The sequence below is a fragment of the Lepidochelys olivacea genome (assembly GCF_965140295.1).
Source record: "Lepidochelys olivacea isolate rLepOli2 genome assembly, chromosome: 2".
Classification (NCBI taxonomy): Eukaryota; Metazoa; Chordata; order Testudines; family Cheloniidae; genus Lepidochelys; species Lepidochelys olivacea.
This window is the reverse complement of record NC_140412.1, coordinates 876,792-1,120,584: the sequence shown is the minus strand read 5'-3', so window position 1 is coordinate 1,120,584 and position 243,793 is coordinate 876,792. Positions and strand designations below refer to the sequence as shown.

General features: G+C 58.0%; 2 protein-coding genes and 1 long non-coding RNA gene across 4 annotated transcripts; all 3 read left to right on the top strand.

Moving 5' to 3' along the window:
* Positions 1-3,573: 3,573 nt before the first annotated feature.
* LOC311516979 (microtubule-actin cross-linking factor 1, isoforms 6/7-like) lies at positions 3,574-126,991 on the top strand (the record flags this gene model as incomplete). Its single annotated transcript, XM_084621414.1, has 42 exons — positions 3,574-3,708; positions 11,330-11,554; positions 19,814-19,893; positions 23,408-23,537; positions 33,434-33,505; positions 33,888-34,058; positions 34,768-34,934; positions 49,583-49,742; positions 50,008-50,092; positions 59,027-59,283; positions 60,590-60,709; positions 63,292-63,399; positions 63,655-63,873; positions 67,971-68,174; positions 68,655-68,886; positions 70,459-70,685; positions 70,920-71,042; positions 71,629-71,718; positions 73,240-73,341; positions 73,921-74,067; positions 74,727-74,882; positions 77,166-77,363; positions 82,717-82,845; positions 83,630-83,800; positions 84,414-84,569; positions 85,671-85,877; positions 85,982-86,101; positions 90,556-90,725; positions 98,681-98,840; positions 99,895-100,092; positions 101,166-101,291; positions 102,175-102,318; positions 104,964-105,152; positions 106,039-106,153; positions 108,866-109,035; positions 110,706-110,868; positions 111,219-111,373; positions 117,601-117,675; positions 119,958-120,075; positions 120,433-120,617; positions 126,357-126,477; positions 126,617-126,991. 42 exons carry the CDS (start codon positions 3,574-3,576, stop codon positions 126,640-126,642), a joined length of 6,306 nt encoding a protein of 2,101 aa, XP_084477540.1. The 3' UTR covers positions 126,643-126,991.
* A 39,867-nt stretch (positions 126,992-166,858) lies between these two features.
* EPPK1 (epiplakin 1) lies at positions 166,859-204,136 on the top strand. Of its 2 annotated transcripts, XM_084620845.1 has the most exons (3): positions 166,879-166,925; positions 183,974-202,994; positions 203,980-204,136. In XM_084620845.1, the coding sequence occupies exons 2-3, from the start codon at positions 184,053-184,055 to the stop codon at positions 204,034-204,036; spliced, it is 18,999 nt and encodes a 6,332-aa protein (XP_084476971.1). In that variant the 5' UTR covers positions 166,879-166,925; positions 183,974-184,052; the 3' UTR covers positions 204,037-204,136. The 2 variants fall into 2 exon arrangements, 1 of the variants encoding a protein (XP_084476971.1); XR_014710461.1 differs by lacking the exons at positions 183,974-202,994; positions 203,980-204,136 and adding an exon at positions 171,241-171,643 and having other exon boundaries at positions 166,859-166,925.
* A 24,004-nt stretch (positions 204,137-228,140) lies between these two features.
* Positions 228,141-233,916, top strand: LOC311516612. The gene is made up of 2 exons (XR_014710462.1): positions 228,141-228,846; positions 231,088-233,916. It is a non-coding gene; the product is annotated as an uncharacterized lncRNA (long non-coding RNA).
* Positions 233,917-243,793: the final 9,877 nt, after the last annotated feature.

The following is a 243,793-nucleotide window of genomic DNA, read 5'->3' as shown; positions in this document are numbered from 1 at the left end:
TTATTACATCATAGTTATCTTTACCGCCCAAACTTGTGATCTCATCAAAAACATCTCACAAAACTGGGTGACTGGGCAACCAAATGGCAGATGAAATTCAGTGTTGATAAATGCAAAATAATGAACATTGGAAAACATCATCCCAACTACATACGTACAATGATAGGGTCTAAATTAGCTGTTACCACTCAAGAAAGAGATCTTGGAGTCACTGTGGAGAGTTCTCTGAAAACATCCATTCAATGGGCAGTGGCAGTCAAAAAAGCAAACAGAATGCTGGGAATCATAAGGAAAGGGGTAGAGAATAAGACAGAAAATATCCTATTGCCTCTATATAAATCCATGGTACACCCACAGCTTGAATACTGCGTGCGGATGGGGTCGCCCCATCTCAAAAAAGATCTATTGGAATTGGAAAAGGGCAACAAAAATGATTCGGGGTCTGGAACAGCTTCCGTATAAGGAGAGATTAATAAGACTGGGACTATTCAGCCTGGAAAAGAGACGACTAAGGGGGGATATGATAGAGGTCTATAAAATCAGGACTGCTGTGGAGAAAGTGAATAAGGAAGTATTATTTACTCCTTCTCATAACACAAGAACTAGGGGTCACCCAATGAAATGAACAGGCAGCAGGTTTAAAACAAACAAAAGGACGCATTTCTTCACACAACACACAGTCAACCTGTGGAACTCCTTGCCAGAGGATGTTGTGAAGGCCAAGACTATAGCAGGGTTCAAAAAAGAACTAGATACATTCATGGCGGATAGGTCCATCAATGGCTATTCTTCTTCGAGTGCTTGCTCATGTCGATTCCATTCTAGGTGTGCGTGAGCCCAGGTGCACGGTCATCAGAGACTTCTGCCTTGGCGCTATCCATAGGGCCAGCCGTGGTGCCCCCTGGAGTGTCGTGCCTATGCGCTGGTATATCAGGCACCGCTGGCCCTGTGCGCTCTCAGTTCCTTCTTACCGCCCGTGGTCACGGTTAGTTGGAGCACCTTCCTTGCTTGGCAAGGGCTAGTGGTTTTTCATCTTTGGACTTCGTGCCTTAAGGCCTTGTATACAGTTGATGCTTCAGTAGTTAGTGTGAAGTACCTGTTAAGTGTTTAGTTATTCGTAGAGTCCCAGCGGGGACTTTGGCCCCGGTCTCTGGGGTTCAAGCCCTGCGCAGACAGTAACAGGCCTATGCCGGTTAGTGACCCCTACGACAGCTGTCTGAAGAGCTTGGGGGAGACTCACGTAAAAGACAAGTGCCGTATCTGTCAAAATCTTTGGCCCCACACGCAGAAGGAGCGGGACATTCCACTTCGGGCCCTCCTGATGGAGTCTGAGCTCCGAGACGTGTTGACGGGATTCGCCAAGCACCTCCACACCAGTGCAAAGTGCACCCCAGGCACCAAGCTCTGCCTGGCACCGTTCCCCGTCGCCAGGGCCTAAGAAGAAGGCCAAGAAGCACGGCTCCCCAGCGCTGGGAAAGAAGGGCCAGGTGGCATCGGACAAAGGACCTGCCTTGGGCCGCCCGTCCACCCTGGAGCCCTGCAGTCGGCCTTCTCTGGTCAGAGCCATTAGCCCCGTGAAAGATCCTCCTCTGACTCTGGGGAGCGGTCTCCGACCAGCTCCCCTGCCAGCACCGACGCCCTCGCTTGGTCCCCAGCGCCGAGGGAGCACAGGCCTCCGCCAGGGGCTGCAGGCTTCGGCAAAGGCTCCCCAAGAGGGCAAGCCAGCCTATCAGACTCCTCAGGGAGCCGTGGAGCACCGCCGATCCCCTGAGACAATGACACTCTCTCCACCTCCATGCTGCCAGTCTCCGGAGCCGCCCCCGAGATCCTCCGGGGCTCGCCATCAGTCACCGGCACCGCAATCACGATCCCTGTCGTCTCGACGTGGATCACCGAGAGGGAGACGTAGTTCCCCTGATTACCAGTACCAATCACCTCCCTGCCGGTTGCCGTCTTGACGCCGATCCAGGTCGCCTACACTGTGGGAGCGTTCTCTGTCCCGCCCCCGTTCCTCCCAGCACCGACACTGGGCTCCGCACGTCCGGTCCCGGTCCCGGTCCCCTCCTACTGGGCACCATTACCTGTGGTCTCTATGCAGACTCAGACATCTGTGGCCCTGCCGTGGTCTCCGGCAGGTGGTTCCTCCAGTACTGAAGGATGGTTTAGCCCCTCGCCTAGACCTCAACAGCGTGACTGGGCGACCAAGGCCACGGCAGGGTCAGTGGTGGCTGGGTCAGTGGCCTCGTTGGAACAGGTGGGGAGTTCTGGTCATGGCTATGCATCCGTTGCTCCACTCGTCGGCCGCCGGCACCGGGCTGGGTGTGGGACGCATGCCCGGAAGCCAGGCTGAAGAGGTTGTGCTCACTCCTTAGCCACCCTCCCCCACAGAGATGGAGGACCAGGGCCCCCGCCTGCGGTACAGTCCTCGTCTTCGACCCTGGACGAGGTGGTCGCTGAACAGGAGGCCGCCCAGGAGGGAGAAGCACCCGAGTCTGACCCACACCCTAACGCTTCTGAACCAGTAGAGGCAACAGAGACTGGCCCGCTAGATCTCGGGCAGAGTAGCCCCGGGAGAGGAAATTTTGGATGGGACCAGGCTGAAGACCCAAGGTACGACATCATTAGGAAAGAGGTGACCGAAATAGATGGGAAGGGAAAACCCAGGGACCAGGACCCTACTTCATAATAAGAAGAATCTCTTATACTGGGTTGCAGCAGTACAGGGGCAGAAGGTACAGCAGATCCTAGTACCTCAAAAACACCAGAAAGCTTGTCCCGGAGTGTGGGGGAGTCCAGGCCCTGCACCCCTCTTCCTGGGATTCACCGTGACTCTCAGTCAGCCAGTAAAACAGAAGGTTTATTGGACAACAGGTTTCAGAGTAACAGCCGTGTTAGTCTGTATTCGCAAAAAGAACAGGAGGACTTGAGGCACCTTAGAGACTAACCAATTTATTTGAGCAGAAGCTTTCGTGAGCTACAGCTTATGCTCAAATAAATTGGTTAGTCTCTAAGGTGCCACAAGTCCTCCTTTTCTTATTGGACAACAGGAACACAGTCTAAAACAGAGCTTGTGGGTACACCCAGGACCCCTCAGTCAAGTCGTTCTGGGGGAGCAGGGAGCTTAGACCCCAGCCCTGGGGTTCCCTGTGTTCCTACACCCAGCCCCAAACTGAACCTAAACCCCCTCCAGCAGGCTCCCTCCTGCAGCCTCTGTTCACATTCCTGGGCAGAGGTGTCACCCCCTCCTCCCCCTCCTGGCTCAGGTGACAGGCTCTCAGGTCTCCCATCCCCAGTGAAACTCCCCTGCCACATTCCCAGGTCACCACTCCCCCCTCCCTGCTGCGTCACAATGCTGTATTAAGTCTGGCCCATAGTCATCTATTTGCGGGGCATTTAGGGGTAGAGAAGACCCTGGCATGGGTCCTGCGACTATTTTTCTGGCCCGGAGTACACGGAGAAGTGCGGAGGTACTGTGCGTCCTGCCCGGAGTGTCAGCTGCACAGTCCCCGTCCCCACTTGAGGACACCTTTAGCACCCCGTCCCATCATAGAGGTGCCCTTCGAGCGAACAGCCATGGACCTGGTGGGACCCCTGGAGAAGACAGCCCAAGGCCACCAATACATACTTGTTGTTTTGGACTATGCTACTCGCTACCCAGAAGCCGTCCCCCTGTGGAACACGGCCTTTAAAACGACAGCTAAAGAGCTGGTGGGGATCTTTGCCTGAGTGGGGCTACCAAAGGAGATATTAACAGACCAAGGTACCCCATTTATGTCAAAGCTAATGAAGGACCTTGGTACGCTGCTCCATATACATACCCTGAGAACTTCAGTCTAACATCCGCAGACCGATGGGCTGGTAGAAAGTTTTAACCAAACCCTCAAGGCAATGATAAGGAAAGTGGTAAGTCGGGACGGGAAGGATTGTGACATCCTACTACCCTACCTTATGTTTGCCATCCTGGAGGTACCTCAGGACTCAACTGGGTTTTCCCCCCTTTGAATTATTATACGGACTTCACCCCCCATGGCACACTAGATATCACAAAAGGGAAGAGGAACCCAATGAGGGGAGAAATATAACTGACCATGTATTGCAGATGCGAGAACGGATAGCCCGGGTCACCCCTATTGTACGGGAACATTTGGAAAAGGCACAGGAGGCCCAGCGAACCCATTACAATCGCTAGGCAAAAGTCCGACAGTTCCAACCAGGGGATCGGGTGATGGTGTTGGTACCCACGGCAGAAAGCAAGCTTTTGGCCCAATGGCAGGGGCCCTATGAGGTGGTTGAACCCGTGGGGGAAGTAACCTACAAGGTGCGGCAGCCAGGACACCGGAAACAAGAACAGATTTATCACATTAACCTCTTAAAGCCTCGGCACCCAAGAGGCCCCAATCCAGGGAAATAACCTGCAGGAGCAGATCAGGATATCCACTGATCTAACACCAAACCGGAAGGAGGAGTTAACTGAGATCATCAACCAGTACCAGGACGTGTTTTCAACCAAACCAGGCTGGACCACTGACGCATATCACCATATTATCACAGACCCTGGGGCAAAGGTGGCTTTAAGGCCCTGCCGGGTTCCAGCGGCAAAAAGGGAGGAGATCAAGGCAGAGGTAAAAAGGAAGTTGGAGCTGGGAGTCATCGAAGAGTCCCACAGTCAGTGGTCAAGCCCGATTGTGTTGGTGCCCAAACCCGATGGCACCACTAGGTTTTGTAATGACTTTAGCTGTCTGAATGAGATATCCAAATTTGATGCATACCCCATACCTAGTATCGATGAGTTAGTTGACCGCCTGGGCAATGGCTGATTTTTGACCACCCTTGATTTAACGAAGGGATACTGGCAGATTCCCCTTGCCAAAGATGGGAAAGAAAAGACAGCATTCTCTACCCCAGAGGGTCTGTTCCAATATACTGTTCTTCCTTTTGGACTGCATGGGGCACCTGCCACCTTCCAGCATCTTATGGACAAGCTCCTACGGCCCCATACCAGTTATGCAGCGGCATACCTGGATGATGTGATTATTCACACCCCCGTCTGGGAAACTCAATTAGGAAAGGTGGAAGCGGTTCTGGACACGCTAAGACAGGCTGGCCTCAGAACCAACCCAGCCAAGTGTGCTATAGGGCTGGCCTAGGCTAAAGACCTTGGCTACATTGTAGGAAGGGGCATGGTCAAGCCCCAACCGAACAAATTAGAGGCTATCCAAAATTGGCCCCGGCCAAATCGGAAAAAGCAAGTCCTGGCATTCCTGGGTGTGGTGGGGTACTACTGATGATTTATTCCCCATTTTGCTACCAGAGCAAGTCCCGTGACAGACCTGATAAAAGCCCGGGGTCCAGACATGGTGAAGTGGACAGATGCCGCAGAGAAAGCATTCATGGATCTACAGACAGCCCTCTGCAGTAACCCCGTGCTTATAGCCCCAGACTTCAACAAAGAATTCATTTTACAAACAGGTGCATCTGAAGTAGGATTGGGAGCTGTCCTATCGCAGAGGGTCGGAGATGAAGAACACCCAATCCTCTACCTCAGCAGGAAACTCCTCCTGAGAGCAGAAGTATGCCGGGGCTGAGAGAGAGTGCCTTGCTGTGAAATGGGCCATGGAAACACTACGTTATTACCTCCTGGGACGACGGTTTATCCTTGTGACTGACCATGCACCCCTCCAGTGGATGCAGCGAAATAAAGAGAAGAATGAAAGGGTAACCAGATGGTTCCTGTCCCTACAACCTTTTCAATTCACTATACAACACCGGGCTGGAAGCCACCATGGCAATGCAGATGGCTTGTCAAGGGTACACTGCCTGATGTCCCAAGTTGCCCAACGCCGGGGTGTTGAGTGGGGAGAGGGGGATATGTGACAGGGTCGGGCCAGATGGCTACAGGAGAGAGTGTTAGAAGGCAGATACATTAGTCCCAGATTAAGTAGATCCCTTTTCCCTGGGTAAGGTAACAGGGACAGTTCCAGAACAAGCAGGAACTTGCTGGAACCAATTAAGGCAGGCAGGCTAATTAGGACACCTGGAGCCAATCAAGAAGCTGCTAGAATCAATTAGAACAGGCTGGCTAATCAGGGCACCTGGGTTTAAAAAGGAGCTCACTTCAGTTTGTGGTGTGTGTGTGAAGAGCTGGGAGCAAGAGGCACTAGGAGCTGAGAGTGAGAATGCGGACTGTTGGAGGACTGAGGGGTACAAGCATTATCAGACACCAGAAGGAAGGTCCTGTGGTGAGGATAAAGAAGGTGTTGGGAGGAGGCCATGGGGAAGTAGCCCAGGGAGTCGTAGCTGTCACACAGCTGTTCCAGGAGGCACTCTAGACAGCTGCATTCCACAGGGCCCTGGGCTGGAACCCGGAGCAGAGGGCGGGCCCGGGTTCCCCCCAAACCTCCCAACTCCTGGTCAGACAGAGGAGGAGTTGACTTGGACTGTGGGCTCCACCAGAAGGGAAGGTCTCTGAGCTGTTCCCCGACCCACATGGTGGATCAGCAGAGACTGTGGGGATTGTTCTCCTTCCTTTTCCCCATGCTGGCCGGTGATGAGGTTATCTGAGTAGAACAGCAGATTTGAGCCACGAAAGTGGCCAAACTGAGGGCTGCCGTGAATCTCTGAGGCGAGCAAATCTGCCAATAAGCACAGGACCCACCAAGGTAGAGGAGGAACTTTGTCACACTGTATACCCACCCTCCCCCCGGCTCACTGGTGGTCCCGGCAGCCAACAAAAAGGAAAAGCAGGGTCAGTCCAGCTCAACCCCAAAAAATAAAGAGGCCAAATGACTGGACTTGTTTGGGAGGAAAATTTATTCCACTGCCAGTCTACAGTTCTGGGTGGTGTGACACAGCAGGGACTGAGTGGGGCGGATTGACCTAGGACTGTGGCAGGGGAGTTTACTGGGACTGTCTGATCGGTGATGAGATAGCAGGGGGTGACTTCACTGGCTGGGACGATACCTGAGCCCAGGAGGGGGTTGGATCCAGGTGACACCTTCTGCCCAGGAAACTGGACAAAGGCTGGAGGAGGAGCCAGGGGGAGGCTGGGTGAGACGGCTGGAGGGGTTTGTCCAGTTTGGAGTTGGCTGGGGAAGAGGAGGGAGCCCCCAAGTCTGGGGTTTAATCTCCCTGCCCCCCAGAAGGACCTGACTGAGGGGTCCTGTTTGTACCTGCAAGTTCTGGTCTGGACTGTGTTCCTGTCATCCCTAATAAATCTTCCATTTTACTGTCTGGCTGACAGTCATGGGGAATCGCAGGAAGTGGGGGTGCAGGGCCCAGACTCCCCCATACTCCAGGACAACTGGTGGCAGAGGTGGGATCTACTGCACCCCGTGGACGGGGCTTCTTGCAGTAAGTTACAGGGGGAGCAGTAAACGAAGGGGGATTGACAAGGACCAGGTGTGTTGAAGATTCAGAGAGGAGCAGTTTCGGGGGGCAGAGGAGCTATGCTTAACCCTTGGGAGTGTGTGAGACCAGCGAGAAGGACTGTTGCAATAATGGGGACCCCCCTGGGGACTGTGGTGAGCAGGCTCAGGGGCGGAGGAGTCTGTGGCTCGACCCTGGGAGAGAGGTGGTGACCTGGAGAAGGGCTAGTACACTAGGGGGTCCTCCTGGAAGCCGTGGGGAGCTGAGAGCGCACAGGCCTGCGAGTGGCCAGCAGGAAGACGTATGCGAAGCGCCTTAAGGGCGACCTGGTGGAGCTGTGCAGGCAGAGGGGGCTGCGCACTGGGAGGCTCACCAAGGAACAGCTGATTGCCCAGCTGGAGGAGGAGGATCGCTCAGAGGAGCCGATCCCTGCCCCTGAGGGGAGCAGCCCGGCAGACACAAGGCGGGCCCCGCTGCCTGTCCCGGCTGGGAGGGGTCAGACAGCTACCGAGGGCATCCTGAGACCCTTCCTACCTAGGCCTGGGGGAGGGGTTGGGGGAAGCCCAGCGAATACTGAGGGCACCAGGACTCCAGCAGCCAGCAGGGGATCCTCCCGGCGGAGCTCCCCATCCCTGGAGCGGAGGCGGCTGGAATGGGAGAAAGAGATAAATTGAGAGAGCTGGAGGATCATGAAAAGCAGAGGCAGCATGAACTGGAGCTGGCCAGGCTGAGGAGCAGTGGGGCTCCGGCTGCGGTGAGTGAGTGGGGACCCAAGACTGCAAGGAGCTTTGATAAGTGCTTCCTGGCCCAGCGGAAGGAGGGGGAGGACATAGATAGCTTCCTGACGGCCTTTGAGAATGCCTGCGAGCTGCACAGGGTTGACCCCGCAGACAGGCTCCAGTTCCTCACCCCCTTACTGGACCCCAAAGCCGTGGAGGTGTACAGCCGGATGACAGGGCCGGAGGCAGGGGACTATGAACTGTTCAAACAGGCCCTGCTCCGTGAGTTTGGGCTGACCCCCGAGATGTACCGGAGAAGGTTCCAGAGTCAGCGTAAAACGCCTGAGGTCACCTACCTACAACTGGTCAACCGGATGCAGGGGTATGCCCGCAAGTGGACAGCTGGGGCCCGAGCTAAAGAGGACCTGCTTGACCTAATCGTACTGGAGCAACTGTATGATCAGTGCCCTTCCGACCTGAGGCTGTGGTTGGTGGACAAAAAGCTCGAGAACCCCCAGCACGCAGGGCAGCTGGCCGACGAGTTTGTGAACAGTCGGTCAGGGGGTAGCCGGGAGGAGTCCCAAAAGAACAGGCCCCCCCGATGCAGAGAGAGAGTCACCAGGGGGCCTCCCAGCGGGGAAATAGGGAGAACCCCCTCCAAAGGGGAATGCCTGGCGTCAGGCCCCTCCGACCCGCTTGAGGGGACCAACGTGACCTGAGCTGCTATCACTGTGGCCAGAGAGGCCACGTACGGACCCAGTGCCCCGGGCTCAGGGACAAACTGAGCAGACCCAACCTCCCAGGGTTAACTGGGTAGGGACCCAGCTGGACGAGGGGCAGATGACCCAGGCAAGGGGGGCTGCCAGTTTACCACCTGCTCAGGAGGGAAGAGTACCCCAGGCCAGCTCCGCCAGAGGGCTGGAGGCTCTGGACTCAGGGTGCTCGGTTTACAGGGTGGGCGCGGGGCTGTCCCTCCGGAGAGAGTGCCTTGTTCCCCTGGAGGTGGATGGGAGGAAGGTCAATGGATACTGGGATACGGGCGCGGAGGTGACGCTGGCCCGGCCCAAGGTGGTGGCCCCAGATCGGGTGATGCCCAACACCTACCTGACCCTGACAGGGGTGGGCGGGACCCCATTTAAGGTGCCCATGGCAAGGGTACACCTGAAATGGGGGGCCAAGGAGGGCCCCAAGGATGTGGGGGTACACCACCATTTGCCCACTGAAGTTTTGATGGGGGGAGACCTAGAGGACTGGCCAAGCAAGCCCCAGACCACCCTGGTTGTGACCCGTAGCCAGAGCCGGCGAGGGGCACTGCACCCTGACCTCGGGGAGGGTACCACACCGGAGGCGCAGGACCCTACCCTGGTGGGGAGGGAGCGCCGAGGGGCACAGCTCAGAGAGGCTGAGGCCTCAGACCTGGCCAGTGAGAGGGAACCGGTCCTCATCCTTTCCCCAGCCGCTGAGTTCCAGGCCGAGTTGAGGAAAGATCCCTCCTTGCGCAAGCTCAGGGACCTGGCTGACCTCAGTGTGGTACGGACCATGAGGAGAGGCTGCCAGGAGAGGTTCCTGTGGGAGAAGGGGTTCCTGTACCGAGAATGGGCTCCCACAAGGGAAGTAGAGTCCTGTGGGATCAGGAGGCAGCTGGGGGTCCCCCAGAAGTATCGCCGCAGGCTCCTGTACCTGGCCCATGACATCCCCCTCGCAGGGCACCAGGGAATCCGGCGCACCCGGCAGAGGTTGCTACAGAACTTTTACTGGCCCGGGGTCTTTACCACGGTCCGGCAGTATTGCCGATCCTGTGACCCCTGTCAGAGGGTGGGGAAGGCCCGGGACAAGGGGAAAGCGGCTTTGAGACCTTTGCCCATCATAGAGGAGCCTTTCCAGAAGGTGGCCATGGACATCGTGGGGCCTCTCAGCAGGACGACCCGGTCGGGGAAGAAATACATTCTGGTGGTGGTAGATTTCGCCACCCGCTACCCCGAGGCAGTGCCCTTAGCTTCCATTGAAGCCGACACCGTGGCCGATGCGCTCCTGACCATTTTCAGCCAAGTGGGGTTCCCCAAGGAAGTCTTGACAGACCAAGGCTCCAACTTCATGTCGGCCCTGCTCCGGTGCTTGTGGGAGAAATGTGGGGTCCGGCACGACTGGGCCTCAGCTTATCACCCCCAGTCCAACGGGCTGGTGGAGAGGTTCAATGGGACACTAAAGATGATGCTGAAAACCTTTATGAACCAGCACCCGCAGGATTGGGACAAGTACTTACCTCACCTGTATGGTTCACATACAGGGAGGTGCCCCAGGAATCGACCGGATTTTTGCCTTTCGAACTGTTATATGGAAGAAAGGTGAGGGGCCCCCAGGACCTGATGAGAGACGAGTGGGAGGGGAAGGCCACTCCCGATGGAGAGTCAGTGGTGGAGTATGTCCTGATCTTCCAAGAGAGACTGGCTGAACTCATGGACCTGGCCAGGGAGAATCTGGCCAGAGCCCAGAGGAAGGAGAAGGTCTGGTATGACCGCACGGCGCGGGCCCGTGCCTACGCCACCGGGGATCAGGTGATGGTTCTCATCCCCGTGAGAAAGAACAAACTACAGGCCGCCTGGGAGGGCCCTTTCAAGGTCGTCAAGCAGCTCAATGAGGTAAACTATGTGGTGGAGCTGTCGAACCGGGCGCACCACCGCCGGGTGTACCATGTGAATATGATGAAGCCATATTATGCCAGGGGGAATGTGGTGTTGGCCGTGTGTGGACAGTGGGAGGAGCAGGGAGATGACCCTTTAGTAGATCTATTCCCTGGGACCAGAGCTGGTTCCCCCCTGGAAACAATTCCCCTCTCGGATCAGCTAACCCCTGCCCAGCAAGCTGAGGTCAGGGAGGTGCCGCATCCGTATCGACAGCTGTTTTCCAGCCAGGCTGGACGCCCTAATCTGACTGTCCACCGGGTGCAGACAGGGTCGCACCCGCCGATAAGATGCTCCCCCTTCCGAGTCACAGGGAAAACTGCTCAGGACCTGGAAAGAGAGGTCCGGGACATGCTGGCTTTGGGGGTGATCCAGCCATCTGCCAGCCCTTGGACCTCGCCGGTGGTGCTGGTCGCCAAAAAGGACGGGTCGGTCCGGTTCTATGTGGACTATCGGAAGCTCAATGCCATCACTGTATCTGATGCCTACCCCATGCCCAGGCCTGACGAGCTCCTAGACAAGCTGGGAGGAGCTCGGTACCTTACCACCATGGACCTTACAAAGGGCTACTGGCAAGTGCCGCTGGATGCAGATGCCTGGCTGAAATCGGCCTTTATCACCCCTCTGGGGCTCTATGAGTTCCTGACCCTGCCTTTCGGCCTCAAGGGAGCACCAGCCACCTTCCAGCGCCTAGTGGACCAGCTCCTGAGGGGGATGGAGAGTTTTGCCGTGGCGTATATTGATGACATCTGTGTCTTTAGCCAGACCTGGGAGGACCACGTGTCCCAGGTTAGACAAGTGCTGGACCGACTCCAGGGGGCTGGGCTGACTGTAAAAGCGGAGAAGTGCAAGGTGGGGATGGCGGAAGTATCTTACCTGGGCCATCGGGTGGGGAGCGGCCGCCTAAAGCCGGAGCCAGCCAAGGTGGAGGTGATCAGAGACTGGCCCGCTCCCCACACCAAAAAGCAGGTCCAAGCCTTTATTGGGATGGCAGGATACTACCGAAGGTTTGTGCCCCGTTTTAGCACCCTAGCCGCCTCCATCGCCGAGCTATGCAAGAAGGGGAAGCCAGGCAAGGTGGTCTGGACCGAACAGTGCCAGGAGGCTTTCTGGGCTCTGAAGGAGGCTCTGGTCAGTGGCCCAGTCATAGAATCATAGAATATCAGGGTTGGAAGGGACCCCAGAAGGTCATCTAGTCCAACCCCCTGCTCGAAGCAGGACCAATTCCCAGTTAAATCATCCCAGCCAGGGCTTTGTCAAGCCTGACCTTAAAAACCTCTAAGGAAGGAGATTCTACCACCTCCCTAGGTAACGCATTCCAGTGTTTCACCACCCTCTTAGTGAAAAAGTTTTTCCTAATATCCAATCTAAACCTCCCCCACTGCAACTTGAGACCATTACTCCTCGTTCTGTCATCTGCTACCATTGAGAACAGTCTAGAGCCATCCTCTTTGGAACCCCCTTTCAGGGAGTTGAAAGCAGCTATCAAATCCCCCCTCATTCTTCTCTTCTGCAGGCTAAACAATCCCAGCTCCCTCAGCCTCTCCTCATAACTCATGTGTTCCAGTCCCCTCATCATTTTTGTTGCCCTTCGCTGGACTCTCTCCAATTTATCCACATCCTTCTTGAAGTGTGGGGCCCAAAACTGGACACAGTATTCCAGATGAGGCCTCACCAGTGTCGAAAAGAGGGGAACGATCACATCCCTCGATCTGCTCGCTATGCCCCTACTTATACATCCCAAAATGCCATTGGCCTTCTTGGCAACAAGGGCACACTGCTGACTCATATCCAGCTTCTCGTCCACTGTAACCCCTAGGTCCTTTTCCGCAGAACTGCTGCCTAGCCATTCGGTCCCTAGTCTGTAGCTGTGCATTGGGTTCTTCCGTCCTAAGTGCAGCACCCTGCACTTATCCTTATTGAACCTCATCAGATTTCTTTTGGCCCAATCCTCCAATTTGTCTAGGTCCTTCTGTATCCTATCCCTCCCCTCCAGCGTATCTACCACTCCTCCCAGTTTAGTATCATCCGCAAATTTGCTGAGAGTGCAATCCACACCATCCTCCAGATCATTTATGAAGATATTGAACAAAACCGGCCCCAGGACCGACCCTTGGGGCACTCCACTTGATACCGGCTGCCAACTAGACATGGAGCCATTGATTACTACCCGTTGAGCCCGACAATCTAGCCAGCTTTCTACCCACCTTATAGTGCATTCATCCAGCCCATACTTCCTTAACTTGCTGACAAGAATACTGTGGGAGACCATGTCAAAAGCTTTGCTAAAGTCAAGAAACAATACATCCACTGCTTTCCCTTCATCCACAGAACCAGTAATCTCATCATAAAAGGCAACTAGATTAGTCAGGCATGACCTTCCCTTGGTGAATCCATGCTGGCTGTTCCTGATCACTTTCCTCTCATGCAAGTGCTTCAGGATTGATTCTTTGAGGACCTGCTCCATGATTTTTCCAGGGAAAGTCATGAAGCAGGAAACCCAGACTTTGACAAGCCCTTTGTGGTGTTCACCGACGCCTCAGACACGGGACGCGGGGCGGTGTTAATGCAGGAGGTTGAAAAAGGGGAGCGACACCACATCGTGTACCTGAGCTAGAAGTTGCTACCCCGGGAGCAACACTATGCGGCCATCGAGAAGGAGTGCCTGGCCATGGTGTGGGCCCTCAAGAAACTAGAGCCCTATCTCTTCGGGCGACACTTCACCGTCTACACCGACCGCTCTCCCCTGACCTGGCTGCACCAGATGAAAGGAGCCAACGCCAAGCTCCTGAGATGGAGCCTGCTCCTGCAGGATTACGACATGGACGTGGTCCACGTGAAGGGAAGTGCCAACCTGATAGCGGATGCGCTGTCCCGGAGAGGGGGCCCCGAACTTCCCCAGGTCACTGGTCAGAGTGACCCCGCTCAGTTCAGTCTCAAAGGGGGGAGAGCTGGGATGGAGCAGGGACTGAGTGGGGCGGATTGACCTAGGAATGTGGCAGGGGAGTTTACTGGGACTGTCTGATCGGTGATGGGGTAGCAGGGGGTGGCTTCACTGGCTGGGATGATACCTGAGCCTGTCACCTGAGCCGGGAGGAGAGTTGGGTCCTGGTGACACCTTCTGCCAGGGAAAGTGGACAAAGGCTGGAGGAGGAGCTCAGGGGAGGCTGGGTGAAACGGCTGGAGGGTTTTGTCCAGTTTGGAGTTGGCTGGGGAAGAGGAGGGAGCCCCCAAGTCTGGGGTTTAATCTCCCTGCCCCCCAGAAGGACCTGACTGAGGGGTCCCGTTTGTACCTGCAAGCTCTGGTCTGGACTATGTTCCTGTCGTCCCTAATAAATCTTCCATTTTACTGGCTGGCTGAGAGTCATGGGGAATTGCAGAAAGTGGGGGGGGGTGCAGGGTCCTGACTCCCCCTCACGCCGTGGCAGGTGGCAAATCACCAGGCACTCTTGGGCTGTTACAACTTTAATTTATGGAACTCCCTCTGTAAGTTCAAGGAGTCCCTTCTGCAGGGCTTGGCCCAGGAGTTGGATACACCGTGGTGGCCTGGTGCTCCTTCCAGATGGCCTGGGATGCGCCGGACTCGGCAGATGGCCTGGGATGCTCCGGACTCGGTAGCGTCCGCGGTGGGGATGAGGCGCAGCTCCTGGCTTCAAACCGCCGGACTCTCCCAGGAGATGTAGACCTCCGTCCAAGACGTCCCATTCGAAGGGAACGGTCTGTTATTTGACCAGACGGACGCGAGGCTGCATGGGCTGAAAGACACCCGAGGCACCCTTCGCTCGCTGGGCAGGCACACGCCGCAGTCGGCACACGCCGCAGTTCTGGCTGCCTCCACTGCCAAGGTCACGGCAGCCTCATGTGGGGTCTGCTGGGAGAAGGGACAGAGACACTGGGTTCAGCCAGCGCCACCCTTCTGCCTCCCGCTCACCGGTGCAGCCTGGCCCGGCGAAACAGTCTGGAGGCCAGACGCGCTCTTTTTGATGGCGCGCTCGAGAGCGACACCCCAGCCAATTCACCAGATCCGCAGTTCCTTTTCCCGTCACCCGCCTTCACCCCACCATGCAGCCTGGTCACAGGTCACCTCGGACCGCTGGGTGCTGGACATAATATCTCAGGGCTATCCCTTGCAGTTTACAGCCTCCCCTCCCCTCCCTCCCACCCCACCCCCCTTCCCCGTCCCTCTTCAGGGACCCTTCTCACAAGCAACTCCTCATTCAGGAGGTCGAGAACCTTCTTGCCTGAGACAGTGGAGGAGATCCCTCAGGACATGAAAGGGAAGGGGTTCTACTCCCGGTACTTCCTAATCCCAAAAGCAAAAGGGGGCGTCAGACCCATCCTGGACCTGCGGAGCCTCAAGAAGACTCTCAAGAAACTGAAGTTTCACTGGCCTCCACCGTCCCTTCCCTGGATCCAGGAGACTGGTACGCGGCTTGACTTATTTCTACATTTCCATATTCCCCGGTCAGAGTGTTTCCTCCGCTTCATGGTGGGCAGGCGCCATTTTCAATTCACGGCGCTGCCCCTTGGCCTGTCCTCAGCCCCCAGGGTGTCACCGAATGCATGGCGCCGGTGGCCACGTACCTGAGACGCCGAGGGGACCAGATTTTCCCATATCTCGGCGACTGGCTCACCAAGGGCAGGTCTCGGGAGCAGGTGCAGAGGAGCCTCGATTTGGTGAGTTCCACCCTCCGCAATCTGGACCCATTAATGAGCATAACAAAGGCGTGTTAACGCCAGTCCAGTGCATAGAATATTCTTCGGGGCAGCCCTTGGCTCCACGCGACCCAGGGCCTTCCTTCTGCAGGCGCGTTTTCAGGCGATGTCAGACCTGATCTCCCATTTGAAGAGCCACCCACTCACTAGGGTCCACGTCTGATGGGCCACATGGCCGCGTGCACGTACGTGGTCACCCATATGCAGCTCCATCTACCGCCTCTGCAAGCGTGGCTGGCCTCGGTCTATAGTCCCAATAGAGACTGGCTGGACCCAGTGGTCAGGGTGCCGAACCACGTCCTGTCACCCCGTATTGGTGGTTGGACCCCACGTCAGTGCTAGAGGGAGTTCCCTTCGCGGCCCCCACCTTTTTGCTGACCCTGGTCTCCGACGCTTCATATTTGGTCTGGGGAGCCCACCTGGGCATGCTGATCACCCAGGCCACTGGCTGTGGGACAACCTCGCCCTCCACACCAACATGAGGGAGCTCAGGGCGGTTCCCCTGGCTGGCCAGGCCTTCTTGCCCCTCCTGGGAGGCAAAGGGGTGCAGGTCCTGACGGACAACACCGCCACGATGTATTAGATCAATAGGCAGGGAAGTGCAAGGTCTTTGGCCCTTTGTCAGGAGGTGCTCAGACTCTGGGACTTCTGTGTGAGGCACAACATTCATCTGAACACTGCCCACCTGCCCGGCACCTACCCACCTACCCCTCAGCAGGACCGTCTCGTCTCAGAGGTGGACAGCATCATCTTCCATCGTGGGGGACTCCCCAGGTGGACCTGTTCATGTCCCAGCAGAACAGAAAGTGTCATGGGTTCTGTTTGATTTGGGGTCTGGATAAGAGGTTCCCTTTCGGACGCCTTCCTCATTCCATGGTCGGGGGCACTGATGTTTGCCTTCCCACCAGTGCCATTCATTCATGGGGTCCTCGTGAAAGTCAAGCAGGACAGAGCAATGGTTATCCTGGTAGCCCTCGCGTAGCCCGTCAGCACCAGTTCGGCACGTTGCTGAGCCTTTCAGCAGCCACCCCTCTTCCACCGCTTCTTTGGCCAGATCTGCTGTCCTAGAACCACTGCAATCCGCCACACCCGAACCTGGCAGTGCTGCACTTGACAGCTTGGCTATTGTGTGGCTAAGCGCGGACGGGGGGGAAGCTCCACCCACGTCCAACAGGTCTTGCTGGGTCGCAGGAAACCCTCCACCAGGGCAACCCACCTGGCTAAATGACAAAGGTTCGAGTGCTGGGCTTTGGAGCGGTGTCTCAGGGCTGAGCAAGCCTCACTGCAGGACAAGTTGGATTATCTGCTGCACCTCAAACTCCAAGCGTTGTCCCTCTCTTCGATCAAGGTCCACCTGGCTGCCATTTCGGCATTGTATCCTCTGTTCCAAGGCAGGTCTCTCTTTGCCTATCCTATGATGGCGCAGCTCTTGAAGGATCTGGAGCGCTTCTATCCGCACGTCTGGGACCTGGTCCCCCACCCCCGGGACCTGAATCTTGTGTTATCAAGGCTCATGGGGACTCCCTTTGAGCCTCTAGCTTCCTGCTCCCTCCTGCTTCTCTCCTGGAAGGTTTAATTCCTGGTTGCCATAATGTCGGCCTGCAGGATATCCGAGATCAGGGTGCTCACCTCTGAGCCAGCCTATATGGTCTTCTACAAGGACAAGGTTGTCCTGCATCCGGTGTTTCTGCCCAAGGTCATTTCCCAGTTTCATACTGGCCAGGACATTTACTTACCGGTCTTCTGTCTGAAGCTCCATGAGTCTGACGAGGAACTCAGACTACACACCCTGGACATCAGGAGAGCGCTGGCCTTCTACATAGATAGAACGAAGCTATTCCATAAGTCAACGCAGTTGTTCATGGCAGTGGCAGGCAGGACAAAAGGTCGCCCAGTGTCTGCACAGAGGATTTCATCCTGGATCACGGCCTGCATCCACCACTGCTATGAGCTGGCAAAGGTGCCCCCGGCGGTGATTGTGATGGGTCACTTGACTAGGATACAGGCATCATGGGCAGCCTTCCTGGTGCAGGTGCCAATCCAAGAGATCTGTCAGGCCATTGCCTGATCATCGTCCACATATTTGTGTCACATTACACACTCAGAAAGTACTCCTGTCTTCAGCACCCAGACACGCAGCTCCGAATGGGATCCAAACCCCAAATAAATCCGTTTTACTCTGTATAAAGCTTATACAGGGTAAACTCATAAATTGTCCACCCTCTCGAACACTGATAGAGAGATATGCACAGCTGTTTGCTCCCCTGGGTATTAATCCCTTACTCTGTGTTTACTAATAAACAAAACTGATTTATGAAGTATAAAACATAGGATTTAAGTGGTTTCAAGTAATAACAGACAGACCAAAGTAAGTCACCAAGCAAAATAAAGCAAAAACACACAAGTCTAAGGCTAATATATTAAGAAACTGAATACAGGTAATATCTCACCCTCAGAGATGTTCCAATAAGCTTCTTTCACAGACTAGAAACCTTCCTAGTCTGGGCCCAATCCTTTCCCCTGGTACAGCCCTTGTTAGTTCCAGTAGACGTCTCAGGCGTTAACTAGGGGTTTTCTCATGACTGGCCACAACACTTTGTTCTGTTCCACCCCCTTTTATAGCTTTGGCACAAGGTGGGAATCTTTTGTCTCTGGGTCCCCACCCCTCCCTCTAAATGGAAAAGTCCCACATTTAAGATGGATTCCAGTATCAGGTAACATGGTCACATGTCCTGTGAGACGCCAGCCTCCATTCTCCCTGGGATGGCCCACACCTACACAGGAAGGCTTGCAGGTAAACAGAGCCATTGACAGGTCATTGATTCTGAAGCACCCTTAACGGCTTCCACTTAATGTGTTTACATCAATGATACAAGTTTATGTCTTATTTTCCTGACTCCAGACCTAGAAATAACACCTGCAAACAAATGGGATGACCACACTCAGTAGATTATAGGCTTTGTAATGATAACTTACAAGAGATCTTTTGCATGAAGCATATTCTAGTTGCATCATATTCACATCATAAGCGTATTTTCATAAAGCATACGGAGTGCAACACAGGAGAGACATCTGGGTAGGACGGGGTTTGGGTGAACTGCTGGGAGGAGTAGATTTGAGAGACGGCTGGCAGGATGGGGTTTGGGTAAGCCTTGGGGAGGAGGAGATTGGAGAGATAACTGGTAGGAAGGGGTTCGGGTGAGCTGTGGGGAGTCAATTGGAGAGACGGCTGGTAGGACTGGGTTGGGGTGAGCCATAGGGACGAGTCAGTTGGAGAGACGGCTGGTAGGATGGGGTTGGGGTGAGCTGTGGGGAGTTGAGACGGCTGGTAGGACGGGGTTGGGGTGAGCCGTAGGGACGAGCCGGTTGGAGAGACGGCTGGTAGGAGGGAGTTGGGGTGAGCCGTAGGGAGGAGGAGATTGGAGAGACGGCTGGTAGGATGGGGTTGGGGTGAGCTGTGGGGAGTTGAGACGGCTGGTAGGACGGGGTTGGGGTGAGCCGTAGGGACGAGCCAGTTGGAGAGACGGCTGGTAGGAGGGAGTTGGGGTGAGCCGTAGGGAGGAGGAGATTGGAGAGACGGCTGGTAGGACGGGGTTTGGGTGAGCCGTGGGGAGGAGGAGATTTTGGGTGAGCTGCGGGGAGGAGTCGATTGGAGAGATGGCTGGTAGGATGGGGTTTGGGTGAGCCATGGGGAGGAGGAGATTGGAGAGAGGAGAGACGGCTGGTAGGACGGGGTTTGGGTGAGCCGTGGGGAGGAGGAGATTGGAGAGACGGCTGGTAGGACGGGGTTGGGGTGAGCCGTAGGGACGAGCCGGTTGGAGAGACGGCTGGTAGGACGGGGTTGGGGTGAGCCGTGGGGAGGAGGAGATTGGAGAGACGGCTGGTAGGACGGGGTTGGGGTGAGCCGTGGGGAGGAGGAGATTGGAGAGACGGCTGGTAGGACGGGGTGAGGCTTGGGGAGTGGATTCAGTGGGAGCCTGCAGAGAGCCGGGAGAAGAGCAGTGACATGTGTAGCCTCTAGTCGGTGGGAGGCGTTGGGGGGATCCTGCTGAGTGACGTTGCAGCTGCAGGAATGAGCGGGGCGGGCGTGGGATTGTGCCCCAGCTCTGGGCTGGTCCCCTCTTAGGGCAGTTCTCTGTCCTCATTGGGCTTTGCAGTGTCAGCCCAGTCTGTGCATGTCCCTGGCCTGCTCTCTCCTCCCTACCCAGCTGGCACAGCCCAGTCAGCAGTGCGTGCCGGCCTCTGGGTTTTCACCCTGTTCCAAGCCCTAAGGTGCAGACCTGGCTGGAGAAGAGCTGTAACCATGTCCCTTTCCTGGCGGTATCTTTGCAGAAGCTTTTTGCTGTGGACGACACCAGTCTCTCTGGAAAGAGCCCGGAGACCCCAACGCCAGGCACAGAGGGGCTGGAGAGGTATGGATCCCTGATGGACAGACTGGGGAGAGGCAAGCACAGGCCTCCAGCACTGCCAGGTGGCAGACGTGAGCCCTGTCTAGGTCCATGGGTTGGCACAGCAGAGGGCTGGGTTACTGTTCCTCCTTGCAGTGGTCTCTCTGCCAGGCTGCTTCAGAAAAGGCAGATTTCATGGGTGGGAGGGGGGCATTCTGCCCTGCCCAGCACTCCCTGGGTTCACTACGACCTGGGCCAAATGGCCATGCAAGACTCCTGCCCTGGGTGACAGCGACCGGGGATCTGCTGTGGGAGCCCTTCCCACGCCCGCCGCAAAGCTGTAAACGGCGACACAAGGTGCCGGCAGGGAAGAGAGTGATTGGGGGGCCCAGAGCCCTGGGACCTGCACCCAGGTATACGTTCCAGGTCAACTCAAACCTGGAGCCGCGGGAGTCAGCAATGAGGCTCCTGCGGTTGCCTTTGGATGTGGCCCCTTCTGGCTGTGGAAGGGGTTAAATGACCATCTCACCAGCAGCTGCTCTAAGGCGGTGTTCTCAACCGGGGGTCCGCAGCCCCCTGGGGGTCCGTGAGCCCTTTCAGGGGCCGTGGAGCCCCGTGGCTGAAACCTGGTTCCCCCAAGCTCCAGGGCTGCAGCCAGCAGCCCCCTAACCCCTGCCCCAGCCAGGAGTGGCGTGGGGCTAAAGCTGGCAAACCTCCGCCCCCAAGCCAGGAGCAGTGGGGGGCTGAAGCCAGGAGCCCCAGCACACCCCCTGCTGCAGCTGGTAGCCCCTCCCGCCCACACACATCCCCTAACTACCCCGTCCCTGCACCCTGAGCTACACCCCCGCCCACACACAGCCCCTAGCTACCCCCTCATTGCCCCCTGAGCTACACCCCCGCCCGCACACAGCCCCTAGCTACCCCCTCATTGCCCCCTGAGCTACACCCCCGCCCGCACACAGCCCCTAGCTGCCCCCTCCCTGCCCCCTGAACTACCCCCTCTCTGCGTCCCCGCTTTGAGTTATATTTTTTGGTTGTGCCCCCCCACAGCCCAGACTGGATGGGAGGCCCCCTGAGTGAGTCAGGGGGTGGAGGTGGCGCTCCCTCCCTGGACCCCCCTGTGCGGAGCTGGCTTGAGCCCCGCCAGCCTTTGCCTCCCCCACAAAGAGAAGTAAAACTATGCCTATGCCCAAAGGTCCTCCCAGGCCTGGAGGCCCTTGCTCCTTTCCCCCCACCCCCCGCCAGGCCCTGGCGTTTTTATAGCAAGTTGAGGGGGGGCCTCAGGGAGAAAAAGGTTGAGGACCCCCCCCACCCCGCTCCAAGGTATGGCTACGTTGCAAAAACCCAGGGCCGCCAGTCTGAGCCTGAGTCCACGGGCTGGGGCTCGCAGCAGGGCGCTCAGAGTAGCCGTGCGGCTGCTTCTGCTCGGGCCGGCACGCTGGGTCGCCGGGACCCTACGGCCGGTTAGTGCCGTCGCAGGAGCCCTGTGAGCCCGGCGCTGAGACGCGCTGGGTGGGGTTTAGGGCCGGGATGTTCCCTGCACGTCTGCCTCGCGCTGGGGTAACTGGGGAATTGCCCAGACACATGTTCCAGCTGCAAGGGACCCCTGGCAAGCCCCTGGACACACACAGCTGAGGGCACGTGGGCGCCGGAGCCAGCCCAGCCGGGGCTCTGGCAGGGCCGGGGTGCTGCAGTCTCAGAGCCCACAGACCACGGGGTGAGCCCTGTCCGCTGGGAGGCTGGCTTTCCTGTGGGCTCCCGCAGGGCTGGGTGGCTTGGGAAGGCGGGATGCTGGGGTCTGCGCTGCTGTGGGCAGGTCTGTCTGTCTGCAGTCACACATGGGGCAGAATGCAGAGCTCAGCAGAGGCCATGTGGCTGGGCCCTGGGGCGGGAGCTGGGGCCCCACGGCGGGAGGTGGGGCCACTAACAGTAGGGAGTGGGCAGCCAAGGTGAAGCGAGGGGACCTGCTGCAGCGGGTGCCCCCGAACATGTCTGGGCACTGGAGTCGCTGAGCCATGGGGCGCCTGTTTGGCAGTGGCCACGGCAGTGCCAGCCTGCCCCCGGGATGTGATCAATGGAGGGTCAGGCTGCCCCTCGCGCCAGACGAAGGCCGTGCCAGCCTGCCCCCGGGATGTGATCAATGGAGGGTCAGGCTGCCCCTCGCGCCAGACGAAGGCCGTGCCAGCCTGCCCCCGGGATGTGATCAATGGAGGGTCAGGCTGCCCCTCGCGCCAGACGAAGGCCGTGCCAGCCTGCCCCCGGGATGTGATCAATGGAGGGTCAGGCTGCCCCTCGCGCCAGACGAAGGCCGTGCCAGCCTGCCCCCGGGATGTGATCAATGGAGGGTCAGGCTGCCCCTCGCGCCAGACGAAGGCCGTGCCAGCCTGTCCCCAGGTGGGCGGCCAGGGCGAGGAGGCACCCTGGCTGGCCTGGTCCCAGCCTGTGTCTGGTTCCTGCATCTTCACCTGTGCTTAATGCACCGCCGCCCCATGACACTGCCCCCCACCACCACCAGCAGGGCACCCTGGGGACATGGCACACCCCCCCAGTGATGCTGCCTCATCTCCCCCACCAGGAAGCAGCAGCATTCAGGGAGATGGGGGCAGGCAAGAACCCCAGGTGGGGGCTCTTGGAGACCCATGAGCTGAGCCCCATGGCCCTCATGATCTGAATCAGTTGGGCCTTTTGTTACATTGGCAATATCATTCCACCCTAAACTGGGAGTTTGTGGCAGAGTGGGGCCAGTCCCTAGGGAGCCCCAGGGGGATGGAGGTGGGGGCCCTGGGAGTGGGGAGGGGCTGGCTCCGGGCATTGTATTGGGCTGCATTAGTAGGACCGTTGCCAGCAGATCTAGGGAAGGGATCATTCCCCTCTACTCGGCACTGGTAAGGCCACATCTGGAGTATTGCGTCCAGTTTTGGCCCCCCCGCCCCACTACAAGAAGGATGTGGACAAATTGGAGAGAGTCCAGTGAAGGGCAACAAAAATGATTAGGGGACTGGAACACATGACTTATGAGGAGAGGCTGAGGGAACTGGGATTGTTTAGCCTGCAGAAGAGAAGAATGAGGGGGGATTTGATAGCTGCTTTCAACTACCTGAGAGGGGGTTCCAAAGAGGATGGATGACAGAACGAGGAGTAATAGTCTCAAGTTGCCGTGGGGGAGGTTTAGGTTGGATATTAGGAAAAACTTTTTCACTAGGAAGGTGGTGAAGCACTGGAATGGGTTCCCTAGGGAGGTGGTGGAATCTCCTTCCTCAGAGGTTTTTAAGGTCAGGCTTGACAAAGCCCTGGCTGGGATGATTTAATTGGGGATGGGTCCTGCTTTGAGCAGGGGGTTGGACTAGATACCTCCTGAGGTCCCTTCCAACCCTGATATTCTGTGATTCTGTGGGGGTGGGGGCCCCAGGGGGTGGGGAGGGGCCAGTTCCTAGGGAGCCCCAGGGGGATGGGGGTGGGGGCCCCAGATTGCTCCCAGCCAGGGCACCGTGTGGCACTGCTCCCCATAGCTCTCCTTGTGCCCTGTCCTTGCGCCCAGGGACTGGAAGAGGAGCGAGTGGCAGGCTTGGAGGCTGGAAGTGCGGGAGCAGCTGCTCGCCCTGCGTCGCTGGCTGGACGCCATGGAGAAGAGGCTCCCGGCCCTGCCCGACGGAGAGCCCAGCCCAGAGGTGAGAGCCGGGGCGAGCTGGGGCTGGGCGCTGCAGCCCCCTGCCTGGAGCCCCTGGCAGTGGGCTGGGTGCCCTATGCCTGGCTGGCTGGTGTGCGGGGGCCACAGGGCTCCTACCGGATCTCCACCTGCCGGGTTCCCCTATGGCTGCCCAGCATCCAGCCGGTGCCTTGGCCTCCCTGCCCCAGGGGCTCAGCCTGCCCAGCACTGGCCCCGGGCCCCGAACCCCGGGCCCCAGCCCAGGTCCCTGCCCAGCACCACCTGCCTTCACACGCTGGGTGGGTTGGTGAGGGGCACAGCCCCATTCCAGGCCCTACGCTACCTGCCCTAGGCAGCCCTGTGCAAGGGGCCCCTCACCCTGGGGCCCTGCACCGGCCAAGGCCCCGCCACACACACCTGGACCCATGGGTCCCTGCCCAGCCCCCTGGACCCATGTGTCTCTGCCCAGCCCCCCAGACCCATGTGTCCCTCCCCAGCCCTCCAGTCTGCCCCAGACCCATGTGTCCCTGCCCAGGCCCCTCCCCCAGACCCATGTGTCCCTCCCCAGCCCTCCAGTCCGCCCCAGACCCATGTGTCCCTACCCAGGCCCCTCCCCCAGACCCATGTGTCCCTCCCCAGCCCTCCAGTCTGCCCCAGACCCATGTGTCCCTGCCCAGGCCCCTCCCCCAGATCCATGTGTCCCTGCCCAGCTGCCCTTCTGGATCCGTGTGTCCCTGTTCACCTCCCCCCACCCCGGACACGTGTGACCTTGCCAAGGTCCACCCCCCCCAGACCTGCGTGTCCCTGCTCAGCCCCCTCCCCACCCAGACCCGTGTGTCCCTGCCCAGCCCATGGCCCCGGGTGACCCTGCCCAGCTCCCCCGCCCAGAATCACGTGTCCCTGACCAGCCTCCCCTCCACTCCCCCCTGCCTGTGGGTCCCTGCTCAGGCTGTGCCCCAGTGTGCTCACAGCCCCCCAGGTGCCTGTGTCCGGCCCAGCCGCGCAGCGTGGTGGGCAGGGAGTTAACGTGTCCCGCACGGCGCTGGCCCCTCGCCCCCGTCCTCTGGGCAGGCTGCAGGTCCGCTGTGTGCAGGGAGCGCAGCGGGGAGTGCCCAGCTGCCCAGAGCTGCCCCCCAGCCCCTCCCCGCCAGGCAGCGGGGTGAATGGAATCCCTCCCCAGCGCCTTTTGTTCCGGGCCTGGCCTCACACGGCTCCCGCTGCATCCATGACAGCACAAATTGAAAGGGCCATTCATCCCAGCCCCTGCACAGACAAAGCCCGCGGCAAAACCCACCCAACGCCCAGGATCCGAGGCCGCAGATCCCAGCCCCCTGCGCTCAGCTCGACTCCCCCCTGCCCTACAGGGGGACGGAGCCGCGGGGCATGCCCTGCCTCGCCTTGGGAATAACCCTCCAGGGGAAGGAGAGCAAAGGCCTGCCCCACCCTAGCAGGCAGGAGAGCCCCGCCTGGGTGGGAGCGCCCACCTGTACTGTGAGAGCCCCCAGGCCCATGGGGGTTGAGGAGCACCCCGCGGCCTGCGTGGCGTTCAGCCCGAGCCCCTGTGGGCCCCGGGGAAGGAGCAAAGGGGTTGAGTGGGGGCTGGCAGGGTGAAAGAGGCATGGAGGCCGGGGCGGGGGGGCGGGGGGCAGTACGGCTGGCGGGGGCAGGGGGCGTTGGGTGGGTAAACCCAGGGGCTGGAGGAGGAGCACCCACAGAGACTGGGAATTGGGGGCCAGGCACAGAGGGGTCCTGCCCGCTGGCTCTGTCTGGCGCTCGGCTCTAAGCCCCTGGGAGGGTGCTCAGAGCAGGGCCGCAGCCGGGCTGCCGAGCTGCGGGAAGGGACAGAGCTGGTCAGAGAGAGCTCAGGCATCCGCCCGCCGCAAGGGGTGCCTGAGAATATGCTGATTTCCCCCCAGTGCCTCCAGCAGCCGGGCAGACAAAAGCCCCCGGCTCGGCCTTCAGCCCACTTGTCTTTCAGGAGAAAGCCCGGTGGAGAGGCTTGAATGAGTCCCGTCCATCTGCTCTGGGCTCCCTGGGAGCAGCCTGTCCGAAGGGCAGCCAGGCGCCCATGTGGCTGGGGCTAGGCACTCCCAGCCCCTCACTCCCTGCTCATCCCGGCAGAGTCTGCTGTGGGGGCTCCCTCTTCGGCGGCGGGGTCAGCACGCCCCTCCGCCCCCCATGCTCGCCTTCCACGCCGCGAGGCCCAACGCACCGGCCGCTCTTCTCCCCCCAGCGAGGGCACCAGGGCTGCACGGCTGCGCCCATGGGGCGTGGGGGGCCAGCAAATCAGGGCGGGGTTTGCAGTGGGGTGTGGCGTGCGCAGCACAAAAGCCAGTGGGGTTGTGGGCTCCCACCCCAGAGCAGTGAGGATCCTGCTCCCTGTACTGCCCCGCTCAGGGCGCTGGTCCTGGCCCTGAGGGCAGCAGCTCCCGGATGGCAGGTCTGGCCGGCGGCTGAGACTTAGGAGGGGCCTGCCCCCAAGGCCACAAGTTGGCATCTCTGCAGGGGGAGGAGCAGCATCCGGCCCCAACTCCCGAGCCCCTGCCAGGGTCTGCGGCTCTCAGGAAGGCTTTGGCTGCAGAGCTCGGCCGCCTGCTCCAGGCCCCGGCTCTGTGCCGGGCACACCAGAAAGTGCACGGCATGCCAGCCCTGGGGGAGGGCGCTGTGCCCATCTGTGACTGGCAGACGGCCAGAGCCCAGGGGGAGCGAGGGGGGCTGGGGGCAGCCAGGGACGAGGCAGGCGCTGATGGCGCCCCTGTAATCCTGTTAGCCATCCAGGCCTGCAGCTGGGACGTTCCCTCTGCAGGGAGCCAGAAGCCGCCTGGCGAGTGAGCCCCAGCCCCAGCAATTGGGGGGCTCCCTTCCCATGGTGCTGAGCAGGCCAAGGGCTCTGTGGGCGCCCCGCCGGAGGCCGCGGCTCCTGTCATTGGAGCTGCTGGGCAGGACTCCCCAGGGGGAGCAGAAGGAAGCTGGACAGGCCCTGTGCCCTGGTGAAGACCCCGTATCTGTTCCCGGTAGCACGGGCAGCCCCCTCCAGGCTCTGTGCCACTGCGGCCCAGGGGACTGTGGGGAGGGAGGAGACACCCGTGCCCCGTTGGTGTGAGCTGGGTCCCGGCCAAGCCTCAGCCCCACAAGTGCCCCCCCCCCGCATGCATCTGGGCCCAGGGCTGGAACTGGGGGGCTGGAGCTGGGGGGCTGGCACCGGCTGCACTGGGGGCAGGTGCCCGGGGGATCCCTGCAGCAATCCTATGGGAAAGCTGCTGCTCCACCATGGGTTGTGAGTGGGAAGCCCTGCCCCCCTCCCCCTCCGAGGATGGCTGAGAGTCCCCGGAGGGTTTCCCCGGTAACAGGGCCAGTTGTGAATTAGTGAGCAAAGAGTTAACGGAGCAGGCTTATTGTATTAGTGCGAGTGTGCAGAGGGGTCAGAGGGGGAGGGGAGGTGGCGAGGGGTGAGGGTGGGTCTTCCCTGCTGCAAAGAGAGGCCACCCTCTCCTCCCGCCCGCCGGCACCTTGCTACCTGCCCCGGCACAGGGCGGGTGCTGGGGCCTGACCTGCCGGACTGGCGCCTGGCACCAGGGATTCCTGCCCTGGGCAGAGGGAAGGTGGAGGCTCGGGAAAGTTGGTTTCCCAGCAGCCTGTCCTGGCCAGCGCCTCTCCCGTCCCCGTCCCCGTCCCCCTGGCGAGCCCGGTGGCTGCAGCGTGACCGCTCCAAGCCACCAGCAAGCGGGTGAAGCGAGGAGCCGAGCCGGGCTGGCCTCAGGGGCCCGCTTGGCTCTTCTCAGCAGCCTGCGCCGAGCCTGGCCGAGAAGACCCCACTTGCGGAACGTGGCCGGCGTGGGACGCAGCAGCCAGCCCAGTGCCTTGGAAGTGGCACCAAAGGCCCCCCCGGCACCACCAGGTTTGCATGAGGCCCGTTCAGGCAGCCCAGACGACGTCGCTGCCTCTGTAACTTCAGCCAAAGTCTCTGCCGGCGTCGGTGGGCACGCTTCCGCCCTGCGCCGCGGGCCCGGCACTACCAGCCTCACGGGCCGCGGGAGCCCCTGGCGGGCGCCCGGGCAGCCAGAGGCTGCAGCGGGAGCCGCGGCTGACTCGCCGGCTTGTTGCTGCTGCTCCTCCAGCCCTTCGGGCCTGTCCCAGGCCAGAGGCTGCCCATGCGTCTGTCACACCCTGGCGTGGGTCTGTCTGGAACGAGCAGTTTTACACTCTCCCTGGACCAGCCTTTGGCCCGCGGAGCTCAGGGCACGTCACCGAGGGGTAAGTGTCATTCTCCTCCCCCCAGCTGGAGAACCTGTGGCCAGCGCCAGGAATGACTGACCCAAGCCGGGCGAGAGACACAGAACCCAGGCGTCCTGGGTCCCAAGCCACCTGCTCTAACCACTGAGACAGAACCTCCCTCCTCTGCCCCCGGACACAGCTCACCTGCCTGGTGGCTCCTGCTGGGGCGGCAGGGCGTGGCTGGCTGAGACACCTGGGTCCGGGGCTGGTGGGTGGGCGGCTCCTTTGGGAGGTGACTAGAGTCGGGCAGGTAGTTCCTGTGCGTGTGTGGGTCAGGGCACGGGTCAGTGTGTGGCGGTCGCAGGGTGCCGGTGGCTCCTGTACGACTCCCATGGGGGCATGCTGTCCATGGGTAGGGGTCTAGAGCAGGGTGCTGATGGACTCCAGGGGGTTGTTGGTTGCAGGGTTTGGGGGCTCCCGTGTAAGTTACTTACTTATTATAGGGCCACAAGAGTAGGATATGTGGGCTCCCACTCGCAGGGATGTGTGTTGCAGGAGTTAGGGACTCCTGTGTGTGTGTGTGTGTGTGTGTTGCAGGGTGTAGGGACTCCTGTGTGTGTGTGTGTGTGTGTGTGTGTTGCAGGGTGTAGGGACTCCTGTGTGTGTGTGTGTGTGTGTGTATGTTCCAGGGTGTAGGGACTCGTGTGTGTGTGTGTGTGTGTGTATGTTCCAGGGTGTAGGGACTCCTCTGTGTGTGTGTGTGTGTGTGTGTGTGTGTGTGTGTGTTGCAGGGTGTAGGGACTCCTGTGTGTGTGTGTGTGTGTGTGTGTTGCAGGGTGTAGGGACTCCTGTGTGTGTGTGTGTGTGTGTTGCAGGGTGTAGGGACTCGTGTGTGTGTGTGTGTGTTGCAGGGTGTAGGGACTCGTGTGTGTATGTTCCAGGGTGTAGGGACTCCTGTGTGTGTGTGTGTGTGTGTGTGTGTGTGTTGCAGGGTGTAGGGACTCCTGTGTGTGTGTGTGTGTGTGTGTGTGTTGCAGGGTGTAGGGACTCCTATGTGTGTGTTGCAGGGTGTAGGGACTCGTGTGTGTGTGTGTGTGTGTGTGTGTGTTGCAGGGTGTAGGGACTCGTGTGTGTGTGTTGCAGGGTGTAGGGACTCCTGTCTGTGTGTGTGTGTGTGTTGCAGGGTGTACTGATTCCTGGCAGAGGGTAGGGACTCTGCCGGCATGTGTGTGTGTTGTGGCCCATGGGGTGACTGCTGGGGAAGGTGGGGGTGTTTTTAGCAGCAAGCTGGTGTCTGGTGGCAGGTGTTCCGTGGTGGCGGTGGGTGGGGGTGGGGGTCAGGCGATCCGTCTCTGCGGGACGTTGAGCCTTGGTGTCCGAGTGATGGATGCACGGTGCAGATGGCGAGGCTGGGGGGTTGCACAGGGATGGTGGGGCCGTGTCCGGGTGATGCTGGGATTTATGGGCTGTGGCTGGCTGAAAGCGGAATGGGGCTGTCTGTCTGACTCCTGTCTGCAGTGTGGGTGTTTCAGTGACTGATGGTTCACCAGCCCCACGGTCTGTAGCAGCTCGCCCCTTTCAGACCCCCCGGTGCTCCCTTTGTCAGGGCGCTGTAGACAGATGGCTCTTTTCTCCCAGCTCCAGCTTGGCCAGGAGTTAATCCAATGGTACAAAGCAATGCCGGTTGGAAGCAGCTGCCCGTCTGACTGGTGCCCTGTGCTGCCTCCCTCATTCCCCTTCATCTACATTCCTGTTAGCCCTAAACACCGACATCGCCAGCCACACAGGTCCCGAGAATGTCCTGCCAGCCCAGAGGTGGCCTGGGGCAGCAAGGTCCCTCTGTGCCCTGTGTCCCCTCTCCCTAAGCCCGTCTCCTCGCCCTGCTCCCCGCTCCAGTCCCCATCCCAAGCCCAGCCCTGCTCTGCCCCGGGCCCCTTAGGGCTGCAGCCTCTCTCCTGGCTGGCGGCTGCAGGTGCCTTGTCCCTTCCTCGCACCCGGAGCTCAGCCCTTCGCAGCCCTGTGCTCAGATCCGGGCTCTGGGAGTTGCACTGCCCCCAGGGCAGGAATTTGGGCAGCCGGTCAGGAGACGAAGAGACCAGCTGGAAGGGCTGAAACCCCCGGGTCGGGGGCTGGTGCCCGGGATGGCAGGATGGGCCTCAGCCCAGGCCCCTCTTGCACCAGGCAGCCTCCGCGCCATCCCTCAGGGGAGGCTGCACATCTTGTGTGGGCAGCGGCAGGCGGCTCCTGGGCGGGTTCCCAGAGCGGGTGGGAACGGCCCACGCTCCCGGGGGGACCTGGGGCCTGCAGGTCCCCAGGGGCCTGCTGACCTGTGTCCCGAGTGGCCTGCTGGTGTCTGTCCCACGCCAGTAATGTGGCTGCCCCTCGTTTGTTCTAGGCTGGCTCTGAGCAGCAGGGCTGACGGGCCGGCCCGCCTGCTTGGGGCCACCCTCTGGCCATGGGGAACGCGCCGGGCAGGCCCAGCTGCCTGGGAGACAAGAGCCAGGCGCCGGAGGAGTTCCTGAAGGACGTGGGGCTTGGCCCCGAGCACCCGGCGGGGAGGAACAACTGTGACGCCAGAGCTGGGGCCCCCGACAAGTCTCCCCTGAACCCGGTGGTGATCGAGAACGGCTGGAGCCTGAGCCCAGGCCCGGCTAAGAGCCAGGCGAGCAGCCCCCTGCCCAAGGTGCAGAACGGGAGCAAGGGCTGCAACCCCCTCAAAGCCCAGCTGGAAGCAGCTGGGGCAGCCTGGACCCCCCCGAGAGGTGCCCCCCACAGGAACTCGGGCAGCAGCTGGGCCTGGAAGCCCGTCAGCACCAGGGAGGTGACCGAGGTGACCGAGGTGACGGAGACCATCGTGACGGAGATTGTAGAAGTGACCGAATACCCGGGCGGGGAGCCCGTCGTCACCAGGACGGTGAAGGTGCTGACGGAGTGTGCCGGGGAGCGGACGGAGGTTAATAACCTGTGCCAGCCTCTCGGACCCCTCGGCGGCCAGCAGCCAGGCCAGGGATGCCGCATCGGCCCCCAGGCTGCACACAGGGCTCTGCAGGGGGCTCGCTGCCCTGGAGCTGTTTGTTTGTGGGGTTCCCCCGGCAGGCCAGGAGTCCTGGCCTTTATCCTCTGGGTCGGGGTGGGGAGCACACCAATGTGAGGGGAGCACGCTGCGGGCTCTGGTGACGCCCCATGGCCCCACGGCCTGCACAGGGCCAGAGTCTTTGGCGGGTGGGGGCAGGTGTCCCGGGGTGTCCCAGCGACCTCCGGCCGCAGGCCCATGTCGGAGCGTCTCCGACAGCCAGGCCTGGCTGGCTCTGGGCAGGTTCTGCTCTGAGGGCTGGGCTGGGGTACGGGAGGGTGCGACTCAGGGGCACCAGGCCAGGCCGGGCTGCGGTGCCGGGCAGGTGTGTGAGATGGGCTGGGCCGTCGGGCAGGGGCGCTAGGAGGGCCAGGCTGTGGCGCTGGGAGGTTCATTAGGGGACCATGCCCGGCCTGCTCTGGTGCTGGGCGGGTGCGTTAGGAGGGCCAGGCGCGCTCTGGTCCCGAGTGTCTTGAGTTAGGGGGCCGGGCAGGCTCTGGTGCGGGGCGGGTGCGTTGGGGGGCTGGATAGAGACTGGTGCTTCCCCAGGGGCACAGTCTCAAGGGCCGGACATGTGACTGCCTCTTGTGTTTCCCCTGCCCAGAGACCCGCCCCCCGGTCTGCACCCACTGCGCTCTCCCCGCCCCACGTGACCCGCGGGGGAGGGAGGACTGTCCTCTCCCCGCGCCTCCCCCCCCACGTTCGGCCGCTCTCCCTGGAGCCGGGCAGGGAGCAGAGCGCGTTGACTCCCAAAGGGTGCCCAGGCGACCCCCCGCCATGCTCCGCCCCACTGCCACCGTCCTCTCCCCCCGAGGCCCTGCTCTCCCTCTGCCTCTGCCCGTCCCCCTCCACCTGCAGGCCTCGAGGGAGGAGGCCAAGCGGGGCCAGGGGTCCAGCGTGGGTGCAGCTTTCAGGGGAGTGGGCCCCGGGGTGGGGCCGTGGGCCAGGTGTACCCAGGCTCCCCAGTGGAAGAGTCACACGCTACCGTGACTAGGCGTGATGGGCCAGGCGGGCCCTGGGGCCAGGCGGGCGTGTTAGGGGCCTGGGCCTGGTGGATGCTTTGGGGGGCCGGGCTGGGGGGGTTCCAGTGCCGGGTGGGTGCAGTGGGGGGCTGAGCTGGGTGGGTGCTTTGGGGGTGCTGGTCTGGGTGATTTCCAGGGCCAGGTGGGTGCACTGGGGGCCAGGCCTGGCAGATGCCTGGGACCGGGCTGGCCCGGCTGGGTGGGTGCGTTACTGGGGGCCGGGCTGGGTGGGTGCTTTGCGGGGGGCCGGGCTGGCTGGGCCGGACGGGTGCATTAGGGGGCTCGGGCTGGGGGGATGCTTTGGGGGTGCTGGGCCGGGTGGGTTCCAGTGCTGGGCAGGTGCGTTACGGGGTCCCAGGCCGGGCGGATGCTTTGGGGGGGGCCAGGCTGGGGAGGTTCCAGTGCTGGATGGGTGCGTTACGGGGGCCAGGCCGGTGTGTTGTGGGGCCGGGCTGGGGGGGTTCCAGTGCCAGGTGGGTGCGTTATGGGGGCTGGGCTGGCTGGGCTGTTTCTTGTGGCTCGTGCCGTGGTCTGGGTGTGGAGCAGGGACCGTGTTCCCAGTGAACTGTCTTATTCCTTTCACAGGAGACATCGTCACCCCCAGGGCTCAGGGGGTTACACGTATCCTGGCTCCAGCCCGTCTCAGGCCCAGCCCCCAAGCCCCCTGCACCGTAGCTGGGGACGGGCTTGTGGCACCCTGGTTTCTGTCCGTGCCTCACTGGCTCCTTGCTCCTGCATTTCACTGGGGCGGGCCAGCAAACCCCACCTGCCTCGTGCCCACGCCGTGCCGTGGCCCCTGGCCAAATGGTCTGAGAGCGTCATAGAATCATACAATCATAGAATATCAGGGTTGGAAGGGACCCCAGAAGGTCATCTAGTCCAACCCCCTGCTCAAAGCAGGACCAATTCCCAGTTAAATCATCCCAGCCAGGGCTTTGTCAAGCCTGACCTTAAAAACCTCTAAGGAAGGAGATTCCACCACCTCCCTAGGTAACGCATTCCAGTGTTTCACCACCCTCTTAGTGAAAAAGTTTTTCCTAATATCCAATCTAAACCTCCCCCACTGCAACTTGAGACCATTACTCCTCGTTCTGTCATCTGCTACCATTGAGAACAGTCTAGAGCCATCCTCTTTGGAACCCCCTTTCAGGTAGTTGAAAGCAGCTATCAAATCCCCCCTCAGTCTTCTCTTCTGCAGGCTAAACAATCCCAGCTCCCTCAGCCTCTCCTCATAACTCATGTGTTCCAGTCCCCTAATCATTTTGTTGCGTCCCCTGGGCGCAGCCTGTAGGGAGAGCTCCCAGGGAAGTGGCACCCAGCTCCAGCTGGGCTGTGGAGCATCCTCTGCGCCCTCAGGGTGCTCAGCTCATCCCCACACCCAGACGGGGCTGGGCCGTGGCTGCGGCTACCAGCGAGAAGCTGGAAGGGGGAGACAGCCTTGCGCCCCCGCTTTGCCCTTGAAGCCGACGGCTCTCTCAGCAGAGGCAGCAGCGTGGTGCGGGAGGTCTCTGCCTTGCTCTCCCAGCTGGCTGGGAGCGGAGGGTCGGAGTCCCTGGCGCCTGGTCCAGGGGGTGTAAAGCAGCTGTTTTGTGACTGACTCTCCACCAGCTCCAGAGCAAAGGGGCCCTGCCTGCCGACCGGGACAGCTCGCAGGAGCAGTGGGACGTGCTCAGCAGCAAGGTAACAGCTGCCCCAAGGATGGGCAACGATAAGGGCCAGTCCCCGAGGGGGGCGAGGGGAGGGCTGGCCCCACGTGGGCCTGGCACTGCGGTTACTGTGGGGCAGCGGGGTAGGATGCTGCCGAAAGTGACGGGGTGCCCAGGATTGGGACTGGGCTGTTAACCGGGGTCGTTGGTGCTGCCCATGGGGTGCTCGGCTGCGGCCTGTCATGATTGCAGACCCCTGGGGTGGCGTGTCCATGATAACCAGCCGGCAGCCCCTCTGCCCTGAGGAGTCGCAGGGAGCTCTGGCTGCTGCTTTGCCAGCTGGGTCTTGTGCCCCTCTGATCTCGCGGGGGAAGGGGATCCCAGGTCCTCACGGGTGCATCTTCCTCTCCCCCCAGGGTGCCCTGCAGGCCATCGTGCTTCCGGAGGGCTCCCTGAGCGTGGAGCAGGCCCAGGACACGCTGGAGACGCTGCTGATCTGGGTGGCTGACATGGAGGACCTGGTTGGCAACCAGAAGCCCCCTTCTTCTGAAGTGAAGGTGGTGAAAGCCCAGCTGCAGGAGCAGAAGGTGAGCGAGCCCTTGGGGTCCCTCCCTCCCTCCCCGCGGTTTCCACCGCAGCCACCACCATGGGCTGTAGGTGCCGGGGAAGGGGGGGGGCTCTGGGGAGAGGTTGGCTGTGCTTGCTGGGTCCTGGGGGGAGCTGCCAGGACAAGGCATCCCTGCTGTGTGTGGCAGAGCATGGCCACGCCTGCACTCAGGGTGCGGCCTGCTCCCTGCGGGGTGAAGTCTCGCTAGGCAGGGCATGACAAGGAGGCACAGCGTACAGCCCGTGGCCAGTGCCGGGCAGCGCATCAGGAGTGAGCCCTGCTCTGGCCGCGCTCTGGCTCCATGGCAGGCCTCGGCAGCTGCTCCTGCTGGGGCTAATGCCTGACGGATGCTGAGCAGCCTCTCGGCCCTGGGACCTGGGGCAAGCATCACCCCCAGGACATGCTTGCCTGGCCTCCTGCTCACTGCCCCTGCCTTGCCTGCAGTCTGGAGGGGGTCTGTCTGCCACCCCCCACCCCCGGGGCTGGAGATAATTGACTGCTGCTTGCGGCTGGCCCTGCTGGGGTGGGGGGGTGTAGTGGGTTGGTCCCCTGGGTGCATGGTGCTGTGCAAGGTGCTCGGATCACTGTCCTGAAGCTGAGGGTCACGACGTGCCTAGACTGGGGGAAATTCCCTTGGGTTCTCCATGAGGACAGCGCTGCCATCACCCCGTGCCCTGATTCCTTAACAGCTCCTGAAACGGCTTCTGGAGGAGCGGAGACCCCGAGTGGAGTGTGTCCTGCAGGACAGACAGCTGCCTCGTGAGCAAGCTGCCAGGACAAATGGACAGGAGGCAAGCGTGGGCTTCTCAGACCTGCAGGAGAAGTGGGGAAAACTGATCGAGAAGGCAAACGCCAGGTGAGTTAGCAGAGCTGCGATCTGTGCAGCGAGGCTCTGTGGAGGCCAGTGGGAGGCCAGCAGCTTCTTTATCATGGTGCCCAGGTCACTGGTGTTCTTCTGCTGGTTCCAGCCTTTCCTTGGAACTCCAAAAGACAAAATAAACGTTTTTCTGACCCCCCTTGGTGGGGCTAATTAGAGGTTTCTGCTTGAAATCCCCTTTCCATGGTTTAAGCTGTGACAAATAGAACCATTTTAACTTTGGCTTGTTTAGCTTCTTTGACCGGATTTCTACCTGGTATACTGTTGGGCTGGCCTTTTTCACAATAAGAACAGGAGGACTTGTGGCACCTTAGAGACTAACAAATTTATTCGAGCGTAAGCTTTCGTGGGCTACAGCCCACTTCATCGGATGCATAGAATGGAACATAGAGTAAGAAGATATATATATACATACAGAGAAGGGGGAAGTTACCATACCAACTGGGAGAGGCTAATTAGTTAAGACGAGCTATTATCAGCAGGAGAAAAAAACTTTTGTAGTGATAATCAAGATGGCCCATTTAGACAGTTGACAAGAAGGTGTGAGGATACTGTGACAGGGCTGGGCCAGATGGCTACAGGAGAGTAATAGAAGGCAGATATATTAGCCCCAGGCTAAGTAGGTCCTATGGTGAGGATAAAGAAGGTGTTGGGAGGAGGCCATGGGGAAGTAGCCCAGGGAGTTGTAGCTGTCACACAGCTGTTCCAGGAGGCACTCTAGACAGCTGCATTCCACAGGGCCCTGGGCTGGAACCCGGAGTAGAGAGCGGGCCCGGGTTCCCCCCAAACCTCCCAACTCCTGGTCAGACACAGGAGGAGTCGACCTGGACTGTGGGTTCAGAAAAATGGCCAAGCTGAGGGCTGCCGTGAAGCTCCAAGGCGAGCAAATCCGCCAATAAGCACAAGACCCACCAAGGTAGAGGAGGAACTTTGTCACAATAATTCACATGGGGAAATAGATTCAATATGTGTAATGACCCAGCCACTCCCAGTCTCTATTCAAACCCAAGTTAATGGTATCTAGTTTGCATATTAATTCAAGCTCAGCAGTTTCTCGCTGGAGTCTGTTTTTGAAGCTTTTCTGTTGCAAAGTTGCCACCTTTAAGTCTGTTACTGAGTGGCCAGAGCGGCTGAAGTGTTCTACCGGTTTTTGAATGTTATGATTCCTGATGTCAGATTTGTCCCCATTTATTCTTTTGCATAGGGACTGTCCAGTTTGGCCAATGTACATGGCAGAGGGGCATTGCTGGCACATGATGGCATATATCACATTGGTAGATGTGCAGGTGAACGAGCCTCTGATAGAGTGGCTGCTGTGATTAGGCCCTATGATGGTGTCCCCTGAATAGATATGTGGACACAGTTGGCAACGGGCTTTGTTGCAAGGATAGGTTCCTGGGTTAGTGGTTCTGTTGTGTGGTGTGTGGTTGCTGGTGAGTATTTGCTTCAGGTTGGGGGGCTGTCTGTAGGCAAGGACTGGCCTGTCTCCCAAGATCTGTGAGAGTGATGGGTCATCCTTCAGGATAGGTTGTAGATCCTTGATGATGCGTTGGAGAGGTTTTAGTTGGGGGCTGAAGGTGACGGCTAGTGGCGTTCTGTTATTTTCTTTGTTGGGCCTGTCCTGTAGTAGGTGACTTCTGGGAACTCTTCTGGCTCTGTCAATCTGTTTCTTCACTTCAGCAGGTGGGTATCATAGTTGTAAGAATGCTTGATAGAGATCTTGTAGGTGTTTGTCTCTGTCTGAGGGGTTGGAGCACATGCGGTTGTATCGCAGAGCTTGGCTGTAGACGATGGATCGTGTGGTGTGGTCTGGGTGAAAGCTGGAGGCATGTAGGTAGGAATAGCGGTCGGTAGGTTTCCGATATAGGGTGGTGTTTATGTGACCATCGCTCATTATCCAGGAGGTGGATCTCTTGTGTGGACTGGTCCAGGCTGAGGTTGGTGGTGGGATGGAAATTGTTGAAATCATGGTGGAATTCCTCAAGGGCTTCTTTTCCATGGGTCCAGATGATGAAGATGTCATCAATATAGCGCAAGTAGAGTAGGGGCGTTAGGGGACGAGAGCTGAGGAAGCGTTGTTCTAAGTCAGCCATAAAAATGTTGGCATACTGTGGGGCCATGCGGGTACCCATAGCAGTGCCGCTGATTTGAAGGTATACATTGTCCCCAAATGTGAAATAGTTATGGGTGAGGACAAAGTCACAAAGTTCAGCCACCAGGTTAGCCGTGACATTATCGGGGATAGTGTTCCTGACGGCTTGTAGTCCATCTTTGTGTGGAATGTTGGTGTAGAGGGCTTCTACATCCATAGTGGCCAGGATGGTGTTATCAGGAAGATCACCGATGGATTGTAGTTTCCTCAGGAAGTCAGTGGTGTCTTGAAGATAGCTGGGAGTGCTGGTTGCGTAGGGCCTGAGGAGGGAGTCTACATAGCCAGACAATCCTGCTGTCAGGGTGCCAACGCCTGAGATGATGGGGCACCCAGGATTTCCAGGTTTATGGATCTTGGGTAGCAGATAGAATACCCCAGGTCGGGGTTCCGGGGGTGTGTCTGTGCGGATTTGTTCTTGTGCTTTTTCAGGGAGTTTCTTGAGCAAATGCTGTAGTTTCTTTTGGTAACCTTCAGTGGGATCAGAGGGTAATGGCTTGTAGAAAGTGGTGTTGGAGAGCTGCCGAGCAGCCTCTTGTTCATATTCCGACCTATTCATGATGACGACAGCACCTCCTTTGTCAGCCTTTTTGATTATGATGTCAGACTTGTTTCTGAGGCTGTGGATGGCATTGTGTTCTGCACAGCTGAGGTTATGGGGCAAGTGATGCTGCTTTTCCACAATTTCAGCCCGTGCACGTCGGCGGAAGCAGTCTATGTAGAATTTCAGTCTGTTGTTTCGACCTTCAGGAGGAGTCCACTGAGAATCCTTCTTTTTGTATTCTTGGGAGGAAGGTCTCTGTGGGTTAGTATGTTGTTCAGAGGTGTGTTGGAAATATTCCTTGAGTCGCAGACGTCGAAAATAGGATTCTAGGTCACCACAGAACTGTATCCTGTTCGTGGGGGTGGAGGGGCAGAAGGAGAGGCCCCGAGATAGGACAGATTCTTCTGCTGGGCTAAGAGTATAGTTGGATAAATTAACAATATTGCTGGGTGGGTTAAGGGAACCACTGTTGGGGCTCCTTGTGGCATGCAGTAGTTTAGATAGTTTAGTGTCCTTTTTCTTTTGTAGAGAAGCAAAGTGTGCGTTGTAAATGGCTTGTCTAGTTTTTGTAAAGTCCAACCACGAGGAAGTTTGTGTGGAAGGTTGGTTTTTATGAGAGTATCCAGTTTTGAGAGCTCATTCTTAATCTTTCCCTGTTTGCAGTAGAGGATGTTGATCAGGTGGTTCCGCAGTTTCTTTGAGAGCGTGCGGCACAAGCTGTCAGCACAGTCTGTGTGGTATGTAGATTGTAATGGATTTTTTACCTTCAGTCCTTTTGGCACGATGTCCATCTGTTTGTATTTGTGGACAAATATGTGGACAGAGTTGGCATCAGGCTTTGTTGCAAGGATAGGTTCCTGGGTTAGTGTTTTTGTTGTGTGGTGTGTGGTTGCTGGTGAGTATTTGCTAAAAGGGACTGGATCCACTGGTCATTTAGCACTTTGAGTAGCCAACCACCTGGAATATCTACAGCTAGCCCCCACTGTTGGAGTGTTCTCATGTCCCTTCCCGTCATTGCTACAAAGGGAGTATAACCGTGACTTGCTGGGACTGACCTTAAGGCCATTAGAATCATAGGCACTTTTTCATCCCAATCTTTTCCATTTTCTTTCACCATTTTTCTTAGAGCCTCCTTTAGAGTGCGGTGAGTTCGTTCCACTGGTCCTGAGGATTGGGGGTGTCCCACAATGTGGAACCTTTGCTTAATGCCAAGTGTCACGGAGTCCCTGGGCGATGCTCTGGAACTGCTCCCCATGAAGCCAGTCGGGACTCTGGGGAAGTCTCCTTTCTGGGAGCAGCCTGTCTGCAGGACACACAGCTCACACAGCTTCCACGTTCCTGGGTCTGACCTCGGAGCATTCAGCATCCTCTGCCCCTCCGTGCGCTTCCCACAGCGAGTCCGCTCAGGAGGGGCTCCTGGGGAAGCCAGAGGGTCCTGCACCCCAACTTCGCAGTCAGACGGGACTCTCAGCCAGCCAGTAAAACAGAGGTTTATTAAACGACAGGAACATGGTCTAACACAGAGCTTGTAGGTGCAGAGAACTGGACCCCTCAGCTGGGTCCATTTTGGGGGCAGTGAGCCAGACAACCATGTCTGCCCTTCACTCCATGTCCCCAGCCAGCCCCAAACTGAAACTCCCTCCAGCCCCTCCTCCTCTGGGCTTTGTCCCTTTCCCGGGCCAGGAGGTCACTGGATTCCTTTGTTCTCCAACCCTTTAGCTCTCACCTTGCAGGGGGGAAGGGCCCAGGCCATCAGTTGCCAAGAAACAGGGTGTTGGCCATTCTCTGTGTCCAGACCCCTGCACACACCTGCCCTCTAGGGCTCTGCAATGATCATACACCCTTACCCCGCCCCCTAGAGACTTAAGAACTGCCTAGGGGAAACTGAGGCACCCCCACACTATTCAGAGGAAACATTAAGAACAGTCCCACTTCGTCACACCAAGTATCTTACACAGTTCCTGCAGAGTTTCCCAATGAAGTGTGGGCCTTGGTCCGAATCGATTTCCTTGGGCAGCCCCCACCGGCTAAACACCACCTTAAACGATTGCCAGGCTGCAGTCAAAGCTGGGTTAGTCTTTGCTGGGATGGCTTCTATCCATTTTGTAAAGGGATCTACACGACCAAACATACTTGGTATTTCACGGTGTGACTGGTAGGGGTCCAATCTTGTCTATCTGTAACCGGGCCCACAGACCCTCAATCCTTTGGTGAGCAATGGGACCCTTTTGTACCTGAGGGTCTGCACATTGCAAACAGTGATTACACTGCTGCTTTACATCTTCACTTATGCTGGGCCACCACCCTGTATCTTTGACCCTTTGTAGAGTTTTGTCCCAGAATGCCCCTTGCTCGTGCTCATGTTGAACCAGTTCAATCCTGACTTTCTTAGGCACTAACCACCTTTTAGGCTGTTCCCCAAGGTCCGAGTCATGCTCGGTGACCCACGCCACCCCATCGGGATCTTTGTGTACTTACCATTTTCCACAGATTGTTCCTTGCTTCAGGAATTGTTCAGTTTCTTCATCCCCTTCTTTAGGGCTTTCAGCTCCAGCGTCTCTGGGCTTGTCACCTGTTTTCGTGCTCTGGTTACTACACTGATTACCTCCTCTTCCTCACTTTGTGTTAACAGGGCCTCTTGTTTGGCTAAAGCATCCGCCTTGTTATTCCACAGTCCCTGGTTTCTGATGTGGAAATGTGTTATGTAAGTGTCTCGCGTTCGCCCCTTTATTACTCCTTGCTCCCAGTATTGTTCATGAGCGACTGGCTTTCCATCTCCTGTACAGCACCCCTGCCTGCCCGGATGGGTAGCCACACCACTACGGCTCTGCACACCCCGTCCGAATCGGTAAATATTTCCAGGGAGGCTTCCTGATCCTCCACCTGGTACCGCCACCACTTCTGTGATGTGTGTGGCTTCACGGGTCCCTTTCGTTCCTGGCTGGTATTTACCTTTACCGCTCCACATCCGGTCTTAGATCCTCCAGCACCAAAACAGCTCGACCCAGCCACGAACCAGATTTGTGCGTTTTTCTCCTGAGCATTCTGTAGGGTGAGTCCTGATTTCACTGGCCCCTCTGGCAGGGGACACTCATGCTGCTGCCCGTGCACTGCAAGGCCAGATGATACAGGGGATAGAACCTTTCCCTTTTCTAAAGTTACCCCTCGATATACAAGGGCCAGAGGCCATTGTGCCAACCTAGGATTAGATACCTGCCCCTCCTGTGCCGTTCCTGATATTATGTCTTTCAATGGGGAATGTTCTGTCTGTACTATGACTTTGGATCCTCCAGTTATATACTCCCAATGCTGCCAGGCTCACACTAAGGCCCAGCACTCTTTCTCTTTCTCACAGGGGTAACATTGTGCTCAGTGTAATTCAGGGTTTTGGACCCATAGGCCACGACTTGTAATTTCCCGGTGCTTTGCTGCTGTAACCGTGCTGCTCCCTGCACCACAGCAGTACTGGGCAGTTGCAGGGGGAATGGTTCTCCCACCTTTGGATATGTGGGGTCTGGCCTGGGCCAAATCCTGTTTCAGGGTCAGTGATGCCTTTGCCTGATCAGACCCCCACTCCCACTGCTGCCCTTTCTTTAGGAGAAAACCCAGTGGGCGACATTTCAGTAACATGTCTCGAGAGGTTCAGTTCCCGAAAGGGCTCTTAAGGATGCCATATCAGTGAGGGCGGGAAGTTTTCCAATCAGTTCCCCCCGTTGTGCATCTGGGGTTCGTCCTTCCTTTCCCAATATGACCCCTCCTAAGTTGTTTTACCTCTTGCTGTAACAGCTGGGCCTCGGCTCTGCTAGCCTGGAATCCAGTATCTTGGATGATCTGTAACATCTGCTCAGTGATCCTACCAACCTCCTTCCTCCCTGTGGTCCCCATGCACCCGGATAGCATCAGCATATGAAATTACCCCTTTTGGGCTTCAGCTGTCAATTTTTCCCACATCTTAACCACATGGGAGGGACAAATTGTGGCTGCTTTATGAAAGCCGCCTGGGACCCTTGTGTGACGGGTTGGATCACAGAAACCCCCTTGGGGTTGCCAACTGACGTGCCAAGACTATCTCTGCCCTGCTTTCCCTGCCAGCCTGGGACTCCAGCACCCTCTCTCGCTGAGCCAGACACGCCCGTCTGCTCCAGCACAGACCCAGGGTCTGAACCACGGGCCCCAAAGCTGCAGACTCAACTGAAAGTGACTTAAGAAGCGTTCCTGTCTTTAACACTCAGATGCCCAACTCCCAATGGGGTCCAAACCCCAAATAAATCCATTTTACCCTGTATAAAGCTTATACAGGGTAAACTCATAGATTGTCCACCCTCTATAACACTGATAGAGAGATATGCACAGCTGTTCCCCCCCCCCCGCCCCCTCAGGTATTAATACATACTCTGGGTTAATTAATAAGTAAAAAGTGATTTTATTAAATACAGAAAGTAAGATTCAAGTGGTTCCAAGTAGTGACAGACAGAACAAAGTGAATTACTAAGCAAAATAAAATAGAACATGCAAGTCTATGTCTAAGAAAACTGAATACTGATAGAAGAAAAGGAGTACTTGTGGCACCTTAGGGACTAACCAATTTATTTGAGCATAAGCTTTCGTGAGCTACAGCTCACTTCATCGGATGCATACTGTGGAAAGTATACTGATAAAACCTCACCCTTAGCGGAATTCCAGTAAGCTTCCTTTTACAGACTAGTCTCCTTCTAGTCTGAGTCCAGCAATCACTCACACCCCCTGTGGTTACTGTCCTTTGTTCCAGTTTCTTTCAGGTATCCTTTTGGGTGGAGAGGTGATCTCTTAAGCCAGCTGAAGACAGAATTGAGGGGTCTCCCACGGACTTAAATAGACTCTTGTGGGTGGAGACCCCCTCCTCTCTCCTATGCAAAGTCCAGCTCCAAGATGGAGTTTTGAAGTCACTTGGGCAAGTCACATGTCCATGCATGACTCAGTTTTTACAGGCAGCAGCCATTGCCCACATGCTATCTTGAATGTCTCCAGGAAGACTTCTTATGTGGATTGGGACCTTCCAACATCCATTGTTCATTAAATGCTTCTTGACTGGGCACTTAACTTGCACATTCCTTTCTCAAGAAGCTGACCAAATGCTTTACAAAGGCTACTTAAAAATCAAGCAAGTACACAGCCAATATTCATAACTTTGAATACAAAAATGATACATGCATACAAATAGGATGAATAGAGTCAGTAGATCATAACCTCTACAGAGATATGTTACATGGCATATGTAGCATAAAACATATTCTAGTTATGTCATATATACATTCATAAGCATATTTCCATAAAGCCTTATGGAGGGCACCCCATAGGAAATTACCCCTTTTGGGCTTCAGCTGTCAATTTTTCCCACATCTTAACCACATGGGAGGGACAAATTGCAGGTGTGTTATGAAAACCCTGGGGGACCCTTGTGTTGTCCCCTGTAAGTGAACTCAAATTTGTACTGGGACTCAGGGCGTGAGGGAATGGCAGAGGAGGCATTTGCTAAATCTGTTACTGAGAACCACTATCTCCCTGCTGCTGCTGCAGTGATTACCTCTTGGTACTTGGCCATGACCGGAGCAGTGGCAGGGTTACTGTGTTTAATGCTCTAAAACCCACTGACCTTCTCCAGGTCTCCCCTCCCCTTTCGGTACAGGCCAACTGGGCAGTGTTAGTACTCGCCATGTGCCCAAGAACACCCTGTTCTAACAAACTTTCAGTGGTAGATTTTATCCCGTCTGCTGCTTCCTGAGGATACTTGCTTTGACGCTGTGGAGGGGGGTTAGGCCCTTGGATTAAAACCTCAGCATCAATTTTCCCACATTTCAATTTATTTTTAGCCCATACCCCAGGAAATTTTTGTCCATTCATGGGTCCCCTTCTTCTGCTTTCCCTCCTTCCGGGGCCTTTACAGCCACACAGCTATGTACAGCATTAATGGAGGGGTGGATGTTTCTGCTAGCCCTTCACTATTTGTCCATAGGAACCTGTAAACTAAATCCACGAGGAGTCTCCCCTCATTAAGATAAGGCATTCTCAATATTCCATCCTCCTTACCCCCATTCCCAGTTTGATTCTGCTTCTGAACACATATTGCCCTTAACTCCCAATTCCCTACATGGGTCAGGATTGGTCTCGTGATAAATGCTTTCATTGTCTCCCCTGTGTATGATACTAGTTGTGTTGAATTTTCTGTTTCCACAGTGTCCCCAGGAAGCCACTGCTCTCCAAGCACACCTACTGATGCACCGGTGTCAGTTAACATAGTGGGGCATGTTTGTTCCCCTAATCTCCCCATTATTGCCCCTACAATGGGACACCCCCATTTGCCATACTCTAGCTGGGCCACTACCTCAGGGGGAGTCCAGGGAGGTGGGGACCCCTATTGGGGTGGTGCCAATGGTTCGGGGTCCGTTCTGGGAGTTACAGGAGCCCCGCCAGTCAATTCCTCTTGCCTCTGTAACTGGGCAGCCCTCTGCAGTAACTCACTTGTGGGCTTCCCATCCCATTTCTCTTTTGGTTCCCCGGCCATCATGAGCTTCCTCCATGCCTCCTCTCTCCGTGTATCTTTTCCACCTTCAGCCAGACATCCTCTAGTCTGCATCTGATACCCACATCCAGATCCATTTCTTCCTCTTGCTCCTCTGCTGTTCCTGGCACCTCCCCGTCCTCTTCCTCTAACATGCCATAGTGCATCTGGCCCATTTCCCCCAGCTCCCCTTGGAGATCTGGGGGCCTGTTGTTGTCACAAGTTATCACCTGTACAGGCTCCATTCTCCTGTCCTTATTTCCTTTTCCCTCTTGTCCCTGCGTGTCTCGAAAAACTACAGCTTCTTGAAAAATGTCCTGTTTTAACTTGGGGTACCTGTCCCCTAGCTGGATCTATGGGCCCTAAAGTCACCTTCATTTTTTAGTTCAAACGGTCTAACAATTCTGTCTTAAAAGCTAATACATTGAAATCGGGGGGTGGGGGGGGAGTTCCCAAATACCGTTGGCACAACCGGTAGCAAGAACACTGCTCGCACCTAACCACTCCTCAGCACTGCGAATTACTGCCCAGTCAGAAGCGTTAGTACAGGCCTGGGCTAGGACCTCTTAATCTGCCGGCCTCCACCCAGTTCGTGCCAACACCTTCACCGTCCAGTCCAGACACGCGTCCCTTTCTAGGGGTCCCAATAACTGAGCAGCAGGTCTGTGCCTGGTCTGGGGTAAAATCAGAAATCTCTGTAATATTTTGCCTTGTTTCCCTTTGTTGCTGTGGGTCATTTGGGACAGGTTTTGTTCTTGTTACTGCCCTCGTGGGAACTGGAGCCACAGGATTGAATTGCTGAGCCTTTATCTTCAAATCCTGCAATTCCCTTTGCACGGGGGCATAGGGCCCTTCAGGAAAGGCATCAGGGAGGGTCTGACCAGCGAGGATCTCTCTGTTCGGGATCCATCCAACTATCCCCACTCCAAGTGTCATTCCAGGTGCCTGTATCCCCGGTGCCCACACTCACACCTCCCCTTACTGCTGCTACTGTGTTCCTCTGGGCTGCACCACGGTTTCTGGTTTCTCTGGTCGCTGCCTGCAGACGGTGTGGTCACTGCCTGCCTGGGCCTGATCCTTATTTTCTCGTAACACCGTTCTGACAGCTGCCTGAGCACCCCCCAGCTTCATCTGCAATGTAGATCCCTCCCCGTTCAGGTTTTCTACGTCCAGTCTCAGCTGCTCACTCTCCTGTATTACAGTCTGCAATGCTGACGCTGCATCGGTGCCCTCGGATGCCTTCTACTGAGCCAGATTCGCCTTAACTGTGTCCAACCCCAATTCATAACCCTCCAGTTGTCTGTCCCGGAGTGCTCCCAGGCTGGAGAGATTAGTGACAGCTTTCCACAATGCCCATGCTGCTGCTGCTTTGCTAACCTTCTTCTTTAGCTTGCGTTTCATGCACTCACAGAATTCCTCAAACCCCTTACATGCGGACTCCAGGGCGTCCCTCCTCTGGAAGGAATCTTCTCCTCCCGGGCATGGACTCTGCTGGCTACCCATTTAGCAAGGGGGGTGGGTTCCTTAATTAATCCCTGGCCCTCCTGGTCCCTTTGCTTTGTTCCCTCCTGATGCTTCAGAGGGGTCATTCTGTCAAGCAGGGAGCGACCCTTTGTGACAAAATGGCACAGGGATTCGGCTGCTATTATCAACTGTTATTCACTGTGTGAGGATGTGACGAAGTAGGACTGTTCTTAATGTTTCCTCTGAATAGTGTGGGGGTGCCTCAGATTCCTCTATGCAGTTCTTAAGTATCTAGGGGGTGGGGTAAGGGGGTATGATCATTGCAGAGCCCTAGAGGGCAGGTGTGTGCAGGGGTCTGGACACAGTGAATGGCCGACACCCTGTTTCCTGGCAACTGATGGCCTGGCCCTTCCCCCCTGCAAGGTGAGAGCTAAAGGGTTGGAGAACAAAGGGATCAGGTGACCTCCTGGCCCTGGAAAGGGACAAAGCCCAGAGGAGGAGGGGCTGGAGGGAGTTTCAGTTTGGGGTTGGCTGGAGACATGGAGTGAAGGGCAGACGGGGTTGTCTGGCTCACTGCCCCCAAAATGGATCCAGCTGAGGGGTCCTGTTCTCCGCACCTACAAGCTCTGTGTTAGACCATGTTCCTGTCGTCTAATAAACCTTCTGTTTTACTGGCTGGCTGAGAGTCACGTCTGACTGCAGAGTTGCGGGGCAGGACCCTCTGGCTTCCCCAAGACCCCGCCTGGGCGGACTCGCTGTGGGAAGCGCACGGAGGGGCAGAGGAGGCTGAATGCTCCGAGGTCAGACCCAGGAAGGTGGAAGCTGTGTGAGCTGTGTGTCCTGAAGACAGGCTGCTCCCAGAAAGGAGACTTCCCCAGAGTCCTGCCTGGCTTCGTAGGGAGCAGTTCCAGAGCATCGCCCGGGGACGCCGGGACAGAGGCCCTATCAGTTCAGTCCAAACAACCTTAGCCAGCTTGCATTCTCTCCACCAAATGTGTTACCCACACACCTTGGGGCACCCACTTTTACCCAGTACCTCAGGCTCTGGGTGAAAGGCACCAACCCTTACCCAGTTCTTAGGGCTCAGGGCGTACTCTTTTGTGGGTTTGCAGGATCTTTTTCCCAGTGAAAGAGCCTTACACAGTAATATCCTTGTCCTCTATTTATTAACACTCATCAAGCAAAATACACACGCTAAGTATACAATGCTCTGCTCACCAATCCTGATCTGGCAGGCGAGGCCTTTCCCTGTTGGCCAGGCAAGGTTGGTCTCGTCTGGGTTCTGGCTGCTGCACGTCATGGTCGTGAGTTCTTCTTTTCAGGTTTCGGTCCGATGAAGTGAGCTGTAGCTCACGAAAGCTCATGCTCAAATAAATTGGTTAGTCTCTAAGGTGCCACAAGTCCTCCTTTTCTTCTTTTCAGGTCTTTCCTTCTTCTTTTCCTTTTTCCTTTCTCTTTCCTTCCCAGCTGGTCTCCTTCTTGGACCTCAGTTTATATAGAAACTTGAGTCCCTCTTAGCTGTGCCTTAACCAATGATTTTACTAAGATATTACAAACTAATTCTTTGACCAATCTTAATGCATTGTGAAATCATTTTTTACCCAGTCATACCCCACCACCTTCGTTGATTTAAATCTTGTAAAACTAATTATGCAACAGACAGAAACAATCAATGAACCAGACAGAAACCATGCAGATAAACAATAGGGAAGTGTTGGTTTCAGAGGAGCAGCCGTGTTAGTCTGTATTCGCAAAAAGAAAAGGAGGACTTGTGGCACCTTAGAGACTAACCAATTTATTAGAGCATGAGCTTTCGTGAGCTACGGCTTCATAGAGAAGTGGGGACCATAAAGGCAAACAATAAAGAAGTAGGGATTTCACACCCACATCCATTGATAAGTGATTTCTTGCCAGACAGAATGCCGTAAAACAAAGTTTTCTTTAACCATCTTTATGTGGTGGTGGGGGGTGCTATTGGGACAGGAGCCTTCCGAACAGCCAGCCGGAGAGGACAGTGTTTTCATGTAACTTAGAAGGAATGCGGGGAGGTGACTTTCTGCGAAGGCCTCTGGCCTTGCGAGGGCGAGGGCGGAAGGGCTTTGTGGCCGGGTGGGGGAGGGCGTTCCATGGGGAGAGGCTCATGGACATTTGGGGTGGGGGCACACGAACAGGCGGTGGAGTGGGGCAGGGAAGGGAGGAGCCCAAACTGTCAATCTTCCTGCGGGCCTGTCAGCTTCACACAGCCTGCCAGCCCGGGCGGGGGGATGGACACAGGGGATGCGCCTGCCTCGGGATCCGTGGCACAGGCCGGAGGGGACACCGTGGAGCAGCTTGCCTGGCAGTGGCTCAGCCACGTGGACACAGCAGCCCACGAGGTTTCATACAGGTCCCCTTGTTCAGTGTAACCTGCGTCTGCCCCACTGCATGGCGCTGGGTGCGCTGGCCTGGCCAGACCCTTCCCGGTGCTCTGAGGGCCTTATACCCCCCTCCCCGCCCCGCCCCGGGCCAGGGCACCCCGTGGTGCGGTGCAGTCTGGGGTGCAGGGCCTGTGTGTCGGGGGTGAAAGGGCCTTCGTGCTTTCTGGCTGAGCGTGCTGCTGTTTGCATCAGGACACAAAGCGTGCCCAGGTGAGGCTCAGGCCGTCCTAGGCAGACCAGAGCCACTGCAGCCGTGAGGCAAGTGGTGAGGGAGCTGCAGGGGGTCCACAGCCTCTGACCTCCCTGCTGCGGGGTGGATCCCAGCTGCATCCTGCACACTGTCCCCAAGGGCCCCCTAACGCCTGATAGCCATTCCTGAGCGGTTCCCGGTCACCATGGTACAGAGGGAAACTGAGGCACAGAGTGAGGACGTGAGTTGCCCATGAGCCTGCGCGAGCAGGGCTGGAACTGGAAGTGGAACTGGGGCGGGGCTTGGCTCCAGGGCCCCTGCCGTGACTCGAGCTCCCCTGCTATAGGATGAAGGGACCAATCAGAGGAGCTTTCTGTCCCTTGCCTGCCCCAGCCCCCATGGGGCAGATGGGTAGGTGTTGGCCATTACTCACTGCCCCAGGCCTCAGTAGAACACGGAGCCTGGGGCACTTTATTTATGGAGCTGCTCATGTCTCCTTCCTTGAAGTCTCCTGCCGTATCGTGTGTCCTGGGGAACTCCCTGCCACTAGGTAGCAATGAGGCCAGGAGCAGGTTTTAGCAGAGGACCAGGTGCTTACCTGGAGAAAGAGCCCAATGGCTGTAACAGTGAGGGCTACAAACAGGGCGCTAGTCCTGCCTGCCCCTGGCAAGTGCCAGCCCCTTGCTGTCTGGCTAGGAGGGACCATCCCAATGGGGTCTCCTCTCTCAGAGCCTGGCCTGGCTAGCTGCTGGGCTGCTCTGCCAGGCACTTCCTGGGATCCTGTGTCCACCAAGTCAGGGCTGCCTGGGGGAGAGCTCTGAGCTGGGCTGGGCCCCCCACCTGCGGCTCCCAGTGTGGGTCAGCTCTGCTGCAGAGACATGCAGGGTGTCATGTCGTCCTCTGGGGCTGTACTGCCTGGGCCAGGGTATGTCTGGGAACCAGAGGAGCATCGCTCATGCCTCTCTATGGGGCAGGGGCACAGGCCCTGGGGAGCTTGGGGGGGTCAGGCAGCACAGGGTGGGAGGGGCGCAGCGTGGAAGGGACAGGTGGCCCCTGGAGGCTGGCGGAGCAAAGGGGGTAGGGGAAGCAGGGGGTGCTTGAGGAGAAGGGCAGAAGGGTCACTGGGAAATGGGGGAGAGGAGCCCATTGAGCAAAGCAAAGATGCTCTAACCTGGAGCCTCCTGGCACCAGGGGCTCCCCTGGGCGAAACACCAGTGGGGCAGTAGCTCTTTGGGCACCCTGGGGACCTTCAGCCCTTCCCCCATTGCTGGGGGACACATGGCGCTGCCCCCCGCCTGGCTCTCCCTAGCCTCCTTTCCCCACAGACACAGCTGCCTGGAGCGGATCCTGCCGGCTGCTCAGCGCTTCCAGGAGTCTGTGGATTCCTTCCAGGAGTGGCTGAGTGCGACGGAGAGGTGCCTGGCCCAGCTCTGGCACGCCAACGGCTGCGTGAGCCACCTGCAGGCTGCCCACCAGCAAAGCCAGGTGAGGGCAGGAGGGTGGGTGTACCGGGCTGGCCTGGCTGGGACCTGTAGCCGGCCCTGCAGCATGGCCGAGCGGAGGGACAGGTACCAGGGCAGGAGCAGCCCCCAACGCCAGAGCCCCCCAGCCGTCCCTGCGCATGAGGGGGAGGAGTTGGGGGGTGGGCACCGAGGGTAGGGGCAGTGGGCACGTGGGGGGCAGTGCAGGGGCCAGGCTGTGGGGCTGGGCTGAGCAGTCCTGGTGAGTCTCACCTGTCGCTTTCCCTCAGGGGCTCTGCGAGGAGATTCGCTCCAGGCTGGGCGACCTGGAGCAAGCCCTGGAGTGGGGGCAGCAGGTGCTGGAGCTGGTGACAGGCAAGTGGCAGAGCAGCTGGCTGCTGAGAATTGGGAACTGCAGCCCCCAGGCCCAGACTGCCGAGTGGTGAATCCCTACCCCCCATTCCCCACTGGGGGGCGCTCGGATCCTACTGCCCTCCATTCCCCACTCGGGGTGCTCGGATCCCCCTTTGCCACATTCCCCACCCAGGGGGTGCTCGGATCCTACTGCCCCCCATTCTCCAGCAGGGGGTGCTTGGATCCTACTGCCCCCCAATTCCCCACCAGGGGCACTCGTCTCCCCCTTTTCCACATTCCCCACCGGGGAGTGCTCGAATCCCCCTTTCCCACTTTCCCCACCAGGGGACGCTCGGATCCTACTGCCCCCCATTCCCCACCGGGGGGTGCTCAGATCCCCCTTTCTCACATTCCCCACTGGGGGGGCTCAGATCCTATTGCCCCCCCCATTCTCTAGCAGGGCCACTCAGATCCTACTGCCCCCTATGTACCAGCAGGGGTGCTTGGATCCCCCCTCCACACATTCCCCATCAGGGAGCGCTCGGATCCGACTGCCCCCCGTGTACCAGCAGGGGGCACTCAGATCCCCCTTTCCCACATTCCCCACCGTGGGGCGCTCAGATCCTATTTTCCCCCCATTCTCCAGCAGGGGGTGCTTGGATACTACTGCCCCCCATTCCACACTAGGGGGTGCTCGGATCCCCCTTTCCCACATTCCCCACCAGGGGGGCTCAGATCCTATTGCCCCCCCATTCTCCAGCAGGGCAACTCAGATCCTACTGCCCCCCATGTACCAGCAGGGGTGCTTGGATCCCCCCTCCACACATTCTCCACCAGGGGGCGCTTGGATCCTACTGCCCCCCCCATGTACCAGCAGGGGGCATTCAGATCGCCCTTTCCCACATTCCCCACCAGGGGGCGCTCGGATTCTACTGCCCCTCATTCCCCACCATGGGGCGCTCAGATCCTACTGTCCCTATGTACCAGCAGGGGTGTTCGGATCCCCCATCCCCACATTCCCCACCAGGGGGCGCTCGGATCCTACTGCCCCCCCATTCTCCAGTGGGGGGGCGCATGGATCCCACAGCCAACCCCCCATTCTCCAGCAGTGGTTGCTCGGCTCCTCTCTCCCCACATTCCCCACCAGGGGGCGCTCAGATCCTGTTGCCCCCCCATGTACCAGCAGGGGTGCTCGGATCCCCCAACCAACCTCCCATTCCCCACCAGGGGGCGCTTGGATCCTACCGCCCCCCATTTCCCAGTGGGACGTGCTTGGATCCTCCAACCAAACTGCTGGGGGCTCCTACCCGGGGGCTCACCCTCTCACCCCCTCCTCCCCGGCGCGCTCTCTACAATCCGTTCCTGCTTGGGAGTGTGCTGAAATTTGCTTTTCCGAAACTGCTCACCCCAATTCACTCCTCCACCACAGGCCACCCCTATCCCTTCCTTCCCTGTGTGCTCCACAATCTCGTCTGGATTGACTCGCCTCCGGTGCTCCCCTTGCCCCATTCCTGTCCCACTGCTCACCCTGAACCTCTCCTCCCCATGTGCTGTTCTCAGCCTGTTCCTCCCTGAGCGTTCGCTCGAATCAGCCCCTCTGGGGCTCACTTAAATATCTAACAATTCTAGGTGCCAACTTTCCAGGCTAGAGATCTGGCAGCCACTTGGGACCTTTGTGTCTAGACAGACACAGGAGACCTCACCGTGACAAAGATTAATTGATCACAGGAAAGACTGAGCCTTGTCTAGGTGCAGGGGATCCCGATCTGGACCAGTAATACACAGAATGGGCCCTTGGAAACGGACAAGCTTCCAAAGCGTAAAACAATTCTGAGCAAAACTGAATCTCAGGAAGTATTTAAAGAAGCAGTAACAATTATTTCTGTGTTCGTTTAGGTGATTTAGTATCAAATGCAAGGAAAAGCTGCGAAGCTGACAGCTGCGAGGACAAATCAGCAGTTAGGAAAGGCAGATAATTGACAATAGAAGCTAACGGTATCAGTGAAAAGTCTTGGGCCATGTGTGTAGCAGGAAGGAATGAAATCCCAGCAATGGTCTAGGTCTGATCCCAGGCAAGGAGGGCAATGCTGCAGGCATGATGCAGAAGAGGCAGACGTATTCAATAACTATTTCTGTTCCGTTCAGAAAGACGCAGGGGGAGGTATTCACATCTTACAGTGACCAGGGAATAGTGTCTCCCAGCTGTAACTAGGACGGATGGTAAATAGCAGCTACTCACCCTGTATAACTCTGCCCCAGGGGTATCATCCGCTTGGCAGAGGTGCTCACTGACCCACTAATGCTGATTTCTAGTAAATCTTGAAGAACTGGGGACTTCCCAGTGCGCTGGAGAAAGCTAAGGCAGTGCCTGTATTTTGAAAGCAGAAGTGACCTGATTAGCCTGACCTTGAGCTGGGCAGGTCATGGCAAGGCTGAAAGGATCCAGAGAGACTTAGAAGATGGATGCATAAGAAATACCAGTTCTCCGTGATTTCGACTGTGATTGTCAGTAATAATAGATTCATAGATACTAAGGTCAGAAGGGACACTGTGATCATAGGCGAAAAACCCCGAGGGCCTCTTCCAATCTGCCCTGGAGGAAAATTCCTTCCTGACCCCAAATATGGCGATCAGCTAAACCCTGAGCATGTGGGCAAGACTCTAAGATACCTGCCTCTGCTCTAGCCCCTTCATCAGGGCTCTGAGTGTTTCACAGAGCAGGTCGTTATCATAGAATCATAGAATATCAGGGCTGGAAGGGACCTCAGGAGGTCATCTAGTCCAACCCCCTGCTCAAAGCAGGACCAAACCCCAACTAAATCATCCCAGTCAGGGCTTTGTCAATCCTGACCTTAAACACCTCAAAGAAGAAGATTCCACCACCTCCCTAGGTAACGCATTCCAGTGCTTCACCACCCTCCTAGTGAAATAGTGTTTCCTAATATCCAACCTAAACCTCCCCCACTGCAACTTGAGACCATTACTCCTTGTCCTGTCATCTGCTATCACTGAGAATAGTCTAGATCAATCCTCTTTGGAACCCCCTTCAGGTAGTTGAAAGCAGCTATCAAATCCCCCCTCATTCTTCTCTTCTGCAGATTAAACAATCCCAGTTCCCTCAGCCTCTCCTCATAAGTCATGTGTTCCAGTCCCCTAATCATTTTTGTTGCCCTCCGCTGGACTCTTTCCAATTTTTCCACATCCTTCTTGTAGTGTGGGGCCCAAAACTGGACACAGTACTCCAGATGAGGCCTCCCCAATGTCGAATAAGGGGAACGATCACGTCCCTCGATCTGCTGGCTATGCCCCTACTTATACATTCCAAAATGCCATTGGCCTTCTTGGCAACAAGGGCACACTGTTGACTCCTATCCAGCTTCTCGTCCACTGTAACCCCTAGGTCCTTTTCTGCAGAACTCTGCCTCGCCATTCAGTCCCTCGTCTGTAGCAGTGCATGGGAATCTTCCGTCCTAAGTGCAGGACTCTGCACTTGTCCTTGTTGAACCTCATCAGATTTCTTTTGGCCCAATCCTCCAATTTGTCTAGGTCCCTCTGTATCCTATCCCTACCCTCCAGCGTATCTACCACTCCTCCCAGTTTAGTGTCATCTGCAAACTTGCTGAGGGTGCAATCCACGCCATCCTCCAGATCATTAATGAAGATATTGAACAAAACCGGCCCGAGGACCGACCCTTGGGGCACTCCACTTGATACCAGCTGCCAACTAGACATGGAGCCATTGATCACTACCTGTTGAGCCCGACAATCTAGCCAGCTTTCTCTCCACCTTATCGTCCATTCATCCAGCCCATACTTCTTTAACTTGCTGGCAAGAATACTGTGGGAGACCGTGTCAAAAGCTTTGCTAAAGTCAAGGAACAACACGCCCACTGCTTTCCCCTCATCCACAGAGCCAGTTATCTCGTCATAGAAGGCAATTAGATTAGTCAGGCATGACTTGCCTTTGGTGAATCCATGCTGACTGTTCCTGATCACTTTCCTCTCCTCTAAGTGCTTCAGAATTGATTCCTTGAGGACCTGCTCCATGATTTTTCCAGGGACTGAGGTGAGGCTGACTGGTCTGTAGTTCCCCGGATCCTCCTTCTTCTCTTTTTTAAAGATGGGCACTACATTAGCCTTTTTCCAGTCGTCCGGGACCTCCCCTGATCGCCATGAGTTTTCAAAGATAATGGCCAATGGCTCTGCAATCACAGCCGCCAACTCCTTTAGCACTCTTGGATGCAGCGCATCCGGCCCCATGGACTTGTGCACGTCCAGCTTTTCTAAATAGTCCCGAACCACTTCTTTCTCCACAGAGGGCTGGTCACCTCCCCTCCATGCTGTGCTACCCAGTGCAGCAGTCTGGGAGCTGACCTTGTTCGTGAAGACAGAGGCAAAAAAAGCATTGAGTACATTAGCTTTTTCCACATCCTCTGTCACTAGGTTGCCTCCCTCATTCAGTAAGGGGCCCACACTTTCCTTGACTTTCTTCTTGTTGCTAACATACCTGAAGAAACCCTTCTTGTTACTCTTAACATCTCTTGCTAGCTGCACCTCCAGGTGTGATTTGGCCTTCCTGATTTCACTCCTGCATGCCTGAGCAATATTTTTATACTCTTCCCTGCTCATTTGTCCAGTCTTCCACTTCTTGTAAGCTTCTTTTTTGAGTTTAAGATCAGCAAGGATTTCACTGTGAAGCCAAGCTGGTCGCCTGCCATAGTTACTATTCTTTTTACACATCGGGATGGTTTGTCCCTGTAATCTCAATAAGGATTCTTTAAATACAGCCAGCTCTCCTGGACTCCTTTCCCCCTCATGTTATTCTCCCAGGGGATCCTGGCCATCAGTTCCCTGAGGGAGTCAAAGTCTGCTTTTCCGAAGTCCAGGGTCCGTATTCTGCTGCTCTCCTTTCTTCCCTGTGTCAGAATCCTGAACTCGACCATCTCATGGTCACTGCCTCCAGGTTCCCATCCACTTTAGCTTCCCCTACTAATTCTTCCCGGTTTGTGAGCAGCAGGTCAAGAAGAGCTCTGCCCCTAGTTGGTTCCTCCAGCACTTGCACCAGGAAATTGTCCCCTACACTTTCCAAAAACTTCCTGGATTGTCTGTGCACCGCTGTATTGCTCTCCCAGCAGATATCAGGGTGATTGAAGTCTCCCATGAGAACCAGGGCCTGCGATCTAGTAACTTCCGTGAGTTGCCAGAAGAAAGCCTCGTCCACCTCATCCCCCTGGTCCGGTGGTCTATAGCAGACTCCCACCACGACATCAGCCTTGCTTCTAAGCTTCTAAACTTAATCCAGAGACTCTCAGGTTTTTCTGCAGTTTCATAGCGGAGCTCTGAGCAGTTATACTGCTCCCTTACATACAGTGCTACTCCCCCACCTTTTCTGCCCTGCCTGTCCTTCCTGAACAGTTTATATCCATCCATGACAGTGCTCCAGTCATGTGAGTTATCCCATCAAGTCTCTGTTATTCCAATCACGTCATAATTCCTTGACTGTGCCAGGACTTCCAGTTCTCCCTGCTTGTTTCCCAGGCTTCTTGCATTTGTGTATAGGCCCTTGAGATAATTTGCTGTTTGTCCTGCTTTCTTAGTATGAAGCAGGAGCCCTCCCCTTTCGCGCTCTCCTGCTTGTGCTTCCTTCCGGTCTCCCACGTCCCCACTTACCTCAGGGCTCTGGTCTCCCTCCCCCGGTGAACCTAGTTTAAAGCCCTCCTCACTAGGTTAGCCAGCCTGCTTGCGAAGATGCTCTTCCCTCTCTTCGTTAGGTGGAGCCCGTCTCTGCCTAGCACTCCTCCTTCTTGGAACACCATCCCATGGTCAAAGAATCCAAAGCCTTCTCTCCGACACCACCTGCATAGCCATTCGTTGACTTCCACCATTCGATGGTCTCTACCCAGGCCTTTTCCTTCCACGGGGAGGATGGTCAAGAACACCACTTGCGCCTCAAACTCCTTTATCCTTCTTCCCAGAGCCACGTAGTCCGCAGTGATCTGCTCAAGGTTATTCTTATCATTACCCTAAAGGTACAGGTGAGCAAACTGAGGCACAGAGAGGGAAAGAGACTTGGCCAAGGTCACCCAGAAAGCCAGGGGCACAGCCAGGACAAGAACCCAGGTCTCCTTAACCCCAGTGTGGTGCCTGGTTGATGTAATGTGCTGAACCTTCTGTAAGACGGGTGACTTAGTCATGCTGGACACATTAGCACTGTCCAAACACATTAGCACTGTATAACATGAAGGTGGCACCAATCCATTCGAATTCTCTGAGAGGGTCGACAAGCATATGGACAAGGGGGATCCAGTGGATATAGTGTACTTAGGTTTTCAGAAAGCCTTTGATAAGGTGTCACGGAGTCCCTGGGCGATGCTCTGGAACTGCTCCCCATGAAGCCAGTCAGGACTCTGGGGCAGTCGCCTTTCTGTGAGCAGCCTGTCTTCAGGACACACAGCTTACCCGGCTTCCACCTTCCTGGGTCTGACCTCGGAGCATTCAGCCTCCTCTGCCCCTCCGTGCGCTTCCCCCAGCGAGTCCGCTCAGGCGGGGCTCCTGGGGAAGCCAGAGGGTCCGGCACCCCAACTTCGCAGTCAGACGTGACTCTCAGCCAGCCAGTAAAACAGAAGGTTTATTAGACGACAGGAACATGGTCTAAAACAGAGCTTGCAGGTGCAGAGAACGGGACCTCTCGGCTGGGTCCATTTTGGGGGGCAGTGAGCCAGACAACCACGTCTGCACTTCACTCCATGTCCCAGCCAGCCCCAAACTGAAACTCCCTCCAGCCCCTCCTCCTCTGGGCTTTGTTCCTTTCCTGGGCCAGGTGGACACCTGATTCCTTTGTTCTCCAACCCTTCAGCTTTCACCTTGCAGCGGGGGAAGGGCCCAGGCCATCAGTTGCCAGGAAACAGGGTGTTGGCCATTCACTGTGTCCAGACCCCTGCACACACCTGCCCTCTAGGGCTCTGCAATGATCATACCCCCTTACCCCACCCCCTAGATACTTAAGAACTGCAAAGGGGAAACTGAGGCACCCCCACAATATTCGGAGGAAACATTAAGAACAGGCCCACTTCGTCACACAAGGTCCCTCACCAAAGGCTCTTAAGCAAAGTAAGCTGTCATGGGATAAGAGGGAAGGCCCTCTCATGGATTGGTAACTGGTTAAAAGATAGGAAACAAAGGGTAGGAATAAATGGTCAGTTTTCAGAATGGAGAGAGGTAAATTGTGGTGTCCCCCAGGGGTCTGTACTGGGACCAGTTCTATTCAACATATTCATAAATGATCTGGAAAAAGGGGTAAACAGTGAGGTGGCAAAATTTGCAGACGATATAAAATTACTTAGAATACTTAAGTCCAAAGCTTACTGCGAAGAGTAAGGGATCTCACAAAACTGGCAACAAAATGGCAGATGAAATTCAATGTTGATAAACACGAAGTAATGCACATTGGAAAACATAATCCCACCTATACGTATAAATTGATGGGGTCTAAATTAGATGTTACCACTCAAGAAAGAGATCTTTCAGTCACTATGGAGAGTTCTCTGAAAACATCCACTCAATGTGCAGCGGCAGCCAAAAACGCTAACAGAATGTTGGGAATCATTAGGAAAGGGATCGAGAATAAGGCAGAAAATATCACATTGCTTCTATATAAACCCATGGTACGCCCACATCTTGAATACTGTGTGCAGATGTGGTCGCCCTATCTCAAAAAAGATATATTGGAATTGGAAAAGGTTCAGAAAAGGGCAACAAAAATGATTCGGGGTCTGGAATGGCTTCCGTATGAGGAGAGATAAATAAGACTGGGACTTTTCCCCTTGGAAAAGAGACAACTAAGGGGGGATATGATAGAGGTCTATACAATCATGACGGGTGTGGAGAAAGTAAATAAGGAAGTGTTATTTACTCCTTCTAATAACACAAGAACCAGGGGTCACCCAATGAAAAGAATAGGCAGCAGGTTTAAAACAAACCAAAGGACGTATTTCTTCACACAACGTACAGTCAACCTGTGGAACTCCTTGCCAGGGGATGTTGTGAAGGCCCAAAGTATAACTGGGTTCAAAAAAGAACTAGATGAGTTCTTGGAGGATAGGGCCATGAATGGCTAGTAGCCAAGATGGGCAGGGACACAACCCCATGCTCTGGGTGTCCCTAAACCTCTGACTGCCAGAAGCTGGGACTGGATGACGGGATGGATCACTTGATAATTACCTTGTTCTGTTCATTCCCTCTGAAGCACCTGGCATTGGCCACTGTCAGAAGTGGGCTAGATGGACCACTACTCTGACCCAGTATGGCCGGTCTTATGTTCTTATGTCCCATATTAGTTGAATTACAAATTAGTTAATTGACAGAGTGCAAAAAATAATAATTGTACATAAGGAGAGACGTCATCCACTGGGGCTGTTTCTAGTGGGGTCCCACCGGGACCTGTTCTCAGCCCAGGGTGGTTCAGAGTCTTTATCAGTCCCCTGGAAGAAAAGATAAACTCTTTGCTGGTGACATCTGCAGGTGGCACAGAAGTGGTCAGTAATGCTGGGGACAGGTCAGCTGGATGGCTTGGGGAGATGGGCTTGAGAACAATAGCTGTTTACGACCGACCGGGGAGGAAAGACTGGGGGCAGTACCTGGGATGCAGGTCACGCCCGGGGAGGAGGCCACCACTCTCTGAGCTAGCCGACAAAGGTTTGTCGAATCTGAAGCGAGAGAAATGCAGCCTAGAGCTAAGGGGCCGTGGTTAGCAGTGATGGGACGAGCCCGCCCAGGGCCCTGGTGGATTCTCCGTCACCTGGCGCATGGGAACCCAGCCTGGATCTTTCAGAAGCTCTGCTCTAGCTCAGCCAGGCGCTGTGGGCTCAGGGCAGGGACGAGGGGGCTCTCCCGAGCGGCGGAGGAGGTCAGATCAGAGGGTCTGTGCTCCTGCCTGACTTCCGAATCCCTCGGCAGGGGAGGAAGCCCAGGTGGCCCAGGAGAAGATGGAGTCCCTGAGGATGAGGTATCTGATCATGGGGCAGAGCAGCGGCGATATCCGGCAGCGGCTGGCGCAGGCCCTGGAGGCCTCGTCCCGTGTAGACGCTGCCCAGGAGGACCTGGCTCTCTGGCTGGGTCGAATGGAGAAGGAGCTGGCCTCTGGGGACAGCCAGCCCGGTGACGGGCCGCACCGGGTCAGTGCCAGTGACGGAGAAAAGGTACTGGGGGCAAAGGTGAGGGAAGGGTTCAGGATTCCTCCAGGGCTGAGACTCCACCCCCGTCCCTGATCTCGCCTCACGCCTCTCGTGGGCACACGCGGGCCAGTGTGGGAACGTTCCAGCCAGGCGAATCGCCCCGCCAGCTTCCAAATCGTACCCAAGCCCCTGTCTCCCCAGGGTGGGTACTTGGGAACGCCCCACTCCCCCTCGCCAGGCAGCACCTCGCGCGTCACCACTCCCGCCCTGCAGCACCTTGCGCACGCCCCACTCCCCCCGCAGCACCTCGCGCGTCACCACTCCCGCCCTGCAGCACCTTGCACACACCCCACTCCCCCTCGCCAGGCAGCACCTCGCGCGTCACCACTCCCGCCCTGCAGCACCTCGCACACGCCCCACTCCCCCCGCAGCACCTCGCGCGTCACCACTCCCGCCCTGCAGCACCTTGCGCACGCCCCACTCCCCCCGCAGCACCTCGCGCGTCACCACTCCCGCCCTGCAGCACCTTGCGCACGCCCCACTCCCCCCCGCCAGGCAGCACCTCGCGCGTCACCACTCCCGCCCTGCAGCACCTTGCACACACCCCACTCCCCCTCGCCAGGCAGCACCTCGCGCGTCACCACTCCCGCCCTGCAGCACCTCGCACACGCCCCACTCCCCCCGCAGCACCTCGCGCGTCACCACTCCCGCCCTGCAGCACCTTGCGCACGCCCCACTCCCCCCCGCCAGGCAGCACCTCGCGCGTCACCACTCCCGCCCTGCAGCACCTTGCGCACGCCCCACTCCCCCCGCAGCACCTCGCGCGTCACCACTCCCGCCCTGCAGCACCTTGCACACACCCCACTCCCCCTCGCCAGGCAGCACCTCGCGCGTCACCACTCCCGCCCTGCAGCACCTTGCACACGCTCCCCTCCCCCCGCCAGGCAGCACCTCGCGCGTCACCACTCCCGCCCTGCAGCACCTTGCACACGCTCCCCTCCCCCCGCCAGGCAGCACCTCGCGCGTCACCACTCCCGCCCTGCAGCACCTTGCGCACGCTCCCCTCCCCCCGCCAGGCAGCACCTCGCGCGTCACCACTCCCGCCCTGCAGCACCTTGCACACGCTCCCCTCCCCCCGCAGCACCTCGCGCGTCACCACTCCCGCCCTGCAGCACCTTGCACACGCTCCCCTCCCCCCGCCCTGCAGCACCTTGCGCACGCTCCCCTCCCCCCGCAGCACCTCGCGCACGCTCCCCTCCCCCCGCAGCACCTCGCGCACGCTCCTCTCCCCCTCCCCCTCCCACAAACACACCCGGAGGCGTGTGACCGGGCGTCTCTCTCTCAGTTTGAGCAGGTGCTGGGGGCTGAACACGCCCACCTGGCCAGGCTCAGCCAGCGGCTGGAGGAGCTCAGGCAGGTCCGGCTGGACGCCCAGGCCATCTGCTCGCAGCGCTCCGCTCAGCAGGTAGGGACGCCGGCCCAGCGCCCAGCCCCGTGCTCCCGTTCACACGGACGCCCAGGGCAGCAGCCAAGGGCACCAGGCCTTCCACCTGCCCCGGCCAGCGCCGGGACTTCAGGCCGCTGGATTCCCCCCACGCCGCTGGATGCCCCTGGACACTCGGACTGAGCCAGGCACGTGGCCACATGTACACTCACGGACTGAGACACTTACACGCGCCGACCGCCACGCACGGCATGCACCGATTCGCACGGACTGAGCCACGTACATGCACCGACCGCCACGCACGGCACGCACCGATTCGCACGGACTGAGCCGCTTACACGCACCGACCGCCACGCACGGCACGCACCGATTCGCACGGACTGAGCCACGTACACACGCTGACCGCCACGCACGGCACGCACCAATTCGCACGGACTGAGCCACGTACATGCACCGACCGCCACGCACGGCACGCACCGATTCGCACGGACTGAGCCGCTTACACGCGCCGACCGCCACGCACGGCACGCACCGATTCGCACGGACTGAGCCGCTTACACGCGCCGACCGCCACGCACGGCACGCACCGATTCGCACGGACTGAGCCGCTTACACGCGCCGACCGCCACGCACGGCACGCACCGATTCGCACGGACTGAGCCGCTTACACGCGCCGACCGCCACGCACGGCACGCACCGATTCGCACGGACTGAGCCGCTTACACGCGCCGACCGCCACGCACGGCACGCACCGATTCGCACGGACTGAGCCACGTACACACGCTGACCGCCACGCACGGCACGCACCGATTCGCACGGACTGAGCCACGTACATGCACCGACCGCCACGCACGGCACGCACCGATTCGCACGGACTGAGCCGCTTACACGCACCGACCGCCACGCACGGCACGCACCGATTCGCACGGACTGAGCCACGTACACACGCTGACCGCCACGCACGGCACGCACCAATTCGCACGGACTGAGCCACGTACATGCACCGACCGCCACGCACGGCACGCACCGATTCGCACGGACTGAGCCGCTTACACGCACCGACCGCCACGCACGGCACGCACCGATTCGCGCGGACTGAGCCACGTACACGCGCTGACCGCCACACACGGCACGCACTGATTCGCATGGACTGAGCCACGTACACGCGCAGACCGCCACGCACGGCACGCACCGATTCACACGGACTGAGCCACGTACACGCGCCGACCGCCACGCACGGCACGCACCGATTCGCACGGACTGAGCCACGTACACACGCTGACCGCCACGCACGGCACGCACCGATTCGCACGGACTGAGCCGCTTACACGCGCCGACCGCCACGCACGGCACGCACCGATTCGCACGGACTGAGCCGCTTACACGCACCGACCGCCACGCACGGCACGCACCGATTCGCACGGACTGAGCCACGTACACACGCTGACCGCCACGCACGGCACGCACCGATTCGCACGGACTGAGCCACGTACATGCACCGACCGCCACGCACGGCACGCACCGATTCGCACGGACTGAGCCGCTTACACGCACCGACCGCCACGCACGGCACGCACCGATTCGCGCGGACTGAGCCACGTACACGCGCTGACCGCCACACACGGCACGCACTGATTCGCATGGACTGAGCCACGTACACGCGCAGACCGCCACGCACGGCACGCACCGATTCACACGGACTGAGCCACGTACACGCGCCGACCGCCACGCACGGCACGCACCGATTCGCACGGACTGAGCCACGTACACGCACCGACCGCCACGCACGGCACGCACCGATTCGCACGGACTGAGCCACTTACACGCGCTGACCGCCACGCACGGCACGCACCGATTCGCACGGACTGAGCCACGTACACGCGCAGACCGCCACGCACAGCACGCACCGATTCACATGGACTGAGACACTTACATGCACCGACCGCCACACACGGCACGCACCGATTCGCACGGACTGAGCCACGTACACGCACCGACCGCCACGCACGGCACGCACCGATTCGCACGGACTGAGACACTTACACGCGCTGACCGCCACACACGGCACGCACCGATTCGCACGGACTGAGCCACGTACACGTGCAGACCGCCACGCACGGCACGCACCGATTCACGCAGACTGAGCCACGTACACGTGCCGACCGCCATGCACGGCACGCACCGATTCGCACGGACTGAGCCACGCTAGCGTGTACACAGACGCACAGAGATGCCGACTGAGTGCAGGCGTCTGTCTCATGAGCAGTTCGGGATGTTCAGGCCTGCGAGGCGCGCAGCCCGAGCAGCTCCTGAGCACTGCCGGCCGGCCGGGGTAGGACCTGCTTTCCTCGCACGTGAGCGGCCACAGAGAGCTGGGTTTGGCCTGCCTGTCCGCCGAGGGAACCCCCTGGGGCCTGGAGGGGTGGGGAAGTGAGCGTGGTCCTAGCGGGTGAGTTGGCAGCCTATAGCGGGGGCCGCTGTGTTGTTACAGAGGCTGCGCGGGGGGCTGGGGCGGGACAGAGGCAGCTGGACCCTCACCTGCCTGTGTCCCCCGTGGGCGAGGGCAGCAGCAGGCTTCGTGCTCAGGCCTCTCTCTCTCTCAGCTCCTCTCGGCCGAGATTCTGCACCACCGTGGCCTGGCTGAGCGCCTGCTGGGGATCTCCGACCTGCTGCTCCGCGCCTGGCCCCTGCCCTCACGCCAGCCCCCACAGGTGAGAACCGGCACGGCTTCCGGCCAGGGCCCGTGGGTCTGCGCCCCCGGTCTGCCCTGCGCCGCCAGGCCTGGGCAATGGGCATCCCGGGGCGTCCCCTCGGGTACCTGACACGCTGCGGTCCCCGAAGCAGCCAGCGGGTGACGGGGAAAAGGCCCACAGCCCGCGGCTGGGCCGGGGCAGAGCCAGTGCCCTCGGGGAGAAGGCCCATGTCCCCGGCCCTGTGCGCCCCCCTGTGAGCTGTCTCTGCCCCAGCCGCCAGCGCAGTCCCTCCGGGAGCAGGCTGAGCGGCTCTTCCTGGAGAGCGCAGCGTGCTCAGTGCAGCTGGAGCGCGCCCAGGCCCTGCTCGCCCAGTTCGCCGAGGCCCACGACGAGCTCACGCCCTGGCTGGAGGAGACGCAGCGGGTGGCCGCGCGGCTCTCCCCTGACGCCATCAGCTGGGAAGCCTTCAAGGAGCAGCAGGACCTGCTGCAGGTGAGCCGGGCTGGAGGGCGAGCGAGGCTGCGGGGCAGGGGGCCCCGGGACCGGGAGGGGCCCTGTGGAAGGGGAGTAGGGTTGCCAGGTGTCCGGTTCTCAGCCGGATCGCCCAGTCGAAAAGGTAGCCCAGTCCTGACCGGGCCGTTAAAAGTCCAGTGGGGGGGCTGTGGGTCCAAGGCAGGCTCCCTGCCCGGCTCCGTGCAGCTCCCCAGAAGCGGTGATATGTCCCTCAGCTCCGAGGCGACGGCAGGGGGGCTCCGTGCACGGCCCCCGCCCCAAGCGCCAGCTCCGCGGCTTCCATTGGCCGGGAACCGCAGCCAGTGGGAACTGCAGGGGCGGTGCCGGTGGGCAGAGGCAGCCCGTAAAGTGCAGAGCTGCCTGGCCCCACCTCCGCTTCGGGGCGGACGCATGGCCACTTCTGGGGAGCTGCCTGAGGTGAGCACTGGCCAGAGCCTGCGCCCTGAACCCCCTCCCGCGCCCCAACCCCTGCCCCAGGCCAGAGTCCCCTCCCGCACCCTGAACCCCCTCCCGGAGCCTGCGCCCTGAACCCCCTCCCGCGCCCCAACCCCTGCCCCAGGCCAGAGTCCCCTCCCGCACCCTGAACCCCCTCCCGGAGCCTGCGCCCTGAACCCCCTCCCGCGCCCCAACCCCTGCCCCAGGCCAGAGTCCCCTCCCGCACCCTGAACCCCCTCCCGGAGCCTGCGCCCTGAACCCCCTCCCGCGCCCCAACCCCTGCCCCAGGCCAGAGTCCCCTCCCGCACCCTGAACCCCCTCCCGGAGCCTGCGCCCTGAACCCCCTCCCGCGCCCCAACCCCTGCCCCAGGCCAGAGTCCCCTCCCGCACCCTGAACCCCCTCCCGGAGCCTGCGCCCTGAACCCCCTCCCGCGCCCCAACCCCTGCCCCAGGCCAGAGTCCCCTCCCGCACCCTGAACCCCCTCCCGGAGCCTGCGCCCTGAACCCCCTCCCGCGCCCCAACCCCTGCCCCAGGCCAGAGTCCCCTCCCGCACCCTGAACCCCCTCCCGGAGCCTGCGCCCTGAACCCCCTCCCGCGCCCCAACCCCTGCCCCAGGCCAGAGTCCCCTCCCGCACCCTGAACCCCCTCCCGGAGCCTGCGCCCTGAACCCCCTCCCGCGCCCCAACCCCTGCCCCAGGCCAGAGTCCCCTCCCGCACCCTGAACCCCCTCCCGGAGCCTGCGCCCTGAACCCCCTCCCGCGCCCCAACCCCTGCCCCAGGCCAGAGTCCCCTCCCGCACCCTGACTTCCTCCCGGAGCCTGCGCCCTGAACCCCCTCCCGCGCCCCAACCCCTGCCCCAGGCCAGAGTCCCCTCCCGCACCCTGAACCCCCTCCCGGAGCCTGCGCCCTGAACCCCCTCCCGCGCCCCAACCCCTGCCCCAGGCCAGAGTCCCCTCCCGCACCCTGACTTCCTCCCGGAGCCTGCGCCCTGAACCCCCTCCCGCGCCCCAACCCCTGCCCCAGGCCAGAGTCCCCTCCCGCACCCTGAACCCCCTCCCGGAGCCTGCGCCCTGAACCCCCTCCCGCGCCCCAACCCCTGCCCCAGGCCAGAGTCCCCTCCCGCACCCTGAACCCCCTCCCGGAGCCTGCGCCCTGAACCCCCTCCCGCGCCCCAACCCCTGCCCCAGGCCAGAGTCCCCTCCCGCACCCTGAACCCCCTCCCGGAGCCTGCGCCCTGAACCCCCTCCCGCGCCCCAACCCCTGCCCCAGGCCAGAGTCCCCTCCCGCACCCTGAACCCCCTCCCGGAGCCTGCGCCCTGAACCCCCTCCCGCGCCCCAACCCCTGCCCCAGGCCAGAGTCCCCTCCCGCACCCTGACTTCCTCCCGGAGCCTGCGCCCTGAACCCCCTCCCGCGCCCCAACCCCTGCCCCAGGCCAGAGTCCCCTCCCGCACCCTGAACCCCCTCCCGGAGCCTGCGCCCTGAACCCCCTCCCGCGCCCCAACCCCTGCCCCAGGCCAGAGTCCCCTCCCGCACCCTGACTTCCTCCCGGAGCCTGCGCCCTGAACCCCCTCCCGCGCCCCAACCCCTGCCCCAGGCCAGAGTCCCCTCCCGCACCCTGAACCCCCTCCCGGAGCCTGCGCCCTGAACCCCCTCCCGCGCCCCAACCCCTGCCCCAGGCCAGAGTCCCCTCCCGCACCCTGAACCCCCTCCCGGAGCCTGCGCCCTGAACCCCCTCCCGCGCCCCAACCCCTGCCCCAGGCCAGAGTCCCCTCCCGCACCCTGAACCCCCTCCCGGAGCCTGCGCCCTGAACCCCCTCCCGCGCCCCAACCCCTGCCCCAGGCCAGAGTCCCCTCCCGCACCCTGACTTCCTCCCGGAGCCTGCGCCCTGAACCCCCTCCCGCGCCCCAACCCCTGCCCCAGGCCAGAGTCCCCTCCCGCACCCTGACTTCCTCCCGGAGCCTGCGCCCTGAACCCCCTCCCGCGCCCCAACCCCTGCCCCAGGCCAGAGTCCCCTCCCGCACCCTGAACCCCCTCCCGGAGCCTGCGCCCTGAACCCCCTCCCGCGCCCCAACCCCTGCCCCAGGCCAGAGTCCCCTCCCGCACCCTGACTTCCTCCCGGAGCCTGCGCCCTGAACCCCCTCCCGCGCCCCAACCCCTGCCCCAGGCCAGAGTCCCCTCCCGCACCCTGACTTCCTCCCGGAGCCTGCGCCCTGAACCCCCTCCCGCGCCCCAACCCCTGCCCCAGGCCAGAGTCCCCTCCCGCACCCTGAACCCCCTCCCGGAGCCTGCGCCCTGAACCCCCTCCCGCGCCCCAACCCCTGCCCCAGCCCAGAGTCCCCTCCCGCACCCTGAACCCCCTCCCGGAGCCTGCGCCCTGAACCCCCTCCCGCGCCCCAACCCCTGCCCCAGGCCAGAGTCCCCTCCCGCACCCTGACTTCCTCCCGGAGCCTGCGCCCTGAACCCCCTCCCGCGCCCCAACCCCTGCCCCAGGCCAGAGTCCCCTCCCGCACCCTGAACCCCCTCCCGGAGCCTGCGCCCTGAACCCCCTCCCGCGCCCCAACCCCTGCCCCAGGCCAGAGTCCCCTCCCGCACCCTGAACCCCCTCCCGGAGCCTGCGCCCTGAACCCCCTCCCGCGCCCCAACCCCTGCCCCAGGCCAGAGTCCCCTCCCGCACCCTGAACCCCCTCCCGGAGCCTGCGCCCTGAACCCCCTCCCGCGCCCCAACCCCTGCCCCAGCCCAGAGTCCCCTCCCGCACCCTGAACCCCTCATTTCTGGCCCCACCCTGGAACCCTCCCCCCTAGCCCAGAGCCCGTACCTCCACCTACACCCCAACCCTCAGCCTGGAGCCCCCTCCCATATTCTGAACCCCTCGGCTCCACCACCTAGCCTGGAGCCCTTCCTGCACCCCAAACCCCACCCCTCAGCTGGAGCCCTCACCCCCTCCCGCGCCCCAGCCCCCTGCCCCAGCCCGGTGAAAATGAGCGAGTGAGCGAGGGTGGGGGAAAGTGAGCGACAGAGGGAGTGGGGATGGAATGAGCAGGGGGCGGAGTCTCAGGGAAGGGGGCGGGGCAAGGGAGTTCGGTTTTTTGTGATCAGAAAGTTGGCAACCCTAAATGGATGAGGGCAGGGCCCCGATCCTCCAGGTGCCAAGCACCCAGTGGCTCCAGCAGCGTGCAGGGTCTGTCACCGGGAGCTCGGGGCACGGGCCCTCCTCCACGCCGCACTGCCCTGCGCTGAGGGCCCAGGCGGTGCCATCCACTGGGCAGCCTGGACCCAGCTCTCTGGGCTGCCAGTGACCGGGGAGCTTGGCAGCCCACAGGGGAATCAGGCCAGGCTGGGGCCAGGGGAGGCGGTGGGCAGAGGTGGACCGGAGCATCGCCGGGACATGGGGGAGCGAGGTGGGCAGAGGGGGGCCAAACAAATAACGTCTGGGGAGTCACAGGGGGCAGCTGGAGAGAGCAGAGCTCCCAGTGCTCCCACACGTGCTCTGTGGGTTTCCCTGCCACCCTCACGCTGGGTATTCCCTCCCCCCGTGCCCACGCCCCGGATGTTTACCCCCCTCGCCCCAGGTGTTCAGCCTCCTCTGCCCTCACGCTGGGTGTTTACCCCTCTCCCTGCCTCGCGCCCGTCCCCGCAGAGTCTCCGGGAGGCCCTTGCTGAGCACCGGCCCCTGATGGGGAAGCTGCAGCGTGTCTGCGCCCAGCTGGCGGAGCTGAGCCCGGAGCAGGGAGCCCCGTTCCAGCAGCGGTGCCAGGCAGCAGAGGAGCGGTACGGCAGCATCCGGGAGTGCGTGCGCCAGGCAGCCACGGTGCTGGAAGATGCCATCCCGCGCTACAGCCAGGTACACAGGGAAGCTCCGTGACAGAGCCCCCGGCCCATCGTGCCCCGGATTCCCGCCTCCAACCAGCCCCGTGGGCCCGGTGGGCCCAGCATGTGGCCCCCATGTGCCCGGGGCTGGCCAGTGGGCACCTTGCCCAGCGTCTCCAGGGGCTCAGCCAGCCCGGTGTCCCCACCCCACACACTGTGGGTGGCGAGCGATGGGCTGGCCAGAGCCTTTGCTCGGTGCCCAGGAAGGGCCCTGGCCTGCCAGGGGCAGGAGACCTAGGAGTGCCTGAAGGACCGATGGGTCCCTGGGTGCTGCCCAGCCCGGGTGGGACCCTGCTCGGGGAAGCCGGTCTGGCCTGTGCTCCAGCCGCACCCCAGGTCTCAGCCTGCCCCACGCCCATCCCCATCCCCATCCCCACCAGGCAGCCGGAGCTTTGGGGGCCCTTCCCTTGGGCCCCCAAGAAACCCCCGGTGGGCCCCGCGTTGTCTCCCACAGCTCACGGAGCGCATGGACGTTCTGCTGGAGAGCCTGGAGCGGCTCCAGGGCCGTGTGCAGAACCCCCCTGCCGTCCGGGGCGACGCAGCCCACCTGCGGGAGCAGATCTGCGAGAACAGCCTGGCACTGGGCGAGCTGGAGAAGCTGGGGGTGGCACTGGAGACCGTGCGCAGCCAGGGGGCCGAGCTACTGGCCAGCATGCAGACAGCTCCCGCCGACGCTGCGGCGAAAGGTACTGGTGCCTGCAGCCCCGCGAGGCTCTGCCCGGGGCCGCCCCATGGGCACAGGCACCCAGCCCCCGCAGCTCCCGACCCCGAGAGACCCCGGGGCCGAGCCTGCTGCCTGTGCGGTGAAGACAGAGGGGGCCAGGCTCCCTGGGCAGAGCGGAGCGCTGCTCCCACCCCACACACCAGCCCCTTTGCACAGTGAAAGCTGCATGAGCCCGGAACTGGGGAGCCAGGGAGCAAGGCCCCGGAGTGGGGTGGGGGCTGGGGCTGGCGGGTGGCAGGTGACACTACTGGGCCTGGGGATGGAGGAATTACTGGGGGGCACCCCTGGGATGGGGGTCTGTGGTTCTGCAGGGTCCTTGGGGATGGCAGGTCAGTGCTCCAGGGGCTGGGAGGTGGCAGGTGGCACTGTTGGTGGCCCTGGGGCTGGGGTGGCATTGGGGGGCAGTGGGGGGCAGCATCGCTGCGGGACCCTGGGGACGGGAGGTCAGTGCCCTGGGGGGGGCTGGGGAGGCACTGGGGGGCAGCATCGCTGTGGGACCCTGGGGACAGGAGGTCAGTGCCCCTGGGGGGGCTGGGGAGGCACTGGGGGGCAGCATCGCTGTGGGACCCTGGGGACGGGAGGTCAGTGCCCCAGGGGCTGGGGAGGCACTGGGGGGCAGCATCGCTGCGGGACCCTGGGGACGGGAGGTCAGTGCCCCTGGGGGGGCTGGGGAGGCACTGGGGGGCAGCATCGCTGTGGGACCCTGGGGACGGGGGGTCAGTGCCCCTGGGGATGGGGAGGCACTGGGGGGCAGCATCGCTGCGGGACCCTGGGGACGGGAGGTCAGTGCCCCTGGGGGGGCTGGGGAGGCACTGGGGGGCAGCATCGCTGTGGGACCCTGGGGACGGGGGGTCAGTGCCCCTGGGGATGGGGAGGCACTGGGGGGCAGCATCGCTCCAGGACCCTGGGGACGGGAGGTCAGTGCCCCTGGGGCTGGGGAGGCACTGGGGGGCAGCATCGCTCCGGGACCCTGGGGACGGGAGGTCAGTGCCCCTGGGGCTGGGGAGGCACTGGGGGGCAGCATCGCTCCGGGACCCTGGGGACGGGAGGTCAGTGCCCCTGGGGCTGGGGAGGCACTGGGGGGCAGCATCGCTGCGGGACCCCTGGGACGGGAGGTCAGTGCCCTGGGGGGGCTGGGGTGGCACTGGAGGGCAGCATCGCTGCGGGACCCCTGGGGACGGGAGGTCAGTGCCCCTGGGGGGGCTGGGGAAGCACTGGGGGGCAGCATCGCTGTGGGACCCCTGGGACGGGAGGTCAGTGCCCCTGGGGGGGCTGGGGTGGCACTGGGGGGCAGCATCGCTGTGGGACCCCTGGGACGGGAGGTCAGTGCCCCTGGGGGGGCTGGGGTGGCACTGGGGGGCAGCATCGCTGCGGGACCCCTGGGACGGGAGGTCAGTGCCCTGGGGGGGCTGGGGTGGCACTGGGGGGCAGCATCGCTGCGGGACCCCTGGGGACGGGAGGTCAGTGCCCCTGGGGGGGCTGGGGGTTGGACAGGGCTTTCTCCAGCCCCTCATGCCTGTCTCCTGCCCCGCAGTGATCCGGGAGCGCACGGAGCAGCTGCTGAGCCAGTGGCGGTGGCTTCGCGGGCAGGGCGAGGAGCGGGGGCGCTGGCTCCGGGGCCTCTTGGCGCTGGCCGAGCGGTTCTGGCAGGGGCTCGCCGAGCTGGCCGTCACCCTCACAGACACCCAGCAGCTGGTGCTGGACTTGGAGGAGCCCTGCTCCGACCCCGAAGCCGTCCGGGCGCAGCTCCACACCATGCAGGTACCAGCGAGCGGCCCAGGGCCAGGGGCTTGAGAGGGTGGGGGGTGCAGTGCCCCGTGGCGCCCGGGGCTGGCAGGGCGCCCTCAGCACCCAGGGGCAGCAGGCAGGAGCTGAGCGCGCCAGGCTCAGTCCCTGGGGCAGGGCCCCGGCGTGGGCCCGGAGAGCGGTGCCTGGCGCCCCGGGCATGTGCCTGAGGCCGGGCACCCAGCCCCTGCCCCTGCCCCTGCCCCGCAGGCGCTGCGGGAGGAGATCGACGCGCTGCAGAACGACCTGGACACGCTTGGCACCCTGGGCGTGGAGCTGATGTCGTCCTGCGGCCACCCGGAGAAGCCAGACGTCACCAAGAGCCTGGACGATGTGAGGGGGTGTGACGTGTGTGGGGCCGTTGTGGGGTCAAATGGGCAGGGCTCCCCAGGGGCCTGTGGGGGGAATGGATGGGGCTCTGTGGGGTAGACTTCCTGGGCCTCTCTGTGGCCTGGATCCCCATGGAACAGAGTGGGCAGGGCTCTATGGGGCGGTTGGGGGGGGTCCCCCTGGGGCAGTCGGGGGGGTCCCCGTATGGTGATTGGTGGGGTCTCTGTGGGGCGGGCGGGGGGGTCCTCCTGGGGCGGTCGGGGGGGTCCCCGAATGGTGATCGGTGGGGTCTCTGTGGGGCGGTTGGGGGGGTCCTCCTGAGGCGGTCAGGGGGGTCCCCGTATGGTGATCGGTGGGGTCTCTGTGGGGCGGTCAGGGGGGTCCCCGTATGGTGATCGGTGGGGGATCTGTGGGGCGGTCGGGGGGGTCCCCGTATGGTGATCGGTGGGGGCTCTGTGGGGCGGTCAGGGGGGTCCCCGTATGGTGATCGGTGGGGGCTCCGTGGGGCAGTCGGGGGCCTCCGGGAGGCGGTCGGGGGGCTCCCATGGGGCAGGGCCAGGCTGATCTCGGTGCCGCTCCCCCGCTGCAGCTCTACGCGTCCTGGAACGGCCTGAGCAGGGCGTGGACGACGCGGCAGGAGCAGCTCCAGGCCTCGCTGCGCTACCAGGAGGCCATGCAGGTGTGTGCAGACCCTGCCCTCGGCCCCCCACGGGCGCCTCCTGCCCCCCAGACACGCACAGCCCCGGCCCCACCCTGCCCCCCAGACACGCACAGCCCCACCCCGCCCCCCAAGGCACAGCCCCCCCCACCCTGACCCCCAGACACGCACAGCCCCACCCTGCCCCCCAGACATGCACAGCCCCGGCCCCACCCTGCCCCCAGACACGCACAGCCCCACCCTGCCCCCCAGACACGCACAGCCCCGGCCCCACCCTGCCCCCAGACACGCACAGCCCCACCCTGCCCCCAGACACGCACAGCCCCACCCTGCCCCCCAACGCACAGCCCCACCCTGCCCCCCAGACATGCACAGCCCCGCCCCCACCCTGCCCCCCAACGCACAGCCCCACCCTGGCCCCCAGACACGCACAGCCCTGGCCCCCACCCTGCCCCCAGACACGCACAGCCCCACCCCGCCCCCCAACGCACAGCCCCCCCCACCCTGGCCCCCAGACACGCACACCCCCAGGCCCACCCCGCCCCCCCGACACACACAGCTCTGGCCCCACCCCCACCCTGCCCCCAGAGACGCACAGCCCCGGGGAGCCGGGAGCCTGGCTGGCTGGGCCGGGGGGAGCTGGCTGGGGTGGGGGCTGCGCCCCAGGGAGCCGGGAGCCTGGCTGACTGGCTGGGCCGGGGGGAGCTGGCTGGGGTGGGGGCTGCGCCCCGGAGAGCCGGGAGCCTGGCTGACTGGGGCAGGGGGAGCTGGCTGGGGTGGGGGCTGCGCCCCGGGGAGCCGGGAGCCTGGCTGGCTGGGGCGGGGGGAGCTGGCTGGGGTGGGGGCTGCGCCCCGGGGAGCCGGGAGCCTGGCTGGCTGGGGCGGGGGGAGCTGGCTGGAGTGGGGGCTGCGCCCCAGGGAGCGGGGAGCCTGGCTGGCTGGGCCGGGGGGAGCTGGCTGGGGTGGGGGCTGCGCCCCGGGGAGCCGGGAGCCTGGCTGGCTGGGCCGGGGGGAGCTGGCTGGGGTGGGGGCTGCGCCCCGGGGAGCCGGGAACCTGGCTGGCTGGGGCGGGGGGAGCTGGCTGGGGTGGGGGCTGCGCCCCGGGGAGCCGGGAGCCTGGCTGGCTGGGGCAGGGGGAGCTGGCTGGGGTGGGGGCTGCGCCCCGGGGAGCCGGGAGCCTGGCTGGCTGGGGTGGGGGGAGCTGGCTGGGGTGGGGGCTGCGCCCCGGGGAGCCGGGAGCCTGGCTGGCTGGGGCCAGGTTATCACCCCACCTGGACAGGCCCCCCCAGAGCTGTGGAGCGAGCAGAGCCGGCTGTCTCGGGAGCTGCCCCGTTGGCCATGCAGACGCTGCCGGTCCCTGCTCCATGCCCATGGCAAGGCCGGAGCCGCGGCTCTGACCCGGCTCGCCCCAGCTGTTCCCTGTTGGAGGAATTGCAGCAGGCGCTCTTCATGTGCTCGGGCAGCTCAGGGACCGACCGTGCGTGCGTGGCTGTGCCCCCCCTCATTCCCCTCCCTCACCCCCTTTCCCTGCCTCCCTCCCAGAGGCTCTGTGAGTGGCTGGCCGCGGCGGAGCTGCGCATGGCGGAGGAGTTCCTGGCTGGGGGGGACCTGGAGGTGCTGAGGCAGCAGCTGGCGGAGCTGAAGGTGGGAAATGCTCCGGGTCTTTGCCCTTCGCAAACCGCTGGGGTGGGCCTGGATCTGCTGGCATGGCTGGCGGCCACCTGCTCTGCCCCTCACCGGTCACAGGGGATCCAGCACTGGGCACCTGGGCGGGGCGGAGCCCTTGCCCAGTGAGGCCCTCCTGCTCCCCGGCACCCTAGAGACCTGGGCGGGGCTGCTCAGCCAGGTGGGGCAGGGTGTGGGGAACTGCGCCGGGTGGTGTGCAGTGGGATTGCTTTCCCAGGGGGCGGGGCCCAGGGTCCAGGCTGCACCTGGTGCCCTGGACAGGTGGAAAGGGAGGCTCTGGGTCCCATGTAGGCCTGGGGAGGTTGGTACCAGGCTGGTGCAGGGCTGGTACCCCTGCCCCTGTGTGGGGCAGCTGCCTGGACCTGGCCAGGCCCACACACCCTTGGGGAGGTGGGGAGGGGGAACGCCTGCACTGGGGGAGCAGCAGGGTCCCACTGCAGAGCAGAGCTGGGTGGGTGCCAAGCCAGGGGGCCATGGGGCTGCTGTGCTGGGAGGTGCTCGGAGGTGCCCTCAAGCCTGCTGCTCCCATCCCACCAGGAGTTCAAGAGGGAGCTGTACCAGTGCAAGGTGGATGTGGAGAGCCTGCGGCACCATGGGGGGGCTGAGGACAGAGGCCCCCCAGCTTTGCTTAGTGACTTCCGGCAGCGCTGGGATCGCCTGGAGGAGGAGATTGTCAGCCGCCAGGTAGGGCTTTCCAGGCTCCCCGAGTCATAAACGTCACTCACCAGCTGCTGGGCCCATGGTGGGGCCGGGGTCCGTGGGTGCTGGTCACCCAGCTGCCAGGCCCAGGGAGGTGGGACCGGGGTCCGTGGGTGCTGGTCACCCAGCTGCCAGGCCCAGGGAGGTGGGGCCGGGGTCCGTGGGTGCTGGTCACCCAGCTGCCAGGCCCAGAGAGGTGGGGCCGGGGTCCGTGGGTGCTGGTCACCCAGCTGCCAGGCCCAGGGAGGTGGGACCGGGGTCCGTGGGTGCTGGTCACCCAGCTGCCAGGCCCAGGGAGGTGGGACCGGGGTCCGTGGGTGCTGGTCACCCAGCTGCCAGGCCTAGGGAGGTGGGACCGGGGTCCGTGGGTGCTGGTCACCCAGCTGCCAGGCCCAGGGAGGTGGGACCGGGGTCCGTGGGTGCTGGTCACCCAGCTGCCAGGCCCAGGGAGGTGGGACCGGGGTCCGTGGGTGCTAGTCATGTGATTTCAGAGCTCGGAGCACTCCAGGCACAAACAGGTTCTACTCGTTCAGTCATGGAGCTGGCGCCCCTAGATGCTACTGCCCTAGCTGACTTGGGGGGCTGGGGGCCACAGCTCCAGGGAGGCTGGGTCTGATGGATCCATTTTTCCCTCCCGTTCCCAGCACCAGCTGGAAGCGGCGCTCCTGGGCTTGGGGCAGTTCCAGAACCAGCTGGAGGAGCTGGTGCAGTGGATTTCCCACACGGCAGAGCAGCTCCAGGGCCGGACCCCGGTGAGCCTGGATCTGCAGAGCTGTGAGATCGAGCTGGCCAAGCACAAGGTAAGGAGCAGCAGAGAACGGCTCTGTCTTCTGAGTTCACAGCTAATTGCTAATGGTTCTGAGATCCCTTCAGCTAGTTCCTTAAGAACCCCAGGGTGAATTTCAGCAGGCCTTGATGACTTGAATACACCCAATGGCTCCATACGGCCCCTGGGAGGAACTCCCTTTCGTGCGACAGCCCTTTTCGAGGGTGCACTCTCTCTCGGGGTTAGGCCCTTTGGCCCTGGGACCACACCTCTGAGCTTTCTGCACGTCTGTCTCTCTCCATGAGCGCCCTCAGGGAGTCCCCTCACTCTGGATCCCCAGGGCCTCCACCCCCAGAGGGAGCAATGCCCCCCCATCTCGAGCCTGCAGTGACTCTCAGCTAGGGTAAAACAGGAGATTTATTGAACATCTGAACCCAGCACAGGAAGTTCTCAGGGCTCTCAAGCATAGAAAGCCCCAGCACTGTCCATCTGGTTCTGTCCCAGTTCAGCTGGGTTCAGACCCCTCTTTGTCTCCTGTCCAGCCATGACCGTGACCGGTCACCCGATATCACCTTCCCCGATTGCCCCTCCTCCATCCTTTGTCTTCATTCCTGGGCAAACAGATCTCCTGGGCCCTCTCCCTCCGTCCTTTGTCCTCCCACGGGCCAGAACCGGCTGGTTCCCAAGCTAGGCTGGGCCTCCAGGTCACTGGCTGCTAAGTTCCACGAGTCCCGATGTCATGGTGTGAGGGGGAGTCCGGGCCCTGCACCCCCACTTCCTGCGATTCCCCATGACTCTCAGCCAGCCAGTAGAGCAGAAGGTTTATTAGAGACGACAGGAGCACAGTCCAGAGCAGAGCTTGCAGGCATAAACAGGACCCTTAGTCAGGCCCTTCTGGGGGGCAGGGAGATTAGACCCCAGCCTTGGGGCTCCCTCCTCTTCCCCAGCCAACTCCCCCAAAACTGGAAACCCCTCCAGCCGTCTCCCCCAGCCTCCCCGCAGCTCCTCCTCCAGCCTTTGTCCAGTTCCCCGAGGAGAAGGTGTCACCTGGCCCCAACCCCCCTCCTGGCTCAGGTGACAGGCTCAGGTACCATCCCTCAAGAGAAGTCTCCCATCCCCAGTGAAAGTCCCTGCCACGTCCCCAGGTCAATCCTCCCCCTCCCTGTTCTGTCACACACACCAGGCCCTTGTCCAGGGTCCCAGCTGCTGGGTGAGGTCACACCTGGCCCTCTGCAGCCACAAACCCCTTTCCCACCACCTCATTACACACGCAGCACACAGAGGAAACTGAGGCACATACTGTACTCATGCAAAACACTACGAAAATCCCCCCTTCGTCACGTGTCACGGAGTCCCTGGGTGATGCTCTGGAACTGCTCCCCACGAAGCCAGGCAGGACCCTGGGGAAGTCTCCTCTCTGTGAGCAGCCTGTCCGCAGGACACACAGCTCACACAGCTTCCCCCTTCCTGGGTCTGACCTCGGAGCATTCAGCCTCCTCTGCCCCTCCGTGCGCTTCCCACAGCGAGTCCGCCCAGGCGGGGTCCTGGGGAAGCCAGAGGGTCCTGCCCCCCAACTCCTCAGTCAGACGTGACTCTCAGCCAGCCAGGAAAACAGAAGGTTTATTAGACGACAGGAACATGGTCTAAAACAGAGCTTGCAGGTGCAGAGAACAGGACCCCTCAGCTGGGTCCATTTTGGGGGGCAGTGAGCCAGACAACCCCGTCTGCCCTTCACTCCATGTCCCAGCCAGCCCCAAACTGAAACTCCCTCCAGCCCCTCCTCCTCTGGGCTTTGTCCCTTTCCCGGGCCAGGTGGTCACCTGATTCCTTTGTTCTCCAACCCTTTAGCTCTCACCTTGCAGGGGGGAAGGGCCCAGGCCATCAGTGGCCAGGAAACAGGGTGTCGGCCATTCTCTGTGTCCAGACCCCTGCACACACCGGCCCTCTAGGGCTCTGCAAGGATCATACCCCCTTACCCCACCCCCTAGAGACTTAAGAACTGCCTAGGGGAAACTGAGGCCCCCCCACACTATTCAGAGGAACCATTAAGAAGAGTCCTGCTTCGTCACAATGGGGAGAGATCAGATTTCGGTCCAGATTAGGGCCCTACTGATCAGCATTGACAGGCCCAGAGACAGGGCAGCGCCCGCAGCGCTGGGGCCCACTGCAGCGGGGCAGGCGGGTTTCAGTGGCACAGCTAGCATGGACTCGGGGGTGGGGGGTCAGAGGCAGAGAAGGAGCCTGGCCGCCCCTCCCCGGGGCAGAGGCACAGCTGGGGGGAGGGGACGGCCCACGCCCGGCCTGCGCCTCCCCGCAGGTGCTGAGAAACGACGTCCTGTCCCACGCCCGGACTGTCCAGTCTGTGAACGAGGCTGGCCAGGGGCTGCTGCTCTCCAGCCTTGGGGACAGCGCGGACGCGCTGCAGAGCAGCCTCCAGCAGCTCAACCAGCGCTGGGACTTCGTGCGGAGTGAGACCGAGAGCCGGCAGCTGGAGCTGGAGAACAACCTCAGCCAGGTACGTGGAGCCCCCGCCCCTGCAACGGCGCTGGCCGGGACACGGGGCGCTCACCAGGCCCACGGCTCCGCCACAGCCGCGACGTGGCAGGGGAGCTCCGCGCGGCCGCGCCCGCGGGTCCCGCCACAGCGCCCCCCGGGCCCTGGGCAGCTCCTGGGGCCAGCCTCTCTCCTGCCTGCGCCCTGGGCAGCTCCCGTGGCCAGCCTCTCTCCTGCCTGCGCCCTGGGCAGCTCCCGTGGCCAGCCTCTCTCCTGCCTGCGCCCTGGGCAGCTCCTGGGGCCAGCCTCTCTCCTGCCTGCGCCCTGGGCAGCTCCTGGGGCCAGCCTCTCTCCTGCCTGCGCCCTGGGCAGCTCCCGTGGCCAGCCTCTCTCCTGCCTGCGCCCTGGGCAGCTCCCGTGGCCAGCCTCTCTCCTGCCTGCGCCCTGGGCAGCTCCCGTGGCCAGCCTCTCTCCTGCCTGCGCCCTGGGCAGCTCCCGTGGCCAGCCTCTCTCCTGCCTGCGCCCTGGGCAGCTCCCGTGGCCAGCCTCTCTCCTGCCTGCGCCCTGGGCAGCTCCTGGGGCCAGCCTCTCTCCTGCCTGCGCCCTGGGCAGCTCCTGGGGCCAGCCTCTCTCCTGCCTGCGCCCTGGGCAGCTCCTGGGGCCAGCCTCTCTCCTGCCTGCGCCCTGGGCAGCTCCCGTGGCCAGCCTCTCTCCTGCCTGCGCCCTGGGCAGCTCCTGGGGCCAGCCTCTCTCCTGCCTGCGCCCTGGGCAGCTCCCGTGGCCAGCCTCTCTCCTGCCTGCGCCCTGGGCAGCTCCTGGGGCCAGCCTCTCTCCTGCCTGCGCCCTGGGCAGCTCCCGGGGCCAGCCTCTCTCCTGCCTGCGCCCTGGGCAGCTCCCGTGGCCAGCCTCTCTCCTGCCTGCGCCCTGGGCAGCTCCCGTGGCCAGCCTCTCTCCTGCCTGCGCCCTGGGCAGCTCCTGGGGCCAGCCTCTCTCCTGCCTGCGCCCTGGGCAGCTCCCGTGGCCAGCCTCTCTCCTGCCTGCGCCCTGGGCAGCTCCCGTGGCCAGCCTCTCTCCTGCCTGCGCCCTGGGCAGCTCCCGTGGCCAGCCTCTCTCCTGCCTGCGCCCTGGGCAGCTCCCGTGGCCAGCCTCTCTCCTGCCTGCGCCCTGGGCAGCTCCTGGGGCCAGCCTCTCTCCTGCCTGCGCCCTGGGCAGCTCCCGTGGCCAGCCTCTCTCCTGCCTGCGCCCTGGGCAGCTCCCGTGGCCAGCCTCTCTCCTGCCTGCGCCCTGGGCAGCTCCCGTGGCCAGCCTCTCTCCTGCCTGCGCCCTGGGCAGCTCCCGTGGCCAGCCTCTCTCCTGCCTGCGCCCTGGGCAGCTCCCGTGGCCAGCCTCTCTCCTGCCTGCGCCCTGGGCAGCTCCTGGGGCCAGCCTCTCTCCTGCCTGCGCCCTGGGCAGCTCCCGTGGCCAGCCTCTCTCCTGCCTGCGCCCTGGGCAGCTCCCGTGGCCAGCCTCTCTCCTGCCTGCGCCCTGGGCAGCTCCCGTGGCCAGCCTCTCTCCTGCCTGCGCCCTGGGCAGCTCCCGTGGCCAGCCTCTCTCCTGCCTGCGCCCTGGGCAGCTCCTGGGGCCAGCCTCTCTCCTGCCTGCGCCCTAGGCAGCTCCCGTGGCCAGCCTCTCTCCTGCCTGCGCCCTGGGCAGCTCCTGGGGCCAGCCTCTCTCCTGCCTGCGCCCTGGGCAGCTCCTGGGGCCAGCCTCTCTCCTGCCTGCGCCCTGGGCAGCTCCTGGGGCCAGCCTCTCTCCTGCCTGCGCCCTGGGCAGCTCCCGTGGCCAGCCTCTCTCCTGCCTGCGCCCTGGGCAGCTCCTGGGGCCAGCCTCTCTCCTGCCTGCGCCCTGGGCAGCTCCCGTGGCCAGCCTCTCTCCTGCCTGCGCCCTGGGCAGCTCCCGTGGCCAGCCTCTCTCCTGCCTGCGCCCTGGGCAGCTCCTGGGGCCAGCCTCTCTCCTGCCTGCGCCCTGGGCAGCTCCCGTGGCCAGCCTCTCTCCTGCCTGCGCCCTGGGCAGCTCCCGTGGCCAGCCTCTCTCCTGCCTGCTCCCTGGGCAGCTCCTGGGGCCAGCCTCTCTCCTGCCTGCGCCCTGGGCAGCTCCCGTGGCCAGCCTCTCTCCTGCCTGCGCCCTGGGCAGCTCCTGGGGCCAGCCTCTCTCCTGCCTGCGCCCTGGGCAGCTCCCGTGGCCAGCCTCTCTCCTGCCTGCGCCCTGGGCAGCTCCTGGGGCCAGCCTCTCTCCTGCCTGCGCCCTGGGCAGCTCCCGTGGCCAGCCTCTCTCCTGCCTGCGCCCTGGGCAGCTCCTGGGGCCAGCCTCTCTCCTGCCTGCGCCCTGGGCAGCTCCTGGGGCCAGCCTCTCTCCTGCCTGCGCCCTGGGCAGCTCCCGTGGCCAGCCTCTCTCCTGCCTGCGCCCTGGGCAGCTCCCGCGGCCAGCCTCTCTCCTGCCTGCGCCCTGGGCAGCTCCCGTGGCCAGCCTCTCTCCTGCCTGCGCCCTGGGCAGCTCCTGGGGCCAGCCTCTCTCCTGCCTGCGCCCTGGGCAGCTCCCGTGGCCAGCCTCTCTCCTGCCTGCGCCCTGGGCAGCTCCCGTGGCCAGCCTCTCTCCTGCCTGCGCCCTGGGCAGCTCCCGTGGCCAGCCTCTCTCCTGCCTGCGCCCTGGGCAGCTCCCGTGGCCAGCCTCTCTCCTGCCTGCGCCCTGGGCAGCTCCTGGGGCCAGCCTCTCTCCTGCCTGCGCCCTGGGCAGCTCCTGGGGCCAGCCTCTCTCCTGCCTGCGCCCTGGGCAGCTCCCGTGGCCAGCCTCTCTCCTGCCTGCGCCCTGGGCAGCTCCCGTGGCCAGCCTCTCTCCTGCCTGCGCCCTGGGCAGCTCCCGTGGCCAGCCTCTCTCCTGCCTGCGCCCTGGGCAGCTCCTGGGGCCAGCCTCTCTCCTGCCTGCGCCCTGGGCAGCTCCCGTGGCCAGCCTCTCTCCTGCCTGCGCCCTGGGCAGCTCCCGTGGCCAGCCTCTCTCCTGCCTGCGCCCTGGGCAGCTCCCGTGGCCAGCCTCTCTCCTGCCTGCGCCCTGGGCAGCTCCCGTGGCCAGCCTCTCTCCTGCCTGCGCCCTGGGCAGCTCCTGGGGCCAGCCTCTCTCCTGCCTGCGCCCTAGGCAGCTCCCGTGGCCAGCCTCTCTCCTGCCTGCGCCCTGGGCAGCTCCTGGGGCCAGCCTCTCTCCTGCCTGCGCCCTGGGCAGCTCCTGGGGCCAGCCTCTCTCCTGCCTGCGCCCTGGGCAGCTCCTGGGGCCAGCCTCTCTCCTGCCTGCGCCCTGGGCAGCTCCCGTGGCCAGCCTCTCTCCTGCCTGCGCCCTGGGCAGCTCCTGGGGCCAGCCTCTCTCCTGCCTGCGCCCTGGGCAGCTCCCGTGGCCAGCCTCTCTCCTGCCTGCGCCCTGGGCAGCTCCCGTGGCCAGCCTCTCTCCTGCCTGCGCCCTGGGCAGCTCCTGGGGCCAGCCTCTCTCCTGCCTGCGCCCTGGGCAGCTCCCGTGGCCAGCCTCTCTCCTGCCTGCGCCCTGGGCAGCTCCCGTGGCCAGCCTCTCTCCTGCCTGCGCCCTGGGCAGCTCCTGGGGCCAGCCTCTCTCCTGCCTGCGCCCTGGGCAGCTCCCGTGGCCAGCCTCTCTCCTGCCTGCGCCCTGGGCAGCTCCTGGGGCCAGCCTCTCTCCTGCCTGCGCCCTGGGCAGCTCCCGTGGCCAGCCTCTCTCCTGCCTGCGCCCTGGGCAGCTCCTGGGGCCAGCCTCTCTCCTGCCTGCGCCCTGGGCAGCTCCCGTGGCCAGCCTCTCTCCTGCCTGCGCCCTGGGCAGCTCCTGGGGCCAGCCTCTCTCCTGCCTGCGCCCTGGGCAGCTCCTGGGGCCAGCCTCTCTCCTGCCTGCGCCCTGGGCAGCTCCCGTGGCCAGCCTCTCTCCTGCCTGCGCCCTGGGCAGCTCCCGCGGCCAGCCTCTCTCCTGCCTGCGCCCTGGGCAGCTCCCGTGGCCAGCCTCTCTCCTGCCTGCGCCCTGGGCAGCTCCTGGGGCCAGCCTCTCTCCTGCCTGCGCCCTGGGCAGCTCCCGTGGCCAGCCTCTCTCCTGCCTGCGCCCTGGGCAGCTCCCGTGGCCAGCCTCTCTCCTGCCTGCGCCCTGGGCAGCTCCCGTGGCCAGCCTCTCTCCTGCCTGCGCCCTGGGCAGCTCCCGTGGCCAGCCTCTCTCCTGCCTGCGCCCTGGGCAGCTCCTGGGGCCAGCCTCTCTCCTGCCTGCGCCCTGGGCAGCTCCTGGGGCCAGCCTCTCTCCTGCCTGCGCCCTGGGCAGCTCCCGTGGCCAGCCTCTCTCCTGCCTGCGCCCTGGGCAGCTCCCGTGGCCAGCCTCTCTCCTGCCTGCGCCCTGGGCAGCTCCCGTGGCCAGCCTCTCTCCTGCCTGCGCCCTGGGCAGCTCCCGTGGCCAGCCTCTCTCCTGCCTGCGCCCTGGGCAGCTCCCGTGGCCAGCCTCTCTCCTGCCTGCGCCCTGGGCAGCTCCTGGGGCCAGCCTCTCTCCTGCCTGCGCCCTGGGCAGCTCCCGTGGCCAGCCTCTCTCCTGCCTGCGCCCTGGGCAGCTCCTGGGGCCAGCCTCTCTCCTGCCTGCGCCCTGGGCAGCTCCCGTGGCCAGCCTCTCTCCTGCCTGCGCCCTGGGCAGCTCCTGGGGCCAGCCTCTCTCCTGCCTGCGCCCTGGGCAGCTCCCGTGGCCAGCCTCTCTCCTGCCTGCGCCCTGGGCAGCTCCTGGGGCCAGCCTCTCTCCTGCCTGCGCCCTGGGCAGCTCCTGGGGCCAGCCTCTCTCCTGCCTGCGCCCTGGGCAGCTCCCGTGGCCAGCCTCTCTCCTGCCTGCGCCCTGGGCAGCTCCCGTGGCCAGCCTCTCTCCTGCCTGCGCCCTGGGCAGCTCCCGCGGCCAGCCTCTCTCCTGCCTGCGCCCTGGGCAGCTCCTGGGGCCAGCCTCTCTCCTGCCTGCGCCCTGGGCAGCTCCCGTGGCCAGCCTCTCTCCTGCCTGCGCCCTGGGCAGCTCCTGGGGCCAGCCTCTCTCCTGCCTGCGCCCTGGGCAGCTCCCGTGGCCAGCCTCTCTCCTGCCTGCGCCCTGGGCAGCTCCCGTGGCCAGGCCCCCCACACTGTGTACTCATTTCACTGGGAATGTTTCTCGGGGGGAGCCGGCTGGCCTGTGCCAGGACCTCGCGGCGCGCTGGGGCGCGGGGCTGCGGGGGGAGCCGGCTGGCCTGTGCTCTGCTGGTGGCTGCGGGTCTGGGTCCCACGCAGTTCCATGCCCTGTTGGCATCCGAGGCCTGGCTCGGCGGGGGGCACCCGCTCACTTAGTGCCCAGGCCGCCCACAGGCGCAGGACGTGACGCTGGAGATCATGGACCTGCTGCAGTGGCTGGAGCACGTGGAGCTGCGGCTCTTCTTCTCCAAGCCCGTCTGGGACCACCCCGAAACCACCAAGGAGAAGCTGGGAGCGCACCTGGTGAGCACTTCCTGCCAGACCCTGGACAGCCCCCGAAAAACGTCTGTCCCGCCCTCCAGAGCACGTCTGCCCCTGCTCCCCCCGAGCCACGTCTGCCCCAGCTCCCCTGGGTAGGGTGACCATGTGTCCAGTTTTCGACCAGAACACCCGGTTGAAAAGGGATCCTGGCAGCTCCGGTCAGCACCGCAGTTGACTGTCCGCTGACCTGCCCCAGCCCTGATCCCCCTCCCGCCCTCCATACCCCTTGATCCCAGCCCGGAGCCCACTCCTACACCCCAAATCTCTTATCCCCAGCCCCATATCAGAGCCTGCACCCCCAGCTGGAGCCCTCACCTCCTCCCGCACCCAAGCCCGCTGAGCCAGTCCAGTGAAAATGAGGGAGGAGGGGAGAGCAAGCGGGGGTGTGGAGTGAGCAGGGGCAGGGCTTTGGAGAAGGGGCAGGGCACAGGCGGGGCCTCAGGGGAGGGGTGGGGCAAGGGTGTTCGGTTTAGTGCAAGTAGAAAGTTGGCAACCCTCCCCCCCAGCCGCATCTGCCCCAGCTCCCCCGCCCATGCCAGAGCGGTGGCCCTGGGGCTGAACCCACACACTGCGCCTTTCCTTGCCAAGCTGCCAGGCCTGTGGCCCCCGGGCGTCCCCTTGGGCCCTTGGCTCCCTGCCTAGAGGAGAACGGTCCCATGCACCCGCGTGGCGCGAGGGGCGGCCCCGGCCCAGCTCCGAGCCCCCGGCTGCACGGTGCTGCCGGGAGAGCCAGGCCCAGCGCTGCCCCTCTGCCGTGCCTCTGCAGGAGCTGGCCAAAGAGCTGGAGTCCAAGCAGCAGGCGTATAACCGCGTGAGGGACCGGCTGCAGCACCTGCTGGCCTCCTGCAGCCGGCCCCGGGCATGCAGCACCGAGCACAGCCTGCGCATCCTGGAGCAGAGATGGGAGAGCGTCCACAGCCAGGTCCAGGAGAGGAAGGTGGGTGGGTGTGTGTGTGTGTGTGTGTATCCGTCCTGGGGCTGGGAGTGTGTGTGTGTGTGTGTGTGTGTGTCCATCCTGGGGCTGGGAGTGTGTGTGTGAGTGTGTGTGTGTGTGTGTGTGTATCCGTCCTGGGGCTGGGAGTGTGTGTGTGAGTGTGTGTGTGTGTGTGTCCGTCCTGGGGGCTGGGAGTGTGTGTGTGTGTCCGTGTGAGTGTGTGTGTGTATCCGTCCTGGGGCTGGGAGTGTGTGTGTGGGTCCTGGGGGCTGGGACTGTCTGTCTGTCTCCCCCACCTGAAAGGGGCGCAGCAGTTTAGGCTGTAGCGGCCACAGCAGGTCGGTTCTCCGGCTGGAATAGGAGGGGGTCCCCCCAGCTGGAAGGGGGGGCCGGGGGGTCCCCCCCACCTGGAAGGAGTGCGGTTTAGCCTGTGGCAGGCACAGCCGGTCGGTTCCCTGGCAGGCCCGGGGACCAGCTCGTCCCCAGCCCTGCGGGCGGTTGCCGGCTCCCCCGGCGGGCGGGCCCGGCGCGTCTCTAACCATGGCTCTGGGCCCGGCGCGTCTCTAACCATGGCTCCGGGCCCGGCGCGTCTCTAACCATGGCTCCTCTCCCGCAGGAGCGGCTGGCAGAGGGGCTGACTCTCAGCACCGAGTTCCACACCACGGCGCAGGAGCTGCTGCAGTGGCTGGGGCAGACAGAGGAGAGCCTGAGTGCCCCGGAGCCGCCCAGCTTCCTGCTGGAGACGGTCCTCAGGCAGGTCCGGGAGCACCAGGTGAGTATGACTGGCCCAGCGGCTTTCCCCACAGCTGGCAGGGCTGTGATGCAAAGCCCCAGACAGACCCCCCCGCCTCTGCTCAGGGCCCTGGCAGGCCTTGCTGCCGTGAAATCCCCGCCACGGGCGCCTGTCCCCTAAAGAGCCTGCATTGCAGCTCGCCTGTGGGGCTTGGCACACGGGGCCCCGCATCCTTGCTGACCCGGGGGCTCGCGAGGCCCAGCCCGGGTCGCGGGGCCCCTGGAGCAGCCTGGCCGGTCTGGTGCGTGGCTGCAAGGACCTGATCTCAGCCGGCGGTGCCCGGCGTGAGCTTCCACAGCCTGCAGCCAGGGCCAGGCTCCCAGCACGGCCTCTTCTGTCCCAGGGCATGGCCCGTGGGTCCCCGCCAGGCACTGCGTCCATGCCAGGCTCTGCTGGGAACAGTGCTCTGGTGCAGCCCCCACAGGTCGGGGGAGGCCAGGGCACTGGGGCAGGCGGGGGGCTCCCCGGGGGGATGCTGGCAGTACAGGGGTGGGTGCCTGACAAAGTGGCCGCAATACCCGCCCCCAGCGTCGATATGTGGCATTGCAAGAGCTGTGCCCTGGCCCTCCAGCCAAGCCAGGTAACAGAACTCAGCCCTTCACAGGGCTCAAAAGCCACAGAACACAGCAAGACAACCGACTCCTCAGCTCACCTGGAGCCTTCTCCTTTGCTGGCTCGCCCCCCGCTTCAGGCCGTCCCAGCCGGTCCCCAGGTCCTGGGACCTGTCCCACCCTCCCTCTACCCAGGACTCAGGCTGGCAGCGGGCTGTGATCACCTGGGTCTCCGTGCTGGCCCCTCCTGGAGCAGCCCCTGGAGACCCAGGCCCAGCTTCGGCCTAACCCCCACCCCTCCGAGGTTAATTGATCACTTTCACCCTTTTGTCACCACACCCCATTGCAGCGTGTCTTCCCTCCCCGCAGCAGTGCGGGGGATCCCCCTGCTCCCAGCACCACAGCTCTTTTGGTGCCTGGAGCCTGCTCGGAAAGCCCCCTGCTGAACCGGGCTGCTGCCCCTTGGCCGCGGGTGGCCTCCCCCAGGGCCTGCTGCGCCAGTCCCGGATAGCTCTGGCTTGCTTGGCAGGCGCTGCTGAAGGAGGTGACCGCCCGTGGGGAGCAGCTGTCCAGCCTGGAGGCGGTGGCCTCTCGCCTGAAGGACGTGAGCAGGAAGCAGGACTGTGCTGTGATCCAGAGCCTGGTGCTGACGGCCAAGGAGCGGGTGGCCAAGGTGCTGCGGTGCACTGGCGAGCGGGGTGCCGCGCTGGAGGACGCTCGCAAGCGTGCCAAGCAGGTACCGTGCGGGGCGCCCCGAGGGGATGGCGGGGAGCGGGCCCTGTCGCCAGGTGGGGCTGGTCTCCGGCGTTCCCGCTGACACACCCTCTCGCTCGTTTTCAGTTCAGCGAGTCCCGGCAGCTGCTCCTGGACTGGATGGATGAGGTGGAGCCGACTCTCGAGATCCCCAGCAACGCCGCCATGAGCCAGGAGGAGATCAAGTGCCAGCTGGCTGAGCACAAGGTGCGGTGCCGTGGCTCCCCTCCCCCAGCTCCCTGGGACATGTGTTCTGGCCCGGGCTGTCACGCCAGCACACGGCGGCTTGCAGATTCCCCGGACTCTGAGATGCCCCCAAGGGTGGTGCTCCATAGGGCTCTCCTGGGGGTGCCCTGGGCTTTCCCTGTGCGGACCACGAGGTCCCTATGCCCATCTCTCTGCTCTCAGCAGGGCCAGGCTGCTGCATCCCCAGGGCTGGGCGGAACTGGGAGACAGCAGAGGTGGGAGGTGCTAGGCCCAGGGGAGCTGTTGAGCCTTTGGCCGGATGCGGGGGTCAAGTGCCCGATCAAGGGCCTGCAGCCTTTGCCCTCTGCTGCCAAACTCCCGAGAACGCGGTGCGTCCACGGGCTGTCACGGAGTGTGGGGGAGTCCAGGCCCTGCACCCCTCTTCCTGGGATCCACTGAGACTCTCAGCCAGCCAGTAAAACAGAAGGTTTATTGGACAACAGGAACACAGTCCACAACAGAGCTTGTGGGTACAACCAGGACCCCTCAATCACGTCCTTCTGGGGGAGCAGGGAGCTTAGACCCCAGCCCTGGGGTTCCCTGTGTTCCTCCACCCAGCCCCAAACTGAAACTATAAACCCCCCCAGCAGGTTCCCTTCTGCAGCCTGTCTTCACATTCCTGGGCAGAGGTGTTACCTCCCCCTCCCCCTCCTGGCTCAGGTGACAGGCTCTCAGGTCTCCCATCCCCAGGGCACATTCCCAGGTCAACGCTCCCCTCTCCCTGCTGCGTCACATCCTCACACGGGCTCTGTGCGATGCCCTTTCGGGGCACCAAGGGGTCCCACGCTTCCTCCAGGGCAGGCCTCCAGGTCCCACCGCCTCCGTCCTGAGCCACTAGGCTCCAGTGCTCCTGCGTCATGCCGGGAGCTCTGCCCTGAGCCAGACCCTGGGAGAGACGTGCAGGGACGGGTGCACCAGCCAGTTTGCAGTGACACCCAGCCGCAGTTCCAAACAGCGCAGGGTTCGTTAGTCAGCGGGGACACAGCCGGGGCCGGCCCTAGCTCAGCACAGAGAACTGAAGGTAAAAGCATCGTCCTTCTGCCGAGCCGGAGCAATCAGCCAGCCGAGCTGGAGTGGCTCCGTCTCTCTCTGACTCCTTGTCAGTCCCTGGAGAGAGCAGCCGGCCTGCTGCAGAAGCCAGCCCCATATCCCCTGCCCATCACATCCCCGTCCTGTGTTCTCCAGGCAGGGCCGCGTTCGTACCCCAGCTCCTGGGTCTTTGGAGCCTGCCTTGTCTCTCTGCAGCCCTTGTTGACCTGGGCCAGTTTGAGCCAGTCCCTTAAGGCCCCAGAGCACGGTGACTCCAGCTCAGGTCGCTGCGCTGGCCCAGAAGCAGACTCACCCCGGAGACAGATTCCCAGTCCAGAAGGGATTGCTGCAGCCACCTCATCTGACCTCCTGCCTAGCACAGGCCCCAGAGCCTCCCCAAAGAATCCCTGGGCCTTTGGACACCCAGCTAGGCGGGATCTGACATTGTCAGTGACGGGGAATGCACCCCCAGCCTGGGGAAACTGGGCCAAAGGTTAATTGCCCTTAAAAATCTATGCCTCATACCTCCCCCCCGGGACAATGCAAACTACAGAGGGAAACTGAGGCACGTGTGGGGTTCATACAAATATTACAGACAGTTCTCTGCTCCCAGCCAGTACTTGCTGCAGCATGCAGCGGCTGGCTCAGGCCAGAGCCATATTTGTCAGGCGGCCTCGGGATGGCCTTAGGTTAGCACTGCGATACCTGGGTTCAGACATATTCCAGCCTGGCCAAGCCAGTGCTCCACCCGGAAAAGTTGCCCAGTTTTGGCCTCCTCCCCAGGTCCTTGTCAGTGCCAGGTGAGAGATCCTTGGTCTCCCCAAAGCCAGTTCGGATCCCCTCCTGCAGCCCCTGGCTGAGGTCACAGTTCCCGTCTGCCCTGGGAGGTGTCGGGGTTCAGCCCTCAGAGCTCCCGTTGCCTCTTGGATCCTCCACGGGGCTGGGCTTCGCTCCCTTCAACGGGGCATTGACCCAGCACCTCCGGACTCCTGCTCTGCATCCCCCGGGCATCGTCACCCTTCGGCACAACTGGGGAAATCCCTGGTCAGTCACGCCAGGCCTCTCAGCCATACGCCTACTGCAGAACCCCCCTTGGGTACAGGGGGTCCCCAGGACTAGGGGCCATCACCCCCCACAGCCTCTCAGCCATACCCCTACTGCAGAAAATTCCCACTTCTTCACACATCATGTCTCACGTGCCCCACTCCTCGGGGAGAAAACCGATGGCCTGGGGCCCCTGTGTGACCCGCTGGTAGCGTTCCCTTTGACCAGCTGCACTCCCAGGCCCCACTCAGCCCAAGGAGGTCTTGGGTGAGGGGCTGGGCATGCTGGGGGTTGTTCGCGGGGGCTGGGAGGTAGGGGACATAGCCTAGGGAAGAGTCGCCCTGGGGAAGCTGCTCCTGGGGTGCAGGAGACTCCCCTGGGCCAACCCACCTGCTTCCTGGCCTCATCTCCGCTCAGCCCCTGCCAGTCTCCCCTGGGCCGACCCACCCTCAACTCATAGAATCATAGAAGATCAGGGTTGGAAGGGACCTCAGGAGGTATCTAGTCCAACCCCCTGCTCAAACTGGACCAATCCCCAATTTTTGCCCCAGATCCTTAAATGGCCTCCTCAAGGATTGAACTCACAACCCTGGGTTTAGCAGACCAATGCTGAAACCACAGAGCTATCCCTCCCCCCATCCCTACCCATTTGTCCTGCACTGACCCACTTGTTCCCCAGCCCCATTTCCCAACACAGCCCCTACCCATCTCTCCTGGGCTGTCCTGCCTGCTTCCCGGCCCTGAATCCCCCCACAGCCCCGACAGTGTTGTCACGGAGTCCCCGGGCGATGCTCTGGAACTGCTCCCTACGAAGCCAGGCAGGACTCTGGGGAGGTCTCCTCTCTGGGAGCAGCCTGTCTGCAGGACACACAGCTCACACAGCTTCCACCTTCCTGGGTCTGACCCCGGAGCATTCAGCCTCCTCTGCCCCTCCGTGCGCTTCCCACAGCGAGTCCACCCAGGCGGGGTCCTGGGGAAGCCAGAGGGTCCTGCCCCCCAACTCCGCAGTCAGATGGGACTCTCAGCCAGCCAGTAAAACAGAAGGTTTATTAGACGACAGGAACATGGTCTAACACAGAGCTTGTAGGTGCAGAGAACAGGACCCCTCAGTCAGGTCCATCCTGGGGGACAGGGAGGCCAGAGCCCCATCTGGGCCTCCCTCCATTTCCCCAGCCAGCTCCAAACTGAAACTCTCCAGCCCCTCCTCTCCTTTGTCTCCTTCCTGAGTCAGGAGGCCACCTGATCTCTCTGTTCTCCAGCCCCTTCAGTCAGCACCTTTGCAGGGGAGGGGTATCATGGAGTCCCTGGGCGATGCTCTGGAACTGCTCCCCATGAAGCCAGTCAGGACTCTGGGGCAGTCGCCTTTCTGGGAGCAGCCTGTCTTCAGGACACACAGCTCACACAGCTACCACCTTCCTGGGCCTGACCTCAGAGCATTCAGCATCCTCTGCCCCTCCGTGCGCTTCCCACAGCGAGTCCGCTCAGGCGGGGTCCTGGGGAAGCCAGAGGGTCCTGCCCCCCAACTCCGCAGTCAGATGGGACTCTCAGCCCGCCAGGAAGACAGAAGGTTTATTAGACAACAGGAACATGGTCTAAAACAGAGCTTGTAGGTGCAGAGAACAGGACCCCTCAGCTGGGTCCATTTTGGGGGGCAGTGAGCCAGACAACCCCGTCTGCCCTTCACTCCATGTCCCAGCCAGCCCCAAACTGAAAAACCCTCCAGCCCCTCCTCCTCTGGGCTTTGTCCCTTTCCTGGGCCAGGTGGTCACTGGATCCCTTTGTTCTCCAACCCTTTAGCTCTCACCTTCTGGGGCGGGGGGGGGGGGTGAGGGCCCAGGCCATCAGTTGCCAGGAAACAGGGCGTCGGCCATCCTCTGTGTCCAGACCCCTGCCCACACCTGCCCTCTAGGACTCTGCAATGATCATACACCCTTACCCCACCCCCTAGATACTTAAGAACTGCATAGGGGCCCAGGCCATCAGTCGCCAGGAGACAGGGTGTCGGCCATTCTCTGTGCAGACACCATCACACTGGCCCCCTCGGGCTCTGCAAGAATCACACCCCCTTATTCCCCCCACTTAGATACTGAAGAACTGCATAGGGGAAACTGAGGCACCCACACAGTGTTCAGAGAAAACACTAAGAACATTCCCACTTCGTCACAGACCCCATCTCCCTGGGGCTGACCCACCCTCTCCTGCCCCCACCCGACTCCTACCCATCCCTCCCTGCGCTGATCTGCCTGCTCCCCAGCCCCCTCTCCCCAGGGGCCAACCCACCAGGCCTAGTCTCTCGCCCCTGCCCTTTCCCCTGGACTAACCTGCCCTCCCCGGCGCTGCAGGAGTTCCAGAAGCTGCTGCGGTCCAAGCGCCCCGTGTGCGAGGCCACGCTGCGCAGCGGGCGCTTGCTGCGGGAGAGGGCCCAGCTGGCCGAGGACCTGCAGCCGCTGGAGGAGCTGCTGGGGGAGCTGAAGGAGCGCTGGGACGCCCTGGGTGGCCGGGCTGTGGAGAGGTGAGGCTGGCGTTCTGCCCTCGTCCTGCTGGCACTGGTCTCTGCTGGGCCAGGGCCCAGGGGGGCCGGGTCCCTGTGCAGGGCCTGAGACCCTGCCATCCCCCACCCCTGCTGGTGCCTGTGGTCCCCTCTTCTCCTGGCCCCCACCGCCCCCGCCCCGGGGTCTGTTGGATGAACGTCAAGGGTCGAAAGAGTGAGTTGTACAGTCTCCAGTGTGCAGCGTGAGGCGGGTGATGCAGAGGTTCGGGGTTCTGCTCTGCAGCGACTGGGGGCTCGCGGCTCCTTGGCAGACACCCCAGAGGGGAAGTTCGTTGAGCACAGGAACTGAAAACCAGCCTTTACATTTGTGCAGAACAAACGGAATCAAACCCTGCAAGTCACCCTCAAACTAGCAGGGCCACTTATTCCCACAGCAACCTCGCTGTGTTGCCACGGGGAGGGTAATTCACGCTGCCCTGGTGCGCTCGGCTCACGTGTCTCACGGCCAGCCAGACTGGCACAAGCTGCAGGCGAGGGAGGCTAGAAAGGGGAGAATCCGGCTTTTGTTGATGTCTGAGGATCATGGGGTGGCTGGTCAGCCATGGGTGGCCCACAGAGCCTGGTGCTTGGACCCTGGTTCCCACCAGGCAGAAATGTCATTTGGCTGGGTCTTTCCTCCCTAGCCAGGGCGGCTGGTGGGCAGGTCATCGCATAGTGCCGAGGCAGTGCCGTGGCTTTCAGGGGCTGGTGAGCAGCTGAGAGAGGGAGATGGGATAGGAAGGGGTGGGTGGGGAGCAATAAGTAACCTGAGAGGAAGGGAACAGAGCAGGAGCTCCCGTGTCTGGGAGGTGCTGGCAATTGGGTGTCCCCCAAAGGGCTGAGTGTGGACGTTCCTAGAACCAGAGCAAGGCCCGTGGCCTCCCCTGTGGATGAACGCCTTTCCAGCTGCTCCGTCCATCTGGGCTGAGCTCAGGGAAGGCGAGCGGGGCCGAGCTGGGTGCACGGGGGGACGGGAGGCGAGAGGGAGGGCACATGTGTCTCTTGTTACGAAGCACAGAAAAGGGAAAGGGAGCCGCACGGTTCAGCCCCTCGTGCTTTGCCCACCAATGAGCCCTAATACCCCCCCACCGACTTGGGGCCATTAAGTCCTGGCTCTGCGTCTGCTGTTGGTAGCGCCCTTGGATCACACCCGCGGGTCCTCTCTACATTTCTCTTCACAACGGGGGACATTTTATCGGCCCTGTTGTCGCAACACACCCACCCTGCCCCCCTCGTACCAGCAGTGTCCCCTCTGCCCGGCACAGTCTCCCATTCCCTGGGCCAGGTGCCATCCCCTACCCCCTTCCCCACACCTGTCCCAACCCTCGGCCCTGCAGCCTCTCAGCGCCTGCCCCCCCGTCCACACGGCTCTGGGCAGCGGCTTGGGTGTGTGTACGGCCCTGTACCCCACCTCCCTCTGCAAGCTGCTAGTGCGCTGCGAGGTCAGATCCATGGGCAGCGCTGCATCCTCCCCCCGCCCCCCACTGCCAAGGCAGCCCCACATTTCTCCCCCCTCCCCATGAACACAGGTACTGCACAGACTAGTACAGCCCCGCAAGCAATTGTCATAGGCTGTGGTTGAGACCAGTGCTTAATTTGTGCCAGTTCAGAGCCCCGGCACTTCTGGGCCTGGCGGTTCAGAGCCCCGGCACTTCTGGGCCTGGCGGTTCAGAGCCCCGGCACTTCTGGGCCTGGCGGTTCAGAGCCCCGGCACTTCTGGGCCTGGCGGTTCAGAGCCTGGCACCTCTGGGCCTGGCGGTTCAGAGCCCTGGCTCCTCTCTCCTTACAAATGACGCCATGTCAGAGACTCAGCTATCCTGCCCAGGAGCAGTGCAAATCTCCAAGCTCAGGTGCAGTATTTATCATCCATTCTTTAGTATCCAACACGCCGACGATCCCCCTCCTGGTCTTTCCGGCCCGTTTCAGAGCGTGGGCCCTGCCATTGGAATGGATTGCTGCGGAAGGGACAAGACTGTAACATCAGAAGCCAGAGCTCACATCTCAGGCCGGTTGGCTTGGAGGAACGAAGGAGGGAGCAGGGCCTGTGTACAGCCCAGGGGTTCTCAAACTTCTTCTTTAGGAGGCCCCCCAACATGCTGTAAAATGTCTGTGGCCCACCTGTGCCACAACAACTGTTTTTCAGTAGATTAAAAGCCAGGGCCAGCGTTAGGGGGTAGCAAGCAGGGCAATTGCCCAGGACCCCACGCCATAGGGGGCCCCACGAAACTAAGTTTCTCGGGCTTCGGCTTCAGCCCCAGGCAGCAGGGCTCAGGCTTCAGCTTTCTGCCCTGGGCCCCAGTGAGTCTAACACTGGCCTTGCTCTCTGGTTTATTTTGGCGGACCCCCTGAAACCTGCTCGTGGTCCCCCAAGGGCCCCAGACCCCTGGTTGAGAACTGCTGGCACAGCATATGTTAGAACCTAAACTCCGGTGCCAGGTGCTCTCTCTGCAGAATGCACGCTCAGCGACTAACCTGCCCTGGTTCCTGTTAAAGACCAGAGAGAGGAATACCGCCTTGGGAATGACCGACCACTTCTTCTTCCCTTACCCCTGCGACAAGGTGGAGACCTTTCCACTTGGCGAGTCTGAGCATTGGTTGCACTAGAGACGCTGCGGCTTCTTTGGTTCCGTCGACGCCTCTTTGTCCCTTGAGCCTGGACAAAGGGAGAGGCTGTCCGCAGGGCTGGGCAGACCCCGGGTTCTGAACTGTTGATGGCAGGCAGATGTGGTTGCGAGTACATTGATACATTGCTGAGTGGTTCAGATTAGCCAGGTGTGCTGATTTGAGAAATGCTGTTAAAGTGAAAAGTTGACCTGAAAAATTGCAAGTACCTGGAGAATAGAGGGGTGATCCTTAGCAGCCAGCATGGATTTACCAAGAACAAACCAGCTTGATTTCCTTCTTTGACAGGGTAACTGGTTTGGTGGATAGGGGCCATGCGGTGGATGTAATATGCCTGGACTTCAGCCAGGCTCTTGACACAGTCCCATGTGACATTCTGATAAGTAAACTGGAGAAATGCGGGCTCGGCAGAACTATCCTTAAGTGGATACAGAATTGGTTAAACAACCACAAAGAAAGAGTAACTATGAATGGGATGATGTCAGATTGAAGGGAGGTCTCAAGTGGGGTTCCACAGGGATCTGTTCTGGGTCCAGTGTTGTTTAACATCTGTATATATGACCTGGATATAGGAATAGAGAGCTCATTGATCTAGTTTGCAGATGACGAAGGGGGAGGGAAGCGGGGGGATGGGTTGCCAACACTTTGGAGGGTAGAGCTAAAATTCGAATGGATCTTGATAAATTCGAGAATGAGGTTACAGACAACACAATGACATTCAGCAAATACAAATGGAAGGTGCTTCACTTAGGGAAGAAAAACCAAATGTACAAACACAGACTGTGGGTGTGTGACAGGTTCGGTCACAGACCCTTGAGACTGTCACCTGACGTGCTGGAATTATCTCTGAGCCCGTTTTCCCTGCCAGTTTGGGACTCCAGACCCCTGCCTTGTTGAGCCAGACACGCCAGCCTGCTGCAACACAGACCTAGGTCTGGTCCACGCCCCCAAAGCTACAGACTTTAACCAAAAACTGCTCAGCGGGTCACCTTTCTCCAGCACCCAGACACCCAGATCCCAATGGGATCCAAGGCCAAATAAATCCATTTTACTCTGTATGAAGCTTATACAGGATAAACTCATAAATTGTCTACCCTCTCGAACACTGATAGAGAGAGATGCACAGCTGTTTGCTCCCCCAGGTATTAATCACCTTGGGTTAATTAATAAACAAAAGTGATTTTATTAAGTATAAAAAGTAGGATTTAAGTGGTTTTAAGTAATAAACAGAACAAAGTAAGTTACCAAGCAAAATAAAACAAAACACACAAGTCTAAGCCTAATACATTTAAGAAACTGAATACAGGTCAATCTCACCCTCCAAGATGTTCCAATAAGCTTCTTTCACAGAGTAGAGTCTTCCTAGTCTGGTCTCAATCCTTTCCCCTGGTACAGTTCTTGTTAGCTGTAGCTCAGGTGGTAACTAGGGGCTTTCTCATGACTGGAAGCCTCCTTTGTTCTGTTCCACCCCCTTTTATGGCTTTGGCACAGGGTGGGAATCCTTTGTCTCTCTGAGTCCCCACCCTTCCTTCTAAATGGAAAAGCACCAGATTTAAGATGGATTCCAGTACCAGGTGACGTGGTCACATGTCCTGTGAGACCCCCAAGCCTCTGTTCTTTCTAGCCTGACTCATGTGAACACAGGAAGGCTTACAAGTAAAGAGAGCCATTTATAACCAATTGTCCTAGTCAATGGGAGCCATCAAGATTCTAAACCATCATTAATGGCCCACACTTTGCATAATTACAATAGGACCTAAGAGTTATATTTCATATTTCTAGTTTCACATACAAGAATAAAGAAAAGGAGGACTTGTGGCACCTTAGAGACTAACCAATTTATTTGAGCATGAGCTTTCGTGAGCTACAGCTCAGTTCCTCAGATGCATATCGTGGAAACTGCAGCAGGCTTTATATATACACAGAGAATATGAAACAATACCTATTCCCACCCCACTGTCCTGCTGGTAATAGCTTATCTAAAGTGATTTCCAGCACAAATCCAGGTTTTCTCACCCTCCACCCCCCCACACAAATTCACTCTCCTGCTGGTGATAGCCCATCCAAAGTGACAACTCTTTACACAATGTGCATGACAATCAAGCTGGGCTATTTCCTGCATAAATCCAGGTTCTCACATCCCCCCCACCCCCATACACACACAAACTCACTCTCCTGCTGGTAATAGCTCATCCAAACTGACCACTCTTCAAGTTAAAATCCAAGTTAAACCAGAACATCTTCATCATCTGGACCCATGGAAAAGAAGCCCTTGAGGAATTCCACCATGATTTCAACAATTTCCATCCCACCACCAACCTCAGCCTGGTCCAGTCCACACAAGAGATCCACTTCCTGGACACTACAGTGCTAATAAACAATGGTCACATAAACACCACCCTATACCGGAAACCTACTGACCGCTATTCCTACCTGCATGCCTCCAGCTTTCACCCTGACCACACCACACGATCCATCGTCTACAGCCAAGCTCTGCGATACAACCGCATTTGCTCCAACCCCTCAGACAGAGACAAACACCTACAAGATCTCTTTCAAGCTTTCTTACAACTACAATACCCACCTGCAGAAGTAAAGAAACAGATTGATAGAGCCAGAAGAGTTCCCAGAAGTTACCTACTACAGGACAGGCCTAACAAAGAAAATAACAGAACGCCACTAGCCGTCACCTTCAGCCCCCAACTAAAACCCCTCCAACGCATTATTAAGGATCTACAACCTATCCTAAAGGATGACCCAACACTCTCACAAATCTTGGGAGACAGGCCAGTCCTTGCCTACAGACAGCCCCGCAACCTGAAGCAAATACTCACCAACAACCACATACCACACAACAGAACCACTAACCCAGGAACTTATCCTTGCAACAAAGCCCGTTGCCAACTGTGCCCACATATCTATTCAGGGGACACCATCACAGGGCCTAATAACATCAGCCACACTATCAGAGGCTCGTTCACCTGCACATCCACCAATGTGATCTATGCCATCATGTGCCAGCAATGCCCCTCTGCCATGTACATTGGTCAAACTGGACAGTCTCTACGTAAAAGAATAAATGGACACAAATCAGATGTCAAGAATTATAACATTCATAAACCAGTCGGAGAACACTTCAATCTCTCTGGTCACGTGATCACAGACATGAAGGTCGCTATCTTAAAACAAAAAAACTTCAAATCCAGACTCCAGCGAGAAACTGCTGAATTGGAATTCATTTGCAAATTGGATACTATTAATTTAGGCTTAAATAGAGACTTGGAGTGGCTAAGTCATTATGCAAGGTAGCCTGTTTCCTCTTGTTTTTTCCTACCCCCCCCCCCCCAGATGTTCTGGTTTAACTTGGATTTTAACTTGAAGAGTGGTCAGTTTGGATGAGCTATTACCAGCAGGAGAGTGAGTTTGTGTGTGTATGGGGGTGGGGGGGATGTGAGAACCTGGATTTATGCAGGAAATAGCCCAGCTTGATTGTCATGCACATTGTGTAAAGAGTTGTCACTTTGGATGGGCTATCACCAGCAGGAGAGTGAATTTGTGTGGGGGGGTGGAGGGTGAGAAAACCTGGATTTGTGCTGGAAATCACTTTAGATAAGCTATTACCAGCAGGACAGTGGGGTGGGAATAGGTATTGTTTCATATTCTCTGTGTATATATAAAGCCTGCTGCAGTTTCCACGATATGCATCTGAGGAAGTGAGCTGTAGCTCACGAAAGCTCATGCTCAAATAAATTGGTTAGTCTCTAAGGTGCCACAAGTCCTCCTTTTCTTTTTGCGAATACAGACTAACACAGCTGTTACTCTGAAACCTGACATACAAGAATGATACATTTATACAAATGGGATGACCACACTCAGTAGGTTATAGGCTTTGTAATGATCCCTTACAAGAGACCTTTTGCATGAAGCATATACCAGTTACATTATATTCGCACTCCAAGCATATTTTCATAAAGCATATGGAGGGCAACGTCACATGGGGGATAACTGGCTTGGCAGCAGCACTGCTGAGAAGGCTCTGGGGGTTGTGGTGGATCACACCCTGGACATGAGTCAGCAATGCGATGCTGTTGCAAAAGAAGCAAATGCGATTTCAGGTTGCGTTAACAGGAGGTGACAGTACTCCTTGCTGGTCAGGCCTCGGCTGCAGTGCGGTGTCCAGTTTTGGTCACCAGTGTCTAGAAAGGATGTAGAAACTGGAAAGGATCCAGAGGCAAGCGACAAGGATGATCGAAGGGGTGGAATGCAGCCATAGGAGCAAAGGCTGAAGGACCTGGGTATGTTTAGTTTGGAGAAGAGAAGATTAAGGGGGGCATGATCTGGGTCTTCAGATACTTGAAAGGCTGCCATAAAGAGGGAGAAAAGTTGTTCTCTCTGGCCCCAGATGGCAGGACAAGAGGCAATGGGGTCAAACTCCAGCAGAGCAGGTTTAGATTAAATTTCAGGATCAACTTCCAAAGTGTAAGAACAGCAGGACAATGGGACAGAGCAGAGGCCTGGGGAGGTCGTGGAAGCTCCTTCATGGGAGGTTTCAAAAGGAGGCTGGAGAGCGAACTGTCTTGGATGGTTTAAACACACAAATCCTGCATCATGGCGGGCGTTAAGACGAGATGACCCTTGCGGGCCCTTCTAACCCTCTGGTTTATGATTCTAAGTATATTTGTAGCCTCCAGCTCTTTAGATAGAGCCTTAAATTAACTGTTCCATGATCTTTCCTGGGATTGATGGCAGGCTGGGACAATGGGACAGACAATGGGACAGAGCAGAGGCCTGGGGAGGTCGTGGAAGCTCCTTCACGGGAGGTTTCAAAAGGAAGCTGGAGCCGTGTGTCTGTCTTGGTTGGTTTAGAAGCAACCAATCCTGCATCCTGGCGGACGTTAGACTAGCTGACCCTTGCGGGCCCTTCTGACCCCGTGGGTCTATGTTTCCATGAACCTAGGTAGTGCTGCCTAGGCTCAGAGAAGCAGGGGTTCGCCTGTGGGGCCAGCCCAGGAGCGGCTGTGACACTCAGCGCGTTTGCAAAGCTCGTTTGGTAGATTTCTTCTTTAACATCGAACTGGCACCTCGGCAAATTCATAAAAATGCCTCCCTTTGACTCTTACCTTTTCCCCTCTCCAGGTCATGCACACGCTGCGGGGCAGGGCCCCCACTCCACACACACACACTGCTGGGGCAAGGCCCCCACTCGACACACACTCTCCCGGCTGGGGGAAGATCCTTCCCAAGGCAGCGCGACCATCTCCCTGCCCGAGGCCTGCACGTGGCATGGTCGCTGCCCGTCACCCGTTCTCTTTCAGGCAGCACAAGCTGGAGGAGAGCCTGCTGTTCTCGGGCAAGTTCACGGATGCCCTGCAAGCCCTGCTGGACTGGCTGTACCAGGCCGAGCCGCAGCTGTGTGAGGAGGTGCCGGTTGGAGGGGATCGCGACCTAGTCAGCGACCTCATGGACAAGCACAAGGTCTGTATTCCTCTGGTGCCACATCCCCTGATCCTGCCTCCCCCTGCCCCCACTCTTCAGGATGCACAGTCCCCGCCCGGGACGCAGGGATGATGCACGCTGGGACAGGAGCTGTGACGAAGTGAGAATGTTCTAAGTGTTTTCTCTGAATACTGTGTGGGTGCCTCAGTTTCCCCTATGCAGTTCTTCAGTATCTAGGTGGGGGGAATAAGGGGGTGTGATTGTTGCAGAGCCCGAGAGGGCCAGTGTGATGGTGTCTGCACAGAGAATGGCCGACACCCTGTCTCCTGGCGACTGATGGCCTGGGCCCCTCCCCTGCAAGGTGCCGACTGAAGGGGCTGGAGAACAGAGAGATCAGGTGGCCTCCTGGCCCGGGAGAGAGACAAAGGAGAGAAGGGGCTGGAGAGTTTCAGCTTGGAGCCGGCTGGGGAAATGGAGGGAGGCTCTGGCCTCCCTGTCCCCCAGGATGGACCTGACTGAGGGGTCCTGTTCTCTGCACCTGCAAGCTCTGTGTTAGACCATGTTCCTGTCGTCTAATAAACCTTCTGTTTTACTGGCTGGCTGAGAGTCCCATCTGACTGCGGAGTTGGGGGCAGGACCCTCTGGCTTCCCCAGAACCCCACTTGGGTGGACTCGCTGTGGGAAGCGCATGGAGGGGCAGAGGAGGCTGAATGCTCCGAGGGCAGACTCAGGAAGGGGGAAGCCGGGTGAGCTGTGTGTCCTGCAGACAGGCTGCTCCCAGAGAGGAGACTTCCCCAGCGTCCTGCCTGGCTTCGTAGGGAGCAGTTCCAGAGCATCGCCGAGCTCGCCCAGAAATGCCGACGCTCTCTCTCCCTGGCACCTTTCCGCCGCGACAGTCCCCTGCAGGCTCCCAGCTGGGCCCGGATGCCCCCGGCAAAGAGAGGGCCCAGCGAGAGCCCCGCTCAGCTCCATGCCTGGGGCCCCAGGGACAGGCAGAGCTGCGGGCCAAGGGCTCCCTGCAGCTGCTCTCACACTGACCTTGCACAGTCCCACCCCAGCCTGACCCTGGCCCACACCTGCTCTCCCGCCCCAGGTTTTCCAGAAGGAGCTGGGCAAGCGGGCCAGCTGCATTAAGATGCTGAAGCGCTCGGTGAGGGACCTGACGCGGGGCAGCAGCAGCATCGACTCCCAGTGGCTGCAGAAGCAAATGGAGGAGCTGAGCGGCCGCTGGGACCTGATCTGCAAACTCTCCGTCTCCAAGCAGGGCCGGCTGGAGGCTTCGTTACAGCAGGTGAGAGGAGGGAGAGAGGGGCAAGGCGCAGTGACTGTGGGGCTGGGATTCCAGACTCGCAGGGAGGGCAGGGGGCCGTAGCCAGGGGCCCAGACTATCAGGGTGGGCAGGGGGCCGTGGCCAGGGGCCCAGACTCGCAGGGAGGGCAGGGAGGGCAGGGGGCCGTGGCCGGGGGCCCAGATTCGCAGGGAGGGCAGGAGGCCGTGGCCGGGGGCCCAGACTCGCAGGGAGGGCAGGGGGCCGTGGCCGGGGACCCAGACTATCAGGGAGGGCAGGGGGCCGTGGCCGGGGACCCAGACTATCAGGGTGGGCAGGGGGCCGTGGCCAGGGGCCCAGACTCGCAGGGAGGGCAGGGGGCCATGGCCAGGGGCCCAGACTATCAGGGTGGGCAGGGAGCCATGGCCAGGGGCCCAGACTCACAGGGAGGGCAGGGGGCCGTGGCCGGGGGCCCAGATTCGCAGGGAGGGCAGGAGGCCGTGGCCGGGGGCCCAGACTTGCAGGGAGGGCAGGGGGCCGTGGCTGGGGACCCAGACTATCAGGGAGGGTAGGGGGCCGTGGCCGGGGACCCAGACTATCAGGGAGGGCAGGGGGCCGTGGCCAGGGGCCCAGACTCGCAGGGAGGGCAGGGGGCCGTGGCCGGGGCTATCAGACCCTGTCCAGGCAGGGAAGCAGCACCACTTTCCGGCTAGGAGGGTTGGAGCCTGTGGCACGAGTGTGGACGTGCCGATTTCAGTCCAGGAGAGGCCATTGCGGGTTAGCTCCTCCCTGTGTCCACTCGGTTTGAGCTGAACCCCCAGGAGCTGCTCTTGGCCCGAAATCGCAGGGTCCGCACAGGGATGGCGCCCATCTCGCTGGATCAGCTTCCCAGGGAGACCAGGCCGGTCTGTGCGGCACCGTCAGGGCCTCCCGGCCCTTCGGCGCGTCTGTGGAGAGTGTCAGGCTGAGCCAACCCCCAGCCCCCCCAGTCAGGACAGGGCCACCTGGCCACGCGGGGGGCAAGCCGGGCGAGAGGGGGCACCAGCCTCTGAGCCCAAGGCTGGTCCGGTCCCTGCCCACCCTCGCTCTCTGTGCAGGCGGAGGAGTTCCACGCCCTGGGGCGCTCGTTCCTGGCCCACCTGGCTGAGTCGGAGAAAACCCTCCGGCACGGCGTCTTCCCGGAGGAGGAGGCGGCCATGCGCGAGTGCCAGAACCAGCTGCAAGTGAGTGCCCCCCACCCCAGCTGCTGCCCCGCCTCTCCTGGGTGCAGCAGGGCCTGGAGCAGGGCCCAGGAGCCAGCTCCGCTGCCTCGCACTCCGGCCTGGAGACGGGCCACGGGGCCTCCGGCCCCCACCGCCCAGTGTCGGCTCCTGCCCCCCGCCTTCGCCCTGCCCCCTGCCTGCCCCAGTCCGTTCCTGGCCACGCCCCGGGCCGGGCAGGGCGAGGCAGGAGCCCCCCCTTGGCCCAGCCCTGGCCCCGTCCTGCCGGCTGAAGTCAGGGAGGGCTTTGACCCCTTGTCTTGCCAGGCAGCCTCTGCACCCCCAGGCCTCAGGACCGGGTCTCTGCAGCCACCACACTGGTACTGTCTCTCCATCCCGATGGAGCCCCCCGGCCCGGCTCGGCAGCCCCCCGCCTGGCCTGGCAGCCCCCCCAGCCCGGAGCCCCCCAGCCCGGCTTGGCAGCCCCCCGCCCGGCCTGGCAGCCCCCCCAGCCCGGAGCCCCCCCGCCCGGCTCGGCAGCCCCCCGCCCGGCCTGGCAGCCCCCCCCCCCGCCCGGAGCCCCCTGCCCGGAGCCCCCCCAGCCCGGCCTGGCAGCCCCCCCAGCCCGGAGCCCCCCGCCCGGAGCCCCCCGCCCGGCCTGGCAGCCCCCCCCGCCCGGAGCCCCCCCCCCGCCCGGCCTGGCAGCCCCCCCCGCCCGGAGCCCCCCCCCGCCCGGAGCCCCCCGCCTGGCCTGGCAGCCCCCCCCGCCCGGAGCCCCCCGCCCGGAGCCCCCCCCCGCCCGGAGCCCCCCGCCCGGCCTGGCAGCCCCCCGCCCGGAGCCCCCCCCCCCCCCGCCCGGCAGCTCTCGGGCTGCTGCGGAGCTGAGCTGCCCTTGCGTCGGGAGCAGGAGCTGGCGGAGACGCTGCAATGCCAGCAGCTGGAGCTGGAGAGTCTCAGGTCGCTGGGCGAGGAGATCCTGTCCGCCTGCCACCCCGACTCCATCGCCACCATCAAGTCCTGGATCACCGTGGCCAAGAGCCGCTTCCAGGAGGTGGGTGTGGGCAGGGCCCGTCGGGCCGGGGCAGGCAGAGCCTCAGGGCGCCCGCCAGGACCTGGGGGGCTGGGACCCATGGGCTCCTCCAGCCCCTCACACGGCCACGCTGGGCCTGGGCCGGCCGCCTGCATCACCCCTCCCCTGGCCTCAGCTTCCCGACCCAGACAGGGGCCTCCTCGCTGCCCGCCCTGCATCCTTAGGGGCCTGGGGCAGAGCCCGTCGGGCCGGGGCAGGCAGAGCCTCAGGGCGCCCGCCAGGACCTGGGGGGCTGGGACCCATGGGCTCCTCCAGCCCCTCACACGGCCACGCTGGGCCTGGGCCGGCCGCCTGCATCACCCCTCCCCTGGCCTCAGCTTCCCGACCCAGACAGGGGCCTCCTCGCTGCCCGCCCTGCATCCTTAGGGCCTGGGGCAGGGCCCGTCGGGCCGGGGCAGGCAGAGCCTCAGGGCGCCCGCCAGGACCTGGGGGGCTGGGACCCATGGGCTCCTCCAGCCCCTCACACGGCCACGCTGGGCCTGGGCCGGCCGCCTGCATCACCCCTCCCCTGGCCTCAGCTTCCCGACCCAGACAGGGGCCTCCTCGCTGCCCGCCCTGCATCCTTAGGGCCTGGGGCAGGGCCCGTCGGGCCGGGGCAGGCAGAGCCTCAGGGCGCCCGCCAGGACCTGGGGGGCTGGGACCCATGGGCTCCTCCAGCCCATCACACGGCCACGCTGGGCCTGGGCCGGCCGCCTGCATCACCCCTCCCCTGGCCTCAGCTTCCCGACCCAGACAGGGGCCTCCTCGCTGCCCGCCCTGCATCCTTAGGGCCTGGGGCAGGGCCCGTCGGGCCGGGGCAGGCAGAGCCTCAGGGCGCCCGCCAGGACCTGGGGGGCTGGGACCCATGGGCTCCTCCAGCCCCTCACACGGCCACGCTGGGCCTGGGCCGGCCGCCTGCATCACCCCTCCCCTGGCCTCAGCTTCCCGACCCAGACAGGGGCCTCCTCGCTGCCCGCCCTGCATCCTTAGGGCCTGGGGCAGGGCCCGTCGGGCCGGGGCAGGCAGAGCCTCAGGGCGCCCGCCAGGACCTGGGGGGCTGGGACCCATGGGCTCCTCCAGCCCCTCACACGGCCACGCTGGGCCTGGGCCGGCCGCCTGCATCACCCCTCCCCTGGCCTCAGCTTCCCGACCCAGACAGGGGCCTCCTCGCTGCCCGCCCTGCATCCTTAGGGCCTGGGGCAGGGCCCGTCGGGCCGGGGCAGGCAGAGCCTCAGGGCGCCCGCCAGGACCTGGGGGGCTGGGACCCATGGGCTCCTCCAGCCCCTCACACGGCCACGCTGGGCCTGGGCCGGCCGCCTGCATCACCCCTCCCCTGGCCTCAGCTTCCCGACCCAGACAGGGGCCTCCTCGCTGCCCGCCCTGCATCCTTAGGGCCTGGGGCAGGGCCCGTCGGGCCGGGGCAGGCAGAGCCTCAGGGCGCCCGCCAGGACCTGGGGGGCTGGGACCCATGGGCTCCTCCAGCCCCTCACACGGCCACGCTGGGCCTGGGCCGGCCGCCTGCATCACCCCTCCCCTGGCCTCAGCTTCCCGACCCAGACAGGGGCCTCCTCGCTGCCCGCCCTGCATCCTTAGGGCCTGGGGCAGGGCCCGTCGGGCCGGGGCAGGCAGAGCCTCAGGGCGCCCGCCAGGACCTGGGGGGCTGGGACCCATGGGCTCCTCCAGCCCCTCACACGGCCACGCTGGGCCTGGGCCGGCCGCCTGCATCACCCCTCCCCTGGCCTCAGCTTCCCGACCCAGACAGGGGCCTCCTCGCTGCCCGCCCTGCATCCTTAGGGCCTGGGGCAGGGCCCGGGGCTTGGGAGCCGAGGGGATTCCCACACGCCCGGCGTGCCCAGGCTGCACCAGCGCCCCAGGCTCCGGCCACAGGTGGTCGGGCTGCCCTCCTCCCGCTGCCCAGCGCCAGACACACCAGGACAGACCCCGCCTGCCCCCTCCGCCGCGCACAGCCCCTCCTGCGAGACCCTGCGCTCCCAGCCCCTGCCGGGGCCCCACTCCTCCCCCGTCCGTGGGTTCCAGGCCCGGTGGGGCATCTCCCGGCTGGCCGGGGCACCCAGCAGGGTCTGTCTGGGAGAACACCACGGGCCGCCCCGGCAGAGCGGCTGACAGGTGTCAGTCACCGGCTTCCCGCCGCGTCTCCCTTGGCGGGCGGGGGGGGCAACCTGTGTGAGTGGTGACCCCCCCTCCTCCCCACCCGAGCCTGCCACAACACTGGACATGAAGCGGCCACATCACCCCTGGAGACAGCGCAGCCTAGACAAGTGACAGAGACCCTAACGGGGACACAGTGCCATAGCCTGCCACCCTGTGCCCATGGGGCCCTGGTCTGTCTCTGCGGCGCCCTGTGCCCACGGGGCTCCACTCCGTGTCCTCGGTGCCCGTGGGCCCCCCAGTCTGTGTCCTGGTGCCCCTCAGTCCGTGTCCTCCGTGCCCTTTTCCCACGGTCTCTGTCCTCGGTGCCCTGAGCCCATGGGCCCCCAATCGGTACCCTTGGTGCCCTGTGCCCACAGGGCCTGTTTGTGCCCTCATTGCTCCCCACGGTTTGGGCCAGGGGGTGCCTCCCCCGGTCTCTGCTCCATGCCGCCCCCGGTCACTGCCCGTGTGTGCAGGTGCTGAGCTGGGTCCAGCAGCAGAGCGAGCGGCTCCAGGCCCAGACGGCCAGGCTGGCCGCGGAGCGGGAGGAGATGGGCCAGCTCGTCGACTGGATCGCGGCTGCCGAGGAGTCGCTGAGCCTGAGGGACCAGGAGACGCTGCCCGAGGACGCCCAGCAGCTGGAGGAGCTCAGCTCCCAGCACGTGGTAACAGGGCCGGGCCAGTACCTGCCCCTCTGCCGCCCCCTCCTCTGCCCTCGCCCCCCTGCTGCCCCCTCCTCTGCCATTCCCCTTGCTGCCCCCTCCTCTGCCCCTGCCCCCCTGCTGCTCCGTCTGCCGCCCCCTCCTCTGCCCTCGCCCCCCTGCTGCCCCCTCCTCTGCCATTCCCCTCTGTTGCCCCCTGACACCTCATCTGCCCCCGGCCGCCCCCCTGCCATCCCCTCCTCTGCCATTCTCCCTGCCATCCCCCTGCCATTCCCCCTGCTGCCCCCTCTGTCACCCATTGACACCTCCTCTGCCCCCCGCCGCTCCCTCCTCTGCCATTCCCCCCGCCACCCCCTCTGTCACTCCCTGACACCTCCTCTGCCCCCGCCCCCCGCCATCTCCTTCTCTGCCACCCCGGCCGCCCCTCTCCTCTGCCATCAACTGCCCAGCCAAGCACCTCACTGCTTCTTGCCCCTACTGTCCCAGGGTCTGACTCCCCTGCCCCACCCCCATGGGGCAGTGACGTGCTTCGCCCTCCCCCCCGCCCCACATTGCCCTGGCCCCATGGGGCTCTGACCCTCCCCCCAACCCCACCCCCATGGGGAGTGAGGTCTCTCGCCCCCACTGCCACACGCCCCGTGTCAGCTCTTTGGGGCCAGGCCTGGTCGCTCTGTGGCCCATCCAGAGCATCCTGGGGACGGGGGAGAGAGCCCTGCTGCAGCAACCAGCCTGGCCACAGACAGCACCGCCCAGCCGGCCCATGGGATCTGCCCTGGCTTGTACTGGGGCCCTGCCTGCCAGCCCCCAAGGGTGGGGCGTGCGCATCATGAGGGCCCCGCTGGGAGGAGCCCAGGCCCCGCTCCAGCTCACGGCCAACTCTCCTGCCCAGGAGTTCATGGAGGAGCTGAACCGCAAACAGCCAGATGTGGAGAAGGTCACCAAGAGCTGCAAGCGCAAGCTGGCCCCGGAGCTGGGGCCGCCGGGCACCCGCAGGCTGGCTGCAGGTAATGGCGCCCACTGCTGGCTCCCACGCCTGCTCCTGGATCCCCCCTCGCTGCCCCCTGGAGCTCCCTTCACTGCCCCCTCAATCTGCCTCCTCCCACTGCCCCATGGAGCTTCACTGCCCCCTCAATCTGCCTCCTCCCACTGCCCCATGGAGCTTCACTGCCCCCTCAATCTGCCTCCTCACACTTCCTCCCCTGGATTCCCCCTCACTTCCCCCTGGAGCCCCCTCACTGCCCCCCTGTAACGAGGCTGGTTCTGGCGGGACCCAACGGAGAGTGCCAATTCAGGACAAAATGCTTCAAGCAGGGCAGTCACAGCCCCAGGCTGGGGTTTCTGTGCACACCAAGGCAAACCAAACCAGCCAGACAGAGGATTTCGGTCTCACCCCACTGGCTAACCACAAGTCACGCAAGCAATTCCCTCAGACACTCCAGTTTCCCATTATCCCCACCGGTGCCCCTCGTTATGGGGACGAATGGTTATGAAAACCAGTACCCCAGCAAAAGAACAAAGGTTCCCTCGATCCCAAAGGACCAAGCCCCAGACCCAGGTCAATGTACAAATCAGATCTTACCCACAAATCACGCTGTTGCCAATCTTTTTGAATCTAAAATCTAAAGGTTTATCCAGAAAAGGAAAAGGATAGAGATGAGAGCTAGAATGGGTTCAATGGAATCAATGACAGACAGTGATGGCCAAGTTCTTGGTTCAGGCTTGTAGCAGTGAGGGAATAAACGGCAGGTTCAAATCCAGTCTCTGGAGAACATCCCCAGCTGGGATGGGTCTTTCAGTCCTTGGTTCAAAGCTTCAGTCTGCAGCCAAGTCCCTCCAGAGATAGGAAGCAGGATTGAAGACCAGATGGAGGAGCTGCAGCAGCGTTTTACAGTCTCTTGCCATGTGGTCTCTGCTTTCTGTGTCCCAAAGACAAGCTGCCCATCCCATGGCCTGGAAAAACCTCAGAGTTCTGTCCACAGGCAGGTCCCTGCACACCTGGCTGAGTCCCAAGGCGTGTCTGCCTTCTCTCAGTGGGTCAGTTGTGTAGTGGATGGTCCTTAATGGGCCACCCAGCAGGCTAGGCAGAGCTGAAACCAACTTGTCTGGGGTGTCACCCAGAAGCAGAGCAGAAGTTTGAACTACAGACAGTACAGAGCAAATATTCATAACTTCAACTACAAAAATAATACACACTCACAGACAGCATCATCCTAACCAGCAAACCATCACCTTGTCTGAGACACCTCCTTTGACCCCCTTTATACAAGATTTGGTTCCACGACAGGACTTTAGTTGCAACAATGATCCATATGGTCCCAGATTATGTCAATAACGTCACACCCCCTCAATCTGCCTCCTCCCACTTCACCCCTAAATGATGATGGGTGATGGGTTCTGTCACAGAGATCCCATTGGGACTGTTACCTGATGTGCTGAGATTACCTCTGAGCCCATTTTCCCTCCCAGCTTGGGACTCCAGACCTCTGCCTTGTTGAGCCAGACACGCCAGCCTGCTACAACACAGACCCAGGTCTGGTCCACGCCCCCAGAGCTGCAGACTTAACTGAAAACTGCTCAGCAAGTCACTTGTCTCCAGCACCCAGACACCCAGCTCCCAATGGGATCCAAAGGCCAAATAAATCTGTTTTACTCTGTATAAAGCTTCTACAGGGTAAACTCATAAATTGTCCACCCTCGATAACACTGATAGAGAGAGATGCACAGCTGTTTGCTCCCCCAGGTATTAATCACTTACTCTGGGTTAATTAATAAAAAAAGTTATTTTATTAAATATAAAAAGTATGATTTAAGTGGTTTTAAGTAATAACAGACAGAAGAAAGTAAGTTACCGAGCAAAATAAAACAAAACACGCAAGTCTAAGCCTAATACATTTAAGAAACTGCATACAGGTAAATCTCACCCTCCAAGATGTTCCAATAAGCTTCTTTCACAGACTAGACTCCTTCTTAGTCTGGGTCCATCCTTTTCCCTGGTACAGCCCTTGTTAGCTCCAGCAGGCATCTTAGGTGGAAAGCAGGGGTGTTCTCATGACTGCAGCCTGCTTTGTTCTGTTCCACCCCCCTTTTATAGCTTTGGCACAAGGTGGGAATCTTTTGTCTCTGGGTCCCCACGCCTCTTTCTAAATGGAAAAGTACCAAATTTAAGATGGATTCCAGTATCAGGTGACATGGTCACATGTCACTGTAAGACCTCATTCTTCATTACCCAGGTCAGGTACACAGGAAGGCTTGCAGGTAAATAAACCCATTCACAACCAATTGTCCTAGTGAGGGGGAGCCACCATTAATGGCCCACACTTTGCATAATTACAATAGAACCTCAGAGTAATACTTCATATTCCTAGTTTCAGATACGAGAATGATACATACATAGAAATAGGATGACCACACTCAGTAGGTTTTAGGCTTTGTAATGATCCCTTACAAGAGACCTTTTGCATGAAGCATATTCCAGTTACCTCATATTCACACTCATAAGCATATTTCCATAAACATATGGAGTGCAATCCGCCCCCCCACCTCCTGGATCCCCCCTCGCTATCCCCTGGATCCCCCCTCACCGCCCTCCTCAATCTGTCTCCCCCCACTGCCACTGGTATCCCCCCTCACTGACCCGTGGAGCCCCCCTCACTGCTCCCTCCCCCTCGATCGCCCCCGCCCATGGGTACTGAGGCCCGTCTCTCGGCTGGTTGCAGGGCGACGCAGTGCTGTGAAACCCCCCCGCGCCGCTCCCCAGGTGCCGCTCGTCGACCTGGAGCCCCTGAGCCCCCCCATGATGCAGCTCCTACACCGCTGGCAGCAGCTCTGGCTCCTGGCCTTGGACCGGCAGTACCGGCTGCAGAGCGCCCTGCAGCGGCTGCGCGAGGTAGGGGAGTTGGGCTCCTGCCCTCGTCTCATGGGGGGCGGTGCAGCCCGGGGGCCCTGCAGCGGCTGCAGGAGGTAGGGGCCGTGGGAGCGGCAGGCTGGGGGGGTGCAGGCTGGCTGATGGGATGGAAGCCAGGCCTGGCTGCGGTATGCACCACAGCTCCACACTCTGCTTCGGGCAACTAGAACCCCAGCCATGGCCCGTGCCCGGCCGAGCCACCCTGGGGGCACAGATGTGCCGTTTCCCTCCCTCCTCCCCACATGGCCTGTGCCCGGCCGAGCCACCCTGGGGGCACAGATGTGCCGTTTCCCTCCCTCCTCCCCACATGGCCTGTGCCCGGCCGAGCCACCCTGGGGGCACAGATGCTCCATTCCCCCCCCTATGGCCCGTGCCCGGCCGAGCCACCCTGGGGGCACAGGTGTGCCGTTTCCCTCCCTCCTCCCCACATGGCCTGTGCCCGGCCGAGCCACCCTGGGGGCACAGATGTGCCGTTTCCCTCCCTCCTCCCCACATGGCCCGTGCCCGGCCGAGCCGCCCTGGGGGCACAGATGCTCCATTCCCCCCCCTATGGCCCGTGCCCGGCCGAGCCACCCTGGGGGCACAGGTGTGCCGTTTCCCTCCCTCCTCCCCACATGGCCCGTGCCCAGCCGAGCCGCCCTGGGGGCACAGATGCTCCATTCCCCCCCCTATGGCCCGTGCCCAGCCGAGCCACCCTGGGGGCACAGGTGTGCCGTTTCCCTCCCTCCTCCCCACATGGCCCGTGCCCGGCCGAGCCACCCTGGGGGCACAGATGTGCCGTTTCCCTCCCTCCTCCCCACATGGCCCGTGCCCGGCCGAGCCGCCCTGGGGGCACAGATGCTCCATTCCCCCCCCTATGGCCCGTGCCCGGCCGAGCCGCCCTGGGGGCACAGATGCTCCATTCCCCCCCCTATGGCCCGTGCCCGGCCGAGCCACCCTGGGGGCACAGGTGTGCCGTTTCCCTCCCTCCTCCCCACATGGCCCGTGCCCAGCCGAGCCGCCCTGGGGGCACAGATGCTCCATTCCCCCCCCTATGGCCTATGCCCGGCCAAGCCGCCCTGGGGGCACAGATGCTCCATTCCCCCCCCTATGGCCCGTGCCCGGCCGAGCCGCCTTGGGGGCACAGATGTGCCGTTTCCCTCCCTCCTCCCCACATGGCCCGTGCCCGGCCGAGCCGCCCTGGGGGCACAGATGCTCCATTCCCCCCCCATGGCCCGTGCCTGGCCGAGCCGCCTTGGGGGCACAGATGCTCCGTTCCCCCCCATGGCCTGTGCCTGGCCAAGCCGCCTTGGGGGCACAGATGCTCCATTCCGCCCCTATGGCCCGTGCCCGGCCGAGCCGCCTTGGGGGCACAGATGCTCCGTTCCCCCCCTATGGCCCGTGCCCGGCCGAGCCGCCTTGGGGGCACAGATGCTCCGTTCCCCCCCTATGGCCTGTCCCTGGCCGAGCCGCCTTGGGGGCACAGATGCTCCATTTCCCCCCTATGGCCCGTGCCTGGCCGAGCTGCCTTGGGGGCACAGATGCTCCGTTCCCCCCCTATGGCCCATGCCCGGCCGAGCCGCCTTGGGGGCACAGATGCTCCGTTCCCCCCCTATGGCCCGTGCCCGGCCGAGCTGCCCCCGTGCGTCATTCCTGGCGTCCCTGTCTCGGAGGTGGAGGAGTTCGCACACTTTGACTTTGGCGTCTGGAGGAAGCGGTACGTGCAGTGGATCAGCCACAGGAAATCCCGCATCCTGGATGTTTTCCGAGGTATCGACCGGGACCAGGACGGGCGGATCAGCCAGGAGGAGTTCGTCCAGAGCGTCCTCTCCTCCAGTGAGCAGGGGCCCGGGCCCTGGAAGTGGGGGGGTGGGGTCCCTCCGGGGGATCTGGGGAGCCTGGGTCTGGCTGACCTGGCTGATGCAAGCTGCATGCTCCCCACATCACCTGGCTTCCATAGTGACTAGAAGGCATCACTGGGGAGTGATGTTTTTATAGGGCTGTGAGGGCTGATGCTGGTGGGGGTGGTGGGGGAGAGACAGGGCCCCGACACTGGGGAATTTCTCCCTCTGGGAAGGACTGGGGCCAGGGACACCCAGATCAGAGCCGGGGAGCCGCCAGGCTTGCAGGGGAACCACTGCAGGGGCACCGAAGGGTTCTCTGACAGCGCGCTTCCCCCGACCCAGAATTCCCCACTAACATCCTGGAGATGAGCGCTGTGGCCAGCATCTTTGATATGAACAGTGATGGCTTCATTGATTACTACGAGTTCGTCAGTGCTCTGCACCCCAGCCGCGACCCGCTGCGGAGGGTCGCTGACGCTGAGCAGATCCAGGACGAGGTATGGCAGGGTGCGGAGCTGGGCAGCTCAGGCACTGGGAGGGCACCAGGAGCTGCAGGAGAGGAGCGTTCGCAGCTACTGCGGGGGCAGTGGGCAGTGAGTGGGAGTCTGAGGGGACCACTGGCATCATCTGCGCTGGCTCCTGTGTCATGCAGGCCAGAGATGCTCCCAGATAACTCCTAGAGCAGAGCTTGTAGACAGAACACCCAACCCAGATTTAAACACTCCACCACCGCCCTGGTACATTGTCCCACCGCTTCACTGCCCTCCCTGTGAGAAACGTCACATCATTTCCTGCCCGCATTCGTCTGGCTTCAGCTTCCAGCCCTGGTGCGAAGGCTCTGAGAGGTGCGGCTCCAGGAGGTGGAGGGGCTGAACCTCCGAGACAGAGTGGACCCCTGAGAAGGGCTGTCTCACTGAAGGGGGCTCCCCCCACGGACCACACGGGGTAAAGAGTGGGCATGACCTGGGAGTCCGTGACACCCATTATCAAACCTTCGTTCCTTGTGTAGGCGCTCACCGATCGTGCTCCACTCGCCCTGGCCCTGCTCGTTGTGAGCAAATAGACAGGCCACCTGTGTGCTGGGCAAACCCCACTGGAAACATTTGGTTTTCCATATAGTTCCTAAGGCCTCCGCTTCTCCCCGGGTAGAGTGCAGCCGTGGGGACGGGACGGGGCTGCAATGCCGGTGCCTGCAGGCCAGGCATTGGTCACCAGGTGGGTTTTCCCCACTACACTCTCTCTGCTTCCCTCTGCCAGCGATTAGCAGGGTTTACGCCGGGTACCCGGCCTCCAACAGGCTGGGCAGAGTGCTGGTGAAAGGCTGAGAAGGGGAGGCTGGAGAGCTGGGGTCTGTCTGGATGAGGAGACAGCTCCTGTGCTCCAGTATCTGTCCCCGAGACAGTCCAGGCAGGCTGGAGAGGAGTTAGCAGCAGGACCAGGGGACTGGGGACCTGTGCAGGGATGGAGGATGATCTGGGTCTGGCTTTAACTGGCACGTTGCGCTTTCTGCAGCACAAGGCCTTGGGAACTGTGTCAAGGGGAGAACAGCAGAGAACAATGGAGAGGGAGGGAGACAGCCACAGACATGGCCACGCCCTGGCAGCCCTGTGCACTCCTTAGGCAAAGCTCCCATTGGCTGCAGTAGCTGCTGACCCTGAGAAAGGAGCTCAGGTTCTGACCCATACCGAGAAGGGGACAAAGATAGCAAAGGGCTGGTGGTTATGGGTGATTGCTGGTGGGCATGTTGCTTGCCTTATTGGAGCTCATTGTTTGATCATGTAGGAATTGCCAGACTGGATCAGACCCTCCGTGTCCATTAAGGGGGGGATATGCTAGAGGTCTATAAAATCATAACTGGGGTGGAGAAAGTGAAGAAGGAAGTGTGATTTACCCCTTCATGTAACACAAGAACCAGGGGTCACCCAATGACATTAACAGGCAGCAGGTTTAGCGCAAACAAAAGGAAGTATTTCTTCCCACAATGCACGGTCACTCTGGGGAACTCCTTGCCAGAGGATGTAGTGAAGACCATGACAATAACAGGGTTCAAAAAATAATTAGATGAGTTCCTGGAGGATAGGTCCATCAATGGCTATTAGCCAAGATGGTCAGGGATTCAACTCCATGCTTTGGGTTTCCCTAAACCTCTGAATGACAGAAGCTGGGACTGGATGACAGGGGATGGGTCACTCAAAATTACCCTGCTCTGTTCATTCCCTCTGAAGCACCTGGTTCCAGCTACTGTTGGATGACAAGTTACTGGGCTAGATGGACCCAACATGGCCGTTCCTATTTTTGATTGAACTTTTTGAGTCTTTCAATATAAGGCAGGTTTTCCAATCCTTTTAATCATTCTTGTGGGTCTTCTCTGAAGCCTCCCCAATTTATCAACACCCTTGAATTGTGGATGCTAGAACTGTACCTCCAGCAGTGGTCACACCAGGGCCAAATACAAAGATACAAGAACCTCTCTGCTCCTACTCGAGAATCCCCCGTTTATGCACCCAAGGATCCCATTAGCCCTTTGGCCACCGCATCGCACTGGGGCTCATGTTCACCTGATTATCCACCACAGCCCTCAGATTTTTTTCAGAGTCCTTGCTTCCCAGGGTAAAGTTCCCCCTCCTGTGTTCTCTGTTCCTGCATATATACATTTGCATTTAGCCCTCTGGTTTGCTTGCACCCAGTTGACCAGGTGATCCAGGTGTCACAGGGTCCCTGGGCGATGTTCTGGAACTGCTCCCCATGAAGCCAGTCAGGACTCTGGGGAAGTCTCCTTTCTGTGAACAGCCTGTCTGCAGGGCACACAGCTCAGACAGCTTCCACCTTCCTGGGTCTGACCTCGGAGCATTCAGCCTCCTCTGCCCCTCCATGCGCTTCCCCCAGCGAGTCCGCCCAGGCGGGGCTCCTGGGGAAGCCAGAGGGTCCTGCCCCCCAACTCTGCAGTCAGACGGGACTCTCAGCCAGCCAGGAAAACAGAAGGTTTATTAGATGACAGGAACATGGTCTAACACAGAGCTAGTAGGTGCAGAGAACAGGACCCCTCAGCTGGGTCCATTTTGGGGGGCAGTGAGCCAGACAACCCCGTCTGCCCTTCACTCCATGTCCCAGCCAGCCCCAAACTGAAACTCCCTCCAGCCCCTCCTCCTCTGGGCTTTCCCTTTTCCTGGGCCAGGAGGTCACCTGATCCCTTTGTTCTCCAACCCTTTAGCTCTCACCTTGCAGGGGGGAAGGGCCCAGGCCATCAGTTGCCAGGAAACAGGTGTCGGCCATTCTCTGTGTCCAGACCCCTGCACACACCTGCCCTCTAGGGCTCTGCAAGGATCATACACCCTTACCCCACCCCCTAGATACTTAAGAACTGCGTATGGGAAACTGAGGCACCCCCACACTATTCAGAGGAAACATTAAGAACAGTCCCACTTCGTCACACCAGGTCACTCTGAATCAGAATTTCAATCTGAATTTACCATGCCCCCAATTCTTGTGTCATTTGCAGAGGTGATCAGGCTTCTGGGTTTCTGATGATGATCACTTTGATGATTTTATGTTTCCTTCTGGTTATTGATAAAGGTGTTAAAGAGCGTAGGACCAATCACCAATCACTGGGGGACCCCCTGGAAACCCACCCACTCAGTGACAACACCCCATTTACAGTGACAGTTTGAGACCAAGCAGTTAGCCAGTTTTCAGGCCACGGTCATTTTATGTCATTCTAGTTTAGCAATCAGTGCCAGGCGGCACCAAGTCAAACGCCTTCAGAAGTCTCAATCTCTCAGTCAACACGATCACCTTTATCAGCCAAGCACGGAATCGCATCAGAAAAAGACACCATTAGTTTGACAGGATCTAGTTTCCATAAAGCCACCTCGATTGGCATTAATTACATTACCCACCTTTACCTCATTATTAATTGAGTCCCATGTCAACCACTCTGTATTCTTGCCTGGGATTGAAGTCAGCCTGATAGGTCTGTAATTACCCGGCATGTCTCCCCATCTTCTTGAACTCGCCCAGGGCTTCAGGAAGGGAACTCCAGTGACATCTCAGCCAGCAGAGCCTGTGCCCTGGGGCCGTGTGCAGGGCCTGCGGGCTTAGTCACGGGGCAGGGCAGAGCGAGCTGACCCTCCTCCCAGGGCATTGGCAGGGTGTAGGGGGGCCACGACCTGGGTCTTTTTGATGGGCAAGTTTAGGTGCCATCACTGCATCCTTTAAAAGGCTGGAGTTCGCGGAGAGAGATTGGGCTGAGCCCTGTCTGGGACACGTGCCTGGGCCGGGGAGCGTCTCACGTTGTTTAACGATATTGGGAGTGGGTGAAACCTAGCGGTGGAATCAGGCTGGCATCTCTGCCAGTGATCTGGAAGAACAGACTGACTCGCTGATGTGTGTCATTCAGGGATATTTGGAAAGCAAGAGCAAACGATTATCCCGGGAAATACCTTGTCCCGCTGGGATGAGCCGGAGGCGCGGTAACATGGCCCTTTCCCTGGGCTACAAGCGCTGGCTTCACGCTGTGCGACCCAAGCCGTTGAGTCTTTCTCAGTGACGTTCCTCACCTCAGATAGCGAGGGGCAGCTGCTGCCCTGCATCTTCGGTGCCGGTGTTAGCCGTCCTGTCCAGGGCTCACGCGGGACTGTCCACCTCGTGCAATGCCCAGGGTGATATTTCGGACAAGCCTTCCTTGTTGATGGCGTAGCTCCAAGCAGCGATCCCCTACTTCAGATGTTACACTCCCCACACCACGATGTGGTACAGGTTGGACTCAGGGGGAGTCGGCTAAGATTGGCCTCCATGTTTTGGTCAAAGACATGGTCCATGGTCAAAGACAAAGCTGCAAAATCTGGGACCAGGTCCACCCGCGACTCCAATCTCTGCATAACAAAACTGTCGAAGCAGTCTCCAGCTTTTGCTGTTTGGGTTCTATACTCACCAGTTCCTCCAACTCTCACATGGAGGTTCCCCATCGGATTGGCATCGCAGTGTCATTTACAACAAATATGGAATTAGCATCATCCCAGCACAACAATCAGGTTCAGGATCTATATCCTCTCCGTACCATTGTCCGGCTGCCAAATGTGGACGCAGTGCTGCTCAGACTGGGCAAAGCTGGAGGTTTTCCACACAACATGCCAGCGTTATATATTGGGCATAAAGTGAGATGACGTCACCTGTAATGCAGATGTTTATGGTCGCTCTGGTCTACAGACTCCCGGGGCCATTGTCCGCAGACAGCGTCTTATGCTTTTCGGACATGTCACGAGAATGCCACAAGAGATTCCAGCAACATCATTCTCCGGGTGGCTCGGATAAAATTCCACCACCTGAGGGCTGCAGGTGGCACAGAGGCAGACCCCCTATTACCTGGGTTCATCAAGTCTGTTCTGTTTTTGACTCCTGGGCCATCCAACCCTTGTGGCCATGCAGGAACGGCCCAAATGGTGAATGATCACTCCAGCCAACCGCTTGGCTGAGCGCTGAAGAAGACAGATATTGGCGGAGGGCGAATAATGCCGGGACCTGGTCACAGGGTGAGCTGGATCGCCTGGGACGGGGGCTCACTTGGACAGGGCGTGTTTGGACACAGTGAAATGCAAGGTCAGACATCTAGCAACAAAGCCATAGGTGGCACTGCATGGGGGCTGGATTCCAGTGCAGTGACCCGGCAAAGGACTGAGGGCTTGTGGCACAGCTCCTGGTGCAGCCCTGGGGCCAGCCGGGTGATATGATCCCAGGATGTGTGCGCAGGGGAATAGAGAGGGGGAGCAGGAAGGTGACGACCTCTGGGTGCAGCACTGCCGAGCCCTTACTGGGATTCTGCGTCCTGCCCTGGGCTCCGCACTGGAAACAGGAGGCTGTAACGCTGGAGAGCCACAGACAGAACTCCAGGGCTGCCAGCGAGAGCCTCAAAGCACTCCCTCCGCTGGCTTGAGAGACCGGCGGGGAGGTGCTGTGCTCGCCGCCTGCAAGGGGAGAGGAGAGTGCTGACAGCAGCTGGCTCTTTACCAGAAAAAGGCCTGAGAAAGAGGCACCAGCTGGAAGCTGAAGCTGGACCAATTCAGCCAGGCAAAGAGGGGCAGGTTTTTAACAGGGGGGTGGTTAGCCGTGGAACAGTTTGCCAAGTGTCGGGGTGGGCTCTCCCGCTCTGGAGGCCTCCAGTCCAGCCTGGTTGGAACATGTTTTAGCCAAGCACAAGCCGCGGGGCTCAGCCCAGGGGTCGCTGGCCTGCGCTACATAGGAGCGAGATACTCTAACAGCCTCCCTTGCCTGGAGCTATGAATTGTGGCTCCCTCAGAGCCTGGGGGAGGAAAAAATCCGAAATGGGGGGATGGGGGGGCTGCAGGTGCCTTTTGCCATGGTCACTCCCTGTGATATCACCATCCCAGCCCACCCTGACACAGGGTACATGGGCGGGAGGGTGCCAGCCACAGCTGTCCTGCTCCATCTGGCTGATGGGTTGAATCGGGGCTGGCTCACAGGCTGGAGCTGTTCCTGCCCTTTCACCCTGACATCTGTGAGGGCCACACCAGGGCTGGGCAGCTTGCAGACCGGTGCAGGGCCCAGAGCTCACACCAGGTGGGGCAGATGATGGAGGGAGGAAGGGCAGATGCTGGGGGCGGGAGGGGTCTCTCCAGGCTGTCAGCCAGCTCATGGAGTCCCAGCCTTTGGAAGCCGTGCTGGGCGGTCACAGGCCTCACACTGCCCAGGACCTTGTGCTATGTTCCAGGTAAACCGGCAGGTGGCCCAGTGCAACTGTGCCAAGCGCTTCCAGGTGGAGCAAATCAGTGCCAATCGGTACCGGGTAAGTACCACCCCCTGCCCTTGGCGAGATGGGACTGCTGCAGCCTGGCATGTCCCTGCCCGTTTGGACACCTGGGTCCACGAGCAGAGACACCGCGCTTATCCTGAGTCTCCCTCAGCCCTGATCCCTCTCTGCCGGGGAGCTGGGAGAAGTTCCCCGCTTGGCCAGAGCTGAGACTTGGGGCTGAGTCCTCCCTGCCCTTTGGGCCCCAGACAGCAGCCTGGTGAGGTGCCCAGTCAGTACAGAGAGACCACAGCTCCCCCAGGCCAGTACGGAGATGCTGTGGCTCCTCCCCACCATCAGTACAGAGGGGCCACGGCTCCCCCCATGTAACTTTCCTGGTTCTGGCAGGACCCAACTGAGAGTATCAATTCAGGACCAATAGCAGAGAGCAGGGCAGTCACAGCCCCAGGCTGTGGTTTCTGTGCACACCAAGGCAAACCAAACCACCCAGACAGAGAAGACTTTGATCTCACCCCACTGGCTAACCACAAGTCACACAAGCAATTCCCTTAGACACTCCAGTTTCCCAGTATCCCCACCAGTGCCCCTTGTTATGGGGACAGATGGTTATGAAAACCAATACCCCAGTAAAAGAAGAAAGGTTCCCTCGATTCCAAAGGACCAAGCCCCAGACCCAGGTCAATGTACAAATCAGCTCTTACCCACAAATCACGCTGTTGCCAATCCTTTCGTATCTAAAATCTAAAGGTTTATTCATAAAAGGAAAACGATAGAGATGAGAGCTAGAATGGGTTCAATGGAATCAATGACAGACAGTGACGGCCAAGTTCTCGGTTCAGACTTGCAGCAGTGAGGGAATAAACGGCAGGTTCAAATCAAGTCTCTGGAGAACATCAAGAAAATCAAGTCTCTGGAGGGGAGGGATAGCTCAGTGGTTTAAGCATTGGCCTGCTAAACCCAGGGTTGTGAGTTCAATCCTTGAGGGGGCCATTTAGGGATCTGGGGTGAAAATTGGGGATTGGTCCTGCTTTGAGCAGGGGGTTGGACTAGATACCTCCTGAGGTCCCTTCCAACCCTGATATTCTATGATTCTATGATCCTCAGCTGGGATGGGTCTTTCAGTCCTTGGTTCAAAGCTTCAGTGCAGCCAAGTCCCTCCAGAGATAGGAAGCAGGATTGAAGACCAGATGGAGGAGCTGCAGCAGCGTTTTACAGTCTCTTGCCATGTGGTCTCTGCTTTCTGTGTCCCAAAGGCAAGCTGCCCATCCCATGGCCTGGAAAAACTCAGAGTTCTGTCCACAGGCAGGTCCCTGCACACCTGGCTGAGTCCTAAGGCGTGTCTGTCTTCTCTCAATGGGTCAGTTGTATAGCGGATGGTCCTTAATGGGCCATCAAGCAGGCTAGGCAGAGCTGACACCAACTTGTCTGGGGTGTCACCCAGAAGCAGAGCAGAAGTTTGAACTACAGACAGTATAGAGCAAATATTCATAACTTCAACTACAAAAATGATACACACTCACAGACAGCATAATCCTAACCAGCAAACCATCACCTTGTCTGAGACACCTCATTTGACCCCCTTTGTACAAGATTTGGTGCCACTACAGGACCTTGGTTGCAACCATGTTCTATACGGTCCCAGTTCAGTCAATAACGTCACACCCCATCAGTACAGAGGGGCCAAGGTTCCCCCAGGTCAGTACAGAGGGGCCTCCCTCCCCCATCAGTACAGCGAGGCTGTGGCTCCCCCCCCCAGTCAGTATGGAGAGGCCGTGCCCCACGCCCACATCAGCACAGCCAGGCCGTGGCTCCCCCTCACTGGGGGAACCAGCTCCTGCGGTGAAGCCTCATTCCAGCGTCTGTAACTGGCTGGAGAAGGCGTCTGGCCTGGCAGCAGCCAGAGACGGGGTCTGTGCCAGCACCGGGGGTTGGGGGTTTGGAGAGGGTCCATGGTAATTTGTCTCCTCACCGGTGTCCCAACCTGTGTGGGCGCTGGATTACCCTAGCCGTGCCCAGCACAGCCCTTGCAGACCCCTGCCCTGGCAGCAGCCTGTGCCCTGGCCGGCTGGCTGCCTCTGGAGCACAAGGGGCTGTAGGTCCTACGACTAGGGTGACCAGGGACAGTCCCAGTATTCGGGGCTTTGTCTCATATAGGGGCTGATTACCCCCCCCCCGACCCGATTGGTCGCCCTGCTGTCTGGTCACCCTACTGCTCCCCTCGGGCCAGGCCTTGGCGCCAGGCTGGGAGGGGGCTCGGGCGCGACGACGCGAGCCCTGCCTGGGGCGCCTCACGCTGCCCCCGTGCTTTGCCTCCGCAGTTCGGGGAGTCGCAGCAGCTGCGCATGGTGCGGATCCTGCGTAGCACCCTGATGGTGAGAGTGGGGGGAGGCTGGATCGCGCTCGATGAGTTCCTGGTGAAGAACGACCCTTGCCGAGGTAGGCGGCGCGGGTGGGGCCTGGGCTCCCTGCAGCACGTGGGGCAGAGCGGGGGGGCCTGGGGGCTCAGCGAGGGGAATACCCCTTCGCCCTGTGCCTGGGGGTGCGGTTGCCAGCCAGCTGGTGGCCTGGAAACGGCTCAGGCTGTCCCCTGCCCCGGGGGCTTCACTGACTGGCTGAGCAGGGCAGGGGTAGCTGGGCCTGAGCTCCCGCACGCCCCGTGGGGTGAGACTGAGCTGCCCCCAGAATGGCCAGAGCTGGGGAGCCTGGAGCGAGGGCAAGTGTGGGGCTCGGTGTCTGGGCAGTCACTGCCCGTGCCCGCACCTCTCGCTCACCGTGTCTGTCACCCCTGTGCAGTGAAGGGACGGACCAACCTGAAGATCAATGAGAAATACCTGTCCCCAGACGCCTTCGGGGCCACAGCCGCCTGTGCCAGCAGCCAGTCAGCCCCCGCCTCCAAAGTGCTGTCCCCCAGCCACTCCAACTCCGGCCTCAGCCTCTACAGCAGCGCCTCAGCCCCCAGCAGCCCCCTGGCCAGGGAGGTAAGAACCGCCGGGCCTGGGAGCCCAGGGAGTGATGGGAAGGGGGGCCCATGGCAGCGTGTGCCCCCTGCAAGGCATGGCAGGGCCCCACAGGGACTCTCCCCCAGGTGGGAGGGTGGGGGCCCTGGAGCCTGGGATTAGAGGATTGGGCCAAAAGAAATCGGATGAGGTTCAATAAGGATAAGTGCAGGGTCCTGCACTTAGGACGGAAGAACCCAATGCACAGCTACAGACTAGGGACCGAATGGCTCGGCAGCAGTTCTGCGGAGAAGGACCTAGGGGTGACAGTGGACGAGAAGCTGGATAGGAGTCAGCAGTGTGCCCTTGTTGCCAAGAAGGCCAATGGCATTTTGGGATGTATAAGTAGGGGCATAGCGAGCAGATCGAGGGACGTGATCGTTCCCCTCTATTCGACATTGGTGAGGCCTCATCTGGAGTACTGTGTCCAGTTTTGGGCCCCACACTACAAGAAGGATGTGGATAAATTGGAGAGAGTCCAGCGAAGGGCAACAAAAATGATTAGGGGACTGGAACACATGACTTATGAGGAGAGGCTGAGGGAACTGGGATTGTTTAGCCTGCAGAAGAGAAGAATGAGGGGGGATTTGATAGCTGCTTTCAACTACCTGAAAGGGGGTTCCAAAGAGGATGGCTCTAGACTGTTCTCAGTGGTACCAGATGATAGAACGAGGAGTAATGGTCTCAAGTTGCAGTGGGGGAGGTTTAGATTGGATATTAGGAAAAACTTTTTCACTAAGAGGGTGGTGAAACACTGGAATGCGTTACCTAGGGAGGTGGTGGAATCTCCTTCCTTAGAGGTTTTTAAGGTCAGGCTTGACAAAGCCCTGGCTGGGATGATTTAGTTGGGGATTGGTCCTGCTTTGAGCAGGTGGTGGGACTAGATGACCTCCTGAGGTCCCTTCTGTCACGGAGTCCCTGGGCGATGCTCTGGAACTGCTCCCCATGAAGCCAGTCAGGACTCTGGGGCAGTCGCCTTTCTGTGAGCAGCCTGTCTGCAGGACATACAGCTCACATAGCTTCCACCTTCCTGGGCCTGACCTCGGAGCATTCAGCATCCTCTGCCCCTCCGTGCGCTTCCCCCAGCGAGTCCGCCCAGGCAGGGTCCTGGGGAAGCCAGAGAGTCCTGCACCCCAACTTTGCAGTCAGACGTGACTCTCAGCCAGCCAGTAAAACAGAAGGTTTATTAGACGACAGGAACATGGTCTAACACAAAACTTGCAGGTGCAGAAAACAGGACCCCTCAGCTGGGTCCATTTTGGGGGGCAGTGAGCCAGACAACCACGTCTGCCCTTCACTCCATGTCCCAGCCAGCCCCAAACTGAAACTCCCTCCAGCCCCTCCTCCTCTGGGCTTTGTTCCTTTCCTGGGCCAGGAGGTCACCGGATTCCTTTGTTCTCCAACCCTTTAGCTCTCACCCTGCAGGGGGGAAGGGCCCAGGCCATCAGTTGCCAGGAAACAGGGTGTTGGCCATTCCCTGTGTCCAGACCCCTGCACACACCTGCCCTCTAGGGCTCTGCAATGATCATACACCCTTCTCCCCCCACCTAGATACTTAAGAACTGCCTAGGGGAAACTGAGGCACCCCCACACTATTCAGAGGAAACATTAAGAACAGTCCCACTTCGTCACATCTCTCCCCCCTTCGATACCGAACTGAGAGCGGTCACTTTAGCCGGTGACCTGGGGAAGTTCGAAGCCACCAACGTTCCCATGGATGCCCCAGCATCTCTCCCATTCCTTGGTGGGCGTTACACCAGGCCCTTCCAGTTTCATGCCCTCCCTTAGGTTGGGGGTGGTTGATAGCACTCGCAGGCTACATGTGGGAAGGTTTATGTGGCACGTGCCCTTTTGCCAACCCAAAACCCCAGGGGTCAAACTGGGATCGGGTCTTCTCCCAGCGCTCCAGTCTGGAGGCCTGCAATTCGGGCTCTATTCGTTAAGAGCCTCCATCTTGACCCGGGCCACATACTGGTCACTTACAGAACTAGCATGGAGACATTCCTTTCTCAACAACCTTGTCTCCCCAACAAACTGGCCAAACACAGCCACTTGGTTACAGGACTGTTTAACATTCTTAACAGCTCTCACTCCATCTGAGACCTTCTCAGAGCTATCCACACTGGATCCTTCAACGGGAAAGTCAGTGAATCCATTCAAATTTCTGGCTGTTAGGAACTGAAACTTTCTTGAATCACTTTCACACCCTTCAGTTGCAGTAAACTGCTTGCAAAGACTCCCTGAGGATTCCTTTCCTGAGGGGCTTTTCTATGCAACAATTCACCCCCCACAGAAATTCTGCTCTTACCCTCTTTACCCAGTGCTTGCTCTAGAGGAACATTTGCCTGAGCAACAACAGACTCTTTCTGGGTCTCCCTTACATTCAGAATCACCTCTGGCCCATCCGGCGGATTCATACACAATCCCCTTTCAGGCAAACTGACAGACTTCCGAGATAAAAGGTCAGAAGCATTCTCCTTCCCTTTGCCACACACAAGTTCAGGAATCTTTTCCTTCTTGCTACCTGTTTCCACACCCTCAGTAAGTAACACAATCACATCATCTTCTTGCTCTCCTTGTGCCCTAGCTAGGATCCCACCCTATTTAGACAGAGTTGCTGCACCCTTTCCCACCCACACACTAGCAACAGGCAAAATACAAGCACCCAAGTTGTTTGGTCTCTGGGATTTTACATAGACACTAACAGGATGCGACCTAGTTACAGGGCCATTCTCCCGAGCAGACACAAACTTAGGACCCTTCCCTTCCTGGGCGTTAGCTGAATCCAGAACCAACTCTGAGACAACTGCACGACCCTCAACCATCACAGGCTGAAAGGCCCCTTTTGTCTGCTCCACAGACAAAGAAGAGCCGGACACACTTTCTCCTTTCCCAGACACACAGCTTGGGATCTCTTTCCCCTTGTCCCAGCACACAGGGCTGGTCACAGACAACTGCTTGGAGACCAGGGTAGCTCCCTCCATAGGCAAGTCAATACCCCTGACAGACACAGACACGTTTCCTTCACTGTCACAATTCTCCACCCAGCTAACAGGTAAGGTCCAGGGACACTCATCTTCCACTCTCCTGGCCTTCCCGCCCTGCTGACTAGACACAGCCATCAGCTCACAAGGCTGCCTGGGCTCATCCAGACTTTCCTTATCCAGCACCTTGCCACTCCCCACAGATCCCCTGCCCTGCCTGTGTCTCCCGCCACTCAGCTGGGGTCTCAGCTCCCACTGTGCTCAGCGCTGTCCTTGCTCTCCCAGTGGGGGTAGGCAGCGAGCTCACTGCTTTCCTCACTGCATCAGAGCCAGCCTGAGCCTAGCAGCTCCTCCCTGCTGCCAGCCAGGTCATCTGCATTTTCACTGACCATTTCCCTCTCCACCGAATGGTTCCCTGGATTCAAATTCAAACCCTTGGCCGTTACAGGAGCAGGGCCTGGATCCTGTCCCAAAGAGACACAGTCACCCCACAACAGGGTCTCGCAGCTGGTGTCCTGGGGCACCCCAACGACCAGCCAGCCCCACCCCTCCTGGGTCTGCACAGGGATCTGGGCCATAGGCAGGGCGAGGGGCTTCGTCCCTGGGACCCTCACCCAGCTCACCCAGCCCCTCAGCATCTGAGGCTGCACCACCCAGGGCCTGACAACAGTTCTCTCTGTCCCAGGATCTCGCCACCCCAGGAACGTCTCCCCATTGACCATCACCTTCCACTCGCACTGGAGGTCCACGGGGCCTGGCCCCAGGAAACTCCACACAGACATATAGGTTGGGGTCAGGAGTGGGAGCCTGTCCACCTCCCCACCCATCTGGCTTACGGAGTCTCTGGCCTTGGGACCCAGCAAGGGAGCTAGACACCGGGGCTTTTCCGCAGGGTCCCCTTGGTTCAAATCGCCAGCCTGCTCAAAGGCAGTGAGGCGGGCATCCACACCCCCCCCCCCTTAACTAGGGGCAGCAATTTAGTCTCGAGGTTCCCTGCAGAACTGGCCCCCCGGGGTCTATCCCCACTCACCCCGGGGAGGTCCCCTAGGCCTCTCCGCTCCCCCACCGCCAGTTCATGCTGCTGCTGCTTCTGCAGCTCTTTCTCGGGCTCTCGCTGTCTCTCACAGTCCTCTTGCTCTCTCGGACTCAGCTCCAATCCCGTCCGTCTCGATCCCCCGATGGGGAACCCGATCGTGAAGACCCCCGTCTGGTCGGAGACTGGAGTCTTGGGGATGCCTGGCTCCCACTCCAGCTGCTCCCAGATCCTGCTATAGCCCCATTTGGGGTCAGGAATCTGTCCCTGAGAGCGGTCATCCTCCTCCAGCTGCACGATGAACTCTGCTTTGGTGAACTTTCCAACGCTCAACCCTCTCTTCCTGCACAGGGTTACAATGTCCTTCTTCAGGAGACGGTTACAGGCCATCACTCCGCTCTTCCCAAGTTTTTGTGGACTCACAGGCCTGTGTGCTCTCAGCTCCCCACGGTTTCCAGGGAGATCCCCTCGTCTGCCAGCCCTTCTCAAGATCACCACCTCTTTGCCAGGGTCGAGCCGCAGACTCCTCCACCCCTGGGACCGCTCGCTGCAATCCCCAGGGGAACCCTGTTACTGCAAAAGTCCTTCTCTCTCCCAGGGCCAAGCCTCAGGCTCCTCCGCCCCTGGGACTGCTCATCGCAGTCCCCAGGGGGACCCCATTACTGCACAGTCCTTCTCTCTGGTCTCACACTCCCAGGGGTTAACCGACCCCTGAAACCGTCTCTCTCTGAGCCTTCAGCAGGCCTGGTCCCCGTCAATCCCCCTTCGTTTTACTGCTCCCCTGTCACTTACTGCAGGAAGCGCCGTCCATGGGGTGCAGTACATCCCACCGCTGCCACCAGTTGCAACGGAGTCCCCGGGCGATGCTCTGGAACTGCTCCCCAGGCAGGACTCCGGAGCAGTCGCCTTTCTGTGAGCAGCCTGTCTGCAGGACACACAGCTCACACAGCTTCCACCTTCCTGGGTCTGACCTCGGAGCCTTCAGCATCCTCTGCCCCTCCGTGCACTTCCCACAGCCAGTCCGCTCAGGCGGGGCTCCTGGGGAAGCCAGAGGGTCCTGCACCCCAACTTCACAGTCAGACTTGACTGTCAGCCAGCCAGTAAAACAGAAGATCTATTAGAGGACAGGAACATGGTCTAACACAGAGCTTGAAGGTGCAGAGAACAGGACCCCTCAGCTGGGTCCATTTTGGGGGGCAGTGAGCCAGACAACCATGTCTGCCCTTCACTCCATGTCCCCAGCCAGCCCCAAACTGAAACTCCCTCCAGCCCCTCCTCCTCTGGGCTTTGTCCCTTTCCCGGGCCAGGAGGTCACTGGATTCCTTTGTTCTCCAACCCTTTATCTCTCACCTTGCAGGGGGGAAGGGCCCAGGCCATCAGTGGCCAGGAAACAGGGTGTCGGCCATTCTCTGTGTCCAGACTCCTGCACACACCTGCCCTCTAGGGCTCTGCAATGATCCTACACCCTTTATCCCACCCCCCTAGATACTTAAGAACTGCATAGGGGAAACTGAGGCACCTCCACACTATTCAGAGGAAACATTAAGAACAGTCCCACTTTGTCACACCTTCCAATCCTGATGTTCTATGATTCTATGGTCACACGAGGGCTGGATTCCCCAACTCTGGCTCTGTCTGGCCACAGCCCTGCACTGAGCTCCTTCCCAGCCGTGTCCTCGAGTAACTGCCTCTCCTCTGCCCCAGGCTGTCCAGCGCCGGACACGCTCTGGAGACCGGTGCCCCCGTTCCTGCAGTTCCCTCCTGGCTGACAGGGCTGAGCTGAGCTTCTCCGCACCCCAGACCAGCACAGAGGCAGCGCCCCCAGGTGAGAGCCCATAAGCAGACTCCGGCAGCCTGGGCAGGGCACCGGGAGGGCCCGGGCGGGCTCCCACCCCCGGCCCGTGGGCCTGTCCCTGCTGCCAAAGCTGCTCTTGGACCAGGCCCTCTCTCTGCTTTGCTTCCAGAGCCCCCCGAAGGCTCCCCCACATGAGAGCGAGCCCGTCGGAGCAGCCCCCCTGCACCAGGGCAGACGCCCTCCCTGGCACAGCCGAGCCCCACTCAGGATTTTCTGCCCTTCCCAATGGCTGCACCAGCCGAGCCGTTTCCACGCCAGGGATGTGGCTCCAAGGCTGGAGAGGATGGAAGACCCTGGCCCAACCCTTCAGCAGAGAGCTGTGTGTGTGCGTGTGTGTGTACCTTGCAGGGTGTGTGTACCTGCGGGTGTACCTCAGGGTGCATGTGTGTACACCGCTGGGGGTTGAACCTCGGGGGCGTGGGGTGTAGCTCAGGTGGGTGTACCTTGGCGGTGTGCACACGTGTGTGTGTGTGTACATCAGGGTGGGGGGGTGTACCTCGGGGGGGGCGTGTACCTCGAGGGGGGATGTACCTCGGGGGGGGGCGTGTGCACACGTGCTCTGCTGAGGGCTCTGCCCGTCCCTGGCTCACAGGGCAGGAAGCCAGAGGGACCCGCGGGCAGGGCTCTGCTGTGTCCATCTGTCGTGCCGCTGGCCTGGCCCAGGACATACGCAAACACGCCCGTGAAACACACCAGCCTGCGCCCCCTCCGGGCACTCGCCAGCTCCCCCGGTGCAGCAGGGAGACGGCTCAGGGTGACGGCAGAGGCACCCCCAGCCCCTACACCTGGAGACAGAGCCTGGGATCTCACCCGGCCCTGAAGACTCTGCCCCCAGCATCCCTGGGGCTGTAAAACCATGCGCAGGGACCAGCCCGTCACCGTGGGCATCTTCCGCTCCGGTGCTGCACTCGTAAACCTGCCACTGCAGTCGCTGGGAGCCCCCCACCCAGCGTTCCTGCCCCCCCAGCGCCCCCTGCTGGGAGCCCCCCCACCCAGCGTTCCTGCCCTGCCCCCCCAGCGCCCCCTGCTGGGAGCCCCCCCCACCCAGCGTTCCTGCCCTGCCCCTCCAGAGCCCCCTGCTGGGAGCCCCCCACCCAGCGTTCCTGCCCCCCCAGCGCCCCCTGCTGGGAGCCCCCCCACCCAGCGTTCCTGCCCTGCCCCTCCAGAGCCCCCTGCTGGGAGCCCCCCACCCAGCGTTCCTGCCCCCCCAGCGCCCCCTGCTGGGAGCCCCCCACCCAGCGTTCCTGCCCCCCCAGCGCCCCCTGCTGGGAGCCCCCCCACCCAGCGTTCCTGCGCCCCCAGCGCCCCCTGCTGGGAGCCCCCCACCCAGCGTTCCTGCCCCCCCAGCGCCCCCTGCTGGGAGCCCCCCCACCCAGCGTTCCTGCGCCCCCTGCTGGGAGCCCCCCCACCCAGCGTTCCTGCCCCCCAGCGCCCCCTGCTGGGAGCCCCCCCACCCAGCGTTCCTGCCCCCCCCACCGCCCCCTGCTGGGAGCCCCCCCACCCAGCGTTCCTGCCCTGCCCCCCCACAGCCCCTGCTGGGAGCCCCCCCACCCAGCGTTCCTGCCCCCTGCTGGGAGCCCCCCCACCCAGCGTTCCTGCCCTGCCCCCCCAGCGCCCCTTGCTGGGAGCCCCCCACCCAGCGTTCCTGCCCTGCCCCCCCAGCACCCCCTGCTGGGAGCCCCCCACCCAGCGTTCCTGCCCTGCCCCTCCAGAGCCCCCTGCTGGGAGCCCCCCACCCAGCGTTCCTGCCCCCCCAGCGCCCCTGCTGGGAGCCCCCCCACCCAGCGTTCCTGCCCCCCCCACCGCCCCCTGCTGGGAGCCCCCCCACCCAGCGTTCCTGCCCCCCAGCGCCCCCTGCTGGGAGCCCCCCCACCCAGCGTTCCTGCCCCCCCCACCGCCCCCTGCTGGGAGCCCCCCCACCCAGCGTTCCTGCCCTGCCCCCCCACAGCCCCTGCTGGGAGCCCCCCCACCCAGCGTTCCTGCCCCCTGCTGGGAGCCCCCCCACCCAGCGTTCCTGCCCCCCAGCGCCCCCTGCTGGAAGCCCCCCACCCAGCGTTCCTGCCCCCCCAGTCCCCCTGCTGGGAGCCCCCCCACCCAGCGTTCCTGCCCTGCCCCCCCAGCGCCTCTTGCTGGGAGCCCCCCCACCCAGCGTTCCTGCCCTGCCCCTCCAGCGCCTCTTGCTGGGAGCTCCCCCCACCCAGCGTTCCTGCCCCCCCAGCGCCCCCTGCTGGGAGCCCCCCACCCAGCGTTCCTGCCCCCCAGCGCCCCCTGCTGGGAGCCCCCCCACCCAGCGTTCCTGCCCCCCCAGCGCCCCCTGCTGGGAGCCCCCCAGCCAGCGTTCCTGCCCCGCTCCCCTCCACTCCCCCTGCTGGCAGGCTGGGCTCTGCGTCCCCACTGTCGCTGAAGCTGCTGCCTGACCCCCACCCGCCCTGTGTGGGGTCGCAGTGACAGGCCCAGCCCTGCAGCCTGCGCCCCGGTCAGACGCTAACCCCGAGCCCGCTGCAGGGCTGGTGCAGACAGAACCTGGAGTCCCAGCCCAGCTGCCTGGCCCATTTCTGGTGCTAACCCCTCTCTGGCCCCCTTGGGTGTGAGCAGCAGGCCCCCCCGGGGAGCGAGGGCGACCAGCCGCCCTCCAATCCCCCTGCTGCACCCGCAGCGGGTCCTGCCCACGGCCCGCAGCCCCGGGCCCCCGCCCCTGCCGCAGGACTGACCCCTGGCAGCAGGGCCCCGCCCCCGCCATGCCCGGAGCCTGCTCTCCGTCGCCCGCTGACCTGCCAGCGCTGAATGTAACCGCGGCCGCAGCCAGGGACAATAAAGAGTCGGTTTTGCGATCGGCCCCCGGCGCGTTTGTCCAGCTGCGCCCGCGAGGCGTGTGACTGGGCCTGGCTGCGGGCTGCCGAGGCCGGGTCTCGGTGGCCGTTGGGGGCACACGCGCCCCTGGAACAGCCTCAGGGGTCAGGCCAGCTCTGCTCCGGGCCCCTGTGGGGAAGTGGGGAGGGCAGGGGCTGCGCGTCGCTCAGGGCTGCAGGCCCAAGCCGAGCTCCCAACTGGCCTGCACCTCCTGCTTTTCCCCAGCCCGCAGGGCATGACGGCGGGCGGGGAAGCCCTCGGCGATAGCTCTGGCCTTGGGCACCGCACCCCCCGGAGCCCTGGGCTCGGCATGGAGAGCGCCACGCAGGGCCCTGTGCCCTGGCCAGCGTGCCACGCTCACCCCTGCCACTCCCACCAGAGGAGGCACGGCTGCTGCCCCTGGGCAGGGCTGACACACCCGGGGCGGGCGCAGACGTGCTCAGCGGCTCCTACTTGCCCTGTTGCCAACGCAAACATCGCCACGGTCCCTGCGAAAGGGGCGTCGCTGCCCTCCGCCCAGCCGGCACCTGCGGCCGCCCGGCTCTCACCAGAGCTGACGGCTCCCCGCCCAGGGCAGGCATCAGCCGGCGGCCACCGGCGCGGCATGGAACCCCGGCGTCCTGACCCCCGTGCCAGTCGGTGCCCCGGCCCTGCTCATGGCAGCACAGAGCAGGGACAAGGGCCCAGGGCTCGATGGGGCCTGTGGGCAGCCCGGTCTGGAGGCAACGTGGCCTGCAGCCAAGCCCACCCCAGCGTCAGGGCAGCCTGGAGCCAAGGCTCCAAAGAGCCTTCAGGGGTCCTTAAAAGCTCTGCCCCCGGTGAAACCTCATGCAGATGATTGAGTTACCCACTTGGCATGTAGCCGCTAACGTCATCTGATGGGCAGCACACCCTGCGCCCAGCTGCGGTGGGGCAGGCGGACCTCGGGGGTGCCGGGGATGGGGCACCTCGGGGGTGCTAGGAGAGCAGGTTGACACTGGGGCTTCTGTGGGTCTGGTGCAGCAGGGAGGGAGGTGGGCAGGATCAGGCCCCTCGGTTGCCCAGGGCAGGTGCCAGGAGGTGGGACAGCAAGCCAACGGCGGCTGCCTTCCCGCCGCGCCCCACAGGGCCGGGGGCCTGCGGCTCTCAGGGCCAGGGCCCCAGCTCCCCCCGGGCTGTGCCCCTGCCCGTCAGGCAGGGCTGGAGCCAGCGGCTGGGCCTGCCACTCCTGCGGGTGCAGCGCCATCCCCGCCCGGGCGGGGTGAGCCTTGCCATCAGACTGCCCGGCGGCTGCTGCAGCAGGCCCCCAAGAGACCAGGCCCCCCAGCCAGATCCCGGCCCTCGCGACACAGCCCCGCTGCGCCCCGCACGGGGAACACGGGGCTCTGGCAGCGGCCTGTTCTCCCGGGCACAGCCCCATTGTGCCCCTGGCAGCGAGGGATCGTGAGCGGGCGGCAGCCACGCGGGCGGTGCCTGAGGATGGGCGTCCCGCCCGTGCGACCGGTGCTTTGGGATCATCACAACGGCAGGTGCGTAAACACACGTTTCACAGCCCCCAGGCACTGAGCCCGCCTTGCACCACGCGCTGCTGGGCAGTGCCGAGCGGCCCCCGCCCCCGCCGTTATTCTGTGTCTCTCCATCACAGCCCCTCTCCCAGCCGTGCAGCCCCAGGCGCTGGCTGGCCCAGCCAGGGTCTTGTCAGCCCCTCGCCCGTCTCTGCGCCCCTCTGCTCCCCCTGGGCCCTCTCTGAGCCGCGGGGCCCACCCGGGACGCAGCCTCCCACCCACGTACAGAAGGGCACGAGGGCGTTCCCCAGCCCCGCCCGGCTGTGCACTGAGACCTGCCCTGGCCCCTCGCCGGAGCCGGTGCCCTGAGCACCAGGCCCAGCATGGGGGTGAGCTGTCCGAGCACCCTGCAATGGGCAGGACTTTGCTCTGCCACCCCCCGGCTGCCCATTCACCCAGCGTGGTCAGGTCCCCCCTCGCCACTTGCCTAAATCACCTGGTGCCAGCTGCCAACCCTGCCGCTCCCTGCTCAGTCCAGTGCCAGGCCCAGACTGCAGCCCCTGCTCTTACTCTCCGCCCTGCCCTCTGTATGCTCTGTGCCACCCCTGCCCCTTCTCTGTGCCACCCCTGCCCCCTTCTCTGTGCCACCCCCAGCCCCTTCTTTGTGCCACCCCTGCCCCCTTTCCTGTGCCCCCCTGCCCCTTCTCTGTGCCAGCCCCAGCCCCTTCTGTGCCACCCCTGCCCTCTTCTCTGTGCCAGCCTCTGCCGCTTCTCTGTGCCCCCACCCCCTTCTCTGTGCCAGCCCCCGCCCCTGTTGTGCCACCCCTGCCCCCTTCTCTGTGCCACCCCTGCCCCCTTCCCTGTGCCAGCCCCTGCCGCTTCTCTGTGCCACCCCTGCCCCCTTTCCTGTGCCCCCTCTGCCCCTTCTCTATGCCAGCCCCTTCCCTGTGCCACCCCTGCCCCCTTCCCTGTGCCAGCCTCTGCCGCTTCTCTGTGCCCCCACCCCCTTCTCTGTGCCAGCCCCCGCCCCCGTTGTGCCACCCCTGCCCCCTTCCCTGTGCCAGCCTCTGCCCTGTGCCACCCCTGCCCCCTTCTCTGTGCCAGCCCCTGCCCTGTGCCACCCCTGCCCCCTTCCTTGTGCCAGCCCCTGCCCCCTTTGTGCCAGCCCTGCCACTTCCCTGTGCCAGACCTGCCCCGTTGTGCCACCCCTGCCGCTTCCCTCTGCCAGCCCCTGCCCCCTTTGTGCCAGGCCCACCTGCTTCACTGGGCCAGCCCCTGCTGCTTCCCTGTGCCACCCCCCAGCCCCTTCTCTGTGCCAGCCCCTTCCCCCTTCCCTGGGCCAGCGGCGATGCAGCCCCGTGCCGGCTGGCCGTGCGATGCCCACAGAGACGGCTTCATTGCTAAGCACGTTCGTCGCCTGGCTTCGCTGTGAGCCCTGCGAAGCGCCCGCTAAGGAGCGGTGTGAATGTCTGCAGCCCAGGGCCCGGCAGAGCTGGCAGGGCCAGGCGGCAGCCCTGGGGGGCCTTGGCCAGCGAGCTGGAAGCCGAGCCAGGCAAACCCTGCAGAGCAGCTCCCGTGTGCTGTCTGCCGCCCGGGCCTGGCCCCGGCCCCTGCCCAGGGTGGAGCGGGCGAGTGAGAACCGTCCACAGCCGCTGACATGCCACAGCCTGGCCGGCTCGGTGGGCTCAGGAGCCAGGTCTTGGGCCGCGGCGGCACGTACAGACAGGCCCGCGGGTGGCTGATGCGCCGGGGCCGGGGGGGTCCCTGAGCTGGACCCGCTCCCCGGGCTGCAGGGGCCGGTGAAAACCCCCCGGCGGCAGGGAAGGTCACAGCGGCATGGGGGCGGGGGGGTTCTGCCAGTCCCAGAGTGGGGGAGCAAGAGCCAGTGGCTGCACCGAGCATGTCCCCCCCCACTCCCACAGCCGCACCGAGCACTGACCCCCCCCAATCCCACAGCCGCACTGAGCACTGACCCCCCCCCCACTCCCACAGCCGCACCGAGCACGGCCCCCCCCACTCCCACAGCCGCACCGAGCACTGACCCCCCCACTCCCACAGCCGCATTGAGCACTGACCCCCCCCCACTCCCACAGCCGCACCGATCACTGACCCCCGCCACTCCCACAGCTGCACTGAGCACTGACCCCCCCCCACTCCCACAGCCGCACTGAGCACTGACCCCCCCCCCACTCCCACAGCCGCACCGAGCACGGCCCCCCCCACTCCCACAGCCGCACCGAGCACTGACCCCCCCACTCCCACAGCCGCATTGAGCACTGACCCCCCCCACTCCCACAGCCGCACCGATCACTGACCCCCGCCACTCCCACAGCTGCACTGAGCACTGACCCCCCCCCACTCCCACAGCCGCACCGAGCACTGAACCCCCCCCACTCCCACAGCCGCACCGAGCACGGCCCCCCCCCACTCCCACAGCCGCACCGAGCACTGTCCCCCCCCACTCCCACAGCCGCACTGAGCACTGACCCCCCCCCACTCCCACAGCCGCACCGAGCACTGAACCCCCCCCACTCCCACAGCCGCACCGAGCACGGCCCCCCCCACTCCCACAGCCGCACTGAGCACGGCCCCCCCCACTTCCACAGCCGCACCGAGCACGGCCCCCCCCAACTCCCACAGCCGCACTGAGCACGGCCCCCCCACTCCCACAGCCGCACCGAGCACTGACCCCCCCACTCCCACAGCCGCACCGAGCACTGACCCCCCAGTCCTCCTCCCCCCAGCCGCACCGAGCATGGCCCCCCCCACTCCCACAGCCGCACCGAGCACTGACCCCCCCCACTCCCACAGCCGCACCGAGCACTGACCCCCCAGTCCTCCTCCCCCCCAGCCGCACCGAGCACTGACCCCCCCCACTCCCACAGCCGCACTGAGCACTGACCCCCCAGTCCCCCTCCCCCCCAGCTGCACCCAGCACGGCCCCCCCTGGTTCCCCTCCCCCCCCCCCGGCTGCACCGAGCATGGGCCCCACCCCCCGGCTCCGCGGCCACACCCAGGTCTTGGCTACGCCACAGAATTAGGTCAACCAGCCCCCGCAGCCATCACAGCAGCCAGCGGCTCATGGCCGCCCTGGGCACCTTCTGCTCATGGCACCAGGAGTGTCTCCCCCGACTGAAGGTGCCGGGATCTGCCAGCTGGAGGCCCCGCCCTGGGGGCTGTGAGCCTGGCGCGGGGTCCACAGCTGGGGCCCCCTGCTCCCCACCCTGGCAGCCAAGGGCTCAGCCCCAGGGCAGAGGAGAGGGGTTGCCCCGTGAGCCCCGCGCGGGGCTGCCAGCCGACGCACGGCGGACGCTGTGTTGCCCTGACTACGTCCCCGGGCGCGGGGCCGCTCGCGGGGCGGCATTATTGGGCTGATGCAGCGGGCGACTGACAGGGCCGAGGGCCCCGCTGCCGTGGAGACACCGAGAGCGCCAGGGCGAGGCGAGCGGCTGTACCGCGATCTAACGCTGCCCTGGGGATTGGCCGGAGGCTCCGGGCCTCAAGCGGCTCTGTAACATGGCAGCACGTGGTAGTAAACCAGCGTTTAGATATTAGCCAACCTCCGCGATTAGCCGCTCACGAGGCTTTGAAGGATGTTATTAGCCAATCGTAGCGGATCAAATAATCATATTTGGCCAGTCATTTTACGGTGCGAATAATCGACGGCTATCGAAACGTGCTGTTTACGCAGGAATCGCTCGCACTCTGGGAAATAGAAAAGGAGGACTTGTGGCACCTTAGAGACTAACCAATTTATTAGAGCATAAGCTTTCGTGAGCTACAGCTCACTTCCTCAGATGCATATCGTGGAAACTGCAGCAGGCTTTATATATACACAGAGAATATGAAACAATACCTCCTCCCACCCCACTGTCCTGCTGGTAATAGCTTATCTAAAGTGATTTCCAGCACAAATCCAGGTTTTCTCACCCTCCACCCCCCCACAATGAAACCCTGAATTCCCACGGCCAGGGCTCTTTGGAGGGACGCCGAGTCCGAGTAGCTCTGGGTTATTGAATTACATCCCATTGCTCGCTCCAGTCTGCCAGGTCAGCCAGAGCTTCCTGGAAACTTCCGAGCCTCCCCTGGATTGACCAGGCCTCCCGGCTTCCCATCGGCCCATTTCATTCGCACGCTCCTGCTGCTGAAGGAGACTGGGCCCCAGGCCGATCCTGGAGACGCTCCCCAGGTCACCTCCCTGCGGGGCGATAGTTCATCTTGCAGCACAAGCCTTCGGCCAGGTCCTCCCCACCGTACCGGGCTGCCACTGAGCCCCAGCTTCCCGAATGTAACTCGCTTTCCTGTGCCAAAGGCTGCCCTGAAATCCCAGTGTATCGGGTCTGCCGTATTCCTTCCCTGAGCAAAGAACGGAGTTGTTCCGAGGGGAACAGCTGAGTCCGGCCTGGGCTGCCTTGGTAAGCCCAGCTGCATTACGGCCTCTTTCCCACGGACCTGCAGGAATTTCATTCTGCTTTCCTCCCCCGTTGATTCTAAAGCCTTGTGTGCTCCCAAGGGCAGACTAACGGGTCTGTGTTTGCCCGGGTCGCTTTGTGTCCCTTTCTTAAATACCTGCACGACATCAGCCGTTCTCCAGGCACATGGTCCTTTGTTCTCCAGCCCTTTAACTCTCACCTTGCAGGGAGGAAGGGCCCAGGCCATCAGTTGCCAGAAAACAGGGTGTCGGCCATTCTCTGTGTCCTGACCCCTGCACACACCTGCCCTCTAGGGCTCTGCAACGATCATACACCCTTATCCCACCACCTAGATACTTAAGATCTGCCTAGGGGAAACTGGGGCACCCCCACACTATTCAGAGGAAACATTAAGAACAGTCCCACTTCGTCACATTTCTCTCCTCTTCGAGATCAAACTGAGCAGGGCCACTTTAGCCAGTGACCTGGGGAGGTTCGAAGCCACCAACGTTCCCGTGGACGCCCCAGCATCTCTCCCATTCCTTGGTGGGAGTTACACCAGGCCCTTCCAGTTTCACACCCTCCCTTAGGTCAGGGGTGGTCAACAGCACTCGCAGGCCGCATGTGGCAAGGTTTATGCAGCCTGTGCCTTTTGCCAACCCAAAACCCCAGGGGGTCAAACTGGGATTGGGTCTTCTCCCCAACAAGCTGGCCAAACACAGCCACTTGGTTAGAGGACTGTTTAACATTCTTAACAGCTTTATCTCCATCTGAGTCCTTCTCAAAGCTATCCTCACTGGATCTTTCAACAGGGAAGTCAGTGGATCCATTCACAACAGCAAATGTCTGGCTGTTAGGAACTGAAACTTTCTTGATTAAATCACTTTCACACCCTTCAGTTGCAGTAAACTGCTTGCAAAGACTCCATGAGGATTCCTTTCCCTAGGGCTGCTTTATGCAACAATTCAACCCCACAGAAATTCTGCCCTTACCCTCTTTACCTAGGGTTGCTCTAGAGGAACACTTTCCTAAGCAACAACAGACTCTTTCTGGGTCTCCCTTACATCCAGAATTACCTCTGGCCCATCCGGTGGATTCCTACACAATCCCCTTTCAGGAAAACTTACAGACTTCCTAGATAAAAGGTTAGAAGTGTTGGGAACACTGGGGTATGGCCACTAGGTAACTCGAGGGGATGGAAGACCACGAGTGTCGATGAAGCCCCCTCGCACTAGGCCCCTGTGTCCTTGGCCCCCCCCTCCTGCCTGGAGGCACTCGTAGCAGCTCTGCGTGCTAGGCCCAAGTGTCCTTGGCCCCCCCGCCTGGAGGCACACACAGCAGTTATGCTGAGAATCTGCAACAGTATGTTGCAGAGTCAGGCTGCCTGAAACTAAGCAAGGCCAAACAGGGGAGATATGGAAGAACAATGCTGAATAAAGCAGCTTTATGTAGAGTTTAACAAATGATACAGAGAATCAGGGAACTAGCTGGGAACTGGATTGGCTGGCTATATGGATACTTGGAGCAGCTTGCTATTGGATAAGTATGCTGGGAAAAAGGATGTATAAAAGCCTGTGTAACTTCCTGCTCTGTTGTGCAGGATTTGAGATTTTATTCTCCCTGTACCTTTTTGCAGCTGCAAATAAACTTTTCTGCTTCTCCACCCCGTTGTGATTATTGGGTGTAGCACACCGGGTAACGAACCACTCAAGCTGTTGTTCAGCCTCTCGGCACTGGGTGCCGGCAACAGAAGCATTCTCCTTCCCTGTGCCACACACAAGTTCAGGAATCTTTTTCTTCTTGCTACAGGTTTCCACACCCTCAGTAGGTAACACAATCACACACCTTCATGCTCTCCTTGTGCCCTGGCTAGGATCTCACCCTGATTAGACAGAGTTGCTGCACCCTTTCCCAACAACACACTAGCAACAGGCAAAATACAAGCACCAGAATTGTCTGGCTCTGGGATTTTGCATAGACACTAACTGGATGTGACTTCGTTACAGGGCCATTCTCCCGAGCAGATGCAAATTTAGGACCGTTCCCTTCCTGGGCTTTAGCTGAATCCAGAACCAGCTCTGAGACAACTGCACGACCCTCAACCATCACAGGCTGAAAGGCCCCTTCTGTCGCTCCACAGACAAAGAAGAGCCAGACACACTTTCTCCTTTCCCAGACACACAGCTTGGGATCTCATTCCCCTGGTCCCAGCACACAAGGCTGGTCACAGACAACTGCTTGGAGATCAGGGTAGCTCCCTCCATAGGCAAGTCAATACCCCTGACAGACACAGGCACATTTCCTTCATCCAGACTTTCATAGAATCATAGAATATCAGGGTCGGAAGGGACCTCAGGAGGTCATCTAGTCCAACCCCCTGCTCAAAGCAGGACCAATCCCCAACTAAACCATCCCAGCCAGGGCTTTGTCAAGCTGGTCCCTAAAAACCTCTAAGGAAGGAGATTCCACCACCTCCCTAGGTAACACATTTCAGTGCTTCACCACCTTCCTAGTGAAAAAGTTTTTCCTGATATCCAACCTAAACCTCCCCCACTGCAACTTGAGACCATTACTCCTCGTCCTGTCATCTGCTACCACTGAGAACAGTCTAGAGCCATTCTCTTTGGACCCCCCTTTCAGGTAGTTGAAAGCAGCTATCAAATCCCCCCTCATTCTTCTCTTCCGCAGACTAAACAATCCCCGTTCCCTCAGCCTCTCCTCATGAGTCATGTGTTCCAGTCCCCTCCTCATTTTTGTTGCCCTCCGCTGGATGTTTTCCAATTTTTCCACAACCTTCTTGTAGTGTGGGGCCCAAAACTGGACACAATACTCCAGATGAGGCCTCACCAATGTCTAATAGAGGGGAACGATCACGTCCCTCGATCTGCTGGCAATGCCCCTACTTATACATCCCAAAATGCCATTGGCCTTCTTGGCAACAAGGGCACACTGTTGACTCCTATCCAGCTTCTCGTCCACTGTCACCCCTAGGTCCTTTTCAGCAGAACTGCTGCCGAGCCATTCGGTCCCTAGTCTGTAGCGGTGCATGGGATTCTTCCATCCTAAGTGCAGGACTCTGCTCTTGTCCTTGTTGAACCTCATCAGATTTCTTTTGGCCCAATCCTCCAATTTGTCTAGGTCCCTCTGTATCCTATCCCTACCCTCCAGCGTATCTACCTCTCCTCCCAGTTTAGTGTCATCCACGAACTTGCTGAGGGTGCAATCCACGCCATTCTCCAGATAATTAATGAAGATATTGAGCAAAACCAGCCCCAGGACCGACCCTTGGGGCACTCCGCTTGATATCGGCTGCCAACTAGACATGGAGCCCATTGATCACTACCCGTTGAGCCCGACAATCTAGTCAGCTTTCTATCCACCTTATAGTCCATTCATCCAATCCACACTTTTTTAACTTGCTGGCAAGAATACTGTGGGAGACCGTGTCAAAAGCTTTGCTAATGTCCAGATATATCAGGTCCACTGCTTTCCCCTCATCCACAGAGCCAGTTATCTCGTCATAGAAGGCAATCAGGTTGGTCAGGCATGACTTGCCCTTGGTGAATCCATGTTGACTGTTCCTGATCCCCTTCCTCTCCTCCAAATGCTTTGAAATGGATTCCTTCCAGACCTGCTTGATGATTTTTCCAGGGACTGAGGTGAGGCTGACTGGCCTGTAGTTCCCCGGATCCTCCTTCTTCCCTTTTTTAAAGATGGGCACTACAGTAGCCTTTTTCCAGTCGTACGGGACCTCCCCCGATCCCCATGAGTTTTCAAAGATAATGTCCAATAGCTCTGCAATCACATCCACCAACTCCCTCAGCACCCTTGGATGCAATGAATCCGGCCCCATGGAATTGTGCATGCCTAGCTTTTCTAAATAGCCCTTAACCTGTTTGTTCACCACTGAGGGCTGCTCACCTCTGTGATGAAGCAGGACTGTTCTTAATCTTTCCTCTGAATACTGTAGGGTGCCTCAGTTTCCCCTATGCATTTCTTAAGTCTCTAGGTGGTGGGACAAGGGAGTGTAATTGTTGCAGAGCAAAGAGCCCAGGATACATAAATGGCCGACATTTTGTCTCCTGGCAACTGGTGGCCTGGGTCCTTCCCCCCTGCAAGGTGAGAGCTAAAGGGTTGGAGAACAAAGGAATCCCGTGACCTCCTGGCCCGGGAAACGGACAAAGCCCAGAGGAGGAGGGGCTGGAGGGAGTTTCAGTTTGGGGCTGGCTGGGACATGGAGTGAAGTGCAGGCATGGTTGTCTGACTCACTGCCCCACAAAATGGACCCAGCTGAGGGGTCCTGTTCTCTGCACCTGCAAGCTCTGTTTTAGACCATGTTCGTGTCATCTCGTAAACCTTCTGTTTTACTGGCTGGCTGAGAGTCCCATCTGACTGCGAAGTTGTGGGGCAGGACCCTCTGGCTTCCCCAGGACCCCGCCTGGGCGGACTCGCTGGGGGAAGTGCACGGAGGGGCAGAGGATGCTGAATGCTCCGGGGGCAGACCCAGGAAGGTGGAAGCTGTGTGTCCTGCAGACAGGCTGCCCCCAGAGAGGAGACTTCCCCAGAGTCCTGCCTGGCTTCGTAGGGAGCAGTTCCAGAGCATCGCCCAGGGACTCCGTTGCAACTGGTGGCAGCGGTGGGATGTACTGCACCCCGTGGATGGCACTTCCTGCAGTAAGTGACTGGGGAGCAGTAAAACGAAGGGGGATTGACGAGGACCAGGTGTGCTGAAGGCTCAGAGAGGAGCGGTTTCGGGGGGCGGTTAACCCCTGGGAGTGTGTGACCAGCGAGAAGGACTGTGCAGTAATGGGGTCCCCCTGGGGACTGCGATGAGCAGTCTCAGGGGCGGAGGAGCCTGCAGCTTGGCCCTGGGAGAGAGAAGGACTTTTGCAGTAACAGGGTTCCCCTGGGGATTGCAGCGAGCGGTCCCAGGGGTGAAGGAGTCTGCAGCTCGACCCTGGCAGAGAGGTGGTGACCTCGAGAAGGGCTGGCACACTAGGGGTTCTCCCTGGAATCCGTGGGGAGCTGAGAGCACACAGGCCTGTGAGTCCACAACAACTTGGGAAGAGCGGAGTGATGGCCTGTCACCGTCTCCTTAAGAAGGACATTGTAACCCTGTGCAGGAAGAGAGGGTTGAGCATTGGAAAGTTCACCAAAGCAGAGTTCATCGTGCAGCTGGAGGAGGATGACCGCTCTAAGGAACAGAATCCTGACCCCAAATGGGGCTATAGCAGGATCTGGGAGCAGCTGGAGTGGGAGCCAGGCATCGCCAAGACTCCTGTCCCCGACCAGACGAGGGTCTTCACGATCGGGTTCCCCATCCGGGGATCGGAGACGGACGGGATTGGAGCTGAGTCTGAGAGAGCAAGAGGACTGTGAGAGACAGCGAGAGCCCGAGAAAGAGCTGCAGAAGCAGCAGCAGCATGAACTGGCGGTGGGGGAGCGGAGAGGCCCAGGGGACCTCCCCGGGGTGAGTGGGGATAGATCCCGAGGGGCCAGTTCCGCAGGGAACCTCGAGACTAAATTGCTGCCCCTGGTTAAGGGGCATAAATGATCTGGAGGATGGTGTGGATTGCACTCTCATCAAATTTGCGGATGATACTAAACTGGGAGGAGTGGTAGATACGCTGGAGGGGAGGGATAGGATACAGAAGGACCTAGACAAATTGGAGGATTGGGCCAAAAGAAATCTGATGAGGTTCAATAAGGATAAGTGCAGGGTCCTGCACTTAGGACGGAAGAACCCAATGCACAGCTACAGACTAGGGACCGAATGGCTTGGCAGCAGTTCTGCGGAAAAGGACCTAGGGGTGACAGTGGACGAGAAGCTGGATAGGAGTCAGCAGTGTGCCCTTGTTGCCAAGAAGGCCAATGGCATTTTGGGATGTATAAGTAGAGGCATAGCGAGCAGATCGAGGGACGTGATCGTTCCCCTCTATTCGACATTGGTGAGGCCTCATCTGGAGTACTGTGTCCAGTTTTGGGCCCCACACTTCAAGAAGGATGTGGATAAATTGGAGAGAGTCCAGCGAAGGGCAACAAAAATGATTAGGGGACTGGAACACATGAGTTATGAGGAGAGGCTGAGGGAGCTGGGATTGTTTAGCCTGCAGAAGAGAAGAATGAGGGGGGATTTGATAGCTGCTTTCAACTACCTGAAAGGGGATTCCAAAGAGGATGGCTCTAGACTGTTCTCAATGGTAGCAGATGACAGAATGAGGAGTAATGGTCTCAAGTTGCAGTGGGGGAGGTTTAGATTGGATATTAGGAAAAACTTTTTCACTAAGAGGGTGGTGAAACACTGGAATGCGTTACCTAGGGAGGTGGTAGAATCTCCTTCCTTAGAGGTTTTTAAGGTCAGGCTTGACAAAGCCCTGGCTGGGATGATTTAACTGGGAATTGGTCCTGCTTCGAGCAGGGGGTTGGACTAGATGACCTTCTGGGGTCCCTTCCAACCCTGATATTCTATGATTCTATGATTCTAGGGGGGGGATGTGGATTCCACCCCACTGCCTTTGAGCAGGCTGGAGATTTGAACCAGGGAGACCCTGCGGAAAAGCCCAGGTGTCTAGCTCCCTTGCTGGGTTCCAAAGCCATAGACTCCGTCAGCCAGATGGGTGGGGAGGTGGACGGGCTCCCACTCCTGGTCCCAACCTATATATCTGTGTGGAGTTTCCTGGGGCCAGGCCCCTCGGACCCCCAGTGGGAGCGGAAGGTGACGGTCAATGGGGAGACATTCCTGGGGTGGCGGGACCCTGGGACAGAGAGAACTGTTGTCAGGCTCTGGGTGGTGCAGCCTCAGATACTGAGGGGCTGGGTGAGCTGGGTGAAGGTCCCAGGGATGAAGCCCCTCGCCCTCCCTATGGCCCAGATCCCTGTGCAGACCCAGGAGGGGTGGGGCTAGCTGGTTGTTGGGGTTCTCCAGGATACCAGCTGAGAGACCCTGCTGGGGGGGGTGACTGTGTCTCTTTGGGACAGGATCCGGCTCTTCTTTGTCTGTGGAGCGACAGAAGGGGTCTTTCAGCCTGTGATGGTTGAGGGTCATGCAGTTGTCTCAAGAGTTGGTTCTGGATTCAGCTAAAGCCCAGGAAGGGAAGGGTCCTAAGTTTGTGTCTGCTCGGGAGAATGGCCCTGTAACTAGGTCGCATCCTGTTAGTGTCTATGTAAAATCCCAGAGCCCAGACAATTCTGGTGCTTGTATTTTGCCTGTTGCTAGTGTGTGGGTGGGAAAGGGTGCAGCAACTCTGTCTAATCAGGGTGAGATCCTAGCCAGGGCACAAGGAGAGCAAGAAGATGATGTGATTGTGTTACCTACTGAGGGTGTGGAAACTGGTAGCAAGAAGAAAAAGATTCCTGAACTTGTGCGTGGCAAAGGGGAGGAGAATGCTTCTGACCTTTTATCTCGGAAGTCTGTCAGTTTGCCTGAAAGGGGATTGTGTAGGAATCCGCTGGATGGGCCAGAGGTAATTCTGGATGTAAGGGAGACCCAGAAAGAGTCTGTTGTTGCTCAGGACAAGTGTTCCTCTAGAGCAAACCCCTAGGTGAAGAGGGTAAGAGCAGAATTTCTGTGAGGGGTGAATTGTTGCATAGAAAAGCCCCAGGGAAAGGAATCCTCATGGAGTCTTTGCAAGCAGTTTATTGCAACTGAAGAGTGGGAAAGTGATTTAATCAAGAAAGTTTCAGTTCCTAACAGCCAGACATTTGCTGTTGTGAATGGATCCACGGACTTTCCTGTTGAAGGATCCAGTGTGGATAGCTTTGAGAAGGTCTCAGATGAAGTGGAAGCTGTTAAGAAAGTTAAACAGTCCTATAACCAAGTGGCTGTGTTTGGCCAGCTTGTTGGGGAGACAAGGTTGTGGAGAAAGGGATGTCTCCATGCTAGTTCTGTAAGTGACCAGTATGTGGCCCAGGTCAAGATGGGGGCTCTTAACCAAGAGAGCCCGAATTGCAGCCCTCCAGACTGGAGTGCTGGGAGAAGACCCGATCCCAGTTTGACCCCCTGGGGTTTTGGGGTGGCCAAAGGGCACAGGCCGCATAAACCTTCCCACATGCAGCCTGTGAGTGCTATCGACCACCCCCAACCTAAGGGAGGGCATGAAACTGGAAGGGCCTGGTGTAACGCCCACCAAGGAATGGGAGAGATGCTGGGGCATCTATGGGAACATTGGTGGCTTCGAACTTCCCCAGGTCACCGGCTAAAGTGACCCCGCTCAGTTCAGTATTGAAGGGGGGAGAGATGTGACGAAGCGGGACTGTTCTTAATGTTTCCTCTGAATAGTATGGGGGTGCCTCAGTTTTCCCTATGCAGTTCTTAAGTATCTAGGTGGTGGGATAAGGGGGTATGATCCTTGCAGAGCCCTAGAGGGCAGGTGTGGGCAGGGGTCTGGACACAGAGAATGGCTGACACCCTGTTTCCTGGCAACTGATGGCCTGGGCCCTTCCCCCCTGCAAGGTGAGAGCTAAAGGGTTGGAGAACAAAGGGATCCGGTGACCTCCTGGCCCGGGAAAGGGACAAAGCCCAGAGGAGGAGGGGCTGGAGGGAGTTTCAGTTTGGGGCTGGCTGGAGACATGGAGTGAAGGGCAGACGGGGTTGTCTGGCTCACTGCCCCCCAAAATGGACCCAGCTGAGGGGTCCAGTTCTCTGCACCTACAAGCTCTGTTTTAGGCCATGTTCCTGACGTCTAATAAACCTTCTGTTTTCCTGGCTGGCTGAGAGTCACATCTGACTGTGAAGTTGGGGGGCAGGACCCTTTGGCTTCCCCTGGACCCCGCCTGAGTGGACTCTCTGTGGGAAGCGCACGGAGGGGCAGAGGAGGCTGAATGCTCCGAGGTCAGACCCAGGAAGGTGGAAGCTGTGTGAGCTGTGTATCCTGCAGACAGGCTGCTCCCAGAGAGGAGACTTCCCCAGAGTCCTGACTGGCTTCATGGGGAGCAGTTCCAGAGCATCGCCCAGGGACTCCATGACAACCTCCTCCCCATGCTGTGCTGCCCAGTGCAGCAGTCTGGGAGCTGACCTTGTCTGTGAAGACTGAGGCAAAGAAAGCATTGAGTACTTCAGCTTTTTCCACATCCTCTGTCACTAAGTTGCCTTCCCCATTCAATAAGGGTCCCACACTTTCCCTGATCTATTTCTTGTTGCTAACATACCTGTAGAAACCCTTCTTGTTCCCCTTCACATCCTTTGCTAGCTGCAACTCCAATTGTGCCTCGGCCTTCCTGATTACACCCCTGCATGCTTGAGCAATATCTTTAGACTCCTCCCTAGTTATCTGTCCAAGTTTCCACTTCTTGTAAGGATTTCACTGTGAAGCCAAGCTGGTCGCCTGCCATATTTGCTATTCTTTCTACACAGCGGGATGGTTTGTTCCTGCACCCTCAATAAGCCTTCTTTAAAAACAGCTATTGAAGCTAGACACGTTCGGACTGGAAATAAGGCGTGAATTTTTAACAGTGAGAGTAATCCTTCCTTGCCAAATCCAGAAGGGCTGGTTTTCCCCAGGGTCTGCTCCAGGGTCATCTGCCTGTGTCGTAGGGGAGGTCAGAGCAGGTGATCACAGAGGTCAGTTCTGGCCCTGGAATCTAGAACCTGCTTTCATTATATTCCCTGATTGCACCCGTCTCAGCCTCACAGTGTCCAGGATTGATGCCCAGCTAACTGGCCTGTAGCTGTCCATTTCATCCCATTTACCCTGGTTAAATGTTGGCACTGAGCGGTTTCTCCCCAGGGAGGCGGCTTTGTGTCCTTGATGAAAAGACGGGAGCCACCGGGGAATCTCTGCTGACGGGAGCAAGTTCCCAATATTTTCCAAAGTGCCCTGGAAAGGGTGAAGTGGAGCAACCAGTGTGACCCCCAGGGCAGGGCGGGGTGTCTAGAGTCATCAGAGAACCTGCACTGCCCCCACCCTGCAGGCCTGGGCCGGATCCTTCCCTACAGACTCTGGCCCAGGGTGCTGACAGGCTAGCGTTAAACATCCCCAGCAATGCGGCTCCCACACCTTCCCCGGGGGATGATCCCCCAGCCAGAGCCATTGCTTTGCTGGTCACACCCTGTTCTCCCTACTGAGCCTGTCACAACCACAGCTAAGTAACACCCGCCATGCCCAAGTCACTGCCCGGCCGAGTTACCCACGTTTGGGTCTTTCTGTCTTTCCCTGCAAGACCCCTCCGTCCAGGCCAAGCTGGCTGGGCAGCTCCTTGGCTGGGGAGCATGGCATGAACACGGCAGAGTCTACCGGGGGGGCGGGCGTGGGGCACCTCCCACCTGACAGCCTCCACATTTTCCATCACCTGATTATTCTCGTCCCAGCGGTGCGCTCACGCTGGGTGCCTGACGGGGCACACCTTGGCTGTGGATGGGCACCGCTCACTGGGAGGCACCATGCGCCTCTCCATAGTGAACCGAAGAACTCACTGCCCTAGCTCAGTCCCCAGCTGCCCCCAGAGAGCCTCCGAAGGGCAGGTGCTGGCCCTGCGGGAGGGGAACCCCACCTTGGAGGTGTTGTGTTCAGACTGGCACAGCCTGGACCATCAGCCAGCTGGCCTAGGCTGCCACTGCCTGGGAATGCGGGGCAGGGGCTGGGGGAGCAGAGTGGCTCTGGAATCGTCTCTTGGAGCCGGGGGGTGACAGTGGGTTTGTTCCCCCGTCTGTCAGTGACCGTCCATCTCTGCCTCTCCCCCGGCATCGCTTGCAGCCCACATGATGTGCATTCCGCCTGCACCGTTGCAGGGGATGAGCTCGCAGCTCTGCTCCCTGCATGTGGGGCCAAGGATAGAGACAGCAGCACTGGCAGGGGGCCTGAAAAGTCCCCCTCTGCAGGCCCCCACCTGGTGTGACAAAGTGGGACTGTTCTTAATGTTTCCTCTGAATAGTGTGGGGGTGCCTCAGTTTCCCCTAGGCAGTTCTTAAGTCTCTAGGGGGTGGGGTAAGGGTGTATGATCATTGCAGAGCCCTAGAGGGCAGGTATGTGCAGGGGTCTGGACACAGAGAATGGCCGACACCCTGTTTCCTGGCAACTGATGGCCTGGGCCCTTCCCCCCCCTGCAAGGTGAGAGCTAAAGGGTTGGAGAACAAAGGAATCCTGTGACCTCCTGGCCCAGGAAAGGGACAAAGCCCAGGGGAGGAGGGGGTGAAGAGAGTTTCAGTCTGGGGCTGGCTGGAGACATGGAGTGAAGGGCAGACGGGATTGTCTGGCTCCCTGCCCCCCAAAATGGATCCAGCTGAGGGGTCCCATTCTTTGCACCTACAAGCTCTGTGTTATCCATGTCCTGTCATCTAATAAACCTTCTGTTTTACTGGCTGGCTGAGAGTCACGTCTGACTGCAGAGTTGGGAGGCAGGACCCTCTGGCTTCCCCAGGACCCCGCCTGGGCGGACTCGCTGTGGGAAGCGCAGGGAGGGGCAGAGGATGCTGAATGCTCCGAGGTCAGACCCAGAAAGGGGGAAGCCGGGTGAGCTGTGTGTCCTGCAGACAGGCTGCTCACAGAGAGGAGACTTCCCCAGAGTCCTGCCTGGCTTTATGGGGAGCAGTTCCAGAGCATCGCCCAGGGACTCCGTGAAAGTGGGGAGTGCTGGGTAAGGAAAGTCTGGATGAGCCTAGGCAGCCTTGTGAGCTGATGGCTGTGTCTAGTCAGCAGGGTGGGAAGGCCAGGAGAGTGGAAGATGAGAGGGTGGTGAAACACTGGAATGCGTTACCTAGGGAGGTGGTGGAATCTCCTTCCTTAGAAGTTTTTAAGGTCAGGCTTGACAAAGCCCTGGCTGGGATGATTTAACTGGGAATTGGTCCTGCTTTGAGCAGGGGGTTGGACTAGATGACCTTCTGGGGTCCCTTCCAACCCTGATATTCTATGATTCTATGATTCTATGAGTGTCCCTGGACCTTACCTGTTAGCTGGGGGGAGAAGTGTGACAGTGAAGAAAACATGCCTGTGTCTGTCAGGGGTATTGACTTGCCTATGGAGGGAGCTACCCTGGTCTCCAAGCAGTTGTCTGTGACCAGCCTTGTGTGCTGGGACCAGGGGAATGAGATCCCAAGCTGTGTGTCTGGGAAAGGAGAAAGTGTGTCCGGGTCTTCTTTGTCTGTGGAGCAGACAGAAGGGGCCTTTCAGGCTGTGATGGTTGAGGGTCGTGCAGTTGTCTCAGAGCTGGTTCTGGATTCAGCTAAAGCCCAGGAAGGGAATGGTCCTAAGTTTGTGTCTGCTCGGGAGAATGGCCCTGCAACTAGGTCGCAAACAGTTAGTGTCTATGCAAAATCCCAGAGCCCAGACAATTCTGGTGTTTGTACTTTGCCTGTTGCTACTGTGTGGTTGGGAAAGGGTGGAGCAACTCTGTCTAATTTGTGTGTATAAAAACATCTTCTGTATTTTCCACAGTGTGCATCCAATGAAGTGAGCTGTAGCTCACGAAAGCTTATGCTCAAATAAATTGGTTAGTCTCTAATGTGCCACAAATACTCCTTTTTCTTTCTGTCTAATCAGGGTGAGATCCTAGCCAGGGCACAAGGAGAGCATGAAGATGATGTGATTATGTTACCTACTGAGGGTGTGGAAACCTGTAGCAAGAAGGAAAAGATTCCTGAACTTGTGTGTGGCAAAGGGGAGGAGAATGATTCTGACCTTTTATCTAGGAAGTCTGTCAGTTTGCCTGAAAGTGGATTGTGTAGGAATCTGCCGGATGGGCCAGAGGTAATTCTGGATGTAAGGGAGACCCAGAAAGAGTCTGTTGTTGCTCAGGAAAGTGTTCCTCTAGAGCAAGTCCTCGGTGAAGAGGGTAAGAGCGGAGTTTCTGTGAGGGGTGAATTGTTACATAGAAAAGCCCGAGGGAAAGGAATCCTCATGGAGTCTTTGCAAGCAGTTTACTGCAACTGAAGGATTTCAGTTCCTAACAGCCAGAAATTTTCTGTTGTGAATGGATCCACTGACTTTCCTGTTGAAAGATCCAGTGTGGATAGCTTTGAGAAGGTCTCAGATGAAGTGAAAGCTGTTAAGAAAGATAAACTGTCCTATAATCAAGTGGCTGTGTTTGGCCAGCTTGTTGGGGAGTAGACCCTATCCCAGTTTGACCCCCTGGGGTTTTGGGGGTGGCCAAAGGGCACGTGCCGCAGAGACCTTCCCACATGCGGCCTGCGAGTGCTATCAACCACCCCCCCCAACCTAAGGGAGGGCGTGAAACTGGAAGGGCCTGGTGTAACTCCTACCAAGGAATGGGAGAGATGCTGGGGCATCCATGGGAACGTTGGTGGCTTCGAACTTCCCCAGGTCACTGCCTAAAGTGACCCCGCGCAGTTCGATCTCGAAGGGGGGAGAGATGTGACGAAGCAGGACTGTTCTTAATGTTTCCTCTGAATAGTGTGGGGGTGCCTCAGTTTCCCCTGTGTAGTTCTTAAGTCTCTAGGGGGTGGGGTAAGGGTGTATGATCCTTGCAGAGCCCTAGAGGGCAGGTGTGGGCAGCGGTCAGGACACAGAGAATGGCCGACACCCTGTTTCCTGGCAACTGATGACCTGGGCCCTTCCCCCCTGCAAGGTGAGAGCTAAAGGGTTGGAGAACAAAGGAATCAGGTGACCTCCTGGCCCGGGAAAGGAACAAAGCCCATGGGAGGAGGGGCTGGAGAGAATTTCAGTTTGGGGCTGGCTGGGACATGGAGTGAAGGGCAGATGGGGTTGTCTGGCTCACTGCCCCCCAAAATGGACCCAGCTGAGGGGTCCTGTTCTCTGCACCTACAAGCTCTGTGTTAGACCATGTTCCTGTTATCTAATAAACTTTCCATTTTCCTGGCTGGCTGAGAGTCACGTCTGATTGCGGAGTTGTGGGGCAGGACCCTCTGGCTTCCCCAGGATCCCGCCTGGGCGGACTCGCTGGGGGAAGCGCACGTAGGGGTTGAGGAGGCTGAATGCTCCGAGGTCAGACCCAGGAAGGTGAAAGCTGGGTGAGCTGTGTGTCCTGCAGACAGGCTGCTCACAGAGAGGAGGCTCCCCCAGAGTCCGGACTGGCTTCATGGGGAGCAGTTTGTCACGGAGTCCCCGGGTGATGCTCTGGAACTGCTCCCCATGAAGCCAGGCAGGACTCTGGGGAAGTCTCCTCTCTGTGAGCAGCCTGTCTGCAGGGTGGGGGATGGGGGGATGGTGCTCAGTGACTGGAGCAGGCGGTGGGGACAGGACTGGGGGGTGGGAGTGGGGAGGCAGGGATGGGTGCTCGGTGATTGGAATAGGCATGGGCAAATTGCCTGAACACCGATGCTAGGAGCCTGGGTACAAACAAGAGGAACTGGAATTGCTCATTTATGAGGATAAATTCGATCTAGCTCATATTGCTGAAACTTGGCGGCTGAGCCACACAACTGGAATGTTAAAATCAATGGTTATAACTTATTTTGGAAGAATTGAATGGGGAAAGGGGGATGGGGAGGGGCACTCTATGGCATTGGCTGTTTCTCAGTCACTGTGGTCTGGAATGCTTGCAGAGCAGTGTCTAACAGACAAATCACAAGTGGGTACTAGCTGGTGTCTGCTACAGACCACCACATAAGAGCATAAGAATGGCCATACTGGGTCAGACCAAAGGTCCATCTAGCCCAGTGTCCTGTCTTCTGACAGTGGCCAATGCCAGGGGCCCCAGAGGGAATGAACAGAACAGGGAATCATCAAATGATCCATCCCCTGTCGCCCATTCCCAGCTTCTGGCAAACGGAGGCTAAAGACACCATCCCTGCCCATCCTGGCTAATAGCCATTGACGGACCTATTCTTCAGGAACTTCTCTAGTTCTTTTTTGAACCCTGCTATTGCCTTGGCCTTCACAACATCCTCTGGCAAGGAATTCCACAGGTTGACTGGGCGCTGTGGGAAGAAATACTTCCTTTGGTTTGTTTTAAACCTGCTGCCTATTCATTTCATTGGGTGACCCCTAATTCTTGTGTTATGAGAAGGAGTAAATAACACTTCCTTATTTACTTTCTCCACACCAGTCATGATTTTATAGACCTCAGTCATATAACCCCTTAGTGGCCGCTTCTCCAAGGGGAAAAGTCCCAGCCTTATCAATCGCTCCTCAGACGGAAGCCGTTCCAGACCCCTCATCATTTTTGTTGCCCTTTTCTAAACCTGTTCCAGTTCCAATATATCTTTTTTGAGATGGGGCGACCACATCTGCACATCGTATTCAAGATGTGGGAGTACCATGGATTTCTATAGAGGCAGTGTGATATTTTCTGTCCCTTTTTTAATGATGCCCAATGTTCTGTTTGCTTTTTTGGCTGCTGCTGCCCATTGAGTGGATGTTTCCAGGGAACTCTCCACAATGACTCCAAGATCTCTTTCCTGAGTGGTGACAGCTAATTTAGATCCCATCAATTTATATGTATAGTTGGGATGATGTTTTCCAATGTGCATTACTTTGCATTTATCAACATTGAATTTCATCTGCCATTTGGTTGCCCAGACACCCAGTTTTGAGAGATCCCCTTGAAACTCTTCACAGTCTGCCTGGGACTTAACTATCTTGAGTAGTTTGGTATCATCTGCAAATTTTGCCACCTCACCGTTTACCCCTTTTCCTAGATCATTTATGAATATGTTGACTAGGACTGGGGCCCAGAACAGACCCCTGGGGGACACCACTATTCACCTCTCTCCATTCTGAAAACGGACCATTTATTCCCACCCTTTGTTTCCTGTCTTTTAACCAGTTACCGATCCCTGAGAGGAGCTTCCCCCTTAGCCCATGACACCCCACTAGGGAACCCAACCTAACTACACCTACGCACCTAACTACAATGTGTACAAATAAAAGCTGTGTGACCATGGGGGACGTCAGTTTGACTATGTGCTGGAGGGCTCATGCTGCCAGTACTAAAACATCCCTGGAATTGCTACACATAAGAGATGTGCTTGGAAAGTGCTGCAGCCAACCCGGAGGAATGCTGTACGAGACCTTGCTCTAAGGGGCAGAGAGGCACTGATCACAGAACTGAAAAGCAGTGGTAGCTTCTGTACAAGTGATCAAGACTCAATCACATTTGCAATGTGCATGAAGAACATGCTGGCCAGACAGGTAACGGAAAAGACCCGGGAAGTAGAAGAGGTAACTAAGCTCTGGAGGAAGCAACCCAGCCAGTCGAGCACTGGAAAGCCCAACCCCTTTTAACAGGGCAACAGGCAGTTCAAACCCATGATATGCTCAAGCAAATAAAGCAGGAAAATAAGAAATTAGAGACAGCTGTAGAAAACCAGCAAAGCAAAAGGTACCGTCCCCCATCGCTCAGCAGGCTTCACAAGCTTTTACTGTACCTGAAGTGTGGGGACAGAAATGGAAACAGGTAGCCCCTAGCTAAATTAAAAGATGGGACATGGGACAACTGGAATGAATGCTGCAATGGGGACATGTGGAATGACCCAGCTGAATCATCCTCTACTGACCCATGGGCAGCGGCTACAGCACTGCACCCGCCATCTTATGATGAGAACCATGTTGTGGGCAAACCCTCCCCAAAACCTAGATCAATTCCAGTTAAAACAGGAGAAATGGGAGAAATTGGGAGAGAGACCCCTACCAAAGAACCTGACCCCAACACTCCGCATACACCCCAATTTACCCTTGATGCTACCTCACACGCTGAGGGTCCACTGCCATTGAGGCTATGGAACGCAGTGGAAACTGCAACAGAAAGACTAACGGACAATTTAAGAGAACCACGGTCCCGTGGCAATTATGCAGAAAGAGAAATAAATCATGCACCTAAGTATAGAGAGAGGGAGAGATATCAGGCACCTAAAAGTACATATACATCTCACCCACCTCGAGTGAGCAGCTTAACTGCCAGACGCGATGCTTTAAAAATTAATGAGCTAACTGCGCTAGCGGGAGCTGTCGACCCCCCCGCCTTCCGAGACATTCGATGAATTTATGGCGTGGCTCCATAAGTGTTCGCAGTTATTAAAAGCTGTGGGAATTGACATGTTACAGGAACCAGTTCTAGTATAAACACCTTTGGGACCACTGAACTGTCATACCCTTGGTTTTGATGTTATGCAAATGGTTAAACGTGTGGTTCAAAAGAATTACAAGAATGCCAGGGAAAGCTCCGGCTAAGCTGGCTGACAGAATACAAACATATACTAGGTTAACAGCGGGGGTTACTAATCTTGAGGATTTGAAGCAACTTGTTTGGGAGGCAATGCCTTCTGGGGTGTGAGACTGGATGAATGCCTGGTGCGAGAACGGAGGTGGAGATATACCCTGGAATGAATGGATTGAAAAAGTGGAAACTGCAGTTAAACAACAGGAAGGAACTCCTGTCAATGAGTTGCGAACACAGTTAGGACAGTGGAAAACAGAGGGTCCTGGATACTCTCCCTGTAGCCGTGGCCGGGGTTGGAGAGGTCGCGGAATGAATAAAGGCAGAGGAGGAAATAGAGAGAGTGAATGGGTAAAGCCTGGAGTTTTGAAACAGGAGAATTTAGATCTTAAGGGAGAGATTGAGAAGCTGCAGGCACAGTTGCAGGCATGTCTGATTGGCAAGGAGTCTCGAAAGGAGGAAGATAAGTCAGGGATGAAGGTAGCTCAAGCGACTGTCTTGGCGTCTGGACTGAATGACCCAAATGTCACTAATTCAAAGGAATAGGACAGCCCTCCCTGTAACTCAGAATGCATTTCCAGCAACCCATGACAATAGACATCTGGGGACGCCCCCACTTAAGCATCCGAGTTGGGGATGGGCTTGTAGATTTTCTATTGGACACGGGGGCTGGAATTCCGAGAGTAAAAGATGAATTTAATGTATATCCAATTGGGGATTCCATTCGGATCCAGGGCATATCAGGAACTAAGCAAAGATATGATGTTAAAACCCGCCCTCTCCAGTTTGGTGTACATACCATTCAGGAGAAGGGTGCTATTGCAGGGAGAGAAAACTTAATTGGGGCAGAAACTATCAAGCGACTGGGATTAATCCTAGATTTCCCAAATATGTGTACCAGGCAAAGTCTCACTGTAACGGAAGGTACAAATGACACTAACCTGATCCCTATGGGGCTTGCTACGCAGACTGTAAAAGCAAGAAAATCTAAACCACCTCCTCCTTCACCGAAAGGCTGGGAAGGTTGGTGGGCTGAGATTCAAGCCGTCTGGGCAGCGGACTCCCTAGATACTGGAACAATGCAGACCTCCATCACTTCAGAAGGGGATACCCCCCATACATAAAACAATACCCAGTCCCTCAGGAAGCAAAAGAATCTTTAAGACAAGTAATAGAAGAATTGGAAAACTGAGAATTAATTAGAAGGTGTTCAGCACCTAATGCGGCACCAATCTGGCCAGTTAAAAATCCTGATGGAACATGGAGATTAACTCTTGTCTCTCGGGGGTTAACAGAACTGCAAACGGGGAGCCCCAGTGGAGGCGGTAACCCCTGACAGGAAGTGGTTCTCAGTACGCCATGTGGCAAATGGCTTTTGGAGTTTACCTCTAAACCCAGAGTCCCAATACAGAACAGCTTTTGTGTTCCAGGGTGTACAATACCGTTGGAATGTTCTGCCGATGAGGCACTGTGACGCACCCACAGTATTTCATACTGTAGTGAGAAATATGCTAGAAAAGGAGGGATTATTACAAATGGGAAGAATAGTCCAGTATGTAGATGACATTTTAATAGTGAGTGAACAGAACAAGAACACGAAGCGTCAATGCAGCAGCTGCTGACTAGCTGCCAAGAGTAGGGCTTGAAACTTAACCCCTCTAAATCCCAGATCAAACAGAGAGAAGTGCAATATCCTGGAATTCGGCTCTGTACAGGGGGAAGAGCTGTGGATAAGGAAAGGGTGAAGTGTATCGTTAACCTTCCTATGCTGGTGGATACTAAATCTTTGCAAAAAGAAAAGGAGGACTTGTGGCACCTTAGAGACTAACCAATTTATTTGAGCAGAAGCTTTCGTGAGCTACAGCTCACTTCATCGGATGCATCCACAGTATGTTTCCAGAGTATGCATCCGATGAAGTGAGCTGTAGCTCACGAAAGCTCATGCTCAAATAAATTGGTTAGTCTCTAAGGTGCCACAAGTCCTCCTTTTCTTTTTGCAAATACAGACTAACACGGCTGTTACTCTGAAATAAATCTTTGCAGTCTTTCTTGGGACTCACTAATTTTTGCAGAGAATTTATGGTTGGTTATGCAGAGAAAGCAGGTCTTCTGTATGAGGTACTTAAAAGACCACAGTGGACTTGGACAGAGGAGGCAACTAACACATGGGAAAGCCTGAAAAAAGGGTTAATGGAAGCACCTACCTTAGCCGCCCCTAATAACGAATTCCCCTTTGTTTTGTACCCCAGTGTTAAGAATTTCTGTATTGTTAGCATGCTTACACAGGATACTGATGCTGGGGAAAGACCTGTGGTTTATTATAACAGAGCATTAACAGCTCCAGAAAACAAACTGGGAATCTGTGAGCAAACTGCCCTAGCTGCATACTGGACACTGCAAAAAGCTCAGGCCATCATGGGAGCAAGCAAGGTGATTGTAAAGAGTCACCATGCACTGGGAAAATTACTCAGTCAGGAAAATCTGTCTTAAGGACATGTGAGAGTAGATAAAGCCATTCAATGGGTCTTTGCTCTCATGTCCGAGAATCTGCAATTAGTCCCGCTAAAAGAACCTGAAATATCTGTATGGGGACTGACTGTAAACGGTGGAGAACATGTCTGTGAACCCCAGCAGGAATCCAAAACACACCCTATCTTTAAAGCAACCCCAGTTGAACAGGTGATTGGGAAAACGATCTGGTTTTTGGACGGTAGTTCTTATACCGAAGGAAAGCGAGTCACTGGTTTTGCAGGGATTTGTTTAACTGGAGACCTGCAGACAGTTAACTCTTTCCAGTTGTCACAGAACTGTGTGGGAGTCCTGCACCCTCTCTTCCTGCGACTCACCGTGACTCTCAGCCAGCCAGGAACACAGAAGGTTTATTAGACGACAGGAACACAGTTCCAAGCAGGGCTTGTAAGTACAACCAGGACCCCTCAGCCAGGTCCCTCTGGGGAGGCAAGGAACTTAGACCCCAGGCTTGGGGTTCCCTGCCTCCTCCCAGCCAGCCCAAAACAGAAACCAAAACCCCTCCAGCAGGCTCTCTCCCCTCCCGTCAGCTCCTCCCCCAGCCTTTGTCCAGTTTCCTGGGCCAAGGTGTCATCTGGCCCCAACCCCCTTTCTGGCTCAGGTTACAGGCTCATCCCCTGCTCTCCCATCCCCAATGCAGACAGTCCCAGTAAAAGTAGGCGACATTCCTGGTCAATCCACCTCGCTCCCTGCTGCGTCACACCAGTACAAATGGACTAAAGGAGGAACACAGTCTGCAGAAGTGTCAGCAGGTTTAGAAGTCTTAGCTAGAATGCAAAATAGACAAATAGAGATAATAATAGGAATTGATTCGGATTATGTGTACAAGGGAACCACTATCTATCTGCCATGGTGGAATAGTATAGGTTTTACAGGAACCGATGGATCCGAAATTAAACACAAACCTTTGTGGCAGCAAATGGAAAAATTGGCAAGGCAGTACCAGAGGATCCAGATGGTTAAAATAAAAGCCCATAGAGGAAAGGGTCCCTTACAGTGGGGAAATGAACAAGCAGATACATTGGCTAAAGAAGCAGCCCTTATCTGAACATTGTGGGAGCCGACGCCTGTAGCCGTAACCACCTGGGCTCAGGCAAAGCCAAAACAAGATATTGAAGGAAACAACCAGAAAGACCTTCAGCTATTACAGGACCTGCAGGCAAAAGATGACATTATTCAGCAGTGGATAGGGGAACGTCCCTCACAGTGGCAGGGTGTCCCACTGAGAAAGGAGGGAGATCTGATTCTGGCAAAACAGAAAACGAGTGGGTTTTAGTAACCCCTCTGCAAACGCAGTACCTCCTGTTCGGATGGGTCCATGGTTCAACTGTGGGAAAACTCTGTTTTCACTAACAAGGTCAGCTCCCAGACTGCTGCGCTGGGCATCACAAAATGGGGAAGAGATGGCCAGCCCTCTGTGGAGATAGAGGTGGTTAGGGACTATTTAGAAAAGCTGGACGTGCACAAGTCCATGGGGCCGGATGAGTTGCATCCGAGAGTGCTGAAGGAATTGGCGGCTGTGATTGCAGAGCCATTGGCCATTATCTTTGAAAACTCGTGGCGAACCGGGGAAGTCCCAGATGACTGGAAAAAGGCTAATGTAGTGCCCATCTTTAAAAAAGGGAAGAAGGAGGATCCTGGGAACTACAGGCCAGTCAGCCTCACTTCAGTCCCTGGAAAAATCATGGAGCAGGTCCTCAAAGAATCAATCCTGGAGCACTTGCATGAGAGGAAAGTGATCAGGAACAGCCAGCATGGATTCACCACGGGAAGGTCATGCCTGACTAATCTAATCGCCTTTTATGATGAGATTACTGGTTCTGTGGATGAAGGGAAAGCAGTGGATGTATTGTTTCTTGACTTTAGCAAAGCTTTTGACACGGTCTCCCACAGTATTCTTGTCAGCAAGTTAAGGAAGTATGGGCTGGATGAATGCACTACAAGGTGGGTAGAAAGCTGGCTAGATTGTCGGGCTCAACGGGTAGTGATCAATGGCTCCATATCTAGTTGGCAGCCAGTATCAAGTGGAGTACCCCAGGGGTCAGTCCTGGGGCCAGTTCTGTTCAATATCTTCATAAATGATCTGGAGGATGGTGTGGATTGCACTCTCAGCAAATTTGCGGATGATACTAAACTGGGAGGAGTGGTAGATACGCTGGAGGGGAGGGATAGGATACAGAAAGACCTAGACAAATTGGAGGATTGGGCCAAAAGAAATCTGATGAGGTTCAATACGGATAAGTGCAGGGTCCTGCACTTAGGACGGAAGAACCCAATGCACAGCTACAGACTAGGGACCGAATGGCTAGGCAGCAGTTCTGCGGAAAAGGACCTAGGGGTGACAGTGGACGAGAAGCTGGATATGAGTCAGCAGTGTGCCCTTGTTGCCAAGAAGGCCAATGGCATTTTGGGATGTATAAGTAGGGGCATAGCGAGCAGATCGAGGGACGTGATCGTTCCCCTCTATTCGACATTGGTGAGGCCTCATCTGGAGTACTGTGTCCAGTTTTGGGCCCCACACTTCAAGAAGGATGTGGATAAATTGGAGAGAGTCCAGCGAAGGGCAACAAAAATGATTAGGGGACTGGAACACATGAGTTATGAGGAGAGGCTGAGGGAGCTGGGATTGTTTAGCCTGCAGAAGAGAAGAATGAGGGGGGATTTGATAGCTGCTTTCAACTACCTGAAAGGGGGTTCCAAAGAGGATGGCTCTAGACTGTTCTCAATGGTAGCAGATGACAGAACGAGGAGTAATGGTCTCAAGTTGCAGTGGGGGAGGTTTAAATTGGATATTAGGAAAAACTTTTTCACTAAGAGGGTGGTGAAACACTGGAATGCGTTACCTAGGGAGGTGGTAGAATCTCCTTCCTTAGAGGTTTTTAAGGTCAGGCTTGACAAAGCCCTGGCTGGGATGATTTAACTGGGAATTGGTCCTGCTTTGAGCAGGGGGTTGGACTAGATGACCTTCTGGGGTCCCTTCCAACCCTGATATTCCATGATTCTATGATTCTATGGGAGGTCACCCAAAAGAGGAGGAGGCATTGGAAAAACTTTCAAAACAAGGATGGTGGCCAGGAATGAAAGAGGATTTAAACCTGCATGTCCATAGCTGTTTGACATGTGCTAAGCAAGACCCTGCTAGAAGGAAAAGACGTGGAGAGTTAATGCACCAAGTGTTCAAGGGACCCCTCGAGCGCTTACAGGTGGAGTTTGTAGGGCCCTTGCCGATCCCCCCTAGGAAAAGCAGATTCTTGTTTGTGATTGTGGATAACTTCAGTAAGTGGGTGGAAGCATTTCCAACTGGAAAAGAGACCAGCTGGGCTGCAGCAAAAATGTTAGTAACTGAAATTTCTCCAAGATGAGGGCTGCCACATAGTATAGATTCTGATAATGGCCCCACTTTTCTTGGACAGGTGTACCGAAGTATGGGTACCTGGGCCGGTATTCCCCTCCCGTTACACATCCCCTACCTCCCTCAAGCTGGGGGGCAGGTGGAAAGGATGAATAAATCTCTAAAAATTGAACTGTCTAAAGTGTGTAATGAGCTAGGAGCGAATGGGGACATGGTACTCCCATGGGTTCTGATGCGAATCCAAAGCCGACCAAACCCATGACAGGAGTTAGCCCTTAGGAAATCCTTTTTGGCAGACCCCTGCCCGGCTGGGAACCCTTGCTGTATTCCACCCCCCCCCCCCACCCCCCCCGATGGGGAGACACTGACAGCGCTGGCAACCACCACCTGGATGAACAGCTTTAAATACCGGCTGGGCGCCATCCAGGGAGCAGCTGCAGCACAAGACGCTGCAGGACAGCAAAATGAAGGAGGCATTTGACGGAAGCGGTGATGTCGAACAGTGGCCAATTGGAAGCCATGTTATGGTTCAAGGTGAACCTGCTCCTAAGAAAACATTCACAAAAGGAGAATGGTCAGGCCCCTGGCCAATCAGAGATAAATTAGGGCCTTCCCTGTACTTGGTCCAAACCAAGGAACAACCTCAGTGGAAGCATGCCATGCCGTTGAAGGAATATAAGGGCTAAGCTGCATATGACGTGTTTGTGCTTATTTTACAGAAAACCATACAGAACAAGCGATTAAGGTAAGCACAGTGGAAACCTTCCAGATGAACAATGGAAGTTTTACACGCTTTAATCTTCGAGCCTCTTCTGCTCCTCGCTTATTGCTGTACTTTGCTTGGGGTCCGTTAAAGCAATTTGAAGTGTCCAGGCCTTACCCCGTCAGACAATGGAGGGCAAAAGGACAATGTACATAGGGTATTGGAAATGTGATCACCGTTTGGTGGAATGACAAAGATACTTCAGTGTGGATATTGGAACAAGTTGGAAAACAGCCTTTGTGGATGTTGGGGCCAGGAATCTCTTGGGCCAGTAACACACCCACCATTCCTTTGGGAACGAGATTTCTGTTCCTGAATCCCCAAAGTGACCAACTGATTCTGGAATTATTGAAGCAGGATTACATTATCAGGGAGCAGCCCAATAAGAAACCAAAATGGGAGCAATAGAGATACCCCCAGCCTCACAACCATGCCAGGCTGATATCGCTGCTATTTTTTAAAAAAATAAAAGTAATTAACTACACACTTACCTGTGGGAGAGAGAGGCGAGTGTGGCTTTTTATTTTTTAAGGTTATGATGCCAATCTGGACGTGGATCTTGTTGGGTGTCCTGGTGGGGACCCACAGCGCAAAGGGATTGGTCGATGTGACAAAGATCAACACATTCGGTGATCAGAACCTTTTGGACAGAAACAGTTAACAACACCACAGGATGGGATGCAGTAAGGCAGGAGCACCCTACCGGAACTGTTTTAAAAGTAGTGTGTGAAACTGAAGGAAAGCACCAAAAGGAAAACATCCTCAGGGTGTCAACCTTCGCGATTTGGATGGCTTGGGGAATCATATATACTGATATAGCCACCTAATCATATCCACAGACTTCGATATCTATATGCTTTGGATATTTATCCTATCCTTGCAAAGCCCTCAGGTGGCCAACAGGGCATCGCATGTCTTTTACCAACGCTGACCACACACAAACCCCGCACATCTGTATCAGGTCCCGGGCCTAACATTTCCAGGCCCAAGATAAGGGACTAAAATTAATTGGATAATAAAATCTGTCTATCAGTCGTACGAGGGAAGGTGCAGACTGAATGACGGATGGGGCATGAGTGTATGGATGGTGAAATGGGATAACCACATGACAGTGTTTAGCCCACTAGGTTGTCCTCAGTCCATACATTATGCTTTTCCGGGACGATGGGTAAACATCCTCCCCTTAAAAAGACAAAAAGTGGGGGAATGTAATAAGATGAGGCCCTGAAACATAAACTCTTGTATCAGAGGCCCAGTCTGAGGCCTGAAGCCTGAACCAAAGTACTTCCCGGCATTGCTAAGCAAAGGCTGGGCTGTGAGCCAGAGGCAGGCCCCACTCACAGACATTGGCAAGAAGAGGGTGGCTAGAAGCAGGTGCATCCACACATAAGTGCCAATAAGAGGAACTTGGGCCAAGATGGCATCAGACCACTCCCCAGAGATAACAAGGAACAGGCAGGTGCATCGTAAAGACAGGATCAAAAGGACAGCGTTGTTAGGGAAAAAGGGATTCCCTCCCGTCTAGGGTTAGGAGGGTGGCCTTCCCTGGACTTCTGTATTAGCCAAACAAACCCAGAGTCAGGACTCTTAGATAAAATGAGGCACTTTAATGCTAGCAAGTACGACAGCTGAAGGGCTCACCAATTCCTACACAGAGGAATATGGCGAAGCCCAGAACAAAGAACAAGGTGTCACGGAGTGTGGGGGAGTCCAGGCCCTGCACCCCTCTTCCTGGGATCCACTGAGACTCTCAGCCAGCCGGTAAAACAGAAGGTTTATTGGACAACAGGAACACAGTCCACAACAGAGCTTGTGGGTACAACCAGGACCCCTCAGTCACGTCCTTCTGGGGGAGCAGGGAGCTTAGACCCCAGCCCTGGGGTTCCCTGTGTTCCTCTCCCCAGCCCCAAACTGAACTAAACCCACCCAGCAGGTTCCCTGCTGCAGCCTCTGTTCACATTCCTGGGCAGAGGTGTTACCTCCCCCTCCCCCTCCTGGCTCAGGTGACAGGCTCTCAGGTCTCCCATCCTCAGGGCACATTCCCAGGTCAACACTCCCCCCTCCCTGCTGAGTCACATCCTCACACAAGGTAGAGCTTTTATAGCTTGGTTCAACATACTTTGTGATATCTCTTCCAGTTCAAACCGGTCAACCCCTGTTGGTCTGAGTCCTGAGGTATGAACATGGAGGCCCCTCTGTATAAGGAATTCTTTCCCCAGACAGGGAGTACAGGTTACACATAGTTCAAATTCTTTCTACCCATAAACATAGGGAAAGGTCAGATAAGCATAGAAAAAAGACAGAAGCCTAGCTGTACATGACTATAGGGTTGTTTTCTGGTTCTTTTCTTTATCGGTGTCATAGAATCATAGAATCATAGAATATCAGGGTTGGAAGGGACCCCAGAAGGTCATCTAGTCCAACCCCCTGCTCAAAGCAGGACCAATTCCCAGTTAAATCATCCCAGCCAGGGCTTTGTCAAGCCTGACCTTAAAAACCTCTAAGGAAGGAGATTCTACCACCTCCCTAGGTAACGCATTCCAGTGTTTCACCACCCTCTTAGTGAAAAAGTTTTTCCTAATATCCAATTTAAACCTCCCCCACTGCAACTTGAGACCATTACTCCTCGTTCTGTCATCTGCTACCATTGAGAACAGTCTAGAGCCATCCTCTTTGGAACCCCCTTTCAGGTAGTTGAAAGCAGCTATCAAATCCCCCCTCATTCTTCTCTTCTGCAGGCTAAACAATCCCAGCTCCCTCAGCCTCTCCTCATAACTCATGTGTTCCAGTCCCCTAATCATTTTTGTTGCCCTTCGCTGGACTCTCTCCAATTTATCCACATCCTTCTTGAAGTGTGGGGCCCAAAACTGGACACAGTACTCCAGATGAGGCCTCACCAATGTCGAATAGAGGGGAACGATCACGTCCCTCGATCTGCTCGCTATGCCCCTACTTATACATCCCAAAATGCCATTGGCCTTCTTGGCAACAAGGGCACACTGCTGACTCATATCCAGCTTCTCGTCCACTGTCACCCCTAGGTCCTTTTCTGCAGAACTGCTGCCTAGCCATTCGGTCCCTAGTCTGTAGCTGTGCATTGGGTTCTTCCGTCCTAAGTGCAGGACCCTGCACTTATCCTTATTGAACCTCATCAGATTCCTTTTGGCCCAATCTTCCAATTGGTCTAGGTCCTTCTGTATCCTATCCCTCCCCTCCAGCGTATCTACCACTCCTCCCAGTTTAGTATCATCCGCAAATTTGCTGAGAGTGCAATCCACACCATCCTCCAGATCATTTATGAAGATATTGAATAAAACCGGCCCCAGGACCGACCCTTGGGGCACTCCACTTGATACCGGCTGCCAACTAGACATGGAGCCATTGATCACTACCCGTTGAGCCCGACAATTTAGCCAGCTTTCTACCCACCTTATAGTGCATTCATCCAGCCCATACTTCCTTAACTTGCTGACAAGAATACTATGGGAGACCGTGTCAAAAGCTTTGCTAAAGTCAAGAAACAATACATCCACTGCTTTCCCTTCATCCACAGAACCAGTAATCTCATCATAAAAGGCGATTAGATTAGTCAGGCATGACCTTCCCTTGGTGAATCCATGCTGGCTGTTCCTGATCACTTTCCTCTCATGCAAGTGCTTCAGGATTGATTCTTTGAGGACCTGCTCCATGATTTTTCCAGGGACTGAGGTGAGGCTGACTGGCCTGTAGTTCCCAGGATCTTCCTTCTTCCCTTTTTTAAAGATTGGCACTACATTAGCCTTTTTCCAGTCATCCGGGACTTCCCCGGTTCGCCACGAGTTTTCAAAGATAATGGCCAGTGGCTCTGCAATCACAGCCGCCAATTCCTTCAGCACTCTCAGATGCAACTCGTCCGGCCCCATGGACTTGTGCACGTCCAGCTTTTCTAAATAGTCCCTAACCGCCTCTATCTCCACAGAGGGCTGGCCATCTCTTCCGCATTTTGTGATGCCCAGCGCAGCAGTCTGGGAGCTGACCTTGTTAGTGAAAACAGAGGCAAAAAAAGCATTGAGTACATTAGCTTTTTCCACATCCTCTGTCACTAGGTTGCCTCCCTCATTCAGTAAGGGGCCCACACATTCCTTGGCTTTCTTCTTGTTGCCAACATACCTGAAGAAACCCTTCTTGTTACTCTTGACATCTCTGGCTAGCTGCAGCTCCAGGTGCGATTTGGCCCTCCTGATAACATTCCTACATGCCCGAGCAATATTTTTATACTCTTCCCTGGTCATATGTCCAACCTTCCACTTCTTGTAAGCTTCTTTTTTATGTTTAAGATCCGCTAGGATTTCACCATTAAGCCAAGTTGGTCGCCTGCCATATTTACTATTCTTTCGACTCATCGGGATGGTTTGTCCCTGTAACCTCAACAGGGATTCCTTGAAATACAGCCAGCTCTCCTGGACTCCTTTCCCCTTCAAGTTAGTCCCCCAGGGGATCCTGGCCATCCGTTCCCTGAGGGAGTCGAAGTCTGCTTTCCTGAAGTCCAGGGTCCGTATCCTGCTGCTTACCTTTGTTCCCTGCGTCAGGATCCTGAACTCAACCAACTCATGGTCACTGCCTCCCAGATTCCCATCCACTTTTGCTTCCCCCACTAATTCTACCCGGTTTGTGAGCAGCAGGTCAAGAAAAGCACCCCCCCTAGTTGGCTCCTCTAGCACTTGCGCCAGGAAATTGTCCCCTACGCTTTCCAAAAACTTCCTGGATTGTCTATGCACCGCTGTATTGCTCTCCCAGCAGATATCAGGAAAATTAAAGTCACCCATGAGAATCAGGGCATGCGATCTAGTAGCTTCCGTGAGCTGCCGGAAGAAAGCCTCATCCACCTCATCCCCCTGGTCCGGTGGTCTATAGCAGACTCCCACCACTACATCACTCTTGTTGCACACACTTCTAAACTTAATCCAGAGACACTCAGGTTTTTCTGCAGTTTCGTACCGGAGCTCTGAGCAGTCATACTGCTCCCTTACATACACTGCTACTCCCCCACCTTTTCTGCCCTGCCTGTCCTTCCTGAACAGTTTATAACCATCCATGACAGTACTCCAGTCATATGAGTTATCCCACCAAGTCTCTGTTATTCCGATCACGTCATAGTTCCTTGACATCACCAGGACCTCCAGTTCTCCCTGCTTGTTTCCAAGGCTTTGTGCATTTGTATATAAGCACTTGAGATAACCTGTTGATCGCCCCTCATTGCCAGTATGAGGCAGGAGCCCTCCCCTCACAGACATTCCTGCCTGTGCTTCCTCCCGGTATCCCGCTTTCCCACTTACCTCAGGGCTTTGGTCTCCTTCCCCCGGTGAACCTAGTTTAAAGCCCTCCTCACTAGGTTAGCCAGCCTGCTGGCAAAGATGCTCTTCCCTCTCTTCGTAAGATGGAGCCCGTCTCTACCCAGCACTCCTCCTTCATGGAACACCATCCCATGGTCAAAGAAACCAAAGCCTTCTCTCCGACACCATCTGCGTAGCCATTCGTTGACTTCCACGATTCGACGCTCCCTACCTAGGCCTTTTCCTTCCACGGAAAAGATAGATTCGTTTGAACCAACATGTAACGGGAGAAGCAGCACCCTGGCGAGTCCAGGGGCTGCACCCCAGTGCGTCAGGAGGGATGAGTAACCTGTTCTGCACCTGTAGAAGACTAGGTCTGGAAGGGCACATCGTCGTCCAGCCGAGGGGGCAGTGGAGTGTCCTGCCCCTGACTGAGCTGTGTCCATTGCAGGGGGCACATATTCATAGTACGTCCTGTAGAGTCTACAGGGAGCTATCACTGTGCTTCATTGGACAATAAACCGGGCCAGGTGCCTTCGTACCTTACCAGAGTCTGTGGTCATTGGGGCTTCTCTCGGGGTCTGCTGTGCCAGCCTTCCGCGCAGAGCCGGGGCAGCACACAGAGGGAACACGCACGCAGCCGACGGTTATCATCACCGAACCCGAGCAGAGCACCGCACCGGTAGCTACCGACAACACCCTCTGCCCTCCTCCCTCCCACACATGCCCTGCCCTCCCCCCTCGCCCACCTCCTGCCCTCCTCCCTCCCCCACGCCCCTACACACCTCCCTCCCCCGCATGCCCTGTCCTCCCCCCTCCCCCACATGCCCTGCCCTCCCCCCTCGCCCACCTCCTGCCCTCCTCCCTCCCCCATCTCCTGCCCTCCTCCCTCCCCCATGCCCCCTACACACCTCCCTCCCCCACATGCCCTGCCCTCCCCCCTCGCCCACCTCCTGCCCTCCTCCCTCCCCCACCTCCTGCCCTCCTCCCTCCCCCACGCCCCCTACACACCTCCCTCCCCCACATGTCCTGCCCTCCCCCCTCGCCCACCTCCTGCCCTCCTCCCTCCCCCACGCCCCTACACACCTCCCTCCCCCGCATGCCCTGCCCTCCCCCCTCGCCCACCTCCTGCCCTCCTCCCTCCCCCATCTCCTGCCCTCCTCCCTCCCCCATGCCCCCTACACACCTCCCTCCCCCGCATGCCCTGCCCTCCTCCCTCCCCCACGCCCCCTACACACCTCCCTCCCCCGCATGCCCTGCCCTCCTCCCTCCCCCACGCCCCCTACACACCTCCCTCCCCCGCATGCCCTGTCCTCCTCCCTCCCCCACATGCCCTGCCCTCCCCCCTCGCCCACCTCCTGCCCTCCTCCCTCCCCCACACCCCGGCCCTCCTCCCTCCCCCACCTCCTGCCCTCCTCCCTCCCCCACGCCCCCTACACACCTCCCTCCCCCGCATGCCCTGTCCTCCTCCCTCCCCCACATGCCCTGCCCTCCTCCCTCCCCCACGCCCCCTACACACCTCCCTCCCCCACACCCCGGCCCTCCTCCCTCCCCCACGCCCCCTACACACCTCCCTCCCCCGCATGCCCTGTCCTCCTCCCTCCCCCACATGCCCTGCCCTCCCCCCTCGCCCACCTCCTGCCCTCCTCCCTCCCCCACACCCCGGCCCTCCTCCCTCCCCCACCTCCTGCCCTCCTCCCTCCCCCACGCCCCCTACACACCTCCCTCCCCCGCATGCCCTGTCCTCCTCCCTCCCCCACATGCCCTGCCCTCCTCCCTCCCCCACGCCCCCTACACACCTCCCTCCCCCACACCCCGGCCCTCCTCCCTCCCCCACGCCCCCTACACACCTCCCTCCCCCACACCCCGGCCCTCCTCCCTCCCCCACCTCCTGCCCTCCTCCCTCCCCCCGTGCCCGCTGCACACCCCCTTGGCGCTCTGCTTTGCTGGGAAGCTGGGTGGGCCAGCGGCTGTCCGCTGGAAGGGCGTGTGGCACCCACCGAGGCAGAGGAAGCGGGGCGACGGGACCGGACGGAGCGAGGCTGCGCCCCGGCTGGGTTCACAGGGGGCACTGAGGCCTGCTCGCCACAGGGGAGCGCTCTCAGGCCAGCCCGGCGGGGAGCGGGGGGCCACCTGGGTCAGCTGCTGCTGGTCCCTGGCCCGCGAGGGGGGCCCTTGGGTTTGGCTGGGTCACCAGGGAAGTGTTTGAGCTGCGCTGAGCACCCCCGACGGTGCGCTCCCCAGGGCTGGGCGGGCCAGCAGACCCCATCCACGTGTGCCCCTCACTCGTCCCCGGGGATGCCCCGCGGGGCAGCTGGGGCCGAGCTGGGGACTGCCCCCGGGGAGGTGGGGAGATCGCCGAGGCGGCAGAGACGCCGGGCTTGGGGCCGGGGGAAGCAGCCCAGGTGTGCCAGGTGCAGAGGGGGGTTTGGTGCCGGCAGCAGGAGGCCCCTGGGCTGGGCCGGCTGGGGGGCGGGGGAGCAGGGGAAGCTGTGTGCCTCGCTAGCAATGGGGCTGGGCCGGTGTGTCATCCCCAGGGGCGGGGAAGGCAAGGGTTTAACGCCGGCTCCCGGCCCAGGGCTCAGCCCGGCGCAGCAGCAGGACGGAGAGCACCTGCCAGCCTCTCAGAGGCCCAGCCCAGCCCCACAGGTAGGACAGAGCCGGGCCGGGGGAGGAGGGCACCAGGCTCCCTGGGCAGCTGCAGCCCCGCAGTCGGAGCCTGGCTGCTGCCTCTGGCAGGGCTGCACCGGGGAGCCACAGACGCCTGGGGCTGGCTCCTGCTGGGCCAAATGCTCAGGAGGAACCAGCTGGGGCAGTGCTGGGATCTGACCCCAAAGGGGCCTGAGGTGGACACTCCTAGGCCATGGGTCTGGAAGGGCCCTGGGGGGTCCTCACGTCCCGCCCTGCTATCGCTGGCAGCCCCGTCATTTCACCCTGCTCCAACACCTCTCATCGGCCCGCAACCCGGGGGAGGCCTCAGGCCTGGGGCAGAGGGAGGCGGTCTAGCCATGGCTGTACGAAATGCTCAGCAAAACCCTGTAAAACAACGGACGTCTGGGCAGTGGGGCTCAGACCCACAGGCAGGGTCCGGACCGGGGCAGCTGGGGCTCAGACCCACAGGCAGGGTCCGGGCCGGGGCAGCTGGGGCTCAGACCCACAGGCAGGGTCCGGGCCGGGGCAGCTGGGGCTCAGACCCACAGGCAGGGTCCGGGCCGGGGCAGCTGGGGCTCAGACCCACAGGCAGGGTCGGGGCCGGGGCAGCTGGGGCTCAGACCCACAGGCAGGGTCCGATCCAGGGAGCCGGGGCTCAGAGCCGGAGGGCAGGCTCCAGGGGACAGTGGAGAGGCTAGAGACGTGTGTGTCCATGAGGTCCCAGGGTCCCCCATGCTCTTGGGAGGTCAGGCAGGTGCTTTGCATTTCCCCATAGGGAACAGGCCCATCTGCTTAGCACGGCTGGCTGAACGTGTAACTCCTGTGCCCAGGCTGCTCCGCTCCCACTGACGGGGTCACAGGCCTGCTGCTGTTCCCTTAGCAGCGAACTTTGTCACCGGCTGCTCCCGCCAACAGACCTGGGGCCACATACTGCTCCTACTGACTGCCCCGTGCGCCTGCTGCTTGCTCTCCGGTGCCCCTGCTCCCCCCTTCCCTGTGCCCCTGCTCCCCACTCCCCCGTGCGCCTGCTGCTCGCTCCCCCGTGCGCCTGCTGCTCGCTCCCCCTGTGCTCCTACTGCTCGCTCCCTCCTGCCCCGTGCGCCTGCTGCTCGCTCCCCCGTGCCCCTGCTCCCCCCTTCCCCGTGCCCCTGCTGCTCGCTCCCCCGTGCCCCTGCTCCCCACTCCCCCGTGCCCCTGCTCCCCACTCCCCTGTGCTCCTACTGCTCGCTCCCTCCTGCCCCGTGCGCCTGCTGCTCGCTCCCCCGTGCCCCTGCTCCCCCCTTCCCCGTGCCCCTGCTCCCCCCTTCCCCGTGCCCCTGCTGCTCGCTCCCCCGTGCCCCTGCTCCCCACTCCCCCGTGCCCCTGCTCCCCACTCCCCTGTGCTCCTACTGCTCGCTCCCCCGTGCCCCTGCTGCTCGCTCCCCCGTGTCCCGTGCCCCTGCTCCCCCCTTCCCTGTGCCCCTGCTGCTCGCTCCCTCCTGCCCCGTGCGCCTGCTGCTCGCTCCCCCGTGCGCCTGCTCCCCCCTTCCCTGTGCCCCTGCTGCTCGCTCCCCCGTGCGCCTGCTGCTCGCTCCCCCGTGCCCCTGCTGCTCGCTCCCCCATGCCCCTGCTGCTCGCTCTCCGGTGCCCCTGCTGCTCGCTCCCCCGTGCCCCTGCTCCCCCCTTCCCTGTGCCCCTGCTGCTCGCTCCCTCCTGCCCCGTGCGCCTGCTGCTCGCTCCCCCGTGCACCTGCTGCTCGCTCTCCGGTGCCCCTGCTCCCCACTCCCCCCGTGCCCCTGCTGCTCGCTCCCCCGTGCCCCTGCTGCTCGCTCTCCGGTGCCCCTGCTGCTCTCTCCCCCGTGCCCCTGCTCCCCCCTTCCCTGTGCCCCTGCTGCTCGCTCCCTCCTGCCCTGTGCGCATGCTGCTCACCCGCCTCCCGTGCCCCTGCTGCTCGCTCTCCGGTGCCCCTGCTGCTCGCTCCCCCCTCTGCCCTATGTGCCTGCTGCTCGCTCCCCCATGAGGTGGCAAAGTTTGCAGATGCTACTAAACTGCTCAAGATAGTTACGACCAAAACAGACCGTGAAGAACTTCGAAAAGATCTCACAAAACTAAGTGATTGGGCAACAAAATGGCAAATGAAATTTAATGTGGATAAATGTAAAGTAATGCACACTGGAGAAAATAACCCCAACTGTACATACAATAGGATGGGGGCTAATTTAGCGACAACTGATCAGGAGAAAGATCTTGGAGTCATCGTGGATAGTTCTCTGAAGACGTCCACGCAGTGTGCAGCAGCAGTCAAAAAAGCAAACGGGATGTTAGGAATCATTAAAAAAGGGATAGAGAATAAGACGGAGAATATCTTATTGCCCTTATATAAATCCATGGTGTGCCCACATCTTGAATACTGCGCACAGATGTGGTCCCCTCATCTCAAAAAGGTAGACTGGCATTAGAAAAGGTTCAGAGAAGGGCAACTAAAATGATGAGGGGGTTGGAATGGGTCCTATAGGAGGAGAGATTAAAGAGGCTAGGACTTTTCAGCTTGGAAAAGAGGAGACGAAGGGGGGATATGAAAGAGGTCTATAAAACCATGAGTGGTGCGGAGAAAGCGAATAAGGAAAAGTCATTTACTGGTTCCCATAATATAAGAACTAGGGGCCACCAAGTGAAATGAATGGGTGTTAGGGGGCTTATTCCCCCACCCACTTACCACCGCTACCCCAAAGCTCTGGCAGAGCTTTAAAGGGCCTGAGGCTCTGCTGGGGTAGCGGCTGCCAGAGCCCCGGGCCCTTTAATCCCCGCCTGAGCCCTGCTGCCCGAGCCCTGGGGTAGCGGCTGCCAGAGCCCCGGGCCCTTTAATCCCCACCTGAGCCCTGCTGCCCGAGCCCTGGGGTAGCGGCTGCCAGAGCCCCGGGCCCTTTAATCCCCGCCTGAGCCCTGCTGCCCGAGCCGTGGGGTAGCGGCTGCCAGAGCCCCGGGCCCTTTAATCCCCGCCTGAGCCCTGCTGCCCAAGACCTGGGGTAGCGGCTGCCAGAGCCCCGAGCCCTTTAATCCCCGCCTGAGCCCTGCTGCCCGAGCCCTGGGGTAGCGGCTGCCAGAGCCCCGGGCCCTTTAATCCCCGCCGGAGCCCTGCTGCCTGAGCCCTGGGGTAGCGGCGGCCGGGCTCCATCGGGGATTTAAAGGGCCCCGGGGCTCCAGCCGCCGCTACCGCCCTGGCCCTTTAAATGCCCGTCGGAGCCCCACTGCCACCACCCCAGGGCTTCGGCAGCAGGGCTCCGGCAGGGATTTAAAGGGCCCCGGGGCAGTAGCGATGGCTGGAGCTTCGGGGCCTTTTAAATCCCCACCAGAGCCCCCCACCCCTACCTCAGGGCTCCGGCAGCAGGGCTCAGGTGGGGATTTAAAGAGCTTGGGGCTCCAGCCACCGCTACTGCCCCGGCCCTTTAAATCCCCGCCGGAGCCCCACCGCTCCCACTACCCCAGGGCTCCGGCCGCAGGGCTCAGGCCGGGATTTAAAGGGCCCCGGGGCAGTAGCAGCGGCTGGAGCTCTGGGGCCCTTTAAATCCCTGCCGCAGCCCCGCCACCACTACCCCGGGGCTTTAAATTGCCCTCTCGGAAAGCCGGTCCTGGTACGGCGCACCGGCTCTTACCAGTACGCTGTACCAGGGCGAACCGGCTTACTTTCACCTCTGCTGCATAGCCAGAGGCCTTAGCCTAAGAACAGGGGCTCAGACTGTCACAGGGAGAGAAGGCCCTTACACCGGCAGACTGTGATTTTGATTCTTTCATTTACACCTCTAGAACTAGCCAAGTGATAAGAACACACCTAAATCCTTAGAGTATGGGCCTTTACAGACAGGCCTGAATATCTCTATCCTAACAGTAGGCAGCAGGTTTAAAACAAATAAAAGGATGTTCTTCTTCACTCAGCGTGCAGTCAACCTGTGGAACTCCTTGCCTGAGGAGGTTGTGAAGGCTAGGACTATAACAGGGTTTAAAAGAGAACTGGATAAATTCATGGAGGTTAAGTCCATTAATGGCTATTGGCCAGGATGGGGAAGGAATGGTGTCCCTAGCCTCTGTTTGTCAGAGGGTGGAGATGGATGGCAGGAGAGAGATCATTAGATTATTACGTGTTCGGTTCACTCCCTCTGGGGCACCTGGCATTGGCCACTGTCGGTAGACAGGATGCTGGGCTGGACGGACCTTCGGTCTGACCCCGTCTGGCCGTTCTTATGTGCCCTGCGCCCCTGCTGCTCGCTCCCCCTCTGCCTGGACCCCCGTACTTATTTTTCTAGTGGAGCTGACTGAAAAATGTCTCTCCAAACAGAATGCCAGCGGGCTGTCCGCTGGCTGGCGTGTGCGCGCTGTCGGCGGGCGCTGTGCAGGAAGCGGGTGCCGCAGACCTCGACGGTAAAGTGCTGAAGGCTGGAATGGTGTCTGAGTAACCGCCGCCCCGAGCCTCTGCTTGGAGCTCTGACGCTGTCACTCTTGCCAGCCGGCTCAGTCGGCAGCCCGCGCGGCTACTCATCAAGATAGACCTCAGGCACGGTTTAGTGACAAAGGCACCCGGCCAGGTTTGTTGCCCCCTGGGCACGGTCCCAGCGGCCTGTCTCCGTGGTTACAGGCACACTGACACAGGGGTGCTTAGCAGCAAGGAGTGGCTCAGTCAGCAGCGGGAATTTCTGCATTCCTGTTCATTGCTCTGTTAAACCATTGTCTCCTGCACCTGACTGGGATGTGTCTGTACTCACGGGAATAGCTTTATGGAAAGATCTGGTGCCTAGATATTGGCCAACTTCATGTACTGGGCAGTGAACCTGTGAGCGTCTGCTTTAATCCATGGCCTGACTTTGGGTCACAACCTCTGGTTCGGCCTCAGGTCTTGCACCAGGCCCAGGGCTCCAGGCTCTCTCTCCCTACTACACCTCTGTGGATGTGTCAGGGTGCGAGCTCCCCCCAGCAGGGACCAGCCATGGCTGCGAGCTCCCCACAGCAGGGACCAGCCCTGGCTGCGAGCTCCCCCCCAGCAGGGACCAGCCCTGGCTGCGAGCTCCCCCCCAGCAGGGACCAGCCCTGGCTGCGAGCTCCCCCAAGCAGGGACCAGCCCTGGCTGCGAGCTCCCCCCAGCAGGGACCAGCCCTGGCTGCGAGCTCCCCCCAGCAGGGACCAGCCCTGGCTGCGAGCTCCCCCCAGCAGGGACCAGCCCTGGCTGCGAGCTCCCCCAAGCAGGGACCAGCCCTGGCTGCGAGCTCCCCCCAGCAGGGACCAGCCCTGGCTGCGAGCTCCCCCTCAGCAGGGATCAGCCCTGGCTGCGAGTTCCCCCCGGCCCCGCAGCAGGGACCAGCCCTGGCTGCGAGCTCCCCCCAGCAGGGACCAGCCCTGGCTGCGAGCTCCCCCCAGCAGGGACCAGCCCTGGCTGTGAGCTCCCCCAAGCAGGGACCAGCCCTGGCTGTGAGCTCCCCCAAGCCCCGCAGCAGGGACCAGCCCTGGCTGCGAGTTCCCCCCCAGCAGTTGCACAGACAGTGTGAAGCTGGGAGGAGGGGGCGGGGGTGGCTGTCCCAGGCTGAGGGGCCCTTTCCCATGGTGACAGCAGCCAGCCCAGTCTGCTGTCTGCTCCGGATTCTGCCACACCCCCACCCATGTGAGACCCTGCACAGACCACGGGGCCGCAGGTCAGGGCAGGAGCCTGAGACTAACACATCACCAGGCACAGCCAGCCAGGGGTCAGGGCCCACGAGAAACACGCCCCCCCCCACCCAGCATCACCCCCTTCTCCGAGCTCCCCCCACCTCACATCTCCCCTGCCCCCCCAATCCAGCATCAGCCCCCCTCTGCTAAGCTCCCTGCCCCCCACCCCTTCCCATTAATGGGCTTACATTGCAGCAAGGGAGGGTTAGGTTGGACAATGCAGCTCTGGAATAAATTGCCCAGGGGGGTTGTGGAGTCTCCATCCTTGGGGATGTTTAAGAGCAGGTTGGACAGACCTCTGTCGGGATGGGCTAGATAGTACTTCGTCCTGCCATGAGTGCAGGGCCTGGACTAGACGACCTCTCGAGTCCCTGCCAGTCCTACGGTTCTATGCTTCTCTATGGCAGCAGCCCCAGGTGCTCTCAGCGTTACAGGGGCAGGGCTGTGGTGGGTGCTGCACTGGCCGCCACAGTAGATCCCCCAACGGGCCCGTCTGGCCTGGACCTGGGAAGAGTCCGGGCCCACATGCACCCCTGTTCCGAGCCATGCACCTGAGGGAGTGGCAGGTGCCGGCAGCCTTTGAAACCCAGCCAGGAAATTCCCTCATGTCTTAGGAAAAGTCAATTATTAAAAGTTTCCACAGGGCCTACGCCCTTCGAGTGCCCTGAGAAGCATCCGCCCCCATCCAGCTCCTCCCTATTCCCCCACCCCATAGCCTGGGACTGGGCACGCAGCCTGAACCCACGCACCGTTCCCAGCCCTCGCTGCTGCGCCCTGGGTGCCCTGCCGGGACTAGCCAGGTCCCTCTGCAGGAAAAGGCCGGGGCTGGAGTAACTGGAAGCTGCCTGCCCTGCCCCACTCCTGCCCTGACCCCCACAGCGCCCACTGCTGGGAGCTCCCCCCTGCCCATGCTCCTGCCCTGACCCCCCACAGTGCCCCCTCCCGGGACTAGCTGGGGAATCCCTGCAGACAGGTCCCTCTTCAGGGAGAGGCCAGGGCTGGAGTAACCAGGAGCTGCCCCTCTGCCCTGCTCCCCACAGCACCCCCTGCTGGGAGCCCCCCCTCCACCCATACTGTTGTCCCGCTCCCCACAGCGCCCTCTGCTGGGTTCTGAGGTCTCACACTGTCACTGCCTGACCCCACCTCTCTGTGTGGTCAGAACTTTGGCTAGGAGCAGGGGGCTGGGTTAGCTCACAGAAGCCCCCAGCCCCCAACCTGCAGGAAGAGCCCGTCGCTGGTCCTGCCCCGAGCAGCCCCTGGCAAAGCGCCCCCGGCCCAGCACGGCCCTCGTGGCATCCAGCCCTGGTGACTGGGGCGGGCGCCGTGCAGAGGCAGCGTGGTCCCCAGCCCAGAGCTGGCAGGCCAGGTGCGTGTCGAGCCTGGTCCTGGGTCCGGCAGAGGAAGCTTCAAGTCTTTCAAGCCGCAGACCATGGGGCAGAGGGAGGCCCCTGACCAATTCCAAGCCTGCCCCCCTCCCTGCCCAGCATTTGTCCCATCCCTGCCTGGGGTCGGGCAGAGGCCGAGCCACACAGGGGAGCTGGCCTCACACTGAGATGGCACGCTTGGCTGGTGACACGGCGTGCTGCCGACAGGCCTAGGGCTCCCGGGACTCGTTCATGGCCTTGTGCCACTCGCCGCTTGCACCAGAGCCAGCCGTGTCTGCACAGGGCTGTTTACACAGCAACCGACGGCACCGCCCCTCAGACCCAGAACCCCCACAGCCCCGCGCAAGCGTGGCCATTCCCACCCCGGGGACCCCCGTAGCACAGCCCGGAGTCTGCCGCACAGAGACAAGGGACTTTCCCAGCACCACAGACGGAACCAGTCCTGGCTCCCAGCCCCACTGCACTACCTACTAGACCCCACTCCCCCCCAGAGCTCGGGATAGAACCCAGGAGTCCTGGCTCCCAGCCCCCTATGGGGCCTACCGGCTGCACCCTTGCAGCCTCCAAGCCGGGCGCGCGCAGGGAGACGCTCGTAGCTATTCTCTGTGATCTGCACGGGGCAAACCCAGGCACGTTCTGGCCAGGCAAGTTCCTGCCACGAATGGGGCATGAGCAGGATTGTAGGGCTCATATCCCTGGGGTCTGCCGGAGCCACCCCCCAGGGAGCTTCCCCAGAGAGAGCCAGGGCTTCCCATTTACTGTGCGCCGGAGGGGGGGAGTCAGAGGGGAAAGGAGCGAGAGCGAGAGAGTAACAGGGCTCCTGGGCAGGGGCAGGGGAGGGCTGCCAACTTTCTACTTGCACAAAACCAAACACCCTTGCCCCACCCCTGCTCTGAGGCCCCGCCCATGCCCCACCCCTTATCTGAGGCCCCGCCCCCACTCCCTCCACCGCCCTCTCTTCATCGCTCGCTCTCCCCATCCTCGCTCGCTCGCTCATTTTCACCGGGCTGGGGCAGGGGGTTGGGGCGTGGGAGGGGGTGAGGGCTCTGGCTGGGGGGGGGTGGGGTTTGGGGTGCAGGAGGGGCTCCAGGCTGGGTGGTGGAGCCGAGGGGTTCAGAATATGGGAGGGGGCTCCAGGCTGAGGCTGGGGGTTGGGGTGTGGGTGGAGGTATGGCCTCTGGGCTGGGGGGGAGGGTTCCAGGGTGGGGCCAGAAATGAGGGGTTCAGGTTGCAGGAGGGGGCTCTGCGCTGGGGCAGGGGGTTGGAGTGGGGGGGCAATGGGCCATGGCATGGCAGGGGCAGCCCCACTCCGTCCAGCCCAGTGGGAGGGCACTATTTGCAAACTGGCAGTTGCCAGACGCACACTGGCCTGCCCAGCCCTGTGCTGCCAGCCTGCCCCTTCCCCTTGGGGGGCAGGCCCATGCTGCCCCAGACAGCCCCCCACCCAACACCACAACACCCCACCAATTCCCTATAGCCGGAGCCCCCCAGGACCCACTCTGCCCAGCACCCCGCCCAGACCCCTCCACAAATGCACAGCACCCTGCACACCACCACCCCTGCCCACAACTGCCCAGCACCCCCCACAGAGCCCCACTCCCTAGTGCCCCAACACACACATCTTCCCTGCCCCCTCAGAGCCCAGCACCCCCCCAGGCCTCTAAGAGACCCCCTGCCCCACGCCCTGCCTCCCGGCCGCACTCACCAGCCCTGCTTGGAGGTGACTGTGTCTGCCGGGCTGGTCCCGGGCCGGGAATCGGTCCATCCCCGCGGGAGTGGCGCAATCAGCCAGGCCAGGCCCTGCCCCACCAGGGCTCCCGGGGGACCCACTTTCCTGGAGGGGCCCAGCCAAGCCCCCCCAGCGGCTGAGACCTGAGACTGGCCAGGCTTCTTCCCCAGTCCCAGGCGGCTCGGCTCCGGGGAGACAGGCGGGGCCCCACGGGCGGTGGGAAGCAGAGACTGCCCGGAGCCAGAGGTGCCCTGGGGTCCGGCCAGGGGGCAGAGAGCAGCAGTGGGCTGGGGACAGGGATGGAGAGGTGGCCTCGGCCGGCAGGCAGGCAGGCTGAGAGGAGCAAGTGGTGGGCGGGGGGAGCCAGCGGGGTCTCGGGGCGCAGGGCAAGTGGAGCAGGCCGGGGCCCCTTCTGAGCATGGGCCTGGCTCCGTGGCACCACTGTAAACCCGGCACTGCCTGCGTGGGGGGGATCGCCAGGTTCCCCGCGCAGTGGGGGGGGGATCGCTGGGTTCCCTGCGCGGTGGGAGGAGGGATTGACGGGTTCCCCGCGCAGTGAGGGGTGGAGATCGCCAGGTTCCCTGCACGGTGAGGGGGGGATCGCCAGGTTCCTTGCACGGGGGGCGGGGGCGATCGCTGGGTTCCCTGTCGGGGGGGGAATCGTTCAGGTTTCCTCCGTGTCTGCCAGGAGAGGGGTAGATCCTCAAAGTGGGCGGCTGAGCCTCTCCCAACCACTCCTGAATTCCAGACCTCTGTGCACACGGTTCCTTTCCTTGTGGGGCAGACAGCGTGGGGCTGGGAGAAGCCTGATTCCCCCCCCCCCCCGCTCCGCCCCTCCAGAGGGGAGGGGAGCAGCCAGCTGGACCCACCTCTCAGCCTGTGCTGAGCCCGCGGCTCTCTGGCCAGGGGCTGTCGTCACCTGTGAGTGCAGCAGGGACCCTCGCTGCTGCCCCAGAGACCTGGCCCAGGCAGCATCCTGCTCCTGCCCCCCCGGGGGTAGCTCTCAGGGCTGGGGGGCCTGTGCGAGGGCCCAGAGTGAAACATTTCTCCCCAGAAGGCAGGGCCCTGGGAGCCGGGCCAAGTGCTTGGGGTGGGGGGCAGGATGGCCAGGGGCGGCTGCAGACTCCTGGCTGCAGGTGGGTGAATTTCAGGAGAGCTGAGACACACTGACCCCGTGAAGTGCTCAGATAAAACCCTGCCCAGGCTGGGCTGGGCGAGGGGCAGCATCAAGCGCTGGGTTCAATATCTAGGGGTTCCTCTTAAGATTACAGAACAGAACCGGCTCGAGCCCCGAGCCAGAGACCTAGGGACCAAGCCCCGGGCCAGAGACCTAGGGACCAAGCTCCGGGCGTCTCTCAGAGGCAGCGCTGGGTCTGCGTGTAACAGAATAACTGTTACTCAAAGGGAGAGGGAACCCAGCTTTAGTTTGGGAAAACACCAACAGTTCCCAAGTGTGGAAACCCTAAGTAAACGACTGCCCCATGGTATGACAGGCAGTGTCTTTTGCCTCAGTTTCCCACCCTGCTGGGTGACAGTCCACAGCCAAATGTCCCTTCGACACACCGCTCCCCGTTCCCTGTGCAGCACCCCAGAATCCAAGGGGGGTGGTCCTGGGGGTCACCTCTTGCCCCCGAGGTCGCTGGTGGTTGAGCGGTGCCTGCGGTGTGGCTCCGGGCTCTGGCCCCAGCACTGCCGCGGCGTCTAACTGTGGTGCCTCGGGCTGGCTTTCCCCCCGGCCCAGGTCTCGGGTCAGCCCCCTCCCCCCCCGCGCCCCTGGCCGTCTGGTGGGTAGTTACGGCTCTGGCCAGCCGAGAAAGCACCAGGAGTCTCAGCTGGGGCGGGTCAGCGCTACCTGTCAACTGGGGAGTATACCATAGGCACGGCACCAGCCAGGAACCGACCCAACCGCTCTGTCAGTCCCTCGCTTCAGCGTCGCTTCCCGCTTAGTGCGTGCGGTTAATCAGCGTGAGCCCCAGCGGGGGCCCGCTCAGTACAGTTCTGCTGCCCGAACTCACCCACCCAGGAGAATAACAGTGCATTGCTCCTGGGCTAAAGGGAAGCTTAAACCCAAACTGGTCACTTTGGGCTGCTGGTCACCTAGCTACAGTAGGGCACCCATGAAAATATGGGGGCTCCTGAGGTCTCTTCCTGCAATTCATCGCTAGATGGCAGAGGAGAGGTCATTCAGACCCCCAGCTCAGTGACTGGACCCCTTGTCACGGCATCCCCGCGCGATGCTCTGGAACTGCTCCCCATGAAGCCAGGCAGGACTCTGGGACAGTCTCCTTTCTGGGAGCAGCCTGTCTGCAGGACACACAGCTCACACAGCTTCCCCCTTCCTGGGTCTGACCTCGGAGCATTCAGCATCCTCTGCCCCTCCGTGCGCTTCCCACAGCGAGTCCACCCAGGCGGGGTCCTGGGGAAGCCAGAGGGTCCTGCCCCCCAACTCCGCAGTCAGACGTGACTCTCAGCCAGCCAGGAAAACAGAAGGTTTATTAGACGACAGGAACATGGTCTAACACAGAGCTTGTAGCTGCAGAGAACAGGACCCCTCAGCTGGGTCCATTTTGGGGGGCAGTGAGCCAGACAACCACATCTGCACTTCACTCCATGTCCCCAGCCAGCCCCAAACTGAAACTCTCTCCAGCCCCTCCTCCTCTGGGCTTTGTCCCTTTCCCGGGACAGGAGGGCACCTGATTCCTTTGTTCTCCAACCCTTTAGCTCTCACCTTGCAGGGGGAAGGGCCCAGGTCATGAGTTGCCAGGAAACAGGGTGTCGGCCATTCTCTGTGTCCAGACCCCTGCGTACACCTGCCCTCTAGAGCTCTGCAATGATCATACACCCTTACCCCACCCCCTAGATACTTAAGAACTACACAGGGGAAACTGAGGCACCCCCACACTATTCAGAGGAAACATTAAGAACTGTCCCACTTCGTCACATCTCTCCCCCCTTCGAGACCGAACTGAGCAGGGTCACTTTAGCCGGTGACCTGGGGAAGTTCGAAGCCACCAACGTTCCTGTGGATGCCCCAGCATCTCTCCCATTCCTTGGTGGGCGTTACACCAGGCCCTTCCAGTTTCACGCCCTCCTTTAGGTTGGGGGTGGTCGATAGCACTCACAGGCTGCATGTGGGAAGGTTTATGGGCCTGTGCCCTTTGGCCACCCCAAAACCCCCGGGGGTCAAACTGGGATCGGGTCTTCTCCCAGCGCTCCAGTCTGGAGGGCTGCAATTCGGGCTCTATTCGTTAAGAGCCCCCATCTTGACCTGGGCCACATACTGTTCACTTACAGAACTAGCTTGGAGACATTCCTCTCTCAACAACCTTGTCTCCCCAACAAGCTGGCCAAACACAGCCACTTGGTTATAGGACTGTTTAACTTTCTTAACAACTTCCACTTATCTGAGACCTTCTCAAAGCTATCCACACTGAATCCTTCAACAGGAAAGTCCGTGGATCCATTCACAACAGAAAATTTCTGGCTGTTAGGAACTGAAACTTTCTTGATTAAATCACTTTCCCACCCTTCAGTGGCAGTAAACTGCTTGCAAAGACTCCATGAGGATTTCTTTCCCAAGGGGCTTTTCTATGCAACAATTCACCCTTCAGAGAAATTCTGCCCTTACCCTCTTTACGTAGGGCTTGCTCTAGAGGAACACTTTCCTGAGCAATAATAGACTCTTTCTGGGTCTCCCTTACATCCAGAATCACCTCTGGCCCATCCGGCGGATTCCTACACAAGCCCCTTTCAAGCAAACTTACAGACTTCCTGGATAAAAGGTTAGAAGCATTCTCCTTCCCTTTGCCACACACAAGTTCAGGAATCTTTTCCTTCTTGCTACAGGTTTCCACACCCTCAGTAGGTAACACAATCACATCACCTTCACGCTCTCCTTGTGCCCTGGCTAGGATCTCACCCTGATTAGACAGAGTTGCTCCACCCTTTCCCAACAACACACTAGCAACAGGCAAAGTACAAACACCAGAATTGTCTGGGCTCTGGGATTTTGCATAGACACTAACTGGATGTGACTTAGTTACAGGACAATTCTCCCGAGCAGATGCAAATTTAGGACCGTTCCCTTCCTGGGCTTTAGCTGAATCCAGAACCAACTCTGAGACAACTGCAGGACCCTCAACCATCACAGGCTGAAAGGCCCCTTCTCTCTGCTCCACGGACAAAGAAGAGCTGGACACACTTTCTCCTTTCCCAGACACCCAGCTTGGGATCTCATTCCCCTGGTCCCAGCACACAAGGCTGGTCACAGACAACTGCTTGGAGACTGGGGTAGCTCCCTCCATAGGCAAGTCAATACCCCTGATAGACAGAGACCCATTTCCTTCACTGTCCCAATTCTCCACCCAGCTAACAGGTAAGGTCCAGGGACACTCATCGTCCACTCTCCTGGCCTTCCCACACTGCTGACTAGACAAAGCCATCAGCTCACAAGGCTGCCTGGGCTCATCCAGACTTTCCTTACCCAGCACCTTGCCACTCCCCACAGATCCCCTGCCCTGCCCGTGTCTCCCCCCACTCAGCTGGGGTCTCAGCTCCCACTGTGCTCAGCGCTGCCCTTGCTATCCCAGTGGGGGTAGACAGCGAGCTTACTGCTTTCCTCACTGCATCAGAGGCAGTGTGAGCCCCCTCTCCGGTGTGCAAGGGGGCGGGGAGCATCTCGCTGTCCCACCCAAGCTCAGGGGTCTGGTTACAGGCAGGCAGGTAGCCTGAGCCTAGCCGCTCCTCCCTGCTCCCAGCCAGGTCATCTGCATTTTCACTGACCATTTCCCTCTCCACCGATTGGTTCCCTGGATCCAAATTCAAACCCTCAGCAGTTACAGGAGCAGGGCCTGGATTGTGTCCCAAAGGGACAGAGTCATCCCACAACAGGGTGTCGCAGCTGGTATCCTGGAGAACCCCAACGGCCAGCCAGCCCCATCCCTCCTGGGTCTGCACAGGGATCTGGGCCATAGGCAGGGCGAGGGGTTTCGTCCCTGGGACCCTCACCCAGCTCACACAGCCCCTCAGCATCTGAGGCTGCACCACCCAGGGCCTGACACCAGTTCTCTCTGTCCCAGGATCTCGCCACCCCAGGAATGTCTCCCTATTGACCATCAGCTTCCACCCACTGGAGGTCTGAGGGGCCTGGCCCCAGGAAACTCCACACAGACATATAGGTTGGGGTCAGGAGTGGGAGCCTGTCCACCTCCCCACCGGGACATCTGGCTGACGGAGTCTATGGCCTTGGGACCCAGCAAGGGAGCTAGACACCGGGGCTTTTCCGCAGGGTCCCCCTGGTTGAAATTGCCAGCCTGCTCAAAGGCAGTGAGGTGGGCATCCACATCCCCCCTCCTCCTTAACCAGGGGCAGCAATTTAGTTTCAAGGTTCCCTGCGGAACTGGCCCCCCGGGGTCTATTCCCACTCACCCCGGGGAGGTCCCCTAGGCCTCTCCACTCCCCCACCGCCAGTTCATGCTGCTGCTGCTTCTGCAGCTCTTTCTCGGGCTCTCGCTGTCTCTCACAGTCCTCTTGCTCTCTCGGACTCAGCTCCAATCTCGTCCGTCTCCGATCCCCGGATGGGGAACCCGATCGTGAAGACCCCCGTCAGGTCGGGGACAGGAGTCTTGGCGATGCCTGGCTACTACTCCAGCTGCTCCCAGATCCTGCTATAGCCCCATTTGGGATCAGGAATCTGTTCCTTCGAGCGGTCATCCTCCTCCAGCTGCACGATTAACTGAGCTTTGGTGAACTTTCCAATGTGCTTGCCCTGAGCAGCGGCTGCCAGGAGGCAGAGCCGGAGCTGGCTGTGCTGGGCACAGAGGAGAGGTAGCAGGGGCTGCTGCTGGGACAAGCAGCTGCTGCTGCCCCAGCGCTGTCCCTGGGACACTAGCCAGGACGCCAGCCTCCCAAGGATGCCCCCTTTCAAAGCCCAGCTTTCTGTACCAGACAGCCCCATGCTAACCCTGGGCCACCTGCTGGATGCTCAGCTGCGAATCCCCCAGCCTCTGCACTGGCTCCTGCAAACAAGGCAGCCATTGCACGAGGGCCGCCGGGGACAGCGGAAATCCCCAGTGCATCGACCTGGGCCCTCAGGTACAGTCCTGGCTGGAATGTCACTGAGCCGCTAGCATCTGGCCCTGCCTGATTCCGTACGCTCATGGAGAACCCGCCCCAGCCTGCCCTGGCCCATTCCCTGCCCACAGATCGCTCAGCCAGGAACCCTCCCCAGCCACCTGTCCCCCTCGGCTCACTCACCAGGAACCCTCCCCCACCCACCTCAAATCACACAGCCTCCGGCGCGCCCCGCTCCATGGGGTTTCCAGCTGTGACGAAGTGGGACTGTTCTTAATGTTTCCTCTGAATATTGTGGGGGTGCCTCAGTTTCCCCTAGGCAGTTCTTAAGTATCTAGGGGGTGGGGTAAGGGTGTATGATCATTGCAGAGCCCTAGAGGGCAGGTGTGTGCAGGGGTCTGGACACAGAGAATGGCCAACGCCCTGTTTCCTGGCAACTGATGGCCTGGGCCCTTCCCCCCTGCGAGGTGAGAGCTAAAGGGTTGGAGAACAAAGGGATCAGGTGACCTCCTGGCCCAGGAAAGGGGAAAGCCCAGAGGAGGAGGGGCTGGAGGGAGTTTCAGTTTGGGGCTGGCTGGGACATGGAGTGAAGGGCAGACGTGGTTGTCTGGCTCACTGCCCCCAAAATGGACCCAGCTGAGGGGTCCTGTTCTCTGCACCTGCAAGCTCTATGTTAGACCATGTTCCTGTCGTCTAATAAACCTCTGTGTTACTGGCTGGCTGAGAGTCCCGTCTGACTGTGGAGTTGGGGTGCAGAACCCTCTGGCTTCCCCAGGAGCCCTCCTGGGCGGACTGGCTGTGGGAAGCGCACGGAGGGGCAGAGGAGGCTGAATGCTCCGAGGTCAGACCCAGGAAGGTGGAAGCCGGGTGAACTGTGTGTCCTGGAGACAGGCTGCTCACAGAAAGGTGACTGCCCCAGAGTCCCGCCTGGCTTCGTGGGGAGCAGTTCCAGAGCATCGCCCGGGGACGCCGGGACACCGGCTGGCTTTGCTTCCCCCCGCTCCCACCTCCGGCTGCTGCTGAACTCTCCATCCCCACCCTCCCATCAGGAAGAGACAGCTGGAGTCTGCTGCTTATACGTGGCAAAGGGGGTCAGCGAGCCCCTTCCCGCTCATCTCTGACACCTCTAGGCCGCTCCGTGTCACTTCTCTGGTCACACTGGTGGATACACAGGAGCAGGGCTTGTGGGGAACCGGCACCTCCACACAGGGCAATGGCCTTGTGGCTGCACGGACACCCCCAACAGCTCCTCACATGGCAGCCGAGGGGACAGCAGGCACACGTCATTGCGCTGGGCCAGCATTTGCCGTGCGAGGACGGTGCAAGGGCAGGGGCTCAGGGAGAAGGGGCGGTGCAAAGGCAGAGACTCGGAGAGAAGGGACTGGGTGGGGGCGGGACTTCAGGGGGCAGGGGTGGCACAAGGGAAGGGCCTCAGGGGAAGGGGCGGGGCCTCAGGAGAAGGGGCGGGGCTTAAAGGGGCAGGGCTTCAGGGGGAAGGGGCGGCACAAGGGAAGGGCCTCAGAGGAAGGGGCGGTGTTTCAGGGGAAGGGGTGGCACAAGGGAAGGGCCTCAGGGGAAGGGGCAGGGCCTCAAGGGGAAGGGGCGGGGCTTCAAGGAGCGGGGCTTCAGGGGGAAGGGGTGGCACAAGGGAAGGGCCTCAGGGGAAGGGGCGGGGCCTCAGGGGGAAGGGGCGGGGCTTCAAGGAGCGGGGCTTCAGGGGGAAGGGGTGGCACAAGGGAAGGGCCTCAGGGGAAGGGGCGGGGCCTCAGGGGGAAGGGGCGGGGCTTCGCAGAGCAGGGCTTCAGGGGGAAGGGGTGGCACAAGGTAAGGGCCTCAGGGGAAGGGGCGGGGCCTCAGGGGAAGGGGCAGGGCTTCAAGGAGCAGGCCTTCAGGGGGAAAGGGTGGCTCGGCCACAGTTCGGGCCCTGGTGGCCCTGCCATGTTTGCGGGCCTTCTGCCACTCCTGCTGCTCATCCAGCCCACAGGAGGAGGGAGAGTCTTGCCTCTGGCATTTCTCGTCTTGCTCTCACTGTTGTCTGGATGCCTCCAGCCAGGGGGCTGCACTGGCTCCACTCCCTGCCTCTCGTCCGTTCCTGGCATTGTGTCTGCAGAGATACTTCTCTTGTCCACATGTCCCATGAAAACTGCACGTGGCTGTGTCTCATGGAGCCTCTTCTCTCTCTGCAGAGACACGGGCGCTGCCCCGGGAGGTGAGCGAGGCCCCACCCGTCACTGGAGGGGAGCGCAGCGCAAGAAGGCAGACGGCATGGAGCACCAGCCGGCAGTGAATGGACATGCCACCCCCACAGCTCACCCAAAAGACACCCCAGGAGGAAGTCACTTCCATCAGGGCATGCAGCCTGGCAAGCGGCGACAGACGGGTGTGGAGTCACACGGTGTGGGAGAGCCCCTGGCGGGGACTGGGACCATTGCTGGGGTGTACGTGGAGGCTTCCAAGAAGACAATGAGCTTTTATGATGCCACCAGAGAGCATTTCCTGATGTCTGAGCCAGCACTTGCTCTTCTGGAGGCTCAGGCAGCCACAGGCTCCCTCATTGATCCAGTGGGGAACAAGCAGCTCTCTGTGGCAGAGGCCGTGAGACTGGGGCTGGTAGGCCTGGAGCTGAAAGAAAAGCTGCTGTCTGCAGAGAGAGCAGCGATTGGCTTCATGGACCCCTACACAGATGAGAAGATCTCACTCTATCAAGCCATCCAAAAAGAGCTGCTCGGGCGGGATCGGGGCGCCCGCCTGCTGGAGGTCCAGATCGCCACAGGGGGCCTCGTGGATCCAGCCACCAGCCACCGCCTCCCCGTGGACGTTACCTACGAGCAGGGACACTTCGGTGACGAGATGAGCCAGCTCCTCTCTGACCCCAGCTCTGCTGCTGCCAGAGGGTTTCTTGACCCAAACACCAGCGAGACGGTCACCTATCTGGAGCTTAAGAAACGGTGCATGATCGATCCCTCCACAGGGCTCCTCCTCTTGCCTCTGAAAATCACCTTCCCAGGGCTGAGAGGGAGAGTGAGCAGCAGTGAGCTGCTCAGCTCCAGCATCATTGACATGGACACGTTCAGGGCCCTCGAGGAAGGCCGGGTCTCTGTCCAGGAGGTAGCAGAGATGGACCATGTTCAGCAGTACCTGGAGGGCACGGGAAGCATTGCAGGTGTTGCCATACTGCCGACCGGTGAGAGGAAGAGTCTGTACCAGGCGCTGACAGAGCATCTCCTCATGCCAGGCACAGCACTGGCCCTCCTGCAGGCCCAGGCTGCCACTGCCTGCCTGACAGAGCCCACCAAGAGCCAGAGACTCTCAGTTGATGATGGTGTCAAGGCTGGTGTGGTTGGGCCAGAGCTCTATGAGAAGCTGTCATCCGCTGAGAGAGCTGCCACCGGGTACCGAGACCCCTACACTGGGGAGCTGCTCTCTCTGTTTCAAGCCATGAATAAGGGGCTTATTGCCAGGGACCAGGGGACTTACCTACTGGAGGCCCAGCTGGCCACCGGTGGCCTCATCGATCCAGTCCACAATCACCGTGTCCCAGTGGAGGTGGCCTGCCAACGGGGCTACCTCGATGAAGAGATGAAGCGGCTCCTCTTCCATCCCACCCATGACATGAAAGGGTTCTTCGACCCCAACACGAAGGAGACCCTCATGTACGCAGAGTTATTGGAGAGGTGTGTCACTGACCCAGACACCGGTCTCCGTCTGCTGCCGCTTTTCGGAGAAAATGGGGAAGGGTCTCAGGGCATGCATTCCTTCATAGACCACAGGACCCGAATGGCTTTGGAAGACACAACAGTACCCGTGGCCTGTGGCAAATTCAAGGGGAAGTCAGTGTCGCTCTGGAAACTCCTCTTCTCAGACTACTTCACAAACGTGCAAAGGGCCACATTTACCCAGCAGTGCCGCACCGCAACTCTCTCCATGAAGGAACTGGCTAAGACCATCAGCACCACAGTTCAGCAAATGGCTTCCACCGCCAATATCACCTTTGAAGGCCTGAGGCACAAAGTGACCCCTAGCCAGCTCCTGAGCGCTGACATCATCAACAGGGATTTGTTTGAGAAACTCAGCCAAGGGGAGACATCAGCCAGAGAAGTTGTCTGCATGGACACAGTCAGGAAGTACCTGGAAGGGACAGGCAGTATCAGTGGGTTGCTGCTGCCCGATTCCCAGGAGAAAATCAGCATCTACCAGGCAAAGAGGAAAGGCCTTCTAATGCCAGGGACATCCCTCATCCTCCTCGAGGCACAGGCTGCCACTGGATTCATCATCGACCCAGCTGCAAACAAGAAATATTCTGTGGAGGAGGCTCTGCGAGCCAATGTCATCGGCCCAGATATTTACAACAAGCTTCTGGCAGCAGAGAAAGCAGTCACTGGCTACAAAGACCCCTACACCGGCAACAAGATCTCCCTCTTCCAGGCCATGAGCAAAGGCCACATCATCAGAGACCACGGCATCCGCCTGCTGGAGGCCCAGATCGCCACCGGCGGCATCATCGACCCCTTGCACAGTCACCGTCTCCCTGTGGAGGTGGCTTACAAGCGGGGCTACTTTGACAAGAAGATGAACCGGATCCTCTCTGACCCCAGCGTTGACACCAAGGGCTTCTTCGACCCCAACACGCACGAGAACCTCACGTACTTGCAGCTGAAGGAGAAGTGCATCACAGAGCCCTCCACTGGACTCTGCCTCCTGCCTCTGAACAGCAAGAAGCGTCAGTTCATCAATGACACCACCAAACAAGCCTTCAGGAGCACCTGGCTCCTCGTGAAGTATGGGAGGTTCCAAGGAGAAAGGGTCTCTGTGTGGGACCTGTTGAACTCTGAGTATTTCAGCGAGGGAAAGCGGCGGGAGATATTTAATCACTACCAGCTGCGGAAGCTCACCCTGGAGCAGATCAGACTCATGTTGGAGGAAGAGATGAAAAAATGGGCCCACATCAAATTCCCAGCCATGAGAGGCAGCGTCACGGCCTACCACCTGCTAGAAACTGGCATCATAGACAAGGCCCTGTTCGAGAGGGTGCTGGAGGGAGCCGTGAGCCCGGAGGATGTCCTGTGCATGGACTCTGTCCGCAAATACCTCTACGGCTCTGGCAGCATTGGGGGGATTGTGCTCCAGCCATCAAACCAGAGAATGAGCATCTATGAAGCCATGAAGCAGAAGATTGTGATGCCAGGGGTGGCTCTCCCACTGCTCGAGGCCCAGGCTGCTACTGGCTTCGTCATCAACCCAGTGAACAACCAGAAGCTGTGCGTTGATGAAGCCGTAAGGGAAGGGGTTATCGGGCCAGAACTCCATGAGAAACTGCAGCACGCAGAAGGAGCCGTAATGGGCTATAAAGACCCTTTCACCGGAGAAAAGATCTCCCTCTTCCAAGCCATGAAGAAGGGCCTCATCGCTGACAAACAGGCTATTCAGCTCATGGAAGCCCAGATTGCCACAGGAGGCATCATCGACCCTCACCATGGCCACTATGTCCCTGTGGAATTTGCCCAGAAACAAGGCTACTTGGACGAGGACATGAGCAAAACCCTCTCTAGTGCCTCTGATAATACCAGGGTCTACTGCATCCCCAACAGCAAGGAGCCTGTGACCTACGCTCAGCTCATCGCTCACTGCCAGAAGGATGAAAACTCTGGCCTCCACTTGCTGCCTTTGCCACAGACAGCTGTGCCTGTCTGCACAGATGAGCAGATCCAGAAGCTATTCAAGGACACCATGGTGAAGGCAAAAGGGGTCTCCCTCTGGGAGCTGATCCACTCTGGCTACTTCACTGAGGAGCAGAGAAATGACTTTGTGGAGAAGTACCGGTCTGAGGACGTGTCTGTCTGGCAGCTGGTCACTCTTGTCCTGAAGCTTGTTGAGGAAATAGAGATGAAAGCCCATACCCACATCACCTTTGAAGGCCTGCGGGGCAGCGTGCCTGCTGTCTGGCTGTTCGATGCTGGCATCATTACTGAGAAGACGTTCGTGGAGCTGGCTAAGGGAAAACAAACAGCTGGAGAGGTAGCCAAGATGGAGAGTGTGAAGAGATACTTACAGGGCACAGGGAGCATTGCTGGGATTTTCATACAGGCCTCCAAGAAGAGGATGAGCATTTACCAAGCAATGAAAAACAATCTCCTCCTGCCCGGGACAGGGGTGTTGTTGCTAGAGGCTCAAGCAGCCACAGGAGCTGTTATAGACCCAGTAACAAACCAGAAACTTGGTGTGGAGGATGCCGTCAAAGCAGCCATTGTCGGTGAGGAACTCATGGAGAAGCTGCTTCTAGCAGAGAGAGCAGTGACTGGTTACACAGACCCATACACGGGGAACTCAATCTCAGTCTGTCAAGCAGTCAGGAAAGGCCTCATTCCCATGAGTGATGCTGTTCCCTTAATAGAGGCCCAGCTGGCTACAGGAGGGGTCATCGATCCCATCCACCATCATCATCTTCCTCTTCCTGCTGCCTACATGCACGGCTTTTATGATGAAGAAATGAACCAGGCCCTATCCCAGCCCACTGACAACACCAAAGTCTTCTTTGATCCAAACACAAAGGAAAACTTGACCTACCAGCAGCTGAAAGACAAGTGTGTCCCTGATGCTGAGACAGGCCTCTGGCTACTACCTCTGTCTGAAACTGCAGCATTCTATGTGGACAAACAAACCATGGAGGTGCTGAAATCTGTGACAGTCTGTGTCGCAGTAGGTCGGTTCAAAGGGCAAACAGTTTCCCTCTGGGACCTTCTCAATTCCGAGTATATCACAGACTGCAAGCAGAGAGAGCTGGTGAAACTATACAAAGGGGAGAACACTGTGGCCCTGCAAGAAATCATCACCACCATTACCACAATCATTGAAGAATCTGAGAAGCAAGGCAAGAGGTTCACGTTCAAGGGCCTGCGGAAGCAGGTGTCTGCCAGCGACCTCTTCGAGTCTCAGCTGATAGACAAGAAAACCCTGGATGAACTCAAGCAGGGACAGAAAACTGTCAAAGAAGTCACAGAGATGGACTCCGTCCGGAGATACCTGGAGGGGGGTAACTTCATAGCTGGAGTGCTAATACAGCCAGCCAATGAGAAGATGAGCATCTACCAGGCTATGACGAGACGCATGCTGAGGCCGGGCACCGCGCTGGTGTTGCTGGAGGCGCAGGCTGCCACCGGGTTTGTTATTGACCCGGTGAAGAACAAGAGGCTGTCAGTGGAGGAGGCACTTGCTGCTGGGCTCGTTGGACAAGAGGTCTATGAAAAGCTGCTGTCTGCAGAGAGAGCAGTGACCGGATACACTGATCCCTACACAAAAGGCCAAATCTCCCTCTTCGAAGCCATGAACCAGGGACTGATCCTCAAGAGCCACGGCATCCGCCTGCTCGAGGCCCAGGTTGCCACTGGAGGCATCATCGACCCCGTGCACAGTCACCGCCTCCCCGTGGAGGTGGCTTACAAGCGGGGCTACTTTGACGAAGAGATGAACCGGATCCTCTGTGACCCCAGCGACGACACCAAGGGCTTCTTCGACCCCAACACTCATGAGAACCTCACCTACATACAACTCCTGGAGAGATGTGTCCAAGACCCTGAGACTGGGCTGTACATGCTCCAAATAGTAAAGCATGGGGGGAGATACTTCTATATCGATGAGTCAATGAAACAATTTTTATGCTCAAAACCCATTAAAATGCATGTTGGGAAGTTCAAAGGCCAAACAGTGTCCCTCTGGGACCTGCTCTGCTCTCAGTACATCTCAGAACAGAAAAGAAAAGAACTAGTGAAGCAATATAAATTTGAAACCCTGACAATAGAACAGCTCATCACAGTCATCACCACCATCATTCAGGAAATGGAACTCAGAACCCAAGCCCTTAAGGTAAAAGGACTCAGAGGAGATGTATCAGTGTCAGAGTTATTCAATGCTGAGATAATTGACAAAACAACACTGGACAATCTGCAAAAAGGAACTCTCACAGTCCATAAACTCACCCAAATGGATTCTGTCAAGAGGTATCTGGATGGAACTGGCTGCATTGCTGGAGTTCTGCTGCCAGCCAAGAAAGAGAGAATGAGCATCTACCAGGCCCGAGAGAGAGGTCTCCTAACACCAGAATCAGCGCTGGTGCTGCTGGAGGCGCAGGCTGCCACGGGCTTTATCACTGACCCGCTGAAGAACGAGAAGCTGTCCGTCGATGAAGCCGTCTCCGCCGGCCTGGTGGGCAGTGAGATTCAGGAGAAGCTGCTCTCTGCAGAGAGAGCAGTGACCGGATACACTGACCCCTACACAGGCAACAAGATCTCCCTCTTCCAGGCCATGAAGAAAGACCTGCTCATCAAAGACTACGGCATCCCCCTGCTGGAGGCCCAGATCGCCACTGGCGGCATCATCGACCCCGTGCACAGTCACCGCCTCCCCGTGGAGATGGCTTACAAGCGGGGATATTTGGACGATGACACATTTCTCCTTCTTTCTGATCCACAACATGGCAACAAACGATTTATGGATCCTAACACCAAGGAAAAACTCAGTTATGCGCAGCTTCTGCACAGATGTAGCAAAGACCCAGAAACAGGACTGTGCCTGCTTCAGATAATAGAAAAGAAGGAAGACTATTTCTACACTGATGAGCAAACAAAAAATACAATGTTATCCACCATGGTTCAAGTACAGGTAGGGAAATACAAAGGACATAATTTATCTCTATGGGAACTCCTCTGTTCCGAATATATCACTGAGGAAAAGAGAAAAGAATTGGTAAAACGATACAAAAAGGAATCCACAGCTATTCTACAAAAGATCATTGATATCATCTTAACCATTATACATGAAAAAGAGAGGAGCAGAAAAGATATATGGTTCCAGGGAATCAGACAAAAAATCACTGCATCAGAACTACTCAATGCACAGATAATTACCAAGGACACAATGGAAAAGCTAGAGGAAGGAAAACAGACTGCAAAAGATATAGCAAAGATGGATGCCATAAAGAGATACCTTGAAGGAACTAGCTGCATTGCCGGAGTCCTTGTGCCGTCCAACACAGACCCGTCCAGGACAGAGAAGATGAGCATCTATCAGGCCATGTGGAAGGGGATTCTGAGGCCGGGCACCGCGCTGGTGCTGCTGGAGGCGCAGGCTGCCACCGGCTTTATCACTGACCCGCTGAAGAACGAGAAGCTGTCCGTCGATGAAGCCGTCTCCGCTGGCCTGGTGGGCAGTGAGGTTCACAAGAAGCTGCTCTCTGCAGAGAGAGCAGTGACCGGATACACCGACCCCTACACAGGCAACAAGATCTCCCTCTTCCAGGCCATGAAGAAAGACCTGCTCGTCAAAGACCACGGCATCCGCCTGCTGGAGGCCCAGATCGCCACCGGCGGCATCATCGACCCCGTGCACAGTCACCGCCTCCCCGTGGAGGTGGCTTACAAGCGGGGCTACTTCGACGAAGAGATGAACCGGATCCTCTGTGACCCCAGCGACGACACCAAGGGCTTCTTCGACCCCAACACTCACGAGAACCTCACCTACATGCAGCTCCTCAGCAGATGCGTCCCAGACCCAGACACGGGGCTCCTTATGCTTCAGCTGATGCACAAAGGCTCCGTGCTCTTCCAGCTAGATGAACAAACACGAATCTCCTTACAGTCTGCCCCTGCCACCGTCAGCGTGGGACTCTTCCAGGGGCAGAACGTGACCGTGTGGGAGCTTCTCTTCTCCAGGTACGTCCCTGACCAAAAAAGGCAGGAGCTTCTGAAGAAGTACAAAGCGGGGACACTAACCATTCAGGAAATGACAACCATCATCACCACCCTCATCACCGAGACCGAGAAAAAGAGCGGCAAAGAGCCCAGAGGAGTGGAAGGCCCCTGCCGAGAGGAGAGAACATCCGGGAGAGCTGCCAGCGCCCCTTCTCCGCAGGACGAACAAGCGGAAAAGACTCTCCGGCTCGCCACCGTCGATGTATCGGTCGGCGAGTTCCAAGGGCGAAAGGTCTCCGTGTGGGAACTTCTCTTCTCCAAATACCCCTCGGAAGAGAAAAGGCAGGAGGTGCTGGAGAAGTACAGAGCAGGGACCGTGACCCTGGAGGAGCTGGTCAGAATCCTCACCACCATCGTTGAGGAGAAAGAAGAGAGAAGCAGCAAACTGAAGTTCTCCGGCCTCAGGAGGCAGGTGACTGCCTCAGAGCTGTTCAGCTCTGACATTATTGACCAGAACACGCTGACTGAACTCACCCAGGGCACCAAGACGGTGCAGGAGATCACTGAAATGGATTCCGTAAAGAGATACCTCCAAGGCACGAGCTGCATTGCCGGAGTCCTTGTGCCGTCCAACACAGACCCGTCCAGGACAGAGAAGATGAGCATCTACCAGGCCATGTGGAAGGGGATTCTGAGGCCGGGCACCGCGCTGGTGCTGCTGGAGGCGCAGGCTGCCACCGGCTTTATCACTGACCCGCTGAAGAACGAGAAGCTGTCCGTCGATGAAGCCGTCTCCGCCGGCCTGGTGGGCAGTGAGGTTCACGAGAAGCTGCTCTCTGCAGAGAGAGCAGTGACCGGATACACCGACCCCTACACAGGCAACAAGATCTCCCTCTTCCAGGCCATGAAGAAAGACCTGCTCGTCAAAGACCACGGCATCCGCCTGCTGGAGGCCCAGATCGCCACCGGCGGCATCATCGACCCCGTGCACAGTCACCGCCTCCCCGTGGAGGTGGCTTACAAGCGGGGCTACTTCGACGAAGAGATGAACCGGATCCTCTGTGACCCCAGCGACGACACCAAGGGCTTCTTCGACCCCAACACTCATGAGAACCTCACCTACATGCAGCTCCTCAGCAGATGCGTCCCAGACCCAGACACGGGGCTCCTTATGCTTCAGCTGATGCACAAAGGCTCCGTGCTCTTCCAGCTAGATGAACAAACACGAATCTCCTTACAGTCTGCCCCTGCCACCGTCAGCGTGGGACTCTTCCAGGGGCAGAACGTGACCGTGTGGGAGCTTCTCTTCTCCAGGTACGTCCCTGACCAAAAAAGGCAGGAGCTTCTGAAGAAGTACAAAGCGGGGACGCTAACCATTCAGGAAATGACAACCATCATCAGCACCCTCATCACCGAGACCGAGAAAAAGAGCGGCAAAGAGCCCAGAGGAGTGGAAGGCCCCTGCCGAGAGGAGAGAACATCCGGGAGAGCTGCCAGCGCCCCTTCTCCGCAGGACGAACAAGCGGAAAAGACTCTCCGGCTCGCCACCGTCGATGTATCGGTCGGCGAGTTCCAAGGGCGAAAGGTCTCCGTGTGGGAACTTCTCTTCTCCAAATACCTCTCGGAAGAGAAAAGGCAGGAGGTGCTGGAGAAGTACAGAGCAGGGACCGTGACCCTGGAGGAGCTGGTCAGAATCCTCACCGCCATCGTTGAGGAGAAAGAAGAGAGAAGCAGCAAACTGAAGTTCTCCGGCCTCAGGAGGCAGGTGACTGCCTCAGAGCTGTTCAGCTCTGACATTATTGACCAGAACACGCTGACTGAACTCACCCAGGGCACCAAGACGGTGCAGGAGATCACGGAAATGGATTCCGTAAAGAGATACCTCCAAGGCACGAGCTGCATTGCCGGAGTCCTTGTGCCGTCCAACACAGACCCGTCCAGGACAGAGAAGATGAGCATCTACCAGGCCATGTGGAAGGGGATTCTGAGGCCGGGCACCGCGCTGGTGCTGCTGGAGGCGCAGGCTGCCACCGGCTTTATCACTGACCCGCTGAAGAACGAGAAGCTGTCCGTCGATGAAGCCGTCTCCGCCGGCCTGGTGGGCAGTGAGGTTCACGAGAAGCTGCTCTCTGCAGAGAGAGCAGTGACCGGATACACCGACCCCTACACAGGCAACAAGATCTCCCTCTTCCAGGCCATGAAGAAAGACCTGCTCGTCAAAGACCACGGCATCCGCCTGCTGGAGGCCCAGATCGCCACCGGCGGCATCATCGACCCCATGCACAGTCACCGCCTCCCCGTGGAGGTGGCTTACAAGCGGGGCTACTTCGACGAAGAGATGAACCGGATCCTCTGTGACCCCAGCGACGACACCAAGGGCTTCTTCGACCCCAACACTCACGAGAACCTCACCTACATGCAGCTCCTCAGCAGATGCGTCCCAGACCCAGACACGGGGCTCCTTATGCTTCAGCTGATGCACAAAGGCTCCGTGCTCTTCCAGCTAGATGAACAAACACGAATCTCCTTACAGTCTGCCCCTGCCACCGTCAGCGTGGGACTCTTCCAGGGGCAGAACGTGACCGTGTGGGAGCTTCTCTTCTCCAGGTACGTCCCTGACCAAAAAAGGCAGGAGCTTCTGAAGAAGTACAAAGCAGGGACGCTAACCATTCAGGAAATGACAACCATCATCACCACCCTCATCACCGAGACCGAGAAAAAGAGCGGCAAAGAGCCCAGAGGAGTGGAAGGCCCCTGCCGAGAGGAGAGAACATCCGGGAGAGCTGCCAGCGCCCCTTCTCCGCAGGACGAACAAGCGGAAAAGACTCTCCGGCTCGCCACCGTCGATGTATCGGTCGGCGAGTTCCAAGGGCGAAAGGTCTCCGTGTGGGAACTTCTCTTCTCCAAATACCTCTCGGAAGAGAAAAGGCAGGAGGTGCTGGAGAAGTACAGAGCAGGGACCGTGACCCTGGAGGAGCTGGTCAGAATCCTCACCGCCATCGTTGAGGAGAAAGAAGAGAGAAGCAGCAAACTGAAGTTCTCCGGCCTCAGGAGGCAGGTGACTGCCTCAGAGCTGTTCAGCTCTGACATTATTGACCAGAACACGCTGACTGAACTCACCCAGGGCACCAAGACGGTGCAGGAGATCACGGAAATGGATTCCGTAAAGAGATACCTCCAAGGCACGAGCTGCATTGCCGGAGTCCTTGTGCCGTCCAACACAGACCCGTCCAGGACAGAGAAGATGAGCATCTACCAGGCCATGTGGAAGGGGATTCTGAGGCCGGGCACCGCGCTGGTGCTGCTGGAGGCGCAGGCTGCCACCGGCTTTATCACTGACCCGCTGAAGAACGAGAAGCTGTCCGTCGATGAAGCCGTCTCCGCCGGCCTGGTGGGCAGTGAGGTTCACGAGAAGCTGCTCTCTGCAGAGAGAGCAGTGACCGGATACACCGACCCCTACACAGGCAACAAGATCTCCCTCTTCCAGGCCATGAAGAAAGACCTGCTCGTCAAAGACCACGGCATCCGCCTGCTGGAGGCCCAGATCGCCACCGGCGGCATCATCGACCCCGTGCACAGTCACCGCCTCCCCGTGGAGGTGGCTTACAAGCGGGGCTACTTCGACGAAGAGATGAACCGGATCCTCTGTGACCCCAGCGACGACACCAAGGGCTTCTTCGACCCCAACACTCACGAGAACCTCACCTACATGCAGCTCCTCAGCAGATGCGTCCCAGACCCAGACACGGGGCTCCTTATGCTTCAGCTGATGCACAAAGGCTCCGTGCTCTTCCAGCTAGATGAACAAACACGAATCTCCTTACAGTCTGCCCCTGCCACCGTCAGCGTGGGACTCTTCCAGGGGCAGAACGTGACCGTGTGGGAGCTTCTCTTCTCCAGGTACGTCCCTGACCAAAAAAGGCAGGAGCTTCTGAAGAAGTACAAAGCGGGGACGCTATCCATTCAGGAAATGACAACCATCATCAGCACCCTCATCACCGAGACCGAGAAAAAGAGCGGCAAAGAGCCCAGAAGAGTGGAAGGCCCCTGCCGAGAGGAGAGAACATCCGGGAGAGCTGCCAGCGCCCCTTCTCCTCAGGACGAACAAGCGGAAAAGACTCTCCGGCTCGCCACCGTCGATGTATCGGTCGGCGAGTTCCAAGGGCGAAAGGTCTCCGTGTGGGAACTTCTCTTCTCCAAATACCTCTCGGAAGAGAAAAGGCAGGAGGTGCTGGAGAAGTACAGAGCAGGGACCGTGACCCTGGAGGAGCTGATCAGAATCCTCACCACCATCGTTGAGGAGAAAGAAGAGAGAAGCAGCAAACTGAAGTTCTCCGGCCTCAGGAGGCAGGTGACTGCCTCAGAGCTGTTCAGCTCTGACATTATTGACCAGAACACGCTGACTGAACTCACCCAGGGCACCAAGACGGTGCAGGAGATCACGGAAATGGATTCCGTAAAGAGATACCTCCAAGGCACGAGCTGCATTGCCGGAGTCCTTGTGCCGTCCAACACAGACCCGTCCAGGACAGAGAAGATGAGCATCTACCAGGCCATGTGGAAGGGGATTCTGAGGCCGGGCACCGCGCTGGTGCTGCTGGAGGCGCAGGCTGCCACCGGCTTTATCACTGACCCGCTGAAGAACGAGAAGCTGTCCGTCGATGAAGCCGTCTCCGCCGGCCTGGTGGGCAGTGAGGTTCACGAGAAGCTGCTCTCTGCAGAGAGAGCAGTGACCGGATACACCGACCCCTACACAGGCAACAAGATCTCCCTCTTCCAGGCCATGAAGAAAGACCTGCTCGTCAAAGACCACGGCATCCGCCTGCTGGAGGCCCAGATCGCCACCGGCGGCATCATCGACCCCGTGCACAGTCACCGCCTCCCCGTGGAGGTGGCTTACAAGCGGGGCTACTTCGACGAAGAGATGAACCGGATCCTCTGTGACCCCAGCGACGACACCAAGGGCTTCTTCGACCCCAACACTCACGAGAACCTCACCTACATGCAGCTCCTCAGCAGATGCGTCCCAGACCCAGACACGGGGCTCCTTATGCTTCAGCTGATGCACAAAGGCTCCGTGCTCTTCCAGCTAGATGAACAAACACGAATCTCCTTACAGTCTGCCCCTGCCACCGTCAGCGTGGGACTCTTCCAGGGGCAGAACGTGACCGTGTGGGAGCTTCTCTTCTCCAGGTACGTCCCTGACCAAAAAAGGCAGGAGCTTCTGAAGAAGTACAAAGCGGGGACGCTAACCATTCAGGAAATGACAACCATCATCACCACCCTCATCACCGAGACCGAGAAAAAGAGCGGCAAAGAGCCCAGAGGAGTGGAAGGCCCCTGCCGAGAGGAGAGAACATCCGGGAGAGCTGCCAGCGCCCCTTCTCCGCAGGACGAACAAGCGGAAAAGACTCTCCGGCTCGCCACCGTCGATGTATCGGTCGGCGAGTTCCAAGGGCGAAAGGTCTCCGTGTGGGAACTTCTCTTCTCCAAATACCTCTCGGAAGAGAAAAGGCAGGAGGTGCTGGAGAAGTACAGAGCAGGGACCATGACCCTGGAGGAGCTGGTCAGAATCCTCACCGCCATCGTTGAGGAGAAAGAAGAGAGAAGCAGCAAACTGAAGTTCTCCGGCCTCAGGAGGCAGGTGACTGCCTCAGAGCTGTTCAGCTCTGACATTATTGACCAGAACACGCTGACTGAACTCACCCAGGGCACCAAGACGGTGCAGGAGATCACGGAAATGGATTCCGTAAAGAGATACCTCCAAGGCACGAGCTGCATTGCCGGAGTCCTTGTGCCGTCCAACACAGACCCGTCCAGGATAGAGAAGATGAGCATCTACCAGGCCATGTGGAAGGGGATTCTGAGGCCGGGCACCGCGCTGGTGCTGCTGGAGGCGCAGGCTGCCACCGGCTTTATCACTGACCCGCTGAAGAACGAGAAGCTGTCCGTCGATGAAGCCGTCTCCGCCGGCCTGGTGGGCAGTGAGGTTCACGAGAAGCTGCTCTCTGCAGAGAGAGCAGTGACCGGATACACCGACCCCTACACAGGCAACAAGATCTCCCTCTTCCAGGCCATGAAGAAAGACCTGCTCGTCAAAGACCACGGCATCCGCCTGCTGGAGGCCCAGATCGCCACCGGCGGCATCATCGACCCCGTGCACAGTCACCGCCTCCCCGTGGAGGTGGCTTACAAGCGGGGCTACTTCGACGAAGAGATGAACCGGATCCTCTGTGACCCCAGCGACGACACCAAGGGCTTCTTCGACCCCAACACTCACGAGAACCTCACCTACATGCAGCTCCTCAGCAGATGCGTCCCAGACCCAGACACGGGGCTCCTTATGCTTCAGCTGATGCACAAAGGCTCCGTGCTCTTCCAGCTAGATGAACAAACACGAATCTCCTTACAGTCTGCCCCTGCCACCGTCAGCGTGGGACTCTTCCAGGGGCAGAACGTGACCGTGTGGGAGCTTCTCTTCTCCAGGTACGTCCCTGACCAAAAAAGGCAGGAGCTTCTGAAGAAGTACAAAGCAGGGACGCTAACCATTCAGGAAATGACAACCATCATCACCACCCTCATCACCGAGACCGAGAAAAAGAGCGGCAAAGAGCCCAGAGGAGTGGAAGGCCCCTGCCGAGAGGAGAGAACATCCGGGAGAGCTGCCAGCGCCCCTTCTCCGCAGGACGAACAAGCGGAAAAGACTCTCCGGCTCGCCACCGTCGATGTATCGGTCGGCGAGTTCCAAGGGCGAAAGGTCTCCGTGTGGGAACTTCTCTTCTCCAAATACCTCTCGGAAGAGAAAAGGCAGGAGGTGCTGGAGAAGTACAGAGCAGGGACCGTGACCCTGGAGGAGCTGGTCAGAATCCTCACCGCCATCGTTGAGGAGAAAGAAGAGAGAAGCAGCAAACTGAAGTTCTCCGGCCTCAGGAGGCAGGTGACTGCCTCAGAGCTGTTCAGCTCTGACATTATTGACCAGAACACGCTGACTGAACTCACCCAGGGCACCAAGACGGTGCAGGAGATCACGGAAATGGATTCCGTAAAGAGATACCTCCAAGGCACGAGCTGCATTGCCGGAGTCCTTGTGCCGTCCAACACAGACCCGTCCAGGACAGAGAAGATGAGCATCTACCAGGCCATGTGGAAGGGGATTCTGAGGCCGGGCACCGCGCTGGTGCTGCTGGAGGCGCAGGCTGCCACCGGCTTTATCACTGACCCGCTGAAGAACGAGAAGCTGTCCGTCGATGAAGCCGTCTCCGCCGGCCTGGTGGGCAGTGAGGTTCACGAGAAGCTGCTCTCTGCAGAGAGAGCAGTGACCGGATACACCGACCCCTACACAGGCAACAAGATCTCCCTCTTCCAGGCCATGAAGAAAGACCTGCTCGTCAAAGACCACGGCATCCGCCTGCTGGAGGCCCAGATCGCCACCGGCGGCATCATCGACCCCGTGCACAGTCACCGCCTCCCCGTGGAGGTGGCTTACAAGCGGGGCTACTTCGACGAAGAGATGAACCGGATCCTCTGTGACCCCAGCGACGACACCAAGGGCTTCTTCGACCCCAACACTCACGAGAACCTCACCTACATGCAGCTCCTCAGCAGATGCGTCCCAGACCCAGACACGGGGCTCCTTATGCTTCAGCTGATGCACAAAGGCTCCGTGCTCTTCCAGCTAGATGAACAAACACGAATCTCCTTACAGTCTGCCCCTGCCACCGTCAGCGTGGGACTCTTCCAGGGGCAGAACGTGACCGTGTGGGAGCTTCTCTTCTCCAGGTACGTCCCTGACCAAAAAAGGCAGGAGCTTCTGAAGAAGTACAAAGCAGGGACGCTAACCATTCAGGAAATGACAACCATCATCACCACCCTCATCACCGAGACCGAGAAAAAGAGCGGCAAAGAGCCCAGAGGAGTGGAAGGCCCCTGCCGAGAGGAGAGAACATCCGGGAGAGCTGCCAGCGCCCCTTCTCCGCAGGACGAACAAGCGGAAAAGACTCTCCGGCTCGCCACCGTCGATGTATCGGTCGGCGAGTTCCAAGGGCGAAAGGTCTCCGTGTGGGAACTTCTCTTCTCCAAATACCTCTCGGAAGAGAAAAGGCAGGAGGTGCTGGAGAAGTACAGAGCAGGGACCGTGACCCTGGAGGAGCTGGTCAGAATCCTCACCGCCATCGTTGAGGAGAAAGAAGAGAGAAGCAGCAAACTGAAGTTCTCCGGCCTCAGGAGGCAGGTGACTGCCTCAGAGCTGTTCAGCTCTGACATTATTGACCAGAACACGCTGACTGAACTCACCCAGGGCACCAAGACGGTGCAGGAGATCACGGAAATGGATTCCGTAAAGAGATACCTCCAAGGCACGAGCTGCATTGCCGGAGTCCTTGTGCCGTCCAACACAGACCCGTCCAGGATAGAGAAGATGAGCATCTACCAGGCCATGTGGAAGGGGATTCTGAGGCCGGGCACCGCGCTGGTGCTGCTGGAGGCGCAGGCTGCCACCGGCTTTATCACTGACCCGCTGAAGAACGAGAAGCTGTCCGTCGATGAAGCCGTCTCCGCCGGCCTGGTGGGCAGTGAGGTTCACGAGAAGCTGCTCTCTGCAGAGAGAGCAGTGACCGGATACACCGACCCCTACACAGGCAACAAGATCTCCCTCTTCCAGGCCATGAAGAAAGACCTGCTCGTCAAAGACCACGGCATCCGCCTGCTGGAGGCCCAGATCGCCACCGGCGGCATCATCGACCCCGTGCACAGTCACCGCCTCCCCGTGGAGGTGGCTTACAAGCGGGGCTACTTCGACGAAGAGATGAACCGGATCCTCTGTGACCCCAGCGACGACACCAAGGGCTTCTTCGACCCCAACACTCACGAGAACCTCACCTACATGCAGCTCCTCAGCAGATGCGTCCCAGACCCAGACACGGGGCTCCTTATGCTTCAGCTGATGCACAAAGGCTCCGTGCTCTTCCAGCTAGATGAACAAACACGAATCTCCTTACAGTCTGCCCCTGCCACCGTCAGCGTGGGACTCTTCCAGGGGCAGAACGTGACCGTGTGGGAGCTTCTCTTCTCCAGGTACGTCCCTGACCAAAAAAGGCAGGAGCTTCTGAAGAAGTACAAAGCGGGGACGCTATCCATTCAGGAAATGACAACCATCATCACCACCCTCATCACCGAGACCGAGAAAAAGAGCGGCAAAGAGCCCAGAAGAGTGGAAGGCCCCTGCCGAGAGGAGAGAACATCCGGGAGAGCTGCCAGCGCCCCTTCTCCTCAGGACGAACAAGCGGAAAAGACTCTCCGGCTCGCCACCGTCGATGTATCGGTCGGCGAGTTCCAAGGGCGAAAGGTCTCCGTGTGGGAACTTCTCTTCTCCAAATACCTCTCGGAAGAGAAAAGGCAGGAGGTGCTGGAGAAGTACAGAGCAGGGACCGTGACCCTGGAGGAGCTGATCAGAATCCTCACCACCATCGTTGAGGAGAAAGAAGAGAGAAGCAGCAAACTGAAGTTCTCCGGCCTCAGGAGGCAGGTGACTGCCTCAGAGCTGTTCAGCTCTGACATTATTGACCAGAACACGCTGACTGAACTCACCCAGGGCACCAAGACGGTGCAGGAGATCACGGAAATGGATTCCGTAAAGAGATACCTCCAAGGCACGAGCTGCATTGCCGGAGTCCTTGTGCCGTCCAACACAGACCCGTCCAGGACAGAGAAGATGAGCATCTACCAGGCCATGTGGAAGGGGATTCTGAGGCCGGGCACCGCGCTGGTGCTGCTGGAGGCGCAGGCTGCCACCGGCTTTATCACTGACCCGCTGAAGAACGAGAAGCTGTCCGTCGATGAAGCCGTCTCCGCCGGCCTGGTGGGCAGTGAGGTTCACGAGAAGCTGCTCTCTGCAGAGAGAGCAGTGACCGGATACACCGACCCCTACACAGGCAACAAGATCTCCCTCTTCCAGGCCATGAAGAAAGACCTGCTCGTCAAAGACCACGGCATCCGCCTGCTGGAGGCCCAGATCGCCACCGGCGGCATCATCGACCCCGTGCACAGTCACCGCCTCCCCGTGGAGGTGGCTTACAAGCGGGGCTACTTCGACGAAGAGATGAACCGGATCCTCTGTGACCCCAGCGACGACACCAAGGGCTTCTTCGACCCCAACACTCACGAGAACCTCACCTACATGCAGCTCCTCAGCAGATGCGTCCCAGACCCAGACACGGGGCTCCTTATGCTTCAGCTGATGCACAAAGGCTCCGTGCTCTTCCAGCTAGATGAACAAACACGAATCTCCTTACAGTCTGCCCCTGCCACCGTCAGCGTGGGACTCTTCCAGGGGCAGAACGTGACCGTGTGGGAGCTTCTCTTCTCCAGGTACGTCCCTGACCAAAAAAGGCAGGAGCTTCTGAAGAAGTACAAAGCGGGGACGCTAACCATTCAGGAAATGACAACCATCATCAGCACCCTCATCACCGAGACCGAGAAAAAGAGCGGCAAAGAGCCCAGAGGAGTGGAAGGCCCCTGCCGAGAGGAGAGAACATCTGGGAGAGCTGCCAGCGCCCCTTCTCCGCAGGACGAACAAGCGGAAAAGACTCTCCGGCTCGCCACCGTCGATGTATCGGTCGGCGAGTTCCAAGGGCGAAAGGTCTCCGTGTGGGAACTTCTCTTCTCCAAATACCTCTCGGAAGAGAAAAGGCAGGAGGTGCTGGAGAAGTACAGAGCAGGGACCATGACCCTGGAGGAGCTGGTCAGAATCCTCACCGCCATCGTTGAGGAGAAAGAAGAGAGAAGCAGCAAACTGAAGTTCTCCGGCCTCAGGAGGCAGGTGACTGCCTCAGAGCTGTTCAGCTCTGACATTATTGACCAGAACACGCTGACTGAACTCACCCAGGGCACCAAGACGGTGCAGGAGATCACGGAAATGGATTCCGTAAAGAGATACCTCCAAGGCACGAGCTGCATTGCCGGAGTCCTTGTGCCGTCCAACACAGACCCGTCCAGGATAGAGAAGATGAGCATCTACCAGGCCATGTGGAAGGGGATTCTGAGGCCGGGCACCGCGCTGGTGCTGCTGGAGGCGCAGGCTGCCACCGGCTTTATCACTGACCCGCTGAAGAACGAGAAGCTGTCCGTCGATGAAGCCGTCTCCGCCGGCCTGGTGGGCAGTGAGGTTCACGAGAAGCTGCTCTCTGCAGAGAGAGCAGTGACCGGATACACCGACCCCTACACAGGCAACAAGATCTCCCTCTTCCAGGCCATGAAGAAAGACCTGCTCGTCAAAGACCACGGCATCCGCCTGCTGGAGGCCCAGATCGCCACCGGCGGCATCATCGACCCCGTGCACAGTCACCGCCTCCCCGTGGAGGTGGCTTACAAGCGGGGCTACTTCGACGAAGAGATGAACCGGATCCTCTGTGACCCCAGCGACGACACCAAGGGCTTCTTCGACCCCAACACTCACGAGAACCTCACCTACATGCAGCTCCTCAGCAGATGCGTCCCAGACCCAGACACGGGGCTCTGTTTGCTGAAGGTGGGGATGAACTAATTATATTTCATTTTATGACTGTGACCCAGTTTTGTTTTATTTTGCAAATAGCAGTTTTTATCTCTTTGTCTGAAGTCATTCTGTCTCTGTGAGCACTGGTGTTCTGTTCCTCTGTTTGTTTGGTGAAATTCTCAGCGTGCTTTGCAGGACAAAGGTCTCAGTGATGCTTCTCTTTGTTATCATCCTCTTTTACTCAGGCCTGTCTGCTTACTGCTTGCCGTGGAATGCCATGTAAAATGTCTCCCAGGTTGTCAGGGATATTGGGTCCCTGATATTGCACAACCCTCTGGGTCATGCGGCAATTGTACTGAATTACCTCAGGGAATCTCAGGGTAACGTGCAATCCCCGTGTTCTCCTGGACCAAAGAATGCATTGCAGCCGCTGTGGGAAGGAAAGGTGCTCAGCGTAGGCCAGGGTAAGGGAGGAAGTGGCTGGGTCTTCTCTTTCCAGGTTCTGCTCAGGATAGTTCCAGAATCGGAATTCCAACGTTTTTCAAGTCAGAGTTGAGGCTGAGTGGCGGGGGGAGACTGCAGGTCTGGATCGAGGAGTATCAGCAGAGCTGGGTGGAGGCCAGAAGTGGAAGACTTGTCAGGGGAGTGGGTTGCATTGGCAGAGCTGAGCGGCAGAGGGTTGCACAGCATTGGCGTGCATGATTCTCGTCGATTTGATTTAGTTTCTCCAAGTGCACCCCTCCCTGAGTGATCCAATGCCATGTTAGTCTGTAGCGGGGGATACTGTTTCCCTCCCCTTTCGAGCACTAGACTCACTCAGAAACACAGTGGTATGTTGTTTTCAAAGTCCTCCTTCCCGCCTGACAGCTGCCCTGGAGCTGAGGTCTGTGAACTCTAGCCAGGAGCTGAGGAATCATGAGGCATATTTTCAGAAGGGTTTGTTTATTCAAAATTGGGTTTGCAACATGGACTTTTCAGTGGAGCAGCCAGAAATAAAGGGGCCTTTCCCGTCTGACAGGGCATTTCCAGACAGGACTATCCCAGGCTCAGCTCCTCTTCTCCTTCCAACTCCTGAGCTCGCTTTGCCAACGTTCTACGCCTGCTTGAAGCCTCGGGGGTTCCCAGGTGCTGACCAGCTCTCCTCTCTCAATAAAGGGAATCTTTAATCACCTGCAGAGGATGACGTGAGCAGAATGGATCTTTGTCTTAACTAACCCCGCCAAAGTGGCCTCTGCAGCTGTGTGATGGAATATGGATTCAACCCCAGGACTTCTAAAGCTGCCACTGGATAAAGGGCAGCGCGTCAGTGGTCAGATCCAGATCAAGCCCTGAGCCAGGCAGAGAGCAGAGATCTTAGCGGAAGGGGAGGCAGCTTTGTTCCAGTAGGAAACCTGTGTCTCCCTATTACAGACCCTGGGACCCTCAGAAGCCAACGCTGTGCATTGGCCGTGGACAAACCCCAAGAGATTTGGGGAGCAGGAAACAGGCCCAGAGTTGCCCTGTTACCGTGACAGCGGCAGGATGCAGCACTATCAGTGTGGAAGGCACTTTACGGGTTAACGACCTGATTAGTCCCTGGGCCCTCCCTCCACAGGAGGCCGGTCAGTCCCTGTCCCCATCCCCATCCAGGAGGCTAAACCACACCTGTCTGTGCTGGGATTAGGCCGGCCAGTCTTCGCAGCCCTAGTCTGTGGCAGTGCAGTGCCATCTGCAGGAAGCCGTAATTCCTGAGCTCGTGCAAACTGACAGCTTTGAAACCACCCCTGCAGACTGCTGCACCTTAGAGACTAACCAATTTATCTGAGCATGAGCTTTCGTGAGCTACAGCTCACTTCATCGGATGCATACTGTGGAAAGTGTATAAAATATACACTTTTTATACACACAAAGCATGAAAAAATGGGTGTTTACCACTACAAAAGGTTTTCTCTCCTCCCACAAACCCACTCTCCTGCTGGTAATAGCTTATCTAAAGTGATCACTCTCCTTACAATGTGTATGAAATCAAGTTGGGCCATTTCCAGCACAAATCCAGGGTTTAACAAGAACGTCTGGGGGGGTGGGGGGGTAGGAAAAAACAAGGGGAAATAGGTTACCTTGCATAATGACTTAGCCACTCCCAGTCTTTATTCAAGCCTAAGTTAATTGTATCCAATTTGCAAATGAATTTCAATTCAACAGTCTCTCGCTGGAGTCTGGTTTTGAAGTTTTTTTGTTGTAATATCACAACTTTCATGTCTGTAATCGCGTGACCAGAGAGATTGAAGTGTTCTCCGACTGGTTTATGAATGTTATAATTCTGGACATCTGATTTGTGTCCATTTATTCTTTTACGTAGAGACTGTCCAGTTTGAAAAAATGGGTGTTTACCACTACAAAAGGTTTTTTCTCCCCCCACCCCACGCTCCTGCTGGTAATAGCTTATTATGATAATCAAGGTGGGCCATTTCCAGCACAAATCCAGTGTTTAAAGTACAGAAGATCTATTTTCCGTACTTTAAACCCTGGATTTGTGCTGGAAATGGCCCACCTTGATTATTAAACCCTGGATTTGTGCTGGAAATGGCCCACCTTGATTATCATAATAAGCTATTACCAGCAGGAGAGTGGGGTGGGGGGAGAAAAAACCTTTTGTAGTGGTAAACACCCATTGTTTCATGCTTTGTGTGTATAAAAAGATCTTCTGTACTTTCCACAGTATGCATCCGATGAAGTGAGCTGTAGCTCACGAAAGCTTCTGCTCAAATAAATGGGTTAGTCTCTAAGGTGCCACAAGTCCTCCTTTTCTTCTTGCGAATACAGACTAACACGGCTGTTACTCTGAAACCTGTCCAGATTGCTGGGAACTCGGCGCTCCTCCCCTCCCTGGGGATGCAGATAACCCGGAAGATGCCCTTACAGCCTGTGCTGAGAGCCTGAGAGCCTCTAAGCTGCAAGAGGTGACCAGGCTTTCCTCGGGAGTGAGCCCACATGTGAAATTATTGCAGATGCTCCGGGCTGGAGCGCACCATACCCCAAGGTGCCAGCAGCACGCCAGGTGCATCCGGACTGAGGCCAGCACTGCAGGCACTTCAGCAGCTCGGGCTTGTGGGTCCTAGCCCTGGTGGGTGCCAATAACCACTCAAAGCCAAGGCTCAGGGAAAGGTTTGTACTAGGGCTGGCAGGACAGGGGAAATCCTGCAGAAGTGTAGACAGTTACAGTGCATGGTGAGCAGCGGTGGGGCCTGTTTGGGGCCGGTCCAGCTGAGAGTCAGGGCTTCTCAGGTCTAGCGTCTGGGCTGCCCTTCCCAGGCCTGTGTCTGTCCAGGCCTGCAGGAGCTGGCAGGTTCCAGGCCAGGCTCAGCTCGTGTCTCTCACTGGGGGCCTCTGTAACGCTCCCTGCCCAGCCGCGGCTGCTCCCCCTAGGTCCCATGCACCCAGGGCCACGGCTGGGCTTTCCCGGGCCAGCCTCGTCTTTGAGCCTCCGCCCTCTGTCCGGGCAGTTTTCAAACAACAGGCAGACCAGAGAAGCTGCAGCTCAGAGAGAGCCCCGATTGGCCCGCTTCCCGATTGGTCCCTCCCCTGCATCCGCAGCTGACGGGCCCATTCCCCTGCAAGCCCCAGCTGCCGGACCCTGCCCTCCCAAGCCCCAGCTCCCAGCCCCGGCGAGGGTCTCTGCTGAGGGGTGGCACTGTCTCTGCATCCTGGGCTTGTGCCAGCCACCCTGCCACCGTGGGAGAGAGCAACACTGCCCCCCGCCTCCAGCGAGTACCCCACCGCAGGCACCCCTCCAGCTCCCCCAACTGCACCCAACCCCCCGACCAGAAATATGGGAGCCCTACAGGCAGACCTGCCCCAGCTGCCCTGGCCGGCGCTCCCGGCCCATCCCAGGCATGACTCTGTGCAGTCCCAGGAGCCCCTCTGCAGCTCCTGGCCAGCCGGGGTGTGGCTGCTGCTTCCCACAGGCCCCGTCACTGCCTGGCTCAAGGTCTTTCCTCCTGCCTGGCCAGGGCAATGGAAAGTGCCCTAGGGAGGAGGCTGCTGGGCACCTTAGTGCCCTGGCCAGAAGTGCTGGACAGGCCCTGGGCCGGGCGGCGGGGCTGTGCAGTGGGGAGGGGGCTGATGGGACTCATAGGCTCCTGCTCAGCGGGTTCGTTGCCGCTGTCGCTACTCTTGGGTCTTTCTCTCTGAAACCCCAGAGCCCGGCTGGGAACAGGTCGGTGGCTTACTGGTGATCTGCAAAGACACCACACCTGGCTGCCTACACTGCTCTTTTGGCTGGCTTCTGGGGGCCTCGAAAGCACAGCCCACGGTGAGCAGCATGGGCAGCCTGGCCTCTTCTTTGCCCTGTTCCCATCGAACAGGCTGTGTGCGGAGGCCTCGAGCCGTCCCTGGGGCTCCTAGGGGCACGGCCACACCTGTGAAATTCTCCCACGCACGGCTGTGTCCCCGTGGGAGTGACAGGGCTGGACTTGGGACCGTCACAACATGCCACGAAACGGCTTGAACAGGGGGCTCTGGTAGGGTTGCCAACCCTCCTGATTTCGCTGGGAGTCTCCCAGAATTGGGCAGGCTCCTTACCTGCCTTGGCTCCGCGCCACTCCTGGAAGCGGCTGGCACGTCCCTGCGACCCCTGAGGGGTGGGGGTAGGTATCTCCACATGCTGCCCGCACCCCGAGCACCAACTCCGCAGCTCCCATTGGCTGGGAACTGCGGCCAATGGGAGCTGCGGGGGTGGCACTTGCAGGCTCAGGCAGCACACGGAGACCCCTCGGCGCCCCCCCCTACCCCGCGACAGGGACATAGCGGCCACTTCCAGGAGTGGTGCGGGGCCAGGGCAGGCAGGGAGCCTGCCTTAGCTCCACTGTGCCACCACCCAGACACCGCCCGAGGTAAGTACTGCCCGGCTGGAGGCTGCACTCCCTCCTGCACCCCAACCCCCTGCCCCAGCCTGGAGCCCCTTCCTGCACCCAAACTCCCTCCCAGAGCCCACAGCCCCTCCCACACCCCAACCCCCTGCCCCAGCCTGGAGCCCCCTCCTGCACACACCCTCCCTCCCAGAGTTTGCATCCTGCATCCCTTCCTGCAACCCAGCCCTCTGCCCCAGGCTCAGCCTGCAGCCCCCTCCCACACTCTGAACCCCTTGGCCCCAGCCCAGAGCCCCCATCCCCTCCTGCACCCCAACCCCCTGCCTCAGCCAGGTGAAAGTGAGGGAGGATGGGGGATAGCAAGCGAGGGAGAATGGAGTGAGTGGGGTGGGGCCTCAGAGAGGGGGGTTGGGGTTCCCTCCTCTTGGCCAGCCAACTCCCCCAAAACTGGAAACCCCTCCAGCCGTCTCCCCCAGCCTCCCCGCAGCTCCCCCCCACCCAGCCTTTGTCCAGTTTCCCGGGCAGAAGGTGTCACCTCGCCCCAGCCCCCCTCCTGGCTCAGGTTACAGGCTCAGGTATCTTCCCTCAGGTGAAGTCTCCCATCTCCAATGAAACTCCACTGCAACATCCCCAGATCAATCCTCCCCACTCCCTGCTCGTCACACCCTCCCCTTCCCCCGCGCTGGCCAGGCAACAGCTCTCATGGGGCCCCCAGGGGCGTCTTTTCTCTTGGGGCACCGCCCCCTTGCCCAGGGTGGGTGCAACCTCCAGAATAGCTGAGCACCGGCCTTTCTGCAGACTGCAGCTCTGAGCGCCCGGCCTGTGGTGTGAGCATGCCAGGGATGCCCATTGCCCTCTGCTGCCTGGTTCTTCCTGGGTGCGCCCCAGCCAGGCCGAGCAGGGAACGAGAGCAGGGTTTTAAGGAAAGGTTGAAGGTGAGGAGGCAGCTCTGTTCCAGGCCAAGGCGGGGAAGCAGCTTCAGGCACCATGACGGGTTCGGTCACAGAGACCCCCTTGGGACTGTCACCTGATGTGCTGAAACTACCTCTGAGCCGGTTTTCCCTGTCATGGAATCATGGAATCACAGACTATCAGGGTCAGAAGGGACCTCAGGAGGTCATCTAGTCCAACCCCCTGCCCAGAGCAGGACCGATCCCCAACTAAATCATCCCAGCCAGGGCTTTGTCAAGCCTGACCTTAAAAACTTCTAAGGAAGGAGATTCCACCACCTCCCTAGGCAACGCATTCCAGTGTTTCACCACCCTCCTAGTGAAAAAGTTTTTCCTAATATCCAACCTAAACCTCCCCCACTGCAACTTGAGACCAATAACTCCTTGTCCTGTCCTCTTCTACCACTGAGAATAGTCTAGAACCATCCTCTCTGGAACCACCTCTCAGGTAGTTGAAAGCAGCTATCAAATCCCCCCTCATTCTTCTCTTCCGCAGACTAAACAATCCCAATTCCCTCAGCCTCTCCTCGTAAGTCATGTGTTCCAGACCCCTAATCATTTTTGTTGCCCTTTGCTGGACTCTCTCCAATTTCTCCACATCCTTCTTGTAGTGTGGGGCCCAAAACTGGACACAGTACTCCAGATGAGGCCTCACCAATGTCGAATAGAGGGGAACGATCACGTCCCTCGATCTGCTCACTATGCCCCTACTTATACATCCCAAAATGCCATTGGCCTTCTTGGCAACAAGGGCACACTGCTGACTCATATCCAGCTTCTCGTCCACTGTCACCCCTAGGTTCTTCTCCGCAGAACTGCTGCCGAGCCATTCGGGCCCTAGTCTGTAGTGGTGCATGGGATTCTTCCGTCCTAAGTGCAGGACTCTGCACTTGTCCTTGTTGAACCTCATCAGATTTCTTTTGACCCAATCCTCCAATTTGTCTAGGTCCCTCTGTATCCTATCCCTACCTTCCAGCGTATCTACCACTCCTGCCAGTTTAGTGTCATCCGCAAACTTGCTGAGGGTGCAATCCACGCCATCCTCCAGATCATTAATGAAGATATTGAACAAAACCGGCCCCAGGACCGACCCTTGGGGCACTCCGCTAGATACCGGCTGCCAACTAGACATGGAGCCATTGATCACTACCCGTTGAGCCCGACAATCTAGCCAACTTTCTACCCACCTTGTAGTGCATCCATCCAGCCCATACTTCTTTAACTTGCTGACAAGAATACTGTGGGAGACCGTGCCAAAAGCTTTGCTAAAGTCGAGGAATAACACGTCCACTGCTTTCCCTTCATCCACAGAACCAGTTATCTCGTCATAGAAGGCAATTAGATTAGTCAGGCATGACTTTCCCTTGGTGAATCCATGCTGACTGTTCCTGATCACTTTCCTCTCGTCTAAGTGCTTCAGAATTGATTCCTTGAGGACCTGCTCCATGATTTTTCCGGGGATTGAGGTGAGGCTGACCGGCCTGTAGTTCTCAGGATCCTTCTTCTTCCCTTTTTTAAAGATTTGCACTACATTAGCCTTTTTCCAGTCGTCCGGGACTTCCCCCGATCGCCATGAGTTTTCAAAGATAATGGCCAATGGCTCTGCAATCACATCCGCCAATTCCTTTAGCACTCTCGGATGCAATGCATCCGGCCCCATGGACTTGTGCACGTCCAGTTTTTCTAAATAGTCCCAAACCACTTCTTCCTTCACAGAGGGCTGGCCACCTCCTCCCCATGCTGTGCTGCCCACTGCAGTAGTCTGGGAGCTGACCTTGTTCGTGAAGACAGAGGCAAAAAAAGCATTGAGTACATTAGCTTTTTCCACATCTTCTGCCACTAGGTTGCCTCCCTCATTCAGTAAGGGGCCCACACTTTCCTTGGCTTTCTTCTTATTGCCAACATACCTGAAGAAACCCTTCTTGTTACTCTTAACATCCCTCGCTAGCTGCAACTCCAGGTGTGATTTGGCCTTCCTGATTTCACTCCTGCATGCCTGAGCAATATTTGTATAGTCATCCCTGGTCATTTGTCCAATCTTCCACTTCTTGTAAGCCTCTTTTTTGTGTTTAAGATCAGCAAGGATTTCACTGTTAAGCCAAGCTGGTCGCCTGCCATATTTACTATTCTTTCTACACATCGTGATGGTTTGTCCCTGTAACCTCAATAAGGATTCTTTAAAATACAGCCAGCTCTCCTGGACTCCTTTCCCCCTCATGTTATTCTCCCAGGGGATCTTGCCCATCAGTTCCCTGAGGGAGTCAAAGTCTGCTTTTCTGAAGTGCAGGGTCCGTATTCTGTTGCTTTCCTTTCTTCCTTGTGTCAGGATTCTGACCTCGACCATCTCATGGTCACTGCCTCCCAGGTTCCCATCCACTTTTGCTTCCCCTACTAATTCTTCCCGGTTTGTGAGCAGCAGGTCAAGAAGAGCTCGGCCCCTAGTTGGTTCCTCCAGCACTTGCACCAGGAAATTGTCCCTTACAGTTTCCAAAAACTTCCTGGATTGTCTGTGCACCGCTGTATTGCTCTCCCAGCAGATATCAGGATGATTAAAATTGCCCATGAGAACCAGGGCATGCGATCTAGTAGCTTCTGCGAGTTGCTGGAAGAAAGCCTCGTCCACCTCATCCCCCTGGTCCGGTGGTCTATAGCAGACTCCCACCACGACATCACCCTTGTTGCTCACGCTTCTAAACTTAATCCAGAGACTCTCAGGTTTTTCTGCAGTTTCAAACTTGAGCTCTGAGCAGTCATACTGTTCCCTTACATACAGTGCAACTCCCCCACCTTTTCTGGCCTCCCTGATCCCTGCCAGCTTGGGACTCCAGACCCCTGCCTTGTTGAGCCAGACACGCCAGCCTGCTGCAAACACAGACCCAGGGTCTGAACCATGTCCCCAAAGCTGCAGGGTTTAACTGAAAACCACTCAGAAGGTACTCCTGTCCCCAGCACCCAGACACCCAGCTCCCAATGGGATCCAAACCCCAAATAAATCCATTTTACTCTGTATAAAGCTTATACAGGGTAAACTCATAAATTGTCTGTCGTCGATAACACTGATAGAGAGATATGCACAGCTGTTTGCTCCCCCCAGGTATTAATCACTTACTCTGGATTAATTAATAAACAAAAGTGATTTATTAAGAATAAAAAGCAGGATTTAAGTGGTTCCAAGTGATAACAGACAGAACAAAAAGAAAAGGAGTTCTTGTGGCACCTTAGAGACTAACAAATTTATCTGAGTATAAGCTTTCGTGAGCTACAGCTCACTTCATCGGATGCTCACGAAAGCTGATGCTCAAATAAATTTGTTAGTCTCTAAGGTGCCACAAGTCCTTCTTTTCTTTTTGTGGATACAGACTGACACGGCTGCTACTCTGAAACCAGACAGAACAAAGTAAGTCACCAAGTAAAATAAAGCAAAACCATGCAAGTCTAAGCCTAATACATTTAAGAAACTGAATACAGGTAAATCTCACCCTCCAAGATGTTCCAATAAGCTTCTTTCACAGACTAGAGTCTTCCTAGTCTGGTCTCAATCCTTTCCCCTGGTACAGTCCTTGTTAGTTCCAACTCAGGTGGTAACTTGGGGATTTCTCATAACTGGCAGCCCCCTTGTTCTGTTCCACCCCCTTTTATAGCTTTGGCACAAGGTGGGAATCCTTTGTCTCTCTCTCTCTCTGGGTTCCCACCCTTCCCTCTAAATGGAAAAGCACCAGGTTTAAGATGGATTCCAGTTCCAGGTGACATGGTCACATGCCACTGTAAGACCTCATTCTCCATTCTTTCAGGGTTGGCCTGCAGGTTACCAGGAAGGTTTGCGAGTAAACAGAGCCAGTTACAAACAATTGTCCTGGTTAATGGGAGCCATCAAGATTCCAAGCCATTATTGATGGCCCACTCTTTGCATAGTTACAATAGGCCCTCAGAGTAATACTTCATATTTCTAGTTTCAGATACAAGAATGATACATTTAAACAAATGGGATGACCACACTCAGTAGGTTTTAGGCTTTGTAATGATACCTTACAAGAGACCTTTTGCATGAAGCATATTCCAGTTACCTCATATTCACACTCATTAGCATATTTCCATAAAATATGGAAGTGCATATGGAGTGCAGTGTCACACCCTCCTCCTGAACTTACTGCCAGAGCCTTGGACCCTGTCCATGGTGGCGGCAGTACATGTAAAATCCCGGTTTGTCTCTGGTTACACATCCTCCCAGCCCCTCTAAACCCTACAATGTCACTCACAGGTGTCCTAGCAAGGTGCAGGGTTCCTGGTCCCCTGGTGCCTGAAAACAAGTTGGGGTGTAGTATTGCTAACAGAACGCAGACAGCAACGTCTGTTAAAGTGTAGGAGTCTTGGCATTTAGCCACCAATGCTATGAGGCGGTGTGCCTCAGTTTTCCCTTCTACACGGCAGTGTTGGCCTGTTATGCTTTTGAGGCTGTGCCAAGCTCTAAGCCTGTTTACAGGTAGAAACTGAAAAGCAACATGCTTGTGGGACATTCCTGTGTCCCCCAAAAGGGAAGGTGATCCCGATCCAGCTGTGGGCTCACAGCTACCAGCTGTGACAGACCCTTCACTGGCCAGCAAAATCCCCCCCAGCCCTTTCATTCAGATTGGGCTTGCTTCCAGCTACAGAGTCCTTGGGGTCTGCTCCCACCCCAGCAGTCATCAGGAACCCAACTTCCAGTGGGGGAGGTTTAGGTTGGATATTAGGAAAAACCTTTTCACTAGGAGGGTGGTGAAGCGCTGGAATGGGTTACCTGGGGAGGTGGTTGTCACGGACTGTGGGGGAGTCCAGGCCCTGCACCCCTCTTCCTGGGATTCACTGAGACTCTCAGCCAGCCAGTAAAACAGAAGGTTTATTGGACAACAGGAACACAGTCCAAAACAGAGCTTGTGGGTACAACCAGGACCCCTCAGTCGAGTCCTTCTGGGGGAGCAGGGAGCTTAGACCCCAGCCCTGGGGTTCCCTGCGTTCCGCCACCCAGCCCCAAACTGAAACTAAACCCACCCAGCAGGTTCCCTGCTGCAGCCTATCTTCACATTCCTGGCCGAGGTGTCACCTCCTCCTCCCCCTCCTGGCTCAGGTGACAGGCTCTCAGGTCTCCCATCCCCAGTGAAACTCCCCTGCCACATTCCCAGGTCAACACTTCCTCCTCCCTGCTGCCTCACAGTGGCAGAATCTCCTTCCTTTGAGGTTTTTAAGGTTAGGCTTGACAAAGCCCTGACTGGGATGATTTAGTTGGGGATTGGTCCTGCTTTGAGCAGGGGGTTGGACTAGATGACCTTCTGAGGTCCCTTCCAACCCTGATATAATATGATTCTGTGATCTCCAGGATACATGTCCCTGTGCACCCCAGGGCAGGACCTGTCCCCTGCTGACCTGCAACTTCCTGGCAGTGAGAAGCTGGGAAGGCCTCCCTGTTACAAGGTGGAGCATCCCCCTCCCCCAGGGAGATGATCACAGGACAGGAGCTGGCTTTATCCATCTCTTCCCCCAGGAACTTGCCTAGCGTAATGGGGCTACAGGAACTGGTTACGACCATCCCTGCTGCGACCAAGGAATTAAAGAGACACTCCCCTATTTCTCCAGCAACACTTGTGACTTTACCCCGCCCCCCGGGGCATTCAGCACAAGATTCCTTCTTGCTGCTCACAAACCCTGGGACAGATTCTGCCACATCGAAAAAGTCATTCCCCAGTAGAAACAGTGCAAAATTGTGGGCCACTGCTGCAGTACTCAGCGCAGCCTGCAAATCACCAGTTGCCATCTGCACCGTAGCTCAAGGTGCAAGGACTTTGTAACCTCCCCCCAGTTCTAGTTCTGCCATTTTCCCTGGTAACAAATCCTTCTCCCAGATCAGCTCCCTCCTGACCACAGAGATCTCTGCACCCCTGTCCCTAAAACCTTGGAGCACTTTGCCACGAAGCTTAACAGCATCCATGTGCTCACTGCTTGGTCACGTTGAAGCAAGTTATGTTGGGCCGGAGTGGGGAACGCTGGGATTGGCGCCCGGGGCGGGGCCGGCGCGGGGAACGCTGGGATTGGCGCCCGGGGCGGGGCCGGCGCGGGGAACGCTGGGATTGGCGCCCGGGGCGGGGCCGGCGCGGGGAACGCTGGGATTGGCGCCCGGGGCGGGGCCGGCGCAGGGAACGCTGGGATTGGCGCCCGGGGCGGGGCCGGCGCGGGGAATGCTGGGATTGGCGCCCGGGGCGGGGCCGGCGCGGGGAACGCTGGGATTGGTGCCCAGTGTGGGGCCGGCGCGGGGAACGCTGGGATCGGTGCCCGGGGCGGGGCCGGCGCGGGGAACGCTGGGATCGGTGCCCGGGGCGGGGCCGGTGCGGGGAACGCTGGGATCGGTGCCCGGGGCGGGGCCGGCGCGGGGAATGCTGGGATCGGTGCCCGGGGCGGGGCCGGCGCGGGGAACGCTGGGATTGGTGCCCGGGGCGGGGCCGGCGCGGGGAATGCTGGGATCGGCGCCCAGTGCGGGGTCGGCGCGGGGAACGCTGGGATTGGGGTTATCACATACTGGATCCCCACTGTGCTGATCCACATATCGTTCCCCTGAAAGGTGTGCTCTTACCTCTGACAGCTGGCATCTGAGCCTTGGGACGGGAGGGCCCCCCCATGCCCATGAGCTGGGTGTGCCAGCTCTTAAGCTGCAGAAATTGCCCTTGGAGCTGGAACTTGTCCTGGTCGCTCATGAGCTTGCCGCCCATGATTAACTGCATGAGGCCCAGGCCCCACTGCCTGGAAATGGGGGGACACGTTTGCATCTGAATTTGCGACAGGGACAGCTGGACTCTGTATCCAGCTGTGGGAAGCAGGCCTGGCGGGAGTGACAGGGACACAGAAAGGACGGGGGGCGGCGGCCAACCCGGTCAACAATGGAAGGTACCCTCGCGTTCCTATGATTGCTTCTTGTCTGCAGTCCCGGTGTGCAGCTCGTCAGGACAGGCCCTGCTGTGCTGGGCGCCCACCCACCTGTATGAAAGGCAGAGGCTACTTTCCCAATACCTAGAGTCTCTGTCTGCGCAGCTCCGTGGCCACTGCTGCTGCTGGCTCAGGTCTGGGGAGCTGCAAAGAGGAACAGTCTCCTGCCGGGAACCTGGGAAAGCAAATTCAGAGCATTTTCCGAACAGCCTGGAAAGGGTTAAATGGAGCAGCCTGGCTGGGCAGGGTGCTGGAGTCCCTGCAGAACAGGATAGGGACAGGTTGGTTGGGTCCCTCCCCTCCCAGGCCGGCACTGCCCAGATCCATGCGTGAGAGAGGCAGCCAGGCCCCAGTTCTCAGGAATCCCATGCAGGGGGTGGGTGTTCTGTTTCCCTGAGCGTTCAGAGTTGTGAAATCTTGTTTCTTGGAGCCAGGGAGTGACAGGAGTTTGTTCTCTGTCTGCCCACGCCTCTCCCAAGCCCCTCAGCTGAGCCCTAGACCCTGCTGGAGGAGGAAAAAGGGGGTGGGTTATTTTGGGGGGAGGGTTGCACTTAATTAAGTGGGGTTCAAACTGGAAAACAGCAAGTACACACAGGCTTTAACAGCTTTACCTGCTAAAGCTGCCTGCCACCAGCTCACCTTTCTAAGGCTTTGTCTGCACTGGAGCTTCGTCGGCAACACTTTTGTCGTTCAGGGGTGTTTGGCCGACAAAGAGCAGCGGTGTGAATAGCGCTTTGTCGCTCCTGCCACTCACGGGGGGTGGGAGAGCTTTCTCGGGGGACAGACAGCAGCTGCCCTGCGCCCCTTGTAGCAGCACGGCTGTGTTGCTAAAAGCTGCATCGTGTAGACAAGCCTAACCGTGTCAACCCCACGCTGCACGAGAGCCCTGACTTCCCAAAGCATCAGCACGCGCGGCACTGAACTCTCCTGAACACCTGTCCAGCCATGTCCCAATGTGGGGGCGCTGAACATCTGGCCAGGCATGTCCCAAGGGGGGGATGCTGAACATCTGGCTAGACACGTCCCAATGGGGGTGCAGAACATCTGGCCATGCATGTCCCAATGGGGGGAGAGGGGGTGCTGAACATCTGGCCATAAACGTCCGCCTGTCCATCTGGCCCTGGGCACCTTGGCAAATCTAGGTCCAGGAGGTAACAGGTTTTTAAACACCACATAATGGAAATGCGTTGAGCATCACCCCAAGCATTCCAGAACTCCGAGTCTGGCCCCAAAATTCATTAAATTGGCTTAACAATGAAGAGGTTTTAAATATTAATAAATGGAGGGTTCGTGTACGTCATCCAGTTTCTGAGTCAGAAGAATATAGGGCTGGCAGGGACCTCGTGGGGCAGAGGCCAGTCTCAGCCCTCCCGGGCAGCCCCACCAGATCATCCCCTTTGTACGCTCATCAAGCTCCAGCTTGAAGCCAGTTGAGTTGTTTGCTGCGACGCCGAAGGGGAGGCTGCTCCAGCACCTCACTCCTCCAATGGTGAGAGATACGAATTTCCAGCCTCCTCCTGGCCCCTTTGTTCTTGCACCAGCCTCCTCCTTTAACTTCAGTGGCTCCTCCCTCTCCCTGCTGTTTACGCCCACCCCCAATGTCTTTATGGGGAGCAATCCAATCCCCAGGCCCCTGCATTTTAGGCTAAACAAGCTGTGACTAAGTGGGGCCGGGGGGTCTTGTTTTTTCAGTGCTTTGCATGCAGAGTGTGTGGGAGTCGGTCTCCCTGCGTGCTGCTTGTGTAACGAGGTGGTGCGAGAGGGAGTTTGTTGTTGCAGAGGACCAGCGGTGACTTCGCCTAGCAGTTGGGACCCCAGACAACGGCCTGGAGATGGGGGACCCTAGTGACCAGTGACCTGGTGACCAAGAGGCCCAGCCCAGCCCAGCTTGGAAGTCAGCCGGTTCCTGCCAGTGAGGGAACAAAGGGCGGAGGAGAGATGGCCCCAGCAGCCTGTTTACGTGGGACAGAAGACAAAGGACAGAGGAGGGGCTTGGGGGAAGGTGATATAGGGTGATCGGCTGGAAGGAGGGGGCTTCTGGAATGGGGAGAGATAGCGGCCGAAGCCCATCTGGATGCAGGAGAGACCTAGATGTCCTGTGCTGAGGGATTCTAGGCCCAAGGGTCCTGATAACCTCCTATGCTGGGTTCAGACGTTCAATAAACCCTCCTGTTTTACGCTGGCTGAGGGTTGCTCCAGTCTAGAGACCGGGTTGTGTTGCTCCCTCTGGGGGTGGAGGCCCCAAGGGCCTAGAGCGAGTGGACTCCCTGAGGGTGTTGACTAGCTAGTAAGGCCAACAGAGAACCAGTCTAAAGGAACATCCTCCAACTGCATCGATCATCGGGGTTTGCTGTCAGCCCCTAAAAAAACAAATAAATCAACTAGGCTGTGTGGGTGTAGACAACCAAGGTATTAGGTTGGATATTAGGAAAAACTTTTTCACTAGGAGGGTGGTGAAACACTGGAATGCGTTACCTAGGGAGGTGGTGGAATCTCCTTCCTTAGAAGTTTTTAAGGTCAGGCTTGACAAAGCCCTGGCTGGGATGATTTAATTGGGGATTGGTCCTGCTTTGAGCAGGGGGTTGGACTAAATGACCTCCTGAGGTCCCTTCCAACCCTGATATTCTATGATTCTATGATTTATTAGACCATCAACAGTTCCAAACAAGGTGAAGCTGAGGTGAACCAAATGACTAGGAACACAGGTGAAGCAAGGACCCGCACAACAGGTGATATACGGTAAGTAAAGGCCCGGCAGTGTGCTGTGACTAAGGGTAAGTTCCCTCCCCTAGGACGGGACCCAGGTAAGAGGATGGAGGATCAATGGACCACGCCCCTGTCCTGCAGCTCCGAGGCCTCTCGCGACGCCAGGACAGCTCCGGCCTCGGCCAGGAAGGTGGAACCCCCAGGTGAGGAGGGACCTCAGGGTCAGGCGCTGACGGCTCTGCCCCAGCGATGACTCGGCTTGTGCTCCCCTTGCACCGTCGTGGGGGGTGTTTGTCCTCGGTGAACGAGTTGCAGCTGGTGACACTCCCTGCATGCAAGTGAGACTCACCCTCCCGCACCCGGGCGAACGAGCGCGGTGCTCAGCGTACTTCTCTGAAGCCACCTAGGGCGCTGAGATGTCTGCTGTGCTCGCCAATGGCCGCAGGAGCCACAGCACCTCCAGACTCTGCCCCTTCCCTCCACTGTGCTGGCCCTTACAGGCCCGGCTGTTACTGGCAGATCACAGGTCCCATGGTCCCGCCTTTCAGCAGAAAGGGCAGGAAACTACAGCTGAGAGGGGGTGTGACGAAGTGGGCCTGTTCTTAATGTTTCCTCCGAATATTGTGGGGGTGCCTCAGTTTCCCCTATGCAGTTCTTAAGTATCTAGGTGATGGGATAGGGGTGTATGATCATTGCAGAGCCCTAGAGGGCAGGTGTGTGCAGGGGTCTGGACACAGAGAATGGCCGACACCCTGTTTCCTGGCAACTGATGGCCTGGGCCCTTCCCCCCCTGCAAGGTGAAAGCTGAAGGGTTGGAGAACAAAGGAATCAGGTGACCACCTGGCCCAGGAAAGGAACAAAGCCCAGAGGAGGAGGGGCTGGAGGGAATTTCAGTTTGGGGCTGGCTGGGACATGGAGTGAAGGGCAGACGGGGTTCTCTGACTCCCTGCCCCCCAAAATGGACCCAGCTGAGGGGTCCCGTTCTCTGCACCTGCAAGCTCTGTTTTAGACCATGTTCCTGTCGTCTAATAAACCTTCTGTTTTACTGGCTGGCTGAGAGTCCCGTCTGACTGCGGAGTTGGGGGGCAGGACCCTCTGGCTTCCCCAGGACCCCACTTGGGTGGACTCGCTGTGGGAAGCGCATGGAGGGGCAGAGGAGGCTGAATGCTCCGAGGTCAGACCCAGGAAGGTGGAAGCTGTGTGAGCTGTGTGTCCTGAAGACAGGCTGCTCACAGAAAGGCGACTGCCCCAGAGTCCTGACTGGCTTCATGGGGAGCAGTTCCAGAGCATCGCCCAGGGACTCCGTGACAGGGGGGAAGAAGGGCAACCAAGAAGGATTCCTGGTTGTTGTTTGAGCATTACAAGAAGGGGCACCTATGATGTTAAGCACCGCGTTTTCCCCCTACAAGGGGGCCCATGGCAGAGATGGAGGCTCGGAGAGGTGCGGTTCCAGGAGGCGGAGGGGCCTACGGTTTAACCCTGAGAGAGAGTGAACCTCCAAGAAGGGCTGTCCCACTGAAGGGGGTTCCTCCCAGGGACCGTAAAGAGCCGAGAGAGAGCACGAGTCCTGTGAGTCCATCACACAAACCACGCTTCCTGGGGCTGGCAGGAAGCCCCCAGGGCAGGCTTTCCATTGCTCTCATCAGCCTCACAGCCCTGCTTTTCGCCTGCCCTGGGGCTTCCTGCCAGCTCGGGCATGGATTCTACTTTCTGCTGCTTTCTCAGCACCCTTGCAGTGAGACAGATAGTTATTGAAGGTTTCACACCCGGCAGACATGGCTGGGCTGCCCAGTCTGATACAGCTGCCCAATGCACGGAGCTTTGCCTACTGGCAAGGAAGCTGCACCAGGCACCCAGAGAGGCACAGAGATAAAGGACGTATGTCACCACCTTACCCCTTGATGAACTGCACCCTCAGCAAGTTCGTGGATGACACTAAGCTGGGGGGAGAGGTAGATATGCTGGAGGGTACGGATAGGGTCCAGAGTAACCTAGAGAAATTGTAGGATTGGGCCAAAAGAAATCTGATGCGGTTCAACAAGGACAAGTGCAGAGTCCTGCACTTAGGACGGAAGAATCCCATGCACTGCTACATGGGGACGGACTGGCTAAGCAGCAGTTCTGCAGAAAAGGACCTGGGAATTACGGTGGACGAGAAGCTGGATATGAGTCAGCAGTGTGCCCTTGTTGCCAAGAAGGCCAACTGCATATTGGGCTGCATTAGTAGGAGCATTGCCAGCAGATCGAGGGATGTGATCGTTCCCCTCTATTCGACATTGGTGAGGTCTCATCTGGAGTAGTGTGTCCAGTTTTGGGGCCCACACTTCAAGTAGGATGTGGATAAATTGGAGAGAGTCCAGCGAAAGACAACGAAAATTATTAGGGGGCTGGGGCACATGACTTATGAGGGGAGGCTGAGGGAACTGGGGTTATTTAGTCTGCAGAAGACAAGAGTGAGGGGAGATTTGATAGCTGCTTTCAACTACCTGAAAGGGGGTTCCAAAGAGGATGGAGCTAGGCTGTTCTCAGTGGTGGCAGATGACAGAACAAGGAGTAATGGTCTCAAGTTGCAGTGGGGGAGGTCGAGGTTGGATATTAGGAAACACTGTTTCACTAGGAGGGTGGTGAAGCACTGGAATGGGTTACCTAGGGAGGTGGTGGAATCTCCATCCTTCGAGGTTTTTAAGGCCTGGCTTGACAAAGCCCTTGCTGGGATGATTTCATTGGGGATTGGTCCTGCTTTGAGCAGGGGGTTGGACTAGCTGACCTCCTGAGGTCCCTTCCAACCCTGATATTCTATGATTCTATGACCTCAGCTCTAGGGAAGGAGGTTTTCCCAACTCAAATACCCAAGAAGGACACACCCAAGACAGCCCCATGCCACAGAGCGCTTGAGAAACCAGAGTCTCTGCATAGTTCTCGCTCATGTTGTTCCAGGCTCCTGCAGCCTGGGGCGTTCTCAGCAGCACCTCCTGTCCCACGTGACTCACCCATCCCACTGCATACATGCTGCATACAGGGCCTCCCCTGGCCTGCTTGCTGAGGCCTTGAAAGGGAGCCAGCAGCTGACATGGGAGATTTACTGAGCACGGTGAAGAGGCCTGGTCTGGATGAATGTGCCTACAAGGCAGAGTCCGGCTACACCGTATTGAGATGTAAAGTGCACTTTGGCCATGCTCCCGGAGGACCCATGCACCAGCCGCAGGCACTCCCCCGCTCCTCGTATCCACCTTTCACTGCAATGTTAAACCTACTGCATCCTTGAGCTTCAACCTGCTTCAACTTTCTCTACTTGAACGTGACCTCTGAGAGCAAACTTGCCTCCAGAACTGCTAAGTACAGAGCACAGGGCCCCCCAGTCCTGCAACCACACAGGAGAGCCAAAGCACTAGCCCCAGCACCCCCCATGGGCTGCAGCTGACAACAGACGAGGCCACTGGGCTAGCTGCTCCCATACAACAACCCTCTGCAGAGAACTGCCCCGTGGTTCACTTGACATGGCTACGCTCTGCCTAGTCTCTCTGTGTTCTGTGTTATAGGGCAGTGTCTGCAGAGCGCCAACACTTGCCCTGGAGAAGCCAGTGTCAGTTAGGAGTATTCAAGCTTTCGCGCTACACAGAATTCTCCTTCACGGCTGGGAACGGTGCCCAGTGTGTCACCACCAAATACAAGGGGACGGATTGCTTAGCATACACAGTTAACGCAGGGTCTACCGGTTTATGCTAAACAATCTGTTGCCCCTTGTATTTACTGGTGACACACGGGGCCTGGAGAAGAACTCTGTGTAGCTTGAAAGCTTGTCTCTCTCACCAACGCAAATGGGTCCAACAAAAGATATTCCCTCGCCCACCTGGTCTCTCTAATATCCTGGGACCAACAAGGCTACAACACTGCAAACAGCAACCAGGAGGTTGATCAGGGATGTGGTTCCAGACTGAGACCCCCATCAAGCACTGAGCAAAAGATGGCTTCAATGATGTCCGAGTCACGGCACCAAGATGTTAGGGGGCTTATTCCTTCACCCACTTACTTCCCTGGTCCTTCTCGCATGAACAGAGAGCAACAATACCCGAAGTCCAAAGGTGCAAACAATTCGATGTTTATTGGGGTGAACTTCCAGCAAGCATGATTCCAGTTTCCTTCCTTAGTATCCTCCTTCCCAGCTCTGACACCACAGAGCCTTACACCTGTGTCCCTGTTCCCATTCCTACCCTTAGCCAAACATGATTCCAACTTCCTTACTCCCATTCCCTGTTCCCATTTCCCCCTTTAGCAAAACATGATTCCAATTTTCTTACCCCCATTCCCTGTTCCCATCTCCCCCTTTAGCAAAACATGATTCCAATTTTCTTACCCCCATTCCCTGTTCCCATCTCACACACCCACCCCCACCCACACCCCATCACTTCCTCATTGACTACAGATTATATAGTAAAACTTGAGTTCTGCTTAGCTATACCTTAACCAATCATTTTCCTGAAATTTAACTAACCAATCCTAACATATTGTAACATGATTATGTAACCAATTATATCCCACCACCTCAATTAGTTTACACCCAGCAAAATTAATTATACAGCAGACAGGAACAATCACAGAACCAGACAGAGATTATACAGACAAACAACAGCAAAGTGGGAACTATAATGACAAAACAATACAGAAGTGAGGATTTCACATCCCAGCTATTGATAAGTGAGTTCTTGCCAGACAGGATGCTATCAAACTAAGTTTCCTTTTACATTTTCTAGGCACTTCCCTTTCTCTGGAGGTGATAGGAATACAATCCTGTCCTGATAGTGCCTAACAGCCCAATAGCACCTAATTTCAATGTGACTAGTTTGGAATGTGAGGATGTGACCGTTCGCTTCCCAGCTTATGGCTGCCTCTGCTGCTTAGCCAAAGGCCTTAGCCTAAGAACAGGGCCTCAGACTGTCACAGTAAGAGAAGGACCTTACACTGGCAGACAGTGGTTTTGATTCTGTCTTTTATACCTCTATCACTAGCCAAGTGATAAGAATACACCTAAATTCTTAGAGTACAGGCCTTTACAGACAGGCCTGAATATCTCTATCCTAACAGAGGGGGTCAACAAGCATGTGGACCAAAAGGATCCAGTGGATATAGTGTACTTAGATTTTCAGGTCTCAGAGTAACAGCCGTGTTAGTCTGTATCCGCAAAAAGAACAGGAGGACTTGTGGCACCTTAGAGACTAACCCATTTATCTGACCATAAGCTTTCATGAGCTACAGCTCACTTCATCAGATGCATTCAGTGGAAAATACAGTGGGGAGATTTATATACACAGAGAACATGAAACAATGGGTGTTACCATACACACTGTAACCAGAATGATCAGGTAAGGTGAGCTATTACCAGCCGGAGAGCGGGGAGGGACGGGGGGGGGGTGTCGGACACAACGACCTTTTGTAGTGATAATCAAGGTGGGCCATTTCCAGCAGTTGACAAGAACGTCTGAGGAACAGTCGGGGGGTGGGGTGGGGATAAACAAAGGGAAATAGTTTTACTTTGTGTAATGACCCATCCACTCCCAGTCTCTATTCAAGCCTAAGTTAATTGTATCCAGTTTGCAAATTAATTCCAATTCAGCAGTCATAGAATCATAGAATATCAGGGTTGGAAGGGACCCCAGAAGGTCATCTAGTCCAACCTCCTGCTTGAAGCAGGACCAATTCCCAGTTAAATCATCCCAGCCAGGGCTTTGTCAAGCCTGACCTTAAAAAACTCTAAGGAAGGAGATTCTACCACCTCCCTAGGTAACGCATTCCAGTGTTTCACCACCCTCTTAGTGAAAAAGTTTTTCCTAATATCCAATCTAAACCTCCCCCACTGCAACTTGAGACCATTACTCCTCGTTCTGTCATCTGCTACCATTGAGAACAGTCTAGAGCCATCCTCTTTGGAACCCCCTTTCAGGTAGTTGAAAGCAGCTATCAAATCCCCCCTCATTCTTCTCTTCTGCAGACTAAACAATCCCAGTTCCCTCAGCCTCTACTCATAACTCACGTGTTCCAGTCCCCTCCTCATTTTTGTTGCCCTTCGCTGGACTCTCTCCAATTTATCCACATCCTTCTTGTAGTGTGGGGCCCAAAACTGGACACAGTACTCCAGATGAGGCCTCACCAATGTCGAATAGAGGGGGATGATCACGTCCCTCGATCTGCTCGCTATGCCCCTACTTATACATCCCAAAATGCCATTGGCCTTCTTGGCAACAAGGGCACACTGCTGACTCATATCCAGCTTCTCATCTACTGTCACCCCTAGGTCCTTTTCCGCAGAACTGCTGCCTAGCCATTTGGTCCCTAGTCTGTAGCGGTGCATTGGATTCTTCCGTCCTAAGTGCAGGACCCTGCACTTATCCTTATTGAACCTCATCAGATTTCTTTTGGCCCAATCCTCCAATTTGTCTAGGTCCTTCTGTATCCTATCCCTCCCTTCCAGCGTATCTACCACTCCTCCCAGTTTAGTATCATCCGCAAATTTGCTGAGAGTGCAATCCACACCATCCTCCAGATCATTTATGAAGATATTGAACAAAACCGGCCCCAGGACCGACCCCTGGGGCACTCCACTTGACACCGGCTGCCAACTAGACATGTTGGAGACTCGTTGGAGTCTGTTTTTGAAGTTTTTCTGTTAAAGAATTGCCACTTTTAGGTCTGTAATCGAGTGACCAGAGAGATTGAAGTGTTCTCCAAATGGTTTTGTAGATTTTCAGAAGGCCTTTGACAAGGTCCCTCACCAAAGGCTCTTAAGGAAAGTAAGCTGTCATGGGCTAAGAGGGAAGGTCCTTTCATGGATTGGTAACTGGTTAAAAGATAGGAAACAAAGGGTAGGAATAAATGGTCAGTTTTCAGAATGGAGAGAGGTAAATAGTGGTGTCCCCCAGGGATCTGTTCTGGGCCCAGTCCTATTCAACATATTCATAAATGATCTGGAAAAAGGGGTAAACAGTGAGGTGGCAAAATTTGCAGATGATACAAAACTACTCAAGATAGTTAACTCCCAGGCAGACTGCGAAGAGCTAAAAAGGATCTCTGAAAACTGGGTGACTGGGCAACAAAATGGCTGATGAAATTCAATTGTTGATAAATATAAAGTAATGCACATTGGAAAACATAATCCCAACTATACATACAACATAGTGGGGGTCTATATTAGCTATTACCATTCAAGAAAGCTAACAGAATGTTGGAAATCGTTAAGAAAGGGATAGATAATAAGACAGAAAATATCACGTTGCCTCTATAGAAATCCATGGTATGCCCATATCTGGAATACTGCATGCAGATGTCATCGCCGCATCTCAAAAAAGATATATTAGAATTGGAAAAGGTACAGAAAAGGGCAACAAAAATGATTAGGGGTATGGAACGGCTGCCATATGAGGAGAGATTAATAAGACTGGGACTTTTCACCTTGGAAAAGAGATGACTAAGCTGGGATATGACTGAGGTCTATAAATGTAGCTCATGAAAGCTTATGCTCAAATAAATTTGTTAGTCTCTAAGGTGCCACAAATACTCCTGTTCTTTTTGCGAATACAGGCTAACACGGCAGCTACTCTGAAACCTGTAAACAAGGAAGTGTTATTTACTCCTTCTCATAACACAAGAATTAGGGGTCACCCAATGAAATGAATAGGCAGCAGGTTTAAAACAAACCAAAGGACGTATTTCTTCACACAACGTACAGTCAACCTGTGGAACTCCTTACCAGAGGATGTTGGGTCATAGTGGATCACAAACTTATATGCATCAACAATGTAATCCTGGTGCAAAAAAAAGTGGACATCATTCTGGGATGTATTAGTACAAGTGTTGTAAGCAAGACACGAGAAGTAATTTTGCTGCTATACTCTGCACTGATAAGGGCTCAGCTGGAGTACTGTCTCTACCAATGTAATATATGCCATCATGTGCCAGCAATGCCCCTCTGCCATGTACATTGGCCAAACCAGACAGTCTCTATGCAAAAGAATAAATGGACACAAATCTGACATCAGGAATCATAACATTCAAAAACCAGTTGGAGAACACTTCAATCTCCTTGGTCACTCAATAACAGACCTAAAAGTGGCAATTCTTCAACAAAAAAACTTCAAAACCAGACTCCAACGTGAAACTGCAGAACTGGAATTAATTTGCAAACTGGACACCATCAGATTAGGCCTGAATAGAGACTGGGAGTGGTTGGGTCTTTACAAAACCTAATTTCCCCCATACTAATTTCCCCTACTGTTACTCACACCTTCTTGTCAACTGTCTGAAATGGGCCACTCTCATTCCCACTTCAAAAGTTATTTTTCCTGCCTTAGTATCCTGCTGTCAATTGAATTGTCTTGTTAGACTGACCTCACACTTGGTAAGGCAACTCATATCTTTTTATGTATTTATACCTACTCCTGTATTTTCCACTCCATGCATCTGATGAAGTGCATTCTAGCCCATGAAAGCTTATGCCCAAATAAATTTGTTAGTCTCTAAGATGCCACAAGGACTCCTCATTGTTTTTGCTGATACGGCTACCACTTTGAGCTCTGAAAAGGGCATCTTACCAAAATCCCAGATGGTGCAGAGTCCAAACCCTGAATCCAGATCTCAGATCTTACAAGCAGATGAACCCCAAGAGATAGTGCAAGTTCCACTGAGATTCAACAAAGAGGAAGAATCAGAAAAGTGGATGTCACAGGGGAGAGCAGAATCTGCCAAGAGCTGCTGCTGCTGGCAGGTGGAGAAGAATTACTAAACAGAGAGTCACTAGTCACTAAGGCCGTGTCTACTCTGGCAATTGAACGACAAAACTCCTGTCCCTCAGAGGTGTTAAAAAAAAACCACCCTGAAATACAAAAGCCCTGCCACGACAAGTGCCAGTGTGAACAGCGCATCGCTCATTGTGGGTGGACGTTTTTTGTCGGCAGGAGAGCCGACAAACAGCAGCTACGCTGCGTGACCTTTACTGGCATGGTAGTGGCGAGACAGCCATGTTGCTAAAAGCTGTGCAGTGCAGACCTAGCCCAAAACGACCCTGTGCCCCTCTGGATCAGTAAATGACCAGATGGATCCATGGTGTCTCCTATTACTCAAATCTGGAGAGTCTATAGTCAGGGGTATGGGGTGGAGAGGAATGTAGATTGAAGCCAGCCTTCAGTCAGATTGGCATCTCAAAGTGGCTGTGCACTTCTGCCTCAGGAACTTCAAAACAGAGTTTGTGTCAAGCAGGTGCTTTGCCTAGGGACATGAGAAACTGAATACTGAATATGTAAGACCAATTCCAATAGAAAAGTCTTCAGCTGGTTCTCATCCTTTCCTTGATTTGCACATAAGTGCGTCCAAATAGAGCAGGCCCAGGGAGGGGAGGGAAGGTCCCTCTCAAAGGCACTTGAGCAAGGTGTACAGAGACAAGCAGCCTTCCAAGAGGCATTGGAGGAATCCAGGTGCTTCAGTGCCACCAGGGCCCAGCCGCTGAAGGGTGTGGGATGAACCAGGACGGCAGGCACTGCTCAGGACGAGGTGTACCACAGGAGTTGTCTTTTAACTGTTAACACCACGAAACAAAACAGGCAAAAAGCTCCTCAAGGTAAATACAGACGACCCAACCTTTGAAGTTCTTTATCACAGTAGATTAACAAAAACTGGGAGGGGTCAAGGCCACAGTGCATATATCCTCAAGTCTGAATGTTCAGATCCACTAGCTAGTGTTAAGGAAAAGTTAGCACATGTGACTCCATTTTGGTTTGGGGCCCACCATTGTCTAAAAGCAAGCACATCATGCACCAGGAGGAGTGTTCCTTAGATACTGCATTCCTGTGAAAATCCTCCTCCTTGTCTCCAGCCTGCCTTGACTCCCGGTATCTGTTCTTTGTCTGTCTCTAACTCCCTATCTCCTGGCCTTTGATGTGAGGCCTCCCATCCTGATAATAAAAGTTACTGATGCATGGCTTTAGGACCATGCTGTGTCATTAACATACTACTTTAGCACGAGGAATGCACCAAGCAGGGATAGGTGGTAGATAAGAAAAGGGTTTGTTTATTGGCTAAGGTTTCCGATGCATGAGGGCAACATGCTTTGCTAAGAGGTATATAACCTTTGTATAATCTGTGTTCGGGGTCCCCTCCTGGCTAGCAGGGGGGCACCACACTCGAGCATAATAAACTTGGTGTTTTTTGGGAACTCTGCAGTTGTGGACTTTGTTTATGTGCCTCAGCCTAGATTCGAACTGTGTGTGACCTATCAGGTGTAATTCGCAGCATTTGTGTGCGTGTCCTACCAGGTGTAATTCGCAGCAGTTGTGTGCGTGTCCTCTCAGGTGTAATTCGTAACAGTTTTGGCGACCACGAAGGGACTCTAGGCTCGCCCCAACAAGCGAGACTACACTCCTCCTCTCGGACAGCTCCAGCCGGCACAGGGTGAGTTCACCTTTGAGAACTCCGAGGAGGGGGGGTGTGAACCGTCGCTTAGGCGATAAGGTGGCACATTTGGTGTCCTTTTGGTAGCCCATTATGGGTCTGGGCAGCGTGTAAGTAAGGAGACCCCTTTGGCTGAAATTCTCGAGAACTGAGGGAATCTTTCTGGTACCTATGGGTTAGGTTAAAAAAAAAAAAAAGCTGTAATCTTGTTCAAGGTTGAGTGGCCAGCATTAACAACTCAAACACCTTTCGAATGGCCACTGGATGGTTCCTTTGCTGGGGAAAAATTAACAGCGCTTAGAAAAAGTCTGGAGAACAAAGCACCAGCCCAGATGGATTATTGGTATGTATGGGACAACTGGGCTTATGCGCATGCGAAAGGACGTCCTCTTTCCTCCTCCTTTTCTTATTCATCTCAGGGGTCTCCAGCCCCGCTCTGTGCTATGCCTGCTTCTGCCCCTCCTCCGGCTTACCCTCGGCTTTCTGACTTATGCCTGTCACCTCCTTGCTTGCCAATTGGCCGTGCGTTCTGTCCAGGTGACAAGCCTCACGGGGGAGGACTCGGGTAGCCTTTGTGAGTGAGAATATTTAAGAGAAGAGACCAGGAGGGCTGGGGGGCTAGTTAAGAAGCCCACCCTCCTTGTTAGATTGGTAGTGAAACAAAGCTGGTGCTCATGGAAGGGACAGTTCAGAGAAAAAAAACAGGATCGGGCCCAAGCGGGCAGGCAACAGATAGAGAGATTGGAAAACAGGTTGAAAACTTGGAGGTCATAGTGAAAAAAGAGGAGTAAATAATTACCGGAATGGGAAACGTAAATCCCGGAATAATACTTGGAATAGTAAAATCTAAGTTAATTGGGTGTCGTTTTGGGAGATAAGCAAGTGATTTAAGAAAGAAAAGTGAGAAGTTAACTCTGTAGTTGCTGGAAAGAATTAAGCAGTTGAACTTTGTAAAATACTGGGAAAAAAAAAGAATTCTTGGTTTCTTTGCAGCCATTTTGAGGAAAATGGGCCCTTTTCCAAAGGAATGCAATTATACAGTGCTACTTAATTAATATCTTATTAGGCTCCAAGGGGCTAAAATAGGTGGTATCTTCCTTTTCAGGTTGCTGTGTGTTTGACAGCAGGAGTTAAAAGTAAAAGGCAATCAAAAGTCTTGTAAAGTTTATTGTGCCCTTTTTAAAGTAAGAATTTTTAAGCTGTGGATCCAAAAGCAAGCTGGAAAGCATTTGTTTTAATGTAAATTACCTAACTAATAAGGTAGAAGCCACTAAAACGTGGGCTGCCTATGAAACAAATACAAGAAAATATGTTTCAGAGTAACAGCCGTGTTAGTCTGTATTCGCAAAAAGAAAAGGAGTACTTGTGGCACCTTAGAGACTAACCAATTTATTTGAGGATAAGCTTTCGTGTAGCTCACGAAAGCTTATGCTCAAATAAATAAGAAAATACGTGTAATTCCTCTGTTTTGCCTGCAATTAACAAGTGTATTTGTATAAAAAGAAAATATTTTAAGCAATGACTGACTGCCCAGAAGGGGTAGATCCATGTTCTTTTTGTCTTTCAGAAAATCAGAGAAAACTGATACCAGCTAAAAAGCAATTCAACATCTCATGAATTTACTTGCACAATAGGAATTCTGTTCTGTGTTCTATGTGTCCTGTCTTGTGGTGTTTGTCTTGTGGCCAGAATTGCTGTGTTTAATTTTTCATAGGACAGTTTAGTTTAAAACTAAATAGAAGGGTTAAATCAAAATGCAGATACTTGTTTTATTCAACTTGGAATACAAAGTGTTTGGATAATATCAGAAAAATGTGATATACTAAAGTTTAATACATTTGCTTAAGTAAAAAAAAAAAATTTCATTGGCCAGATCTTTTAATTGAAAAAAATTGTTGTTAAAATTTGCACACCAACAGTCTTTGGAAGCAATGACATGAAAGGTTAACCCACTCCCCATATTATACAAGAGATCCTTCTGGCTACCTCACATTTCTAGCCAGAGGGCTGGGGAGGGAGGAAAGCTATTGGACACCAGAGGTTGTACCAAGTGGACTCCTCAAAAGTGGGTGTGCTTGTCCTGGCTTGTTGCTCCAAAGCTCTGTAATAAAGTCATTTTCCTAGAAGGGTGTGTGTGGCATACATTGAACAATAAGATTAAAGTGCTGTATAATGGGCAATGTACATGTGTTCATTTTTGAACAAAGGTGTGTGAGTGGAAAGTGAAAGTGTCCTTTGCAGGTTAATAAAAGCCAAGAAGGGGAACAGAAATAAAACGGAGGACGGCCTGGCAGGCTCGGTCCAAAGATAAGACGCTGGCCTGCCCAAGGACATTACTCACAGTTAGGATTTGGCTGACAGCCAAGAAAGAGGGGGGCTTGAATGTGCCCAAGCAGCTGTGAGATCTGCAACACGCTGCCAGACATTAATGAAATGTGTTAGATCTCTGTATTTACAGATGAAAGGAGTCTTGCTTCAAGAATCCTGAGCAAACCTGCCATTTGTTAAAACCAAGTAACTGGGTCTACATAAAGGTCCATCAACAAAAGACTACTCTGGCCCCATGCTGGAAAGGCCCTTATTAAGTCCTGCTAACTACCAACACCGCTGTGAAGTGCCAAGAACTGACTGCCTGAACCCATGCTTCTTACTGCAAAAAGACCCCTCCACCTCGAGATGACTTCACTTCGACTACTAATCAGCCTGTCCCTCCTTCTGGGTTTTTTTTTTTTAATTTCCTCCTTTTAAACAGCAAAAAAAAAAAAAACACGGTGAAGTGCTAGTAACCTCTCCCTTGTCCGCTGACAAAGCTAACCTGCATTCAGTATTTGCTAAAGAAACCAAAGAACTACAGGGTGACATGCTAGTAACCTCTCCCCTGTATAATGCAAAACCATGACTGTTCCAAGAGAGAAGAAGAAACGCCTGCTCTGCTGAAACCACCAAGATCCAAGGATTCCTGACTGCAAAAGACACTGAGAATTGGCCTTGGTGGCAAAGACGGAGCATTGTACATTGGCAGGGAGGCAGTTGCGGGATATATTCTTGGGAATGTGCAGTGAAGTGGTGGGGTGGGTTTATTCCAGGGGCTGGAATCTGTGCTTGTGGGCAAGTATGAATACCAAAAACGCCTTACAGCCACGAACATTACTCCCACCATCTGCCACCACTCCTTTGCAGGTAAAGGTTCCTGGATCCATCATAGCTACGTTAAGTTGGCGCTGGGACCCCCACCTGACCCTGACAAGCCATTGGACGAGCCACTTCACGAATGAACACCACGACCAACCCATGGACTAAGCTTTCCAGCTACTGGGACCTTCACAGCCCACCAGGACTTCTTGTGTTCCTGTTTATCGGACTTACATTGGGGGTAGTGTTTTTTGTATGGTATAGAGGAGGATGCCGACATTGGTATGGTTTGCCTGGGGGGTTCTTCTCCCTATTCCCAAGTCCGGTACAAGGATGGGAGGGCAATAGCTTCTTGAATTTAACCCGCACTATCAAACAGGGTGTAAATCAAACGCAGTGTTGGATTTGTATTCATACCTCCACATATTTGGGTCAGAGGGTCCCGTTGGTAGGGGTACCTATCCCCCTTAATCGAACACTCCAAGCTAAGCTATGGGCAAACACTACATTTAACTGGAATGTTACAATCCAAATATGGTCTATTGATATGGTGGCCCAGAGTAATTATGCTTTATGTGTGTCATGACATAAGGGCATAGAAAATACAGTCTTTGTAGGGAATTTTGTAGGGTGCAAGGACACCACCCAAATCAGCTCTGGTGCGGGAGGCCCCTCTACCTACTCCAGAACCCCGTGGCCAGTCCCCGAGGGGTCTGGCTGGTATTGGTTATGCAATCACACAGCCTATACGGTTCTCCCAGCAGGCTGGTGTGGTCCATGTACCTTAGGGGCTATAATACCCGCCGTGACAGTTCACCAGACCCTGACCCGGGGAGAGATCCGCAATCTAGTATGGAGGGACCAACGAAGTATTCCTTTAAACCCCCTTTCTCAACGGCCCAAAGGCTTTCACTCATTTGTGCTTTGGTTTCTGCCATGGTTGGAAGTAAGCAAGCTAGAAAAAGCTATAGTTAACATTTCAGCTGCTTTGAAATGAATGGCAAATGCAACTGCAGATGCCTTATCTGCCCTTCAAATTGAAGTAACTCAGCCTTCCCAAACTACATTGCAAAACCGCCTAGCCCTGGATTATCTCCTTGCAAACCAGGGCGGGGTTTGTGCTCTGGTTAACTCAAGCTGTTGTGTATTTGTAAATCAGTAGCACAGGGTAAAAACTGATATCCACATCCTCATGCAGCAGGCAGCCCTATTCCAGCACGCCAGCCTCAACAATACCAGCACTGGGTTCCAGGAGGTCTGGAACTGGCTCACCTCATGGCTACCGGATGTGGGGGCTTGGGGACGGAGTATTTTGTATTTCATCCTTTTGGCTGTTATTGCTTTTGTGTTATTTTTTGTATGCTTACAATGTTGTGGTATGTGCTATCTGCAACTGCTAACCCTGCATCGCGGTTACTCAGCCCCGATATAGCTTACTGATGTACAAAAAAAAAAGGGAGGACTGTTAAGGAAAAGTTAGCACATGTGACTCCATTTTGGTTTGGGGCCCACCATTGTCCAAAAGCAAGCACATCATGCACCAGGAGGAGTGTTCCTTAGATACTGCATTCCTGTGAAAATCCTCCTCCTTGTCTCCAGCCTGCCTTGACTCCCGGTATCTGTTCTTTGTCTGTCTCTAACTCCCTATCTCCTGGCCTTTGATGTGAGGCCTCCCATCCTGATAATAAAAGTTACTGATGCATGGCTTTAGGACCATGCTGTGTCATTAACATACTACTTTAGCACGAGGAATGCACCAAGCAGGGATAGGTGGTAGATAAGAAAAGGGTTTGTTTATTGGCTAAGGTTTCCGATGCATGAGGGCAACATGCTTTGCTAAGAGGTCTATAACCTTTGTATAATCTGTATTTGGGGTCCCCTCCTGGCTAGCAGGGGGGCACCACGCTCGAGCGTAATAAACTTGGTGTTTTTTGGGAACTCTGCAGTTGTGGACTTTGTTTATGTGCCTCAGCCTAGATTCGAACTGTGCGTGTCCTACCAGGTATAATTCATAGCATTTGTGTGCGTGTCCTACCAGGTATAATTCGTAACACTAGCATGCATGTGGTCCCAACAGAGATGGCTTTTAGAGAGAGTTTCTGCTTTCTGTACAGCGCACACCTACATGCCACGTGTGCGGATCTATATGCACAATCCTTTAAAGAGAAACAAAAAGTTGATTTCAGGCCAAAAATAAATGTTGTACTTTGAAAATCAACCTGCTCGATTACACACTCAGAACAAAAAGAATAGGAGGACTTGTGGCACCTTAGAGACTAACCAATTTATTTGAGCATGAGCTTTCGTGAGCTACAGCTCACTTCATCGAATGCAGAACTCAGAACAGGCTGTCACTTAATGTAGCATAACATGAAGTGATTACGTTGGCAACGACAGACTGATGAGAGAAAACAGCGATATCTTTCAAGAGCAGCAGAATTCCAAAAGCAACTTGATAATTTCCATCACGGCTGGAGTCCAACGGAAGGGACAGGACCTTCTACCCATTGCCATGCAGCGAGGTTTAGTGCATGTGGAAGTACCAGCTTAAAACACATTATAAAACTACATAAACCGGGAGCTAAAATACAGTTTGAAAAATCTACTTCCACAGCTTCTCTGTCACCCTCTTTTCTTCATGCTACATGCTAGTCACTCCTATATCCATACATTCCTGAGCCTGCTTTTATTTACATATTATAAACTATATACTTTGTTTTAGCAGGGCCAATGCAAGTTTGAGCAAAGAAGAGTTTGATTCTGTAATCATAATTTGTGCTGTTTCCTGGAGAATCTTAAAAACATAAGAACATAAAAACGGCCATACTGGGTGAGACCAAAGGTCCACCTAGCCCAGTAACCTGTCTTCTGACAGTGGCCCATGCCAGGTGTGCCAGAGGGAATGAATAGAACAGGGAATCATCAAGTGATCCATCCCCTGTCGCTTATTCCCAGCTTCTGGCAAACAGAGGCTAGGGACACCAACCCTGCCCATCCTGGCTAATAGCCATTGTTGGACCTATCCTCCATGAACTTATCTAGTTCTTTTTTTAACCCTGCTATTGTCTTGGCCTTCACAACATCCTCTGGCAAGGAGTTCCACAGGTTGACTGTGCATTGTGTGAAGAAATACTTCCTTTTATTTGTTTTAAACCTGATGCCTATTAATTTCATTTCGTGACCACTAGTTCTTGTGTTATGAGAAGTAGTAAACAACACTTCCTTATCTACTTTCTCTACACCAATCATGATTTTATAGACCTCCTTAGCCATCTCTTTTCCAAGCTGAAAAGTCCCAGTCTTATTAACCTCTCCTCATACGGAAGCCGTTCCATACCCCTAATCATTTTTTGTTGCCATTTTCTAAACCTTTTCCAATTCCAATACATCTTTTTTGAGATGGGGTGACCACATCTGCACGCAGTATTCAAGATGTGGGCGTACCTTGGATTTCTATAGAGGCAACATGATATTTTCTGTCTTATTCTCTATCCCTTTCTTAATGTTTCCCAGCATTCTGTTCGCTTTTTTGACTGCTGCTGCTCACTGAGTGGATATTTTCAGAGAACTATCCACAATGACTCCAAGATCTCTTTCTTGAGTGGTAACAGCTAATTTAGACCCCATCATTTTATATGTATAGTTGGGATTATGTTTTCCAATGTGCATTACTTTGCATTTATCAACATTGAATTTCATCTGCCATTTTGTTGCCCAGCCACCCAATTTTGAGATATCCTTTTGTAACTCTTTGCAATCTGCCTGGGTCTTAACTTCCTTTAGTAATTTTGTATCATCTGCAAATTTTGCCACCTCACTGTTTACCCCCTTTTCCAGATCATTTATGAATATGTTGAATAGGCCTGGTCCCAGTACAGACCCCTGGGGGACACCACAATTTACCTCTCTCCATTCTGAAAACGGACCATTTATACCTACCCTTCGTTTCCTATCTTTTACCGAGTTACCAATCCATGAGAGGACCTTCCCTCTTATCCCGTGGCAGTTTACTTTGCATAAGAGCCTTTGGTGAGGGACGTTGTCAAAGAATCATAGAATCATGGAATATCAGGGTTGGAAGGGACCTCAGGAGGTCGTCTAGTCCAACCCCCTGCTCAAAGCAGGACCAATCCCCAACTAAATCATCCCAGCCAGGGCTTTGTCAAGCCTGACCTTAAAAACCTCTAAGGAAGGAGATTCCACCACCTCCCTAGGTAACCCATTCCAGTGTTTCACCACCCTCCTAGTGAAAAAGTTTTCCTAATATCCAACCTAAACCTCCCCCACTGCAACTTGAGACCATTACTCCTTGTTCTGTCATCTGCTACCACTGAGAACAGTCTAGATCCATCCTCTTTGGAACCCCCTTTCAGGTAGTTGAAAACAGCTATCAAATCCCACCTCATTCTTCTCTTCCGCAGACTAAACAATCCCCGTTCCCTCAGCCTCTCCTCAGAAGTCATGTGTTCCAGTCCCCTAATCATTTTTGTTGCCCTCCGCTGGACACTTTCCAATTTTTCCACATCCTTCTTGTAGTGTGGGGCCCAAAACTGGACACAGTACTCCAGATGAGGCCTCACCAATGTCGAATAGAGGGGAACGATCACGTCCCTCGATCTGCTGGCAATGCCCCCACTTATACAGCCCAAAATGCCATTGGCCTTCTTGGCAACAAGGGCACACTGTTGACTCATATCCAGCTTCTTGTCCACTGTCACCCCTAGGTCCTTTTCCGCAGAACTGCTGCCGAGCCACTCGGTCCCTAGTCTGTAGCGGTGCATGGGATTCTTCCGTCCTAAGTGCAGGACTCTGCACTTGTCTTTGTTGAACCTCATCAGATTTCTTTTGGCCCAATCCTCCAATTTGCCTAGGTCCCTCTGTATCCTATCCCCCCACTTCCAGCATATCTACCTCTCCTCCCAGTTTAGTGTCATCTGCAAACTTGCTGAGGGTGCAATCCACACCATCCTCCAGATCATGAATGAGGGTTTCTGACAATCTAAGTACACTATATCCACGGGATCCCCTTGGTCCACATGCTTGTTGACGCCCTCAAAGAATTGTAATAGATTGGTGAGGCATGATTTCCCTTTACAAAAAACATGTTGACTCTTCCTCAACAAATTATGTTCATCTATATGTCTGACAATATTGTTCTGTATTATAGTTTCAACCAGTTTATGCGGTACTGAAGTCAGGCTTACAGGCTTGTAATTGCCGGGGTCATCTCTGGAGCCCTTTTAAAAAATCTTAGTGTTCTTATTTTAAAAAGTTCTTAGTTAACCTTTCCAATGCAAAAGTTACTTCTATCCCTGCCCCCCCGCCCCCATCACCGAGGTGAATGGGAACTTTAAAGCCAATCTGAATCATTTAACATGTTTCTTTGCTGCCAATATAATTTTCCCTTCTACTCATTCTTCACCCTCCTCCCTGACTCCCATTTTTCCAGGATTGCCATGTTGAACGACGATTTGCTACTGTTATAAAGAGATTACGGATTCCGTTACCGTTCATTTTTGGCATTTTTTGCTTGCCGTTCCCAATCTTCCAACCCTTGTTGCTCTTGTAATATGGCGACTGTAGCATTTATTCATTGCAATCTCTACAAAGTGCTTATAAAATACTTTGTGTTTGCACAAAACTGAAAATATGAAACAATAACACCCAAATAATTAATCAGTTGATTTGCTGAAGTCCCTACCCCAATGAAGCCTCAAACCTTTCCCAGAGTGGATGTTCAAGAAAAGGTCCGGACAGATGGACAGGCCCCATCGCACAAACTAAAGATCAAACGCTACCTTTGTCTCCACGTGTGGGGGAATGTGTTCCAGAGTTAAAAACTCTCCACTGAACAATATTTCTGCCAAACACCCCTCAAAAATTTAGACCACCTCTATATGAGAAAAAATAGCTGCCCTGTCTTGCTGTGGAGAGAGTGTGTTTTTCATTTGCGTTTGCTTTTCAATTGTGTTAAACTCCCTCAATCCAAAAGTGCCTCTAGATTAAACATCTTGCTCATGAACGGTGGGAAACCCCCTTTCCTTTCACTAGACGTCTGCACCCAGACAACCACCGCTGCCCTCTTCTTGTCTGGATTGGAATTTCAGCCCTCATCCAAAGCTGAATGGAGATTAGACACAACGAAGACACTATCACCTGGACTCAATGGAAGTTTTAGAGTTGGCCATTGTCCGCACTCTCCTGGCACTGCCGCCCAACTACGCCACTGTTTCTCCCTCTGTGGCCGCATGTGAAACAGAAGGGGTTGCAGAAGCAAACCGTGCAGCACCGCCCAAGAGAGCTCTGGGCCGAACAGCAGCAATCCAATGCTACCCTCTGAGGTAGTGGCACCTAGGAGGACTCACCCCGCGAGCAGCATTATCCCTGCAAGGCAGACAGCAGGGTCCAGCCCCCACCACCTTCATGGTCAATGACACCATGTATCTTTGTGGTTTCATTATATGCACTGAATTCAAAGCAGGATTACCACTGCCAGGGCTCTAGCCTTCGCCCTTCACATGCATCTGTCACCGGTCAGCCGAACCCGTTGGAGATTTAAAACCTCTACCCACGATGCTAACGAGAGCCGGTGTGGTGTACCAGACCAGCTTCCCCAGGGGGCAATTTAAAGGGTCTGGGCTCCTGGCAGTGGCTGGAGTCCTGGGCCCTTTAAATTGCTGCTGCTACCGCTCCAGCCCTTTAAATCGCCGCTGGAGCCCCACCGCTGCCTCCCCAGGGCACTGGCAGCAGGGCTCCAGGGATGATTTAAAGGGCCCAGGGCTCCAGCCACCGATACTGCCCCGGGCCCTTTAAATATCCGAGACACTAAAGGCCCCGCCTCTTCCGGTTGAGGCCACGCCCCTTCCAGTTGAGGCAAACCCCCCCCCCCCCCTGCTCAGGACTCCGGGGTTCCAGTAAGTCCTTTAAGTTAATTTCACCCCTGGCTGCTCCCCGCCTGCCACAAGGCTAACCAGCATGCAATCCCTCCTCAGTTCCTTCCCAACTGCAGAGTCAACTATTCGAACTCCGAAGTAAAGGGGAGGAGGGTGGGCCGTGGAGCCCTATAGGGACACACAGTGAGTTGAAAGATGCTCATGGACCAATGTATCAGCCTGTGTATAAAACCCACACCCAGAACAGCTGCTTTCAGCCCCTTGTCTTCAGGGCTGAGCTTTCATCTTCCAGAATAAAACAGCTCAACTGTTTCCACGTGTGAACCAAGGTGTCACAGGCCCGAGGCGACCGTTAGATCACCTGGTCAGACCCCCTGTATGGCACACACTAAAGACTCACCCCAACACTGAACAGAGCCCAGTCACTTCTGCTTGGCCAAAGTGTCTTCCAGCCAGCAGCCAGCCTGGAGCTGAAATCAACCCTGCTCCTTGGGCGTTTGTGCCAATGGTTAATCACCCTCCCTTCTGGAAATTTACTTCTGATTTGAATGGGTCTGGCTTCAGCTTCCAGCCACTGGTTCTTGCTCTGCTTGACTTGGCTAGATCACAGAGCCTTTGGTAAGCAGTGTGTGCTCCCCGGGACGGTACCTAGACACTGCAGTGACAGCTCCCCTCGGTCTGCGTTCCGACAAGCTAACAGCGGGAGCAGCTTACGCCGCTCACTGTCAGCCATTTTCTCCAGCCCTCCAATCATTCCTGGTTTCAGAGTAACAGCCGTGTTAGTCCGTATTCGCAAAAAGTAAAGGAGGACTTGTGGCACCTTAGAGACTAACCAATTTATTTGAGCAGAAGCTTTCGTGAGCTACAGCTCACTTCATCGGATGCATCGTCCGATGAAGTGAGCTGTAGCTCACGAAAGCTCATGCTCAAATAAATTGGTTAGTCTCTAAGGTGCCACAAGTCCTCCTTTTCTTTTTGCCAATCATTTCTGTGGCTCTTCTCTGCCCCTCTCCAATTTTCCAACATCCTTTTAAAATGTGGACACATGAACTGTAGGCAGGCCCTGAACCAGGGCCTCTCCCCTGCCCTGGGGTCTCCTGCAGGAACCTAGCGACTCCCTGTGCATCTAGCTCCCCTGGCCCTCTGCCTGGGCATTACCAGGGGCGCCATTTAGGGGGAAGAAGTGGGGGCTCTGCCCTCTCCCCCTGGAGTATCATACAGGAGGTGTGCTCCCAAGTGGAGTCTTAACTGCACAGTATGAGTGTGGAATGAGAGGTCTGTAGAGGAGAGGTCCTCCTCCCAGCTTGTGCTCTGGGGCAGGGAGTCAGTATTTTGTTTACAAACAGAGGCAGGGTGATTAAGATAAGAAAGAGCTTCTAATTAAATTAAGGATCTCGATGTCCTTAGATGAGCCTAAAGAAAAGGAGTACTTCTGGCACCTTAGAGACTAACCAATTTATTTGAGCATGAGCTTTCATGAGCTACAGCTCACTTCATCGGATGCATGCATGAAAGCTCATGCTCAAATAAATTGGTTAGTCTCTAAGGTGCCACAAGTACTCCTCTTCTTTTTGCGAATACAGACTAACACGGCTGTTACTCTGAAACCTGTCATTAGATGAGCCTGTAAAACAGGAATCCCTCTGTGCGGTGTTTAGTTATTGAGCACATGTTAATATGTGTGAGTGGAGGTGCTGATGGCAATAGACGTTTTACCTGATTAAAGACTAGAAGATTTAACCCTCCAACTTCCTTTCAAGAGGAAGAGGTGCCCCAAGCTCCTGTGCCTGTTTGTTTTCTCTCCTGCCTGCAGTGGCCCTGAGGTACCTCAGAAGTCTCAATTTTTTTCTCAACTTTAAATTGTGGAATTTTCTTGGTGTTTGGTTTTAAATATTCTCCTGTGAGAACTGCAAGTCACTGGAGTGTTGTGTTTAAGAGCCTTCCGGGGAGTCATTCGCCTTTACACAGAAGTGAAAGCCATGTTGCCAACTTTCATGATTTTGTCATGAGTCTCATGGTAACTATTGTTTTGCTTAAAGCCCCAGCTCCTGGAGGCAAGTGATATGTGATGATTTCAACCTTCATTCTTAAAGAAAAAGTAAGTTTCTAGCCCTTGTGGCTGTGGAGAAAGCTTCAAAATGTGACCCCAGTGCACCTGAAAGGCTCAAAAAGGCTCATATAAAAATATGTTTATAAGTGGATATCATGTAACTGGAATATGCTTAATGAAAAAGGTCTCTTGTAAGGTATCATTACAAAGCTTATAATCAACTGCGTGTGGTCATCCTAATTTATGAATGTATCGTTCTTGTATCTTAAACTAGGAATACAAAATATAACTCTGAGGTCCTATTGTAATTATGCAAAGTGTGGGCCATAAATGGTGGTTTGGAATCTTGATGGCTCCCATTATCCAGGACAATTGGTTGTAAATGGCTGTTTACTTGTAAGACTTCCTGTATACATGTGTCCCAGCAAGTGGGTAATGGATAATGAAGTCTCAAAGGACATGTGATCATGTAACCTGAACTGGAATCCATCTTTAACCTGGTGCTTTTCCATTTAGAAGGAGGGGTGGGAACCCAGAGAGATTCTCACCTTGTGCCAAAGCTATTAAAGGGGGTGGAACAGAACAAAGATGGTCCCAGTCATGTGGAATCCCCTGCTTTTCACCTAAGATACCTGCTGGAACTAACAAGGTTGGTACCAGGCGAAAGGATTGGGCCCAGACTAGGAAGGAGTCTAGTCTGTGAGAAAAGCTTATTGGAACATCTCTAAGGGTGAGATTGACCTGTATTCAGTTTCTTAAATGTATTAGGCTTAGACTTGCATGTTTTGTTTTATTTTGCTTGGTAACTTACTTTGTTTGGTCTGTTATTACTTGAAACCACTTAAATCCTACTTTTTACACTTTATAATATCACTTTTGTTTATTAGTAAACCCAGAGTAAGTAATTAATACCTGGGGGAGCAAACAGCTGTGCATCTCTCTCTATCAGTGTTCAAGAGGGTGGACAATCTATGAGTTTACCTTGTATAAGCTTCATACAGAGTAAACCGGATTGACTTGGGGTTTGGATCCCATTGGGAGCTGGGGGTCTGGGTGCTGGAGACAGGAGCACTTTCTGAGCTGTTTGTGGTTTAGTCTGCGGCTTTGGGAGCATGGTTCAGACCCTGGGTCCGGGTTGCAGCAGGCTGGCGTGTCTGGCTGGACAAGGCAGGGGTCCGGCGGCCCAGGCTGGCCGGGAAAACGGGCTCAGAGGGGGCAGCCCCACGGGGGGGGGGGGCAATGTGAGCGAACCCCTCACAGTACATAATCTCGTGATTTTGAAGCCCATCTCATGATTTCTGGTGACCCTGACTCAGGATTTTTGATCATTTGGGGTTGGCCGTGCTGTGACAGTGACCTGAAAGTGCCAGTTTCACTCCTGTTGAAAGCCGGTTTCTGCTCTATAATTTGCAGTGGGGCAACACCCCTAGAGCGCCCAGGCAGGTGCAGCATAAACTCACGGGGCCTTGTCCTAGTAGGATGTTTCCAAAGGCTGAAGGATCTAGTCCAGGCTTGGGGAACTGCAAAAAAGTGACCGGAAGTCGTCTAGATTTTTCTACAGTTGTTTCAATTGTTGTATTCAAGAGTTAGTAAGAACATCCATTAAAATTTTAAACCTAACCAGTGTCCCTAAACTGACTTGACAGAAGATGTCAGAACATGTTAGTATTGGAGCTGAGAGGGTCTATTATTTATTTAATTTTCTTTCTACAGGAATTAGATGCAATGCTCCTGCCAGCTAATTGCTAAGTTTTTATCTTCAAAATAAAAATAAAAAACAAAAAAACCCCAAGAGTTTTCAGGTGTCCCAGTAGCCCCGGGAATCACAGTTAAAGTCCCCCCACCCCAATCCGAAATGGCACCCCGAGGCATTACCAAGAGTCTCTCTGCAGACTGGCTCCCTGCAGGCCTGTCCTACCTCACCACCTGCCAGAGATTTCTTTGTTTCCCTCCTCTGCCCTGCCCTTTACATCCCAGCAGGCCTGGGTCTGAGTCACCGGTCTTCTACCATTTGACCCCAGGCCTTGCCCCTTCCCCTGGGGAGGTGGGCTGAGTCTGGCCCAGGGTACCGCTGGGTCCCAGCCCTGTTAAAGGGCCAGCCCACCTGTGGAGAGTGGTGATGCCGTCAGTTACCAGTGGCAGAGCCCTGGAAGGCAGGCAGAGGGGGCAGGACGTGCTTTTGGATGAGGGGCTTTTGCGACCTACCCAACAGCTCACAAGGAGAGTTGCTGGTAGGGAGGGACAGGTGTTATCATGGCAGGCACTGGGTGGAGTCTGGAGGCTTGTCCCTGTAGCCCTGGGCCCGTTGTGGGGCTGGGCAGGAGCTAGGTGAAGATGCCCTGGCCCGCAGCGGCCACAGCTGGCCCTCTGGAGGAGCATGCCCAAAGGGGGAAGGCTACCGCGGCTCTGGAGCTTGAGCACTGCCGGCTGCTGCAGCTCCTGCTGGAGGAGCCAGCGGGGTCAGGAGCCACAGAGGTGCGTCCACCTGGCGGCCCCATCCACACAGGCCTTTGGAGCCCATGGCATTAGCAGCGGCTGAAGCAGAGCATGGCTGACATCATTGTATTCAGACCCATAAGAATTTTACATTCAACAAACACCTTCCCCAAACCACGGGAACAGCCCTGGGCACTAGGACGGCTCCCCAATGTGCCAGCCTCTTCATGGGCCACTGGAAGAAGAATTTCTGGACAAATGCAGCACAGAAATGATGATACATCGAGGATATGTTCATCCTCTCGACAGATGGCCTAAACTCCCTCACCGACTTCCACCACAACTTCAGCAACCACCACCCGTCCACCAAACTCTCTCTAGAACCATCCCACACCAGCATGGACTTCCCGGGCACCATGATCAGCTACAACAGTGG

Bases quoted from the DNA above. Each gene is read 5' to 3' on its own strand.
- EPPK1 (XM_084620845.1), top strand. From the start codon at position 184,053: ATGGAGCACCAGCCGGCAGTGAATGGACATGCCACCCCCACAGCTCAC. The intron at 202,995-203,979 runs GTGGGGATGAAC...CCCGTCTGACAG, and splicing joins CGGGGCTCTGTTTGCTGAAG to GGCATTTCCAGACAGGACTA.